The sequence below is a fragment of the Eutrigla gurnardus genome (assembly GCF_963514095.1).
Source record: "Eutrigla gurnardus genome assembly, chromosome: 11".
Lineage (NCBI taxonomy): Eukaryota > Metazoa > Chordata > Actinopteri > Perciformes > Triglidae > Eutrigla > Eutrigla gurnardus.
In genome coordinates, this window is record NC_139925.1 from 27425988 (window position 1) to 27685633 (window position 259646).

The 259646-nt window shown below is 43.7% G+C and overlaps 4 protein-coding genes and 1 long non-coding RNA gene across 14 annotated transcripts; all 5 read right to left on the reverse strand.

Moving 5' to 3' along the window:
- Positions 1-8790: 8790 nt before the first annotated feature.
- On the reverse strand, positions 8791-11867 carry LOC311020918. 2 transcript variants are annotated; one of them, XR_014597954.1, is made up of 4 exons: positions 11312-11867; positions 10762-10859; positions 10443-10547; positions 8791-8849 (listed from the first exon to the last, which is right to left on the reverse strand). It is a non-coding gene; the product is annotated as an uncharacterized lncRNA (long non-coding RNA). The 2 variants fall into 2 exon arrangements; XR_014597955.1 differs by having other exon boundaries at positions 10443-10859.
- A 1734-nt stretch (positions 11868-13601) lies between these two features.
- On the reverse strand, positions 13602-59593 carry ndst2a (N-deacetylase/N-sulfotransferase (heparan glucosaminyl) 2a). Its single transcript, XM_084021608.1, has 15 exons — positions 59413-59593; positions 40045-40091; positions 38234-39779; positions 37018-37105; positions 34953-35107; positions 30432-30617; positions 29183-29311; positions 26111-26293; positions 25934-26030; positions 24468-24591; positions 20356-20530; positions 18161-18331; positions 17375-17484; positions 16568-16670; positions 13602-15822 (listed from the first exon to the last, which is right to left on the reverse strand). The coding sequence occupies exons 3-15, from the start codon at positions 39305-39307 to the stop codon at positions 15697-15699; spliced, it is 2721 nt and encodes a 906-aa protein (XP_083877734.1). The 5' UTR covers positions 39308-39779; positions 40045-40091; positions 59413-59593; the 3' UTR covers positions 13602-15696.
- Positions 59594-108845: 49252 nt separating this feature from the next.
- Positions 108846-180558, reverse strand: zswim8 (zinc finger, SWIM-type containing 8). Of its 4 annotated transcripts, none has more exons than XM_084021589.1 (27): positions 178897-180558; positions 155880-156033; positions 148897-148991; positions 148517-148680; positions 147099-147206; positions 146722-146803; positions 142494-142614; positions 141804-142005; positions 130860-131035; positions 127416-128706; positions 126821-126952; positions 126388-126567; positions 125726-125909; positions 123428-123526; positions 123132-123256; positions 122188-122509; positions 121400-121555; positions 121057-121279; positions 118497-118786; positions 117963-118186; positions 115338-115442; positions 114298-114795; positions 113499-113676; positions 113219-113392; positions 113016-113135; positions 110540-110718; positions 108846-109285 (listed from the first exon to the last, which is right to left on the reverse strand). In XM_084021589.1, the coding sequence occupies exons 1-27, from the start codon at positions 179072-179074 to the stop codon at positions 109082-109084; spliced, it is 5964 nt and encodes a 1987-aa protein (XP_083877715.1). In that variant the 5' UTR covers positions 179075-180558; the 3' UTR covers positions 108846-109081. The 4 variants fall into 4 exon arrangements, with proteins under 4 accessions (XP_083877715.1, XP_083877714.1, XP_083877717.1 ...); XM_084021588.1 differs by having other exon boundaries at positions 123428-123535; XM_084021591.1 differs by lacking the exon at positions 115338-115442.
- Positions 180559-186293: 5735 nt separating this feature from the next.
- LOC311021191 (neurotrypsin) lies at positions 186294-216494 on the reverse strand. 6 transcript variants are annotated; one of them, XR_014597985.1, is made up of 15 exons: positions 216272-216494; positions 211049-211088; positions 207923-208165; positions 207204-207342; positions 204658-204833; positions 202915-203062; positions 199976-200154; positions 199464-199605; positions 198260-198462; positions 197852-197993; positions 196542-196820; positions 192577-192699; positions 191388-191668; positions 189571-190172; positions 186294-189245 (listed from the first exon to the last, which is right to left on the reverse strand). XR_014597985.1 is itself a non-coding variant. In XM_084021617.1 (14 exons), the coding sequence occupies exons 1-14, from the start codon at positions 216341-216343 to the stop codon at positions 189853-189855; spliced, it is 2487 nt and encodes an 828-aa protein (XP_083877743.1). In that variant the 5' UTR covers positions 216344-216494; the 3' UTR covers positions 186294-189852. The 6 variants fall into 6 exon arrangements, 2 of the variants coding, with proteins under 2 accessions (XP_083877743.1, XP_083877744.1); XR_014597986.1 differs by having other exon boundaries at positions 186294-189326; XR_014597987.1 differs by having other exon boundaries at positions 186294-189408.
- A 15906-nt stretch (positions 216495-232400) lies between these two features.
- On the reverse strand, positions 232401-243214 carry chchd1 (coiled-coil-helix-coiled-coil-helix domain containing 1). Its single transcript, XM_084021683.1, has 3 exons — positions 242884-243214; positions 241143-241261; positions 232401-232635 (listed from the first exon to the last, which is right to left on the reverse strand). The coding sequence occupies exons 1-3, from the start codon at positions 243020-243022 to the stop codon at positions 232525-232527; spliced, it is 369 nt and encodes a 122-aa protein (XP_083877809.1). The 5' UTR covers positions 243023-243214; the 3' UTR covers positions 232401-232524.
- Positions 243215-259646: the final 16432 nt, after the last annotated feature.

The window sequence follows — 259646 nt, forward strand, 5'->3', positions numbered from 1 at the left end:
AGTGGTGACATAAAGGGGATGTTCCACCAGGTCCGGCTTCTGGAGGAGGACAAACCCCTGCTGAGGTTCCTGTGGAGGGACGACCCTGCTGACGAACACCCCTCAACCTACCAGTGGGAGGTGCTGCCCTTTGGAACGACGTGTAGCCCGTGCTGTGCAACGTTCGCGCTACAGCGTCACGTCTTGGACGACGCTGAGGCAACGGAGGAGGCGCGTTACAGCGTGGAAAAGTGCTTCTATGTAGACAACTGTCTTCAAAGTATCGCCACGGAAGAAGAGGCCAAGAAGCTAGTCATGGAGCTGAGAACTCTACTGGCCAAGGGGGGTTTCGACTTACGCCAGTGAGCGAGTAGCAATCCTGCCGTCCTGAGCCACCTACCTCCTGAAGCCAAGGCCGCAAGCAGTGAGACCTGGGCGACGCAGAGCCCTGGAGAGGCGCAGGAGATGACCCTGGGCCTCATCTGGCGCTTCAAGATAGACACTCTGCACTACCGGAGCACGCCCACAGAGACGCAACCGACTACGAGAAGGAGCATCTACCGCACCCTCGCCAGTCAGTATGATCCGCTAGGGTACATCCTGCCCTTCACGACCCGAGCTAAAGTCTTGGTGCGAGAACTATGGTCAAAGGAGCAAGACTGGGACGATCTTGTGCCAGGAGATCTCGCCTGTAAGTGGAAGGAATGGGAGGCGGAGCTGCCTATGCTCCACCAGATTACCCTATCCAGGAGTTACTTACCTTCGACCATCAACATGGATGACCGTCAGATAGACCTGCATGTCTTCAGCGACGCCTCCGAGACCGCCTACGGATCAGTGGCGTACCTCAGGGTGACCGATGGGGCTGACGACGTCCACGTGGCCTTCGTCTTGGCACGTTCCAGAGTTGCCCCCCGAAAACAACAGTCCATCCCTCGGCTAGAGCTCTGTGCAGCACTGGTCGGAGCTCAGCTGGCTAAGATGGTCCGGGAAGAACTCACCCTGCCAGTATGCGAGACCGTGATGTGGTCCGACTCGACAACAGTGATCGCTTGGCTCCAGTCCCAGTCATGCAGGTACAAGGTTTTCGTCGGGACGCGGATTTCGGAAATCCAGGACCTGGTGGGGGCGAAGTGCTGGAGGTATGTTGATACAGGACAGAACCCAGCGGACGTCATCACGAGAGGAGCCACCCTTTCCACCTTGTCGCAAGCGAACCTCTACAGCAACGGTCCAGACTTCCTCCTGCAGTCTGAAGAGAAATGGCCAACTCAGCCAGCTGCGATGGAGGTCCCAGACGAAGCGGAGCGGAAGCGATCCCTCTTCTGTGGACTAAGTCAGGTCCCAGCCGCTGTGGGTCCCGACTTGGACGACTGCCCCTCGTTGGAGGATCTGGAGAGGAAGACATTTCTTTGGCATCACAAAGACCTCCCCGACACAACGGATCTCAGTGCTGCCGACTACGCAGAAGCGGAGCTGCTCGTCTTACGGAGAGCACAGATGGACTCTTTCCCCGAGGTCCTGGAGTGTCTGCAGAAGAGGAAGCCGGTCTCATCGGACAGCAGACTACTGACACTCGCCCCGGAACTTGATTCGCAGGGCCTGATCAGAGTTGGAGGCAGACTGCGCCGGGCAACCGACCTGCCTGAGGACGTGAAACACCCCATCGTCTTAGGAGCCAGACACCGAATCACTGAGCTGATAATCCAGAAATACGACAGAGCGGTGTTCCATGCAGGATCGGAGAGGGTCTTCGCCGAGATACGGAGGAGATATTGGATCCTTCAGGGAAGGGAGGCGGTTCGTCGGTTCCAGAGGACCTGCCCCGACTGTCAGAAGTGGAGAGCGCAACCCACCATACCCAAGATGGCTGATCTACCACCCTGTCGCCTTAAGGTAGGGGAGAAGGCGTTCCATTCTACAGGAGTGGATTGCTTCGGGCCGTTCCTGATCAGGAGAGGAAGAGGAACAGAGAAACGATGGGGAATCGTCTACAAATGTATGACGACCAGAGCCGTGCATCTTGAGGTGTTGCACAGCATGACCACCGATTCCTTCCTGATGTCGTTTCGGCGATTCCAGTCCAGGAGGGGGACGCCACACACTCTTCTGTCCGACCAAGGGACGAACTTTCGGGGAGGAGAGGCAGAATTGAGGGAGAGCTTTGGGTCCGTGGCAAGCGAGCTGAAGCAACAACTAGCTTCCAGTCAAGTCCACTTTCAGTTCAACCCCCCAAATGCTCCTCACTTTGGAGGGACATGGGAGCGGGAAGTGAGATCTGTCAAGACAGCGCTGTACACCATCCTGGGCGCACAGAAGGTCAGCGACGAGGTCTTCGCCACCGTCCTTACCGAGATCGAGGGCGTACTCAACTCAAAGCCTTTGGGCTACGTGTCCACTGATGTCGCCGACGTTGACCCAGTGACGCCCAACTATCTCCTCATGGGGCGGCTGGATCCCACCCTGCCTCAGACTGTCTACTGTGCTTCAGAGATTCAGGGCCGGAGGATGTGGAGACACAGCCAGGTGCCAGCCGACCAATTCTGGTCTCACTTCCTCTTATACTACTTACCTTCCCTTCAGGCACGACAGAAGTGGAATAAGGATCGAGAGGGTCTGGTCGTGGGAACAGTGGTGATGATAGTCGACCAGTCACTGCCGAGAGCGATGTGGCCCGTGGGCCGTGTCCAGAAGGTCATCCCAGGAGCGGATGGGAGGGTGAGAGCAGCTGAGGTCTCTGTCCGGGGGAGAACCTACACCAGGCCTGTGGCTCGGTTGATCGAGCTGCCGGCATTCCCTGACGCATCTGACTGCGACTCCTGACTTGACCCTTAACTTAGTTATTCGCCTTCGTTTGTTTGCTAATTCCCTTCGGGAATTAGGGGGCGGCTGTAGTGAAGGCTCATATTACGGTTAAAATCCAGTTCATTCAGTAGCCTATAAGCCGACAATTCTGTTCAATCTTTGTTATTTTTCATGAATGTGTAATTTGTCATGATCCATTATGATTCTGGTGTTTCGATTTGGAATTTATTAATGTCATTCGTGGTTCCGGTTGGGGGCGCTGTTACGGATGTCTGCGGACGTGTGTGTGCGGGACGGGAGGGAAGAATAAGACGGAGACGCAGATAGCAGCAACGTGTGTGTATCGGGAGTCGGGAGGAGATCGTGGACAAGTGGTTTTTCGTCGGTCATCAGGGTTTATCCAGCGCGGTCGGACACCGCGGAGCATCTGTGAGTGGACTCACCGTGAGGAGCGGCAGGACCAGCGCACGCGGTGTGCATTCTCGAGGACTTCCGTTAGCCGGTCGGCGGCTAACTTCGGCTAACTCTCCAGCGAACTCCGACGTCGGCGACTCCGCCTCCAGGCCGCCGTTCACCAGCGCGGCGACCTTCGACAGCGACATCGGCGCCTCCGCCTCTCCACCTCCACCCAGCGGTACAGCAGAAGCGGCATCCGAATGTTTGGAATCAAGCATGCGCATGCATTTGCCTCGCAAAACAAGGCATTCTGGGAAAAAAACGTCACAAATGCTGGTGATAACTTCCCTTTGCGACATGTCACATGACTTTAAAACTCGCGGTATCTCCAGGTACCTCCCTTCGCATGCTTTTCTCTGCAGATGGTCTGAAATAAGTGCGGACATAAGACACTCCCCTCAACGTTGCCCTAGTTGGTTAGAATTATCACGTGGTATTTCCCACGTGAGAAAATTCCTCAGCCTCCGTCAACAACGGGACTTCAAATGCCTCGGCTCGAGTTCATCAGCGACGAAGAAAGCCAGCGCCACTGGGCAGGCCATATTCTTTGTGCAAAGTCCGTGAAGTTTCCCCTGGCGCGATAGTTTTTGTTATGTATACAATTATTAATAAAGTTTAAATTAACTTGGGAACTTGGGAACTTGGCGTGTTTATGACGAGTTCCGGCGGATCCTCTCAAGTCTCGTGCATGCATCGGCGCAAATGCATGCGATCCCAAACGCGCCCTGTACCTTTAGCAGCCGACTGCAAAGACGTCACAGGGTCGCGACCATATTACGTGACCCAAAACATCGCGGGAACAAGTTTTTAAGAGCCGCTTCTTGCAGCGCACGGCAGCGCGGTCTACGACGGCTGCAACCGGCTTGTCCACACCTCCGCTACAGTGGAATGGTTCTCATTGGTTAAAAGTTCAATGACGTGTGTTCAGGTCCGCACTCGGCGGCCACCTTGTGGTGAAATTATACTTTTTATTTTGGTCGCATTGATCTCATGGCTTGATCTAAAGTTCCGTGCATTGTGTTGTGAGTAGGCCTATTATATGTGAGGTCTGGTTAATACAAACATAGACTGATAATACAAATATACTGGAAAAAAAAGCCCTTCCACAGGTTGCCTTGCGTGTGTGTGTGTGTGTGTGTGTGTGTATGTATGTATTTATGTATATATGTATGTGTGTGTGTGTGTGTGTGAACCAAAGAGGATATGTTATATATATATATATATATATATATATTGACGGCGTTTGGCTGCCGTCTCTTTTAGAGCCCGCCCCCTCAGACACCTGCAGCTCTCGTCGGCGTGATAAGTCAAGTCAAGTCAAGACCATCCCGAACAAGCCGAATGGGACGCGGGGAAACACCGCTGCCTGTGGACACGCACCTTAACAGCTGTCCAGCCGTACCGCTTCGAACCGGACTCCGACCCAGAACCAGGACCAGCTCCTGTAGAAGTTCTACGCCGCGGATGCAGCAGGACGTTTCTGAATGGTTAGTTAACATGTCTGTGTAACGTTTTGGACGGTAACTAGATGTGTGTTAGCGTAGCTAGCGCTAGCCACAATGACGCTAATGTTGCGTTCTTCGCTCTATAAGTAACGTATCTGTGAGCTATTTCGGCAACAATTAATATCGTTAGTAGTGCCGTGTTGTTGACAATTCACAGTTGCATGTTTTCCAAATGGGGAACATTATATTTAAACGGTCCGGATGAAAACCCGATGAAAACAGCGTCCTGTATGCGGGCAGTTTGTTTACATCACATTAACGGGATTAAAAACTTGATCCTACACACATAAAGATATACAAGGAACGGGATTTGGTCAGTATCATGTCGTCCTCCACAATTATGTGCTGAATTGTGAATTATAGGCTGTGTGCTGTGTTTTATAAACGTGATTTGCTCCATCTCAACATTACGTGCCAAACTTACTGTTACAAAATTCAAACATGAGGTTTACCTCAGCTTGTCAGCAAAGTCAGTCAGGTTACCATATTAACAAGATGTGTTGTTGAAATGCTCAAATTCTGTACTATATTCATCTAGGTGACCATGTGGGCCTTCAGACACTGAACACGTCTGCTGCATGGAGACACCACAGGTAATGTTACTGTCTGTTACACCAAGTTGTCTGTTGAGATTATTATTCATATAACATGACGATGATCATGATTCACACTAGGTAAGAAGACGGATGCAGCAGCTGGAGGAGGAAGAGGAGGAAGAGGCTTGCATGGTGGGACATCCTGGTTGGAACTGTCTGTCTGAATGTTCTCTCTCCAAAACGCATGAAATATACAGCTGGTTCAGGGTATCTGCAGGTTTCAGCAAGTCAAATTTAAGACTTTTTAAGACCTTTTTAATACCACCTTGAATGAAATTTAAGACCTAAAACCAGCGATGGTGGGGGGGGATCCCGCTGTATTACAACCCAAGCATAGCATGTGTGTCACTCAATGAGACTCATTCAAGTTTACTTTTTGTCTGTTTATTGAACACAAAGTGATACTCAGTGCTCTCTGGTTCAAAAACTGTAAGTACAAGTGCAGTTTAACAGCATGTTTCCGACCAAGAAGTATACAAAATACACACACACACACACACACACACACACACACACACACACACACACACACACACACACACACACACACATACACATAACACTCAAAGCTACAAGCACTTTATATTCATCATACAGCCACATTATACCGTATAGTATTATTGACAGTCAGACTCGATTTTTTTTGGAAATGCGTGTTTTATAATCTGGCATTTATCAAATAGCTGTGTGCGGAGACAGCAGTGAGGGCTGTCATCAGGGGGAAGGGCGGGCTGTTTGATCATGTCAATCAAACTGGGACGCGGATGCCGGTTAAGGGCACGCGCACCAACAAGAAACAATCAGGTCAGAACAGCAGGAGATATGGAGGAGAGCGCGACCCGTACATGCGTTCACACCAAACGCGACGGGGCGACAAGATCCCATACAAAGTGAACGTAGAGACGCGTATCGGGTGAATTTTTCGCGATAGAAAACCAGTGACAAGTTTTGATTTGTCGCGCGGCGCCACACTTTCGACGTGCACAGGCGAGCGCGTTCACGAGGATTTGTGGCGCGACAAATTCGCTCGAGTTGAAATATTTCAACTTTGACGCGAATTTCGCGTGATGACAGCCAATCAGCGTTCAACAACGTGGCCACTGAGTGACATGTGTAACGTAACAGCCAATCAGCGTTCAACCGGCCAACTCAGTGCAGTGCAGTCCGAGGTGAACTGCAGCATGAAGGAGAAAGTGATTGTTGGCGTTTGCGACTCCCGGAGCTCTATATATATATATATATATAATAGTATATAATATAATTGTATATACAGTATAATATCACGGCCAAAAGCTCTGTGCGCCTCCGGATGGCCGTAGCGCGGGGGGCTCTCATAGGGATTGGGCTTCTCGGGGTTTGTTTACCGGCGTTGCTATGGTTTCCGGTCTTGTGCGTTCCAACGGTTTATTAGGTAGTTCCATCTAATAAATATGTCTAATCAATACTTCATTCACTGCCTCTTCCGTGGTCATTACAATATTATGAATAGACTGCGTCGGTCCTCCGACGTCTCTCCCTCTTCCACAAAATACGACAAGGCAATGGTGGTTATCTTGTTGTGGCGTGACAAATTCGACAAAACTTGCACAGCGAGATTATGATTTGTGGCGCGACATAACTTCGGCGACAACGCGAACGGGCGACAAATGTCACGTTTGGTGTGAACGCACGGAAATGCAGCTACAACAAAGACAGGGAAACCATATATCCCTGGGTGAAACCAGTGCAAGGGCAGTCTTGTAAAGTGTTATGTGAAGTTTGCATAAGTCCATTTCACACGGAGGTGAATTCGACGTAAAAATAGACAGAAAATGCGAGTCACAAACAACGGGTTGTTTGTGACTAATCTGCAGCGTCAGCCTTGTTGACGCTGCAGATTAGCTCGTTTCGGATGAAAGGCGCTAGTCCGAAGCGAGTTATATACGCCGTTTTGTCCTTTCCAACAGTAAAGGTGCTCGCGATTTGAGAGTCAGGGAACATCAAACCGAAGAGATCTCCTATCCCCTCATTCGAGTTGTAGGACTGGTGCTTGACCACTGCTTTTAGAATCCACAACACCTCCGCTTTCAGTGTTGGTGTCGCACCAAATGCTGCCCTCAGGTCAGTGCTAGCAGCGCGGACCGTTGTCTGGGCAGAGATGCAAAACGTGGAAATGGCTGGGGTCTGTGTGTGGCTCCTGGCAGAGGTTTTGTGTTTTTTGCTCTGCATATGGCTGGCGACAGCCTTAATCCCCATGGTGCCGAGCTTGAAAGTAGTTTTGCACGGAATGCATCTGGCCTCTTCTGGGTTGGCAACGGACGCCAGCCAACCTCGGAAACGGACGTCTTCCAGCCAACTGACGTTGAATTTGCACTTACCCATTGTCGCAGACTAGCTAGCAAGCGCGCAGACATCCGTTTATATACGCAGCTAGCAAGAAAGTAGCCTCTCTACATCTCCTTCCCGAAAAGTCCCGCGAGAAAAATAAAAAATAAAATAGTCCTGCCCCGACAAATTTAAGACCTCTGAGTTATTTATTTAAGACAAACATATGACATTTTGGACGAATTTAAGACTTTTTAAGGCCTTAAATTTAGAAAAATGAATTTAAGACTTTTTAAGACTCCGGACACCCTGTGGTTATGGTGCACACGTAAGAGGAATACAGCAGTCTGATGTTTGTTTATCAATTGTGTTTTATAAAAAATAAATCCCTCTATGCAACATATTATGCAGTCTTCCTGACCGTTACTTCAGTAATATTAACCATGACACATTTTACAATTACTGTAAAGACTTTATTGTCAAATTAATCAGCAGTTGAAGTTCACAGTTATCTCAGAACACAAACGCAAACTGTTTGTGGCCGACTCTGCAGGGTCATATCAAGCTCTTCTGAAGTCAAGGAAGAGCTGCCTTCCAAAGTATCCTCTGCCTCTACCGGGTCCAGGCGAGCTCTCTGTGATGGTCTCCTTATTGTAGTGGTTGTGAAACAGGTCTGGAACCATGGCTGTGCCAACACCAAAGTCCTTGCAGGACACAGTAGCCTGGGTAGCTGTAACAGAGTTGTATGTGTAACAGTAGCTGTTCTGCGTTGTGTCTTTGCAGTGAGGCACACGCAGGAGTTGAGTCGTGGAGGATTTATTTGCCTTTTTTTTGATGGAAACAAAAAGAAAAGGGCGTCACACACAGTCCACAGTATTTCTCTCCACAGCTCCGAGCGTCAGTGCTCACCCTAGCTCATGAATTCAATTATTTATGCTTACATGTGGAAATAATAACAAATAAAATAATAATAATAATGGTAAATAAAGCATAGAATAGTGTAAAAGAAATTAATTAAATAAAAAACAGTATATAAAATATATACATCAGCAAATAACAAAAATATATATTAATTTCATATTATATATCATTTTATATTTTTTCTACAATAACCTATGCCAAAAAAACTCATAACAGACATACCTTTTTTTGATGGAAACAAAAAGAAAAGGGCGTCACACACAGTCCACAGTATTTCTCTCCACTACAGAATAAAGAAATAAATAATGCACACTCATATTAATGACACAGCGGCACACAAGATGTCCACACAGACACGCAGCAGAGTTTTTGCCCCGTGCGCAAACTCACGAGACCAGGAAACCCCGTAATAACTGCCGCTAGCATTAAGCTAATTCACACACTATAGAGTGGTGAAGTCCCGCCCCTCCATTTCCGGGACATGGGTCCTCAAAAGCAAAAAAATATCAATGCGATTCAATGGGTAGATACAAATTATTTTCTGGTCCCGTTTGAATTGTGCCATGGATTTCACATATGTTCTTTGTGATATTTAAAGAAAATTTTTCACGCAAAGAAGACGACAATTAAGCGCGAAGAGTTTTGATAAAGTTAGGTTTTGTGTGAGCCGCTTTGTGAACTACAGCTCCTCGCTGTTCTCGTCGCGAATGATATACGTTACCACCCGCCGAGTCCGAAGTCCGCCGAGATGGCTGTTTCTCTGCTCCACTTCACCGCTTTTTTCCAAGGGCAGAATAAAAGTATCGAAAGGGGGGAGAACCACTATAAGTCGGGTCATGTGGAGAGCCTCAACTTCGCCGATGGGGAGGGAAAAGGGCGATGACGTGACGTCACATACGCGACACAACATGTAGTCTTTATCATTGTGTTTTCTCAATGAATTTTAACTGAAGAATTGCACAATAAACGGTCAAACTCTTGACATGGAAAATTATAATTTAAGCCTATAAACAACATTTGTGTAATCCAAGGCATAACGACCGGGGGATCAGATAATAATTATTTTCCGTCCATTGAACACCATTCATTTTTTTCGCTCCGAAAGGACCCATGGCGCCGTTACTTCCTGCTTCCGCTTCGGCACTCTATTTAACATATAAAAGTCCGGTTTTTACAACAATTTAACAAACAGAAAGTTCGGGAATTTAACCCGCATGCTTCACAGCACGTCACAAGGCAGTGTGCATTCTTATAAAATACTTTAAAGGAGTCATCACCTGGTTTTATACGTATCCAGCCCCCCTTGGATCGCTTTGGATCAATTCGTAAAACTTATTAGAAAAAAAAAAAAAAATTTAATCAAACATTGAGCTTGTTCTGACCCTTTTTCGTACCGCGATTTTATCGCGCGAGGTTTTGACTGGTCCGGATGTGCATTGTATAATATGTAATGAGGCGCGCGTTGATTCGCCGCATGAAGGACAGAGCCGGGGGGGCTTGCCTGCATGCAGACTCCAAAACATAATGGCGGCGCTTCGGCGATTTCAGGTAGCGGACGGGGCGGGGTTGGGTGGTGAAAGAGGGGTGGGCTTATGCAAGTAGCCGCCACGGTGACGTCACCGAAGGCGCAGAATCAAAATCTCGTGCTTTAGGAATGCACACCCTTGTGTGCTATTCCTGTTCGGAAAAAGAGCAGAAGCGAAAAAACGGCGCCACTTTCAAACTCCAGCCTTTCAGGCAAGTTTCAACTGAGGTCAAACACAGATATGCATGTTTTAACAAGAGAAATTGCGATTTCCAGGTGATGACTCCTTTAAGAGCGACAACCAAAACGTTTATAAAAGAATAAAGGGAGAGAGACCTAAACATGACTTACCAGCTCCGAGCGTCAGTGCTCACTGAAGCTGGTCACACAGGTGCGACGCCAAATCACCCCCCAGGGAAACAAAAAGGTATGGAATGGAAAATAATAGAGTGGAACCTATTTACAATAAGAGACACTTTTGGGGAAAGTTCACAACAGAAAATTATGTGAATAAATGACCAAAAATAAAATAAAATTAAATTAAATTTAGCTCGGCTACATATGGAGGAATGAAACCCATGATATGACATAATAGAAATACACATCTGCACGACTACTAGTAGTTGCTGTTAAACCTGATATAAAGTAGGCTACATGTCAGGCTACACACCTTTACTTGGGTAAGGAGCCTGTAGAGTCCTAGACAGGTGAGTGCCAACAGCAGCTGCTGTGGTGGGTCGGTGTGGGACGCTGATGGGAGCTGCTGCTCTGTAAGCAGACAGACAGTCAGACAGACAGACAGTCAGACAGACAGTCAGAGTTTACAACTACATCTGAAATGTGGAACACGTTACTTCTTCACTATAACTGATGTGGTGACTCACCAATAGCTCGTAAAATCCCTTCGTTAGCGGTGCAAAAACAAACGTTTGGTGACGTCGTCTTTGCATCGGCGTGTATAAACAAACAGATCAGCTGCTCTTGCTGCCGCATTCAAGCTACAAAACGTTCCCAAGCAAACTGATGTCTAGCGTTATTTTACAGGTTTGGGCCCCGTAGTACTACGTAACGTTAACGGTCCTCAATATCAATACAATGGAAGCTTTTAACGCAACACGCCAATGCTAACTTTAGCGCAACACGCCAATGCTAACACACCAATGCTAAGAAAGCAACGGTAAACAGTAACACGGCATATTACATAATATTTAGTAACTTACCGCTTCAGTGTCTGTTGTTGGCTCTCGGACTGTCGGTAATGATCCAAACTTTAGCCCCAGGTTAGAGGCATATCCTGAGCTGTACCGACCCATGTTGTCAGAGCTCCTGTCGGTGAAGTGCGTCTCACACACAAACACACATTTACGGACGCGTGTGCGCACATTTCCATCGTAGATGCTCCGACGACGCCAGTAAATATCAGCAATTGGACTGCCAACTCGCTTTCCGTTGATTTTGGCATTTTGGTTCACTGGTTTGTATGTACATCACACTGACAGCCAACAGGTATGGGGATTATGTGGGCGGGACCACACAGGTGGAGCGATTCCAATGAGCCGAGATGACCCATATAAGGCTACGTTCACACCGCAGGTCTTAATGCACAATTCCGATTTATGGCTCAAATCCGATTTTTTGTTTGGCTGTTCACATTACCTCTTTAAATGCGGCCTGTCTACGGATTGCTGTGTGAACAGCTGACGCTCCTGAAGTGACCCGCATGCGCAGTTGATCATTGATGACATCACGCCACAGCGGTGTTTACGGAAGCGAACATGGCAACGGCAACCGGTAACGTGGGACTGTATGGCTTCATGCTAAAAACAGTGTGTGGCGGCAGCCGGCAAATTTGCTTCGCTGCTGTCCTCCATGTTTGTTTTGGCTCCCGCCCGCTTTTCAATCAACTTTATTTGTCATTCATTTACAAAACAGTGCAGCGCGGGTCAGAATGACGTCAAAGTCGCATTAAATGCGACCTGGCTGTTCAGACTGCGGTCGCATTCAAAAAAATCCGATACGTATCCGATTCAGTACCACATTTAAATGTGGCCTGAATCTGATTAGAAAATGTCAGATTCAATGCGACTTGTGCTGTTCACATTGTCAAAAGCAAATCAGATATGGGTCACATATGAGCGAAAAAATCAGATTCAGGTCACTTGTAACTGCGGTGTGAACATAGCCTAAGGCACAGGAAAATTCGGTGCTGACGTCATTTAGTGGACATTCTGCAAACCGTTCGTTTATCGGGAGGATTTGTTTCAAACTGAGAAAGTGAAACAGGGAGATGGTGGTCTTTTCTGATACTGTGGGGACTTATTGACACCCCAGGGACCCATCATTTTAGGGTTGAAAAGCATGGAAAAGTCGATTTTTCACAATAGGGCCCCTTTAAGACTTTGGAGCAGCTGTGTGCGTGTGCCTCTGTACAATGACCCCACATGGATTAAAAGCACAAAGTATTAGTGTGTGGTCATTCTGGAGTGTTAAGGCTGGATTATGCTTCCGCGTCGACAACGCAAGGGGGCTTGCGGACCCCTTGCGTCCTTGCGGACCCCCCTTACGTCAACGCAAGGGCCTGACGTGTGCCTCCCAAAAATCCTCGACGCGCGTCGAGGCGACGCAACAGCAACGCAACACCAACGCAACACCAACGCAGCGGCATCGGCTGTGATTGGTCCGCTAACTACATCCGCTGGAGACCGCTATCCGGTTTCCACTCATAAACACCGCCATTTAAACTTTTAAAAGGCTACTTTTATTGTTTTCACCTCGTTTTATTGTTTGCACCTTGTCGCTTTTGCACAAAGAAATAAAACACCAAGTTCTGAAAAATTGTGGACGTTTAAAGCCGGAAAGTAAACAAATACGCTATAACGAGGCTAACAACGATATACGTCAAGAGTCTCGGTCGGTCGGTCAGTCTTTACAAAAAACATAGCGCCCTTTACCGGTGTGGCATTGAATTGCATTTCGACACGTAAACCCAACGCAGAACCATCACGGTCTCCAAGCAACTGCGTGGCCGTTGCGTTGCCGTTGCGTTATCACTACGCGGAAGCATAATCAAGCCTTTAATCCTCGGAACGTTCCCTTGGTTCAGTCTTCTTCAGACGTTGTTTCATGCATCAAGCAACCAAACCGCAGTAGAGACGAGATGGAGACACCATCACTGTGCTGCTCCACAGACGGAAACACACAAACACCATAACTCCACGTTCCCGTTGATGGAGCTGTGCAGACGAAGCAACACTCTCACAGCAGTTTCTGAAATAGTCACGAAAAAAAATTCTATCTACCCATCTATGGATTCAAGTTCAGGAATTTTCCCAAAAATGTTGGCGTCATTTCAGTTCAGAATCTTTGGTGCCTGCACGCTAGGTTAGGTTCAGACTATTTTGCAATGAATGAAAGGTTGAGGCACTTTAGCATCGGCTTCACTTCTCAGAACCCTTCTAACGACGTGACAGGAGGATGAGTGAGGTAAACAAAGGAGACGTTTCCGCATAGTTTCCAACGTCTCTATGTATTTATAAGAGATGATACAGTGTTGGCCTTTTACATTTATACAAAACAAACAGAAAACAACAAGACAGCAGCTTCTGATTGGTCTCCGTCTGCTCCCCCGTCTCGGACACTCCAGGGTCTTCACATGGACACAAGACTGTGAGTGTGTGTTAATCATGTGTGTTGTTTGCTCTTTTCTCTGACTGACCGAGGTGCTCATCCTCCTCTCAGTCTCACACCAGGTTTTACAACAGGTCTGGTCCAGGACTGAGCCTGATCTCCATGTCAGGATCACTGTGTAGCTGCTTCACTGTGAGTCGCTATTCAAACAGTGCAAACACATTCAGATTGATGACAGAATAAATAAAAAATAAAAAAAGACCAAATAATACTGGTACCGCCATAGAAATACAATATTTCATTTTTAATGTCACGGTGAATGAGAGTATGTCATTGGTGGTCATCTATTAACAGGAAACCTGGAGTTTGACTAACTTGTAGAGGCTAAGTCCCGCCCCTTCCTGTGCGGGACATTATTTCAGAAAAAACAATCAACAGAAAGACAAATAATACTTTGATCCTGTTTTAATTGCCCCATGAATTCCACATATTTGTTTGTTAACATAAAAGATAAGGTTTCAAGTCCAAAAAGTCTCAGAGTGTCGTAGGTTTGCCGTCGTATCATTTAGTTTAGTGTGAAACCATCAGTGAACTACATCTCTGGTCTCACACAACGTACCTCACCAACACGGACGTTATCTTGTCTTGCTAGCTAGCGAGCTAACGTAGCTACATTCCATCACTAATGTAATGTTATGTTAGCTGATGTGTTTCATCAGCAGGAAGAGAAAGGAGGAGACCCAACGTTACATCCTGGTACCAACACAGACTTTCTTGAAATTATCTTTTAGACTGACAAACATGTGGAATTCAAACAGGATCACAGAGTGATCCGTCTCTCTGTTGACGACCCGACGACCATATTCATTGTGAAATAAGCTCCCATGGGGGCACAGGAAGGGGCAGGACTTAGCCTCTCTATATACCAGACAGGAAGAACATCTCAACATGTTTTAAAATCAGTCTTTATGGAAGTGTGATACTAAACGACTAACAGCCCTTTAACTTAACTGTTTATCTGTGACGCGTGACATTTGGACCAATAATGCTCCTCATTGCTAAAAACGCCCAGAGCTCACAGTTGTACTTATTTAACTGTTGCCCTGTCAGCTGACTCTTCAGACTACACTTCCCATGAGCCTCAGCAACCGGGGGCGAAGCCCTCAGCCATGAAATTAAGTAAAACACTGGACACCCAACAGACGTGAAGCCCTACATCACAAATGCTGAAGGGCTGAAGTGAAACCTGGACCTCTGCGAGATTAAAGTCCTCCAGCTTGACTGTTGCTCAGCGCTTTGTCGCCGCCTCTCTTGATTGGTCCAAACACAGAAGAGAACTCGCCGAGTTCAAAGTTAGAGATCTTCAATATAAAGTGACCTAGACAGAGCTGCTCACTGACGGGATGTTAGTGAGGGGTCTGGACCAGAGCCTGGACCGGACCTGTGTCTCTAAACGCATGATATTTACACTGAGCAGTCATCATTCCAGGACGTACCCATCCGAACGTGTCTGGCTCCAGTAATCAGCAGGTAGCCGTGTGTGGACCAGGACCTGCTGCAGGTCCTCAAACCCAACATATACAACTGCTTTACAATCAACGTTGTGACAGATGAGACATGTATGTGTGTGTGTGTGTGCGCGTTTGTCCTGAACTCATAGACTCCACGTCCTCACGCTGTCCATCCTCACATAAAGGCTGTCTGATCTGTTCTCGTGTCTGCTTGACCCCCATACCTCTGGAGTCCTCTGCCTCAGGGAGAGTCCTCTGGGATCCGTCTCCATCAGGGAGACACTTAAAGAACCATCTCATGTCGGACTGGCCTTCAGGAGCAGCAGCTAAAACCCTGTAGCTCTTTGACTGCTGTCCATTCAGTTCAGGTAGTCCAGTATGATCCAGACTCCAGTCCCGGCATCTCCGTGGTGTGTTATGCTTGTCCGTCCGTGTGTGTGTGTGTGTGTGTGTGTGAGCGTCTGGCCTCAGCTCCAGCTGGTGCTCTGGAGTTCTTGGCGGAGCCAGGACGGCAGCGGTTGGCCCAACCGATTCAACAGACGCAGCAGCTCGATGTTGTGTTCACGGTAGTGCTCAGCCAGGAAGGCACGCGACTGAGATGGGAGAGATCAGAAGAATCACAAAAAAATTAATTAAAAATGGAACATGTAGAAGCTAAATGTGCATCATTTAATTGCTGGTTTACTGCTGGTGTTTACTCGATGGCTGCTGGTTTCAAGGGATAAAGTCCTGATAGGTAGTGCGCTCCTCTCTTGCTAGTCACGTTTCTCTTGCAGTTTTTAGACCATCCACCAAAAGTATATATAATATATTTTTGTCAATGTCATACTTGGCCCAGGCGACCAATCAAATGGAGCAAGAGGCTAGCTTTACTACTTCACCACTTCCTTCCTGTTTTGAAGGCGGTAGATGGGAACGGACAACAAAAGGTTGATAGAAGTGGTTTCTAATTTCTTTTATTAATATTCATTATTTCGATTTTATGTGTGTTCCCCTCCTCATCATGCGACGGCAGAGCAACATCAATTCCACGTCTGCTTGGATCTACAAGCCATGTGGTGAGCCAAGACCTGCAGCGCTGCCTCGAAGGATGTCATGTGATGTAGCATGAAGAGCTAGTCAGTCAACAAGGAGGGCGGGGCCTAAAAACCCCAGACTTTCACCCAGGAGACCGCCATCTGTGAACTGGGTGTAGGTTAGAGTAGCATTTCATCTTCCGCCTGCTCATGTTTCTTGTTTTTTTTGTTTTATTACTGATCAACATCCTTGAAATGATTCTGTTGGCACATGGAGTGATACAGTGAAGCAAGGTGACAACGTGTGGGAATGTAGTCGTACCTCAGGACTCATCTCGGGGTACTTCCTGCCTTTACTCTTCCCCAGACACTTGGCTCGACCTCCTTCCACCCGCTGGCACCAGAAGCCTTTGCTGTCGTCGTACCTGCAGACACATGGGTTGGTTTGGTCACATGGGTTGGTTTGGTCACATGTGGAGCCATGGCTGGACGGTCTCTTTTCTAATAGGTCGACTCGTCCATGTTGGCCCACTCAGCCGTTAGCAGAAAGACCACAGTAAGCAAATCAATGAGGTTATCATTAATGCGAATGCTAGCACTAGTTGAGTCAAGGTCAGCTGCTGTGGGGTTGTTTGTGTCAGGTAAAATGCTGGTTTTTGGCAATGGAGTCTGGTGGCTGTGAAGAGAGCAATATAACGGCTTGTTATCGGAGACGGCTATCTGACAGCGAGGTAAAGCAGCAGAAGGATGGATTTCAGACACCTTAAACAATCCATATCAGTGTCAGTGTGCACTATATTTACAACAGACAGTCCTTTCCTCTCATATCGCTGTACAGAGACCAGATTCCCTTGACAAAGCAGTACGTTTTCCTCAAAGAACACCTACGGATCAGGACCTCCAAGGGGGTCGCAAGATTAAGTTAGGAAATTATTATACCGTTACGTTTATTGTATTAGAAAACATTTGGATTTGAATACATATGGAACACCACTCGAAACTACAGAATGCTATTAAAACTTTATAGAAACAGATTTTTTTATGTTTTAAAGATATAGCTACAGGCTAGTGTGTGTGTGTGTGAGCGTGAGCGTGTGTGTGTGTGTGTGTGTGTGAGTGTGTCACAAACATCAGAGCCTGTGTGTAGTTGAAGATGGGCGTGACACCGAGGAACCTCTGGATGCCCTCCATCACTAGTGCTGGGTTGGACCTCAGCTGAGCTCCGTCCACGATGTGCAGCTGCAACACAGAGACGACGGCATCAGGATGCAGGTTTGGACAGAGATACATGACATATACATCTAACATCTATCTACATCTATATCTACATAGAGACCGAACATAAGCTGAAATCATGCAGTTACAGGTGGTCTGTTCATGATCAAAGACACGATGATTCACCTTCTTTATTTTTGCCTTTTATTTTATTTATCTTGCTACAATATTCTTGATGTTTTGGTTCATATCTGTATCTTAAAATGAGTATATGTCGATGATGGAAAATCTCAAAATAAATTTTCAAAGAAAATTAGGGCATAACAAGTTTTACTACTATATGTATATATATATATTGTACACACACATATATACACACATATATATACACACATATATATATATATACACATACACATATATATATACACATATACACACATACACATATATATATATACACATATATATATATATATATATATATATATATAGAGTCTAGAGTCCAGACAGAGTCCATTACAGACACTTAACCCATGAGGCTGACAGGCTGCTGAATGTCGGACACTAGTTGTCAGTCTCACAATGATGAAGTTTAATGTTAGATGGAGGTTTCAATGAGTTTAATGACACAAACCATGTGTGAAACTAAGATTATATAAGAAACACATGTTTCCATGTAGCTGAAAAGTGCACGTACCTGGCTGGGCTGGTAGTGCTGCAGCCAGCGCTCCAGGTGAGGAGCGTAGGCCCCAGGATTAAGGCAGCGTCTCTGGAGGGCCAGCAGGTCTCTGGGGGCCAAGGGACCCGCCGTCACAACTGCATGGAAGGTGTTGTTGAGGGCTGCGGGGTCCTGGTGGGCCCTCTGGTGCTGAGGTCATGAATAAACAGAACGTGTGAGAGAGGTCTGAGCTGCTTCCTGTACAGTGCCAGTGTACAGGAAGCAGGAAAATTACTAGACACAAATGAATGGATCGTCAACTACAAACGGTCATGTCATTTTGGAAGCAGCTGACATGAGAATCAAGATTTCATTAGTCATGGGATCAATATGAAAATGTCATGTCACCATTATCTTGACCAAAATAATTGTGAATCACGATATTAACCCGAATATCACCTAAATGTGCTTAAAACTCCTTAAAAGGGCACTAAAACATACTGTTAACACTTTACATCCATTTGTTTTTTTAGAAACAAATATTTTTATGATGACCACTTGCTCATCTAGCATATAGAAGTAAAACGCAGTGGGGCTACATGACATCAGTGATGGGAATAACGGCGTTATAAGTAGCGGCGTTAGTAACGCCGTTACTTTTTTCAGTAACGAGTAATCTAATTGATTACTCATCTCATTATTATAACGCCGTTATCGTTACTGCCAAAAAGGTGTCGCGTTACTTCATTGAAGGTAGAAAAAATAAATGTTACGCTATATTAAACAGAGACAGGTCAAGCACTAGGATCAGGCGGAAAACGGCCGCTCAAGCTGAAGCCTGTGTGATTGGCCGTCTCCGCTGTCACTCCATCTTGCTTGCACACCGGTATGCTAGTCTGCGGTCAGGAGTCCTACAGGAGTCCACTACTGTAAGTTGGGAGTTTGTTCTGCCTGGTTCACGTCAGCTAGAAGGATTGTAATATCAGAGGTTTCATTTACATTAAAGTTTGAATCGGTGTCTGTGTGCGTATGTGCGTGCGTGTGTGTGTGTGTATGTGTGTTTGGTAATTAGACGCAGCCAGGATGTCTAAAAAAAGAAAAGGGGACATAAGAGACTCCTACACCCATCCTGCAACACCTTCACTGGCTCCCAATAAAGCAGCATATCCACTTCAAGATCCTCCTCATCATTTACAAAGCTCTCAATAATCTGATCAATAAAATGTATTAGTATTATTATTATTGTTATTATTACTATTGGATTAGAATTGGGTGATAATGTTTTGCTACATGATTTACAACCAGTCAAACCACAAAAGGGAACCGTAAACTTAAAAGTAGCAATAGAAAACTAGAAGAACTACTAGAAAACAGAGTGAACTGAAAGAGTTAGACTTTTATTGAAAATACTTTTGTCCCACCCACCTCTGAAATTTCCAAAAGTTCCAAAAGATATATTGTGTTATTTTTATCAATCCACTCTAAGCATTGTAATTATAATATCTCCAATAAAATAGTTTAGATTTGTGCACTGTGGATTTCTGTTTGTGATGTATTGAGTATCCATTTCATTATAATACTCAGATTAATCATAAATAATAATAATAATAAATACACGCACATGTATTTTAAGTTCCGTCAAAGAGGGATGGAGATGGGGTCCGAATTATTTGACACATCAGTATTTAAAAATTATTTGAAAGTAACGCAATAGTTACTTTCCAAAGTAACTAGTTACTTTTAGAATTTGAACTAAAGTACCTACTTTAGTTAAAGTACTAGTTACTTCTCCCAGAAAGTAACTAGTTACTTTTTTAGAGTAACTTGCCCAACACTGCATGACATCACTTCCTGTAAATGTCATGTTGAACAATGAGCATCTGTTTTGACTGAATATTCTCAGCTCCATCAAAAAACACTTTGGATCACATGTTGAAACGTTTCAGATGTTGCTTACAGGTGTATGTTTGTCTAGTTTTCTCTGCTTCTAACACAACAGAGCCATAAAATCACCAACATGTGGCGCCCTTTCTCTTTTTTTTGTAAAACCTGACAGGACCGGTTTCATTCAGCAGTAGCCAGCCCTACTCTGATGTGGAATTTCAGTCTCAAATCCCTCTAACTTCAGATGAGTTTACTAGAAAGATCCCACTGAGATGTTGTGTTATTAAGATAAGAACATAGAGATATACGCTGAGAGGTCAGGATGTGATGTGTAGTGTGCTGGTTCTCACCTGGAACCAGGAGTAGGCCCGGTCAGACGGGCTGATGAGAACAGCTAGGATCTTGGCTCGAGGAAGCAGAGCAGCAGCTCTCTTAGGAGCAGCCTCTGTGTCAAAGTAGTTGGCACTCTTTTCAAACATGAAGTCTGTGCTGACATTCGAAGGGAACGGGAAGAAGTCCATGTACCTGAGGATCACAAAGAGAACCCCCATTCATCTTCTTGAATCAGAGTGAAAACACAACCCCACTTTAAATGGTCAACAATATTTCACTGTCACTGTAGGAGATCAGGCTCTCACAGTTTGGCCACAGCCTGCAGAGAAGAAATGGATGTAGTCGCCATAGCATCACCCATTTGTGGACTACACTTTTGAAGCCTCGAGTTCGGTATTTTGTCCGCCAACATCTTGGATTTTTACAACCAGTAAAGTAAGTGACCATATTTGGACTGTGGAGGAGTGACGGGTGGATCTGATGAACAGCAGAGCAGCAGCCTTACTGGATCTGGATCCATGTGGATTCTGGTGTGAAGCTGTTAACTGCTTATATTAAAGTCAACTTTACAGCTAAGTGCTGAAGTCATCTTCGTAGTCTTGAACAAATTTCACCACCATCACATGGATTTATTAGTAGTTCAGCTTTTGAAATCAGACAACAGTCACATATCTGCTGTCATACAATCCTTGGGTTAGTTTGTTGGCTTTTACGCCATCAACATTGGATTAGGGCGAATCATCTAAACGTGGCTGCAATATGACGGCTACTGTTAATATTACTGATAGAACTACTACCAACACCAAACAGGTGGAGCCTGGTCTGCTCCAGATTTCTGCCTAACTCACCACTGTGGTGCTGTAACTCTTGCTCCTGGTGATGTCAGGACTCACCATTCAATGACTTTGTCAAGTGTCCCGAGATAACTTTTAGTATGATATAATAATAATAATAATAACTTGGACTTATATAGCGCCTTTCATAGTACTCAAGGACGCTTCACAAAAAGTGTGTGTGTGTGTGTGTGTGTGGGGGGGGGGGGGGTTGGGGAGTTAGGGATCAAAGGACTTAGCGCAAAGAAATTTTTTGAGGTGCTTTTTGAACATGGGCAGGGATGAGGCAGAGCGGATGTGGAATGGGAGACTATTCCAGTTTGTAGGGGCATGGGTAGAGAAAGCCCTGTCCCCAAATGTTCGCAACCTTGTGCGGGGTATTGCCAGCAGGTCCTTGTCAGAGGACCGCAGGGAGCGTGACTGAGTGTAGGGGTGGAGGAGATCCTTGAGGTATTGTGGTGAGAGTCCATGGAGAGCTTTGTAGGTGAGCAGGAGGATCTTGTAGGTGATGCGTGACTTGACTGGCAAACAGTGGAGCTGTTGGAGGATGGGAGTGATATTCTGCCAGGGCTTGGTGTTGGTTAGAACCCTAGCAGCTGAGTTCTGGACACGCTTGGCGGGCAGTCCAGGCAGGACACCGTTGCAGTAGTCCAGGCGGGAGGTGATGAAGGCGTGGATGAGTGTTTCTGTGACTGAGTGCGTGAGTGAGGGCCGGAGTCGTGAGATGTTTCTGAGGTGATAGAAGGCAGACTTGGTGGTGTTGCTGATGTGAGACCGGAAGGAGAGAGTGGAGTCCAGGAGGACGCCCAGGTTGCGCACCTCAGGAGAGGGGGAAAAGCCGCAGCCATCCACAACCAGGGCCAGGTCTCCAACCTTTTTGAGCAGTGGTGCAGGGCCCACCACCATGAGTTCTGTCTTATTACTGTTAAGTTTGAGTAGGTTTGTGGTCATCCATGATTTGAGTTCCTGCAGGCAGTTGACAAGTTGTGTGGGTGGGAGCTGGGAGGAGGGTTTTGTGCTGAAGTAGAGTTGAGTATCATCGGCATAGCAGTGGAAGTTGAGGCCATGTTTACGGATGATATGGCCTAGAGGTAGCATGTAGATGGTGAATAACAGTGGACCAAGTACTGAGCCCTGGGGCACACCATAGTTGACAGATGCTGTATGGGAGTTGGAGCCATTTAGGGTTATGAATTGTTTCCGGTCTGTGAGGTAGGACCGGAACCAGGACAGTGCTGACCCACTGAGGCCGATGAGCTCAGAGAGGCGGTGGAGGAGGATGATATGAGAGACTGTATCAAAAGCTGCAGAGAGGTCAAGGAGGATGAGGATGGAGATGAGGCCATTGTCGGCAGCAAGCAGGAGGTCATTCGTGATTTTGATAAGGGCGGTCTCAGTGCTGTGGTGGGTTCTGAAACCAGATTGGAGGGGTTCGAAGAGCTCATGGTGGGACATGTGGTGTTGTAGCTGGGCAGCCACTGCTCTTTCCATGATTTTGCTGAGGAAAGGGAGGTTGGAGATTGGACGGTAGTTGTTGGGGTCATCCGGGTCTGAACCTGGCTTTTTGAGAGTGGGAATGACTGCTGCCATTTTTAAGCTGGATGGTACCACACCAGAGGCCAGAGATGCGTTTATGATGTTAACCATTGGGTGGCAGAGGATGGGAAGACAGGCCTTTATCAGGGTGGTGGGCATTGGGTCCAGTTTGCTGGTTGACGACTTGGCTGAGGTGACCAGTTTTTTAACTTGGTCAGCATCCAGTGGAGAGAAGGTGGATAGGCAGCACTGGTGAGAGTGGTCAGCAGCGTGGTGGGGATATTGTTGGGGCAGTGAGGGGCAAAGGGAGGGCCCAGGAGACTGGAGTTGCTGGTGGATTTTGTCCACTTTTTGTTTGAAGAAATCCAGGAACCTTGAGCAGAGGTCTGCAGCATCTGAGGGTTTAGCAGCATCAGGAGGGTTGAGAAGACGGTTGATGGTGGAGAAGAGCAATTTGGGGTGTTTTTGTTGGTTATTGATGAGCGTGGAGTAGTACTTTGTTTTCGACTGAGCAAGGGCGTCATTGTAGCTTGTTACATATTCTTTGAATGCTTCACGATGGACAGTGAGGCCGGATCTTCTATATCGTCTCTCGAGCCTGCGTCCTGAGGTTTTCATCCTGCGGAGCTCAGGGGTGAACCAGGGGGCAGACCGAGAGAAGGACACGTAACGCGTGGTGAGAGGTGCTACAAAGTCCAGGCTGAGAGAGAGGGCACGGTTGTAGTGTTCCACCATGCCATCAACTGTTTCATGGAGGTGGGGGGTGGCGAGGTGGGTCACTATGGTGTCAGATAGCGTTGAAGTACACACCCGTTTGATGTTCCTGAGTGTAATGGGCCGCTTGGTGCACTTCTTAGGGAGAGGCACAGGGACCGAGAATAGAATGGCAAGGTGGTCAGAGACAGCTAGGTCAGTGCACTGGAGGTGGGAGGGGGTTATGCCAGCACAGCACACCAGGTCCAGTGTGTGCCCTTTGTCATGTGTGGGGCCTTGTACATGTTGTGTGAAATTAAAGCAGTCCAGCAGTGAGAGCAAATCAGTAGCAAGAGAGCAGCTACTGGAATCCACATGAATGTTAAAATCACCCAGAAGGATAGTAGACGGGGATTTTGGGCAAACAGTGGCAAGCAGTTCAGTGATATGACACTATAAATAAAATAAAACTGAATTAAACAAACCACACCAGAGACCCAACTCTTCAAGTGGACTTGATCACATTGTTTACAGCTTTCACCAGCCCAAAAGAACCGGACTAACCGGTGGCCCTGAAAGTACCCTCATGTTGTTTCTGTCCAGTCTGAATGAAGTGTGCTTTGTTCAGACTGAATTAGGATGATTTTGGATTGAGTCTGGTGGCTTTGAGGGAGAGCAAAATGGCTGTTCCTTTTCACACTCAACTCTTAACTGTTGAATTAAATGTATTTTATAGGTGTGTGGAAAAGCTTGTGCAGAGCTGCAGAGAGGAGCACCTCTCCTCATTCACTCGACATATTACACCTTTACATTCATCCCGCGTCCTGGTGATAAACCAGCAAGGAAAACAAAACCACTGGAACTCTGGATCTTTTACACTGACTGTGTTTACTTCACCTGGGTATTTTATGAATACACTTCAAGCCCCTACAAGGACCGGCCAATCAGCCAACCTGAAACTTAGACAATAGGGAACACCACAAAAATGCATTGAAACCTAAGCAGTGTTGCGTTCAGGTGGTGACTGAACATTGACGGTGTTCAGTATGCGGTCGCCTCGTCTTTACCAGTCAATCCCGTTGTCATAGTTTGCTCCACTGAAGAACTGGATCTCCTCAAAGGTGGTGGGGCTGGGGAAGGAGCTGGTGACTGCTGGGTGGAGGCTCAGGAATGAATGAAGTGCTGTCGTGCCTTCAGGTAAAGACAAGACAGTCAGAATACTGAAGAAACAGATATGTACATAAGACTAGGGATTGATTTCACATCAGGATAAATAAAAAAACACTCCATAAATTGATCACTGTGAATTTCAGAATAATCTGAAAATATTGTCATGAGCGACGTGCTTGAAAAATCTTGTGATCATGGTAGAGAAGTGAAAAATACAACCTGATTTTTAAAAAATACAAAAAATAGGGAGACCTGATGATTTAAAATCCTCATATTTAAGATTTGATTTTTTTTCAATATAAAACGTTGTCACATGCGTTTCTTAACCAAATGTAAAGTGATACCAGTATGTTTTAGTGCCTTTTAAGCATATTTTCATGATTATCAGGATAATATCACGAATCCCAATTATTTTGCCAGGACACTCGAGACTCATCGTCCCACGCCTACAACAGACAAAGATAAAGATGAGGATGAAGAGCTGCATGATTCTTTCAATATATATTGCGATAGGAAAAATATCAGGAATATCTTTCCTTACATATTGTAACAATTGGACGTGGGCGACGATGATGGGAGCCCTGTTCCTCCCGGCAGAGAGAGAGGGTGAGCGAGAACAAAGGAAGCGGCGAGGTCAAGGTGAGGGCTACTGGGATCCGACCTAAAGCTCACAGTCAGATCCCAGAGCCACCCTAAACCCGGGTCTCTCCAAGACCACCTGATATAGACTCCAGGGAAATGATCTGCTGGGGAAAGGCTCAGAGTAAACTTATATTTAAAGTTCATCCTGAAAGTGTGGCTGGCTGACCTCGACTGGAGCTCATTAATCACTAATACTGGATTAGTCATGGACATGAGAATCATGGGAGTCTTCCTCTGTATCAACCAAAATAGTTGTAGCTTTTTATTTGCCAACATTACACGCCCTGCGGTGTGACAATATGAAAATGTCACGTCACGATTATCCTGCCAAAGTAAATGTGACTGACAATATTAATCGTCAAAATATGTTTCCAACTCTGAAAATGGCACTGAAACACACTGGAATATAATAATGTAACAATATTAAAATATTCATACTGGATCACGTTACATTTAGTCAAGAAGCTAGTTTTTATTGCATCAGACAGAACGCACGTTTTTTAGTGAAGATCATAAATGACAAATAACAAATAGAGTATAACACAATTTTAAAAAATCGCAATATTTTGTGCTGCTGTTGGAAACTCACTACCATCAACCTATTGGCAGTGATTTTTTATCGTTATCCACATCATCCAAACCCTAAATGTGACTATTGCTCATGCCTCGCAATGCCAATGCACAAACAACAATTCATGGTGCAGCCCTGAGGGAGTGCTACCTGTTTTCTGTGGTCCAACGACGAGGAACTTGGGGAGTCGGTCACAGGTCTTTTCTTTTGACCAGATATCTTTGTGTCTCTTGTCATGACAAGGGTTCTGAAAGATGATTACATCAGACTCAGTGTCTCTTCCTGGATTAATCTGTGAGCTTTCAAGACCAGAATCAGTATTCTGACCTGCCAGAGTGGGTCTCTCTCCTCAGGGAAGATCTGGAAGTACTTCTCAGCCAGCCTGATGGGGGGCAACGTCTGCAGCCGGAGGTTGGTCCAACACTGGACAAACTTCACCAAAGACTCAAAAGTGTAGAGACCCAGACGATCGTTGCCGTAGTTAGACAGGTGTGTCATGAAGATACTGATCTGGATTCAAGCGCACATGTTAGTTCACCTAGAGCTGCCAGAGCAACAACAGACAGATACCACACAGAGAGGAAACATGCTGGCCGAGAGGACACTCAAGTCTTCAGAGGGCAAGTCCAGTTTCAAGTCTTCAAAGGGCAAGTCCAGCTTCAAGTCTTTAGAGGGCAAGTCCAGTTTCATGTCTTTAGAGGGCAAGTCCAGTTTCATGTCTTTAGAGGGCAAGTCCAGTTTCATGTCTTTAGAGGGCAAGTCCAGTTTCATGTCTTTAGAGGGCAAGTCCAGTTTCATGTCTTTAGAGGGCAAGTCCAGTTTCATGTCTTTAGAGGGCAAGTCCAGTTTCATGTCTTTAGTCCAGCTGGTACCACCTCTGCCTTATGAAACCCCCTGATATTTAACATTATAACTAATGAACACACATGACAAACTATTCATCTGTGTTTCAGACTTTCATGTTACAACAACCTTGTATTTTTTACAGTGTATGACTATATATTACAGTGTAATGTAGGGTGCTGTCCATGATGATAGTGGTGCTGAATGTTAACAACTGATCCAATTAGTCCAAATACAGACTGAAAAGCTTATTTCTATTACAATGTTTAAATCATGACCTCGTTATTCCAATCCTTAAAGAGACAGTGTGTAGGAATTACTCCCATCTAGTGGTGAAATTGTATTTTGCATTCAAAGGAATAGTGCCCTCTAGCACGTCACTTTATTGTAACTCCGGTAGCCGTTATGTACCAAGAAGCTCTGACAACATGTCATCCAACACCACTTCACCAGTATTCTTTCAGGTGATGAGGTTTCAAACAAACATGTGAGCATCGATAAGCAGATACTCCTCCAGCAAGATAGTGATTTATGTGGCCATGTTTATAGTGGTTACACAGTGGTAATATTTAATTATTGTTTTAAGAAAGTGTGTGTTTATGTATGTGTGCATCATTTATGAATTAAGATATTGGTTGTAGCCAGTGTTGTAGGTAACGCGTTATAAAGTAAGTCAAGCAATCAGTAACTTCGTTACTTTTTTAAAAAAGTAATCCGTTATTTTAAGAATTTCTCCGGATAAGACATGCTTTGCATCCACACTGGACAGCAAGGACGCCCTGCTGGCTGCAGTGACCATTCCTAAATTCTGCGCTGGGTAAAGGATGAGACTAAAAAAAGACGCTGCCAAGGTGCTGCTTGCTGCCGAGTGCCGTGCGCTGGGGCATCCACTGCCGGAGGAACTGCCACCTGCACCTGTCAGCGGAGGAGACGCCGAGTCCGACTTTTTTTCATTTACAGAGGACAGACAGGTCTCAGAGTCGGTGGACACTGAAATTGCTGAGTATCTTAAGTCAGGTGTCGAGATCGATATGTTAAACAAGTTCCCCAGGATCAAGACAGTATTTCTGCGCTTCAATACTCCACCACCCTCCAGCGCACCCGTGGAGTCTCGTTCTTACTCCCAGGAGAAATCGACTGTCGGACAGACGTTTCGAAAATCTTCTTCTGCTACGTTTTAATCACTACTTTGAAGAGTAAATGTAAGTGGACGATGGTAAAGTGAATTTAGGCCTGTGACACTTGAATAGTATTTTAGTTCGGCTATTTGTCATTTGCCTGTGTGCCAGTGAGCGATTTTATACGGCCTGTTATCATTTTTGTTCGACATAGATCCAGCTGTTAAACATTTCTGTTAGATCGTTGACTGGTCGTTAATTTCTAAATGGATCTGAATCTGCTACCTGTTTACCTCAGATTGTGTTTACAATTAAGCACACTTTATGCACTTTCATAACTGCATTCGGGTTAAAAAAATCCAGGAGTTACCTAATCTTGTTTGATGCTCATATGGAGGCTACCTGGGCTGGGTAGGTGTGAATGTTGATTCATATGTTATGTGATAAAAAAATATATATTAATTAATAAAGCACTATGTGGCATATTGCTAACTGTCTTTATTGTTATCCTGCAGAGTTAATTAGTTTGGATGACTGACGTTATTCATCATTGTAACAACTTCTCGGTGCGTTTAAAGGAGGCTGTGTGTGTGTCAGTTAAGTTGCAGCATGTGCGAGGCGCTGCAAACAGCTTTTAATTTTTGGTAACGCATGAGTACTCTAACACGTTACTTTTATTCACAGGTAACTCTGTAACGTAACTGATTACTTTTAATTGATGGTAACGTTGTAACCTAATTAACTACTTCCCAAAGTAACTATACCCAACACTGATTGTAGCTAATAAATTACTTAAAATGATACACACTGCCCCTTTAAGACTCAACTGTCTGAGAAAAACATGATCCATTGTGAAGCAAAAGCAGCAGAGCACCATCTCCTGGAATGTCATCGTAAATTCAGACCCTCTCCTTTGTTTCGGTAGTGATACATAGAGACAAAAACTAAAACTGAAATTTATATACATTCATTTTTTTGTGAAAAAAAAAATTGCTTAATAACACGTGGCCACCGCGTTAAGGCGTGGGGAAAAGATGATATTTGTGAAAAAATATGATTGCTTAATAATGCGTGTCCACAAGGTATTATGCCATGGCATATTAAGCGTTATTAAGCAATAATATTGTTTTCACAAATATCACCAGAGGGGCTCCATCATATTTTAACCTGGAAATGTTTGTTTTATTTTTAGTTTATCTTGAATATGGTTTTCATTTAGTATTAGATACAACCATTTTTACTTTACAATAAGAACTTTGGCTCCAAAAGGAAAAACTGAGCCCAATATTGCCTTTGGAAATATGTATGTGGAACAAGGTAAACATCCTCTCAAAGCTCTTTTGCATTCAAGTCTTAAGTCAGTCGAGTCTCACAGCAGACGAGACTTGGTCTCAGGTCTACAGCAATGGTGTCTGTGTGGCGGGTCTGGTTTTCTTACAGGGTTCAGGAGGACCGTGAGGAAGAGTTCGCCTCCTCGTATGCTTTTGTCCAGCTCCTTGGATCCTCCTGGGTATTCATTATAGAAGATGGTATGAGTGAACAGACCACAGGTCTGCCTGGGCAGCACCTGAAAAACACAAACGGACCGTTAGTGGTTTGGTGTGCCTGCATGAGTGAGTCTCTCTGGACATTTTACCTGAGTAAGTATTAGAATACTGGATGAACAAAGGTCAAACTAATCCACGTAGCATGAATGTCAGCTACACTCTGCACTGTGTCAACATCAATTTCTGCATTTGCATTAATATGTCAAATTTGTATGTGTTCATTCTCTGTCAACACTCCCATTTTTAATGTCTTAAGGCGTTTGGACAATGAAAGGTGTCCATGCCTTTTTGGGCTCTACATATTCCTGCATGTGGTCATGTGGGCTCCTGCTACTGTGCATGTGGAGGTCTGGGTTACGGAGCTATCACGGGTCTTATTATCACGCAGCTATGCAGGGTGTGGCACCAGGTTTTTCTTTTCTTTTCTTTTACATAATTGTCACAATGAAAAGTATAATTCACACTACCATCACATCAAAATGTCGCCATTAACCGGGAAAGGATCTCAACCAAAATTTACAGCAAATTCAATCGGTTGCCATTTGTGCTCTAAAACTGCCATCTAGTGGTCACTGTGGTAAACACCACATGAAATAAATAGCTTAACGGTATTGCAACTCTTTTGGAATGATTATATGGTTTCTCCGATCTTAAACATGTCAGGGACGTTTCGTACAAATATGACATATTAATGTGGACGCAGAACTAGATGGTTTTGATCTAATTCTCCTTCCGTAGATTTCTGTCCAATAAAACATGTGAACTCCTGACGGTCTCTCTGTCCAACTAATTGCTATGATTCTTCGTCACCAAGGATCAACTTGTTTGAGGAACAGTTGTATCTGTTCTATCCGTCTGCTTCCTTCATGTCTTTTCTCTCTGCATTGTGAGTTTCACATGCTCTCACGCACAAAAGATACTCATCTGTAACTGATCACTACCAAGGCTGTAACTAAAGGCTGAGGAGAAGAGCCGATCAGATGAGCAGAGAGGCCACCAACCAGTGGCTGTGGCCAATAGGTGGCTGCACCCAAACTGGAATGAAAGCGGTCTCCCCACAGCTGCACAGAAAACCACCATCACTTCCAAATCTAGTGTCTTAGTGTGGAGAAAGATTTCCCAACAGGACCACTGACTGACCTGGATCCCGTTGTGGATGAAGCCCCGGCGGTATCGAGCGGGTCTTAGATGAGGGTACTCCTCGGTGCTGGTCACCTTGATGCCCCACACAGACTTCCAGGCCTCATAGAGCTGGCTGTGAACAGGGTAAACCCCCGAGTGGTGGGGAGCCACTGCATAGCCCATATCTGTAGGGATGCCGTGCTCCTGGAGAGACGCCGGGACAAGGAGGCAAGCAGAGAGGAACATGTTATCACCCGCTTGAATTGCATGAATTGAGACCGACTGTAAAAACTCTTGTGGATCCAGTTAGTCCAGTTGTTTTCATGTGTGACGATGTTAGTGTCCATAGTAGGGGTGGCAATATGGCCCTAAAAGAATATCACAATATGTCAGGGTATTTAGGCGATAACGAAATATTTGACAATATGACAAAATGCTGAAAAAAAGATTATTATTAGGTTATTAATTTCAAGAACATACAATAGCTTGGTTTCAGTCACGTGATTGTGATGACGCGTTAAAGGGCGCGATTTCCAAATGGCTGTCCGGAAGTAAAAATGCCGACTATGTCTATGGAGGAAACCGTTCCAGAGAGTCCGTATTGTAGGGATTTAGAGCCAGTTTCTAGAATACGATACAAACAATTAGTATGTTGGGCGTGACCCGTACCTCATGAGTGAGTTTTCTGGAGCGAGGGACGTGGCTCCCGGAGGAGGCTCACGGACCTTGGCATCGGGTACCCCGAGGCGGAGGAGGAGGGTCCGCCGACGCAACCCGCCGAACCCCGACCGCGTACGTGTAAAGGCTCATTTAAGCCCAAGTTATGCTTCCGCGTCGACACAACGCAAGGGGGCTTACGGACCCATTACGTCCTTGCGGACCCCCCTTATGTCCACCGCAAGGGCCTGACGTGCACCTCTCAAAAATCCTAGACGCGTGTCGAGGCGGCGCAGCACCAACGCAGCGGCATTGGCTGTGATTGGTCCGCTAACTACATCCGCTGGGGACCGCTTTTCCGGTTTCCACTCATAAACACAGCCATTTAAACTTTAAATACTTTTATTGTTTGCACCTTGTCGCTTTTGCACAAAGAAATAAAACACTGAAAAATTGTGGATGTTTAAAGCCAGAAGGTAAACAAATAGACTATAACGAGGCTAACGACGATATACGTCAAGAGTCTCGGTCGGTCGGTCAGTCAGTCTTTACAAAAAACATAGCGCCCTTTACCGGTGTGGCATTGAATTGCATTTTGACATGTAAACCCAACGCAGAACCATCACGGTCTACAAGCAACTGCGTGGCCATTGCGTGATCACTACGCGGAAGCATAACCGAGGCTTTATGCTCTACGCTAGACACGCATACGGATACGGACGGAGCCTTCTGTCCGTTCTCTGCGTACATTTCGTCCGTATTTCTGTCCGTATCCTGCAAGCTTGCGGATGCGTACCGATACGGACCCAACGTTGCAGTTCCAACGGAAATCGTGGGGGCAGTGTCGGCATTGTCGGTGCGTAATTGTGGGTTCGCATGGCCGTGGGCTGCCCGGTGTTTGCGTGAGGTCCAAGCGCTTTTCACCCAGGTCTGAGGGCTTGAGTCCCGACAATTCGCCCCGGTTCGATTGCCTATTTACGGGCAGTATTTCGGGCTGCACGTCTTAGAGTTTTGAGTCCGACGGAGCAAAGTAAAGTTCCGCTGCTGCTGAGAAACTAGTTCCTCAAAAAATGGATGATTCATGCGATGCGAGGTTAGTTTTGTTTCAAATATTATTCTATCAACACACATATGTGCATCGACAGTCTAGTGTTTTAATGGATTTGCCTCGGGTGCACTGTGGAGTGGGCAAGACTGTTTTTAATGCTTGTCTAGCTAAGAACCATTGACTTGCGCTAGCCATAGCATAAGCGAACTCGGCAACTAGAAGAGCTGAATGAAATTTCTTGAAAATGTCTCCAGACGTCTCAAACACACCGGCTCACTTGGAAAATAGGTCTTATGTCCAAAATTCTGAACTATCCCTTTAAAAAACGTTTTAAAAATGACACGAGGAAGCGAATGGTGACCACTAGTCGCTCAGCCGGCGTCACCGGTGAATTGTGCGAGTTCCCATGCTTAATGTGAGCAGCCACCCGGCGAAGCCAGTTGTCGAAAGCCCCGACGGACATCCTGATATACTGAAAATGACGTTCGTCGTCAATTTCTCTCATCGGTAAAACCAATGACTGGAATTCTCCGTCCACACTCGGGATGTATTCAGTGGTCTCACAGACCACCGGCGTCTACAACGCTGCCTGCGATTTTGCCTCCTTCTCAATAGATGCAGGATCGTTATCTCCTCCATTGTCCAGTCGCCATGTTTGTTGTTGTGATAAACTTATTTTTTTTAAACTTTATTGGAGTAACGTTTTAATGTGAACGACGCCCTCTAGAGGATGTTTTGCTCAACATCCATTCCAACCTAGAGGACGCATGAAAGCATGAGGGCAGCGACGGTAAGAACGTTGATTACGCACGTCTCTATTTACGCACGAAATGGAAGCATAAATGAGCCTTAACGCGGTCAGCACGGAGACAAGTAGTCCACCAGCAGCCGCGCCCGACTCATGCGGGCCCGATGGGCGCCCATGGTCGGGAAGGAGGGGGGAGAGCGCTGAACAGAGTGGCAGGCGAGCCCGAGACTGCACCGGGCATCCCGAAGTCTGAACTTAGGGGGACGAAGGCAACTGGTGCGAGCTTTTTACAATTCTCACCTTTATGGACGACAACCTTTGGTACTCTAAAAAAAAAAACCTTTCCCTTTCAAGGGTAGAACGATTGTAGCAGCCGTAAACTACACAAAACATGGGCATCTTGACTTTTTCACACGGCAGTTCAATGGGCAGACTTCACATCCTGCCATCCATCTGGATTTAGCTCATCGCGATGCAGCACTGTGACGTCACGTGGAACCAACCTATTGCAACAAAATAAGTGTTATGCTTTAATTTGTCAGGGTAAACCTAACAGTTTACCTTGAAATATTCAGTAAAAAGTACAGAATATATATTGCTCAGTTAAGTTTCAGTTTAGTCCGTAGTCACTTTAGTCTGTAAACAGCATGAACTCTTTTTGGGGATTCCTTCTTCTGCAGTATTGCTTTCAGCCATGTTGGCTTTCACTCATGTTGTTGAGCTGCGTGACGCATGTGAGCGTACGTCTGCAGCATAATAGTGTGACGTTATGACATCAACCAATCAGAATGTCACGATATGATTTTTTTTATCATGTAAAAAAAAATACACCGGTATTATAGTGAATGATATATGGCCCAGCCCTCGTCCATAGTAACCCACGTCACTGATGAGACCATTTCATGGACCTCCACTCCACTGTAGAAAATGACCTGTTGTGACCTCGAGGATAATCACGGTGTCGTGAAACTTTACAAGCACAAACTAGAGACCGAGCACATTCAGAGGATTTACTAGATATGTCAACATGAAGGTGCTTGTGAGCAGTTTACATAACGGAAGCATTCGCCATCCACCCACTGAAAAAGGCAGTTCTTGCAGAAATGTAAAAATGCCAAACGTTTTCAATATCAAATCCCAGCCTGACTTCTTCTATGGTGTCCATCAATGTATACGCATGTTAATGTTGTATTGGTACATGGTATCAACTCAAATAAGAACAACCAAATTGTTACTTATGATACATAATAGAGCATAGCTATTATAAACTTCAATCATGATAGTCTAAGAGTAAGTGTGTAGTCTACACTTACTCTATGTTTTCAATTAATTAATATTGATCTGATATAGGGCACACACTTCTGAGGTGCAACTCATATCTCCAGCTTTCAGATGAAGTCCACCACTTTTATGTGGCATCTACTGTTGCCATCATCTACTGCAAGAGAATAAAGTCGAGCTGAAATTAAAAATGCCTTTTTAACTGTTTAAGATCACGTCTCCGGTCATATTGTTCACCTATTTAACATTTGCAGAACAAATTACAAAAAAAAACAAAAAAACAATTTACTAATAATCCAACATTTTTTCTTCCTGGAAAATGAAATATCAAGCATGCTGAAATCAGATAGCACCAACCAATAATATCATGTCATCCATCCATCAATCAATCTGCAACTTTTAGCAGCACAGAGCTCGTAAACGTCATGGGCTTATCTTTTCAGCCGTCAAATCAGATTCCTCCCAGCGTATGTCCCACCCTTGTGTCCTGCTTCACTCAGAATCATACGCCACTTTAAAGCCCCCTCCATGTAAATGGTAAAAATGGTAAATGGCCTCATTTATATATAGCGCTTTTATCCAAAGCGCTTTACAGTAATGACCGACATTCACCCATTCACGCACACATTCACACACCGACGGCGGAGTCAACCACGCAGGGCGACAGCCCAGCCGGTGAGGTGTCTTGCTCAGGGACACCAGGCACTCAGCTAGGAGGAGCCGGGGATCGAACTGGCAATCTTGCCAGCCAACCCGCTCTACCTCCTGAGCTAAAGCCCCCCAGAGCAGTATTGGTGCTGCTCACCTGAGCAAAGACCTTGTTGAGTCTCATCTGCTCTGCCAAGACACTGACGTTGTGAAAGAGATGCGGCTGCATGTGGCTCCACATGTGGGGAAACCACCAGAAGTCCATCCTGTGCTGCAGCAGCATGTCGTCTCCCCGGTCCTCTTCATCAGTACCTAGAGACACACGTGCAAGCAAGAGCACAGCGTTCAGCATCATTTAGGTCTATTTCTATCAGAGCGTCAGCATCTCAGCTGACTCTATCCAACTGAGCCACACAGTGCAGAGCGATCTACAACGACAACCATACACCAAATACAACAAGTGCATGTGGTCATGGTGACGTCACCCACTGGTGTGTGGGCTACGTTTTCGAAGGCATTTAGTCCGTCGCGTTCTTGGTGTTTTTGTCGGACTGAAACTAGAGATTGAGACCATAAAATCATGTTTACAGTGTTTACTGAGATCATTAATCAAGAGAGAAGTAGAGTAATTTTCTTCACTTTTTTCAGAACCGGAGGTTGCCGCCTGGTTAAAAGAAGACTGTATTAAATTTCAATATTTGAGCTATTATATATATATAGAAGCATGCAGTGGTGATTTCCTCATCTCAAACTATTTATTGAAACAAAAGCCAGCAACAGTGGTGGATATACCACAACAAAACATGTCAATGTCTCAATAACTTGTCATGTGACCAAAGGTTGTCCACCTCTCTGCTTTCTGGGACTCTTCCAGTCTCACAATTCGCTCTGATCTACATTCCAGACTTCTGGAAAAAATGTCCAAAATGGTGCATTATGAAGAATAAAATTAATATTATGGAGCTTCATAGTCAAAGGTTTTACCGAAACGAGGAGGTCCAAAACAACCAAGGAAAAGAAAACACCGGTGGAAAAGAAGGAAAAAAAAAAAGAAAGATTGCGACAGTGCCCGTGATAAAACATCGGACCCGCGTTTCAAAGGTGGCGTGATCAAAGGGATTTCAAAGGGCACAAAGTCGAGGGGAAGGAGCTCAGTGGTCGTGGAGGAGGAGCGTGAGAGTTGTAAACATTCAAAATCTGACAGAGTGCCCTAGATCTGCCAGACTTGCCCACTGGGACTTTAAGTTCACCTGTAAAGGTTAAGCCTCGGTTATGCTTCCGCGTAGTGATCACGCAACGGCCACGCAGTTGCTTGGAGACCGTGATGGTTCTGCGTTGGGTTTACGTGTCGAAATGCAATTCAATGCCACACCGGTAAAGGGCGCTATGTTTTTTGGAAAAACTGACCGACCGACCGAGACTCTTGACGTATATCGTCGTTAGCCTCGTTATAGCATCCACAATTTTTCAGAAATTGGTGTTTTATTTCTTTGTGCAAAAGCGACAAGATGCAAACAATAAAACAAGGTGCAAACAATAAAAGTATTAAAAGTTTACATGGCGGTGTTTATGAGTGGAAACCGGAAAAGCGGTCTCCAGCGGATGTAGTTAGCGGACCAATCACAGCCAATGCCGCTGCGTTGGTGCTGCGTCGCCTCGACGCACGTCTAGGATTTTTGGGATGTGCATGTCAGGCCGTTACGGTGGACGTAAGGGGGGTCCGCAAGGACGTAATGGGTCCGTAAACCCCCTTGCGTTGCGTCAACGCGGAAGCATAACTTGGGCTAAAAGTGCATTTTAGGTTTATCCTGAAATTTCAGCTGAAAGCCGAATATCCCTAACTTTTTGTGAGTAGTGTAGGTCAGAGGACCAATGTCTTACATTGTTTTAAAGGAACTATATTTTCCACAATGCTCTGGGAGCAGAATAAGGGGGTCAATAATGGAGTGACAATATTTAGCTGTCATTGTTTGCAGTCAAGTTATTAACCCTTCGTTATCACAAGCTAAAATGTGCTTAGTGAACCCTTCTTATTCACAAAAGCATATGCTTGATTTTAAATCCAGCCTCATCATTGTTCAAGTTGTTGGACTAAGAAACATCATAGTTAAAGGCAGAGATTCAGGACACCTCCCCTCTTTACACACATGAAGGCAAAGACCCGACGCCAGACTACGTTCCAAACACAAAGCTTCGTAGATATAAGCGGCAGACCTCAATACCTGTGTGGTAGAACTTCCCAGAAAATCCCAAGTTGAAGGTGAAATTCGGGACCAGCACTCTCAGCTTGTTTTGGGTGTTGATCAATGCCTGTGAAAGGATGAAAAACATGCTACATTACTTAATTTGGTAGCCATGAAATTATTGTTGCTTAACCTCACACGCCCACATTATACCATATATGGTCAATGCAAAGCACCTCATTAATGTTTATGCAGAGAAATTAACCTGATAATCAGAATAATGATGAATCACTGCAACTACTGGGAGGGAGATTCAGAAAAGGATTGTGTGGGATAAAGACATCAAGGTGCTTGTGGGTCACAGTCTTCATTAACAAGGTCCTGACAGTAACAGCTCATCCAGCTTGCAGCATGACAACGGTCACTGCAGTACTTCTGTTTCAGTGTTAGTATGGTGACCGTGGCCAGTGTTAGGATTAAGACTCATAAGGATGAGGAGGACATGAGTGCAGTGACTGTGTTAGAGCTGTTCTGGCTTTATGTTCACACTCTGGAGATGAATATTTGAAGATGTGCTGGTGAGGAGGCAGAGGAGACTGACGGTGACTCACTGGAGAGAGAAAGTCTGACAGCCGGTTTCAATTTGTCTATAAACATTTTACTGTATAGTGTATAGCATCAAATAAACTAGAAATTAATGAATAATTTGGTTGTGTTTGTGACATTAAAAAATAGTATATTAAATAAAATAATATGATCACAAATCATAAGGTCTCTCTGCATCAATAAAGGTTAAATAGAATGCATTTAGGTCTGCTGTATTTATTTGATCTGGCTCTATTTTTCTCTTCTCTACCATGATTGGTTCATCCTGATAATGGACATTCACCATATCAACTCACTGAGTGTTTATCGTGATTCAAGATCAAATTCTATATCATACCGCCTGGTTTTAACTAATAATAACATTTTCACTCCTTTTCACTTTAACCATTAAAAACACTGTCATGAATGTGTATTGCTCTACATAGTCCAATCAGCTGACTTTACCCATGAAAAAAAAAATTTTCCAAAAGGTTTAATTTCTATTTGCAATATTAATCATTTATAGAATAAAAGACCCTCAGTGTGCGAGACAGCAACTTTCTTGGCACACAATCTGAAGGTGTTTACATGAATATGAGTGTGTGTGTCAACATCTCCCATTGAACCACGACATTAACATGTGTCTCTGGTGTGACTGCCGCTCACCCACCTCCACGTCGGACACCTTCATACGGGTTCCCTCCTTGCCAACGAATATGTCGTCCACGTCCACCAGGATGTGGCGGTCCAAGGACAAGCACAGTCTCTTCCCCGTCAGGTAAGCGATGGAGTCGACAAACACCAGCTTGTGGAGCCAATAGTTGAGATTGTTCCCAAAGAGAACTCTCTGGATGCCATCGTGGAGCCCCAAGTCCTGGACCACTGTGGCGTGGAGAGCCCGCAGCGGGCTGGGTCCAAAATGTGCCAGTGCCTCGGAGGACTTGGTGCTGGCCAGAAGCACTGGTTCATAGGTAGAGTGGTTGGACTGGAAGATGGTCCAGTCGTCCCCTGGTAACGAGCCCTGCTCCACCTGGTTGGGCTTGGTGATGTAGAGCAGAGGAGCGTTGGGGTTGATGCGGTAATCCCTGAGGCCCAGGTGTGAGTGTAGAAATAGGGGGAAGCCTTTGAGCTGTGCGCTGAAAAGAGAGTTTTCATTTGCTTTGAAGAAGCCAATGACGCCCACTCCATACTCAGCACAGTACTTGTCCAGCAAGTCGCGGTTCCATGCGTCCAGATTGACATATTTCAACACATTTTCATAGATGATGAGTGTGTAGCGTCCACGGTTATGCTCCGTTAGCGTGGGCATGTCTCCCTTCCCAGGAGCGATCTCTGTCCGGTAGTGGAAGCGGCTGGACTCTAGTATGGCTATGATCTCCTGGCCCAGCTGGGAGTAGATGCTCTCTACAAACACCAGGACTACAGGTTCCGTCCTGGAATTGTCCACTGCCTTTACCTGCCGTAGACGTCCCTGGCGCTGGGGGAGGAAAAGTGGTGCCCTTTGGACACCTTGCCCTCCTCCAGCGGCCCCGGTACTCGCTCCCGGTGACATCCCCCCTCCTCCACCGCAGTCACTGAAGGGTAAAGGGGGGGCCTCCTTAATTTTGGGGCTGTTGGAGACGTAGTAAGCGAGGAAGGCCATGGACAGTAAGCAGAAGATGATAAGTGCCAGGATGAGGCGGTGAAGCTCCAGCTGGCGTACACCTCGCATGAGCTTCCACACACCCAGGCCTGCACCTACCATGGCGTTGGATGGAGGAGGTAGGACTGGGCAGCAAGCAGGAGAGCAGAGAGGGAGAGGAGGGGGGAGAGGAGGGGGGAGTGGAGGAGGAAGATTGAGCAGTAAATACTGGCACAGATCTGTGCTGAGGAATAGCCATTTACACTAGGTCACCATGGCCAGCATCATCCATTACCTGCTCTCCACTTCTACACTCTCAGGTGAAGGAAGGAGGGATGATTATTGGATGGATGGAAGGTCAAATATTAGGGGATCCAAGCTGGAGAAGTTGGCTGGGTCCTGAATATCAGGTTCAAATGAGCTGCTTGGTCAGTCTCTTTCAAGCAGCTGTCCAGGTGTCTCTGGGCGTGGATGTCTGTAGAGACATCTGTAGAGGCTGGTGTTGTCTCGCAGTGGCGGAGCCTCTGCTGGTGGTCTGTGTCTCAGGGCTGAGCCCCCCCAGGCCACAGAGCCTGGACATCCCAGAATAAGACACCTAGAGGACGAGGACACAGAAGGAGAGAGGATCAAAAAGAGGGAACGTTTTCGATCAATATTCAGTATATTAGGGATGGATATTTCAAGAACTAATAATAAGAATAATCACTGGGCACTATTTGATCTTTATGAGAAGATTTCTCAATTTCTCCACATAGCACACATTTGTCCAGAGAAGCCGAAACAAAAGGCTTCTCCCTCTAGAGAGAGAACTCATTGATGAACGAGAATATTGTAGTTTGTGGAACGTCTGCAAGTCTCACCTGGAAAACGCTGCAGATCTGAAAACTAATCCAGATCTGGAAGACCCCTGTAAGAGAGAAGAGAGATATGTTTGTAAAACTCTATTCATTTATTTCAAATAACAAATTCAAGAAGCGTCATACAGTTTGAGCCAAAGTTATTCAGGGAGTCCTGGAGATGAAGTCCCATTCATTCCCACATAGAAGCTGGCAGACAGTTGGAGCACTTTGACGATTCGATGGACACTAAACCCTCCTGGTTGAATAATGAGCCCAACAACAACCGGGTATTTCATTCAAAAGTCAAACATCCAGGTATGTGGGAGTGATATTTGATATGTAGAGCATTTTAGTAACAAACACCCCATCGTCATGCTTGAAGTTCTGTTGTGTGTGCTGCTCAAGGCGCCACACACACAGTGAATGCAAAGTGATTAGAATCAAAACTGACTTATTTGTAAGGCATCAGCTCTGAGCTCAGCTGCCTGTTACACTATAGAGACGACTATGTATGTAAGCTGAGGAAAGTTATTTTGTAGCATAATCTTGACTAAAACAAACAGATGCCATTCAAATACACTTGAATATCCATGCCATTCCTCAACCACATGCACAGAGCACTGCTTAGTGCATGGCTATTGAGACCACGCCCCCTACTGGCACTGTGCATGCCTCCATCACATGTACAGAAGATCACTAGAAGACTGGACCACACTTTTAAGCCTGAAGCACAAAGACTATTGAAGGCACACATTTGAGCTTCTGGACTAAACAAAGTGAAGTTTTGATGCTATTATGGGGAAATTTATTTATTCACACACACACACACACACACACACACACACACACACACACACACACTCACACTCACACTCACACTCACACTCACACTCACACTCACACACAGAGAGAGAGAGAGATTTTCGAGAGCTTGCAGTGTTCTGTTCTACTTTCAAATAAAAGCTACGTTGAAATATCTGTTGAAAACATTTTGTATGGATGTTTTCTTATGACTTCTGTTCATATTTATGCTTGGATATAATATATTCCCAGTTAGTTCCCCTAAATTCCCATTAATTCCCATTATTCCCATGGCAAGTTTCCAAATATGGAATATTTCCAAAATTCCCCAAGCTTAAATTCCCGTGGAAATTTACCGGAAACTACTACTACTACTAACAGAGACTACTTTTTTATAGAATAAATATGTTAAATAAGTAATTCTGTGGTCTGTTTATTTTTTCACCTTTCTCACTCACATTATTGCATGTTTATTTCATTGATATAGAATTTTGGTTAAAAGTTACTTAATCGAATCGTGGTTTACAGAATCGAATCGTTCCAAAAAAAAAGAAATTGTCCTCGATTCGAATCGCCAACTACTGTATCGTTAATCGAATCGAAGTGAAGCCAAAGATTCACACCCCTATCGAGGACCAACTACTATATGACTATAATCAGCTGATCTGATAGAGTGACCATCATACAGACACTGATATCATAGAGTCTGAACCAGGACTTACAAGTCAAGACCCTCTGGTTCAGCTGCAGTACTAACCTGCCGTTAAACCTGTATATTCACCATTACCATAAGTCTGTACGCTCCCTGTGACACACAGCAGACACACACTGACATGTGTGGAACGTCACTGCTTGTCATCACTGATCCAGGTAACGATGTCTGCATTCACTGCAGTATTTCTTTTTTTGTGTGTCGCATTAACCTAATGTTTATATACATAGATTTGTTTACTCATGTTTTTTTTAAATGAAAGTCCGTCAGTTTGATGGATTAGAGACCTTGGAGGTTGTCTGTGACCACTAGAGGTCACAGAGTGCAGCCGGTGCATCTACACCACTGCTGCAGAAGGAGGGCATGATGCAGCATTTCCTACTGTGTCCGTCAGCGTGGGCATGTCTCCCTTCCCAGGAGCGATCTCTGGTGCTATGATCAAAGTGCTGTAGGTAAGAACCTGACATTGGTCGGGAGTTCGTTCCACCACTGAGGCACCAGAACAGAGAAGAGGCTCTGATCATAGTACTGTTGCTCTTAAGGTACTAGTTTACTCAGATGAGGACCTAACACTTGTTCTATTTTTAGCTCTTACTTTATCGGCAATGATATGTTGTGGTTTCCTTGTTTCCTTCTTTTGACAAATGTACTTATTGTAAGTGGCTTTGGACAAAAGCGTCTGCTAAATGACCTAAATTGCTGAGAGACATTTGTTTGATTTCAGCGATGGTGGTACCAGCCGGCCAGCTGAAGTAGAGGAGCGAAGTGCTCGCGTCGGATGGGCCAGTGTTTGAACAAAACATAGATGGCAGTCAAAAATGGAGGAACTGCTCCTCTACACTCAACTGCTGCTTGAGAAAATGGGATTTATAAACGGCCTAGAACAACACCATTATCCAAAATAATGACTTCATCATTTAACCCAGGTGAAAAATAAATATACTTTATTCTATTTCACATATGCACTATACTCATAACACAAACAAAGCAAACTTCAATTTCAAGAATCCATTATGTATATTAGTTCATACACGGCCATGTACTTGCATGTGCTAAGAATGAAGTTGTTCCATTTTAGTAGTTAAAAGTCCACTAAATACACTTCAAATTGTGCTTTTCTACCATTAAGTCATACTGATGATTAGTGTGCCTTCCAGTATAATAAAATATATTGGTATTTGTGTTCATTTTTACAAGGGAACACATTATCAGCTCCATCAGTTCTATGAAGTAAAATAAAACATTCTTGCAAACACTAAAACCAAAGTGAAGTATCTGAGCTCAACACTGAGCTGGAGTACAGTCGGGGTGCGGGCCTGAACAAACTATTCATTACAGCCTACCTGTCGTGTCCCAACATGCCTGACACCCTCCTCCTCACCCTGCAGGGACACTTTCCACAGAAACCCCCAATAATGCCCTCCAACAACACTGTAGAAACACACAGCCTGCTAGCATGCAGCACCGCTGTCAGACAGCTGCACTGAGCCACCATTAGGTCCGGGTTTAAGTGAAAAGCTTCTGGGTGCAGCTGGTGCTGGGACGGGTTTTCTCCTGCGTGAGACTAACAAAGCAGCATTTATTCTGCTGATAAACAAACTGCCAAAACAAAGTCTGCAGCAGCAAGGCAAGGCATTAAAAAGAAATCAAGGCTAAACCACGGAGTTCACTTATGATCTAAATGTCCATGGGACGATATGAAATTCCTTGTCACTATCATCCTGGCCAAAAACAATTCACGATATTATCCCTATAATCATCCAAATATGCTGAAAATAGCAGGATAAACATACTGGAATTTGTTAATAAACATATTTATACATATAAGATACAAATCTTTTTTTATTGAACATCCTTTTCAGTGAAAAATAAATCTAATTATCTTATATAACAATAAATAAATCACAAGGTCTCCCTGCATAAATAAGGGGTATTTTTGTATACTGTATTTTCTAATCGATTATTGTATTATTGTGTTTTTAATCACAATCCGGGATAAAATCCTACATCATTCCATCCCTAGTCCAGATGACATGAAAAATGCCTGTCTTCGCCCTTTAGAGCACATCATAAAACTATTTATATACATATATATATATATATATATATATATATATATATACACACAGTCAAGCCCGAAATTATTCATACCCCTGGCAAATTTTTACTTAAACTTACTTTTATTCAACCAGCAAGTTTTTTTTTTATACTGGAAATGACACAGGCTTCTCCCAAAAGATAATAAGACGATGTACAAGAGGCATCATTGTGGGGGGAAAAAAATTCTCAGCTTTTATTTACATTTGAACAAAAAGTGGCATGTCCAAAATTATTCATACCCTTCTCAATAATCAATAGAAAAGCCTTTATTTGCTCTTAGAGCAATCAAACGCTTCCCATAATTGCTGATCAGCTTTTTGCATGTCTCCACTGGTATTTTTGCCCATTCATCTTTAGCGATGAGCTCCAACTTTCAGGTTGGAGGGTCTCCTTGCCATCACCCTGATCTTTAGCTCCGAATAGTCGGGCCTCGTGCCCTCAGAGCTGGGTGAAAAGCCCTTGGACCGCAGACCAACACTGGGCAGCAGGCGGCTCCGCGAATCCACAAATGCAGACTCTCCGTCGGACTCAAAACTCTAAGACGCGCCGCCCGAAATACTGCCCGTAAATAGGCAATCGAACCGGGACGAATTGTCGGGACTCATGCCCTCAGACCTGGGTGAAAAGCGCTTGGACCTCACGCAAACACCAGGCAGCCCACGGCCACGCGAACCCAGAATTACGCACCGCGAACCCGGACCTCTGCTCCGTCCGTAGACCGGTAAACCCTCGGACACGTTGCGGGGGATTCCCTCCTGGCACCACCAGTGTCTGTTTGTTCGGTCCCGGTTCTCAGCTCCAGCGGGGGCTATCTCGGTCTCCACAGACGCTCGTTCATGTTCTGCCCTTTGAGCATCCCTCTCGTGCAATTCTTCCTCTGTATATTCAGGCTCGTACAGGTACGGTTGGGTTTGGGTGGGAAAAAACTCCTCATCAGAGTCTTCAAAAGTTTCAGTATATTCTCCAAAAGTGTCCATTGCGGTGAGATTGAAGAAACTAGCACTGCAGGCTACTCTGCGTCTGTAGCAATGACACCAGGTAAACAAACTATTTTAGAACCGGTAACTTATAAGTGCTAGATGATATCACTCCACCACTGCCATAGCCTACTAGGAAGCATGACACGCTGCTGCTGCTGAGACATAAATCCTTAAAAATGCAAGGTTGGTTTTATTTCAAACATTCTATCAACACATATGTACATCGATAGTCTGCCGTTACAATGGATTTGCCTCGGGTGCACTGTGGAGTGGGAAAGACTGTTTTTAATGCCTGTCTAGCTAAGAACCGTTGACTTGCGCTAGCCATAGCATAAGCGAACTCGGCAACTAGAAGAACTGAATGAAATTTTTTGAAAACGTCTCCTTACGTCTCGGACACACCAGCTCACTTGGAAAATAGGTCTTATGTCCAAAATTCTGAACTATCCCTTTAATATATGATGATAAAATGTATTTCTTTGTATTTTTAGACCAGTATTCTTTTCTTCCTGTAAATCATAAACTAGTAAGACACACAGTTTACACAAAGATTGTAGCACATTTTCTTAGTTATGATTTGTTCTAATCTACACACACTCAAGTAAACTGAGGCAAATTATTGCAAATAATTGGTTATTGTGTTGTATTCAGTCCGACAGTTGTCAGCAATGAACCGAGCAATGAATGTCTCAAATACAATTTGCCATGGGTCTTCAAAGCTTGTGAGGAATATTCGCGTCTTGTTGCCGCCATCAGGCCTGTAGCTGTGGTAAGCTGATGATCAAATGGAGGACATAGGCAAATAAATGACTAAATAAATGAACTGTAGTTTGTGTCAATATCGTCTCTCAATACGTTTCAGCTCCAGGGACAGCACTCACACATAAACGTGTACACGAGACAACCAACACAAAAGCACTCATGAACATCTCGTTTGCTTATTTTTACTGAATATTGGCTGATAACATTCATATATGTATTACATCCTTAACCTTCCAACACACAGTGTTCAGACAAACGAAGGGCATTCGTTTGGATGTGATGCTACAGGTAAGGTAAGATGTGTTCATGTTCCTGAACTGTTTCAAACAGCAGAGTTTGCTCCACACTACATGGTAGACACTCTGAGACTATCACCCATTATCTTTTCAACATTATTCACATAGCACTTGGGTCATTCCGTGTCATTTCATCAAATGCCTCCCACCTGACCATCTTAGAATGTCCTGAAAAAATTTGAGTACAAAGACACACTTGTTAATAGGACAAATCCAAAATATTAGGTCTCTACTGTCAACAGTTTTCTCATGAAACATCATTGAATGAAGGGTAGTTTAGACGGTTTTTGGCATCATACTCTGAAAAGCCATTTTTAAACGGCATTATCTGGAAAACTATCTCACCTGTGGCCTTCAAAATTTCTACAGTGTATATCTGTTACTAATAGCCTCCAGACATGAAATATCAGGGGTGTAGCTCAATGATAACCTAGTATGGTAGGTACTTAAAATGAGGCTTGTTGAAATAAAGTAGTACATTTGAAGAGTGGCTGAGCTCCCATTTTTACAGATAAAAGACTTCTATCACTTCTGCCTCTATCTCTGGGGTTAGCTTAAACATTCTACAAAATATGGTCTCTCTTAGATTATTAGTTTCACAGATATTAAGGCTCAAAAATGGAAGTTAACACATCTTTGCCCAACTTCAGAGTCATATTCCAAAAAACTGACAACACGTATCAGGTCCAAACTTACTTTTTTTGAAAGATCATATTCTTGTTAAAATCATATAAAAAAATCAGGAGGGTGTTTTTACCTCATTTTGTCGCAGTGATTTTTTAAAGATCCTGATATTGGTGGGGTTTTGTGGCTGGTTTTGGTACTGCATGTCCTAATAGCCTACCAGTAAACATCACAGGAGGGCAATTCAAATGTGTTTTTTACTATTTACCAAAGACTTACATGTGCCTAAATGCTACTGATAAATTTAGCCTTACGAAAACATTCAAATGTAGCACAGTTGTAGTTACAGAGGCAATAAGTCCTTGAATGTGAGTTAAACATGGTGAAGGCAGCTTTTAATGTCTTAAACCATGAACAAAAATAGCATAATATTGAAGACTGTACATTTTGTCATACTTTAAGTATATAAATACCACAACCAAATCAAATAATCTTAATTTGAGCATAAGATTTTACATTACAGTAAAAAAGTCTCCAAAGTTTGATATTGAATAACAGTTTGTCTCTATGCTCACTGTGAGGGATCACACATTTTTCATATTTCAGATCCAATTCCTTTGTCACATTCATTAATTTGGCAGTCAGTTTAGAAATTGTCTAATGTACATCTCTGCTCTGTTGTGCTCATCTTTTTTGATGGCATACATGCGCCCAGTTTCTGTAGAGGGAACGTCAAATCTTGCAATTCTATGCTGCAGTGGAACATTGCACATCTTCTCTTCTTGGCCAGTAGAAACTCTTGGCAGGGCCATGTGGGTGCATGAACTGAACCAGTACATCTTCATCTTGATCTGAAACATCTCTGATACTTCCTATCCACCATTTCTGATCATAACTCACATATTGTCTCATAGTGAGCATAGAGACAAACTGTTATTCAATATCAAACTTTGGAGACTTTTGTACTGTAATGTAAAATCTTATGCTCAAATTAAGATTATTATTTGATTAAGTTGTGTAATTTATATACTTAAAGTATGACAAAATGTACAGTCTTCAATATTATGCTATATTTGTTCATAGGACATTAAAAGCTGCTTTCAGCATGTTCAACTCACATTCAAGGACTTATTGCCTCTGTAACTACAACTGTGCTACATTTTAATGTTTTCGTGAGGCTAAATTTATCAGTAGCATTTAGTCACATGTAAGTCTTTGGTAAATGGTAAAAAACACATTTGAATTGCCCTGCTGTGATGTTTACTTGTAGGATAATAAGACATGCAGTACCAAAAACGGCCAAAAAACCCCCACCAATATCAGGATTTTAAAAAATCACTGCGACAAATTGAGGCAAAACACCCTCCCAATTTTTAAATATGATTTTAACAAGAATATGATCTTTAAAAAAAAGTAAGTTTGGACCTGATACGTGTTGTCAGTTTTTTGGAATAGGACTCTGAAGTTGGGCAAAGATGTGTTAACTTCCATTTTTGAGCCTTAATATCTGTGAAACTAATAATCTATTAGTAACAGATATACTCTGTAAAGATTTTGAAGGCCACAGGTGAGATAGTTTTCCAGATATTGCTGTTTAAAAATGGCTTTTCAGAGCATGATGCCAAAAACCGTCTAAACTACCCTTCATTCAATGATGTTTCATGAGAAAACTATTGACAGTAGAGACCTAATATTTTGGATTTGTCCTAGTAACAAGTGTGTCTTTGTACTTGAATTTTTTCAGGACATTCTGAGATGGTCAGGTGGGAAGATTTTCAGAAATTTGATGAAATGACACGGAATGACCCACTTGCCAGAAGTCTCTTTTTAATTGTTTCGGTCTTTGTTGACTTCTTTGCAGGTCTGCAGTGATGCAGATCAACAAGCATTCACAGAACATCGCTATTAAGGGGATTTGCAGAAGGCAGACATCTGCCCATCTGGTTTAAATGTTTGAGTTCCAGGACACAACATACTGTATATGGTTGTATAAATTACAGCGATTGAGGATTTTATCCATGTGTCCCAGACCTGGCCGTTGTGCCTAAAAATAAGTGCATCCCACAGGAGCATCCATCAACACTGACTCAAAAGGAACAATCAGCATCAAACACTGGTGGAACATCAGTCAGATGAAAATGGAAAGGACGTGGTGATCGGCTTGATACAATGAGGTCAGAGTCTACCAACTGTACAATCAAAATGTGTCCTATTAGGAAGAGACATCTGATGACCCACACTACATGAACACCAGAGTCCAGATGAAAGTAGCGGAATTTTACTTTTAAATTACTCTTAAAACCGTCAAACTACATTCACATGTTTGTTCATGCCTTAAAGTGATGGTTCGGAGTGAAATGCACCCTAGGTAATTTCCACCATGACATCCAGCCAAACACCCCCTCGGAAGCATTTTTAGCGATGGTCAGCATTAGGGATGCAAATTATCGAGTAATTAATTAATCGATAGTTGTTTCATCTTATCGATCGATGATCGATTAATTGATAAGCGGCAATTCTTCTGAGAAGCTGAATTTCCCTCTGAATAGGTTGTATCTACTGTATATGTAACATCAAATGCTATCTTCCTTATGATATAAAGAAAATGCAAATCATATTTTGAATAATTTCATTTTAATGCATCAATTTGGTGAATTTTGAGAACCAAAATATGATATATCAATTACTGACCAAATTTCTTACAAACTGCTGGTTCTGATCCAAATGTTGACATACTCAATGGGGTTGAGGAGTTTAAGCATTCAAGAAAAGATGAAAACAAAAATGACTAAAACACAGTGCTGAGCCTTTATACTATTAGTTTATTATGACTGTTATTATTATTAATATAAGTGGGTGACTATTCCTCAGCCTTCCTTGGTGTTTTGGTTTTGACTGATACGTCTCCACTCGCCCATCTCTGAGCGACAGCTGTCAATGAATGTGAATGTGTTCTAGCGGAATGTGGCCAGGACAGGCGATGCGATGTGGGCGGGGACGGAGATAAAATAACTAACTTCCTGCAATGCGAGTGAAGCGAGTACCAATCGGAATGTAGAATAGAGATGATTGACAGTTGACGTCAACAGAGAGATCCACAGAGTTGCCGCTTGAAACTAGCCGCCGGCGGCAGTGATTTTCTTTTTGCCAGCGAGTAGAATTCAGCGAGAAAGCGAGTGACGGGCGAGTAGCGACGTATGTGAACGGGGCTATACGCGCCGTCACACTCGCCAGCTGAGGGGGGGTCGGCGCGGGGGACGCCTTGCCATGGCAACGGGGGAAAACAGAACGTTTATGAGCCAAACCAGCCGCGAGGATTTCCCCTTATAATAAGCGCGGCTGCCCTCCTGTTTAGGCCTATCATTAGAGCTGCTAGTTAAGTCCATTTGCCTTGATAAATAATTTTGGGCGAACATTGAGACTATGGTCAATGTGTGTGAAACACTGCTGCCAGCGTCCCGCTTCCCGTACGCCTTGTTGTTATCGTCAGAGCCCTGCTTCGCTTGTGTTCGCGCATGTGCGTCAAGTACGTCTGGCGTCAAGCGCGCCCTCACGTGGACTGGCGGGGAATTCCGGCGTTTAAAACACAATTAATTGCAATTAATTTATTTTAATCAAGTAATTTCTTAACGACAATTAATTGATAATCGATTAATTGTTTGCATCCCTAGTCAGCATTGGTCAAGATAGCCGCTATCAGCCGATTGGCTTAGTACTAGCGCTATGGTACAGAGGGTATATCTCGTAAATTACCCAACTAATAATGCATGGAATGTTACCAAACTTCTGCAGTAGTACACAATGTTACCAAACTTCTGCAGTAGTACACAGAAGTAGAAGTAGTACACGTTTCTCTCACAGGCCAGTACAGAGGTGCTGATGCATGCTTTTATTTCCAGTCGTCTAGACTATTGTAATGCCCTGCTCTCTGGTCTTCCTAAAAAGAGCATCCATACTCTCCAACTGCTACAAAACTCAGCCGCACGCGTGCTGACGAGGACCAGAGGGCGGGAGCACATTACACCAGTTTTAAAGTCGCTGCATTGGCTCCCTGTCCGTTTCAGGATCGATTTTAAGATTCTTTTACTTGTTTTTAAATGTCTTAATGGTCTTGGGCCCTCTTATTTATCTGACCTACTCCTATTATATCAACCCTCACGGACCCTGAGGTCCTCTGGCACCGGCCTTTTAACCTTTCCACAAGTCAGATTGAAAACACACGGGGAGGCGGCTTTTAGTTATTATGGTCCCCGACTGTGGAACAGCCTGCCGCAGAACCTCAGGGCCGCAGAGAATGTTGATGTTTTTAAAAAACGGCTCAAGACTCATCTTTTTAGTCTGGCTTTTAATTAGCCTTCTATTATTTTAAGTCTGCTATTTTATTCCCCAAGTTTGAATCTATTATTTTAAGTTTGCTTATTTTAGTAGTAATACTGATTTTATTCTATCCTATTTAGCTTTTTATCTAGTTTTTAGCTATTTATTTTATTACTGCTATCTTGTTCTATTTTACATTATTTTATCTCTTTTACCGTCGACTGACGGGAACCAGAGTCCCTCATGGTGTGGATGGCCTTTCACTCACCGATGTCTCAGTGCCGAGCCATGTCTCTACAGTTTTAGCCAATGCAGTGCGTGGGGGTGTGTGTGTGTGTGCGTGTGTGTGCGTGGTGTCCATACCTGAGTTGTGTGCATGTTAGTGTGAGTGTGCGAGTGTGTTCCGGGTGGGGGGGTCGGGTCTTTCTTTCTGTTGTTGTTGTTTTTATTGTTGTTGTTGCGTTGTTTTTATTTTCTAAATTTGTATTTTCTGTACGGCACTTTGTGTTGCATTCCCTGTATGAAAGGTGCCTTATAAATAAATAAAATTGAATTGAAATAGGGTCTGTACTCACAAAACGAGGCATTTTAAAGTTTGTAAGTACACCAGGAGTTTATTTAAATGAACACTTGCCTGATAGCTTCTATCCTCGGCTACTAACGCTAACTAACGCTACCGCAGTGTGACGCGAGTTTCACGGGAGAGTATGAAAAAGTTTCGCTAAATGTTTACAAATGCTTGTATTATCAGGTCAACACTTGTCAACACTTGTTGACCTGATAATACAAGCATTTATAAAAATGTGTTGACCTGATAATGCAAGCATTTATAAAAACTCAGCGGAACTTTTTCATACTCTCACGTGAAACTCGCATCACGGCATCGGCTGGGTAAACACGGAAGTGGCGTCTACGCTGCGGTGGCATAGCAGCCGAGGATAGAAGCTATCAGGCAAGTGTTCTTTTAAATAAACTCCTGGTGTACTTACAAACTTTCAAATGCCTCGTTTTGTGAGTACAGACCCTATGTGTACTACTGCAGAAGTTTGGTAACATTCCATGCATTATTAGTGGGGTAATTTACGAGATATACTCTATGTACTATAGCACTAGTACTAAGCCATTCGGCTGATAGCAGCTATCTTGACCAATGCTGACCATCGCTAAAAATGCTTCCTAAGGGGTGTTTGGCTGGATGTCATGGTGGAAATTACCTAGGGTGCATTTCACTCCGAACCATCACTTTAATACTTTCCTGACATTTCATCTGAAGACTGCCAGCCCATCATAACACTGCACTGTTACACTCAGATAGAATGTTGATCGTTAAAAATTCCCTCTCTCGGTCTCTTGACCACACACACACAGCGGGCAACGATGGTGTGGACACCTCAGTGGGCTGAATGGAGTCGATGGTTGCAGTTGAATAAAATCCCAAACTAGGGATGTCGACGGGTAACAAGGACTGATGAGAATTAGAGCGACCACCGATCAAACCATTTAGAACCAACAGTGTTTCCCCTACCATTGTACAGGCCAAAACAAATCCATATGCCAAAAATAAGCCCTATCAACTAATTCATAAATCAATAATCATTTACATTAGGAGCGCCTCTGCAGCGCAACGCAAGTCAACGTGCTTCACTGCCTAGTAATGATGCGAGTACCGCTGCTGAGAGCGCGGGCATATATTCTGGGATGTTTAGGTTTGTTAGCTAACCAACTATGGCGCCGCCGGAGGCAACTTCAGAAAAAATAACAGGTGCAGGTGAGACGGAAGAAAGGGGGGCAGATTGCAGTGGAGAGGGGGGCTGCTCGAGGACCGGCCGCCGAAGCGCCGGGAATAGCCGCGGAATGGAGCCCGCTTCCTTTTGGCGCCCTTGTTAACCGATAGTGTAGTTCAGACCAGACGCGAAGCGCCGCGATCCTATGCGGCCGTCTCGCGCCGTGCAGCGATCGTTTCGGTGTCTGGTCTATTTTGTGCACAAGCCGCGAGCGATCGCGTCAATTCTGGCAGGAAGTCACACAAAAAAACACAAGACAATCCGCGGCTTCGCGGCCAGTGTGAACCTGGCGACTGCCGGCCCCCGTCACTCCCCATGCTAAGTTTACAATTTGTTGTTTAGCTTATATTTTTTTTCTGATTGAGGAGACAATGGGCTAATTTTCCCAGGCATTGTCAAATGTATGTAACTCTGTTATAATAAAATGAATAAAAAAACATATGTTTAAATTTTTTTTTTTTTTATAACTGATAGAATCTCAATTATGTGTAGGGATGTTTTGTCGCTTATGCCGTCAGCATAAGCAGTCCATTAAAGGTTGTATCAGCGATTCTGGGCCGAAACATAAATAATAATAATAATAATAATAATAATAATAATAATAATAATAATAATAATGATCACATTCATCTGTTTTTACCTCACGATCCGCTAGCTGCCCGCCCCATAAGCAGGCCGTCAAAAAAAAGCGTCTCTCTAGGCAGCCTAGGCTCCGAGATCGCACACAAAAACAAATGGTACTACCAACACCTCAAAAGCAAAATAAACAGTGTTCCAACCAATCACAGACAAGGATTTGTTTTGGATCTCGCAACGGAAGTGAGGGCAACCAGAATCGCTGATACAACCTTTAAGAGAGTTTCTATCAATGGTCCCCCTGTGGCCTAGTTCCCCTACGACAAGGCCTTGGTGAAGTTCTTCACAAAACCCAGAAAAATCAAGTGCAGCCGAGAACGATGCACACTGTATGGTTGAAGTGCCAATGTAGCATGTTCCATTTGTACTGTATGCAATGAATGCACCTTAATAAGTCACTCTCTCCTTGTGATCTTGAATACACTCTGGTTGAACAAAAATTTGAATGCAAATATAATAATTGCAGACTGCTTGCTGTGCCACCTGACTTAATCTAACTGCACCAATACACCATCCCACATCTGTTTTGGGTTTTTTCGGTGGGTACCACCCGGCCTGAAAAAAATTCTAGGGGAAACACTGACCAAATATCAGATGATACCTGTGGTTGCATCCTGATAAAATAACCTGATAAAAACAAAATAAAAAGACATTTGTCACACAAAACATGGATATAACCCTTCACAATCTAGCGGCAAAGCTCATTGAGTCAGTGGAGTGCCATAGTAAAAAGCAAAAGTGAAACAAAAACAAAATAGGGAATCAGTCTCCATCTTTCTAAGCTCAGCTGCTGTTCCACTATAAAGACGACTGATGGCGTCTGCTGGTCTCTACACATCACATCACTACAGCATCACAAAAGAGCAGCGTCTGGATTTATGGCAGCATTGAAAATCATACCATCGGAATTTCTATATACCCTGGTAAAACGTAATACTGCACTAGCACCCAAGGATTCTCTGTGTGGTCCATGTTAGTGTGGGTGACAGGGTTCAGTCCACATGGATAGTGTACAAGGTGGTTTAAAATCGATAACAGTATAATAACAGTGTTAGCAGAGAAACCAAGTGGCTCCATTTAGCTCAGGGCAGCAGGGTTTTAATAGCCTCTGCCTCGTCTCCGTGAAAACCACCCCAGGGCCTTCCACTTAATAATCAAGCATCATCTCAGACATCAGTAATATGCTCTCAGGACTGAAGAGGGTCTGGGGTCTACACAGCTCACCACTAATTGGGCCTCCACTCAAGAGTAGAAATGAATAAGTCAGTCGTCAGAGAGGCGAATGTCACCAGAGAAATCAGCTTTTGGTCACCTCCATCTCAGTGTGCCACTTCACAGCCCGACTCATTTAAATTCTACCAGGACACCTTTTATCAGGATGAAAATGGTGATTCACAATACAATTACTAAGAACGTGTGCACAGTCGAACAGTTTGACTGTTTCACGTTGAACAGGATGCCTGCTGAGGAGTAAAATGAGTGTCCACTGTTATGTTACGATATGGTTATTGTGTCTAATGGTCCTGGGCAGTGTTCTCCGTCAATGACCAATTCCTCCTGCAAATAACACTGAACTCCAGTGACATCACAAGTGACATCACAGGAACGACGTCTACTTCTTAAACAGGCTACAGACTGGGAGAGAAAACACACTGCACAGTTGTTTGTATCAACTCGCTTTTCATGTCCAATCTTATGGGATTTTGACTGAAGCAACATTCAGAAGCTGATGGAGTGTGATGAAGTCCGTCCTGTCTGAGGTTTAAAATGGAAAGCTGAAACTTTTGGATAGCTAACAGACATTCAATCTCAACACTGATTCCCCAGTAGGCTTGGGCGGTAATACGGTAAGACGGTATACCACGGGTCTTAAAAATAGCAACGGTATCAGTTTCAATACCGTCATTAAAAAAATGCAATGCACTTATATAGGAGAGAGAGAGAGATGGCGAGTCGCGCACCGAGTGACCTGGTCTTAAAGAAGAACACGACTTCTGCAGTTTGGCAGTATTTCGGGTTCCGACCTAAGGTCCCAGCTTAAATTGGGCTGTTCTTTTCACACACACAAAATACTAAAACTTTAATTATCAACAACTGCTTTGCTACTTACGTTTATTTTTGGACGAAATCCACCCAGGACGTAAACGACATCCACGTCAAACGGTGCGTCTGGCCAGCATGCCGAGAGATACGGGAATTGTGTGCAATTCACATTTGACTCAAACTTAAAATATTACCTGCAGGTCATGACGAAAAAAAAAAATATTTGGGGGGAAATCAAAAACTTTGTTTTGGGTCCTTTAGACATATATTTAGTTCAGGATAAATCAAACTTGATGTCTCTAAATGCAAAAAGAATGAGTTGCACAATCAAATCAATAATTGTATCCTGTTTTAAATGGCAGTTATTAGTTTGAATGAACAACTGCATGTTACACTTTTTTCAGTGTACAATCATGTGTAAATGTGTTTGAGCTTTTCAAAAATAAAGCTCTCTTGAGGAAAGTGAAAATGTGTTCATAATTTATAATATTTATATTCAAGTTAATAGATTTTATATTTATATTGTAGTTGAAAACAGCCCTGTGAGAAATTCATAGTAGAGTTAATAAAATTGATGGAGAATGTCAGACTATTTCATTCAGAAAGACCGTCGGTTAGGTAGCTCATTTAAAATATCCTAAACTTTTTTTACCCTGCCTCTTAAAAGAATCTGAATCGAGAATCGTTGGGAACCGGAATCGAAACAAGGAATCGGAATCGTTCAAATTCAAACGATACCCAACCCTATTTAGAACTTAGCGGGAATGTGGCCACAGACACAGAGATCCTATTTCTGGGCAAAGCAGCAAGTACAAGTACATTCATTAGTGGGTCACATGATCAATCACCATGTTTTAATTCACTCTTTAATAGATAGGAACTTAAAAGACAATTAAATAGATGAACATGTTACGGACTGCCACTCTAATGATATGAGAGTCAGCTGATCGGAGTTTGTTCACACTGAGTTGGTGCATGGTGAATGAAAAAAGCCATTATCAATGGAGCTCTGATACCATGATTCACCATGACATGTCAATAACACATGGAGCTTCAAATGTAATCTATTGGATGTAGAGATATTAACACAAGTAGACTTTATATGGACTGTGGACATGTATCTCTCAGAGTCAAGAAGTTAACACAATAAAGTCTTATTTAGTGTTGTCCATTTATTCCAGAGGATTCAACTGGAGATGAAATATATCAAAGACAAAAGACATGATTGCCAGCTGCCAAATTTGCCTCAGGGGCTTTACAATTTGTACCAACATGCAACATCCTCTGTCCCAGGATAATCCATCGAATGAGGAAAACCTCTCTCAAAAAAACTTTTGACAGGGACAAAAAGGGAAAAACCTCAGTGTTAATTTCAGCTACTTTAACAAATGTCCGACATTTAAACAGTCACTGAAATGCTTTCAAAAGATGTTCAACCTATTTAAAAATGACATTCTGCAACTACAGCACCACACTGCTCACTCGGAAATATTAACGTATAATCTCCTATATTGTGGGAAGTATGTCCCGTCAGTGACAGCTTACAGTGACTGGTAGTCACAGTGTAATGTCTTTATACAAACACAAGGAGATTCAGAGGTTTACTCTGAGCCGAGGATGACTTGACGCTGTGTAATAAAAAGGCCAAAAAAGGCTGATCAAAGCAGTGGGCTAACTTTAGATTTCCCTGAGTAACAAACTAATGGGTTAATCAATGAGCTTCAATAAGCGCTTTGATGGTGACTGAATCAATGAGGAAAGAAAACAGCATGTCAGGCTCTATAAGGGGGAGGAGACGGAGAGAAAACCTACCAGCGACCTGAGGTCTGTACTAGGAAGCCGATTTGGGTTTAGCGAGGTAACTTAAGCGTTAACTCTGGGTTTTCCATCCTACGACGCTGGTTCACCTGCAAAAACCATTTTGTCTACGACAATGTTTTATATGAGAGATACAGATTATCATCAGAGGGAATGACTTATCTGCGTCAGCGTACAGCCGACTTACCACTTTGAATTATGTTTTTATATTTATTTTATTTGCTTCCAAGTCCGTTATACACCGCCGGGATTGCAGCTGAAAGAATGAGGCTGATATTGTCATACACCACGTTATAAAAATACATCTCAGCAACACATTCATTTAATCAGTCAGATCTAGTAGTGGTCTTATGATGGGGCAGTCATATCATACGACTATTACTATTAATACGACTTACGCATTCACACAGTCTAAAGGCTGAATTATGCTTCCGCGTCAACACAACGCAAGGGGGCTTGCGGACCCCTTACGTCCTTGCGGACCCCCCTTACGTCCAACGCAAGGGCCTGACGTGTGCCTCCCAAAAATCCTAGACGCGCGTCGAGGCGACGCAACAGCAACGCAACACCAACGCAGCGGCATCGGCTGTGATTGGTCCGCTAACTACATCCGCTGGAGACCTCTATCCGGTTTCCACTCATAAACACCGCCATTTAAACTTTTAAAAGGCTACTTTTATTGTTTTCACCTCGTTGTATTGTTTGCACCTTCTCGCTTTTGCACAAAGAAATAAAACACCAAGTTCTGAAAAATTGTGGATGTTTAAAGCCGGAAAGTAAACAAATACGCTATAACGAGGCTACGACGATATACGCCAAGAGTCTCGGTCGGTCGGTCAGTCTTTACAAAAACCATAGCGCCCTTTCCCGGTGTGGCATTGAATTGCATTTCGACACGTAAACCCAACGCAGAACCATCACGGTCTCCAAGCAACTGCATGGCCGTTGCATTGCCGTTGCGTGATCACTACGCGGAAGCATAATCAGGGCTTAAGAGTTTTTGCCAGCTGTCCTTCCTGCATGTTGCAGATGAAACTGTGGCTTTTTGCCATTACGTTTAAGTTTTTTGTATTTCCGTAAGATTAGGGTTTGTTCCTCGTAGGTGAAATATGCCACTCTGCTGCCCGTAGACTGATCCATGTTTGTGTTTGGTCAAATGCTGCAAACCCCGCCTCCCAAACCCTGTATCGTGTGACTGCTTATCTCTGATTGCCTTTGTTAGGGTTATTTAAGATGGATAAGTGGAAGATACCTGGTATGTTGAACTCACTGAGTAGTACAGGCCTCAGGTTAGGTTCACAGAGTCAGTTACTATGGCAGCTGAGCCAGAGTTTAAGTCAGAGTTTTCACCAAACCTGCTTCTGGAACAGGACTCCGGTCTGAATTCAACCCTGGTTAACAAGCAGTCCCAACTAGCATTCAGCAGAGTCTGGACTGCAGCATGAATAGAATCCAACAGCCATTTTGGCAACGATGAGACGCAGAGACGTTCACGTTACCATGATGAGCAGTAACCAAACTGATGCCGTGTTAACTAGACTGCAGGTCAACATTTACTAAATGATCAGGAAATCATGTAACTCTTGATCAAAGGTTAGGTACACACCAGAAACTGGGCCAAGCAGACAACTTCACACCATTAACTGTGACAGTGGCTACCGCAAAGTGAGGTTTTCTTCAACTAGTAATAGAGCTGCATATTAAACGAGTTTAGTCCAGGCTTATCCAGGTAACAGCTTCTCTCCAAGCCTCATTCAACAAGTCACTTTCAGTTATTTCGAATTAATTCCTCATTGCACACACACACACACACGCAGCCTGGCTGGAGGAGGTTTGCGCTAACGTAAGAGCAGAGAGAGGCAGTATTATGCTAACAGTGTGGTTCCAATAGCTGGGGCTGAGACGACATGACAGCCATCCTGGAGGCCGATAGCTCCCAGTCTGGAAACGTCAGACACCCAAACACTACGGTTACCTCAGACTTACTGTTACCATCGCACATGATGACAATAAGGTGCTCCACGACCACTTTTCATAGCATAAGCAGACATGCATTAACGTGCACCTCGGTGTCACCCCAGGGAGAAGATTATCTGAAAGGCAGTGGGAAAGAAACAGGGGGAAACTTTGTTTCTACAGCCAGCACCTCGTCTGAGATCCCAGCTAGCATGCTAACGGCTAGCTGCGTAGAGCAACAGTGTCACCAGACTGTGGCTCAGGTTAGCATAGCTAACGCTAGCCTTTAGTAACTCGGGTGATACTCCATGGACCTTCTTCGTATCCCAGTCCCGCTGTGTGCTGGCGTACCATTGTGTAACCCAGTCGGCAAGAGAGAGCCCCAGCACAAACCCAGTCCCGCACCGTTAACCACTTGGATAACTGGGAACCTGGAATAACGTTACAGCTAGCTGCTGATGCTACGGCGGCTAACTACTCACTGGACTCCGCAGACAAGACGGGCTTCAACTTTGAGACGGGGTCACAAAATATCAAGTCTGTCAGCGATCCGGACTCACCAGTATCCGCTTCGACGCGCACCAGCCCGGCGGGAGAAACTGGAGACAACAAGCTTAAGCGTTTAGAGTTAAAAGTGAACTTCAGCACATCGCTGCCCGGTCCGCCATCTTGGATCTACTGGAACCCTGGACTCAACCAAGTCTGGCGGACCGGGGGAGGGTTTAAAACATCCCCCCAATTATGAATGTAGAAAGTTTGTGTTCACAGACCAAAGTCCGGAGGAAGACGGGTGTACTGTCTGTGGGAGCGATGGAGGATGTCAGCGGTGATGTGACACGGAGAAACCCTGAAGCCACACTCGCCACAGTCTGGTGTGTTGGAAGCACAGCTGCCTACACATCTGGTGGAAGTGGGAGCAGTTAAAATAAATATTACACTATCTCTGTTCCTTTATGCATATGTTTAGAGTTCAAATGAAAATAGGAGTCTTCTGTGTGATGAGTTTTCAAGACGTGAGGCGTTTACCTGGCAGGAAGGGCCAAACAAAAATATATTATGGGGCTATATATTTTCCTCGGGAAATGGTTGTTTGTCTCTACATGTCAGCCCTGTGATAGACTGGCGTCCTGTCGAGGTGAACCCTGCCTTCGCCCAATGACAGCTGGGATCGGCTCCAGCCCCCCGCGACCCTGAATACAGGATAAGCGGTAGACAATGGATGGATGGATATTTTCCTCGTTTTATGGCACTGCAGTATTAAAGTCATGGAGTCGAAATTTGGGAGCCAACTGGCCAATGATCAGCCGGTCAGTCAAGCTTTGGTACTCTAATTCATTGCGGCACTGGTTTATTGACACAGGGAGAGACTTTGAAATCAATAGGTGGTGCTGTTCCATTCATGTCTGTGTCGAAGCCGCCGTGTCGAGGCCGACCGTTGAAGTGAAGAGAGTCCTGTGGAAAGTCCTCAATACACATACATGGATTACAGCTGCCTGATGTTGGAGTCACGTGTCTGTCATGGGACGCAGTTGCAGTGGATTTGCTTCTCCACCGACCTCTTCGGTCCGGATCATGTTGACCTGTTCAGCTGATTGTAAACGGATCTAGTGAGTACTGACGTCTTTATGTACATACGTCCACGTCATTAGTTGAGGTCTGTGGAGTCCTGGAGCGGGAGCTTCTCATCAGACTCTACCTGCCTTTTTTGTTCAGTCGGGAACAGTTTATTAGCAGTGGCGAGGCTAGCCCTGTTTTCCCTTAGCCCATCCTATCGTTTAGTCCTCAAATAATTTATCCTTTTTCTTTCGAAAACCTGTTTTGTTTGGCCAGTAAAATCAAGCACAACCTCCCTGCATGCATCTCTTGTCTCTGATTGGTGGGTGGGGGTCTCCTGTTTTACAAATCAAAAAAATGCAGCGGCATCCTGGGAGACGCCAGATGACTTGGTTCCGAGAGGCAGGGCACTGAGGGCAGATAACCTGCAGTGCAGCTGAATAATACGAGCAGTGTGTTGTAACACGAATGACCAGGTATTGCTTCATTTTAGGACCTTGACATAATCTGTAGTGGTGGGCAAGTGAAGCCTATGAAGCACTGAGGCTTTCCTAGCAATTGTGTTGAAAAAGATTCAAAGCTTCAACGCTTCAACTGAAGCCATAGCAACCTCTCAAGAGCATGACTGAAGCTCTGACACTGTTTCAATCCCATGTCAGCAATACAAGTTTAGAAAAGACTGTGTGGTCATTTAGTGTTTTGTTCATTCATACTCGCCCATACTGTAAAACATCCCAGATTAAGCCAATGGATAAATATAAATGATATGAAGGGTTAAATGTTGGTTAAGGGTTTATTTATTTGATCATGGTATGTGAACTCAGAAAGATCGTTTTTGTATTAAGTGTTTTACACCAGAGTCCAGATAATAGTTTGTCATAGGAGAGCTGTGATTGGTCCGCTAACTACATCCGCTGGAGACCGCTTTTCCGGTTTCCACTCATAAACACCGTCATTTAAATTTTTAATAGGCTACTTTTATTGTTTGCACCTTGTCGCTTTTGCACAAAGAAATAAAACACCAAGTTCTGAAAAATTGTGGATGTTAAAGCCGGAAGGTAAACAAATAGGCTATAACGAGGCTAACGACGAATACGTCACAAAAGTCTCGGTCGGTCGGTCAGTCTTTACAAAAAAAGCATAGCGCCCTCTACTGGTGTGACATTGAATTGCATTTCAACACGTAACCCCACGCAGAACCATCACGGTCTCACGACTGTGTCCAAGCAACTGCGTGGCCATTGCGTGATCACTACGTGGAAGCATAACCGAGGCTTGTCGTGAAAGCGTGAGTGTCACGCCAGGAGCGTGAGAGTTGGCAACCCTGCGAACAAATGACTGGCCATGTGTAACGTAAAGGCTGAATTATGCTTCCGCGTCGACGCAACGCAAGGGGGCTTGCGGACCCCTTACGTCCTTGCGGACCCCCCTTACGTCCAACGCAAGGGCCTGACGTGTACCTTCCAAAAATCCTAGACGCGCGTCGAGGCGACGCAACACCAACGCAGCAGCATTGGCTGTGATTGGTCCGCTAACTACATCCGCTGGAGACCGCTATCCGGCTTCCACTCATAAACACCGCCATTTAAACTTTTAAAAGGCTACTTTTATTGTTTGCACCTCGTTTTATTGTTTGCACCTTGTCGCTTTTGCACAAAGAAATAAAACACCAAGTTCTGAAAAATTGTGGACGTTTAAAGCCGGAAAGTAAACAAATACGCTATAACGAGGCTAACGACGATATACGTCAAGAGTCTCGGTCGGTCGGTCAGTCTTTACAAAAAACATAGCGCCCTTTACCGGTGTGGCATTAAATTGCATTTCGACACGTAAACCCAACGCAGAACCATCACGGTCTCCAAGCAACTGCGTGGCCGTTGCGTGGACGTTGCGTGATCACTACGCGGAAGCATAATCAGGGCTTAACGTTACTGTGGCCGCAGCCTGAAGTAGAGAGTTGAACAGCGAACGGGATGTGAGATTATTCGCGTATCAGTGAATTTAGAGGTGAAGTGTACTTTCTGCAGCTTGTGTGTTACAGTCGCCATCCTGTGGTGTTCAGACAAAAATATAAAATACAGACACTTTATGCAAAAGTCATGTAACAGCAGTGTTGCATTCAACAAAGTTATTGCACAAAAAAAGACCGTTCTGGAACATTAAACCCTTTACAAATGTCTGCTTTTCCATAGATGGACATACGTTATTTCTTTAAAAGAAAACAGCCATGTGCAGGTGAGAGAATGTAATGCCATTGAGTAGTATAGCAACAATACATGTTAATGAGTTAGCATTTATTTATTTGTTGTTAGTTGTTATACTGTATTACTTTTTCTCGCTTTGGTGGACAGTACAAAGGGGGAGATGAGGATAGAAAGAGAGAAAGGGAGAGAGAACAAGATGAAACAGGTAAGAACATAAACAGGTAGTCAAGAAGGCCATAATAATAAGCATCTTTTTGGCCACAGTTATTGCATTTGCCCATATTTATTTACTCAATCTTTTAAAACTACTCTGTCCCACTGCACATTGACAGGTTATAATGTAGGCCTACATTTGCTGTATTAACCCCAGAAAGTGGCCCACTGGGCTTGTTTGCTTTATGTATTATGTATAATATTAAAGATTTATAACTTCTTCCTTACAAAACGTTTGTATGTATGTAAAGAGGGAGAGAGGAGGATGGAGAGAAGGTAAGAGCAGGATGGAGAGAGAGAGGAAAGACAGATGGTGCAAGACCTGGAAGAAGCAGGTGAGAAAAGGGCATTTATTGTTAACCACCTCACTAATTACCTATAAAAAGAAAGTACATTATATTTAGTGCCCCTTTAAAGCTGAAGTTCTTTTAAAGATGTTTTTGGAGTATGAGTGCTTTTCCACTGAATAACTCATCAATAAATACGACTGTTTAATTTTGTCAGGCCTGAATGGCCTTAGTAAAGACCTGAGACATTGTTCCGCATAATCAGCCTCATAATTCCTTGTCAAGAGCGGATGTCAGCTGCTTCCTGGGGGCTGAGCCCACCCAAAGGTCAGATCCTAGAATCGCCCCTGTTTATTAGCATTTTTGTTGTTGCGAAATGTCGCTAAAAATGTAAAAATAAAGACATATTTGGCGACGTTTTGGGCTCACTCGCTGAATTACGAGCTTATGTATGCATGGTGATCAGCATTACACCGGGAATGTGCTTACCTCACTACAGACGATGCAGCTCTTCTGTCAGCTGCGCTCCCCACTCCTCTACCCTGCTGCTGCTGCTGGGGATGGATGACAGAAGCAGGTGTACGTGCATTGTACACACACTCCATTTGGCCAAGCATGCACCCTAAAAATAGCATCGAAATACCGCGCCACTGACTTTAAAGCAGACATAGGTTGCAGTCGAATAGTCAAAAAATTAGGTCCTCACTCCTTTTCCTAACTCCTTTTCCTAACTCCTATTCCTTGACCTCTGGAGAAAATGTCACAGGGTTAAGGAAAGGCGATAGGAAAACTCAAAAGGATGTAGGAAAAGTCTGTACATACATAAAATTAATTTTTAAAAGAAACAATCAAAGAACAAAATATAAAGTGACAAGTGTTGAAACAAAGAATCCATCCATCCATCCATTTTCTACCGCTTATCCTGTATTTAGGGTGAAACAAAGAATGTGTTATGGGCCGGGATTTGGACCAGAAAATGCAGGAGACCGTTGATGAGAGTTATTGAGTTATGAAAGTTTTTATTCCTCTTAGCACAAAAAACACACAACACCCTACTCCAAAAAACCGGAGGGCAGAGGCAGGAGGCAGGCAGGCTGTCGCGATGAGTGAGCGGGTGACAAAAAACTGGCAGAGCTCACGCAGGACGGGAACGTAATCATCTGGCAACATGGTGAAGTCATGACAGGGTTTAAATGGAGGTGTGGTGATTGCTTGAGATGCTAGCCAGGTGTGTCTGATCTCAGTCTGGGAAACAAGCCACGCCTCCTGCCCCAACCTGAAACAGAAAGCAAAAGTGGAGGGGGAAAACAGAGGAGCAACAAATACCTAGACCATCACAGAATGAAAATGAAAATAATAATGATAATAAATAAAAATAAATAATAAAGCAATTGACGTCAGATGGAATAGGTCTTTTTAAACAGATATGTTTTGAGTTGTGGTTTGAAATGTGTGACTGTTCCTGAGTTGGGGTGGTAAGGAGTTCAGGAGATGAGGAGCAGAGCGGCTGAATGCTCTGCTCCCCATTGAGACAGGCAGAGGGGGACAGACAGGTGTATAGAGGAAAAGGATCTGAGAGAGCGAGAAGGAATGGAAATGGAAACATGATTGAAATAAATAAAAAATACCATTCAATTATTATCACTGTCCACACACATTCATCAACACAATTCCAATTACTTTATGTCTGCATGAAAGTCATTGTTAAATATGCAAATGCACATATCGTTTGTTTTCATGAATGGCTGAGGTGTGCGGCACTTTAAATGTTGCTCTCGCAAAGAGTTGTGGGTCGGCGTGATCTCCTTTCTTTCGTATAGAAGATCTGTTGCATCAACATAATTAGTCAGTCTGAAAATAAGAAAGCCATAAAGACTCTCGTATTATTCTCTTTGTTTTCATGTCATTGAAATGATTTTGAGTTTACCTAACCTGAAATGTATTTATTTTTGTATATATTTTTCTCATCTCCTGCTCTCTATGATTTTACGTAACCTCAATTTACTGACTTCACTCTAATTTCATCTGTAACTCCCTCACTCCATATGATTATATCATGTCTGTTATCTACAAAAAAAAGACTGAGGGCTTTCAAGTTACTTTGATGACACTAAAACATAAAAGTTTGGATTTTTATTTTACATTTTTTACAGCCGAATTTTAAGAAGAGCAGTAATTGTCAAATAATTTATAGCCCCTAAAAAAGGTCAGTTGTATCCAAAATCAAAATCATTTAAATAACATGAAAACAAAGAGAATAATACTAGTCTTGATGGCTTTCTTATTTTCAGACTGACTAATTATGTTCATGTATTGTTTGATTTGTTTGTTGAGATGGTGACTAGGCTACAAGGTATTTGTATGAAAGGAATTACATAGTAACATAATCACACCAGAGGGTATTGCATCAAATACTATTGCATATTATTTGGGAGGAATAGGAAGTGTATATTTATTTAAAAATTCTGAGTATGATAATAATGTGCCGTTAGATTTGAAAAGCTGACTAACTAGAAATATGCCATGGGTGAACCATTTCTCTAGAAAAAGTGATTTGTGTTTGTATAGTATGTACCTATTATTCCAAATATAATATCTATGGGGGGTGAAGTTAGTTTTTCAATATTGTAGATGCAGAGTAACAAAAAATTAAGGCCACCGATTTCGGAAAACATATAGTCTGGAATGAAGTTCCAGATTGATGTTGGGTTTCTGATAAATTGTCGGATCCAGTTGATTTTGAATGTGTTATTGAGAGTGGAAAAATAAAGAAAATTAAAACCTCCATTTTCATGAGAATTCATTAAAGTTGATTTTTTGATATAACAGATTTTGTTTTTCCACACAAAGTTATAAAGAATTTAGTCAATAGCTGAGGTGGTCTGTTTATTTACGTCCAGAGATATTGCTGTATATGTAAGTCGGGATAAGCCCTCTGCTTTAGATAAAAGAATTCTGCATTGTGTGAGTAAAGCTAGTAGTAACATTTAGTCTTGTGTTGATAGCTTGTTGTTTAAATTCTTGTGAAGCTGTCTATGCTAAGTGAGTAATCAGCTAGTTTCAGCCAGCTCAGCTGTAGTGAATAGAGTTGATTGGAGGGAGGGGTCACAGTCAGTACTAAACTGAGCACTTAAAAGGCTGTCACTACAGCGTCAGCTGTAGCGTCAGGCCATCAGAACGAAGACAAGGGAGTCTATCTGTGGGAGTCCATTGAGGTAGGCATAACATCTCCCCCCCCTCTCGCAGCCATGTGTCTTATCCCAGTCAGGACATCACACTGGAGAAGATTTTACCGAAGACCCTTCACTCGAGGCTGTAACCCATCCAATCTGCTACCCACCATTCTCCACCGGTAAGGAACTTGAAGTACTAGGGGGGCCGTGGAACTGACAGTCTGCAGTCAAGAAGGCGGACACCATCTCAGCCTATGCCTCCCTGCAGACTCTCCACTTCCTGGCCCTCACGGAGACCTGGATCACCCCAGAAAACACTGCCACTCCAGCTGCCCTTTCAACTGCCTACTCGTTTTCACACTCCCCAAGACGAACAGGGCGAGGAGGAGGAACTGGGCTCCTCATCTCACCCAGATGGTCCTACCAGGTCCTTCCTCTGGACCACCTTCCCCGATCTACACTTGAATTCCACGCCGTCTCTGTCACCCCTTCCTTGTCAATCGACAAACTTTGTTACCCACCGAAACCTCGCACACTAAGTCCGATGCGTTTTTTTAATACATATTCGTTGGGAAAATTCACACAACGAAAATAAATGGAGATCAGCAAGGGAGATTTTGTGATCAACTCACTTCATGAAAAAAGAAAAAGAGCAGACAGTTGGATCGTGGAGATTGGTGGTCTTCTTTCTGATGTGCAGTCCTAGTAGTACTGTACCAACAACCTCCTGAAGTCCACCTATATCGTGTTTGAAAATATATCGATATATTTTAAAAACTCGATATATCGCCCAGCCCTACGATTTACCACTAGTCATTATAGTACTGTAATACTGTACCACATGGGATGAATGTAATGGACTCTGATGTTTTAACACATTGTAGATATTAACCAGCACTGACTTTGCCTGCTTATTTAGAAGAAAGACAGCATCATCTTGTTTCTTTTATGCTTCAAATCAAGAATGTAGTGTTCAATACTCATCATGTATTTCTGCTTCATGTTCTCCCACTTCTTCTTTGTCCATCCGGCTCCACCTTCCCTCCATCCCATATTCTTTAGTAAACATCCTGTATGAAGGGGATCAGCACATACAAAAGTGTTACAGCTCATTGATGATTTCTTGCCGACTAAAATAACTGTTCAACAGAACGTTTCAGGTAGACATCTCAGGAGAGCAGTACATCCCGACTTATTAGAAGCAAAAAACCCGACAAAAATTGACTTGACCTAGCCCGAGATGTGTAACTGCCTGCCAGCCTTCCAGAATAACTCTAATGTTTTATCTGCTTTTCTGGGCCTCAGAAAATAATTCCAAGACCTATGCAACACAGGTTGGGTCCGTACGAGACACAACAGTGCTCGTTTAGCTCAAATAGTGTGGCGAAACGACATAAATATGTTTTTGCATGGAGTTACTCACCACAAATCACCCCGTAGCCATTAGCAGTATGGCTACGCACAAACCACTGAGCTGTTCGGAAAGTGAAGCAATTTGCAAACAAATGCAGGGGAAAATACCATTTTACGATTTGAATTATTCATGAAGGAGATAGAAGAGAAGAACGTCATAACAGTAAAAAACACATAAAAACATATGTTTTCTGTGTTTTCTGTGTTGTGCTTCCTCCCTGGAAGGGGTGCAGGTACCTCCGGAATACGGAAGGAGGGGCTGAGGCGGCTCCTAGTAGAGAAGCTGTCGGAAAGGGGAGTGTTTGGCGTTTCTCCTGGTGGAGAAACTGTGGGTAAAGAGGCCACAGAGCTTCAAGAGCATGTCCCGCCTGTCACGCCAGTTCCCTCAGATCCGGCCCTTATGTCAGGTTTGTCAGGGGAGTACCTCCAGCTGACACTCTGCATCAAGGAGATCGACCTGAGGAATAGGCAGTTGGAGGTGGAGGCTATGCACCTGAGAGTAAGAGCGTTGGAGCTGGAACGCCAGCCTAATGTCGCTCCTCGTCCTCATGTTACCCCACCTGACGCGCATTGTGGTTTATTTGAACAAGCAGAAAGTTGTGTCGCTATCACAAGCCGCTGTGTTCGCGGATGAGTTTGCGCTGATGCACAAAGCCGCTTTCCTTTCGCCGGTACGAGAATCGCCGAGGTCCGGTGTGCCTAATAAGCCCCAGTCTCCTAGAAGCTCCCGGCGTAATTTCTCTGCCCTGGGTGAAAGTCGAGAGTGTTTTTACTGTCGTGAAAGCGGTCATCTCATCACGATCACTATTCTGAGAGATACTGGTGCTTCCTATTCCGTAGCTCGCCGTGGACTGTTACCTTTTTCGGACCAGTCTTATTTTGGCTCTGATTTATTGCTGTGGGGAATTAAGTTGAGTGTGATCCGGGAAGACAGATCCGTCTGTCTTCTGACAGCAGGGGTTGTAGCCGATTCCGTGGTCTGTCCAGGGACCATGGTCTCTGGCACGGCCAGTGGTCACAACCACTAGGGGCGCTAAAGACACTGGTCCCGACCAGCTCCTCAGTGGTCGCGACCAGTAGCTCTGTGGCACGGACCAGCGGGTCTCTGGCACGGCCAGTGGTCAAAACCACTAGGGGCGCTAAAGACACTGGTCCCGACCAGCTCATCAGTGGTCGCGACCAGTAGCTCTGTGGCACGGACCAGTGGTCACAACCACTAGGGGCGCTAAAGATACTGGTCCCGACCAGCTCCTCAGTGATCTGCCCTGTGGTACCTGTGGTCTGTGAAGCAGCTTTAGTATTTTCTCCCCTTTACACTCGTTTTGGCAGCACTGTCAGCTGGATAAATGTCAGAGATCATAATCTTTTGTCTATAAAATAGAATTATTATGATTAATATTGTTATTATTATTGATTATGAAGATCAGTGTGGTCGGGATCTATTGATAGTAAAAATATTTGTCAGACAAAATAATTATTTTTACATTGATTCAGCACAGTGTTGCCAACACAATGAGAAAAGGGAGAAGGTGTATTAAATGTACAACTACTCCAAAGACCACTCGGTAAGACAACAGGCAGATGACAAGGACCACAAGACAGACCAGTGTCTTTAGCGCCCCTAGTGGTTGTGACCACTGGCCGTGCCAGAGACCAGCTGGTCCGTGCCAGAGAGCTACTGGTCGCGACCACTGAGGAGCTGGTCGGGACCAGTGTCTTTAGCGCCCCTAGTGGTTGTGACCACCGGCCGTGCCAGAGACCAGCTGGTCCCGACCACATGGATCTTCATAATCAATAATAATAACAATATTAATCATAATAATTCTGATAAAGTGTATTTTATAGACAAAAGATTATGATATCTGACATTTATCCAGCTGACAGTGCTGCCAAAACGAGTGTAAAGGGGAGAAAATACTAAAGCTGCTTCACAGACCACAGGTACCACAGGGCAGATCACTGAGGAGCTGGTCGGGACCAGTGTCTTTAGCGCCCCTAGTGGTTGTGACCACTGGTCCGTGCCAGAGACCAGCTGGTCCGTGCCACAGAGCTACTGGTCGCGACCACTGAGGAGCTGGTCGGGACCAGTGTCTTTAGCGCCCCTAGTGGTTGTGACCACTGGTCCGTGCCAGAGACCAGCTGGTCCGTGCCACAGAGCTACTGGTCGCGACCACTGAGGAGCTGGTCGGGACCAGTGTCTTTAGCGCCCCTAGTGGTTGTGACCACTGGTCCGTGCCAGAGACCATGGTCCCTGGACAGACCACGGAATCGGCTACAACCCCTTCTCTCTTCTGAGTTAGTGACTGGTACGGTACAAGTAGTGGTGCGTGACCAGCTACCGATGGCGGGAGTGGATCTAATTCTGGGGAATGATCTAGCTGGGAACAAAGTTCTTCTGTCTGGTACCCGTTATTGCAATGACATCCTGACAATCTGAGGCACTGTCTGGGGCAGGGCAAGACAACTGCTCAGGCTTATGATCCACACACGCATCCATGGACACACATGCACATTCGCAATACACCCCCCCTAGCCCCTCCTCCCACGCCTTCGCCACTTTTCACCCCCCAGTGCGACAGGGGGGGTCCGCTGGCGGCGCCTTAATGGCAGCGACTGCGACTGGCTGCCTGTCTGCATTGGTACACCTCCCTCCCCCTTTTCCCCCCTCCCCTGGTGCAGTTGTTGTTGTTTTGAGTTCTCATGTTGTTAAGTATGCTTATATGTTGCATTGTTGCTGAGGTCTTTTTTTCCCGGTCCCATACTGTGCCCCCTCATAGGAACACACTCTGAGAGCAGCCTTTTTTTCTCCTCCCCTTCCCTCTTGTCCTCCCCCCTTTCTACCTACTTTTACTGACTGGTTATCCCGTTATGCCTGTCTACTATGTACTGTATGCTGGATATGTACGGACGGGGTGATCTTGCAATATCGCTGTATGTACTCGTATAGTGACAAATAAAGTCCATTCCATTTCACAATTTGTCAGGTCATCTTGGTGTGAGAAAGACGTACCACCGTATACTTCAATACTTCTTCTGTCCAGATTTAAAGTCTGATGTGGCTAGATTTTGCAGATCCTGTCGCATCTGCCAGACTTCAGGAAAACCGAACCAAGTGATTTGTCCAGCACCATTACGCCCAATTCCGGTAATTGGTGAACCTTTTGAACATGTCATTATTGACTGTGTTGGTCCTCTGCCGAAAACTAAATCCGGTTATCAATACATGTTAACTGTGATGTGCGCAGCCACCCGTTATCCCAAGGCCGTTCTGTTGTGCTTGCTGAGAGTGAAAGCAGTAGTAAAAGCTCTGGTCAAGTTCTTTTCCACATTCGGGTTGCCTTAATGCATTCAGTCTGATCAAGGCTCTAACTTTATGTCCAAGGTTTTTGCTTAGGTAATGGCTGAGCTGTCCGTTAAACATAATGGGCCCTAGTTTCGTAGACCAGCGCAGGGTGGCGCAGCCGGCGCAGTGCAAGTTTCGACCCGCGCAGCCTTGCGCACCGTCAGTTTGGCAGTTTGGTAGATCGCCTGCGCCAAGATGGGTGTGGCGGCGCAGCAGGGGGAGGCGTCACAGATTCAGCTTGGCGTAGCGGAAGTTTCGTGGCAAAAAGCCTCGCCGAGACTGCGCTGAAAGCTCGCCAGCTCCAACCTGGTCTACTCTCGGTGCAAGGCGTAAGGCGTAAATAAAGTCCATTCATTCAATGCGAATCACAGCTGGCGGAGTGGAAGTTTGGCTGACGGCGCGCAGTGCGCACACGTCACCGAGACCTCACAGGCAGGTTTCCACAGTTCCAGGCACATTTAAATGCAATAAATAATCACAACAAACACTATTTAATGCAACTAATTGAATCAACACGTGAATTTCTATCTATATAGATTGTCCCGTCACATCTGACGTCAGATCAAAGGCGGATGGCACGCGTAACGGAAACTCAGCCTCTCGGACCAAAACATCTCCCTCTCTCTCTCCTGTTTTTTAGAATATCGGCATTGTTATTATTATGATACGCGCGCACAGCGCGTGATGCGCGTGGTGGGAGCGGCGGCGCTGCTTCTGTCATCGGGTTGTCAAGTGACGGAACTTGCACTGAACCTCCCCTAACGCATTAAAGGTGAGGAGAGGAGCTCATTTGATTGGTGAAGATCTGAATCGGCTGTATTAATCCCAGTCCACGCCTCGTCTCCTCCTCGTCTCCCACTCACGCCTTCTTCTCCTCCCTCTTTCCCACTTGCGCCGGTGGGCGAGACGGGAGGTGTGCCTGCGCGAGCCTGCGCGGTGCACGAAACTTGCAAAGTCCAGGCGGACACACCCTGTCGGCGCGGCGCAGGTGCGCTGAAAGCTGACTGCGCCTGGTCTACGAAACTAGGGCCCCATGTGTCCAGTGCGTATCATCCACAGAGTCAGGGCGCACTGGAGCGTTTCCACCAGACCTTAAAATCTATGCTTCGTAAGTATTATGCTGAGTCGAGTGTGATGATGGCCTGCCACTACTCCTATTCGCTGTGAGAGAAACCAGATAAGGTTCTCTTGGTTTCAGTCCAGCGGAACTCGTTTTTGGGCATACTGTGCGTGGTCCGCTGCAACTTCTGCGAGAGAGATGGCTCGCAGACCGGCCCGGTCCTGCGCACAACATTTTAGATTATGTGAGTTCATTTATAGACACTCTGCCTGTGAACTAGCTCGTAGTTCCCTTTCAGTTGCCCAGTCAGAGATGAAGAAGCGTTATGACAAGAACACACTTAGTCGTGAGTTTCTGCCAGGTGACCGTGTGCTTGTTTTGTTGCCTGTGGTTGGATCGTGTCTTCAGGCTAGGTTTTGTGGGCCGTATGAGGTTGAACGTAAGTTGAGTGACACTGATTATGTTGTCAAGACACCTGACAGAAAGAGAAAGTCCAGAGTGTGTCACGTCAACATGCTCAAGCGATATGTTGACCGCAGATGCGTAAAAGCGCAGTCCGTGTTTTCTGTGTTGTGCTTCCTCCCTGTCAGGAAGGGGTGCTGTGCCTTTGTGTGTGTCCTAGGTCCGGAACAGGTGGAGACGGCTGATTGGAGGATGGGGACGTTTAAAAAGATGGAGCCTGCAGCAGCTCTGGGTCGATTCCTCTCCCTTCTCCCTCGCATGCTGACCCGTTGCTTTGATGCTGACACCCTTGTTGCTTATAATCATTCTCGTAGCCTTTTGTTCGCTTTTGTACCAGTGTAAACTGATGGTGGTGGCAGATTTTCTGGACCACAGTGTAAATAGTGTAAATAGTATTGATTTTGCAGTCAGTCCAGAAAACACAACTTTTAAATGCCTTTCGAGAAAAAAAGTAAAAATAAAATATTATATAAATATTCAAACTATAAGAATAAATAAAATATAGAATGAGTAAATCCTAAATTAAATAATGTGAAAACTAAGGTACATTTGCCATTTCAACACCAAAAAAAAGTCCTGGATTCCTGGATCCTGCTGAAGGGATGCCATTATGTGCATGCGGGCCACACGTACTCCTCATCCACTCGAGGCCTGTGTATGCAGTCCTGGTGGTACAACCTCTGACAGACTTCACAGCAAATCTGGGAAAACAGGGATGTGTAGTTGTATGCAAGTTTTACATTATAAAGTATCCTTAAATAAAGGGTACCTCTAAATTAATTGACTACTAATATCTTTAATAATCCTTCTGTTTTTGGATATTCTAACAAACATAAATGTTGTGTTCTGGCTAAAAACTGTTTTCTACAGCCCATGTACAATGGAAAGTGAGTTATCTTACATGTCAACGCAAAACAAGCACAACATTAATGATGCCTGTTTTAGTAGATGTCGATGATGCAGAAGATTGTTGTAATTACCACAGCAACCCTAACATTGATAAAGTCAGAAAAAAAAATTCATTTTCATTTTTTACATTTTGCAATGTGAATAAATGACCCATTCTGCTTCATCCTGGTCCTCCATCCCACAATAGAAGCACATGCTGCTCAGGTCATTTGTTAAAACAAACAATATGGAACAAATTTGTTCAGATTAATACATTTTTGCATTGCACAGTATTCATTCACTGGCTTATATTTGCATATTTATGAGATAACATGCATAAAAAACAACAACATGAAGTGATTGACAATGTTGAGCGAAAAGGAAACATCAGATTCTCTGAGGAGGGAAGTGTATGTCCAGTCTGAAGTTGTCTACTGCCTTCTGTGATGTGTCCAGATTTATTGCCTGCCCTTGTAAAATGTTCTCTGCAAACTGAAGAGAACTTTGATTAGTAGAATGGAAAGAGCATTACATGGTCTATGACTCTCCCCCCACCCCCATTGATTACATACACATCAAACATCAAATTATAACTATTACATATAGTGTACGTATAGTATAACCACATTTAATAAAACCTACATCAGGATGTCTAAAGCAGGTCAGGATCGTCACTGTAATTTTTATGTAAATGCATTTCACACTCACTTTTAAGGCCAGGACACCACAGGATGTGCCATCTTGTTGACAGCTATGAGGGAGAGGGCTGCATGTCCACCTTGAAACATTGCAGCCTTTTTTCCTCATGAAGGCTCTTAAGTATGTAAATGTGTGCAAACTGTTGCACATCGTTTAGCAACTCATAGGATACAAGAACTACTACATTTTAGAGTTAAATTTAACTTGTGGACTCCAGGCACGTCATAATCTTAGCTTTAGATTCCCCGAGTAGATCCAAGAAAAGGGTTCTTTTGTCATGCGGGTACATAACCTTTTATTATTCACATGGAAACACAACATAAATTAGGCATAAACCCTGGGTATTAGTGATAATAGTGAAATTCTACAATGTAGGTTATTGTGTAGACCTTTTAATAACTGAGAGCATGTATGCATAGCCAAATTTATCTACTAAATGGCAAATTATGGAGAGTGTATACATCAATATAGATAGAGCTAAATATAGTGTGCAATGCTCCTCTTCTCACCACCAACATCCAATGACACTTCTCGTTGAAAATTTCCACAATGACTTTGTGTGCCATTGGATCAATCTGAGTAGTCACAAACAAATACTAAATCCCTTTAACTTGAAAAATGCATATTTGTAACATTTACAAAATGCAAAGTCATTACAATCCAGTACATACCCAGGTTTTTTTTGTGTATGTGTCAATGACAGCAGCTTCACCAGCATTGCACTGGTCGCATTTTCGCATTAGCTGTCACACAGCGGTCACTTGCCCTTCCTCATGTGTTCCCGGTCTGATGTCATCCCTGGTTGTCTCCACCTGTTCCCCATTATCCTTTTGTGTATTTAAGTCCGCGTCTCCCCTTGTCTTGTGCCAAAGTGCTTCGTCTGTCGTTCACCTAAGCCCTTCGTCACAGCCATGTCTTGCTAAGTATCAAAGTTCATTGTTGGTTTTTTTTTGTTCCGTCATTTATGTGCCTCGAGAAGAGTGTATTTTGTTTGCAATTTTTCATAGTGTAGCTCAGCTCACAGATTTAGTTTGCCTTTTTGCCTTCCTCCCTTTTGGGTAGTGATTTTGATTTCATTGTTCATTTGTTATGTCGAGTAGATGGTTTTGATAGCCTAAGTTTAGAGAATTTTTGTTTAGCCTTTTTAGTTTTCTTGTACTTAGTCTTATAGTTGTTTCTCCGAGTCTCGTCACCGTTGGTGAGGTTTTCAGTTTAGACTTTGTTTCTTTATTTTGTTTAGTCGCTACTATCAAGTGTAGTCAGATTAAGTTTTCACAGCCCATTTGTTTGTCCCTCTGTCTTGACGCCACTAAATCACAGAATAAAAGCCTGTTGAAGTTTGATTCTGCCCTGCATCTGAGTCCTCTCTTTAGTCCAGGCCTGACAGTACACTTTGGCCAGAATGGACTCAGCAGAGGCTAGTCCGCTGGTGGAGATCCTCAGAGCCCAAGAAGCCCGTCTAACTCGTCAGGAAGAGTTTCAGACGGCGATGGCAGCTCACATGGGACTACTCACAGCCCAGCTTCAGGGATTAAACGACCACCTTGCTCCACCAGCCCAAGCAGCCCCTCCAATCCCTGCAGTTCCACCAACCCCTACAGTTCCACCAACCTCTGTAACTCTGCCCCCAACAGCAGCTACCGTGCCAGTACAGACTACGCCGGTTGTGGGGGTTGGCATCAAGTTGGCTCCACCAGCGAAATATTCTGGGGAAATGGGATTATGCAGAACCTTCCTCATTGACTGTTCTATTCATTTTAAAGTAACCCCTCATGCTTTTCCCACTGACTGATCTAATCAGTTTATGGTCTCCCACATAACCGGCAGAGCCAAAGCCTGGGCATCTGCAGAATGGGCCCGGAACTCGCCACTCTGCAGCTCTCTCAGTAGCATCAAGGTCTCCTTGAACAAGACTTTTGACCCTGTCACCACCAACCAGGAGAAGGCACAGGAACTGAGCAGGCTGAGACAAGAAAATGACACGGTATGTGACTACGCCATCCGCTCTCGCACACTGGCGGCAGAAAGGCCCCACACAGCCCTGTACGATGTGTTCCCTCCTACTCAGGGGGAACGCAGCTGTAATTAATGTTGTCTCTGCTAACTCTGCCACAGACTCCGAGTACCCGGACCTGAGCTCAGTACCTGCCTGCTACCACCACCTTCAGGAGGTATTTACAGTTTTTTTCGATTGCTTAAGCACGATTTTGAAAACAGGGCCCATTTTCTCAAAACACTACACACAATTAGCACACCAAACACACAATTAGCAGAACACCTCAGACCCTTTGCAAAATGAAACACTCTTGTCAAAACTATACACTAATTTATAAAAAACATATTTCGTCACCATATGACACACACACATTATATTATATTACATATTACTTAATTCTATCTGAAACAGTTACACACTGCTGTTGCTAACCTTAAACACTTTTAGCAATTCTACTTCTCATTGATTAGAGTATGAAGTACACAGAGATAGTGAAAATATACAATAACGCCTGGTTCACACTGGACGCGGAAGCAACGCGAATAGACGCGTAGCGGAGCCCGCTTCCATTCGGCGCCCCTGTTAAGCTATGGTGTCGTTCACACTGGACGCGGAGCGCCGCGAATACGCGCGGCCCTCCCGCGCCGTGAAGCGATCGTTTCGGCGTCTGCTCTATTTTTTGCGCGTGCCGCGAGTGAACGCGTCAATTCTGGCAGGAAATCACACAGAGAAACACGAGACAATCCGGTCAATTTTCAAAATAAAAGCAATTTTCAAAATAAAATACAGCGATTGACAAACGCGATCATATTTGTGTATCTAAACTCGCACTGTCGGAAACAGGAAGAGACATTACATTTAATAAATGTGAAGAGTAGATAGAAAAAAGAGTATTTCAACGGTATATCTGCACTACTACTGTCTACTACCATACACACTCTGTCTGTGTGTCCCTCTCTCTCTCTCTCGCTCTCTTTCTCTCTCTCTGAGAGAGAGAGAACGGATAAATACAAGAAGTGTACAAACTTCTTGGTTACAGAAACATGGCGTATTCATTTTATGGGGTTTAATGGAAAAAAAATAGCTCTGAATGAACAACAGCTGAGCAGAAGCGCTTGTCGACCGCCGCGGAGAAATACGCGTCAGGTCTGAACGGGGGGTGCGCGGATCGCTCGCGGCGCTTCCGCATCCAGTGTTAACCAGGCGTAAGTTCACCAAACACTTGACAAGACCAATGCTGCAGACTGAGGAAAATATAATTTATTTCGCATAAGAGAAGGGGATGAGTGGAAGACCAACCAGAACCTTACCCTTAGTTAGCTTGTCGCTATTAGATATGATCAATGTGTCTTTATTAACAGGCTATGTGCCACAGTCATTTAAAGCTGTAATTAAACCTCTTCTTAAGAAGCCTACTCTAGATCCAGGGGTTTTAGCAAACTACAGACCAATATCAAATCTTCCTTTTCTCTCTAAGATCCTTGAGAAAGTAGTCGCCAATCAGCTGTGTGACTTTCTCAACAATAACTGTCTACTTGAGGACTTCCAGTCAGGATTTAGAGTACATCATAGTACAGAGACAGCTCTGATGAAAATTACAAATGACCTTCTTATTGCTTCTGACAAAGGACTGGTTTCTGTACTTGTTCTGCTAGATCTTAGTGCTGCATTTGACACCATTAACCATGAGATTCTAATATGTAGACTGGAAAAATTAATTGGCATCAAAGGAAACGCATTAAGCTGGTTTAAGTCCTATTTATCCAATCGATCTCAGTTTGTGCATGTCAATGAAAAATCCTCCAGGGACACTGAAGTTAAATACGGTGTTCCTCAAGGTTCTGTGCTCGGACCAATTCTTTTCAACTTATATATGCTTCCTTTAGGCAACATTATTAGAGGACACTCTATAAACTTCCATTGTTATGCTGATTATACTCAGTTATATCTATCGATCAAGCCTGAAGAAACCAATCAGCTAGTTAAACTCCAGGCTTGTGTTGATGACATAAAATCCTTGATGACCTGCAATTTCCTGATGTTAAACTCCGATAGAACGGAAGTTATTGTACTTGGGCCTAAACTCCTCCGAAGCTCGCTGTCTAAAGATATAGCGACTATTGATGGGATTGCCATCGCCTCAAATGCTACTGTAAGAAACCTTGGAGTTATCTTTGATCAGGACCTGTCCTTTGACTCGCATATTAAACAAACCACGAGGACAGCCTACTTTCACCTGCGTAACATTACTAAAATTAGGCCAATGCTGTCTCAAAAAGATGCAGAAAAACTCGTCCATGCATTTGTTACCTCAAGGCTGGACTATTGTAATTCTTTATTATCAGGCTGCTCTAATAAATCTCTTAAATCTCTCCAGCAGGTCCAGAATGCTGCAGCTCGTGTTCTGACTAAAACCAGAAGAAGGGATCACATGTCTCCTGTATTAGCTTCTCTGCACTGGCTCCCAGTAAAATCCAGAATAGAATTTAAAATCCTTCTCCTCACTTACAAGGCTCTTAATGGACAGGCACCATCATATCTTAAAGAGCTCATTAAACCCTACTGTCCTGCTAGAGCACTACGCTCTCAGAATAAAGGGTTACTTGTAGTTCCTAAAGTCTCCAAAATTAGAACAGGGGCCAGAGCTTTCAGCCATCAAGCTCCTCTTCTGTGGAACCGTCTTCCAGTTCTGGTTCGTGAGGCAGACACTGTTCCCACATTTAAGAGTAGGCTTAAAACATTTCTCTTTGACACTGCTTATAGCTAGGGCTGGCTCAGGTTTGCCCTGAGCCAGCTCTTGGTTAAGCTGCTATAGGCCTAGACTGCTGGGGGATTATAGTGACACACTGAGCCCCTCTCTCTCTCTCTCTCTCTCTCTCTCGCGCTCTCTCTCTGTGTATGTTCCCCTGGAGTCCCTGTGCTCTCTTGCCTAGCAGGTCTCCCTGGACCGTGGTGGAACCTGGTCCGGACTGCACCGATGTTGTGGTCTTGTTTGCCTCTTACTGCCAGTATTTTTAATTAAAGTAATTGACTAAAATCGGCATCTCTACTGTCACTAACTTGACTACTCCCGGGATCACTCCCGGGAGTCTGGCTATGCTTTCTGGTCCAGCAGAGTCCACTGAGGTCCTGACCGATGCAGACTGCTAACTGGCCTGATGCTGGAAACACCACATTGTAGCTCCACCTGCCCACTGCGTGACTGCTCAACTACTCCTGCTTTCTGGTCTACGGCGACGTGGTTGGGATGGATCCATCTCGGCGTGGCTGTGCCTGCTGCCATGGACTACTACTGTTGATACTATTGATTCTGTTAATACCACCACTACTGTTAATGCTACTACTACCAAACTACCAACACCAAATGCAGTTGGAATCCAAGGGATTGGGCTGCACGAGATTTCTGCCTAAAATCCTATTAAGGCAGTTTTTTCTCGCCACTGTCGCTGTAACCCTTGCCCCTGGGTGATGTTGGGAATTTGAAATTGTGTTGACTGAAATTTTGAGCGTATTCTAGTCCTGCTCAATGTGTTAAGTGTCCTGAGATGACTTCTGTTGTGATTTGACACTATAAATAAAATTGAATTGAATTGAACCAGGTTCAATACCCCGAGCGGCCACTACGAATACCTGGTCATGCCTTTTGGACTCACTAACGCTCCTGCTGTATTCCAGGCCATGATTAATGATGTTTTGAGAGACTTCCTTGACCAGCTTTTAGCTGCGGACATTTAATTCCAGGCTTCTTACATTCTTTCTCGTCTCTTCATCTCACCGAGAGACAAAACAAGCGCACCTAGTTACAGACGTCAGTCTGTACAATGTCACGCGCCCTCGCCCAGCAGGGAGGTAGCGGCAGCAGGTACTAACGGTAACACATGGAGGATGACAAATTAATTCTGAAGAAACACAGCACAGAATCCATCGTCTGGCGGTGCAGGGGTCGACGTACTTTTAAAACTGTCTAGGCCACCAGAATGCTCCAAGCACTGGCACAGTGAGGCCAGTGAAAAATGTTCACACCGGCCGCCAAAACGCCGCGAATAGCCGCGGAACGAAGCCCGCTTCCTTTCGGCACCCTTGTTAACCGATAGTGTAGTTCAGATCAGATGCGAAGTGCCGCGATCCTACACGGCCGTCTCGCACCGTGCAGTGATCGTTTCGGCGTCTATTTTGTGCGCGAGCCGCAGCCGGGATGAGGATTAGCACCTCCAAATCTGAGGCCATGGTTCTCGACCGGAAAAAGGTGGCTTGCTCCCTCCAGGTCGGGGGAGAGTTCCTGCCTCAAGTGGAGGAGTTTAAGTATCTTGGGGTCTTGTTCACGAGTGAGGGAAGGATGGAACGTGAGATTGACAGGTGGATCGGTGCAGCGGCTGCAGTAATGCGGTCGTTGTATCGGTCCGTCGTGGTGAAGAGAGAGCTGAGCCGAAAAGGCGAAGCTCTCCATTTACCGGTCAGTCTACGTTCCTACCCTCACCTATGGTCATGAACTTTGGGTCGTGACCGAAAGAATAAGATCCCGGATACAAGCGGCCGAAATGAGCTTCCTCCGCAGAGTGGCGGGGCGCTCCCTTAGAGATAGGGTGAGGAGCTCCGTCACACGGGAGGAGCTCGGAGTAGAGGCGCTGCTCCTCCACATCGAGAGGAGCCAGTTGAGGTGGCTCAGGCATCTGTATCGGATGCCCCCTGGATGCCTCCCTCGGGAGGTGTTCCAGGCATGCCTCACCGGGAGGAGACCCCGAGGAAGACCCAGGACACGCTGGAGTGACTATGTCACCCGGCTGGCCTGGGAACGCCTTGGGGTCCTCCCGGAGGAGCTAGGGGAAGTGTCCGGGGAGAGAGGTCTGGGGGGGAGCTGCCCCCGCGACCCGGTCCCGGATAAGCGGAAGATAATGGATCGATGGATGGATAGCTCTGAATCCACAACAGCTGAGCAGAAGCACTTGTCGACCGTCGCAGAGAAATACGCGTCTGGTCTGCGCAGGGGATCAGCGGCCACTCGCTCACTGCTGCTGACTTATACAGACATATAGAATCATCATACTGGTGTGATTGTATGCATCAAAGTGTTAATTTAAGGCTAAGGCAAAATATCGAGATATATATATCGTGTATCGTGACATGGCCTAAAAATATTAAAGTAAAGTAGTAGCTGTTCAGCAAACATACCTTAAGAACAACAGTGCTATGATCAAAGTGCTATAGGTAGGGGTTTTTCTTTTGGGGGGGGGGGTGGGTCATGCTATGTAGAGTCGAGGTGAAGTCTGAACAGGTGAGTCTTGAGCCTTTTTCGGAAGATGGCAAATGACTCTGCTGTCCTGACATTGGTCGGTTCGTTCCACTACTGAGGCGCCAGAACAGAGAAGAGTCTGGACTTTGCTGGGCAACATTTGTTTGATTTCAGCGATGGTGGTACCAGCCGGCCAGCTGAAGTAGAGGAGCAAAGTTCTTACTTCGGGGCATGTGGTTTGACCAGTGTTTGAAGGTAGATGGGTGCCGCTCCATTGATGGCCTTGAAGGCCAGTGCCATCGTCTTGAATTGGATACGTACTGCAACAGGGAGTCAGTGGAGGTCACGGGGGAGGGGGGTCACATGGGAGAATTTGGGTAGATTGAAGGCGTGCTGCAGCGTTCTGGATACGCTGCAATGGTTTAGTCACCGAGGCCGGGAGTCCAGCCAGGAGAGAGTTGCAGTAAAGGAGATGACCAGTGCTTGGACCAGGAGTTGCGTTGCATCCTTTGTGAGGAAAGTCCGAATCCTGCGGATATTGTAGAGGGCAAATCTGCAGGATCAGGCCACAGCAGTGATGTTGGGAGTGCAGGATAGTTGGTTGTAACACCCAGGTTCCTCGCAGTTGACGACGGCAATACTGTGATGCCCTCGACAGTGACTGACAGGTCTATGCGAGGGCAGTCTTTCCCCGGGATGAAGAGGAGTTTGGTTTTATTCAGGTTAAGCTTGAGGTGAAGTGCAGTTGTCCAGACAGAGATGTCGGCCAGATATTCTGAGATGCAAGTTGCAATGTGAGTGTCAGAGGTTGGGGGAAAAGAGAGGAATAGCTGGGTGTCGTCTGCGTAACAATGGTAGGAGAATCCATGTGATGTGATAACACCACCCAAAGAGCAGTCACCCACCCAAAACCAAAACCACATAAGAACGGTGTCTGTCCCCCGACCAACCAAATTAATCAGGTCAAACAGAAGAGAGTTTTCACATGAAAACCTAATAAAAATTAGCACTTCCGATGAAGTAAAACAAAATAAGAGAATTACATGTGGACTCTTAAACATTAGATCTCTCTCATCCAAAGCAGTATTAGTCAACGACTTAATATCAGATAATCATATTGATTTATTCTGCCTGACTGAAACCTGGCTGCGTGATGAAGACTATGTTTGCTTAAACGAAGCTAGTCCTCCCAGCCATATTAATACTCATATATCTCGAGGCAGCAGACGTGGAGGAGGAGTTGCAGCCATTTTTTATTCAAGCCTGTCAATCAATCCTAAGCCAAAACTAAACTATAACTCATTTGAGAGTCTGATTCTCAGCCTTTCGCACTCAAACTGGAAAACAATGCAGCCAATTCTGTTTGTTATTGTGTATCGTGCTCCTGGTCCATACTCTGAATTCCTATCTGAATTCTCTGAGTTGCTATCAAGTTTAGTCCTTAAATCAGATAAAGTAATCATTGTGGGGGATTTTAATGTCCATGTGGACGTTGTAAATGACAGCCTTAGTGTAGCATTTACTTCCTTAATAGATTCTATTGGCTTCAGTCAGAGTGTACATAAACCGACTCACTGTCATAGCCACACTCTCAACCTCGTCTTATCTTATGGTGTTGAAATCGAAAACTTAATAATCTTTCCTCAAAATTCTTCTTTATCTGACCATTACTTGATAACCTTTGAATTATTGTTGCTGGACTTCACTCCTCTAGGAAAAAGCTACTACTCTCGGTGTCTATCGGATAGAGCAGTAGCTAAGTTTAAGGAAGTAATTCCGCCAGTCTTGAGTTCACTTCCATGTCTTAATGAAACGGAGGACTTTTATGTTAATCTTAGTCCCTCCCAGATCGATTCTCTTATAGATGAATCTGGAAGCCTACTGCGAACGACTCTCGACTCTGTTGCTCCGCTAAAACAGAAAACTATAAAGCATAGGAAGTTAGCTCCCTGGTATAACTCCCAAACTCGTAAATTAAAACAAAAACTGCGTAAATTTGAAACCATCTGGCGCTCCACCAAACTAGAAGAATCCCGCCTAGTTTGGCAGGACTGTCTTAAAACGTATAAGAAGGCTCTCCGTAATGCCAGAGCAGCCTACTACTCATCTTTAATAGAGGAAAATAAAAACAACCCTCGATTTCTTTTCAGTACTGTAGCCAGGCTGACAAAGAGTCACAGCTCTACTGAGCCATGCATTCCTAGAGATCTTAGTAGTAACGACTTTATGAACTTTTTTAATGATAAAATTCTAGCAATCCGCAACAAAATTACTTGCATCTTGCCTTCAATTGGAACCGCGTTACCCTCAAACTCAGGAGTTTTAGAACTAGCATTAAGACCAGATATATATTTAGACTGCTTTTCTCCAATCAACCTAAACCAACTAACGTCAATGATCTCTTCTTCTAAACCTTCAACCTGTCTCCTAGACCCGATACCAACCAGGCTACTGAAAGAAGTCTTACCCTTAGTTAGCGCGTCGCTATTAGATATGATCAATGTGTCTTTATTAACAGGCTATGTGCCACAGTCATTTAAAGTAGCTGTAATTAAACCTCTTCTTAAGAAGCCTACTCTAGATCCAGGGGTTTTATCAAACTACAGACCAATATCAAATCTTCATTTTCTCTCTAAGATCCTTGAGAAAGTAGTCGCCAATCAACTGTGTGACTTTCTCAACAATAACAGTCTACTTGAGGACTTCCAGTCAGGATTTAGAGTACATCATAGCACAGAGACAGCTCTGGTAAAAATTACAAATGACCTTCTTATTGCTTCTGACAAAGGACTGGTTTCTGTACTTGTTCTGCTAGATCTTAGTGCTGCATTTGACACCATTAACCATGAGATTCTAATATGTAGACTGGAAAAATTAATTGGCATCAAAGGAAACGCATTAAGCTGGTTTAAGTCCTATTTATCCAATCGATCTCAGTTTGTGCATGTCAATGAAAAATCCTCCAGGCACACTGAAGTTAAATACGGTGTCATGTCTGTCAAGTTTCTGTTTGCTGTCGCACTATGTCTTGTCTTTCCTGTTTTATTTTGAAATCACTAACCCTCTGTCTCTGTTCTGGATTTACTTCCTGCACGCCCTTCCCCCGTCCTGTCACACCTGCTCCCTGATTGTTCTCCCCACCTGGTTCCCATCTTCCCTCATTACCTCTTGTACTTTACCCTGTGTGCCTCACAGTCTTGTTGCCAGTTCGTTGTACCTCACAGTCCTCGTCCCAGCGTTTATCATAGTCCAAGTCAAAGCCTGTTTAGTGTATGACCTTGCTTACCCCTGTTGACCTGCCTTTTGCCTCTCGATCCTGGAAACCTCTGCCTATCTGTCTGCCTGCCCGTGTACCGAACCCTGCCTGGTAATAAACCTGTCTTCTCGTCTGAACCTACTGTGTTGTGCATTTGTGTCCACCGGTTCTGCGCTCTGGAGTTCATGACATACGGTGTTCCTCAAGGTTCTGTGCTCGGACCAATTCTTTTCAACTTATATATGCTTCCTTTAGGCAACATTATTAGAGGACACTCTATAAACTTCCATTGTTATGCTGATGATACTCTGTTATATCTATCGATCAAGCCTGAAGAAACCAATCAGCTAGTTAAACTCCATGCATGTGTGGATGACATAAAATCCTGGATGACCTGCAATTTCCTGATGTTAAACTCCGATAAAACGGAAGTTATTGTACTTGGGCCTAAACTCCTCCGAAGCTCACTGTCTAAAGATATAGCAACTATTGATGGGATTGCCATCGCCTGAAATGCTACTGTAAGAAACCTTGGAGTTATCTTTGATCAGGACCTGTCCTTTGACTCGCATATTAAACAAACCACGAGGACAGCCTACTTTCACCTGCGTAACATTACTAAAATTAGGCCAATGCTGTCTCAAAAAGATGCAGAAAAACTCGTCCATGCATTTGTTACCTCAAGGCTGGACTATTGTAATTCTTTATCAGGCTGCTCTAATAAATCTCTTAAATCTCTTCAGCTGGTCCAGAATTCTGCAGCTCATGTTCTGACTAAAACCAGAAGAAGGGATCACATTTCTCCTGTATTAGCTTCTCTGCACTGGCTGCCAGTAAAATCCAGAATAGAATTTAAAATCCTTCTCCTCACTTACAAGGCTCTTAATGGACTGGCACCATCATATCTTAAAGAGCTCATTAAACCCTACTGTCCTCCTAGAGCACTACGCTCTCAGAATAAAGGGTTACTTGTAGTTCCTAAAGTCTCCAAAATTAGAACAGGGGCCAGAGCTTTCAGCCATCAAGCTCCTCTTCTGTGGAACCGTCTTCCGGTTCTGGTTCGTGAGGCAGACACTGTTCCCACATTTAAGAGTAGGCTTAAAACCTTTCTCTTTGACACCGCTTATAGCTAGGGCTGGCTCAGGTTTGCCCTGAGCCAGCTCTTGGTTAAGCTGCTATAGGCCTAGACTGCTGGGGGATTATAGTGACACACTGAGCCCCCCTCTCTCTCTCTCTCTCGCGCTCTCTCTCTGTGTATGTTCCCCCGGAGTCCCTGTGCTCTCTTGCCTAGCAGGTCTCCCTGGACCGTGGTGGAACCTGATTCGGACTGCACCGATGTTGTGGTCTTGTTTGCCTCTTACCGCCTGTATTTTTAATTAAAGTAATTGACTAAAATTGGCATCTCTACTGTCACTAACTTGACTACTCCCGGGATCACTCCCGGGAGTCTGGCTATGCTTTCTGGTCCAGCAGAGTCCACTGAGGTCCTGACCGATGCAGACTGCTAACTGGCCTGATGCTGGAAACACCACATTGTAGCTCCACCTGCCCGCTGTGTGACTGCTCAACTACTCCTGCTTTCTGGTCTACGGCGACGTGGTTGGGATGGATCCATCTCGGCGTGGCTGTGCCTGCTGCCATGGACTACTACTGTTGATACTATTGCTTCTGTTAATACCACCACTACTGTTAATGCTACTACTACTATACTACCAACACCAAATGCAGTTGGAACCCAAGGGCCTGGGCTGCACGAGATTTCTGCCTAAAAGCCTATTAAGGCAGTTTTTTCTCGCCACTGTCGCTGTAACGCTTGCCCTTGGGTGATGTTGGGAATTTGAAATTGTGTTGACTCTTGAAATTTTGAACGTATTCTAGTCCTGCTCAATGTGTTAAGTGTCCTGAGATGACTTCTGTTGTGATTTGACACTATAAATAAAATTGAATTGAATAACAGAGCCTAGTGGATCTGGTGTATAGTGAGAACAGAAGCGGTCCTAGTACTGAGCCTTGAGGGACACCTGTTTCCAGAGTACAGGGTTTGGACATAGAGCCATTCCATGTGAAGGTGTGATTTGTCAGGTATGATGTGAACCAGGTTAGAGCAGAGTCAGTGATGCCAAGTTCAGCCAGGGTGGAGAGGAGGATTTGGTGGTTGACTGTGTTGAATGCAGCAGATAGGTCGAGGAGAATGAGAACGGAGGAGTGGGATGAGGCTCTGGCGTCTCGCAGGGACTCAGTCACTGTGAGGAGGGCCGTCTCAGTGGAGTGAGCAGTCCTGAATCCTGATTGATTAGGGTCAAGGAGGTTGTTCTGTGAGAGATAGGATGACAGTTGGTTGTAGGCGGCACGTTCCAGGGTTTTAGAGAGGAATAAAAGAAGAGATACAGGTCTGTAGCTTTGGATGTCAGCAGCCTCTAGGTTGTTTTTTTTAGGAGTGGCTCCACTGTAGCAAAAGCCGCTGAAATGACACCTGAGGTGAGGGAGGAGTTGATCAGGGTGGTGAGGAATGGCAAGATGTCGTGTGAGATGTCTTGGAGAAGAGAGGAGGGAGTCGGGTCAAGGGAGCAGGTGGTGGCACGGTTAGATGTAACAAGTTTGTAAACGTCTTCAGAGGTGAGAGGGCTAAAACTGGTATGGCCATCAGAGGTGAGAGTTAGTGGAGAAGTTTTCTGGGAGGTTATAGAAGTGAATGAGGAGCTGATGTCATTTACTTTCTTGGTAAAGTACAGTAAGTTGCAAAGTCATCAGCAGTGAGGGAGGAAGGAGGGGTAGGGGTGAGGAGGGAGGAGAACATGGAGAAGAGTTGATCTTTGTCAGGTAGAAGGCAGATTTAGCTTCATGTATATGTGACCCGCCACGGCAAAACCAGCAACAAGTCGGGTGGGACGAATTTGTGTAAAAGACGAAAGAAGCTTTTTTTTTTCAAAATTAGTGATTTTCATTTTTTGCAGAATATGCAAGTTGAGATTATGAAGAAGCCACTCCATGTTTCAGATAACAGTATTGGTTGCCTTAAAAGAATTCATTTTGTATTTGTAGTTTAGGAAAAAATCTGCATTGTCTGTGTCTCTGCAGGCCCGTGTACGGCGATGCAGTTCATTTCCATATTGATCACCATTGGCCATTCACACGCTGTTGTTATTTTTTCTGAAAATCTGCTGCACGTTAGAAGTGAAACACATGGCTACTTATTCATCCCCCCTGTCCCTCGCAGCGGAGGAGTTGGAGCGGAAGATATCAGACGCTATATCTACAGTTACATTTCAACAGGATAAAGACAGCGAAATGGAGGAAATCCGTAACTTTGACTGCAAATGCTACGGAAGAAGAAAGGACAACTCTCTCCTTGGAAGACATTCATGTAGCGACAAACTTTCTCAAGAGCTTATGTACAGCATACGGATGGATTCTTTAGTTGCCGAAAGAGAGCAAACGGACATACAGTAGTTACATCGGAGATGACTGCATCCACCAAAAAGCCACAGATGAAAAGAAAGTCCGCCCAGACCTCTTATTTCATCAGAGCCAACGAAGTCTGCAGGAATACTTTTCAGTTTCTTAGGGGGTGAGTTTCCGTTAACATCCAAGTTATCTACTTTGCTTAGCTAGCTAAGCTAGCTCAGTACTGTCGTTTTAAAAGTATATGCACATCGAAACTAAGATGTAATTGGAGGTTTTTGGCTCGTAATGTGGGCATCTGATTTAACAGTAAGGTGCCTTACTGTTAAATCGGGCATTGCTTGAATTGACTGTGATGCTAATAGTTTAGCAACTAGCCTACCTGAGGACAATAGGCTAGTTGCTAAATCATTAGCACTAGCTACTTAGACGGTGCCTGCAGGCTAAAGGCCCCCACACACCGCCCAGACGTCCAACTGCCTTATCCGACCACTCTCCGCCCACTGTTGCCTCTCGTCTGACCCGTTCGGCAGAAAAGTTGCGTTGAACACACCGCTTCGACGTGCTTCCGACAACACAGCAGCGTGTACGTTCTGCGCTTGCGCGAGATGCAATAAGCCTCCTTAACAGCGGGTGGCGCTAGTCTCGTGCCAGTACTCCAAAACAGGAAAACAGGAAATGACGGTACGGAGTGCAGATAAAAACAACTCTCCTCCACCAGTACAATCAGCTGCTCTTCCGTCTCTTCGCTCCACGTAGCCATTGCTTCGATAAATGTGCAGAAATAACCAAAAGTGCGATGCAACGACTGTTAAAATAATTACCCGATGGTTTAGAACTGGAGGAAGGAGATCAGAGTCAGCTCAAGGTCCAAACAGGGATTTAATCTTGATCAAGAGGAGAAATCACAGAGCAACATGCTGGTCTGTTACAAGGTGAAGACTCATCGTGCTGTGAGACAAACATGGTATTTATCCATCTTCTGTGGGTGTGTTTTCACTCAGTTCACAGGGATGGAAGTCGTAAACTCCGATGTTTATCTAAACCTTGCATGGGTCGCAAACCCCACCTGGGTCATAAACCACACCTATGTCGCAAAACACACACAAATGGCCACAGGCCACAGGTCACAGGTCACAGGACACATTTACATTCACACCAAACCTTCTCATGTGTAAGTCTTCAGTTCAGATATCTCTCATCAAGAAGTACAACATTTCCATATCATATCCCTCCTGTTTATGCTGATTCTAAGCACAATCATAACATACATTTTGTGAAGTGTAAGAGCGAAAACCCTATCAGGCAGTTCAAAACATTCTTTATTATCCATTATCCTTCTAGAAAGGGAAACTCTCTCACGGTCCCGCTGCCCCGGCAACCACCCGCAGGTACTCCATTTAACAAGGCACAGAAATTATATAAAAATAAGCATAAATTCAAAAGCATTTTGATTACATTGTTGCCCCCAAAAACAAAACATAAATGTCCTCGCCAAGCTAGTCAACCTATCGGGCTTGGCTACGGACCTATCCCTACCTAATTAAACTATCCCTTGCACGTAAAAAGAACAAAAACAATGGGGTCTCCTTCAATATGTACAAATGCTGTGAATATTTTTCTCCTAAGTGGCTCTAGTCTGCCAATTCAGAAAACTACAACTTCAGTTAGATTTTCTGTAGTCTCATCATAATCAGTAGAATAAACATATAACAGCAATTATCTCTTAGTCCGTAGTGTCCTTATCCTCATCAAAGAGGTTACCATATAAATCATCATCTGTCAGATCAGAAGTAACATTTTCTTGTGCTGCATTCTCATAGTCCCCTCGGTGATCATCGGTGATGGGGATCCTTTCATACAGCATAGTTGTTTTAGTCACAGCGGTGTCAATGAGTCTCTGTAACAGTCCTCTCAAACAGGGGATACAACAACATCCACAAACGATTAGAATGGTAATCATTACGGTTACAGATAACATCATAGTTTTTATAGAACCTGCCCTGCCTGTTTTTATAGAATTATTTTTCATCGAAGTCGGTTTGGTTGGTGTGGCTGTTACAGATGTTGTCTGATTTCTCGGGCTTGGGGACACTATTATATGGAATATCCCAACCTTGTTTATTCCACTTCTCGCACGCACACCCACCTATATGAACAGCTCTACCCCACGCTTTTCTATATGTGCTGCATACCTCCATGGTGACACAGATATAATTTTCTGTCTCCGGCCAGTGAAAGTGTTGTCCTGAACAGGGGAAAACCTGACATGCATCAATCTGAGCAATGCAATTCATCCCTTCAGTACATTTTATTATCACTACACCTCTACTAGTGTCCCACCTGGATTGCATTCCTATAGCTCTTTCCCTCATTTTATCGTATACCTGGCCTTGTGTCACTATATTTGAAATAAGGAATGCAATTGTGGTCACACATAAAACAGTTATCAAGCATAGTTTTAAGTCCGGCATGGTGAATGTTTCTACTTATCTGACAGTGGTGTTTGTGCTCTTTTGCAGTGTGTGAGATGGATCCAAGTCTGTCTTTCAGCTATGCGGACTGCTGTGGGTGCAGTAACACTTGATAGGGTCCTTCCCAGCAGGGAGCTGACCAATCCCCCGCCTCAGGACTTTGATAAACACCCAATCTCCTGGGTTTATTGGCCCTCCTGTTGGTGCTGGATCTGTAGGAGGAGATACTGTAGACATAATACTTTTGTTCTTCATCATTTTTGACATGTAGTCAACGATTGTTTCAGTCAATCTTGTATCATCTCCCTTTGTATCTATTAGCGGTACCCTAAATGGCCTTCCATATAATATTTCAAATGGTGATAATCCTGTACTGTTAGGTTGAATGTGTAAGCTTAATGCTACAGCTGGTAGACATGTTACCCAACTCTTCCCTGTTTCTTCCATAGCCTTCCTCAGTTTTGATTTAATAGTTCCATTGTTTCTTTCCACCAGTCCTGCTGACTGTGGATGATAACTACAATGGAACCTGAGTTGGATTGAAAATATTTCCGATAGCTTTTGTATTACTTGATTCCTAAAATGAGGACCGTTATCACAATAAATCTTTTCTGGAAAACCATATCTTGGAGCTATTATTGTAGCTAAAATTTTGGCCACAGTTATTGCATCATTGTTCACTGTTGGTGTAAATTCTACCCATTTGGAGAACATATCCACTATCACTAAACAGTATTTCTTTCCTTCGGCTCTGTTTAATTCAATAAAGTCCATACAGGTACATTGAAATGGGTAAGTTGCTTCTGGGAATTTACCTGGTTTTGGACGTAGTCTGCCTTGAGCATTATGCTTAGAGCATATCAATCATGAGGCACAAATTTTTTTGGGGTAATTGTGAAATCCATATGTAGTAAAAATGTTCTCTATTGTGGATACCATCCCTCCTGGTGAGACATGGGTAATCCCATGACTCAATATCGCAGCAAATCTAAATACATTTTTTGGAAGTATAGGCTTTCCGTCAAGGCTCTCCCAAATCCCCGTTTCTGTCTGTGTGGCTCCTTTATTTCGCCACATGTTTTTCTCAGTCTCAGGTGAACTATTTTGCATGTCTCTCAAAATGTCATGATCTATATGTGTAAGCGTAGTCTCAGTAGTATAAATGTCATCTACATTTTTCTGAGTAGCAGCCGTTAGTTTTGCTTCCTCGTCTGCTTTTTTATTCCCCATTGAAATAAAATCTTTACCTGTAGTATGTGCAGCACACTTGCATATTGCAACTTTTCTTGGCAGTTGAATGGCATCCAGTAGCTGCAAAATGAGATCTTTATGTGTAATAGGTTTCCCTGTAGATGTTACCATGCCTCTATTTTTCCACCATTGTGCAAACACGTGAAGTGTCGAGAATGCATACTGGCTATCTGTTTATACAGTTATATCTTTATTTCTCCCTATTTTGCACGCCTCTGTAAGTGCAACAAGTTCTGCTGCCTGCGCAGAGAAATGCGACGGTAAGGAGCCTGACTTCAAAACCTTGTCAGATGTTACTGCAGCATATCCACTTACATTTGTCCCGTCAGGATTCTTTTTACATGAGCCATCTACAAATATCACAATATCAGCAGCATCAAGTGGTACATCGGTGAGATCTGGTCTTGGTAAAACTCTAGCACTAGTTTCTCCTACACAATCATGTGCTATTCCATCTGTTTCATTTGGTAGCAGGGTTGATGGGTTTAATGTAGTGCATCTCTCTATAGTGAGATGTGGCTGTGACAGTAGGATAGTCATACAACTAAGATGTCGCGCTGGTGACAAAAAAGCTATTTTGTTCTGCATTAGAAGTGCTGAGACCGCATGTGACACCATAAGTGTCAGTGGGTGAAATAACATTATAGAAGCAGAACTCTGCACACTGAGTGCAGCTGCCTGTACTGCCTGCAAACAAGGTGGCATAGCCTTTGTGATGTTAACAAGTTTTGATGAATAATATGCAATAGGTCTCTGTTTTCCTCCAAATGGTTGTGTTAGAACACTAGTCATAAAACCAGATCTTGCATCGCAAGTCTGAACAAACAGCTTTGAGTAATCAGGGAAAGCTAATACTGCAGAGCTCACTAGAACTTGTTTGAATCTAACAAAAGCATCAATCGTTTCTTGAGTCCATGTTATTTTGTCTTGAGCTGCCATAGGTTGGTCATATATAGCATTTTGGAGCGGTTGTGCTATTTCAGCATAATTAGCAATCCATTGTCTGCAAAAATTAGTCATACCTAAGAAAGACATCATTTGTCTTTTGGTTGTAGGTTTTGGTGCTTGTAAAATAGCTGTTTTCCTTTTTTCGTCTAGATGTTTACCTGACTGTGAAATATTAAAACCTAAATATTTTACAACCGTTTGCCACAATTGCAATTTATTTTTGCTGACCGTATGTCCTTGTTCAGCTAAGAACTTTAATAGAGCTAAGGTATCTGTTTTGCAATCTATTTCAGTTTTGGACGCTACTAAGATGTCATCCACATCCACAATAGTATCTGGCTTTTACACGGGGGTTCAAATTTTGCTAAGTTTGCGGACATGGCCATAGAAAAGATAGTTGGACTTTCACAGTAACCTTGAGGTTATCTTGTGTATGTATATTTTCTATCTTCATGCCTTTACTGTGTTGGAGTGGCAGTCTACTACCGCCTTCATCTTTTCTGATTATTCTAATTGTTCTGCATGCTCCCGTATCGCATAAAAAACGTTTTAAAGTTTTATAATTGTTAACCAATAATCTGGTGATCGGTAATCGGTTTCTGATTCATGCTTAAAAATATTTCAGCACTTTCTAGTGAACATACTTCTTCTTCCTCCTCTTCTGTGTCTTGGTGTGTGTGTGTGTGTGTCCATGCATGACCTGATTTATTGAAGTCACGCCGATGAATCATCAACTCGTCTGGGTCTCCCTGCTCCTCCTCTCCCCCGCCAGCCTCCTTGACCTCTGCCCTTTGGAGCTCTACAGTCTTGAGCCCAATGTCCAAATTTACCACAACTGTAGCAGCTCTCATCTCCAAATCTCCGTCCTCCCCATCCTTCTCCTCTTCCTCTCCCTCTCCAGCCTCCACGGCTAACATTGCCTCGGAAATACACATCAGTAAATGAATTAGCATAATTTTCATCATCATCATCTTCCATGACAAATACTTCACTTGCCTTTTATTGTTCCGCCTTTCTTGGCTTTTCATGGTCAGTCGTAGCTTGTATCCCAGCAGTTCCAACACCAATTAGGTGCTTCCTACGGCTGTTGCTATCAGTGCAGGAGTGGAGAGAGTAGATGCGAAGAGAGAGGGAGGGCGAAGGAGTGGAGCTGAGGCCTGGACAAGAGGCAGTGGTGGCTGAGGGATGATGTACGGGGGAGGGTGGAGACCCAGAGGCACATACTTGTCATCCTGTTTATCTCGGTTGGAGTACAAAACAGGATAAAGTTTATTACATACTGAATCTTTTTCTTTTCCTTTTTCCCCTTTTTTCCTATCTTTTCCTTTCTTCAACCTCTCTTTTCTCAATTTCTTCTTTACATTGTCTCACTTACTTTTACTTTCTGTTTCTACATTCCTCTCTTTCTTGCTTCTGCCTCCTTTAACCATGCTTTCACCTGAGTGTATCCCTCTATTTTTTTTTTTACCAATTCTCTGCATTCTTCCACCTGCAACTTTCCTTTAAACCCATACTTTTTTTCCCCACTTCTTTATATAATTTACATTATCTAGAGCTTTCTGGCTCATTCATTTTGCATCTCATTTATATTGAACCTCGTCAGGTTCACAACAACAATTAAAAAATTAAAAACAACAACAACAATTAAAACAACTATTACAATTCCCAGCTTGAATTTGTTTAGTTATTTGTTTATTTATTTATTTATCTATTTAATTATTTTCAATACGTATTTTTATTTAAACGTTTTTTCTATTTTACCGGTCTTTTCATTTCTTTTCCTTTTGAGTACTCTTACCTATGGGTCCCTGACCCTCCCTGACGTCTTTTTGTTTTCGCAGGCCTTCGGGATTAGTTTAATCTTTGTCCTTCCAAAGACAGTTTACCTGGATTTAGGGTCCTGCCCTAAATCTAAGAGAGTCCTGCTCCCCCAAGCCTTGGCTTGATTCCTATTTATTTCCTTTTTCCTATTAGGTCCTTGACCTATTCTAAGAGATCGATCCCCCAAGTTCCCGACTTGCTTTACTTATTAGAAATTTCTTACCCTTTCGATGAGTCCCTGACTCTGTTTGCCTGGCTGGTCCGTCTCCCCTCTGTGGTTGGCCCCGTCACCGCCCCCTCTTCAGAGGACCTGGGGCCTCATGTACTAAGAATTGCGTGGATTTCCTACTGAAACATGGCGTACACTAGAATCCAGAAACTGTCGTAAGCACAAAAAAAATCAGATGTATCAAAGTGTGCGTATGCATGGATCCAAGCACTTTTCCTTTGTACATCCCAATCAACGTGGAATTGAGCGCACATGTAGAAGTGCTAAACTCCTCCCTGTCCACGCCTCCATTTAAATATGCAAATGCATTTAAATAGGGCCTGCACCGGGGATTCCCCTCTCTGCACCATCAGATCTACAAAATGAGTAAAGGGAAGAAGCGCAACTTCACCGAGTCTGAGCTGGAAACGCTCGTAAACGAAGTCGAGACTCGAAGACCAGTATTATTTGGTAGCCTCTCATCAGGCATAAACACAAAAAAAAGAAATGTGAGTGGGAGCGTGTGTGTGAGGCAGTGAACGCTGTGGGGTCGGAGCAGCGCACACTCCCTGAAATAAAAAAGAAATGGTCCGACGTGAAAGTGGAGGTGAAGCGGAGGATTTCGGCCCACCGCCGAAGCGTGACCGCAACGGGCGGGGGGACAGGAGGATATTAATATATTATATATTATAATATCATATATATTAATGACTGCAGAAGTGCGCCGTGGCTACTGCAGTGTGACATTTCCAACTTTACGCACGCGTTTATCGACACAAATACTGAACACAAGGAGACAATAAAGGGCTTGTTAGATAGCTCTGCCGCTCTATTTTCACCAGGGAAAAACAAATGCACATATTTGAATACACGTGCCCAAATGGGCATTGTGCTGATTTACACTCCAGGCGCAATTAAACGGATACATTTACTCACCGAGAAGCCACCCATCACGCACCGTGCCAGCCTCCAGCCTGTTACCAACCATGCTATTAGTAAGAATGAACGAGTCATGCGTTGAACCAGGCCACCTTGCCACGATGTTGGTGAGCTGCATTTGTGCATCACATATTATTTGAACATTTATTGAATGAAAATGTTTCCTGTTGACAAAAACAAATTCATCCTGTGATGGCGCTTTTATAGCAACATGTATGCAGTCAATAGCTCCGATTACATTAGGGAAACCGGCTCTTGCTGCAAATTGCGCTTTAATGTTGGCCTGTTCAACAGCATTGTATGGGAATTTGATGTACCTGGATGACATTCTTATGATCCCGTCCCACACCGCTGGCATGGCTCGGCTCAGAGTGGACTGGCACACTCCTGACCGATCGGCCAATTCCCTCTGGAAGGCTCCTGTTGCCAGAAACCCCAGAGTGGTCAGCACCTGTGTGGGCACGGACAACCCCTGGCTCCTGGCTGTGTTTCTTTCTAGGGCCGGCCGCAGCTTTGCGCACAGCTCCAGTAACACTGGCCTCGGCAACCTAAAACGACTCATGAGCCAGTTGTCGTCATTTGCTAACATATCCTCCCGTTTTATAAACACCCTCTCACGTCTGATGTTACCGTTTGCGATGTCTTCTAACAAGGCCAAGGCTGCCATTGTTAATGCCATTTTTTCATCACTTTGCGCATGCTTTTATATCCATCCATATGATTGCAAACACGTGTGTGTTAATTGTCCATTAATGTGTCTCTGATGTGCACATTACTCTGAGGACTTGTTTTCACATAATTAACAGTTTCCCAGCATCACCTCAGAGTGTCGCCAAAGGAACAATAGCTGTAGAAACGTGCGTACGCCAGCCATGAAGCTGCCGTGGGACACCGCACATTTCCACGCTCATTTCACTTTTGATACATCTGAACGTTGGTGTGGAAAATTACGTACGCCATGTTTTTGTGCGTACGCAACATTGATACATGAGGCCCCTGGCCTCTCTGTCCAAAACGCGGCTATATGAGCCCCGCGGTGGAGGTCTTTTCAGAGGGTTTCTATTTCCTCTGCCTTGCAAGGTCTTCAGGTCCTCTGGTACGAAGAGAGGGAAAGATATTGGGGCCCCACGTTGGGCGTGTTAAAATAATTACCCGATGGTTTAGAACTGGAGGAAGGAGATCAGAGTCAGCTCAAGGTCCAAACAGGGATTTAATCTTGATCAAGAGGAGAATTCACAGAGCAACATGCTGGTCTGTTACAAGATGAAGACTCATCGTGCTGTGAGACAAACATGGTATTTATCCATCTTCTGTGGGTGTGTTTTCACTCAGTTCACAGGGATGGAAGTCGTAAACTCCGATGTTTATCTAAACCTTGCATGGGTCGCAAACCCCACCTGGGTCATAAACCACACCTATGTCGCAAAACACACACAAATGGCCACAGGCCACAGGTCACAGGTCACAGGACACATTTACATTCACACCAAACCTTCTCATGTGTAAGTCTTCAGTTCAGATATCTCTCATCAAGAAGTACAAAATTTCCATATCAACGACGAAGTAAAATCTGTACTCTGCGCCATCTCTGTTTATGTGGTTTGTTGTTTACCATCGTCACTTCCGCCCCGCCCACACACCGCCATTGGATACTCTGATTCGCTAGCACACCGCCAATCAGAGTATCCAATGGCTCAGACGTCCAACAGCCCACCTCCTCAGACTTCGTATGCTCAGTCTGATCAGACAACGTCCGCGCGGCTCCGAAAGCTTCCGACGCAGCTGTACACACCAAACATATGTGTTCCCGACCTCGTCCGAGCCTCTCCAAACGCTTCAGACGTCCAACGGTTGGGCCGGTGTGTTCCTGCCTTAACAAATAGCAGATATCACTGAGTGACATCTGTAGGGGGGGAGGGCTTATCTGAATGAGATGCAAATGAGCACCATTGTGTTTCCTTTCTGGCCAGGTGAGGTTTTCTCAGTGAACGGTTTTCAGAGAAACATACATTCAAATGGCCACAACTTCGATTTCCATGTGTTAGACATCATTGGAAAGCTTAGAAACTACACTTTCAGAATCTGTGAATAACTCAAAATGCCCGAGGTCGACTTGTTCCTGCTTTTGTGGTGGCTGGTCACATATTTGGATGATATTCTGATCTATTCTCCAGATCTCAAAACGCACCAAGTCCACGTCACCAAGGTATTGAAAAGACTGTTGGAGCACCAGCTCTATGTGAAAGCTGAGAAAACTGCACATACAGAAGCGTGTTTTTGGTGCCAAGTGTCTTAATGTGACAGTATGTTGAATATGCTTTTGCCCAAAGCATCTGAATGGAAGTTACACCTGGTAGGCTGTCTAACCACAAAAGCTACCTGTTCATGTTTGCACTTTAAAAAAAGATTACAGTTTTAATTGTTAGCAATTGTATATTTCTGTCATTTATTCACTGAAAATTCCTTTATAATGTGTAGAGCTGGTGCAAGTGAAGGAGCACAAGCAGGACACACACTTTTTACATGTCCCTTATCCACCAACTCTACCTCATTTGTTCATGGTTGCATTTTTAAAAAGTTAACAACTGTAGATCGGTATAGTGTGAGATATGCCCTTTACAATAATGGATTTATTTATTTTTTATTTTATTTTATGAAAGAGCTCTTGGTCCTTTGTTGTAAGACTTATGCACAAAGGCCAGTGGTATTATTTATTTCAGTTTTATTTATGTTTAAAATTGCTTTGCAGTTTGATGAGCTGTAAGATCCTTTTAATTTGTGTACAAAGTCTTGCCAGATGTTTTACTTTAAGCACTTTAACATGCTCAGTCATGTCATGACATGTAGATGGACACACACACACACACACACACACACACACACACACACACACACACACACACACACACTGATATACAGACACACACTCATATACAGACACCTTACCCGTTCAGGAGGTGACTGAGCTGTTTAATGTCCAGTTACATTTGCAGCAGGGTTTTAAAGAAATATTGCTGTAATTTTTCATACTTGTTTGGATAAACAATGTTAATGCAAAATAAAAACAAACTGAAATTGTACCTAAAGTCGTTTGTGTGTGTGTGTTTAATGTAAAAATGGAGTATTCAGAACTTAAATCAATACAATTTTCATGAGCTTATGAGTTATGTACAAGTATGTTTTTGAGTAAGACTGAAGTAAAATTTTAAGTTTGTATACATACAAGTTTTAATAACTGCTTAAAATACTTTTTAAGTACAGTGCACTTCAATTTAATGAAAGTTAAATTTAAATAATTGAAGTATGAAGGAGACATAAATATTAAGTTAAGGAAAATTAAAAAAATTATATTGAACTTAGAATATAGATTAAGTCAGCTGAACACATATTTTTTAAGTATAGTGTAACTCAAAAAATGTATTAGGTTAACTTAAAAGTTTTTATGTAGTCAGTTACAACATAAATTTTGAGTTTTTTTAACTTATTCGGGTTTACAGTGCATGTTGCCTTGCATGTGTGTGTGTGTGTGTGTGTGTGTATATATATATATATATACAGTATATACATACACACACTTTATATATAACATATCCTCTTTGGTTTGCTGCTGTGTTCTATCGCTTGAGCACCATAGTCACGTTGACTTTATTGTCCGACTTGACGGCGTCTCTTTTAGAGCCCACCCCCTCAGACACCTGCAGCTCTCGTCGGCGTGATAAGTCAAGTCAAGTCAAGTCAAGCCAAGACCATCCTGAACAAGCCTATTGAGACATGTGTTTACCAACCATGAAGTGTTGTGGCACCTCTGTTGGGTAAGTGAGCCTCTAGTCCAAACATCAAAAAGAATGGGGAGAACTTGGTCCGCAACTCAAACATGACCGCATCCAAGTACTCGTCCCAATGTTCTGGTTTTGTAGCCACCAGCTTGCTGAGAACTCTAGAAAAAAAAAATCTGAATTTGAATTGACAATAGGCATCTCCCAAAAAGATGTATGGTCCCACTTGCATTTGCTGCTGTACATTGAAGACCATATGGTACATATGACGAAAATGTAATTAAATATCTAATGAAATCATGTTAAATCAACCATTTGCCTCACCTTTGTATAGTACCATTCATCCTCTCTACACCTCTACACTCTCTACACCGGCACCGGCTGCTGCCGGGTACATATTTAAATGTAAGTAACAGGTTTTTGCTTAACGCCGGATGTTCAAGGGGCGTTAAAACATATTTGACTGTTAAAATGCGTGAAGTTAATAATGCTAATACGTAGCCACCGGAATATAGGGCCAGCTAAGTGATGTAGCTTAAGGCTGTTGATACGAGGAGCTCAGTTAACATTAGCCTTTAAACGTAACGTTAAAGCCTAAAACCCTTCAATTTCAAATGTTACAAGCTCGGATGGTAACTTATATCTTATTGTAACCGTGGAGCTCCTCTCCTGCGCCCAAAGCTGAATGCAGCTGAACATATAACGTTAATGATGGGTTGTGAGCCCCGCTGTATTTCTAGGCTGTAAAACTGTAAACGTTTGGATTGAATACAGAGCTAACCTTAGGAGCATTATTACTGTTAATATCATTTTTATATCGTACAATCATTTTGCATGTTGACATAACAGGAAATGTGCTTTACATGTCGTTTTGTTGTAGGGAGCAAGGAGCAGTAGGAGGATTTTTTATCAAACTCCGGGATGAGAATGACCACCTGTTCACAGGGGCCAAGAACACAGGGCCACCGACAGCAGGAAGAAGAAAGAGGAAAAGAGATGAATTGCTGGATTTGATCAGGGAGGACATGAAGTTACAGAGGGAGAGCGAGGAAAGGAGAGAAAGAGAGAGCAGAGAGAGGATGGAGAGACTTTTTAGTTTATTGGAGAGAATGGTTGAGAGGCGTTGAATTTTTTTGGGGGGGTGCATGTTTTTTTTCTGTTCGATGAAGTTCTGTGTTGATTTGTAATTTAAATTGTTAATTAAAAATATTGTATTGTTCCATTTTCTGTTCCAAATATTGTATATAGTTAAATTAAAATCTTATAACCTTGTAACATTATCTGTTCCATTTCTTATTTACAACTATTATTTACAAAGTAAACTTTTGAACTGCTTTTCAGTGACAAGAAAATATTTTTTTTTTTGTGAAATCAACAAATATTTACAAAGTTACAATAACTATTGACAAGTGGGTGTTCTTAACATGTAGAACTATTTACAGAGAACATATATACAGTATTGGCTGAGCAGGAGTCCCTGGTGGTGCTGCTGGACTGGATGGGATGCCACTATAAGGACCCTGGAGTCTTTTGGCTCTGAGTGGGACATTTTCTGGGAGGGAGGGTGTGGGATACATGTCTCCACTGTCCACCACATCGTCCATCATCGGGATTTGCAGGGCTAATTCAATCGACGGCTGCTATGTCACTAAAATGTTTAAAAGAGAGGCAAGAATAAAATATTGAATTATGTCAGGGTTATTTACAGGGTTCGTACACATTTTACTATTCAATTCAATTACTTTATAAGCCAAGGATTTAAACAAAAATTCAAGCACTTTTCAGACCTTGAAAAACACAGCATTAAAATTACAGCATTTTCAAAGATTTTAGATTTTAAGCACCTGGACAAACCGTGTATTAAATCTTATGGTTATGTAACCGTGTAGATTATTATGTGTTTTAATTTTAATAATTTCATTTTATGTTGTTACCCCTTGCATTATTTTATTATATTAAAGTGATGGTTCGGAGTAAAATGCACCCTAGGTAATTTCCACCATGACATCCAGCCAAACACCCCCTCGGAAGCATTTTTAGCGATGGTCAGCATTGGTCAAGATAGGGCGATTGGTTCCGCATGCTCTTATTTTGGTGGGGACCGGATACACGGGGCTCGAGAAGGTGTGCTAGTTCGGCCCTCGTGTGCTTTGCTCTCGTCGTTGAACCTGACCTGTAAGTGAGGTAAAACAAATAAAGTCTTCCTGTCGTGCCGTAACGGTGCCTTTGTAACGGAGAAGTATTTACCCCCTTGTAACCCTTAACACCCACGCTCCTGGCACGCTACCCATCCAGAAACCAGGGTTACAGTTAGATGACATTAACCATATCAATATATACTTAATATGGCTTGTCACTTAGCGGTATCGTTTATTAACGGGTAGATTCATTTTCACAGACTACGCTAGCTATGTATGAACATTAATATGGGTTAAAATAACACCTTTAACGTTACCTCCTCAGGCTCTCTCCCAGCCAGAGATCAACGTGTCGCCGCCTCTCCTCTTCCTCCAACAAATAAATAATATATATATAAAATTAAAAAAAACCTCTGGCTCCATCATTGTCGTCTGTCAGTTGTATTGTCTGTGTCGTCTGTCAGTTGTATTTTCTGTAATGTCATCTGTCGTATTTTTGTTGTGACCGGTGTTTTTCCCGGGCTTGGCCGGCAGAAGTGATGACGTTGCGACGCAATCAGGAAATGCTCCGTAGGTTAGACCGTCCCATTTACCGACGGTTGACCCAGCCTTCGGAGGAGTCTCCGAATCCGTTGCCTCCGTAGACCGCGTAGGCTGGGTCCTCCGAAGGCTGCAGCCTCTGAATTGGGACACAGCTATTGATAGACACTTTCTGTTGTTTTCAGTTTACCAATCAGGTCCATGCCGAGCAGCTCAAATGGATGTGTAACCTGAAAAAAGCAGTACAAAATGAAAATATACATTTCGGCAGTGCGGCCTCCCCAAGTAAAGGGCAGAAGATGGTAATTGGGCACTGGAAAAAAAGGGAGCAGGTAGGAGGTGCTCAAAAGTGGTGTTTATTAACTGCTGAGAAGCATGTAAAGATGTGTATGTATTTATATCTGTCAGGTAATATGTAATATGTTTTGTGATAAAACAACAGACATTGATTTTGAGAATGTGCCAACAACAGCTATACCTTTATTGGGGTATACACCACCTCCTGTTTAATCATACAAGCAGCTGACTGGCACCTAGTTAACTATCTGCTGGCATTTTTCTGTCACTTCACATTTGAGTCGACCATATAGAACAGGTTTTAAAATTTCATGAAAATATTAAGGAAAATATACATATATAATAAAATAAAAAGGTTACACTAAATAAAGAAGCAAATGCAGTTAATATATAGGATACTTATGTTGCCTACATTTCAATTTATTTCATATGCAAATCAGATTCAGTGTAAAACCCAAAAAATCCAAAACATGGATAAACTAATGTTGATAAGTGGAAAATATGTTCATGAACGTGTTTGTCCCAACATCAAATACCCTTCACAGTATATAGATGGGACTAGTATGTGTAACCAGAGTCAGTTTTACCCCCTTTAACAGCATACATTTGGTACCAATATAACAGAAGAGTCAGTGGTGGATGGGTGATTTATTTATTGTATTTTATTTTATAAAGCAGCAAGAAAAATATTGAATATCTTAAAAACAAGAGTTTTGATGGAGAGAACATGTCCTTGAGACACACACAGAGGTTATGACTTGTGTATCAGTCTATAGGCATATAGACCACATTACATTTTCATTCTAGGTGATATTCTGGATCAGAAGGCTATTGTTTCGACCTATATGAGTAGCTTATATACAGGTAACCCAATTAAAAGCACATACTTTTCAACCTATGAATTGCAAGAAAAGCTGGGATTATATTTAGCCTTATGAAACGCCAAGTCAAATACATTCAACTTGCTCAAAAAAATACAGTGTTCGCTATTATCCGATTTTGTGTTGAGAAGAACATCAGTTATTTACACCCTTAAAAGAATTTGAAGACTGTAAGTCACCGATGTTCTTCTCTTCTATCTTCATGAATAATTAAATTCACAAATTGGTATTTTCCCCTGCGTTTGTTTGCGAATTGTGATTTGTGCGCGCGCTCCCGCGAGGAGGTGCATTTCACAGCAGGGGTGCTGAATACGGCACAACACCAGGCAACGCTGACACACCGGCGACCAAGGAACAGACACACCAACTCCGGCAATGGACGTCAAGTCAACGGATCCCATTCATTGTTTATGTAGAGCAGGAGCTCCGGATGATGGATACAGCACGTCGAGTTGGCGGCCCCGTCGCCGTATGTGAATTTGCATAAAGTTCGATAGATTGAACTTTATGCAAATGACGTCCGTCCAACGCAATGCGGACGGCTCCAGAAATTTTGTTCAAACTATCAAACTAGGCAGTGTTGATCAAATATGAATCCAGATTCTGTTGGGGTTACGTGTAAACCCAACGATTATCTCTCAATATCAAAAAATGTGAATTATTCCCTATTCACACAAGCTCTGACTCATCTATTGCCTCAATTAGAGTTGAATCAGAAGTTAAATATCTAGGGATTACGATATCAAAAAACTTAATCAGAAGAGAAGACACCAATATTTCTAACCGTATTATGGACATGAAGAAATCACTCAGCCACTGGTTAACCAGAGACCTTACTATTTTTGGTAGAACCATTCTATCTAAAGCTGAAGGTATTTCTTAACTGATCCTATCCCTGCTACTCCCTTTACATTTCCTCAAAAAACTTGAATAAAGTGAACACAGTTATTTTCCAATTTTTATGGAGATTTAAAAACCCACTACATTAAAAGGTCTCAACTTGTGAAGGAGTATGACAAAGGTGGCATCAAAGCTCCAGAAGTTGAATCAATGGTTTGTACTTTTAGAATTAATTGGATAAAATCTTGCCTGTCTCAGCCGGACTCCATGTGGTTTCACATTCCTAGGTACTTTTTTGAAAAAATAGGAGGTTTAGACTTTGTTTTGAAATGTGATTTTGAGGTAATTAGGATCCCGACTATAGCTTTCTAATTTTCACAAGCAAATGCTGCACTTTTGGAAAATTATATTTACCCACAATTTCTCCCCCCATAACTCAACTTTATGGAACAACAGAGTAATAACACTGAATCGAAAATCAATCTTTAAAAGTGATTGGTTCAAGAAAGACATTATGTATATAACTGATCTAATGGACGATAATGGTGTCATTTTAAGCTACACAGACTTTACAGAAAAATACAACTTAAACTGTTCTCAAAGAGAATATTCCAAGTTATGTAATATTATTCCACTGCCTCTGATTGACTTGATTAAAATTTTTATGATGTACAATAATTCTCCATCAGTTCTACCAAAGTTATTTTTAGGACTTTGTAATCTGTCTGAAAAGAAATGTAATAACAAATTTATTACAAATTTTCTGAAAGTCTAAAATGTTTCACGATTATGACAGAAGGGTCATTTGGCAGGGATCTGATTCTGTTAATTCAAACACATTAGACAAAGCACACTCCAAATTTATCAAATGGCCTATTCCACCTAAAGTTAAAGAAAACACACTTTAAAGTTATAAACAAAATGTATCCAGTGGCAGAATTTCTTAAGAAAAGATTTGGTTATGAGGTGGATAAATGTGCTTTCTGTAATGAAGAAGATGAAACCCTAGAGCATATGTTTTTTCTTTGTCCCACTTCACATCTTTTTTGGTGTGACATATATAATTGGATTGCTTAGATGTACTGCCTCTGAAATTATATGATATTCTCTTTTATTTAGATCATCTAACCGTGGCTGTTTCTGACACAAAAAGATTATTATACTCTTGGGTAAATATCATATCCATTGTGCAAAATGGAGGAACTCCAAACCTTCCTTTGCATGTTTCATAAATGAGTTTAAGTTATTCTTTTAATCCCTAAAAAAAACAAACAAGTATGCAACAAAAGTCTAAATATTTCTCGTCTCCTTCTCTTCTAAACTTTAAATTTAACTTATCTTCTGCTGCTCTGTTTTTATGTTGAACGTGTATGCCTGGGAAATTGTACTTTATTTATTTGCCTTGATTTATTTATTATTTTCCTTTTTGTTTTCAAGATTCCCCTACTGTTATGTTTGCACTCTACACCGTGCCTGTTTTTCATGTGTATTACTGTTGCTGTTGTCCTCATTGAGAGTTTGTATTTTCAATACTAAATAATAATACAAAATTTAAAACATTTAAAAAATTTAAAAAATAAATAAATAAATAAATAATACAACAGGGCCATCTATTGGCCAAAATAGGCAACTGCCTTACATTTGTATGTATGTCTACTGTCTACTGTATGAGAGTGTGTCCTACCGGAGTCAAATTCCTTGTATGTGTGTGCATACTTGGCTAATAAAGCTGATTCTGATTCTGAATCTCCCTGGGGGACAGTAGTTCATAAACGATCACTCTAAAAGACTTGGGCCGGCCCGCTGCTGTGACATTCAGACCCTTGTACACTCCATGTGATTGGTCCTTCAGTAAGTCAAGCATGTCTGCTGTTTGTATGTGTGACTCTCCTGAAACACTCAAACGGTTAATTTCGGGTGGATTCTGCTGCTCCAGCTTTATGATTGGTTGAGGTATTTCATCTAAATCACTTGAGTCACTGTATTCACCAGTGAATCAGCACACTGACTTTACTCACCACTCTTCATGTCAGTTTTTTTTGCTGGGAGTGCAATCAGGGTCTTCATCTCCACATCCCCAACACTCCCATTATCTCCTGGGATGATCTTCAGTGCATCTTGAACACTGTCTCATTCTTCTTATTCACATTAAACAAAATAAATGAAATTACATTTTAATATGACTGATATATGATTAAAAAAAATCAGGTTTGTGTGATTTATTTGCTGATATGCAAAATGATATTAATAAATAAATAAATTAGGTATTATTTGTATGTTTGCATTTATTTAAATATGCTTTGAATTCAACAACAGACGATATCCATCCATTCATCTGTGACGATGTGATAAATATCTGTCACAGCAATATTTTCATGACTTGTTTTATTTAAATGAGTTTAATAAGTTAAATGTGTCGACACTTTACTTTAAAAAACACTAGTTCTGTCAAATGTGGTGACCAGGCAGGTAGCCATTTTGGAAGCGATGTCATGGTTATGTAAATTGACTAATTGACCACAACAGGACATTCATTATGTTCATGAGTTAAAGTCGAGGAAAAAGCTGTATAAGGGATTTTGTAGGATGTTTAAAGTGTCTGTGATCACTGTGTCACCATGTGTTCTTATACTTAGGTCTGGTCCAAGCCTGAGCCAGCCCCAAGTATACGCCTCATCAAAGAGAGAAGCCTTAAATGTTGATGGTTCCACAGGAGTGACACCTGATGGCGGATGGCTCTGGTCTAGGAAGCACGCGTCAGCCTGATTACTGGGAGCCGGTGCAAAGAAGCTAATTCAGGAGTGACATTTCCCTAGTTCCTGTTCCTGCCACATCTATGCCATCAAAACAGGAAGGAAGCGGTTAAGGAGTAAATTCCGCCTCCTGTTCTGTTTGATTGGCTGCTGGGCCAAGTGTGAAATTGAGAGTGTTATGACTCCACACCTGACGCTGAAAAGTTATCAATATTTAAAAAAAAGCTACACATTGCAAGAAAGAAATGAGTAACCGTAGCAAACAGCTGCTTTCTAGTGCTGTGTGTGAGGGGCCTTACGTAGTGACGACATGCGGGAGTTCAATGACCAACAGGAGTAAATGGGGACCGTTTAGCAGAAAGAAAACTATATATATATATATATATATATATATATACACACACACCAACATGTGTCATATGCTGTATGTATATACATTCATACATGTTATTACATACAGTATACGACACGTTGGTGTGGTTTCGAGCTGACGGATTGAAGATCTGATCCTGCTGCTCCCTCTTGTGGCCACAGCTGAGAACACAAGGCAGCTCCAGGAGCAGGATCGGACCAACACACCAGTCAAACAAGTTAAGTGTTTTCAATTATCTTTATTAAGTAAACTCTACACTTTTAGTATTGCTTTTTATTCATTTTTTTATTCTTATTTTCACTCTAAATTAGAACCTTTTGCAATCAGCACATATAGAACTCTTCAATCAAGCTACACTTTTTGAGGAATACAAAAATATCACAGTACATTTTCTACGAAGTCACCTTGACCTGCGAGGTCCAGAGCCAATCAGAAAGGCGGGTTCAGAACCACAGCAGCTGCCTGGACAGAGATGGAACGTCAACATGTCTTAAAGTAACAGCACCATGTCTACAAGATGACCACGCTGAAGGACGGGGGCCACGCAGGGCCTCCAAGGCCAAACCACAGCCTGCTCTCATCGTAGTGAGCCAAGTGAATGTTTGGACAAATTGCCCTGAACACACCAGAGACCTTCAGGTTGTAAACTGTGTGGGATTGTCTGAGACCCTTCCCCTCAAAAAACACAAACTTAGACCTCGACCTGCTTCTCTCCGGTGAAACCAAACCCTTTGGAAACAGATTAGCACATCTTTCAGTGTGGCTGAGGCTGGAATGGTTCAAGACCGATGGGGGCCAAAAAAAAAAAAAAAAGAGGAAAGAAGACACCACACCTAAACATGTACTTGGACAGTCAGGATGAGCCGACTGATTGGTTGGCCATCGTACGTCCGTACAGCTCCACGCAGAGAGGCTGAACGCTCCAATGGGAAGCGTCGGGCTGTTCGGGGGTCAGAAGGGCTGTGCGCTCAACTTGACAAATGAATTTGTTAAATGTCTAGAAATCGTTTGGAAAAATCCAATTTATAGGATTTATTACATGGCCTTCAAGAGCTCCGGCTCCCCAGCCCGACTGACAAGTCCAAAGACTCCTGGCTGGTCCTTCGTGGCCCAGCAGTGGTTAGGTGGCCTCTGGGTTTGGTCTGTTCTCATATCACTCCTCAGGCAGGCTGAAATGCAAATAGGGATCCCACACAACAACAACGACGACGACGATGACGAGAACAACACCTTCAACACGCTCTCACTTGCTTCCTGTTCCTCTCTCTGCATACATGTCATATTCTATACAAAGTATCAAAAAGGATCAAACAAAATACTGAAAAAGCCTCACCCGTACTCACAATAGAATCTCTCATATTAAATCTCTTCCTTCCTTCTGTTCCACACTGCAAAGATTCGGATCCACAGTGACGAGCTGCAGGAGGCCGACCACTTTGGACAGGAATGTTGCAGCGTGACGACGAGCCACGCAGCGATTCCCTCCATACAAAACTAAACTTAAGGTGACCCGCCCCCCTCCCCCATCAAAGTCTTCAGTTTGGGGGAGATGCAAGAGACGAGTAAGATGAAGACAGGAAGGAGTACACTTTAATTCCACAGCTACACAAACATGATAAAAGGGGAGTGAGGTGTCAGTCAAGAGCTCTGGGTGGAGCCAACGCATGGAGAGTCTCTGTGGAGCTAGTTGTACTGCCTGTGTGCTGACGTGGTCTGGGTCCCTGACAGACCCGGACCGGTGGGTGCGCCTGGCTCGGTGCAGTGGCAGTAGCGATGCTGGAGGCCGAGTGGGCCCGGGACCAGCCCCCTCTCAGGGGGAGAAGGTGGCCATCTCCAGGGAGATGCGCTGCCACAGCTCCTTGGTCTGCTTGCCCCTCTTCAGGTTCTGCAGCACGTCGTTGAACTGCATCATGCCGACGGGCGTCAGGCAGAAGGCGCCGCGGGCGCTGCGGATGATGTTGACGAAGTCGTCGTAGTCGGCCGGCGTCAGGTGGATGAGTCGGTGGTGGATGTACTGCAGAGACACACAGACAGGCAGGCAGGCACACAGACAGAAGAGGGGAGGCTTCATGTTAGGAGGTTTTGTTCGTTGCTCTTTCCTGATGGTAATTTAACAAAGGAACTACAGGAATGACCCGCTGGTTTGGTGCATCCCCGCATGATGGGCCCAAAGTCCAACGTCCACACACAATCACACACTTGTGTCTCACCGTCAAATCATCAACAGTTTCAAGACATTTATGAACTCTTTCTGGAAGGCTGCATTTCGGCATTTTGCCCGAGGTAATTTCCCACAAATCTGTGACCATGATCTTATAAGAAGTGGACGTCGTCACAGTGACGTCACCCACTGGTTTGTGGACTACGGTTTTGAAGCCTCGTGTTCAGGATTTTGGCCATCGTCAACTTGGAACTTCTGTAAACAGTGAAGTAAGTGACCATATTTGGACTGTGGAGGAGCGATGGGTGGATCTGATGAACAACCGAGCAGCAGAGCAGCACCCTTACTGGATCTGGATCCACCTGGATTCTGGTTTGAAGCTGCTAACAAAGTTAGCTTCATAATTCAAGGTCAACTTTACTGCTAAGTGTTCTTAGTAGCTAACTGCATTGGTAGCATGGTAGCGACCTGTCAATCATAAGGTAGCCCCGCCCCTAAAGCAGAGGACTGTTTGCACACAACTGGATCCTGCTACATTCACAATGTCACTCTTCCATGGAGAATCAGGTTTTTATGAGTTAGAAGCTACATACATGATAATTTTAAGAACTCAAACTGAATATTGAACCCATGTTGGCCACCTAGTGGTCAGAAGAATGACCATCACTTTGCTTTCAGAAGCTTATAGTTGTCAGAATGAATAAACCAGATTATTTACGACTATTGTTTCTTAATAGATAAGTTATTCCATATTTGCTTGTTCTTTCTATTCTCTTGTTGCAGTTGTACCTTTACTGTAGAACTGATAAGAAGTGTGGAATGTTTATTCATTCAAAACCATGTTTGTAATGTGCTCAGTCTGACGGTAGCTGTACTGATAGCCGAGCACCTGTGGGACAAATTTAGTCTTGTAAGTCAGCTGCAGACACAACCTTCTTTCTCAGTCAGTGAACCCAACCCAAAGTGAATTGCTCGTCATGAAAATGAGTTAAGCTTGTGCCTGCTGACAGGTGGAAGTGTGACTGTCTGTTTGTCATCTGTCATCTGTCTGTCTGTCGTCTGACCGTCTGTCCGTCTGTCCGTCCGGCCCGGGTGAAAGCAGCATACCTGCAGGTAAGCCTGTTGGCAGCGCTGCACCAGCTGGTGGAAAGCAGGCGTTCTGAGGTGGGCATGGATGTGGGCGGGGTTCAGCCTCTGCAGAGCCTCCATGATGATCTCCTGCAGGACGAACGGACTGAGGACACCTTTTGCTGCTCCGACACAGAACTGGTAGACGTAGTTGACTCCTGACCGGAAGGACGGGGAGAGACGGAGAAAGAAGCCGATTGGTCAGATGAGGAGAAACAGGAAGTGACAGTGAGGAAAGTGGCGACGGTTCATTTTTTTTGTCCGTCAATTCAAATTTCAAGTGAACTTTAGGCGAGTAGGACGTCCGCTCATATAGATTAAATCTGTGTGAATGGATCCTCTCACTGTGTGGAAACGATCCTGTCTGGATCGTGTGGAGTCTGTTGGAATATCTATTCTGACGTATGAACAGGTACCAAGCAGACATGTAGATGCATTTAGAGATAGCTGCTGTCTCCTCACCACCTCCTGCTGTGATAACGGGTTATTGTTTTGATTCCAATACCTTGATTTTGAGAGATTTCACCTCATGTGAATTAAAACCTCATAGCCTAATTGGCTGTTAGTAGAACCAACTATCCACCACACAGCGCTGATCATAAAGAAAATATGTCACTTTTAAAGCTGGTCGATGACCTGACAAGCAATCTAGCATAGAAAAGGTTCTTTTTTTGAATGGAGTCTGGTGCAGTGATCACTCCACATGAAATGCACCGGGGCCGCATTACATCAGAGTACAGTGAGGATCTTTGTCAGCGGAATATTCTCTGGTTCAGATAAGCTACTGTGTCTGTGACCTTCACTCCACCTGTCTGCCCTCCATCACCTGTGTGTCTGCGTGTGAAACACAAGATCACATCCTCTCGACACTAGTTTGCTGCCAAACCACAGCGGCTTCCGAAGCTTAGCACCGCCCACGACCATTGTGATTGGTTGAAAGAAATACAAACCAGCCAGAGCGTTTGTTTCCCTGATGTCGGAGATGTGATATACTGTAGCCAGACTAGGGATGCAAACAATTAATCGATTAACGATTAATTTTCGATAAGAAATTACTCGATTAAAATAAAGGCAACATGTGGAAGGCATTCTTTTTTTCCCAGTATATTTGTATTATCATTCTATGTTTGTATTAACCAGACCTCACATCATATAAATAGGCCTATAGCCTACTCACAGCACAATGCACAGAACTTTAAATTAAGCCATGACATCAAAGTGACCAAAATAAAAAGGCAAATCATTTCACCACAAGGTGGCCGCTGAGTGCGGACCTGAACACACGTTATTGAACTTTTAACCAATGAGAACCATTCCGCTGTAGCGGAGGTGTGGACAAGCCGGTTGCAGCCGCCGTAGACCGCGCTGCCAAGCTCTGCCAAGCTCTGCAAGAAGCAAACTTAAAAACTTGTTCCCGCGATGTTTTGGGTCACGTGATATGGTCGCGACCCTGTGACGTCTTTGCAGTCGGCTGCTTAGTTGGACACAAATTCTAGCCATCATGCATCGCATAGGTAGTGCGCTGCAGGCGGCTTCATCAAGTCGAATTCCCCTATTGACGAGACGATGGCGCATCGCCATAGTCTTATTTCGGACGCCATCGTATAATTTAGGCCGCCATAGTCTCGATGTTCGCCCAAAATTATTTTATCAAGGCAAATGGACTTAACTAGCGGCTCTAATGATAGGCCTAAACAGGAGGGCAGCAGCGCTTATTGTAAGGGGAAATCCTCGCGGCTGGTTTGGCTCATCAACGTTCTGTTTTCCCCCGTTGCCATGGCAAGGGGTCCCCTACGCCTACCTCCCCTCAGCTGGCGAGTTTGACGGCGCGTATAGCCCCGTTCACAGACGTCGCTACTCGCCCGTCACTCGCTTTCTCGCTGAATTCTACTCGCTGGCAAAAAAATTCACTGCCGCCGGTGGCGACTTCAAGCGACAACTCTGTGGATCTCTCTGTTTACTTCAACTGTCAATCATCTCTATTCTACATTCCGATTGGTACTCACTTCAATCGTATCGCAGAAAGTTAAAGGTCACATATTATACTGTTTTCATCAATTCCACACAGCTGACAGAGGTCCAACAACACTGTTTTTGATATGCATTGCCCCAAACCCATCTGTGGGCCTGAATTTCAGCTGTCTAAAAGTTGCTCAAATGAGCTCTACTGAGAACATGCTGCTTCTGTGTCTGCACCTTTAAATGCTAATGAGCTCCGTCTGTCATCGCCTACTCGGAGAGGAGACGACACCACTTGCGCTACGTGGCAGCATGCGGCAATGTTTATGTGGATGTATCACTATGGCTCACGTATGTGACGCAGGTGAAGTTGCCGGGCCCATATTGTGGGGACAGATCCATTTACGAGGGTCAGTGTCGAGGCAAAGCCAGCTTTGTACTGACCCTCGTTACTGAAGCAGCCCGATGTGAAGTGTGTGTGTGTGTGTGGACTCACCGAGCCTGGCAGCCAGTCCCAGAAGCCACTTGACGTCCTCGGTGTATGGGGGACTCCTAGAGAAGTTGTTGGGGTGGTCATTGTGAGCCCTCCTTCCCAGCATCTCCAACGCCAGCATGCCTACACAACAGGAGAGCAGACATCACATTCACACCGTGTGCACAGTGAGAGTAGAAAACAACATGATGAACCGGACTGCTCACCAACTCTGTAGGCAGAATGCAGGTAGTGCAGGCCCTGTTGGCTGATTGGCTGGCTGTGCTGCTCGTCTTCGACAGGGAAAGGACTGCTGATCAATGAGCTGGACTGGGAGGACAGGGAGGTCATAGGGGTCCCCTGGATGGCCTGGATGGTGGGGCCCGAGTGGACGCTGCCTACTGTAAGACAAAACATCATCGAACATAAAGACGTCCCATAATACCACATGGCTTAACGACGTACAATAATAACATTGATTACTGTTCTGGATCTGATGGTCCTGACCTGCTACAGTGGTGCTGAGGGGCAGGCCGGTCTCAGCGTGGTAGGGATGGACGGCGATCTGGGTCATGGACGGTACGGGGACACCGGGGAAGGTCACAGCTGTGGCTGCCATTGGAGGCTGGGGGCCAGCGGCCACAGAGAACGGGTACTGGGCCCCAATGAAGGCTGGATGCATCCCCTGAGGAAGTAGATACATGCATGTGTATATGTATATAGATGTGTGTAATTATATATATATATATATATATATATATATATATATATATATATATATATATATATATAAAAGGGCTGTCAAACGATTAAACATCGTAATCAGATTAGTCAAAGGGTAGCTGTGGATTAATCACCATTTGTAAATGTATCCATTAAATTCCCCATTGTCTCTATACATTGTTGTGAAAGATAAATGACAGAAGGCGTCTTTGCACCAGAAGCAACAAGAGCAATATTAGTCAATATTATTAATATTATTATTATTATAATATTATTATTATATATAATATATGTCAGGCTGAACGGCATGCTGGGAACAGCTCACTTTGCCGCTGGCTACAATATTAACTGTTCCATTGCCCTAGAGCATGCTGGGTACAGTTTGCTCTCTTCTTTGGGTTTCCTATCAGGTGTTCTGATGCACAATTCTTTGAGCAGGTTGTAGACTAACCAATCAATAAATTATAAATAATCATGAGCAGCAGCCCAACATGTTCCTCATGGATTCTTTGAACAGGTGAACAGCTGACTTCTGTACTTTCACCCCCAGCTGAAAGGAAGCAGCAGAGAGAGGAGTCCTGACCTGTGGGTATGCAGCCCCAGCCACGGGGAAGACGGTGGGTCGGGGGACATGCTGCAGAGGGTGTCCCAGGTACTGGGGGGTGCAGACGGTGGGGAGGTGGGCTTGGATGGTGGTGTAGGGGTGCAGGCCCTGGCTGTGGGGGTGAGCCATGGCCTGGCCCGGCATGGTATGGGACTGGTAGATGGTGGAGCCTACAGAGATGACGGGGACCACGGCTGCTGCGGTGACCGAGGCTGTGACCGTCGCCACCCCCGCAGACTCCATGTTGGCCCCGGGGTCGAGGACAACGCAGCTGGACTCTGGGGGCCTCCTGCCCGTGCCCCCGTTGGCCCCGCATCGCCCAGAGGTCTCCCGCTGCTGGCTGGAGCCCCCGCCCACAGACTGCTCATACAGCCAGTACCACTGATGAGCCACCTCAAAGAGGACCTCAGGGTACACTCCCCCACCTTTAGCTGCTTCCTCCACTGCCATGCAGGCCTTCTCCAGCATCACATTGTCCTGCAGGGAGGGAGACGGGACGGACAGGGACACATGCTGAGTGAAGAGGGACGCCACGGCTCATTCATTCACTTTACTTAATAAGTCATGCGTTGTCTCCTTCACTGGCTCCATTATTAGCAGCTTTCAGAAAGATGGATACATTTTTAGACTGATTTTATAATGACTAGATTCAACTTTAACATCAAGAAAAATGTGTCCATGGGGCTGCCGTAGCTCAGTCTGCTGACTCATGCCCCCACACAGACAGTGTACAGAGTGTGGACAGGTAGCTGGGAGGCAACAGCAGTCCTCCGGGGCACTGCTGAAGTGCCCTGGAGCAAGGCACTGCACCCCCAAGCTGCTCTTAATACTTTTTACAAGTAAGGGGTTCACCTGGGTATTTGAATATCAAAATCCAATATTTTTTTCATCCTAAACATTTTTTAATATGACTTGTTTAAATCAACCAATTTCAGGGAATAATATCATGACATCCATCCATCAATGAGCTAGCTAGAGAAAGTGTTGAGCTAATCTTTGCAACCATCAAATCAATTTACCCCCGACGTTATGTCCCGCCTCCTATCCTGTTTCACTGGAAATACGTCACCATACGGAGGATAGAAACTCTGGAGATGACGTTTCAGCTCCACTTTAAATGTGCTCTGTACAATACAAAGTGTGAAAATAAAAGTTGATTCAGATTTTAAATTAGGAAAAGATTCACTTTATGAGATTCCACTTCCACTTTGTGGTGCCAGAACTCATTTCAACAACATGTATTTTCACAATTAACACTTGAAATGATGAAGGCACTTGCATATGACAAGATATGATAATACAAAATATAAAACATACTTTTATCTCTTTCCTTAAGATTTCATTCAATTTATATTCTTTTTAACAAAATGAACCAAAACAATGAAAATGAAGATCATATTAGGGAGATAATATTCAGAATACATCTCAAACTAAATTAAAACAATATCCTCTAAACTAAAAAGAAAGAAACATTACATGCAGAAACTCAAGATTCAAAAGGATTTGTTAAGTCACGATACGACTGTAACATGATGCGTAAGTCACGATACGACCTTAACACGATGCTTAAGTCACGATACGACCGCGACACGATGCTTAAGTCACGATACGACGCGACACGATGCTTAAGTCATGATACGACGCGACACGATGCTTAAGTCATGATACGACGCGACACGATGCTTAAGTCACGATACGACTGCAACACGATGCTTAAGTCACGATACGACCTTAACACGATGCTTAAGTCACGATACGACCGCGACACGATGCTTAAGTCACGATACGACGCGACACGATGCTTAAGTCATGATACGACGCGACACGATGCTTAAGTCACGATACAGCCGCAATACGATGCTTAAGTCACAATATGACCTTAACACGATGCTTAAGTCACGATACGGCCGCAATACGATGCTTAAGTCAAGATATGACCTTAACACGATGCTTAAGCCACAATACGAACTTAACACAATGCTTAAGACACGATACGACCGTAACACGATGCTTAAGTCACAAAACGACCTTAACACAATGCTTAAGCCACGATACGACCGTAACACGATGCTTAAATGACGATACGACCGTAACACGATGCTTAAGTCGCGATACGACCTTAACACAATGCTTAAGTCACGGTACGACCGCAACACGATGCTTAAGTCACGATATGACCTTAACACGATGCTTAAGTCACGATACGACAGTAACACGATACTTAAGTCACGATACGACAGTAACACGATGCTTAAGTCACGATACAACCTTATCACGATGCTTAAGTCACGATACGACCTTAACACAATGCTTAAGTCACAATACGACCTTAACACAATGCTTAAGTCACAAAACGACCTTAACACGATGCTTAAGTCACAATACGACCTTAACACAATGCTTAAGTCACAAAACGACCTTAACACGATGCTTAAGTCACGATACGACAGTAACACGATGCTTAAGTCACGATACGACAGTAACACAATGCTTAAGTCACGATACGGCCGCCACACGATGCTTAAGTCACGATACAACCTTATCACGATGCTTAAGTCACGATACAACCTTAACCGATGCTTAAGTAACAATACGACCTTAACACGATGCTGTTTCAAAGATTATTGAGAGCTTGCGGGCGGCGGCGCCGTCTCTCGAAACTTGCCGCGACGCGACGCGACGGCATTACACGGCTTCTTACATAGACAATGAATGGGAACATTCCCTCCGGGTAAAGGATGACCTCAGGCAGGACGCCGTTTAGTTTCCCGGTTGGTCCGGGACTTCCACAACATGTTCAGTAAGCAGTAAAAGTGTTTATTACGGCCATGAATGATGACACATTATAGGTGTAAATGCAGCGGGTGCCGGTCGGATTTCTCTCTCACCCCGACTGCAGAACGTCCCCGATCCCAAACTGCTCGGCGATCGCTTGCCACAATCCCCTCCTTCCCTCCCCGCTGACACCGCAGCCTCAGCCAAAATCACATGAGAGCCCTGCTCCATACCTGAACTGCTCAGGGCATCAACCGTCTTCTCCGCTCGTAGTTTCAAACGCGAAGTGAGTCGGGACGAGATGTGAGCAGGAGAGTGAGGATTGGATCGGTACATTTAGCCAATAGTAGCCATGCGGACCGGATTGCTACTATTGGCTAAAGTTTGGCTCAAGTAAAAAATCGTAGACTAGAGCTTTAAGTCACGGTATGATATGTTCACGATACTTAAGTCACGATATGATGTTATCACTATAGTTAAGTAACGATATGATATTAACACTATCACTATCACTACTTAAATCATGATACAATATTTTTATGATTTTCACATTTATAGTATTTATATTTATACAGTTTATACTGTGATTACCCTTTTCAACTCCCAATAATCCAGTTTTTCAACATCACTTTTTCTTTTCATATGACTACATGAGCAGCTAAAATATCTTGAGGAAAGAAGAAAAGCGATTTCTGAAGGCATTTCAGTGTGAATGCTGGATGCTGTTAATCAGTATATCAGATTAAGGGACAAAACAACTGATAAAGTTTCACATTGATTTTATCTTGTCATCTCTAGACTGAGCAACACTAACAGCAGCCTGTGACTGTGTATTGATCACCAGGTGGATCGGATGTTGTGAACAGTACCTGCTCTTTGCACTGCACCAGGGCTCTCTGGATTTCATTTGGATTGAGGGCGTGAGCGTGAGGCAGGCAGCTCAGGGCCAGCTCTGCCGCTGCCCGGACCATGTTGGGGTCCCTAGCCCGCGATGCTCGGTCAGCGAGGGACGCCACCTCTGGAGGGGTCAGGTGACCATCCCAACACTCCACCAGGATGTTGAGGGCAGCACTGCCGATCTCCATGGCCTGGCCTGAGAACGGAGACAGGAAACAAAATCTTCTCTTTCATCCATTCACAACGCAAGAGTCATGCCTCTTTTGATGGCGTAGTAAATGTTACTTTAGCCCGCCAGATCATGGCTGACTGGACGAGACTCAATTTTTAGCAGTTCTCGGGTGGTAAAAACTGAAGCAGGAAATCTCTAAAATAACTTGAGCATAGGGATAGCCATCACACACGCTTTCATAATGTTACACAATTACATTTTCTTCCTGATTTATGAACCTTGACAAATGCTGCTGAGCTGCATCTCAATGCCTTTCCGATTCAAAATCTCTTACCAGTGATCCAGGACACATGGGACGAGTAGGTCCTGGACAGCCAGTTGGGGGAGACAAAGTTGTGGAGGCCGAGAGCATAGAGCCCAATCTCAAAGGCACACAGGTGCAGGTTTCTGTGGGGCCCCTGGTGGCCCCCGCTGGCTGAGGGCTGCGTGAAGATGGAGGTGGAGGAGTTTCCTCCGGCTTTGATCAGCACCGTCTTGGCCAGCTCAAAGTAAAAGTGGGCCGCTGCCTCTGATGGTTGGTTGGGAACATGGGGGGCATGGCACTCCGGACGGCGTCCTTTGTACCTGAACATAGAGAGAGACATGAAGACACAAACAAAGACTGTAAATCAACTGCTCGACAAAGCCCTCCATCTTTAGAGACAGACTGGGGCCCGTTCCAGAAAGTAGGTTTTCCTGAAACTCTGAGTTTCTTAACCCTGAGAAGAGGGATATAAGAGTTTTCCGTTCCAGAAAGAGAGGTAACTCAACCTTTAGGTCAGTTACCATAGTAACTGACTCTGTGAACCTAACCTGCTCGCTGGCAGGTTTGCTTCAACAAACCCTGAGTTTCTCCTACATGTCTCCGCCTTTTTCCGGTATCTGAACAACAAAAATTGCCGTCCTTTCCTCGTCAACCATTGATATGGAAATAAAAGTGATTCTAGCAGCTTTACGTCGGGAGAGGATTTTGATTACTTACAAGGAAATTACCGTTTTTTCCTACCGATCACATATCTAAACAATATTCTCCGACATTTTCAACATTACATATCGCGGATATTATGCAGATTCTTTGCAGAGCTCTTTAGATTTTTTGCGAACGGGAGTTTTCTGAAAAAGGACATTTCTTTATTGAAATAGCCGCTTATATTTACTGTTTAATATGTAGATGTGATTAAAATCATATGCCTTAGTCTACGTATTTGTGCACTATTGTTATGCTTAATTTTCAGCTGCAGCCACTTTATTTTTGTGCCTGGGGGATTACACCTACATGAAAATGGTTATTTCTACATTCAGCTACTTTGTGAACTACAGGAGTTGAACCCCTGTCGCCTGCACCGCAGACAGCGTTGCTAACCGTTACACCAGTGTCACGCTGTGGATGTGAAAATAACTTTAGATCAAGCAACTGTTTTATTCAGTTATACGCATTAAGTCAGGCCGTAAATGTCTGCCACGACAACTGTCTCTACTTTGATGCAGTTACGTTGCTCCGCTTTCTAAGGATGAGCTCGTTTTCGACATAAACACTCAGTAATATCTAATAACGCTCTCCCCGTTGCCATGGTGAATCGTAGTATCGGAGCTCCATTGATAATGGCTTTGTAGAGTCGGCAGGCACGCGCGTAACTCAGAGTTTACATACTCAGAGCTGATTGAAGTTTGAACTAATTCAGGACTGCTGTTCTGAAACCGAAAACTCAGAGTTGCCCATCTCAGAGTTAGTCAACTCAGAGTTCAGGGTTAGGTTCAGAGTTGGTTGAGCCTGCTTTCTGGAACGGGCCCCTGGTCCTGGTCCAGTGTACACCTGGTTCAGACTCCAGGATATCTGTCAGATCAGCTGATTATAGAGTCATAAAGTCAGAGACATGGTAGACTACATGCCCGTCTCCGAACAATCACAGCTGCTCGTCTTTCACCACGTGTGATGTCATCACTACTCTGCTGTTTCTCTTCAGCTTTTTTTTCTCTTCACTCTGTCGTGATCGTCCCTTGAGGAAACATCAAAGAGGCGGGGTTGTTGCTGCCATAGCAACAGAAATGTTTCTTCCATTTCACAACATCGTCCTTCTTTCTCTTCATGATTATTTACAGATAGATCTGTGCTCCTATTGGTGAAAGTGACGGCTGTGATGGAAACATGCTAGACTTCCTGGGGGGAATTAGCTCAGGAGGTAGAGCAGATTGGCTGGTAACCGCAAGATTGCTGGTTCGATCCCCGGCTCCTCCTAGCTGAGTGCCTGGTGTCCCTGAGCAAGACGCCTCAACCTAATTGCTCCTGACGAGCTGGCTGTCGCCCTGCGTGTTTGACTCCACCGTCGGTGTGTGAATGTGTGTGTGAATGGGTGAATGTTAGTCATTACTGAGGACCATTTACTTCCTGACAGGACGTTGTAAATAAGATTTAGATCAATTCATAAATCATCAGATCTGTCTGCATAAATAAAGGTTAAATGCATTTAACGTTTTTTTTACACTGTATTTTTAAAATCAGGCTCTATTTCTCAGTTGTTTACAATAACAGAGAGAAACCAGTTTTTTTTTTTAAATGCAATTTGCGATTAAATCCTAGATGGTCCCATCCCTACTGTAGTCCTCTTCTTCTGTATGTTTGCTGACTCTTTTGATTGGTCCAAATGCTTTCTTAATTTGCTCTCACTTTAAATATCAGGTAACTAACTAACTGAACATCAAATTCAACCTTTTACTGAAAGCATGAGAGCAGTATTCAAGCAGTATTGATAATAATAATATATAATATATAAATAATATTGTAAGGTAACAGGTGCTTGTATATCAACACGCCACTGCACATTATGTGGTTTGATAATACATGTTATCTGTATTACCTGCTGGTGTCGGTGCTCTTGGCCCTGGCCCCGCCCCCTGCCCTGCGAGAGCCGCTGGAGGAGGAGGAGCCCAGCGAATCAGACGATGAGCTGCTGATGCTGTCACTGTCCTGGCCCCGCCCCCAGGATGTTGCCGCCCACCCGCCCCGGAGCGGCCGCCGGCTGAGAGTTGGAGAGCTGTCCGAGGTCGTCTCTGGAGCACTGCTGTCGATACTCGCCATGCCTGTCCAAACATTTACATCACTATTACTGTGTGTGTGTGTGTGGGTTCCCGTTTTCTGTGGAGTATCAAAAATATGAGGCCAACATACTCAGTCTAATTCTGTGACAGTGTAATACTGACCTGTGTGTTTCTTCTTCTGCCGGACTGGTGAGCCCCAGCAGCGTTGGTTGTATCCACAACGAGCTCCAAGAGCCAGACGACTAGGCACCGTGGCCTCCATCTTAAATGGAGCCGTTTCATTCTGCTGCTCACCTGATGGAGCAGGCCCATCTGACACTGCAAGGACAGAACTTTGTTTTTTAAAGATGACTTTTAACAACCAGGTGGTGGTCGTGGTGGAAGTGGTAGTGATCATGGTGGTGGTGATGGGGAGTAGTGGTAGTAGTGATGGTGGTGTGGATGGTGGTGGTTGTGGTGGTGATGGTGGTGGTGGTTGTGGTGGTGATAGTGGTGGTGGTGAGGGTGGTTGTGGTGGTGATGGTGGTGGTTGTGGTGGTGGTGATGGTGGTGAGGGTGGTTGTGTATGTGGATGTGGTGGTGATGGTGGTGGTGGTTGTGGTGGTGATGGTGGTGGTTGTGGTCGTTATGGTGGTGGTTGTGGTGGTGATGATGGTGGTCGTTATGGTGGTAGTTGTGGTTGTGATGGTGGTGGTGGTAGTGGTGGTTGTGGTGGTGGTTGTGGTGGTTGTGATGGTGGTGGTGGTAGTGATGATGGTGGTGGTTGTGGTTGTGGTGGTGGTTGTTATGGTGGTGGTGGTGGTGGTAGTGGTGGTGATGGTGGTGGTTGTGATGGTGGTGGTGGTAGTGATGATGGTGGTGGTTGTGGTTGTGATGGTGGTGGTTGTGGTTGTGATGGTGGTGGTTGTGGTGGTGATGGTGTTAGTGGTAGTGGTGGTGCAGGTTCTCACCGTGCTCCCTGGTCTCAGCCGTGCTCTCTACTGCTGTATTGTTCTGGACTGAGTTCAGATCAGCCCGATGAGCCACATCTTCACCAGCCAGTGCCACAGCAGAGGAAGAGCTGGAGGACGAGGCCACCACGGTGGTGGCAGATGAAGATGAGGGGGCGTGTTTGGAGACTCCACCAGTGGCTCCGCCCACTCCGCTGTGGCTGGCTGCAGTGTGTTTGGACGGGCTGCGCTGGCTGCCAGTGGCTGGCTTACTGGAGTAGAAGGAGCTGAGAGTCTGAGGCTTGTGGGTCTGACTCTCCCTATCCAACAGCTTATCCAGAATCTGGGAGGCAGATTCACACAGAAAGAAGAAACACAAGCTTAGCTCAACATGCAAATCCTTCTAGTTCCTGCTTGGTCACCAACAGTATGTAGCTCTTTAGCTATTGCATACTCCAATCTTCCCGATCATTAGGTATTCAATGTGATTTTCATTGTTTCCGTTTCTTTCACAGAGTTTGACACAACTACACAAGTTGGAGGAATATGAGAAAAGCTGGTGAGCATCATCCAGACTGTTGTCTCTCTCTAGTTTTTTATCGATGCAAACATACAGGAGGCGTGTTGGTCTTGTCATTTCTGTGAGGTGTTTATGTGAGTATCACAATCAATCAAGCTGCTCTCTCATCCTCTGCTAGAGAACATGGGCAACAAAGGAGACTTTGCTCTGCCTGGCTGACTCGAAGAATCTTCTCACGCTGCTTTCATAATAGTCACAATACCAGAACTGTGACTCCAATACGACACCGGAACCACACCATGACAAAAAAACGAACACACCAGGAAAAGTAAAGGAATAATAGATGACAGAACATGGAAATTTCCTATGAAAATATAAAACGAAAAAACGGTATTGTTTCAGATATCACATTAAACAGTATTTAATAAGCTTGTTTTTGTAAAACCTTCTTGAGCTTGCTCTGGTCGTCCTTATAGGTGATCATGAGAGCCAGAGCCAGGTCACCTTTGACCCGTCTAGTTCCTTCACACAGCAGAGGATGCTCGGCCTCACTGACTGTGGTCTTCATACCTTTATATACACGAAGAGGAGAGATTAACGCAGGACACGGGGGGGGGGGGGGGGGGGGGGGGGGAATAGGGTACAGTGGACAGCATGGACAAAGACGGGGGGCCTGAAGAATTGGTCAAGTGGAAAAAGTACCAGAACCCAATTGAAGGAACAGGCTAAGAAACTGTTTACCAAGAGCAGCGACAGCAGCCTCGAAGCCCAGCTCCTCATCACCGGGCATCTCGTTGTTACGGTTACGGCTTGGTGGACGGGAACCCGTTGGGGACACGGCTGCACAAACAATATGGATAAAAGTGAAAGTGATGTTAATTCTTCAACTTCCTACTGAACATGGAAAAATAACAATGTTGTTTCATCAGTCAGTCAGCTGCCACCTGCTCCTGTCAGGCAGGAAGTAAACCCAGAAGAAAGGTAAGCTAGGTATCCATATTAATGCAACACCATCAGGTTGATTCTGGCAGGGGAACCTTTACTAATACACCCGTCATCACATAGTGGTATCCCCGAGCAACACTTGAGTTAACGCATCATCTGGGGGCAAAACTTTACATGAACATCAGAGAGCAAATTGTACCCAGCATGCCATTGGGCTGTGTAACAGTTAGACCCTTTTGCAGCTAACAAGTAATGACATACGTGTCAACATGCAGTTTGTCAGCAGAAGTACAATATATGAGAACCATAGACAGTATATAAGAAGTGGATGTAGTCATGGAGGCATCACTCTTTGGTTTTGAAGCCTCAAGCTCGACATGTGGCCGTCACCATCTTGGAATTTTACAACCAGTGACAGGGCGTACCCACCAAACGCGATGAAACTTCATCGCGCGACAAGATTACATGTAAAGTCAATGCAAAGACGCGATTTGACGCTTCATCGCGCCGGGCGACGCGATGGACGCGATAGCGCGGCGCGATGGACGCGATGGACGCGAAAAATCGCTTCATCGCTTCATCGCGCCATCGCTTCATCGCGCCATCGCTCGAGTTGAAATAATTGAACTTTTGCGGCGAATTCGCGTGAAGACGCGCCGCGACAGCCTATCAGCGTTGAGATCGTCACCGACGTGCTGTCGTACGGACTTTTTGCCGGCTTGCCGCTCCAAACTGGGCAACAGTCAGCCTGAAGTACCGCTGGAACCGGCCGTCGTCCAGGCGCAGCTCCTGCAGGAGACGGTGGAACTCGCCGAGCTCACGCCGCCTCCGTAGGGTAGCATGCACCCAGAACCGACGTCGGCGCCTAGCCCGCAGACGAAGCTGGGAACTTCTCCAGAGTAGATACAGTGCAGCGATGGTGGTTATCTCAGCCATGATCGACGAGAGAATGAAATGGCGGAAGAAATGTTGTTGTTTGGGCGGGCTCGTCGCGCGATGCGATGACGCGATGCCGCGATGAGGCGTTTTTTGGCATATTGGACCGGCGTCAAAACTGGAGCGTCTAGCGCGACGCGTTTTCATTTGTCGCGCGATTGAATCGCGTTCATCGCGTTTGGTGGGTACGCCCCGTGAGGGAAGTGACCAAGCATCCAATTCAAGACGATGGCACTGGCCTTCAGGGCCATCAATGGAACGGCACCCATCTACCTTCAAACACTGGTCAAACCTCATGCCCGGAAGCGAGCACTTCGCTCCTCTACTTCAGCTGGCCGGCAGGTACCACCATCGCTGAAATCAAACAAATGTCGCTCAGCAAAGTCCAGACTCTTCTCTGTTCTGGCGCCTCAGTGGTGGAACGAACTCCCGACCAATGTGAGGACAGCAGAGTCATTTGCCATCTTCCGAAAAGGACTCAAGACTCACCTGTTCAGACTTTACTGCGACTCTGCATAGCATGACCCACTAACACTTTATTGACTTTTACAAACAGGCCAGTGGTTGTCAACACGTCTATTGGCACCACCGCCGGTGTTTGGCTTTAACCAGTGACCGTGTTAACTGGTGACTCTCAGCTGAATGCCTCCGTGGTTGCCCGTAGTGATGGCAGCTGTTAGAAACAAGCCTTCAATCTATTTAAATTACACCTGTGGTGATTATCTCCGCTGACCATTTACTGGAGTTACTACGAGATGAAAGTCACCAGTCTTGTCAGAAAAACTATGCAAGACAAAAATTCAACTGAAAGTATCTTTTTGTTGAATTGGTAAAACAAAAGTCTTCTCTTGGGACGGCTGTGGCTCAGAGGTAGAGCGAGTAGTCGGTTTGAATCCCGGCTCCTCCAGTCTGCATGCCGAAGTGTCCTTGGGCAAGATACTGAACCCCCAAATTGACCCGGTTGCATGAATGTGTTTGAATGAGTTGCAGGTGCCTCCTCTGGCATTAGTGTATAAATGTGTGTGTGAACAGGTAAAAGTGACTGAATGTAGTGTGAAGAACATTGAGTAGCCAGTTATATATCTATATAAATGCAGGTCCATTTACCATTCCCTGCAAACATGCATCCAACATCAAAGAAGCACAGTTGGTGCTTACCTGGAGTACACAGCACATCAAAGATGAAGCTGGCCAACATGAGAGGAAGCACAGGTCTGTAATCGCAGAAGTTTCCGTCTCGGAGCTGCTCGCCTCTCTCTCTGATGGCTGACATCTCCACCAGACCCAGAGGAATCTTCTTCAGCAGAGACACCACCTCGGACTCCTGGTAGGCCAGCTTCACCTGGTCACACACACACACACACACACACACACACACACACACACACACACACACACACACACACACACACACACACACACACACACACACACACACACACACACACACACACACACACACACACACACACACACACACACACACACACACACACACACAGTATTTTGTCTTTGCCAGGTTCGTCGTGGTTTGTGCAGCTTTTCCTCTTATTTTCACTTCCATTCGGCTTTGTTTTTGTTTCACTGAGTGTTTTCCCACTAAACTACATGATGCTAATGTACAAACAATGTATGTGTAATTCATGGTACAATTGAAACAGGATAACATTCTTTCCCCCAAATAAGGTCACATATCGGACACCGGAATGGGTGGGATGTAGCCTCCTTAGCATAAATAATTGACAACAGACACGAATGACATCAGTCTGCAAGCATTCAATGCAGGATTGAGGAGTAAGAGTGTGTATCGTGTGAGAGACCTCCAGAGCTTTGGTAGACGCCGGCGGTCTCTGGAGCTCCAGGGAAAACATGCCGGTGCTGAAGGCCAGGTTGTGGAGCTCCAGTCGTTCACTGAGAACAGTGAGGAGGAAGGCGGCCTTGGACAGCGTGTTAGTGGCTACCTGCGTCTGGCGGCTGGTGGACACCTTGCTCTTCTTACCCTACCCAACCACCAGGGAAAGAAGAATGACGACATTAGAACACACCGTTTACTCCTGATGAGGAGATTTTGTGATTTTCGTGAAAAGTTAAGCAGTCCCTCCAGGACTTCACAGCCCTTTTTTGTGTTGTTGTTTAAAACGTCTGATTTCACATTCACGTTAATATATTAATATTAACGATACTACACAGGCTTATACGTTGCCCATGCCATTATGGGCAATGAGGTTGTTACTTGTTTTACTTCCTGCCTACCTTCGTCTGTGGCTGCTCCACCTTCAGGTCTGGAGGGTTAGCTAACAGGTCTCTGGCCAGCTCCACGGCCAGCCGGCACGCCTCGTTACTGTAGCCATGAGCATGGAGGGCCTCGGCACATGCAAACAGCACCTGTACACACGCACACAACCACACAACCCCACACACACACACAACCCCACACACACAACACAATACACACATGTAGCTAATTATATTCATTTCTATGGAGCTCTAGATGGTCGGTAACATTATAAGTCTATTCATTTACATATTCACACAGACAAACGCAGAAAGGACAGCTAGTTATAAATCACTGAGATGAGTCTTATTATGACTTTACCTGCTTATTATTAATGTAATATTATCAAAAGATCACATCATCTGATTGGTCAGGAGTTGGTGCTGATCTCTTATCTTGAACATAACCTGCTCCAGAGCAGGTGTCAGGTGTGCAGCATCAGTTACCATGGTGATCTACCTGGTAAGATGTGAACCACCATCGTAGGACTGAAAACCCAGAGTTAAACCTGAAGTCACCTCGCTAACCTCAAACCCTGCTTCCTAGTCCAGGACTGTGGTCCTCCTTCCTTACCTCCATGCGTCCCTCCTGCTCCAGCGGTTTCATCCCTGCAAAGATGTCTGGCTCCTCCTCCTGGTGGTTGTCGACTAGCTGTCTGTCTGCTCCCTCCTCTGAGGCAGCACTCAGGTAGTACGCCTGATAGTCATCCTCCCCCACAGCTTCTCCTCCTGCAGCTCCTCCTACAGCCTCTGCTCCTCCTTGGCTCGCTATTCCCCCAGCAGGTGCTGCTGACGCTGCAGAGGCCGCCTCTCTGCGGCTCCTCGGTGGCTTGGCAGATGTCTGAGCAGTGCCTGATCTTGGCGTGGTGGTTGAGGTGGAAGGCTGGTTACTGCCAGCTGAATCTACATCCTCATCTTTGCTGGCATGCTCCACCTCCAGCTCTCCTTCCTTGTCTGCAGCACTGGCAATGTCCATAACCACCACCACTGTGTGCGGTGGAGGAGCCTCTGCAGCAGGAAGTGCAGCTGATGCATGGTTAACACGCTTTGCTTCAAATATCTTGCTCCCTCCGCTGCTGTTGCTGTACTTGCGTGAGTCTCGCAGCAGTGGGCTTGGGGAGGGCAGCATCTCTGGTGGCGGGGGGAGGAACTCAAAGGTGTTGCTGGCCTCAGCCCCCAGAGCCAGACTGCAGCCGTCGTCCAGGCTGAGCTCAGCCAGGTCCGGCTCCAGGGAGCTGTCCTCACTGCTGGTCCTCCGCTTGGCACTCGCATGCTTACCCACTCCAATCCCTCCACTTCCTCCAGGACCTCCGGCAGACGCCCCCTTCCCACCTCCCTGTGTCAGTTTCAGCTTCCCTCCAGAGGAGGAGCCCGGCCCTTTGTACATGCACTTCCCTCCTCCGTCTTCCAAGGACAGAGAGACGCCCCCTCCCAGACGGACCAGCATCCCTCCACCTCCACTCACTGACAGACCCTTCCGCTTGGTCAGTATGGTCTCCTTGGGTCTCACTGCCACCTCCTGTTGGGAAGAATGCCCTCTTCCTTTATAATCTCCCCCAACTCCGCCTTCAGCTCTACCCCCTCCCCCTGGTTCAGGAGGTTCTCCTCCTGCTCCTGCAGCAGCTTTGACTCCTCTCTGGTGCTGCACGGCCCTGGACCAGCAGAATGTGGCGCTCTTCTTATCGGCGCTGCAGTAGGTGATGCCGTCCAGCGGGTAGGCCACCTCCCAGTTGAAGTAGCAGGACTCCACAGCGGGTTTGAAGCCCTGGAACAGTTTATCCAGGGACTTACGATGTTGTCCCCGCTTCACTATCTCGATCACCTTCAGGTGCCACTGCTTCAGCTGGCCGGCCAGCTCCAGACGCCTGCAAGAGAGCAGACACAATTAATGGGTCATTCCATGCCAACTCAGCCACCCATGTACATGGTACCTCTCAGATTTTGCTGAAAAGTGGTGAAAATATGCCTTATGTTATCAAACGAGGGAATCTGAAGTTTCAGGTCAATATCTCAAAAGGTTTGCCCGTGGCGTCCATTTGAATTTCAAGTGCCACGCCCCTTTTTGACACATTGGAATTTTGCATTTCATTTGTTGGCATTTTTGGAGGCCCATAACTTCTGTTCTAATAGTGATAGAAGGGTGGAAATTGGTCTGTTAATTCATTGTAGTTTGTACTACACAATTCTGTTTGGGTGAGAGGTGGGTCACCGAAGTCCAATTTTTTTTTGACGGCCAAAATAATTTTTCACTTTTTGGGTGCCCCTAGGACCACGATTAATGATCATATTTATACTAAACAGGATTATTTGTTATATTTGGGAACTTTGCTCTTGCTGCTGGCCATTCATTTCCTGAAAATCAGAAATTAACCCCTTATCTATCATATTTTATTGCCTTTTTTACATCATGGCCAGGGGACTACAGATGAAAACTAGCCTTCTGGCTAATTCTGGCTTTTTTAACCATGTGTTCTATGAAATTGCACTGTCCCCTTTTAAATAAACTAATAATAATAATTATCCCAGATGAAAGTCTGCAGGCCACTGATACAAACCATATTCTGACACCAATTGAGATGTTTCAATGGGCAAAAGAAAACATTAAGAACATTACATTCTTCTTTGCTAGTGCAAAAGATATTAAGAAACATGAGAAAACGTACGAATTGGAGAGACATTACGCCTCGGCCAAAACGATCAGTGGAACACGATCACATCATTGCTTTATACCAAATTCCAAAAATGAGATATGGATGAAAAGAATATATATTATATTTACAGATATATTCACAGATGTCGATGCAGGACAACAATCGGATTCAGAATACTTGGATACAGAACACCCGGAAGCAGAACACTCGCAGTCAGATCAGCCACAAAACTCAATTTTCCAGCCTCGTGCTGCAAGTCGCTTGTCGCAGGCAGATCTCTTTTATCGGGGATAAGGGGTATTTGTGATTTTCAGGAACTTAATGGCCAGCAGTCTTAATATTTAATTGTTTGCCATCAGTGAGCATAATACTAAGTTATTTCCACTATTTTGCTTTATCATCAGTAATTTCTCCCTGATCTACATTCCAGACTTCTGGAAAAAATGTCCAAAATGGTGCATTATGAAGAATAAAATTCATATGATGGAGCGTCATAGTCAAAGATTTTATTTCACTAAAAGAAATATGTATCTTTATCTGGTATAGATCCCATTAGGATCATCAAGTGCCCACATCATTTGGGGGTCCAAATATGGAGTTCCAAAAGAGTCACCTCTGCCCAAAAGGGTTTTAGGACCCCCATAAAACCCCCACCAGTGGTACCAGACCCTTAAAATTAATTTTGGCAAGAGCAAAGTTCCCAAATATAACAGATAATCCTGTTTAGTATAAATATGATCAATAATCGTGGTGCTAGGGGCACCCAAAAAGTGAAAAATCACAAATGCCGTCAAAAATTTCTCGGACTTTGGTGACCCACCTCTCACCCAAACAGTAAGGAATGTGGATTCTGCCTGCAATTGTCTAGTACAAACTACAATGAACTAACAGACCAATTTTCAGCCTTCTATCACTATTAGAACAGAAGTTGGGCCTCCAAATATGGCAACAAATGAAATGCGAAATTCCAATGTGTCAAAAAGGGATGTGGCACTTGAAATTCAAATGGATGCCACGGGCAAACCGTTTGAGATATTGACCTGAAACTTAAGATTCCTTTGTTTGGTAACATAAGGCATATTTTTACCGCTTTTCAGCAAAATCTGAGAGGTACCATGTATATGGTACCCCGATATTGGCTGTTTTCACATGGAAAACATTTTAACTCCCAACTTAAAGGGACAGTTCATCCAGAATTCTGCTTTTGAAAATGTAAAAATTAATCACTAGCCGATTACTTGAGACAATCCTCAGACCTCGTTGGGGACAGTTTCAAAAATATGTTGTCTCGGTGACGAATACGCTGATATACCAAAACATTTAAAACAGGTGTATGAGCAGTGAGTAGCCGGGTTTCAGTGATCTACCTGCAGGGGCTCATCGTGGGGTCGAGCACCGCCAGCCTCCACAGCACCACCATCTCGTCACACATGCTGGCGCAGGCATGAGCTGCCACCTCCGATTGGCCGTTGCTGCGGCCGGTGTGGCCACTGGCGCTGCTGTGGGACGCAGAGGTCCGGACACTGTACCACCAGCTGATGATCTGAACACACAATCAGACAACTCTGAGGTGTTGATCAAAGAACCAACAGTATATAACCCATAACTTGTTTTTGAATGTTCACATATTCTCTGGAAGAGTTCATCATAGGACAACATCCTATGTCTCTAGAGACTCATGACCAAACATGAAACAGGCCACATGTCTGTGAAAAGACTTTCATAAGGGCATGGAGGACCACTGGGTCACGATTTTATTTTATTGGCTTTTACTATCGCCCTTGTTTTTTTTTTTTCAAACATATTTTTATTGAACTTTTTCTTTTGCAAAGCAGGTCTGCCACAAACAACACAAAAACAGCAACACTACCAAAGTACATAAACTACAGACAATAAAACCTGACACAGAAATAAGAAAGAATGAAAAGTAAAGACAAAAAGGGTAAAAGACAAAAATAATAGTAACAATCACACTTGAGAGTTCAGGGAGACCAAGGAGGACAGCATAACCCCTACAGCAGTTCGACATATCGGACTATAGCCCTACGCCCTTTTTCCAGGCCATGTTTATAAGCCCTGACCTCATCCTACGAGATGCAGTGGCACCCATGTAGTCCAGAAATGGATCCCAGGTCCCATAAAATAAAAAGGGTTTACCCTTCAGTGCTGAAGAGAAAGCTTCAAATGGGATGATGCTCGTCACAGTTTGTTGCCACTGATTGAGAGTGGGAGCTCTATCGGTGATCCATAAGGTCATGATACATTTCCGGGCACAGTGCAGCAAAATGTGCAAAAGGTCTCTGTCACGAAAGTCAGCAGGTATTTCATCCTTTAGTCCCAACAAGCAAGTCCTTGCACCCAGATGTAGGTGTCGCTTGAAAATGACATTAAACTGTTGCAGAATTATAATCCAAAACTGGTGGACATGAGGACAGCTCCACAGACAATGAATAAATGAACCAACAGCAGATTGACATTTAGTACACAGCTCTGACAGAGATGGATTCATTCTATGTCTGGCTTCAGGAGTGATATAGAGCCTATGTAGAATCTTGAATTGCCTCTCCCAGGCTGAGTTAGACACCAGAACTTTGGAGGGCTGGCTGCACAGGTCATCCCAGTCCTCGGACTCTATTGCACCCAGCTCAGATTCCCATCTGGCTCTTACTTTACCAGAATTATCCACATTAAGATTACAGAGGATCTTATAAACCTTCTTAGTGAAAGATTTAATTTGCATATTATTTACCAATAAGGATTCTATAGGAGAACTAGCCAGTCCTCCAGAGAAGTCTTTCAAATTACACCGAATACAATTTTTAACTTGTAGATATTTAATGAAATCATTATTGGTGACACCATATTTGTTTTTCACTTGTTGGAATGTGAGGATTGAGCCTCCCTGAATCATGTCCCCAACAACTTTAATACCTTTATGCCTCTAGTCAGCGAGGCCAGCCTGAAGTCCAGGTTGAAAGTCAGGGTTTTCATGAATATGAGTTAACAAAGAGAAGCAATTAATGTACCCTTCCAATTTTCTGACCTTACGCCAAACATTCAACATATTCTTTAAAAGTACATTGTCTTTTACCAGTACTGCAGCTCTGCCAGGAGAGATATATAATAAATTTCGCAAGGGGATCCTACCTAAAGAAGCTGATTCGCAACTGAGCCAGGCCGAGTCCGGGCCATCCATGAACCATTACAAAAGAAACCTGAACTGTGCAGCCCACAAGTAAAATGGAACTATCGCCCTTGTTAATATCCCAACGCAGATTGCAACATGTATTACAATTCTAAATGTTCATTGGGTGGGTCACATCCTCTCCCACGTCTACAGGAACAGTTTGTATGTATGTGCTTTTGAATCCATGCAGTGGTTTCCTGTCAGCAGCTGGAGCGTGCGTCATGTGATGGACTTACCTGTTCATAGGTGAGCAACTACATTTTGTCTGAAGAAAGAAAGGAAGCTGCATTTTATCTTGTTGGTAAGTCAGAAACTTATTGTAGATACTGGGTTTAGGCATTCTGTGAGTAGAGCTAGATGTAATATTTGTCTTTAAATTCTTGTGAAGCTGTTCATACTAGGGTTGCACGGTATACCGGTACTAATTTGGTACCGGGGTACTGAGGCATTTAAAGCGGTACTATATTGCATTCGGACGGGACCAGTGCCGGCAGCGTCCGCAACAGCGCGGTGAACTCGCCACGTGACGTCACTGCGTTGTAACTACAGCTGAGAGGACGAGGAGCGAGCCGCAGCTTTGGGAGATAAAAAGAAAAAACAAGCAAGCCGGAGGAAACAGCTAGCAAGTTAGCGAGCAGCGTGGACTGGAGCAACAAACGGAGCAGGAGGAAATCTTGGAGAGAGAGACGTTGGAGGGGGAGGGGGAGAGAGAGAGAGAGAGAGAGAGAGAGAGAGAGAGAGAGAGAGAGAGAGAGAGAGGAGGGGGAGCACGGAGAGGAGAATGGCTGCTGCAACCGTCACCACGCCGCAACTTGTGGACAAACCAGCGCCGCGAAGTCTGATATGCAGTACTTTAGCTTAAAAACAAATGCGCAAGGCGAGGCAGTTAACGCCGATGCACCACTGTGTAAACGGTGTTTAAAAACATGCATGGCTAACGGCAGAAACACCTCCGACTTAGCCAAACACTTAAAGGAACAAGCACCCAGACCTGTACACTGAGCTCAGGGAACGACAGGTCATTTACTCAGGAAAAAAAGCCACATTCAGTGATTAAAGCAAGCGCCCCTGGAAGAAAAAAATAGAGCTGGTTTATTTATATTATATATATATATATATAATAATATATATTTTATATTATATTATTGTATTTATATTTTCACATTTTTAAAATTGTGTGCATTAGAAAAGCTTGTCTTTGTGGTATTTTATTTTATTTACTGATAAATATATAAATAATATATTGTTCTAAGATTTTCTATTAAAATAAAGTCAGTAATGCCGTTTTTTGCGTTCACTTTTTATTTGAAAAAGTATTGAAAAGTATCGAAAAGTACCGAAACACATGTTGGTACCGGTACCGGTACCAAAATGTTGGTATCGTGACAACACTAGTTCATACTGAGTGGGCAATTATCTAGTTTCAGCCATCTCAGCTGTAGTGAATAGACTTGATTGGAGGGAGGGGCTAAACCTGCATGAGGTAAACCAAGCACTTAAAGCTCTGGTCTACGATTTGAAAGATTTGTCAATTGAGCCAAAATTGATTCAGTAGTAGCCATCCGGTCCACATGGCTACTATTGGATACATTTTCCGATCCAATCCTTGCTCACTCTCCTGCTCCTGCTCACGCCTCGTCCCGACTCACTTCCACATTTGAAACTACGAGCGGTAGAGTTCTCAACGGGTCGGCCCAGCCCGACAAACCCGACGGGACCCGAAGTTTCGGGCCGGGTCCGGGCCGAAAAAATACGCAAATGAGCCGGGTCGGGTCGGGCCTCGGGCTTCCTTTTTTTATAAAACACATTTCATTAAAAAATAAAAAATAAAAAAAATTGTAGGTTGTAAATTATATATTGTTTGCTGTGAATCATCGCTGTTCACGTTTGGTCAATCTGGCTGCCTGCTTCATGGGGCAGACGCACACCTGACGACGCTGCGTGACGCACTCACGCCTATAGCTATTGTGTGAAGATTTAATTTAATATTTATTTACGGCATATTTATTTAGGCTATTTAAAGTTTCGGTTGTTTGTGTTAAATCTTTTAATTTAAAATAAAGTTTCATTTGAATTCACGTCTGCTGTCTGTCTGATCGTGATAACAAGTGTATGAGGAAAACAATGCAGGCGCGCGGGGGGTCGGGTTCGGGTCGGGTTCGGGTCGGGTTCGGGCCGACAATTCATGCTGGTGTGTCGGGCTGCGTCGGGTTCGGGTTTAAAAACCCGCGGGCCGGGTCGGGTCGGGCTGTAATTTTCAGGCCCGTTGAGAACTCTAACGAGCGGACAAGACGCTTGTTGCCCCAAGCAGTTCAGGTATGGAGGGAAAGCAGAGCTTGCCCCACTGGCAAAGGCTGAAAGAAAGAGAGTCTGTCACAGAAAAGACAGACAAAGCAGAGATAAACGTCGGGTCATCATTTGAAGGGTGGCGAAAGGTCCGCAAAGATATGGCTCTGAAGAGCAATGCTGATACAGCAGAGTTTCTGTTGAACAGCAGGGCTCTCACGTCTCACGCATTTCAACCTGTTCACACGCTCACACGCTACATCTAGTATTTCTCACGCAGACAAATTACCGGGATCATTAAAAAAACGTTCTCTTATTTTACGCAAATAGTTCACCGAAATGTGTTTCTGAAAACATTTTATGCAAGAAATAAGCTATGCAGTTGCTGAATCTGTCTTTATTTTAGATCGACAACAATGAGTTTAAAAGATTTTCGAGAGCTTGCAGGAGGCGGCGCCCAGTCTCTCTAAACTCGCCGCAACGCGAAGGCATTGCACGGTCAGCCAAAATCTCACTCTGAACTAAGTTAAAAACTTGAGAGCCCTGGAACAGTTAATCTTTCATCTTTATTGTGGATGCTGTCACACAGATAAGTTTCATGCCGATGCTGGCTTAGGACTGTGAAAGCTGCCGTTAGTTTGTTTTTGTGTTATTAGACAGTGTTGAGACTATTTCTGTCTCTGCAGTAGTGTTGTCACGATACCAACATTTTGGTACCGGTACCAACATGTGTTTCGGTACTTTTCGATACTTTTTCAAATAAAAAGTGAACGCAAAAAACGGCATTACTGACTTTATTTTAATAGAAAATCTTAGAACAATAACATATTTATCAGTAAATAAAATAAAATACCACAAAGACAAGCTTTTCTAAATAATGCACACAATTTTAAAAATGTGAAAATATAAATACAATAATATAATATAAAATATAATAATATAAATAAACCAGCTCTATTTTTTTCTTCCAGAGCTACTTTTGTTAAGAGTGAAGGGGGGTGGCGCTTGCTTTAATCACTGAATGTGGCTTTTTTTCCTGAGTAAATGACCTGTCGTTCCCTGAGCTCAGTGTACAGGTCTGGGTGCTTGTTCCTTTAAGTGTTTGGCTAAGTCAGAGGTGTTTCCGCTGTTAGCCATGCATGTTTTTAAACACCGTTTACACAGTGGTGCATCGGCGTTAACTGCCTCGCTTTGCGCATTTGTTTTTAAGCTAAAGTACTGCATATCGGACTTCGCGGCGCTGGTTTGTCCACAAGTTGCGGCGTGGTGACGGTTGCAGCAGCCATTCTCCTCTCCGTGCTCCCCCCCCCTCCTCTCTCTCTCTCTCTCCCCCTCCAACGTCTCTCTCTCCAAGATTTCCTCCTGCTCCGTTTGTTGCTCCAGTCCACGCTGCTCGCTAACTTGCTAGCTGTTTCCTCCGGCTTGCTTGTTTTTTCTTTTTATCTCCCAAAGCTGCGGCTCGCTCCTCGTCCTCTCAGCTGTAGTTACAACGCAGTGACGTCACGCGGCGAGTTCGCCGCGCTGTTGCGGGCGCTGCCGGCAGCGCTGCAAGTACCGGCCCCGTCCAAATGCAATATAGTGCCGTTTTAAATGCCTCAGTACCCCGGTACCAAATTAGTACCTGTATACCGTGCAACCCTACTCTGCAGTATTGTTTATTTGTTCGGCAGAGACGTTAGCCTGTAGGGGGTGTGCTTTGTGGGAGGCTCCGAGGGGAGGACTATACAAGCTCGGAGGGGAGGGATTAAGGAGCACAGAGTGGAGGGGTGTGTGTGGGGGGGTGTGCTTTTTTCAAACCTTTCAAATCGTAGACCATAGCTTTAAGAGCTTGTCACTACAGCATCAGCTGCAGCGTCAGGACAAGTGAAGACGAATGAAGACTGTCGAACAAAGACAAGGGATTCTATCTGTGGGAGTCCATCGAGGAAGTCATAACAACTCAACCACCACCCATCGCAGCCATGTGTCCTATCCCAGTCAGGACATCAAACCGGAGAAGACTTCCCCAGAGACCCATCGGTCAAGGCTGTAACCCATCTAATCTCTGCTACCCACCATTCTCCACCGGTACGGAACTTGAAGTACTAGGGGGGCTATGGAACTGCCAGTCTGCATTCAAGAAAGCGGACACTATTTCAGCGTATGCCTCCCTGCAGACTCTCCACTTCCTGGCCCATGGATCACCCCAGAAAACACTGCCACTCCAGCTGCCCTCTCAACTGCCTACTTGTTTTCACACTCCCCAAGACGAACAGGGCGAGGAGGAGGAACTGGACTCCTTATCTCACCCAGGTGGTCCTACCAGGTCCTTCCCCTGCACCACCTACCCCGATCTGCACTTGAATTCCACGCCATCTCTGTCACCCTTCCTTTCAAGCTCTAAATCATAGTGATCTATCGCCCACCCGATCCTCTCCGTGACTTTTTAGATGAGATGGATGCCCTCATAAGCCGCTCCCCTGATCATGGCACACCACTCGTCGTCCTCTGTGACTTCAACATCCACCCGGGAAAGCTGCACTCATCTGAATTCATTGACTTCTTCTCCACATTTGACCTCACACACTCTTCCCTCCTCTCCTCTCCAAGACATCTCACATGACATCTTGCCATTCCTCACCACCCTGATCAACTCCTCCCTCACCTCAGGTGTCATTCCAGCGGCTTTCAAGACAGATACAGTGAAGCCACACCTAAAAAAAAACACCCTAGACGCTGCTGACATCCGAAACTACAGACCTGTATCTCTTCTTTCATTCCTCTCTAAAACCCTGGAACGTGCCGCCTACAACCAACTGCCATCTTATCTCTCCCAGAACAACCTCCTTGACCCTAAACAATCAGGATTCAGGACTGCTCACTCCACTGAGACGGCTCTCCTTACAGTGACTGAGTCCCTGCAAGACACCAGAGCCTCATTCCACTCCTCCGTTCTCATTCTCCTCGACCTATCTACTGCATTTGACACAGTCAACCACCTCCTCTCCATCCTGGCTGAATTTGGCATCACTGACTCTGCTCTAACCTGGTTCACATCATACCTGACAAATCGCACCTTTCAGGTCACATGGAATGGCTCTATGTCCAAACCCTGTTCTCTGGACACAGGTGTCCCTCAAAGCTCAGTACTAGGACCACTTCTGTTCTCATTATACACCTGATCACTAGGCTCTGTAATCACATCACATGGATTCTCCTACCATTGTTATGCAGATGACACCCAGCTATTCCTCTCTTTTCCCCCAACAACCGACACCCACATTGCAACTCGCATCTTGGAATGTCTGGCAGACATCTCTGTTTGGACAACTGCGCATCACCTCAAGCTTAACCTGAATAAAACTGAACTCCTCTTCATCCCAGGGAAAGACTGCCCTCGCATGGACCTGTCGGTCACTGTCGAGGACATCACCGTCATCAACTGTGAGGAACCTGGGCGTAATCCTCGATGACCAACTATCCTGCACCCCCAACATTACTGCTATGGCCGATCCTGCAGATTTTCCCTCTTCAACATCCGCAGGATCCAATCTTTCCTCACAAAGGAAGCAACGCAACTCCTGGTCCAAGCACTGGTCATTTCCCGCCTTGACTGCTGGGTCATTCCGTGTCATTTCATAAAATTTCTGAAAATCTTCCCACCTGACCATCTCAGAATGTCCTGAAAAAATTCAAGTACAAAGACACACTTGTTACTAGGACAAATCCAAAATATTAGGTCTCTACTGTCAATAGTTTTCTCATGAAACATAATTGAATGAAGGGTAGTTTAGACGGTTTTTGGCATCATGCTCTGAAAAGCCATTTTTAAACAGCAATATCTGGAAAACTATCTCACCTGTGGCCTTCAAAATTTGTACAGAGTATATCTGTTACTAATAGCCTCCAGACATTTAATATCAGGGATGTAGCTCAATGATAACCTAGTATGATAGGTACTTAAAATTAGGCTTTTTGAAATAAAGTAGTACATTTGAAGAGTGGCTGAGCTCCCATTTTTACAGATAAAAGACTTCTATCACTTCTGCCTCTATCTCTGGTGTTAGCTTAAACATTCTACAAAATATGGTTTCTCTTAGATTATTAGTTTCACAGATATTAAGGCTCAAAAATGGAAGTAAACACATCTTTGCCCAACTTCAGAGTCATATTCCAAAAAACTGACAACACGTATCAGGTCCAAACTTACGTTTTTTGAAAGATCATATTCTTGTTAAAATCATATTTAAAAATTGGGAGGGTGTTTTGCCTCAATTTGTCGCAGTGATTTTTTAAAATCCTGATATTGGTGGGGTTTTTGTGGCCGTTTTTGGTACTGCATGTCTTATTATCCTACAAGTAAACATCACAGCAGGGCAATTCAAATGTGTTTTTTACCATTTACCAAAGACTTACATGTGACTAAATGCTACTGATAAATTTGGCCTTACGAAAACATTAAAATGTAGCACAGTTGTAGTTACAGAGGCAATAAGTCCTTGAATGTGAGTTGAACATGCTGAAAGCAGCTTTTAATGTCTTATGAACAAATATAGCATAATATTGAAGACTGTACATTTTGTCATACTTTAAGTATATAAATTACACAACTTAATCAAATAATAATCTTAATTTGAGCATAAGATTTTACATTACAGTACAAAAGTCTCCAAAGTTTGATATTGAATAACAGTTTGTCTCTATGCTGACTATGAGACAATATGTGAGTTATGATCAGAAATGGTGGATAGGAAGTATCAGAGATGTTTCAGATCAAGATGAAGATGTACTGGTTCAGTTCATGCACCCACATGGCCCTGCCAAGAGTTTCTACTGGCCAAGAAGAGAAGATGTGCAATGTTCCACTGCAGCATAGAATTGCAAGATTTGACGTTCCCTCTACAGAAACTGGGCGCATGTATGCCATCAAAAAAGATGAGCACAACAGAGCAGAGATGTACATTAGACAATTTCTAAACTGACTGCCAAATTAATGAATGTGACAAAGGAATTGGATCTAAAAGATGAAAAATGTGTGATCCCTCACAGTGAGCATAGAGACAAACTGTTATTCAATATCAAACTTTGGAGACTTTTGTACTGTAATGTAAAATCTTATGCTCAAATTAAGATTATTATTTGATTTGGTTGTGGTATTTATATACTTAAAGTATGACAAAATGTACAGTCTTCAATATTATGCTATTTTTGTTCATGGTTTAAGACATTAAAAGCTGCTTTCAGCATGTTTAACTCACATTCAAGGACTTATTGCCTCTGTAACTACAACTGTGCTACATTTGAATGTTTTCGTAAGGCTTAATTTATCAGTAGCATTTAGGCACATGTAAGTCTTTGGTAAATGGTAAAAAACACATTTGAATTGCCCTCCTGTGATGTTTACTGGTAGGCTATTAGGACATGCAGTACCAAAACCAGCCACAAAACCCCACCAATATCAGGATCTTTAAAAAATCACTGCGACAAAATGAGGCAAAACACCCTCCTGATTTTATAATATGATTTTAAAAAGAATATGATCTTTCAAAAAAAGTATGTTTGGACCTGATACGTGTTGTCAGTTTTTTGGAATATGACTCTGAAGTTGGGCAAAGATGTGTTAACTTCCATTTTTGAGCCTTAATATCTGTGAAACTAATAATCTAAGAGAGACCATATTTTGTAGAATGTTTAAGCTAACACCAGAGATAGAGGCAGAAGTGATAGAAGTCTTTTATCTGTAAAAATGGGAGCTCAGCCACTCTTCAAATGTACTACTTTATTTCAACAAGCCTCATTTTAAGTACCTGCCATACTAGGTTATCATTGAGCTACACCCCTGATATTTCATGTCTGGAGGCTATTAGTAACAGATATACACTGTAGAAATTTTGAAGGCCACAGGTGAGATAGTTTTCCAGATAATGCCGTTTAAAAATGGCTTTTCAGAGTATGATGCCAAAAACCGTCTAAACTACCCTTCATTCAATGATGTTTCATGAGAAAACTGTTGACAGTAGAGACCTAATATTTTGGATTTGTCCTATTAACAAGTGTGTCTTTGTACTCAAATTTTTTCAGGACATTCTAAGATGGTCAGGTGGGAGGCATTTGATGAAATGACACGGAATGACCCTGCTGCAACTCTCTCCTGGCTGGACTCCCAGCCTTGCCGACTAAACCATTGAGGCGTATCCAGAATTCTCCAGCATGCCTTGTCTTCAATCTACCCAAATTCTCCCATGTGACCCCCCTCCTCCGTGACCTCCACTGGCTCCCTGTTGCAGCACACATCCAATTCAAGATGATGGCACTGGCCTTCAAGGCCATCAATGGAACGGCACCCATCTACCTTCAAACACTGGTCAACCACACGCCCCGACATGAGCACTTCACTCCTCTACTTCAGCTGGCCGGCTGGTAACACCATTGCAGAAAATCAAACAAACGTCGCTCAGCAAAGTCGCGACTCTTCTCTGTTCTGGCGCCTCAGTGGTGGAACGAACTCCCGACCAATGTCAGGACAGCAGAGTCACTTGCCATCTTCCGAAAAAGGCTCAAGACTCACTTGTTCAGACTTTACCTCGAATCTGCATGACGCACTTAAAAAAAGCATGACGCACTTAAAAAAAAATTAGACCTTCCGTACCTATAGCACTTTGATCACAGCACTGTTGTTCTTAAGGTATACTTGCTGAACAGCCACTACTTTTCTCAGACGAGGACCGAACACTTGTTTTTACTTTTAGCACTTAATATATCGGCAATTATATGTTGTGGTTTCTTTCTTTCGACAAATGTACTTACTGTAAGTTGACAAAAGCCCTCAATGCCCTAAATGTAAATGTGACAGACTTACCTGTTCATAGGTGAGGCACTGTTCAGTGAGTATCTCCAGCAGCGGTGCAGCGTTGCTGTCTCGTCTCTTGAACATCTCCCTGACGATGGACAGGAGGTTCCAGATGCCTTCTGGCTCTCGGCCCCTCAGAGGGCGCAGCAGACACGCCCACTCAGCGGCAGCTGGCGGCTCCGTGGATGACAGGTACATGGAGTTAACGTCACTGTGGAGAACACACAGGGCACTGGTTCAAGGAAGACAGCCGTATAGTGAGAATCAACTACACTACACAAACTGTATCTGAAGGAAAACGCTTTCCCTCAATTCCTGGAAATGCAGACTCCATGATACCAGCCTGATGCTATCTCATGATAATTGATTAATAATAATATAATGGTTTTATACCGTGTAGTGTGTCATAGGAGATGGTCCCAAACACACTCTTCAGCTACTACAGTACTTCTATAGTTATACAACGTATAAAATTAACTTTTAAATTGACAAACATCAATTAATATAAAAGGATCAAAAATGTATTTGTCTCTCACCATTGTCTCATGGGGGGAGACAGGAAGGGGTGGGACTATACACTAACGAAAACATAGTCGTGTATATTATCTTCCATTTCTGCTAATATATCCTCTGAAATGCTTCACACTGGCCCTTTAAGAAATGTGTTCAGGACCGTGACGTGAGACCAGTAGAGTGTACCTGAAGACGACGGGCGAGGGCCCGCAAAACTTGTGTAGAGTCTTTTTGATGTTGTCGCTGAGGGTTGATTCATCCAGATACCAAGTACTCTGGTCAGATGCCGAAGGGCCTGCTGTGGGATCTACAGCAATAATCATATAGTTATAATATGAACAAGGCATCCAGAGAAAATCCAGACAAAAGAGCTGAGATGAAATTTGGTGATATATATACAATATATACACACACACATATACAGTGGTGTGAAAAAGTATTTGCCCCCTTCCTGCTTTTTTCTTTTTTTGCATGTTTGCCACACTTAAATGTTTCAGATCACCAAACAAATTTTAATATAAGGCAAGGATAACTCAAGTAAACACAAAATGCAGTTTTTAAATGAAGGTTTGTATTATAAAGGGAGAAAAAAATCCAAACCTTCATGGCCCTGTGTGAAAAAGTATTTGCCCCTCCAGTTAAAACATAACTTAACTAAGGTTTATCACACCTGAGTTCAATTTCTCTAGCCACCCCCAGGCCTGATCACTGCCACACCAGTTCCCAATCAAGAATTCACTTAAATAGGACCTGCCTGACAAAGTGAAGCTCCTCAAAAGCAAGACATCATGGTGAAAACCAAAGAAATTCAGGAACAAATGAGAAAGAAAGCAATTGAGATCTATCAGTCTGGAAAAGGTTATAAAGCCATTTCTAAAGCTTTGAGACTCAAGAGAACCACAGTGAGAGCCATAATCCACAAATGGTGAATACATGACACCGTAATGAGCCTTCCCAGGAGTGGCCGGCCAACCAAAATGACGCCAAGAGTGCAGCGACGACTCATCCAAGAGGTGACAAAAGACCCCAGAACAACATCAAAAGAACTGCAGGCCTTGCTTGCATCAATTAAGGTCAATGTTCATGACTCTACCATAAGAAAGACACTGGGCAAAAATGGCCTACATGGCAGAGTTTCAAGACGGAAACCACTGCTGAGCCAAAAAAATATTAAAGCACGTCTAATGTTTGCCAGGAAACATCTTGCTGATCCCCAACACTTTTGGGAGAATACTTTGTGGACTGACGAGACAAAAGTTGAACTTTATGGAAGGTGTGTGTCCCAATACATCTGGCGTAAAAGTAACACCGCTTTTCAGAAAAAGAACATCATACCAACAGTAAAATATGGTGGTGGTAGTGTGATGGTCTGGGGCTGTTTTGCTGCTTCAGGGCCTGGAAGACTTGCTGTGATAAATGGAGCCATGAATTCTGCTGTCTACCAACAAATCCTGAAGGAGAATGTCCGTCCATCTGTTCGAGACCTCAAGCTGAAGCGAACTTGGGTTCTGCAGCAGGATAATGATCCAAAACACACCAGCAAGTCCACCTCTGAATGGCTAACGAAGAACAAAATTAAGACTTTGGAGTGGCCTAGTCAAAGTCCTGACCTGAATCCTATTGAGATGCTGTGGCATGACCTCAAAAAGGCGGTTCATGCTCGAAAACCCTCCAATAAGGTTGAATTACAACGACTGTGCAAAGAGGAGTGGGCCAAAATTCCTCCACAGCGCTGTCAAAGACTCATTGCAAGTTATCGCAAACGCTTGATGGCTGTTGCTGCTGTTAAGGGTGGCCCAACCAGTTATTAGGTTTAGGGGGCAAATACTTTTTCACATAGGGCAATGTACATTTGGATTTTCTTTTCCCCTTAATAAAAGAAAACTTCATTTAAAAACTGCATTTTGTGTTTACTTGAGTTATCCTTGCCTTATATTAAAATTTGTTTGATGATCTGAAACATTTAAGTGTGACAAACATGCAAAAAAAGAAGAAAGCAGGAAGGGGGCAAATACTTTTTCACACCACTGTACACACTGTACAGTACACTATGTTGCCAAAAGTATTCACTCACCCATCCAAATAATTGAAATCAGGTGTTCCAATCACTTCCATGGCTTCAGGTGTATGAAAGCAAGCACCTAGGCATGCAGACTGTTTCTACAAACCTTTGTGAAAGAATGGGTCGCTCTCAGGAGCTCAGTGAATTCCAGCGTGGTACTGTGATAGGATGCCACCTGTGCAACAATCCAGTGGTGAAATTTCCTTACTCCCAAATATTCCACAGTCAACTGTCAGTGGGATTATAACAAAGTGGAAGTGATTGGGAACGACCGCAACTCAGCCAAGAAGTGGTAGGACACGTAAAATGACAGAGTGGGGTCAGCGGATGCTGAGGCACATAGTGCACAGAGGTCACCAACTTTCTGCAGAGTCAATCACTACAGACCTCCAAACTTCATGTGGCCTTCAGATTAGCTCAAGAACAGCGTAGAGAGCTTCATGGGTTTCCATGGCGATCAGCTGCATCCAAGCCATACATCAGCAAGTGCAATGCAAAGCGTCTGATGCAGTGGTGTAAAGCACGCCACCACTGGACTCTAGAGCAGTGGAGATGCCTTCTCTGGAGGGACGAATCACGCTTCTCTATCTGGCAATCTGATGGACGAGTCTGGATTTGGCAGTTGCCAGGACGATACTTGTCTGACTGCATTGTGCCACGTGTAAAGTTTGGTGGAGGGGGATGATGGTGTGGGGTTGTTTCTCAGGAGCTGGGCTTGGCCCCTTAGTTCCAGTGAAAGGAACTCTGAATGCTTCAGCATACCAAGAGATGTTGGACAATTCCATGCTCCCAACTTTGTGGAACAGTTTGGGGATGACCCCTTCCTGTTCCAACATGACTGTGCACCAGTGCACAAAGCAAGGTCCATAAAGACATGGAGGAGAGAGTTTGGTATGGATGAACTTGACTGGCCTGCACTTCCTGACCTCAACCCGATAGAACACCTTTGGGATGAATTAGAGTGGAGACTGAGAGCGAGGCCTTCTGTCCAACATCAGTGTGTGAACTCACAAATACACTTCTAGAAGAAGAAGGGGGGTTTAGCTCAGTAGGTAGAGCGGGTTGTCTGGGAACCGCAAGATTGCTGGTTCGATCCCCGGCTCCTCCTAGCTGAGTGCCTGGTGTCCCTGAGCAAGACACCTCATTGCTCCTGACGAGCTGGCTGTCGCCCTGCGTGGTTGACTCTGCCGTCGGTGTGTGAATGTGTGTATGAATGGGTGAATGTCAGTCATAACTGTAAAGCGCTTTGGACAAAAGCCCTATATACTGTAAATGAGGCCATTTACCATTTTGCCATTTTAGAAGAATGGCCCATAAACACACTCCTAAACCTTGTGGAAAGCCTTCCAGAAGAGTTGAAGCTGTTATAGCTGCAAAGGATGGACCGACGTCATATTAAACCCTATGGATTAAGAATGGGATGTCACTTAAATTCATATGCCAGTCAAGGCAGGTGAGCAAATACTTTTGGCAATATAGTGTGTGTGTATGTATGTATGTGTGTGTATACACACACACACACACACACCCACACACACAAGAAAAATAAATGCATACATTCATAGAAGTTAGCTAGTATGAATGCCGGTTGTTCGCATCATAATAAAGTATATATAAAATATGTATATATATAACCATAATCTGTGTCATCATCTGTGTTGTTCCTTTTCCATATCTATTTTGATTTAGTTACTCCATTACATGTGTAAATGTGTGTAGGGGTTTGTGTGTGTGCTGTACCACAAAAGTAAGTACCATCTAAGTAACTAATTAAGTAAGTACCATCTAAGTAACTAATTAAGTAAGTACCATCTAAGTAAGTACCATCTAAGTAACTAAGTAAGTACCATCTAAGTAAGTAAGTACCATCTAAGTAACTAAGTAAGTACCATCTAAGTAACTAAGTAAGTACCATCTAAGTAACTAAGTAAGTACCATCTAAGTAAGTAAGTACCATCTAAGTAACCAAGTAAGTACCATCTAAGTAAATAAGTAAGTAAGTACCATCTAAGCAACCAAGTAAGTAAGTACCATCGAAGTACTTGAGTAAGTAAGTAATCCCATCTAAGTAACCAAGTATGTAATTACCATCTAAGTAACTAAGTAAGTAAGTACCATCTAAGTAACTAAGTAAGTAAGTACCATCTAAGTAACCAAGTGAGAAAGTTCAATCTAAGTAACTAAGTAAGTAAGTACCATGCGTGTCCCTGGGCTGCAGAGATATGATCAATAATTTAGGTTGGAAGTGGTTGTTAGTTTCAGGAAAAAGGGTTTGATGATGTGACCAAAGGTTCTGGTGTGGTGACGGTATCAGACAGGGGACATCAGCTGCAGCTGTCCCTCCTACTTTACCTGGAGCTCCACACACGGTGTTAATGGCGGTGGACTGAGAGGACAGCAGCTCATCCAGCAAACGTTGAGCTGTGGGGAGGATCTGAGACACAAACAACATGCTCAAACTCCAAAGTCAGGTATCTCTAAATGTATTCAAGTCCATGTAAATTTAATTTCCCGATCACATGACTTTGTATATATATAAATATATTATGTTATTTGTCTTTTTTTAATATTATCATAGCCATTTCTTCTATTTCAGTTAAGTACATTGGGGGAGATAAAAAAAAAAAAAAAAATTCTGAACGCATACATGACCAAATAGAAATAAAAAATAAAGTTACATTTTAAACATTTGGGTAAGTAAAGTGACCAACTGGTCAGACGGAAGTTACCTGCTGAGGCAGCTCACTAATGAGGTACTGGGCAAACTTTTGGAGCTGGTCCCTCTGCAGCCGGGACAAAGACTCAGAGACTGGAGCCCTCAGACACACTGCTGAAGCCTGCGCACACACACACTTACTAGTTTCATTGTCCATCATTATGTTGATATTTTTTTTCAAATAACTGCGAATGTACGATAGGCATTTATTAATTATTCAGCAGAAATAACAAAGTCTAAAGGATGAGTCTTCAAATTGCTTATGTGTGAATAATATGCTATTCAATCTACAGCAGAAGTAAAAAGAAAACAGCTGTTTTGTAGTTGCTTTCCGGTATTTCCCCTGATAATAACTTGGTTTTCTGTAGTTGGGTTGATTTGGTCTGGACCAAGAGAAAATGTTACGCTAGCTGTGTCCCAGTTCAGCGGCTACATCCGTCGAAGGCTGAATGGATCACAGCAGCTGATAAATGATCTCTGGCCCCATCTTAGTCAGATAACGGTAGTGACCTCTTCTAAACTCTTCATCGTCAACCCTAGCTGGTTGCTTGGCAGCAGGAGCCGTAAAGCATTGGGGAAGGGAACAGCTGATGTCGCAAACATTAACCAGACCGTTTCATTTCGGTGATGTAGGCCACGAAGGCCGGACCGAGCGGTCGGGCGATCCGAGAAGACCAGGTCCTCCGAAGGATTCAGATGCTGAATTTGGACACAACTACTGTTGCATTTTATTGTTGCTCCACTTCTTGTTCAAAATGACTTTTTAGCTCATATACGGTCTTTTATACAGATCTATGACATGACTTCCTGAACAGATGGATTCATTATTAGTGTAGCTTTTGAAATCATGCTACAATCTACGACGGCGTATTAAGGAGAGGTGGGCAATATTCCATATATTCCCGTTAGCTACCACTAGCATCTTAGCCCAACCACCCGATTTGGCCCATATAACTAAAACCAACAATAACCATCAACATCATCACCCTAAGGACCTTAACGAGGCATTGTCACACGTTGTGATGTATTAATTAGAAAAATAAATGCCTATATTCAGTTAGCTAGGATAGATGCCGGCTGTTAGCATCGTCATGTCCTAAAGTCGCAATGTTTTTTCTCAAAATACTGCCCTCCTCTCTAGGATCTCTTTCCTACAGTGGCCCTAATACACCGTTGTAAAAAATCACATATCTGTGGATCAAAAAATCCTGTGTCACACCTCAAATGAACCAAACCAAACCGGTTGGATGTGAACGTAGCCTAAGACTGCTCATTTCCTTCCCTGATGCTGCTGCTGTGCCCGATACATTCTGTTCTCTTATCAATACTTAACAATACTGTGTACATCTTTCTTGATAAAATGAGATCAACAGAGTTGATAAACATGTGACACGGTTTCATAGAATCGGTCCATGGAGAACAGATACTCACATTGTGGATCCTGAAGAGGCAGAGCGCCACCACATGGGCGCACCATTTGGCCCCAGCGCCACAGGTGCAGCTGCAGGAAGTGATGCGGCAGCGATCAAACATGACTGCCACATTGCAGGCTCCTTTGGACTGACTGGACACCACTGTAGCACTCAGATGGAAACCTGGTAACAGAGAGGCAGACGAACACAGGTTAAGCACTCAATCACAAACACATAGGATGCTGAATCTGCATATTGAATACATTTCAACATCTGCTGCATTACCCATGTGATTTCTAGGCCTGCATGATTATTATAGGTGTGAACTGATCACTGTTCACTTGTGATCATATCATCTATGTTAACGTCTGGTGTGAAGAGAGTGAGACCTGAACCCACCGATCTGCAGGGGGTCTTTGACAGCTCTGATCCTGTAGAGCTGCTCTCCGCGCTGGAATTCATCTGGACTCCCATTAGCCAGGCAGGAATATAACCTGCAGCAGGAGGAGGACAGCGAGAAGGAGACAAGGAAGACACAGAGACAACTTATTAGTAGAAGTACATCTACACTGCTGAGTCCTGTTTATCCAAGTCATTGAGTTCAAGGAAGCAATCCCAGCAGACGTTGGGTAAGAGGGAGGGTAAACCCAGGAGTTTTTCTGGGTTATGGCAATCCAACGTTTGGCTTTTTCTTCTTCTGGTGAGTTGCATATTGTGAACCAATTCCCCTCCAATGGGCATGGCTTTCAAACTGTGATGTGTTACACACTGTCTCTCTATTGACTGCACCTCACATTAGCTGCTGGGTCATTCCGTGTCATTTCATCAAAAGCCTCCCACCTGACCATCACAGAATTTCTTGAAAACAATCAAGTACGAAGACACACACTTGTTAATAGGAAAAATCCAAAATATTGGGTCTCTACTGTCAACAGTTTTCTCATGAAACATCATTGAATTAAGGGTAGTGTTAAAAAAGCTCATGCTGTTAATGTTTGTTAACTTGTTTATTGGATTGTGTTCCATTCCATTCAGTAATGACTTGTTTATCGGTAAGTTTCCATATGTCCCATGCTCTTAAACACACCATAGCCGTTCTGTCGCTATTGAATGCACCATACCTGCGTGTGAACTGCTGTGCGGTCAATGTTCTCTTTCGATACAGCAGTGGATAGATGCAATTGCCTTTGCCTTCCCCATCATTCACCTGTACCTCTCTGCTTAATTGCTGTGTGTAAATGCCAGAAGGTGAGCGTAATGATGTTATGCTGTCTAAGTTTGATGCTAATATTGTTAATGTGCATTGTTTAGTTCTGAATAAGCTATCTTATTATGCTGGTGTGTTGTTAAAGCTAATAAGCTAAGTCATGCTGTCCGTGTGCCTTGTGTGAGGTGATTGGTTTAGGTTATATGATCCATATGATATACTTGAGTACTAAATACAGTGCTTTGTAACCTTAGTTATCTCATTATGTTTGTGTATCATGTATAGTGTACTAATTGTTACTTTGTATTGATATTACAGACCACAGCTAAATAAATCAACCTAAACCAGGACATCTGTATCAGTGTTCTTTAACGGGAACACTAACCCTACACCTTGCCGCTCTAAACCAGTTAAAATCCGGGAGACAATCACTTCTCTCCCTTTTAGGTAGTTTCAACGGTTTTTGGCATCATACTCTGAAAAGCCATTTTTAAACAGCAATATCTGGAAAACTATCTCACCTGTGGCCTTCAAAATTTCTACAGTGTATATCTGTTACTAAAAGCCTCCAGACATGGCATGTCAGGGGTGTAGCTCAATGATAACCTAGTATGGTAGGTACTTAAACTTCTCCCAAAATGTGGCTTGTCGAAATGAAGTAGCAAATTTGTAGAGTTGTTGAGCTCCCATTTTTGCAGATAAAAGACTTCTATCACTTCTGCCTCTATCCCTGGTGTTAGCTTAAACATTCTACAAATATGGTTTCTCTTAGATGATTAGTTTCACAGATATTAAAGCTCAAAAATGGAAGTAAACACATCTTTGCCCAACTTCAGGGTCATATTCCAAAAAACTGACAAGTATCAGGTCCAAACTTACTTTTTTTGAAAGATCAAATTCTTGTTAAAGTGATAGTTCGGAGTAAAATGCACCCTAGGTTATTTCCACCAGACATCCAGCCAAATACCCCCTCGGAAGCATTTTTAGCGATGGTCAACATTGGTCAAGATAGGGCTTACACTTACAAACTTTCAAATGCCTCGTTTTGTGAGTACAGTCCCTATGTGTACTACTGCAGAAGTTTGGTAACATTCCATTCATTATTAGTGGGGTAATTTATGAGAAAACAAAATGTACCATTAGCGCCAGTACTAAGCCATTCGGCTGATAGCCCTATCTTGACCAATGTTGACCATCGCTAAATGCTTCCGAGGGGGTATTAATATGATACTTTAAAATAATATTTAAAAAATCAGGAGGGTGTTTTGCCTCATTTTGTTACAGTGATTTTCTAAAATCCTGATATTGGTGGGGTTTTTATGGCCGTTTTTGGTACTGCATGTCCTAATAGCCGACGAGTAAACATCACAGCAGGGCGATTCAATTGTGTTTTTTACCATTTACCAAAGACTTGCATGTGACTAAATGCTACTGATAAATTTAGCCTTACGAAAACATTAAAATGTAGCACAGTTGTAGTTACAGAGGCAATAAGTCCTTGAATGTGAGTTGAACATGCTGAAAACAGCTTTTAATGTTTTAAACCATGAACAAACATATGATAGCATAATATTGAAGACTGCACATTTTGTCATACTTTAAGTATATAAATTAAACAACCAAATCAAATAATAATCTTAATTTGAGCATAAAGATTTTCCATTACAGCAGAAAAGTTTCTAAAGTTTGATATTGAATAAAAGTTTGTCTCTATGCTCACTATGAGGGATCAAACATTTTTCATCTTTTAGATCCTGTTCCTTAGTCACATTCATTAATTTGTACATCTCTGCTCTGTTGTGCTCATCTTTTTTGATGGCATACATGCGCCCAGTTTCTGTAGAGGGAACGTCAATCCTTGCAATTCTATGCTGCAGTGGGACATTACACATGTCTTCTTTTCTTGACCAGTAGAAACTCTTGGCAGGGCCATGTGGGTGCATGAACTGAACCAGTACATCTTCATCTTGCTCTGAAACATCTCTGATACTTCCTATCCACCATTTCTGATCATACACACAACTCACATATTGTCTCATAGTGAGCATAGAGACAAACTGTAATTCAATATCAAACTTTGGAGACTTAAGTAATGTAATGTAAAATATTTATGCTCAAATTAAGAATATTATTTGATTTGGTTGTGTAATGTATGTACTTAAAGTATGACAAAATGTGCAGTCTTTAATATTATGCTATCATATGTTTGCTCATGGGCTGCACGGTGGTGTAGTGGGTAGCACTGTCGCCTCACAGTGAGAGGGTCCCGGGTTCCATTCCCGGGTCGGGTTTGGGTTCCTTCTGTGTGGAGTTTGCATGTTCTCCCCATGTGAGCGTGGGTTCTTTCCAGGTTCTCTGGCTTCCTCCCACAGTCCAAAGACATGCAGGATGGGGATAGGTTAATTGATGACTCTAAATTGCCGTAGGTGTGAATGTGAGCGTGAATGGTTGTTTGTCTCTAAGGGCCTGTCCACACGAAAACGTTTTCAGTGCGTAAACGCAGAAGTCTTGTGCGTTTCGCCCTGCCGTCCATACGGATCCGGCGTTTCCGCAGCGTGAAAACGCACTTTTTTGAAACCAGCTCTCAGGGTGGAAAAGAAAAAAACGGCACCCCTCCGTTTCGTGATCGTTTTCGTGTGGACGGCGAAAACGAAAACGCTGACGTCATCGCCCCGCTCCTCGACCCTCTGACTTCTTCCCCCGCGACGTCTCGTAACAACAACAATAACGGCGGCCTCCGTGCTGTCTGTACGACGGCGTATCAGGGCTGCTGTATGAAAAAAAACGGAGCCGAGAGAGGGGGGCGATATTCCGGGGAAAAAGCTACTTTATTACGATGCTAACAAACAACCGCTAGCTAACTTCCCATGAATGTAGGCATTTATTTGTCTAATTAATCCATCCCAACGTGTGACAACGCCTCGTCAAGGTCCTTAGGGTGACGGCTGTTGGTGCTTATTGTTGGTTTTATTTATACGGGCCAAATTGTCATCTTATAGGTGTTTATTGATCGGGTGGTCGGGTGGAGATTAGCCGTAACTCTCACGTGTTGCCATAGCAACGGCAAACATCCGGTCACGCTCCGTCTCTTCTTCTGCATTTTTGTAGCAGAAACAGCGCCGCATAAGGGCCTGGAATATGTACTACAGCTCGCTGAGTCGTTTTCAGTGGATTCGTTTGGACGCAGATTTTCTTGAAACGACGCCAAGGCAAAACGGAGAAAAAAAGCTTGTTTTGCTTCTTGTGTATGGGGCCTAAATGTCAGGCCCTGCGATAGACTGGCGTCCTGTCCAGGGTGTACCCTGCCTTCGCCCAATGACAGCTGGGATCGGCTCCTTTTTTTGAATATGACTGAAGTTGAGCAAAGATGTGTTAACTTATTTTTGAGCCTTAATATCTGTGAAACTAATCATCTAAGAGAAACCATATTTTGTAGAATGTTTAAGCTAACACCAGGGATAGAGGCAGAAGTGATAGAAGTCTTTTATCTGCAAAAATGGGAGCTCAGAAATGGGAGCTCAGCAACTCTTCAAATTTGCTACTTCATTTCGACAAGCCATATTTTGGGAGAAGTTTAAGTACCTACCATACTAGGTTATCATTTAGGTACACCCCTGATATTCCATGTCTGCAGGCTATTAGTAACAGATATACACTGTCGAAATTTTGAAGGCCACAGGTGAGATAGTTTTCCAGATATTGCTGTTTAAAAATGGCTTTTCAGAGTATGATGCCAAAAAACGTCTAAACTACCCTTCATTCAATGATGTTTCATGAGAAAACTGTTGACAGTAGAGACCTAATGTTTTGCATTTGTCCTATTAACAAGTGTGTCTTCATACTTGATTTTTTTCAAGAAATTCTGTGATGGTCAGGTGGGAAGATTTTCAGAAATTTGATGAAATGACACGGAATGACCCTGATGGATACAGCTTGCTAACGCTACAAAGATGCTGATAACGTCGCAAGCAAACCTTTCTTCACTTCCCTGGAGTCAACGAACACCAGCTGATAGCCGACTTTAACACTTAGCTGTAAAGTTGACCTTGAATTATGAAACTAACTTTGTTAGCAGCTTCACACCAGAATCCAGATGGATCCGGATCCAGATCCAGTAAGGTTGTTGCTACTCCTCCACAGTCCAAATATGGTCACTTCCTTCACTGGTTGCAAAAAAATGACAACGACCAAAATCCTGACCTTGAGGCGATTTAAAAGGTGAAACACCAACAATATGGTTTGAAGCATTTCCTTTTCTTTTTTAAAATAAAGTTTAAGTTTTGGACTGAGGACTTGTTGTTGGATGTGTTTTTAAGACTTAATGAAGAGCACAGAACAAGCTCATAGATGATTCATTTATAAGGGCATGGAGAGGAAAGATGAATGGAGACAAGACAACGGAGCCCATTTTTCATGTCAAAACACCCAAACAAGATGGATTTTGCAGAATTCTTCTGGAACAAACAACTTTTTAACTTTGCTCTGGCGGCTGATCCTGAAGACTGACCAGACTCTCTGACCATGGGATTTCTTGGGCCTGAAAGCACTGGTTCCACTGGGGGAAATCATGTAGCATGGCTGCCTTAAGGAAAAATTCAGTCGATGACGGAAAGTATTTGATCAACGCCACCTGCTAGTACAAGATTCATTTATTGTCAATGTACAAAATGGGGTTTGTAGTCCTACAACATAAGAAAACTAAAACTAGTCTTTCAGCTGCTCTTAAGTCTGCTGGTTCATCAGCTGATACTTGTGTATCCCAGAATGCAGCAGGGTGAACAGACCGTCTGGGTGGGGTTTGTCCTTTAATATCTTTGGGCTCTGTGCAGGCACCTCTTGTCACCAATATCTCTGATACTTGGTGAAAGGTCCCAGTGATGTTCTCCGGTCCTGGTCCGTGAACATCCAATGACAGTTTGTAATGTTTCCAGTGAAGATGGTTTTTATCGCTCCTCTGGAAAGTTAACAACAACTTAAACTTCCTTAAAGGTCCCCTATTATACTGTTTTTCCTCAATTCCATACAGCTGTCAGAGATCCAACAACACTGGATTTGATATGCATTGCCCCAAACCCATCCGTGGTCCTGAATTTCAGCTGTCAAATGAGCTCCGCTGAGAACAGGCTGTTTCTGTGCCTGCACCTTTAAATGCTAATGAGCTCTGTCTCTCATCGCCTACTTGGAGAGAGACGGAGACGATGCCGCTTATGCTAGCGGTAGCATGCGCCAATGTTTACAGTGGATGTATCGCTATGGCTCGCCTATGTGGCTCAGGTGAAGTTGCTGGGTCCCGTATGGTTGGGACAGATCCTTTTACGAGGGTCAGTGTCGAGGCAAAGCCAGCTTTGTACTGACCCTCGTTACTGAAGCAGTCCGATGTGAAGTGGTTAGCACACACATACAAGCTAAGACAAACCGTACCACATTAAAAATGAAACGCAACCACTGTCTCTTCTGTAGCTGGGACGGAATATAAGCACTTATGTTGATTTGTACAACCAACAACAGAGCAATCTGCGTGTCTAACTCTGAGCGACGACATTGTGAAACACCGCTATCTCACTGCTGTCTCCCTGCAGGACCCACCAAACTTTCTCTCGGATGTCTCCTATCATCAGAGGAGTTCGGCCTATGCAAATGACTCCCTTCGTTACGTAAGCACAGGAGCTGTATCTGAACAGCCTGTAGGAGTGATGTTGTACCGGGGGAGGGGGGGTGCTGCAGAGACCATGCAGGAGTCGCTTGTTTTCCTCATCCTGGGAGTTGACAGGCTCAGGGAGGACCAGTTTAAAGGTGTAGAGACCAGAGAAAACCTGTTTATCATAATATGGGACCTTGAAGACATACAGTTGGTCATGGTTTTTTTTAACCAGGATGTGTGATGACTATGAATGGTCTTTTGTGATGCTGATTTCCAGGGAATAAAGTTCTCTGCAGTGGCTCTCATATGTCAGAAAATGATTGCAGTAACTTTCCAAACAGCTGTTATTTAGATAAACTAACCACATATTGAGAATCGAAATGGTTCCTGTTTCATAAGAAACATGTTCAAACTTAATAAGGTGATATATTAACAGCTTCTGGAAAACATTTTAAGAGATTTCTCTTCTCTTAGGCCGAAGCGGATCCTTAATAAGAAGTGAAGAAAAACCATCAAAGTCATTATCGTTTTCACCTGATGTCCTCCTCGTTCTCGGGGAAGCTCCAGTAAGCGATGCGAAGCTGCAGCTGTTCAGGGACTGGGGGGTAGACCTTCTCCACCACCTCAAACGGGATGTGGAACGCCACCTGCTTTGCTGACAACTCCACCAGGGGGATCACCTGACCATCTGAGGACGAGCACAGGAGAGGAACATGAGGAGAAACTCCAGCAGCACATGATGGAAAGCCTCAATGACCTGACACATTTTAATACGTGCCGTCACATTTACCAAAACATTTACCTGACTTTAAGCCACATTTTCCTGGCCATATGTTCTCCATGTATATACCAAAAAATAAGAATAAAAATATCAACGCTTCTCCATCTGGCAATCTGATGGGCAGGTCTGGGTTTGGCGGTTGCCAGGACAACGATATTTGTCTGACTGCATTGTGCCACGTGTAAAGTTTGGTTCCAACTTCCTGTTCCAACATGACTGTGTAGCAGTGCACAAAGCAAGGTCCATAAAGAGAGTTTGGTGTGGATGAACTTGACTGGCCTGCACAGAGTCCTGACCTCAACCCGATAGAACACCTTTGGGATGAATTAGAGTGGAGACTGAGAGCCGGCCTCCCCTTCAACATCAGTGTGTGACCTCACAAATACACTTCTGGAAGAAGCTGTATAGCTGCAAATAGGGGTGTAACGGTACACTGAAGTCACGGTTTGGTACGTACCTCGGTTCAGACATGACGGTTTGATACGAGTTCGGGGCAATGGAGGGAACAGAAAAAACCCCCGAAAATGCAGAAGGTAATTCTTTTGTATTGTGCATGTCTCAGGTTGTACCACCGAGTGTCATACAGTCTCTCTCCTGAGCTAGTTGCAACATCCTGAACTGTGTAATCTAAGATGTGAACAGTAGCCAGGAGGCGGAGCTCTGAATCAATTGAAAACGACTCAGCATGTTGTAGTACATATTCCAGGCCCTTATGTGGTGTTGTTTCTGCTACAAAAATACACCAAAAACGAGACGGAGCTTGACCGGATGTTTGCCGTTGCTATGGCAACACGTGAAAGCTAAGGCTACTATCCACCCGACCAAAAAATATCCATAAGATGACAATTTGGCCCGTATAAATAAAACCAACAATAAGCATCAACAGCCGCCATCCTAAGGACCTTAACGAGGCGTTGTCACACGTCGTGATGGATTAATTCGAAAAATAAATGCATTGGTTGTTTGTTAGCATCGTAAAAAAGTAGCAATTCTGCAACTTTTTTCCCCGGAATATTGCCCCCTTCTCTCTGCTCCGGGTTTTCCATACAGTGGCCCTAATACCCCGTAGTACAGAGGAGCAGAATATCTGCTGCAGCACGTTCGCGAGCACGTAGGCCACCGTTGTTGTTGTTGTTACGAGACGTTGCGGGATAAGAAGTCGGGCTCGAGGGTCGAGGAGCGGGGCAGTGACGTCAGCGTATGCGTCTTTGCCGTCTACATGAAAACAAACACGAAACGGAGGGGTGCCGTTTTTTTCTTTTTCACCCTGGGACCTGGTTTCAAAAAAGTGTGTTTTCAGGCCTTGAAAACGCTGGATCCGTATGGACGGCCTCTAACAGTAGTTCTGTAATTAATTTGCGTGCCGATTTTATTTATTTTTATACCGTGTATTATCCGTGTAAATCCAGGCACCATATTGTGACCCCCGTACCATTTCGGTTCATTACGAATACGTATCGTTACACCCCTAGCTGCAAAGGTTGGACGTCATATTAAACCCTATGGATTAAGAATGGGATGTCACTTAAGTTCATATGCGAGTCAAGGTGAGCGAATACTTTTGGCAATATAGTGTATATACAGTATACAGTAAATATATATAAATACAGAACACAAAACAGGGACAAGGAAGACGGAAATTACCACATATTTCACTAACATAACCATACAATATGATATTCCTTAACTATATATCCTCTTTATATTGTCTTTCATACACCATTTCACTTGTTGAACATAAGTCAGAACATAGACTACCACATACCATCTAAGGGTGCACTCACTAGTTCATCCGTAGTGTGCCCTGGCTGGATTGAGCCTAAGTCTGTGGGGTCCCACAGGGGTCAGTTCTGGGTCCAAAGCTGTTTATATTATACATAAATGATATATGCAAAGTGTCAAATACTCTGAAATTAATATTATTCGCGGATGACACAAATATTTTCTGCTCGGGGAGTGACTTGAACCAACTTGTGGAAACAGTAAATCAGGAAATGGCCAAACTTCAAGTGTGGTTTAATATAAATAAATTATCACTAAATCTTGGAAAAACTAAATACATGCTATATGGGAAAAGAGGCTGCAACAACAGTCCCAACATTCAAGTAAACGGAGTTAATATTGAGAGGGTCCGTGAGAATAAGGTTCTGGGAGTGATTATCGATGACATGTTAAGTTGGAAGCCACACATAACACAATTAAAAAGGAAGTTGGCCAGGAGTGTGTCCATACTTTGGAAAGTACAAAAAATACTAAATCAAAAAGCACTTCATCTGTTATACTGCGCACTAGTCTCTCCGCACCTGCAATACTATGCAGAGGTGTGGGGACACACATAAAGGCTCCACACAGCCCTTGTTAATTCTCCAAAAAAGAGCCTTGAGAATCTTACACTATGCCAACTACTGGCACACACCAATCACTTATTTATCGAATCAAGAATACTCAAACTATATGACTTAATAAACTATCGCACAGTACAAATGATGTACCAAGCTTCTAACAGAACTCTCCCCCAGAACCTGCAAATACTTTTTCTAGACAGAGAGAGACACAATCTTAGAGGGAACATGATTTTCAGGCAAAGGAAGGTACGAACTACGTTAAAATCCTTTTCCTTATCGGTCACAGGTGTTAGACAATGGAATGTGTTAGAAGAAGAAGTCAAAAAATCAGCAACACTAAGTGGCTTTAAGAAGAAGTATGTAAATTCAACCGTTGACCGGTATAGATTATTGCATGAGAGTTGAAAAAGGTCTGAGGCACGAATCAGCAGACATGGTGTTGGGTCGGGATGGGAGCACAACTAATGAACATTCTGTACCCAAACAATAAGTTGAACCTGACACACACGCAATCTGTATACACTGGACTTCAGCTCTCTGTACCACCTACTGCTGTAACATGTTATGTCAAATGTCACAAGTAAAAGAAAATGTTATGTCAAATGAAAAATGTATTTGAAAAAAGATGTGTGATGATTTAACTGACATGCCCGAAATAAATAAATAAATAAAGTCTGGTTTGTTTGGCTAGGGTGAGTGCGCCACTTTCTCAGCCCCGGCACAATTGGAAGAGGTGGCTTTCAGCACGGTACGGTTCATGCACGGGTAAGCAATGTTGACATAGGCCTTCCCTCTCATTATCTCTCAGTGTTCTACTATCGCTATCGAGACAATTTATGGATGAAAATACTGTTGATGTCTGTAAGGGACATGCATTCTGGGTTGGGCTTGGGCTTCAGACTCGTGGTGTGAGCGGTACTGTAGTAGGACATAGGGAGATGGTCAAACCTTTTATAATAAAAATGCAGCTCTGTCCAAAATGTGCTCCGCTTGCATGCTCTGATGTAGGTCGAGTGTTTACTAGAAATATTGTCAGTAAAGTTTCAGTCATGTTCTCTATTATTCTCTATTCTCTATAAAACTACATCAAGCCATGTGTGTGCCATATTGTGACGTGATGATGTACAAGAGCGACATGTCAATCAGCAGGTAGCCCCGCCCTTAAAGCATCCCCTGCTTTCTGGTCTGTTGGACTCTAAATGGACCATAATGTACTAAATGAACATCATGCTGGATTGAAGAAGACTTGAAACTAGAGATTGAGACCATAAACTCATGTTTACAATGTTTACTGAGATAATACATCAAGAGAGAAGTAGGACCATTTTCTCATAGACTTCTATACAATCAGACTTCTTTTTGCAACCTGATGGTCAGGAGTAGGGCCCGACCGATATTGATTTTTGAGTGCCGATGCCGATTATTTTCAGAGAAAAATTACGATAACGATTTAATCGGCCGATTATAAAAAAATAAAAAAATAAATTTAAAAAAAGCATATAAAACGTATTTTTTTGATACCTTAAATATACTTTAAACACTTTTGACGAATATGTGAATTGAATGCAGAACCTTTGAGTGTTTTAGAATACATTTACAGTCAAAAATGAGTGCAAATACAGCCTTATCTTATTGTCAATAAAATAAAATAAAAAGATCTTAAAAAAATGAGTGCAGGAACTTATTTTTATTGGTAACATAGTTCTAACAAAGTAGTACAGGACAGTACAGGAAGAAGAACTATTTTGTAACTATACGCAACATCTTTGAAAACAAATCAATAATAATGTAAAATAACTGTATAGGAACGAGGTAACATGTTGTGTGGGGCAAGCAGCATATTAACATTTTGCACAACAATCTTTTGACATAAAGTGCAGGAAGAACTTTTTTGTAACTATACACAACATCTTTGAAAACAAATCAATAACTGCGCACTGAGCAGTATGGTCTCACCGTTAGAGTCTACAGTATAACAAATGAACATGGCCTCGGACCTAAAGAAAAACAGGCACAACATGCTCAAACAACGCGTCTTGTGTACATTGGTGAGGTGAGCGCGCAGCTGCCTGAGCGAGAGTGCTTTCATGTTGTACGGTAAAATTCAATCTCCTCTTTTTTACTCCGGCTAAAGTTGCTAGTTAGCAAGGCTAGGTTAGCTTTACTGTATTTGAAGGGTAGTGGGGGGTTAGGTGTACTTTTCCTTTTTTTAAGCATGACCTACACGTTTAAAAGGGCCAATTGTTCATTACACAAACTAGTTATAAACTTACCGTGGGGGGAAACTCTGCTAGGTTTATCCAATGAGCTCAGCACATTCAAGCTACATGCGCTCCGGTGTTGTGTCCAAAAATGAGTGCGGTGGGTGAGACTGAGAGCCTTTCTTAAGTAGAATGGAGTAGGAGCGCACTAAGCTGGATACTAAGCGCAATAACATTAAAAAAAAAAAAAAAATCGGTTGTAATCGGCGTCTTTTGGCAGATGTTGATTATTTTCAAAAAGGCTATAATCGGCCGATTAAATCGGCAGGCCGATGAATCGGTCGGGCCCTAGTCAGGAGAGAGATTGTCATTGCCAGCTCTGGACAAATGGGTTTTAATCACTTTTTAAAAGAGTCCACAAATTCAAAGATCTCAAGCTTAATGGCAGACAATGCAAAGTTAAGGCACTACTGATTGGAAAGACATATCTCTCCAAGTCTTAAAACATGTGTGTGGTGTTGGGACCTAACCGTTAGGACTACACAATGCGGCCTACAGAAGCCTACACATGCGGCCAGGACAAAGGGACAAAGGGGATTAAAAACTACACCGCCATTTTAGTTTCACATCTCACCCAGGTGAGAGATGCGACGCCACCCAACGAGTGCCCCATTGGCTGACATCTTCAGGGAACCCCGGGGGGTCCCCTGGAGCGGCCTGAGCTTTATAAACCGAAGCCGCCCGGAGAACGCTCTTATTCACTCTTACTCTCTGGCTCCCACTCCTACCCGGGCGCTGGTTCCAGCGCTTCCATCGCAACACCACGTTGCCACGGGAGGCGACCCCTCCACCAACAGGAGGTGGACACGGCCCCGCAGCGCACCGTTGCAACAAGAGGAACCAAGCCGGTTCCTGCCTTCCAGCTACCAGACGCTGTCTGAAGTAAGCTGACTAAATCGCCAAGCCGCGATTATATCGCCGCTCGTGGAAGGAGGAAACACCAACTGTTTTCTTTATTTGAGTTTGATCAACGAGACGAAACCCGCTCCGCTCTTGTCTGGACGAAGCCGACTCATCACGTCCCCCGCTGACGCCGGGGACTCACGAACCACCGCCGTTACGGAACGCCGTCATCGTCTTACGCAACGATACCAGTAAGAGGCTATCAGTCTGGGCAGAGACACAAGTGATAGTGTAGGATATGCTTGTAATTCTTGTTAATGTGTTTTAAGTTCTGATCGCGGACCGCCGAGTTCGTTGGTTCATGTGCTGCTGTATTTTAATACTGATCGTGTACCACGCAGCTGGGTTGATTTCTGTAACAGTGTTTCCGACTAACCTCCGCCATATTCGCGAGCTCAGAAAGCCTCTACTATCAGTTAAAAGACCGGTCTCGCGGAATAAACGCCAGTTCATTCACGCGAGCCCGTGTGATAACGGCACGCTTTCTGTCCCTCCGAATATCGCTCGCGCATCCTCTCTCTCTTTGTTTGTGTCCCGCTAACACACACACACACACATACACGCCGCACACACGTGTCCTAAGCCAGCTGTTCCCGGCGGGCGCTAGGGACATAGCTACATCTGGTGGCTACATACGGCTATCTCTCTCTCTCTCTCTCTCTCTCTCTCGCTACTCCATCAGACCTCAGTGGCTCCGCCCCTGAACGCTGCGAGGAATAGCTCCACCTCTCTCTCTCTCTCGCTACTCCGTCAGACCTCAGTGGCTACGCCCCTGAACGCTGCGAGGAATAGCTCCACCTCTCTCTCTCGCTACCCCATCGAACCTCAGTGGCTCCGCCCCTGAACGCTGCGAGGAATAGCTCCATCCGGTGGCCGCCCATAGCCATCTCTCCCTCTCTCTCTCTCGACACGCACGCACGCACGCACGCACACACGCACACACACACATACGCACACACACACTCCACGTGTGTATCTCCCTTTGTTTAAGCTTAGCTTTGTGTTAGGTAGTTAGGTAATAAGGCTTTGTTAATTGCAGTGTTATTGATTGTGATCATTATTACTGATTTTAATAAATCTTATTATATTATAACTAGCGGTCTCTTGTGCTTGTTGTGTATATGTCACTGGATAACAGCAGGTTGTGAAGGCTAGTGCTTGAATTTCACGCCTTTTTAATTGTTCGATAGGTTTTATACTCACATGCCAAGGTTTAAGAAGGCCTCCTCACGGGAGAAGCTCAGACTAGTCGGGAAGACCACAACCAGACATGTCCGCAGTTTCATAGGAACACTTGCACCCAGAACCCAGGACCGATACCCCAGACTTTGTGCAGCACTCCGGAAGGAGTATAGCCGGGACTGGGATCCCGCCGCCGCTACGATCAGTGCCCTCGCCGTCGTACATGAGGAGCAGGAATCACCCACGGAGTACTATTGGCGCTTCAGGGCCGCCTATGCTCAGGGCTGTAACTCCCCAGGAGTGGAGGAAGAGCCTGCGCCTTCAAGGCCCTCTTCCTGCATAACCTACACGAAAGTGTGCGCTACGATGTCACCATACACTTCAGGACACATCGACTTTCCATGCAAGAGATTCGTAATTACGCACAGATGGCTTGGGAAACCCACTTAGCGCGCAAACTTAAAAGCCAGCCCGCTAACTTCGACACATCTGCGTCCGAAACGTCTGCCGCCTTAAAGCATAGCCCTTATAACAGCGCAAAAGGGGGTGGGCGGCCAGCACGCCCCAGGAATCAGACAAAACCAAGGAACGAGAGTAACTCCCAAACATCCGCCGCCTTAAAGCAGAGCCCTCATAACAGCGCGAAAGGGGGTGAGCGGCCAGCACGCCCCTGGAGTCAGACAAACTCCCAAACTGACGAAGATAGGGATCCGTGCGACCCAATCGAGAAGCTGATAAAAACGATAGCGCTATGGCGTTGACTCGACCCGACCATCACTAAACTCCCCCCAGAAGCCTGGTAAGAGACGGCGTGGGGATACTGAGCATCACCGACATGCCCACCAACTGCGTCGAGATGGGCATTCACACAGAAGTAGTAGGAAGCCCTACTCCGAAATTCTGTCCCAGTCACGTGAACCAGCAGTGTACAAACATGACAACTCAGATAATGACAGCGCCTCTGACATTTCCTCTGTTTCTGGCTACATGGAGCGTTACAGCCCTGAGCCACAACATAGTAAATATGGCTAACTTAAATCTTCTCCAGGAGTAAACCAAACGACCACTAACCCCTTCTCCTTTCCCTCACTTTCCTTTTCCTCCTTCGTTCCGTTTTCATAGTTGGGGTGTGTCCTGTTTGAAACTACCTGAGTGTAATGACAATGTTGATGTTTGTGAAAATTGTGTCTTAGCAGATGTTTGATATAGGTTAGATGGTTAGAAATCTCTGCCCAGACCATAGAAATCTCTGCCCAGACCTTGCCTCAATCTCTGCCCAGACAATGCCTCCATCAAGTTATGGACTTCGACCTGAATGACTGTTTAACCTTTTTTCCATGGAATATACAGACTGTTTGGACTCCCCCATGTTTCAAGGAATACATGGACGGTTCGGCCCTTATGTTGCTCCGAAGGTTGCGTCCCACACCTCAACCTTCAGACCAAAAGGGGGACTGTTGGGACCTAACCGTTAGGACTACACAATGCGGCCTACAGAAGCCTACACATGCGGCCAGGACAAAGGGACAAAGGGGATTAAAAACTACACCGCCATTTTAGTTTCACATCTCACCCAGGTGAGAGATGCGACGCCACCCAACGAGTGCCCCATTGGCTGACATCTTCAGGGAACCCCGGGGGGTCCCCTGGAGCGGCCTGAGCTTTATAAACCGAAGCCGCCCGGAGAACGCTCTTATTCACTCTTACTCTCTGGCTCCCACTCCTACCCGGGCGCTGGTTCCAGCGCTTCCATCGCAACACCACGTTGCCACGGGAGGCGACCCCTCCACCAACAGGAGGTGGACACGGCCCCGCAGCGCACCGTTGCAACAAGAGGAACCAAGCCGGTTCCTGCCTTCCAGCTACCAGACGCTGTCTGAAGTAAGCTGACTAAATCGCCAAGCCGCGATTATATCGCCGCTCGTGGAAGGAGGAAACACCAACTGTTTTCTTCATTTGAGTTTGATCAACGAGACGAAACCCGCTCCGCTCTCGTCTGGACGAAGCCGACTCATCACGTCCCCCGCTGACGCCGGGGACTCACGAACCACCGCCGTTACGGAACGCCGTCATCGTCTTACGCAACGATACCAGTAAGAGGCTATCAGTCTGGGCAGAGACACAAGTGATAGTGTAGGATATGCTTGTAATTCTTGTTAATGTGTTTTAAGTTCTGATCGCGGACCGCCGAGTCCGTTGGTTCATGTGCTGCTGTATTTGAATACTGATTGTGTACCACGCAGCTGGGTTGATTTCTGTAACAGTGTTTCCGACTAACCTCCGCCATATTCGCGAGCTCAGAAAGCCTCTACTATCAGTTAAAAGACCGGTCTCGCGGAATAAACGCCAGTTCATTCACGCAAGCCCGTGTGATAACGGCACGCTTTCTGTCCCTCCGAATATCGCTCGCGCATCCTCTCTCTCTTTGTTTGTGTCCCGCTAACACACACACACACACATACACGCCGCACACACGTGTCCTAAGCCAGCTGTTCCCGGCGGGCGCTAGGGACATAGCTACATCTGGTGGCTACATACGGCTATCTCTCTCTCTCTCTCTCTCGCTACTCCATCAGACCTCAGTGGCTCCGCCCCTGAACTCTGCGAGGAATAGCTCCACCTCTCTCTCTCTCTCGCTACTCAGTCAGACCTCAGTGGCTCCGCCCCTGAACGCTGCGAGGAATAGCTCCACCTCTCTCTCTCGCTACCCCATCGAACCTCAGTGGCTCCGCCCCTGAACGCTGCGAGGAATAGCTCCATCCGGTGGCCGCCCATAGCCATCTCTCCCTCTCTCTCTCTCTCTCGACACGCACGCACGCACGCACACACACACACACACACACACGCACACGCACGCACACACGCACACACACACTCCACGTGTGTATCTCCCTTTGTTTAAGCTTAGCTTTGTGTTAGGTAGTTAGGTAATAAGGCTTTGTTAATTGCAGTGTTATTGATTGTGATCATTATTACTGATTTTAATAAATCTTATTATATTATAACTAGCGGTCTCTTGTGCTTGTTGTGTATATGTCACTGGATAACAGCAGGTTGTGAAGGCTAGTGCTTGAATTTCACGCCTTTTTAATTGTTCGATTGGTTTTGTACTCCTATGCCAATGATCACGATGATTGGCATGTGAGTATAAAACCTTTATATTGAGACTGAATACAGTTTTAGGTTATCTTTTCCCTGATCCCAGGGTGGTGCCCCGTTTATTCATGATTATATCATGATAATATATTAAATATAATTATTAATACTGATAATCATATTGATATTGATAGTTAACTGTTGATAACCAAATCTGCTCCTGCTACAACCCCAACAGTGGTACACAAAACCCATGAGTGGAGCTGGGCTCGTGGTGTGGGGGTGCAGAAATCCATGATGAAGATGAATTCTAATATTAACAGGAAGCTAGTGCAGAGAGATAAAAATAGGCATGTTAAGAGCCTAGCAGCAGGATTCATTAAAGCAGGTAGAAAAAGAATTACAGTAACATGATGAGATAAAAACATCTATTTGTATATCCATTCCACATCATGGCACATGGACCCAAGTCTGTGGAGATGAAAGAAAAAGGATCACAAACACCTCCCTTGTCGCTAAAAGCTTCAGGTTGATGGATGGATGTCATGATATTATTGGTGGCACTTGTTTGGTTAAAGCTGATGTAAGCACACATCATATTTTGTTTTGCAGAAAAATGTATTGTTTTTTTATGTTAAAATATATACAATATGAATGTGGCTACAGCCCCCGTTATTTTTTGGACACCTGGAGAATGTGACGGTAACTTGACTGTAAATGTCTCCAGTCAGGTTTCATTGGGCTGATGGGCTTAAATGGTTTCACACATTTATGCCGTTTCCACAACATTTACCTCTAGTTCAACATCTGACATGTGGCTTTGCTCTTTTCCAGCTCTCCGCTGTCCTCAGTCTTTTTAAATCAAAATGCTGCCAGACATCTGCCTTCAGGCTTTCAGCGGCGCAGCTTCTGTCATGTTTCGGTTCACCCACACTCCAAGCTTCCAAACCGGAGTCCACAAACCAACTAGTGACGTCACAATGACTACGTCCACTTCTCAGATACAGTCTATAGTTGAATGCAGGAGGCATTCACAACATTTGCTCTCCTGTGCACGGAATTCTTTATTTTTCTACTTATTTATCTTCTGGGTCAGAAAGTTTGGCCCCCAACTCCTTCAACATTTTTCAACGAATTCACTCCATTCCAACAAAATATTAATCTCAATTGGGAATTGACTGTATCTATTTTTCTAATTGATATGATTCATAATTTCAGATATGACGTTTTTCGACCATGTTTTTCCATTCAAGCAGATTATGGAATCTCAAGAAATCCTCAATATTCACACTTTCAAAGCTCATCTTCTTCCAGATATAAACTCTGTTCAAACTGGGAAACGTTCACAAATATTAGGACATGAATTCAACTTTGTCACATTCATACTTTTTGCAGTTCAAATATTGGTCACCGAGCTTTTCAACAATCCAATCCAAATTTATTTATAAAGCACATTTAAAAACAACAAAGTTGACCAAAGTGCTGTACAGTTAGACATAAAAAACAACACAAGAAAATACAAAGACCAATTTAAAACGTCCAAAACATTAAAATAATAAAAGCGTTGAGACCAATAGGAAAGGAAAAAAGGATTAAAATAGGCAACTCTCATGCCGAGCCAAATGCCAAGGAAAAAAAGTGCGTTTTAAGGTTTGATTTAAAAACGGGCAGTGTGGGGGACAGCCGAACATGTGTCGGCAGAGCGTTCCAGAGCTTTGGAGCTGCAACTGAAAAGGCTCGGTCCCCCCTAAGTTTCAGTCTAGACCTCGGGATAGTCAGAAGCAGCTGGTCAGATCATCTGAGTGTCCTGGATAAAATAAGTGGTTTTAAAAGGTCTGACAGGTACTTTGGAGATTGCCTGCGCAATGATTTATATGTTAATAATAAAATCTGAAAATCAATCCTAAAACGCACAGGGAGCCAGTGAAGTAAAGCCAGAACAGGCGAGATGTGCTCTGGTTTACGGGTACCAGTTAGCTGCACTGTTAGCTGAACTAGCTGCAGGCGAGACAGAGAGGCTTGGCTAACACCAGCGTAAAGTGCATTGCAGTAGTCGAGGCGCGTGGTGATAAAAGCATGCATTACTGTTTTAAAATCATTAAAAGATAAGAAGGACTTAACCCTGGATAAAAGGCGCAGATGGAAAACACTTGATTTGACCACTGAGTTTATCCGTTTGTCCATTTTAAAATCCTTGTCCATTATGACCCCTAAATTCTTTACAGATGATTTGATAAAAGATTCGAGGGGGGAAAGGTCCATGATGGGGTTGTTTCTGCCTCCATTTGCCCCAAAAACAATGACTTCAGTTTTGTTCTTGTTGAGCTTTAGAAAATGTATAGCCAACCAGTCTTTAATGTCTTTGAGACAGGCAAGCAATGTGCTCAAAAACCATACATTATTTCACAGTTTTTATATATTTTGGCCATTATTGAAAGTTTAATAAAAAGCATCCGCATTTGGCTTCAGCCTGTCAACAGGGAGCATTCACAACCGCAAGTTCTTCACAACTTGCCTTCTTTAGTTGTTCCTGGGTGGTCCGTCTGTCTGATTCCATGTGAATGCAGCGTAACTGCAACAAACTAGAATGTCATCAGGAGCCATTTTTATCACAAAGTGAGAATAATGTCTCCGACAAACCAGCAAGGCCCTGAGAACTGGTGTAATGAATCTAGAAAACTGACATATAGACTACAGATGATACACAAACAGTGTGTGTGTGTGTGTGTGTGTGTGTGTGTGTGTGTGTGTGTGTGTGTGTGTGTGTGTGTGTGTGTGACTGAAGTTTGGGGGAGCAGTGTTACTGAGAGTACAGTGGTCTACCACTGAGAGATGAGGAAGTAGTGATGGGTCTCAGATTACAGTGCTGCTGTTGACCTTATATGGAGGAAACCCTCCATTCACATAATGCCATGGCTGCTGTCGAGGCTCAGGGTCTCATGGTTACAGGGCATGGGAAACCCATCAAGTGGAGCAGCCCAGCATCACTCATACACTGGGTGTGGCTTGGCTGATTTACTCCCACACAGGTTCAAACCCAGGTGTTTGCTGAAATAACATGCTCCACCAGCAACCTTAAGTGATGCCTTCAGTCTTACAAAATACACAATTTAGGATAGAAAAGTAGCTAGCTGTAACACTATTGTCAGAGCCTAAATGCAGTTTTCTTGTTGAGAATAAGTTAAGAACATTAGAAGGGCAATAAGGATAAGAATATTTACCTTATTTACAGTTTTATATGTTTTGTTTAGCGAGGCAATAAGTACATGTTTGGGTAATTTCAATATTTGCAGACAGCGAAAATGATCCTTTATAGTTTATTTGTGGTATAGTGGACGGATGTATTTTTGTTTTATACAGATTGCAACTCAGTCAGGACAAGCGAGGACTGGAGCCATATAGTTATTTGACCTCTCATAATGTGTATCAGACGCGATTTGGATTTATTTGGATTTCATCTTGTGACAACTTAACTTTGGATTATTTGGATGTGGACACAAGGAAGATTGTTAAGAGTGTCAGACTGAGGCTTCACCTACAACTATAGTAGCATGTTATGCACAGTAATTCATCCTGTATCAATTCAAAAACCTTTTGAAAGTTGCCTTTTTTCCTTCCTTTCATCGCAGGACTGGGACTGACTACAAGTAGTGAATTTGCAGGGCTCATAAATATGGATTGGCCCCTCCCCTGGGGCAAGTGATATGCAACGCTGAGCTTAGTTTAATGTACACAGTCTTCTTGTTTCTTTGCCCCGTTTGGACCTGGAGCAATGCAAGTGCAGGCTGGCGGGGGGAGGGTGATGGGGATGGGCACAATCATGCTTCGTCGTGGTACGGGGAAACTGGCACTAGTGTGAATGTGCCCTAAGGTTGTTGTTGGGGTACACAGTCCAAATATAGGTTTTGTCCAATATCACTCAGTCATTCACTACTCCCTCCTCACTGTGCAGGGAGTTCTATAGACGACTATACAATCACTGGCCACTTTCTTAGGTACACCTTGCTAGTACCGGGTTGGACCCCTTTTTGCCTTCAGAACTGCCTTAATCCTTCGTGGCATAGATTCAACAAGGTACTGGAAACATTCCTCAGAGAGTTTGGTCCATATTGACATGATAGCATCACGCAGTTGCTGCAGATTTGTCGGCTGCACATTCATGATACGAATCTCCCGTTCCGCCACATCCCAAAGGTGCTCTATTGGATTGAGATCTGGTGACTGTGGAGGCCATTTGAGTACAGTGAACTCATTGTCATGTTCAAGAAACCAGTCTGAGATGATTGGCGCTTTATGACATGGCGCGTTATCCTGCTGGAAGTAGCCATCAGAAGATGGGTACACTGTGGTCATAAGGGGATGGACATGGTCAGCAACAATACTCAGGTAGGCTGTGGCGTTGACACGATGCTCAATTGGTACTAATGGGCCCAAAGTGTGCCAAGAAAATATCCCCCACACCATTACACCACCACCAGCAGCCTGAACCGTTGATACAAGGCAGGATGGATCCATGCTTTCTAGGGCTGTAACGACACACATATCGAAAATGAAATCGCAACACTATGATCCACGAACCTGTCTCGCGGTGTGAGAAGGCAGAATCACGACACAACTTCCAGCTATCAGTGCTACCAAGCGGCGTGTCATGTGACCACCCTCCAATCATGAGACGCTAAACTTTTTGCAAGCAGCTGCTAGGCTGGGTGACGAAGTTGGCTACAAGAAGATGGCTAATGCCGGTAACCCTGATATTGCGGACCCTAACCCTAACCCTCAAATAGTGTGGCAAAACGACATAAATATGTGTGTTTTTGCATGGAGTTACTCACCTCAAATCACCCTGTAGACATTAGCAGTAGATAGCCGAGCGCCTGTTGTCCCTCCCAGTCACCGCAGAAACAAAAACGTTTTTCTCGTAGTTTTGATTTTGTATGCATAAAGAAACGATCGAGCAGTGCAGTCGTCATGTCCGTAATAAATCCATGAAGCTGTTATGCATTGTTATGTTATGTAGTACTATGGAAGACTGTTCACAGACTGTTCAGGTATTTGACTGTTTTAATATTAATTATTATAATATAATATTAATTTCAATAAAGTTCTGTATAAATCAGTTAGGCCCATTTAATTACTGCATTTTAGATCATAAAGGCTTAACTTTAGCTCTACTGGATTTCATATTTTTGAACCTTAATTTTATCTAACATTATGTTGTTATGGGTTTTGTCTTTGTTAGGCCCAGACTTTCAGGGAGGAGACAGAGGAACAATCAGAGATGGCCTCCAGCAGCAGTGACTGTCCTCCTCCAGCCAAAAGAGCACCAATGGCTGAACTTTTTGGAGACTTATTTCCAGTGGAACAGACATCATCAAAGCCTTTGTCTCAAGTGGTGGATGAGGAGGTGCAGCATTACAGAGCCGTGCAGAGCCTCTCAGTGGAGTCAAATCCACTTGTGTGGTGGAAGGACAATCAGAACCAGTTTCCTCATTTAGCCAAGTTGGCTAAACGTTACCTTGGAATCCCAGCCACATCGGTTTGTATCGAACCGTGGGTCAAAAATCGTGATACAAACCGAATCGTGAGTTTGGTGCATCGTTACAGCCCTAATGCTTTCATGTTGTTGACGCCAAATTCTGACCCTACCATCCGAATGTCGCAGCAGAAATCGAGACTCATCAGACCAGGCAACGTTTTTCCAATCTTCTATTGTACAATTTTGGTGAGCCTGTGTGAATTGTAGCCTCAGTTTCCTGTTCTTAGCTGACAGGAGCGACACCCGGTGTGGTCTTCTGCTGCTGTAGCCCATCCGCCTCAAGGTTCGACGTGTTGTGCGTTCAGAGATGCTCTTCTGCATACCTCGGTTGTAACAAGTGGTTATTTGAGTTACTGTTGTCTTTCTATCAGCTCGAACCAGTCTGGCCATTCTCCTCTGACCTCTGGCATCAACAAGGCATTTGCGCCCACAGAACTGCCGCTCACTGGATATTTTCTCTTTTTCGGACCATTCTCTGTAAACCCTAGAGATGGTTGTGCGTGAAAATCCCAGTAGATCAGCAGTTTCTGAAATACTCAGACCAGCCCGTCTGGCACCAACAACCATGCCACGTTCAAAGTCACTTAAATCACCTTTCTTCCCCATTCTGATGCTCGGTTTGAACTGCAGTAGATCGTCTTGACCATGTCTACATGCTTAAATGCATTGAGTTGCTGCCATGTGATTGGCTGATTAGAAATTTGCGTTAACGAGCAGTTGGACAGGTGTACCTAATAAAGTGTCCGGTGAGTGTATATTGAGGTCATCAGTAAAAGGATAAACACACGTTAGGACACGTTTGCTTGGGTCATTTTCTGTCCGTCGTTAATTTAGTCACTGCAATTAAGACATGTAAGATCAACGGTGGCCGGTGCACCAGACATTTTTGTTGATAATATACCTACTATAAGATAATTTGTTGTAATTTAAGTTCCACTGGTAAGCAGTGATGCTGCATCTATGTCTGTCTTTTATTATGAAAGGTAAGAAGAAAGGGAGTCGGATACGCTGGTGTAATTTACCAAATTAATAAATCAATTCAAAGTATTTTGTGATGAATTTTCTTCTGATGCTCTCCTCACATTAAATATATCAGTTTCATGACTTTGTCTCAATAACTCTATTCTCTCTGCTCTCTAACGTCTGTCATTTTCCTTCAAAGCAATGCATGATGGGATACGATGCTTGGTTAGTGACAGTTGGTTGTATGCTACTTTTCAAGACGAATTGTGGGATGCTTTGAGTCTACTATGTAGGGTGTAATCATTATAACTAAACATTCAGACAGCACTACAGTCCATGGTTGTAACCTCGATGTTGATATGGCAAACTGATCAACAATAATGTCAAAAAGGTCAAAAAGGTTGCTACACCCTGCTCTAAAGTCTGTCACTGGAAGTGGGACAGTCTGACTGTCCAAGACCTGAAGACAGAGGGGGAACTGGGAAGCTGGGTAGCTGCAAGCACAGAGGGACGCCATGACAGCTGTTCCTTTGTAGCTGCTGACGAGCTGAGGAGTCGTGTCTCTCCTCGCTGGATCACTCGTTGTCAGTCCCTGCCCAATTATCTTCATTAGCATGCTGACGTGCACATATGGTGCATTACTCAGCTGATGCAAAAAACTAGAGGTCAAGTATTGGACTCGCTCTACAAAGTTGGTGAATAAGTCTTGATTAATATTTATTGTAGTCTGCAAGTTTAAATAAATGAATGATGATCTGCTGATCGCCCCGGCAGAAGGAGGCGAGTGACACGTAATTTGAAATATTTCAGCTTGAGTAGGAAATTTACATGACGCTGGGTCACTAAAGCCTCTGTGGTCCCCCAGAGGTCTAGATCAGGGGTTACCAACTCCGGTCCTGGAGGGCCACTGTCCTGCATGTTTTAGGTTTCTCCCTGCTCTTACACACCGAATACTGGAGCTCTTGATACTTCGTTCGTAAAAGGTTCATCCTCATTAAAAACCACTAGTATCTATCTACCTTTTATCGTCTACTGCTGCTGCCACATCTACTGCCATCAAAACAGGAAAGAAGTGATTAATAGTACCCCTCTTGCTCCATTCGATTGGCTGCCTGGGCCAAGTGGTGTGACTCTACGCCTGGAGGTTTATTCTCAATTTTATGGGTGTCACAGCGTGCAGTGAGGAGGAGCGCATGCAACGCTGGGCGTACCATGGCGTACGCCATTGATTTTCCAACAGACTCAAGTTCTGCAGAATTCAGACAGGATCATTTCAGAGCAATGGGTGTTTCAGTTTCAGAAAGGAATGTTTAAAAAAAATGTTTATAGAACATCGTGGAAGACACTCTTTGAAGCAAAACGCAGTAGCATTAACAAGATTGACTGGACTGATGAAATCCTCCTGAAATCTGGTCTCCGCAGCTGATTTCATGTCAGTTTACTCCTGTTTATCACACACAATGATACATCAATGATGGAGTTAATAACCATAAGGGTCATTCTACGCCAACTCACCTCGGGGTCCCCAGGTCACAGCCTTAGATTTTGCTGGAAAAAACCTAAATGCAGATCTATGTTTGTACACACCATGCAAAATATTAACTTTCAATTCTGCATAGTTTCAGAAATACAGACCTTTGAAATTTGACCCCAAAAAAGCCATGTGCAAAAAATGCATTTTTACCCAACTTCAGGAACTTATAATTTCATAATTGATTGATCTCGGAAACTAATATTGCAGATATTTACTAAATGGTATCGATATTTTTAGTTAGCCTCTGGGATGCTTATATATCACTCTATGGTAACCTATAATGGCTTTTTGGCAAAAACAAGCAAAAAAAAAAGGTGAAACTATAGGAGTCATCCTGAAAATATGGAACAACTGTTTTCTTCATAACACGGAAATAACAGGCTTGTTATCTATTCACATGTATATTTTGCCAGGATAACAGTTAGGTGATGAATTATGCGAGGGCTCTAAAATGGGCCGTTTTCCCATGATGTTACCATGTGGCCAGGGGTTTAGAATCTTCACATTTTTTTCTTAATATCATCTCATATAAGATACATCTACTCATCAAAGTATTTTAACGAATGCCCATGACTTCAAATTTAAATATATTTTTATGTACAAGAATTTTTTTTTTTTCATATTCAGGGGCTTATAAATCTGAAACAGAACTCTCAAGTAGGGCTGAACGATTTTGGGAAAAGATCTAATTGCGATTTTTCTGACAGATATTGCGATTTCGATTTAATTAACGATTTCCTTCAAATCAAGCTTCAGTGCAATATTCACAATGTACAGTAACATTAAAACATTGAATGCTATTACTCTAATGCAAGGACTAAAGTTAAAAATTGCTTCAAAATGAATTTATTAACAAGAAACATGCATGTTCATTCTTTAAAGTCCTTGACCAATGGCAGTTATTACAAATGAACTAAAAGAGCCATCTTTGACTGTCTTAAAATGTGCAAAAATCCTTAACTGTAATAATTCAATTGTAAATCAAATACAAAAACTGTTATTGAAATAAAATGACCCTTCTAAAAAATGTCAGACATTAAAATAGGTGGGTCATTCATTTATGGCTTACCACTTTTTCTTTACACTCCGCGTATAGCTGTGGGACGGCAACCTGTTAGAGGTCGGAGCGGGAGGGAATCGTATATCTGTCCAGCGTGCGGAGGAGGTTTTTAAATCCGTCTTTCCGGTGTCTTCCGCTGCTCTTATCGTACGGAGTTACACTGGCAAAAGATGCTGTAATTGTAGTCTGTTTGCTACAGTGGGCCTGATCATCATAGTCACCGGACTTTTTACCGGACTTTTTCGCCATGCACGCGTCATGCAAATGTCTGTGGTGATTTTTCAAGTGCCGGTGTTGTGCCGTAATCAGCGCCCCTGCCGTGAAATGCACCCTCTCGCGGGAGATTATATCACCAGTATATATTGGTTGTGTTTCCGCTGGATGTTATAACTTTAGCGCGACAGGTTTTGCACAGTACCTGTTTCTGGTGCACGTCTGCAGCCTCAAACCCGAAATACTCCCAATGACGGACGTGCTGTTTTTCTTGGCGATTAAATCCCCTAACTCCGCTTCTGGTCCAGTTGAAGTAATTTCTGACTAATTACAAATACGGAGCAGGTTAATACTGATTGGTTAGCGTGACCTGTTCACGAGTAGTCTGATTGGTGAGCTTGGCAGGATGGTCGGGAGACGGCATGTGTAAAATAGTTGACAACAGATCCTGGGTGAGTCAGGAGCGCTGCAAAAACCGCAGCTTTGGCGATCACATGATAGCGTTGTCTGAAATCGCAATTTCGGTCAGAAAACGATAAATCGTTCAGCCCTACTCTCAAGCAAAGTGATATTGCAGATATTTATCAACTGGCATACACACTTTCAGATTCTGGTATGAGAATACCTGAAGAATGTTTGTTTTTCCTTCTGTAGGCAGCTGAAAGTGGAAATTTGGCCAAAAACGGTAAATATGCAGGGGGCCTAAGCCCTTAAGTGAGGCTACGTGAAATGTTTGTTCTGGCCCCCAGCATTGATCTCTCCTGTTTTCTGGAGGCCCTGAGAATGTGTTGCCCCTTCCTCCCTTCATGAAATTCACAAACACATCATTTTCAGCATCGTTTCTTGTGACAATGTTCCCATTGTACCATTTATGAACAGAAAAAAATGTCACATAACGTCACTGAAGGGGTCTACTTTTCACTATGACTGAACACAACCTCTGCTAAGCTTTGGGAAACATATTTAGGGCCTGAGCGCCGACAACGTCGGGCAGCAAAGCCCTATTGAAACTGTATTGTTTTTTATTATTTTATTTTCCAGAGGCCTTTTTGGGGGCCTAAACATATTCACAAGTTGAAAAAAATTGGCATGCTAATAGAACACGGTGAAAACTTTGATATTTTAAAGGTTTCATAGTTGGCCACAAAAAATTGGCTCGCTAGCGCCACCTAACGCAAATAAGGATGGCCAGCTCACACCGTAACTCCAATTGACTTGAAATTTTGCACAGACATGCAGATCCGTGAGCTCTACAAAAAATTACATTATGGCACCAAAGTCCGCCTACCGAAATTTTCCGCCATTTTGAATTTTGTGAAAAACACGTTTTTGCTCATTTTTCCTAAACCGTAGATCCGATTCTCACCAAAATTGCTGTGGATCATCATTAGACCAAGCTGATCAAGTGCTATCAAAGGCTTTGAAAAATATTGTTGCGTTTAAAAGTTATAAGCCAATGAACATCGGAGGGGCAGGGCTCTAGAAATCAATACACATAACTCCATAATCTCTAACCCAATCATCACGAAACTTGCAGGATATGTTTACATATGGGTCATTCCGTGTCATTTCATCAAATGCCTCCCACCTGACCATCTCAGAATGTCCTGAAAAAATTCAAGTACAAAGACACACTTGTTAATAGCACAAATCCAAAATATTAGGTCTCTACTGTCAACATTTTTCTCATGAAACATCATTGAATGAAGGGTAGTTTAGATGGTTTTTGGCATTATACTCTGAAAAGCCATTTTTAAACAGCAATATCTGGAAAACTATCTCACCTGTGGCCTTCAAAATTTCTACAGTGTATATCTGTTACTAATAGCCCCCAGACATGAAATATCAGGGGTGTAGCTCAATGATAACCTAGTATGGTAGGTACTTAAAATGAAGCTTGTTGAAATAAAGTAGTACATTTGAAGAGTGGCTGAGCTCCCATTTTTGCAGATAAAATACTTCTATCACTTCTGCCTCTATCTCTGGTGTTAGCTTAAACATTCTACAAAATATGGTTTCTCTCAGATGATTAGTTTCACAGATATTAAGGCTCAAAAATGGAAGTTAACTGTAAACAGACGGGGAATGGAAGGAGCTTCTGTCTCTGTTTAATGCAGTTCCAGTCTGCTTTCCACCAGATCAACCGTCAGAAATCTTTCCACACCTGCTAATGACTTTATACATTGTCTAATCTGACAACCGGCTGCGTGGCAATGGCTGGGGACGACGCGCGCCGTGGCGGTTGCCGGGGACGACCCGCGCCGTGGCGGTGGCCAGGCCAGGCGGTCCGACATGTCAGGCGGCCGTAGCACTAAGTTACGTTACAAGTTACGTGCCATGCGAGGGCCCGTTCGTCACTGCTCGCAGTTTTAATTATCATTGGTGTTCTATTGTATAGACTGTGAGTTTTTCCACCAGAGAAACCCATTGGTTTGTGGACTACGGTTTTGAAGCCTGAAGTTCAGCAGAAGGGCCTATGTTCTAACAGAGCTTGATATGTTGTTGCAAAAACTACAAACAACATATGTGAAATTCATGGCACAATTCAAACGGGACCAAAAAATAATTTCGATCTCGTCATAGGAATACATGCATCAGAAATTCATTTTGAGGTCCCCTGTACCGGAAATAGAAAGGTGGGACTTCGCCACTCTATAGCATTAACTCTGGAGGACGTGCACAGCCAATGCTCCAAACAGACACGGGACAAACAAGGCAGCCATCACGGGAAGGCGTAGTTAGCAGCAAGCACATCTCCGACTGCGTAAACAACCAACGTAAAAGCAGCTGGCATCTTAGTTGCTGTAGCACATGGCTTTCTGCCTGCTGCTGATAAACATGAACATGGAGGAGGAATCTGGAGAATAAGCTCAGAGAGCAGCATCTGGTCAGGAAACACATCTACCTGGAGCCACTGGTTTCCACATTCCCAGGACACTTTCATAACACTGAGCCAGAGAACCATTCAGATACACAGCAGTGCTCTTCCAAAAGGCTTTGAGAGTGAGACTGGAGTAGCAGTTTGTTGTGAAAACCGCCACTGTGTAAATAGTTCAGTGGTTAATGCATCAGTCCTGCACTGAGGCATATGCACAGAGACATTTTCCCCATTACTGAGCTTTTAGAGATGGGACAATGAAGGATTTTATTGTGGATTGTGATTTAAAAAAATAACACACACGATAAATTGATTGTGGTGAATTTTCATTATCGGGATTATCATAAATGTCACAATGAGTGACTTGAAAAAGCACTCACTACCACTATCATGGTAGAGAAGTGAAAAATAGAGCCTGATTAAATGTTTCTTAGATGTATGTATCCTTTATTTATGCAGGGAAACCTAGGACTCTATGAAATCCATTTTTTTTCCCTAAATTCTGTTTTATTTTTTCTAAATTCAGTGTTTTACACTTTTATAGCATTTTCTCTCCCATACCTACATGCAATAATCACCAGCACATTTCTCTATTGTATCACTCCAATCAATCTGTAAATTAGAACAATATAAAATAGCTATGTTATAATAAGATACCATAGGTGTGCCAGCAACAGGTCACACTACTAATGCACTTTAACATTGTTGTAATTAACTTTCGCCAAGTCTGTCACACTGATAATGTAAATATAGATATTTAAAAACAAGTAGGGGTGTGTGTGTGTGTGTGTCCTCCAACCTTTAATCTTGACAGTAGGGGAGTTGGGTCCGGCGGACTGTTTCCTCCATCCCCTCCAGTTCTGACAGAGGCTCTCGGCCTCGGAGATGAAGGAGCATAGAGAGTCTTCCTCGAAGCGGTCCGAGTCTTCAAAGGAGAACCTCTCCCCGTCCTCCCACTCGGCGAACATCAGTTCCATCACATCCACGTTTTAAACCGCCTCGGAGTCCGGGGGACTGCGACGCGAGCACACGGCCTTTCTTCGATCTGGAAACCGAGGAGAGCCGGCGGACGGTGTCCAAACAGTCGGGGAGAATCGGGAGTCTCAAGGCTGGGGGAGGGGAGGCCACTAGCAACCAAAACACAGCTGAGAGGCTTACTGCTGGGCCCTCCAACACCGCTACATAATACGAACTGACAACGCGGTGGTCTCCTTTAAACAGTCTGCAGGAAACACACACACCGTCAAACTGCGAGTGAAAATTATATTTACGTGACTTATCCTGGGTTTGGGGCTTGTTTATTGTATATTCAAACCAAACTACCGGTGGTTTACATGGACTGAACGGCTGTGTCCATGCTGCCCGGCTGACTTGTGGCTCTTACAGCCTGTTACTCTGAACAGAAGGCCCCGTCTCTCTAACCGGACTAGTACCGTCTGCTGCCGCTGAGAACAGACGAGCCCAACTCACCGGCCACGAACAGATCCCGTATAACAGCCGAGACCACTAACCCACTGACGGCACGAAGACACGACGAACAGACGGAATAGAGCCGCCGACGATGGATGGCGATGTGATTAAATATTTTAAGAAGTCATCAAGTTGTTTTCCGGCGTTGCTCTCCAGCCAGCCGACTGGACTACATCTAGCTTATCTAACGCAGCGTAAACACTCCCACCGACCATTAAAGTGTGTATTTCACAGCAAAACACTTTTCGGCGAGGCGACGTCGAAAACACACGCTGCCAAAATCTGCTCTTTGTTCTACATCCAGTGCGCTGGTTTAATGTTATTATGATGGGCTGCTAATGCAAAGAACACTTAGCCGACGTTAGCCGAGAGGCTAATTATGCCGATAAACGCATTCTGAGATCACACAGGCAGCTGTCATCCGACGCAGACGACTTTATTGAGGTTTAATTTGGTTTTGAAGCCGACGACAGGTTTGTTCAGGTCGGGTTACCTTCGTTCTACTTCGGTACAACTACCTTACATTAGCTAGGCTACGCGTATTAGCATTAGAAAGCTAATCCCGGTCGGCTAACTTCAGCTAGCTTAAATAGCTGTTTGTTTACATTTACTGGTGACGCTCTACGTCTTTCGTGCTGTGCGGACTACATGCTTATTTACTTCGCATTGAACTTTTGCATTTGCCAAGCTTACATACGTTTTTCCAGATATTAACCCCCCGCTCCGAGCTTAATGTTTCCCTTCTTTGTGTTAGTATAAGAAGCTCCTCTCCGCCGTTTAACGCTGGTGTATTCCTCCGTCGGCTGCGTGCGGAGATCCCGCTGAGTCCTTCAGGTGTCCTCTTCCACACGGACACCGGCTGTCCTGGCGTCTTTTCAACGGCTCTATCTCCAAATGACACCGGGATCCCCAGATGATGTCCCGTATCCCTCTCGTCCAGGCTGGCTCTCTCGGAGTGGATCGGTCTGCCGGGGGAAGATGGCTCACCTCTCCTGCTGCTCCTCCTCCATCAGCTGATCACAGCTTCCGGCTGGCAGTTGTTCAGATGGCTTTCACTTGTAGTACACCGAGCTGAGCATGCTGTCACGAGAGCACCTCAGACCACATATTGGACTTGGATTTTTTTTCATTTCCGATTTTTATTTATATAGAAAAGTCTTCATTTAATTTTCTGTTGCTGCTGCCTTATATTGAATCATTTCTTACACAGCACTTTAACTCTTATTCTTGTCTTATTTTAGCTTGTTGTTATTTCCTGTTTACTTGGCTCTTAAATGAATGCTTTTGATTGTATTAAATTGTCTTTTTATAATGTGCTTTAATTACACTTTGATGTTTTATGTAAAGTGCTTTGAATTGCCTTGATGCTGAAATGTAATGTATAAATAAACCTGGCTTGCCTCGACATGCCCCATAAATAATCCCCAACCTGAGCTCAAGAGCTTCTGTCTGTGTTGCTTACTAGAGGAAGTCTGTATGACAGTACCCTGATAGACCACACACACTGTATAGAAGAAGCGGATGTAGTCTTCACCCACTGGTTTGTGGACTACATTTTCGAAGCCTCAAGTTTGGCATTGTGGCTCTCACCATCTTGGACGTTTTGCAACCAGTGAAGGAAGTGACCATATTTAGACTGTGGAGGAGCGACGGCAGCAGAGCAGCAACCTTACTGGATCTGGATCCATCTGGATTCTGTTGTGAAGCTGTTAACAAAAGCCGCTTTTATGCTTTTTCGTAGCGGGAGTAACACTCCTTTTTTCTGCACCGCTACGAGGCGAGCCGGGAACCCAGAACAGAAGGTGACATTTTTGAAGACGAAGACAAGCTGAGAACGTTGTTCGCACAAGGCCGCTGTTGTATACATCACCGTGTATATGATGCACAGCAACTTCGCTTGCAGTTGAAGAGTCTGTAAATATGCACAGCATGTTGTTTTGGTGTGCTACAGCTAGACACTTATTTAATACGTCACACTACCGTCAACGCTGTTATGTTACACGTCAGCATCATTACTGAGGTAATACATCAAGAGAGAAGTAGGCTCATTTTGTCATAGACTTCAATGTAATGTAACCAGAGGAGTCGCCCCCTGATGGCCACCAGAGAGAATGCGTGTTTAAGGTACTTCAGTTTGGCTTCACTTTTCAGAACGGGAGGTTGCCGCCTGCTATAGACATGTTGAGTATGGACCATAGTTATCTGAGATGTGGTTGAACTTTGAACTTGTCAGAATCAAGATGAAGTAAAAATGTATTTTTAACCCTTACAGATCACGTCCCTGGTCTTATTGTTCACCTATTAAATAGTTTATGCAACAACTGTGTGGAACCACAGTCCTCTGTAGCTCCGTATCGTCCTACATTCTAAACCCGCCCACTTTCAGTAGTCCAATCAAATGTAAACCACTCAAATATTCCATTTGACTGTGAAATATGTCATAATACAGACATTAAAGATGCTCTAACTTCTGCTTCACTGGGACACTGAGATATTAATGTCAGACTCACGAGAGAATACAAAGTCATAATTAACGAAAACAGATACAACAACAACAATCCATCATTCAATTAAAAAGAAACGTTGGCTGTCTTTGTTTTCAGTCCTGGTGAGTACCGAGTGCAGCTCTTCCTCCACTGTGATGCTGTTCTCTGACTCATCAGGGACCCAGAAACCTGCTGGAAAGCTGAGAGCCACGTTCAGCGTGGGCCTGTCCAAGCCGACGCAGAGTCCCACAAGGGGATCCTGCTACACCGCCCATCCCTGACCGCTGGGGTGAATCCCAAGAGCGGACCACAGACATCACCGTGGAGATTTGACACAGATTGGTGAGTTGTAGGCATCTTGAGGCAAATGTGTTTCTTGTGATGTTCGGCCGCAGAGAGGCTGAGTCCCGCCCCTTCCTGCCCCCCCCCCCCCCCCCCCCCCCCCCATGAGACCTTATTTCAGAAAAAAATATGTACAGTAGTCAATGGGGAGAAATGTTTTGATCCTGTTTGAATCGTACCATGAATTACACAGATGATGTTTCCAATTGAAAAGATCATTCTTAAAGTCTGTTGCACACAGAATGTGTAATTCATGTTTCTAATGGGATCAAAAATTAATTTGTCTCTCTTTGTTGACTACCATACATATTTATCCTGAAATAATACCAAATAAACAAATATGAGAGGAAGTGAGGAGCTGATATAAAATCCAGCTGAGCATAGGTGCAAAATAAAAAGTCATGTTTTCTCCACGTTTACTGTACAATGATTCCAGGTCCAGGTATTTAGTGATCTCATCGATCAACAACAGTTCCTGTCATAAATCAAACTGTGCTGATCACGGACGTAATATAGGGGGGGGACACAGGGGACATGTCCCCTGCACTTTTTCAAAAGGCCGTTTTGGTCCCCTGCACTTTTTACCGTCCAAAAACAATGTTACGCTTTAGTAAACAGAGACGTGTCAAGCACTAGGACCAAGCGGAAAACGGCCGCTCAAGCTGAAGCCTGTTCCCCAAGCATTTGAGGCTAGACCGCCCACAAGCTTCTCGATTGGCTCTGCCGTTGCTTGTGTGATTGGCTGTGCCCGCTGTCACTCCATCTTGCTTGCACACCGGTCTGCTAGTCTGCGATCAGGAGTCCTACAGGAGTCCGCTACTATGCGTTGGGAGTTTGTTCTGCCTGGTTCACGTCAGCTAGAAGGATTGTATATCAGAGGTTTCATTTACATTAACGTTTGAATCGGTGTCCATGTGCGTATGTGCGCGCGTGCGCGCGCGTGCGTATGTGTGTTTGGTAATTAGACGCAGCCAGGATGTCTAAAAAAAGAAAAGTGGACATAAGAGACTTCTTTAGAAGTCAAAGTGTAAGTTACTCAAAGAAATGCGTTACACCCACCCTGCAACACCTTCACTGGCTCCCAATAAAGCAGCATATCCACTTCAAGATCCTCCTCATCATCTACAAAGCTCTCAATAATCTGATCAATAAAATGTATTATTATTATTGTTGTTATTATAACTATTGGATTAGAATTGGGTGATAATGTTTTGCTACATGATTTACAACCAGTCAAACCACAAAAGGGAACAGTAAACTTAAACATAGCAATAGAAAACTAGAAGAACTAGCCTACTAGAAAACAGAGTGAACTGAAAGAGTTAGAGTTTTATTAAAAATACTTGTGTCGAAATCAAAATTTCGTCCTTGGTGCTGATGATAATCATCAGTCAGGGTTATTAAGTCACTCAGCTTTTCCATTATTTTTTAATATACTTCGTTTTGTAAAATGTTTGTTTGTTTTTCTTCCATTTCTCATTTTAATTTAGTCCACTTGGACATTGTGGAGGGGGAGCAACAAATGTTTGATACCATCTGTATTTAATGTATTAACTGTATTGAATCCTTTATTGTGGGAGAAAACGTGAAAATCTCAATAAATATAATGTATTTCTTTTTTATCTATTAATTAGGAAAATTCCAGTTTGATGCGCTTCATGCATATTAGTGATGGGGACATTGTTACTCTGTGTTTGGCAAGGCAGACAAAAAAACAGGTAAGAAATAGAAATACAGCAGGACATTCTGTCATGAATCATTCCAGTGAATGCTGAATGTTTATTTTAGAATCCAGAAAAACAACTTTTTATTCAAAGGCAACAAAGAACAGAGCCATCATAGTTTTCTGCATGATGAATGACCAAATATAATGGACCGTTGGTTAAGACATGTTACTAAGTTTTCTCTGTGAAGGATCTTGGAGCGTGCTGTTCCTGTGAAGTGAACATGTATGAGTGTGAAAGGCGATGAAGAAGAGGAGGAAGAATTCTCCTGCTTTGAAACCTGCTGAATGTATTTATGAGCTTTACTCACAGTAACTATGTCAAATTAAGAGTATTTGATTGTTAATTTTCCATTTAAAGGTATTCAAATACAGTTTTGTTGCAATTGCCGAGACAAACTGCGGAGACATTTATTGAAAGCACTAAATCTAGAGACCCACACGCAGGGCCGGCCCAAAGCATAAGCAAACTAAGCGGCTGCATTGGTGGCCACCAGGGGGCCCCTAATCGTGTGTGGAGATTTTCAAGCTATGAATCTGAACAAATGTAGGTATTGCCATTCTCCAGCTGGCCATCCCCAAAATGCACCAGAATACAGGAAATCAAATCTACCGAATTCAGAATGTCATGGGGTCTTCATGCATCTGTGCCCAGGGTGACAGTAGTTCATAATCCGTCACTGTATTAATACAATTTATAACCTAACATTATATTGTAGTACACATATAGTAATAATAATCATCAAGCACAGGTGACTCCACGGTGGTGGGAGGGGGGCCCCAAATCAAAATCTGCTTAGGGCTTGGGCTGGGCCTGGAACCGGGCGCTGTGAACAGCGGTTGGTTCCTGTCGTTAGTTGGCTTTACCTATTATGGTAAAATAATGTCTATAAATAAAAAGTTAAAAAAGAAGGGTTTTACATTCGGCTCATCGTGTTGTGAGAATGTAAGAGATTTAGTATTTACTGTGGATGTTTTTGTTTTTTTGTGTTAGAAGGGAGTTAGGGGGCATTACAGGGAGACATTCACCCGGTCACCTGCGCCTTTAAGAGAGAGGGCGGGTGGAGGAAGTAGGGAGTCAGTTGCCGGCACACATGGCCCCTGGCTGGATGTGTATTGTTTGTAGCCGTCTTTTTGGTGCAAAGTAAACCAACTCAACCTGCCTTCGTCTCCTGGTGTCGTTGTTTACCGCACTTCCACAACAGTGCGCTTTTTATTTGAATAAAACCTGGAAATTAAGGAATTCTGAATTTTTTTCACATTTATCTCTTTGATTGTTGCAACACAATGTGAATTCACCGTTCATATTCTGTTCTGCTTCTATTGCTTCTGTTTGGCCTCCTGTTGTAACACCATCCTCTTCGCTGCTGTACTGTTTTAAATGTTCCCTCGGTGGGACTAATAAAGATTTATCATCATGGAATAATGAACCAAATGGACAGATCTTTTTGGCAGGATTTGTAAACTGGAAAACATCTTTATTGCACTGCTCACCAAATTAATTTAATTTTGAACCCAAATAAAGCAAAAGCAGCTTTTTAATCACATTTTCATTATTGTCTATAGTTGTCTATAGAATTAAGTGATGTTTTGTGTTTTACAACGATGGTCCTGGTTTAGTAATTGTTTGAGTGGGAAAAGATTGCTTTGTGTCTGACCTGCAACTTGTTCTGTGTTTTAACTCCACTTCTTTATTTCTGGCTCTGCAGAAGGCAAATGTTTTTACACAGTTACAGATTTTTGCAGCAGAATTGTCTGTAAACGTAACGCTGTTTCACATGAAAAGCCTTGCAGCCAGCAGGGCAGCAATCCTTCACTCTGACTGTCTCTGTGAGCGTCTGCAGGAGGGGACTGTCATCAGTAGAAACTTCATGTTGAGGACAACACAGTAGAATAGATGAAACACTTGGTGGAGTATGGATCATGCAGGGAGTTTGTGAGGAGGAATGAATCATTTGTTTTCAGAGGTGTATTGAATGGTGTCTACAAAATGAACAAAGACTAGCCAGCTACTTTACTACGTGTGGTAGAATGCTGATGTCCTCATCCTGTCATTTGGTAATGTGAACACTACTTAAATAAACACACCTCAACAAAGTCACATACATTAAAAACATGAAAGATAGAAATTTGCAAAACAGAACACAGAAAAAAAGTACACCTTATAGACATGACAGACGTTGTGTGGGTTATTTCCAAAATATAAATCCATGTTCATTTTTGATTATTCCAAATGTAAACACAACATCAGCTGAGATGATGGAGGTTTTAAATCGATATTCCCCTCCACAGAAGGCTCTGATCATATCAGGTGATAATAAACACACACTCATATCAGACACAGTCACACATGACCGAACAGTGAGCCTGCTGTTGCTGCTTCTAATAGACTCACGACAAGTTCTACTGGAGGACAGTCATGACTCCTCAGAGTCATCATCTCTGTCTCAAATCATGCTCTAATACAACTAAACTACACTCTGAACTGTTTCAAATGTGCCGTCAACAGACAAAACAAACAAACAAACAGGCTACAAAACAACATATTTAGGTTTAGACAACAAAATGACTTGGTTACTTTTTTTGTAAAAAGCATCATGGCTTGGATTAAAATGATTATGACATTGAAACAACATCAGTCTCCTGGTGAAAGTCCTGTTTTTGGACCCTTCCACCCACCAGACCTCCTCCCTGCCTGGACTCGTTTGAAACCACTCTGTGATACGGCGATATAGATACAAATAAAATAAAGTTAAAATAATAACTTGATTCACTGTGTAGTTTTGTTGTGAGGGGACATGGTTTTTAGGAGCAGGCTGAGATTCTTCATGTTGATGCAATGAATGGTTATAATAATAATAATAATAATAATAATAATAATAATAATAATAATAATAATAATAATAAGTGGTGGTTGGACCTGTGGTTTTGCTTCAGAAAGGCACACTTGGAATGTCAATCAAACTAAATAAATGTGTGTGTGTGTGTGTGGATCATATCATTGCTCAGTTCTTTCACTGGCTGCAGCCTGCATGAGGTTTCATGTGATCTGAGGCATGCCATTGTAGTGCAACGTGCTTCAGCTCTTCTGTAGCACTATTATCTGGTCCATGAGAATCCAGCAGAGCTCTTCACAGGTCCTGTGTGTCTCTGTCCGTCGATCCTATATCAGGTTCTTTTCTCCATCTGGAGTATTACCCATCAATAAATGGATTTACGCATGTCAATTGGTCCACTTCAGGTCCAGACTTCTGGGCCCATTAGGGCCTGTACTGTCCGGCCATATTGCAGTTGGTCAAATGTCAAATCCGTTAAATGAAGCAACCTTCTCCCATGGTGTGAGGACGCGTGCTCATTGTCCTCACACGATGACACAACACTAGTGTCACCTACATGGGGATGATGTCACACTGACAGAATATGCTACTTTACAGCAGGATTGTTTAACGTGGAAAAAGATCATTTAATTTATGAACATCATGCTGTATTGAAGAAGATGTGAAACCAGAGATTGAGACCATAAACTGATTTTCTCATAGACTTCTATACAATCAGACTTCTTTTACAACCAGAGGAGTCGCCCCCTGATGGCAGCTTCAGCTTTGGTTTCACTTTTCAGAACTGGAGGATGAGCCGGAGCTCTTTGCACAACAGAAGCCAACGTGGGCGAAGCTGCACATCACTGTGATTGCTTTGCCACTAAAAGCATGCAGGTCACACGGTGTGAGAATTACACTAACTGTTGTTTTTCCCACCCAGAATAAAATGTTTCTGGTTTTTTGATGCGTTGAATCTTGGTTTATGAACCAAAAATACGTGACATGTCAACATTTCTACATAAGTTTATATCAATGTTTCAAAACTGCATCCCCAATGACTTTAAGCTTCAGTCAACAAAAGTACTTTGTAAAAAGCTTAAACCAAGTTTGTTTTGGTTTCACACCAGACATGAGTCCAAAGGATATTACAAGACAAGAAGTTTCAGCTGATGTACCACCAGACTTCAGAGCAGCCTCATACATTCATATAATATTCATATAATATAGGTTTTTTTTTTGTAGCAATAATGGAGTACAAATTGAATGTCCTTGTGCAACGCTGTTGTACAATGATAAATAATGAACCTTGAACTTTGGGTGAAAGTCTATTTGTGATACCTCAAACGTAAAAAACGTTTCCCTCCAAACGTAATTGATGATGCGGTTTTGCTGTCATTTACTAGAACGCATAGTGAACATGTGTAGTTGTGTACAGTTACTTTAGCTTGTGCATTATACAAACAGCCTTTGGCAGCGTAGCATTTCTGTGACATACACTGTCACGCAGCCATGCAGTAAACAAGTGTCCTTCTTTTGGTTGTAGGGGAACGTTTTGTTGTTCTTTTGTAGGTCAATACATGAATATATGATACTTCAAAGACATCGAGTGATGTTACCTGTTCCTATACTGTGTTCACACTAAACACGAAGCAAATGAAGCAAAGGACTCATGATATTCACACGACTGAGAGTGTTTTGACTGTGGTCGATGCACTGTAGAGGAGGCGGGGCTTACCTCCATGTAAATACTAACAAGGTTTCATCCATCATGGCTGAAATCACCACTGTTGCTGCTTTGTAGATGTTGAAGTCCCAGATCCACCAGGAAACCAAACACAGTCCTGTCTGAGTTCATGACATCATCCAGAGGTGCTCTGTGGATTTCACTAAGCTGGATTCACTGGATCTAGCAAGACACATCAGCTGGTTTACTACAGCTGGATGAACCAGAATAAACTATTTATCTGTGATTTAATATCAATAACCAGATGGAAAGATACTGAAATAATAATAATGATGGTGATCAGTAGAAAGTATGAAGACATGCTTCTGGATTGATGGGTGCTATGCTATGCTAACATTGTTGCTGCTGCATCAACACACCAAATAAGGTAATCTAGACATAAATACAGCAGAGACCTTGTTGTTTGGACCACAGACACTGTCTCTGGTTTCTCCACATAGTCTGGTCTGGTCTCTGGACTAATGTGAGCTACTATGGTAGACCTCTGGGGGACCACAGACAGTCTCTGGTGTCTCCACATAGTCTGGTCTGGTCTCTGGACTAATGTGAGCTACTATGGTAGACCTCTGGGGGACCACAGACAGTCTCTGGTTTCTCCACATAGTCTGGTCTGGTCTCTGGACCAATGTGAGCTACTATCTAGACCTCTTGGGGACCACAGACAGTCTCTGGTGTCTCCACATAGTCTGGTCTTGTCTCTGGACTAATGTGAGCTACTATGGTAGACCTCTGGGGGACCACAGACAGTCTCTGGTTTCTCCACATAGTCTGGGCTGGTCTCTGGACTAATGTGAGCTAGTATCTAGACCTCTGTGGGTTCACAAACAGTCTCTGGTTACTCCACATAGTCTGGTCTGGTCTCTGGACTAATGTGAGCTACTATCTAGACCTCTGGGGGACCACAGACACAGGAGACAACATTTGTTTCCTCCATGTATCATCCAGCAACGTCAGTCACGTGAATGTCTAACACACAAGTAAGGTGAAGTTCATGTATTGGCCTCATTCATGTCATTGCAGTGACTTTGTTCAAATTGGCTTTGTGTTTGGTGTGAACGCAGCATGAGGGTCTTTGTTGGTCATGGTGTTCTGAGTGATGATGGTTGCTCTGGTCCGGGTATCTGGGGTTTTGGTTGCGTTGGTGCATTTTGGATGTGTTGTTCTTTGATGCTCAGGTGTTGAAGGGTTTGTTGATGACTTTGTCGATCCACCGCAGGAACCTGCTGACACGCGTGTACACCCCAGGGAATGATGGGTTTCCACAGCCATGACCCCAGGAGATGACTCCCGTCAGCACCCAGCGGCCCCCCTCCCCCTGGCAAACCAGCGGACCCCCACTGTCGCCCTGGCAACTGTCCACACGGTGGCGGTCCGACAGGCTACCGGCACACAGCATGCGTCTGGTGAAGCGATCGCCGTATCGCTTCTTACACCTCCAGGCTGGAAGCAGGGGGACCCAGGCCTGGAGCAGGGTCCTGGAGTAGTCCGAGTCTGGGAGCAGGAGGAGACGGGACAACACGAGAGGACAGTCATATGACAGACTCAGGGAGAAGACATCTGACAGACATGAGATCAATCAAGCAAACGTTTGGAAAATGTTCCCATAACATGTTACAGCAATAATCACAACACATTTTAAAGCATTTTCTATGACTTTGAAGTATCAAAATACTTCAAAACTCACTATTTAATTTTGCAAGGATCATAATGTTTTATATTTTCCACTGTTGTAGAGCATCACAAACTTAAAAATATATTTAATGTATAGATTCAACGATATTTATTTCACTACTTAAAGCAAACAATGACCACTTAGAGTAAAGTATAATACATTATAACAGTGATCATAATGGCTTATTACAAGATTCTAATGTATTACAAATCCAGGAATTACTAGATCACTGCATTAGTGACCAGTAATTATAAAGAATTATGATACTTGATCTTATTTCATTATACACTTAAACACAAACCTAAATAATTACAAAAATATAATAACAATAAAAATAACAACAATAATAATAGTGATTACTTTATAATATTGAATGATATTGGGATAAACCGAAGGAATTATCATACAGTAGTATCATTGCAAAAACAAACATCAGTGACCAGCAATATTACGAATTATAATACTTGACCATGTTTCATTATAGATTTAAATATTAAGTAAAAATAATAATAATTGTAATAATACAGAATTATACAATGCTTTAGAATGTGTTACAATTATTGTTATAAAGCATTATAAACATTTATGAGTGCTTTTATAAGTATAATTACAAATAAACAGATTAAACACAAGTATTCATGATAAATCATTTTGGGCATCATAGAAAGTGTAAACAGTGGTGTTGTATAGCACGGTGCCATAGCAACCAGTATTCATGGTACACTCACCTGTGTGTTGCCCTGTAAAACTGGACCTGTGCTGCAGGTAGAGGTGAGCTACTAAAGCATATACATGCAGGCATCCAGCTCATCCCCATCACACACACCCATCACTACTGGACACAGTTTGAACTCACAGCAAAGTGACATTGAAACAGTTCAGGTGATGATAGTCTAATGAAAACATAGCTATGAATATTATTTTCCATTTCTGTTAATAAGTCCCTGCAAACGCGGGACACTGGCCCTTTAAGATACCATTTCCGTGATGCTGGGATGAAAACCTGATGACAGGACTCTGAGCAGACAGTTTACCTGTGACGCCCCAGCCAGTGATCACACAGGCAGCAGGTCTCTTCTCCCACCGGTTTCCTGCCTCTGGCAGACACACGGCTCCAGTGTGAGGGTTGAACGCCACACAGTTGCCCTCGGTGCCTTTGAGCCGCAGCAAGGCGATGTCGTACTCCCAGCCCTGACTCTGGTACTTCCTGTGGATGACGATGCGTTCGGGGGACAAGCTGCGCTCAAAGTCGTCCTGCTCCTCGGTGTGGTAGTCGCCCAGGCGCAGCACGTAGCGGCTCGGGTCTCTGCCGAACCTGTAGGAGCAAAGCCACGCTGGAAATGTGCTTGATAAATGTTCATCTTCTAACATTAGATAAGGTAAGATTAAACCACAAAATAATGTTCCTACATTTCACATGACGGAACAAAAATAAAAATCTTAAAAAGGAAATACAGGCAATTGTTTTTCTAATGATTTGATTAATTTCACTTGATTTGGTTTCAAAAGAAAATGTTCAGGGTGAGCAGAGACCACCTTCACGAATATCTGTCCATTTGGTTTCATTATTATATTATGAGTTAACAATCAACAGCTAGACGGAAATGATTCAGTTCTCCTCACAGACTCCCTGCATGACCCGTACTGTGTTTCATTTATCCTACTGTGTTGTCCTCAACATGAAGTTTCTACTGATGACAGTCCCCTCCTGCAGACGCTCACAGAGACAGTCAGAGTGAAGGAGTGCTGCCCTGCTGGCTGGAAGGCTTTTCATGTGAAACAGCGTTACGTTTACAGACAATTCTGCTGCAAAAATCTGTAACTGTGTAAAAAATATTTGCCTTCTGCAGAGCCAGAAATAAAGAAGTGGTTTCATTATTCCATGATGATAAATCTTTATTAGTCCCACGGAGGGAACATTTAAAACAGTACAGCAGCGAAGAGGATGGTGCCACAACAAGAGGCCAAACAGAAGCAATAGAAGCAGAACATGAATGAGATAAGAGGAAACTTAGTAACATCTGTCTCAACCATCGTTCAATATTTGGTCATTTATAAAGTCATCTATGATGACATTTAGGATTCACTGGGACATGAGTAAGTTACTTCAATAAATGTAGAACAAGTAACAGTTTTCTTTTCTTGACTGAATTAAAAAACTGTCCTGCCTCGCTGTAATGACTGTGTGAGAAATGACAACCACTAGGGGGCGCTGTCTCCTACCTCTTGAAACAGTGGGCGGCGGTCACAACCCAGCAGGGGTTGATGAGTGAAGCTCCACACAGAGGATGGCTTCCTGTAGACTGAGACCGGAGCCACAGAGACACCTGCCAGGGCCACTCCCCTCTGAAGACACACACATACACACACACACACACACACACACACACCCTGGTATAATAGTGGTATGTGGATACATCAGAAAGCTATAATAACAATAAACTTGTACCAACTGTGAAGTAACTGTGTGAGCAATTCTAAAAACACATTTCCTGTTTAAATGATTTAACATGTTATTGTGTTTTGTATTAAATTGCTGTATTTTTCTCTTTTTTCCATTTATTGTTGTATTGTATGTAATGTCAGAGATTAATACAGTACAAAACCATATGAACAGAAATGCATTGAACTATTCGTTGTCATAGAAAGGCCAGATATTGTGGCCAAGGTTTAGCAAATTATTGTTTTTATTTACTTACAATTAGGGCTGGCCTATTAATAATATATTTCACAATCTTTTTAAATCTCCTTGAAATCACTGTGCACACACAATAAATACAATCACACCAGCAGTGGTGGGCTGTCAGGGCCATTAGGGCCTTCTCTGCTGGCCCTGTCAAAATCAAAAAAAGTATTTTTTTTCATAATTAAATTAATGTGTCTGAACTAGGGGTGTGAATCTTTGGCTTCACAGCGATTGGATTTGATTAACGATACAGTAGTTGGCGATTCGATTCAAGGACGATTTTTATTTTTTTAACGATTCGATTCGATTCTGTAAACCACGATTCGATTCAGTAACTTGTAACCAAAATTCTATATCCATTAAATAAACATGCAATAATGCGAGTGAGACTATTTGTATTCTTCTGAAAGGTGAAAAAATAACATATTTATTCTATAAAAAAGTAAACCTGCATAATATTTTATGCTGAATACAAAAATGTTATTAAACATTGCTCGGTTATTTTTTAACATTTTCAGTAGACTACATGCTGGCAGGGGAGAGAGTGTCTTAAACGTAGTGTTGTGGTAGTAGCAGGAGCAGATTTGGTTATCAACAGCTAATTATTAATGTCAATATGATCATCGATATTAATAATTATATTTAATATATTATCATGATATAATCATGGATAAATGGCGGTGTAGTTTTTAATCCCCTTTGTCCCTTTGTTCTGACCGCATGTGTAGGCTTTTGTAGGCCGCATTGTGTAGTCCTAATCGTGAGGTCCCAACAGTATTAAACATTAATCATAAGTAAGAATCACGATTAATCCGATTAAATGCATTTATATCGATTATTGGTGAAGCCAAAACGATTCATTTTATTTATTTATTGTAGCAGATCGATTGAATCTATAGGACTGACAATCGATTCATCGATTTATCGAATGAATCGTTACACCTCTAGTCTGAACATTTTTTCGTAACATTTTTTCAGTATGTTACGATTATATTTGCAGAACGAATATGGTTATTTTTTGTGAAGCTGAGCTGGATTTTCCATATGTCTTTAAACGCATCACAGCTCCGTGGACATGCTCTAGTAGTATTGCTAGCCTTGTGTTGAAGCTGCCATTTCCTATTTGTTTATAACTTTGACTGACGTGTGTCATCAGCCAATCAAATTTTGATGCATAGTGACAGAACGCCCCATGGGCCCAGCGATGTGTCTGGCGCTAGCCCCCGCTGATGTCAGCAAACGAAGTTTGAACCTTTGGCGGGTTTTTCAGAGCGTTGTGAGTGAACTACGCTATGGCCGCTGCCTTTACACCACCTATCGATCCTGTTTCCGATCTCCTTCGTGTGCCTTTTTCAAGGCGCTCGTTTGGAGAGAAGACAGAAGTTATTACAAGAGGAAGACCTACACCTAAGCTGGATGGACTGACCAAGGCCGGCAAAGGTTTTGTGCAGCACTTCACTGAGGCTAACTACGACCGCTATGACTGGCTAACAGCTAGCACCGAGCGGAACAAGCTATTTTGCTGGCCGTGTTTGCTTTTTAATACCAGTCTGGGAGCATGGAACAGCACGGGTTTTAACAGTCTGAATAGCTTCACCAAGGCAGCTATTAAACATCAGGCATCCGAGCGCCACCTTATAGCGGAGGTACATTTGAAGACATTTGGTGAGTCCAGGGTCGATTTGCAGCTGGATGAGCAGCGGAGACGAGAGACAAGCCTGCACAATGAGAGGGTGAAAAGAACCGGGACATTCTGGAGCGCCTCATCGATTGTGTCCACATTGTGTCCATAGACCACGGATTTCAGCAACACTGCACAGCTGTCATTTGTGCTCCGGTATGTCACTGACATCGGAGTAAAAGAGAGATTTCTGAAGTTTGAGGATGTCACAGAAAGAAAACGAGCGCATGATCTAGCAGCTTCAGTACTTGAAGTGTTTGGCAGCTACGATTGCAAAACAAAGTTAGTGGCACAGTGCTACGATGGAGCCACTGTCATGGCATCGGGAATTAATGGCGTACAGGCGCGCGTTAAAGAAGAAATCCCTCAGGCTCTTTTTGTGCACTGTTATGCACACACGCTAAATCTTGTGATGTCTCAGGGAGCATCAAAAATTAAGGACTGCAAGATTTTTTTGCAAATCTGGGAGGATTGTCCGCATTTTTTACACGTTCTCCCAAGCGCACAAAACTGCTGGATGAGTTTTGCGAGAGGCGGCTGCCGCGGGTCTCTCAGGTGAGATGGAACTTTAACTCCAGGTTGGTGTGCACGGTCCACGACAAAAGAGCTGAGCTGGTCGAGGTTTTCCAGCACATCCTCGATCACGCTGAGGATTTTGACCGTGAAACAGTGCATTGTGCATCAGGACACTTGTCACAGTTGACACACTTTTTTCTTTTTTCTTTCATCGGCATTTTTGACTTTGCTGACGTGCTCTTCGAAATACTGCAAAATAAGAGCTTAGACGTGCAGTTCAGTCTGGCCAGAATTGCAGATTTTTGCCAGAGTCTTGAAGGTGAGCGTGGGAAATTTGATGCCATCTATGAGTGCACAGTGGAGGCCGCAGGACAGCCGACCAGACCCACGAGGCTGACCAGACCCACGCGCACACTACAGAGAGTTACACACAGCGCTAATCGTCAGCATCATCGCGCAGATAAGGAATTGTTTTGAAGATCACAAGGGACTCCTGTTTGTTGCACTGCTGGATGCACAACTGTTCACAAAGTTCAAGCAGACATTTCCTGAAGCAGAGCTCAGGAGCCTGGATGAGAGCTACGGCACACAATTTGACCTGGGCAGACTCCGAGCTGTGCTCAAGGTGATGTACAGCATGACAAACTTTCAGGGAAAGAGTCCAAGTGACCTACTGACATTTCTGAGGAGCACGGGGCTTGCAGTCAGCATGTCACAACTTTATGCCCTCACATGCTTGATCCTGACAATACCAGTGTCCACCGCATCAGTTGAGCGATCTTTCTCAGCTCTCAAGCGCATCAAAACATACTCGAGGAATACAACTGGACAAACAGGACTCTCTGCACTGGCATCTATTGCCATAGAGAAGGAGCTGCTCATTCAACTTTAGCAGGACGCGCAACTGCATGATGAGGTCATTGAACGTTTCATCAGAAAGGATCGGAGGATGGATTAAGGTGTGTTACATCCTGGTGTAAGGTACCATGATGTAACGTTACTATAACAACAGGTCTCTCTGTGTGTTGGGTACCAGGATGTAACGTTACTATAACAACAGGTCTCTCTGTGTGTTGGGTACCAGGATGTAATGTTACTATAACAACAGGTCTCTCTGTGTGTAAGTACCAGGATGTAACGTTACTATAACAACAGGTCTCTCTGTGTGTTGGGTACCAGGATGTAACGTTACTATAACAACAGGACTCCTTCTTTCTCTTCCTGCTGATAAAAAGAGATGCTGGATCAAACACACCAGCGAAGATAACGTTACATGCAGGACTTGGCCTGTGTCCGTACACTAACCTCAGCGACTTATCTCCTCCTATGATCCTGCGGCGGCGACGCTGGTTATTGAGTCTCAGCCCACAGGTCTGCATGTCCACGGCAGCGTCACCTAGAGGATCCAGGGTGTAGTCACAGATGACGCCCGCGTCCTCACTGTGGCGGCAGTCCTGGCTTTCTTGACCAACAGCTGGACACTGACTCAAGGACGTCTCAGTGCCCGAGCATCGCACGTTGTCCAGGTGGATGGCACCCTGACCCTCGCCAAAGTACGCCATGGACCGAGCTTTCGCCACACCACTTGGGGGGGGGGGGGGCAGTATACCAAAGACACAGACTTTTTTATAAACAAACACATGCTGTATGTATTATACACATTTACTCTCAAAGGGACAGTATAGTATATTATATATATTCACAACACACTGGTTTGCAAGACATTATTTGGCTCTGGTTTTGTTTAAAGTCTAATTTTGTTATGTATTGTGTTTTTCTGCTTCTCCCCTGTCCTTTCGTGTGTTCATAGTTTTTTTGTGTGTAAAAGGTCTCCAGAGTGTCTCAAACCCTTTATAAAAAAACTTCAAAAGGGGTTGATTCCACAAAAAACATAGCAGACCTCTTATGCTTCACTGCCAGCTCTTACCATCTGAGCTACTTTCGTAGACCTCTGGGGGAGAACAGACAGTCTCTGGTTTCTCCATATAGTCTAGTCTGGTCTCTGGACTAATGTGAGCTACTATCTAGACCTCTGGGGGACCACAGACAGTCTCTGGTTTCTCCACATAGTCTGGTCTGGTCTCTGGACTAATGTGAGCTACTATCTAGACCTCTGGGGGACCACAGACAGTCTCTGGTTCTCCACATAGTCTGGTCTGGTCTCTGGACTAATGTGAGCTACTATCTAGACCTCTGGGGGACCACAGACAGTCTCTGGTTTCTCAATATAGTCTGGTCTGGTCTCTGGACTAATGTGAGCTACTATCTAGAACCCTGGGGGACCACAGAACCAGGAGACATTTGTTTGCAACATCAGGATGGCAGGAGGAGAATCTCAGTGCTGATATTCATTCATGACACAGCGTCATGCAAAGTTCTGGCTTTGCATCAATCCGTGTCGTATTGTATTTGTATTGACTTCACCATGACTTCAACTACACTGTGCAAAAGGTTGACTTTGCGTTTACTGTGAACTCACCATAATAGACAGCTTTCCTTGACATTTTATGAGCACAATCATCCTCTCAAAAGGATGAATCTTTTCCATGTTGGACACGGCCTGAGCTTTTGACTAGCTCCCTTAGGCAATAATATCAGAGAGAAATCATACTAACTGGAATCCCAGCTGTCTGCAGACTACAGCTGCATTAACATCATTCCAGCCGTCATCACACACGCTTCCCCACTTGTCGTCCATGAAGACCTCCACTCGGCCCTCCTTCCTGCTCTCTCCAGCAACCAAACGCACCAGAGGGCCTGCGAGCAAACGTCACAGGGACGACATGTTATCATTGTGTCCACGAGCTCAGTAAAGGTGGGGCTTAAAGGCCAAATCCCGACTTGAACGAGGCTAAAGCGGCAATTCAAGTTCACACAATCAGATTAATTCAAGTAGGCAGGGTAGTTGAATGTGCATGCTACTCTTAAGCAATGTAACAAAATACGACCGTTGTTTTGGACTGTCAGGTGTGAAAACACCGTCATCCTGCCTTTCTTCGGGAGTCACCCATGTGTGTTCTTACCGACAGAGGTCAAAAGATGTGGCATGTCATTGGTCTCACAGCGGACCCCCACATCCTCGCTGTGGGAGCAGTCATGTCGGCCCCACTCAGAGCGGCTGCAGGCCAGTAAAGTGCTCTCTGTGCCCAGACACTGCACCTCGTCCAGCAGGATCTGGCCCCGGCCTTCTTCATATACGCCATCAGGAGCCACCGTGGCTCGTCCCCTGCAGATAGCAGCACATCTCTCTTTGGACGCTCACTTTCATGGTGTAGAACAAGAGCAACATCCTGAGAACAAACACTACTGTGCAAATGTCTGCATTCGCTAAATCTTGATATAGGTTGCAGAAATTCTGATCTGTAATAACACAAATCATTTACAATCTTTTTTTCTGATGTTTGAAGGATGGACTCTAATAGGGCTATTTTTGAAATTGATTAATCTAGCAAATATTTTTTCGATGCATCGATTAATCTAACGCTTATTTTTTCGATTCGATTTGTGATTATTTCCCCATAATTTGACCTATATTTATGTATCTCAATGAAAAAACACAAATTTCAACATTTGTATTGCTCTTAATTACCAATTTCCAAAATACAATTCAAGTAATGAATACAGTAGTGCAATCTGATGCCAGAGGTAGCATTTAACAAAAAATAAAATAAAAAAATCCTGCCTTTAAACAAGCGTTTGTGTTTGTTCGTTCGTTCGTTTCCCTAATCTGAGGAGAAGGCCAGGCATAAACATGAAATATTATTGGCTATATGTTTAGCAGAGTAGGTCTACATATCACATGTGTACAAAGTAAAAAAAAAAAAAGACGCTACACATACTGCGCACGCATCATTCATAACAGTTCCGCTCTGTGCAGCTAAATCAAAGAATAAAGGAGTTGCAACATGGAGCTTGGAGACATAAAGGATTAAAAACAGGACAATTAACGTTGAGCAAGTCATCAGGAAAGTCCGAGGTACGGGATCATTTCAAGTGAGTAGTGGGAGGAGGAGGCGATAACACATGTGTCGGCTTTGTCCAGTCATATCCTAATCGCAGCACTAACGTAGCCTATAAAATGATTTGTATATTTTTGTGGCTGAGTATACTGATGATTAGTGTGTACAGTCAAGTATACTACTATTTATTATGCTCAGTCTATTTATTTTCCACCAAGGTTTCTTTTACTAGACTGATGTGATAAATTCCCAGAAGTGATGCACTGACCTGAAGCCTAGCTGTCGACACACTACCTGGGCGTTGAGCTCGGTCCAGTTGTCATCACATACGGTGCCCCAGTCTCCCTGGTGGTAAACCTCCACGCGACCTTCCCAGTGACTGTCTGCTCCGATCAGACGAACTGCACCGTCTGCCTCCACACAGGGAAACACACATCACTCACTACTCACTACATACTGACCTCTCCATGTTGTGGTGCTGTCTGAATGGATAGTGAGAATGATTACACCCTATAATGTGGACTCAAAGTATCCCACAATTCATCTTGAAAAGTAGTGTACAACTGAGCATTACATACCATCATGCATTGCTGTTGAAAATAGGAAAGTGGGAAATATTCTTGTTGGAGATGAACTGCGTCTCGCCTAGTCCTCTACATAGTCCTCTATATAGTCCTCTACATAGTCCTCTATATAGCCCTCTACATAGTCCTCTATATAGCCCTCTACATAGTCCTCTTTATAGTCCTCTACAGGACACCCCTGTGTCTGGTCTCTGACCTGTATGTGGGTTACAGGACACCCCTGCGTCCTCTATGTGGTCACAGTTGTGTTGCTGCCAGATGTTATGAGGACACTCGTCCAAGGAGAGTTCATTTCCTGAACACTGAACCCTGTTCAGGAAGATGGGACCAGCACCCTGGCCGAAGTGGGCCCAGGACCAGGCCTTGGCCACGCCCCTGTAGGTCAGGACAAACAATCACCAGCTGAGGCCACACCAGGTCAACAAATAATATAAATATATACAATCATTAGTGTGATACATATTAAGTACATAAGACATAATACTAACACCAGTGCAAAATACAACAGCAGTGAGATAAATATAAATTTTTTAAATAAGTCTACTACAATAGAAAAACAATATTTCAAATAATATTGACAAAGCAATATTGCACCTGGCACACAGACAATGAATATTGCACAATGTCAAAAAAGTAAAAATGCACATAACACACATGACCCAATGTGCATTATGGATTTTGGCTCAATCTTTAAATTTTTGCAAGCAGTAAAAGGAAGTGACCATATTTGGACTGCAGACAAGCGACAAGTGGATCTGATGAACACAAGCAGCAGAGCAGCAACCTTACTGGATCTGGATCCATCTGGATTCTGGTGTGAAGCTTTTAAAGGATAGTTCGGAATTTTGGACTTAAGACCTATTTTCCAAGTGAGCCGGTGTGTTCGAGACGTCTGGAGACGTTTTCAAGAAATTTCATTCAGTTCTTCTAGTTGCCGAGTTCGCTTGTGCTATGGCTAGCGCAAGTCAATGGTTCTAACTAGACAGGCATTAAAAACAGTCTTGCCCACTCCACAGTGCACCCAAGGCAAATCCATTGTAACGGCAGACTATCGATGTATATCTGTGTTGATAGAATGTTTGAAATAAAACCAACCTTGCATTTCTAAGGATTTATGTCTCAGCAGCAGCAGCAGCGTGTCATACTTCCTAGTAGGCTATGGCAGTGGCGGACTGATATCACCTAGCACTTATAAGTTACCGGTTCTATAATAGTTTGTTTACCTGCTGTCATTGCTACAGACACAGAGTAGCCTGCAGTGCTAGTTTCTTTAGTCTCACAGAAATGGCCACTTTTGGAGAATATACTGAAACTTTTGGAGACAATGATGAGGAGTTTTTTTTCCACCCAAACCGAACCGTACCTGTACGAGCCTGAATATACAGAGGAAGAATTGCGCGAGAGGGATGCTCAAAGGGCAGAACGTGAACGAGCGTCTGTGGAGACCGAGATAACCCCCGCTGGAGCTGAGAACCGGGATCGAACAAACGGAGACTGGTGGTGCCAGGAGGGATCCCCCGCAACGCGTCCGAGGGTTTACGGGTCTACGGACGGAGCAGAGGTCCGGGTTCGCGGTGCGTAATTGTGGGTTCGCGTGGCCGTGGGCTGCCCGGTGTTTGCGTGAGGTCCAAGTGCTTTTCACCCAGGTCTGAGGGCATGAGTCCCGACAATTCGTCCTGGTTCGATTGCCTATTTACGGGCAGTATTTGGGCGGCGCGTTTTAGAGTTTTGAGTCCGACGGAGAGTCCACATGTGTGGATTTGCGGAGCCGCCCGCTGCCCGGTGTTGGTCTACGGTCTGCGGGCTTTTCACCCAGCTCTGAGGGCACGAGGCCCGAATATTCGGCGGTGTTTATGTGTCTATTTACCGGAGGGAATCCCCGCAACGCGTCCGAGGGTTTACGGTTCTCCGGACGGAGCAGTGGTCCGGGTTCGCGGTGCGTAATTGTGGCTTTGCGTGGCCGTGGGCTGCCCGGTGTTTGAGTGAGCTCCGAGGGCTTTTCAGACAGCCTTGGGGGTATAAGTGCCGACAGTTTGGCCCGGTTTGATTGCCTATTTACGGGCAGTATTTCGGGTGGCGCGTCTTAGAGTTTTGAGTCCGACGGAGCAAAGTAAAGTTCTGCTGCTGCTGAGAAACTAGTTCCTCAAAAAATGGATGATTCATGCGATGCAAGGTTAGTTTTGTTTCAAATATTATTCTATCAACACAGATATGTACATCGACAGTCTAGTGTTTTAATTGATTTGCCTCGGGTGCACTGTGGAGTCAGTATGAGTGTTTTTAATGCCTATCTAGCTAGAACCATTGACTTGCGCTAGCCATAGCACAAGCGAACTCGGCAACTAGATGAACTGAATGAAATTTCTTGAAAATGTCTCCAGACGTCTCGAACACACCGGCTCACTTGGAAAATAGGTCTTATGTCCAAAATTCCGAACTATCCCTTTAACACAGTTAGCTTCATAATTCTACTGCACCCCTGCTTTCTGGTCTGTTGGACTCTAAATGGACCTGTCAATCAGCAGGTAAGCCCGCCCCTAAAGCATCCCCTGCTTTCTGGTCTGTTGGACTCAAAATGGATAATACATCAAGAGAGAAGTAGGACCATTTTCTCATAGACTTCTTTAGAATCAGACTTCTTTTTGCAACCAAAGGAGTTGCCCTCTGATGGCCAGTAGAGAGAACACAAGTTTATGGCACTTCGGCCTTGGCTTCACTTTTCAGAACCGGAGGTTGCCATCAGGTGCTGGTCCTCTCTTGGCAGATTTGTAGTGGTGCCATATTCTTTGCATTTTGTGATAATGGATTTAATGATGCTCCGTTAGATCATGTGACAGATAATGTGACACTTAGATGCCCACAGGTGGACTTTACTTAACTAATTATGTGACTTCTGAAGGTAACTGATAGCCCCAGATTCAATTTAGAGGGCTCATTTACAGGGAAAATACATATGCACGCACCACTTTTCACTTTTTTATTTTTCAAACCAATTTTGAATATTTTGTTTACGTCCATTAAAACAATCTGAATATAGATACATTTGAACTAAAGCACACACATTAAAACATCACTGTGTCATCACTGTGGATCTGAATATCTTTGTGTAGCAGTAGCACAGCAGTTGTTTCTTACCCCAGACCCAACTGTCGACACACCACCTCAGCATCAATGTCGTCCCACTGGTCATCGCAAACGGTTCCCCACTTCCCATCCCGGTAGACCTCCACCCGGCCCTCGAAGTCCTCCAGGCCTCCCACCAGCCTTAGAGGGATGTTGGTGCCTGAGAAACACAACATCAACTGAGCCAATAATACACTTGTTTTTTTGGGGGACTTCAGAAACTGACTCTATCTCTGACTCTATATAGTCCCCTATTTAGTCCCCTATACAGTCCTCTACATAGTCCTCTATATAATCCCCTATATAGTCCTCTACATTGTCCTCTATAAAGTCCTCTACATAGTCCTCTATATAGTCCTCTACATAGTCCTCTATATAGTCCCCTATATAGTCCTCTACATTGTCCTCCATAAAGTCCTCTCCATAAAGTCCTCTACATAGTCCTCTATATAGTCCTCTATATAGTCCCCTATATAGTCCTCTATATCAGTGGTCCCCAGGCTCTTCTCCTGTTTCTTCACTGGGCCTTTTCCCCTTCGCAAATCATTTTTACAAAGACGTCTGTTTCTTACTCATTTTGCTAGCTTGTGGGTTAAACTTTGGCGCTCAAGTGACCGAGACGTAACCAAGAGAATCCGGTCATTTTTCAAAATAAAATTTCAAAATAAAAGATCGTTTAGACACAGATAATACATAAAACAGAAATAATTATTTATTTCTTGTGCGGCCCGGTACCAATTGATCCACGGACCGGTACCGGTCCGCGGCCCGGGGGTTGGGGACCACTGCTCTATATAGTCCTCTACATAGTCCTCTATATATTCCCCTATATAGTCCTGTATATAGTCCCCTATATAGTCCTCTATAAAGTCCTCTACATAGTCCTCTACATAGTCCTCTATATAGTCCCCTATATAGTCCTCTACATAGTCCCCTATATAGTCCTCTATATAGTCCTCTACATAGTCCTCTATATATTCCCCTATATAGTCCTGTATATAGTCCCCTATATAGTCCTCTACATAGTTCTCTATATATTCCCCTATATAGTCCTGTATATAGTCCCCTATATAGTCCTCTACATAGTCCTCTATATATTCCCCTATATAGTCCTGTATATAGTCCCCTATATAGTCCTCTACATAGTCCTCTACCTAGTAAATGGTAAATGGTCCTCATTTATGTAGCGCTTTTATCCAAAGCGCTTTACAGTGTTGACTGACATTCACCCATTCATACACACATTCACACACACCGACGGTGGAGTCAACCACGCAGGGCTACAGCCAGCTCGTCAGGAGCAATTAGGGTGAGGCGTCTTGCTCAGGGACACCAGACACTCAACTAGGAGGAGCCGGGGATCGAACCAGCAATTGACATAGTTCTCTACATAGTCCTCTATGTAGTCCTCTACATAGTCCTCTACAAAGTCCTCTATATAGTCCTCTATATAGTCCTCTATATAGTCCCCCCCCCCCCACATTTTCAATAAACAGAATAGACATCTACATATTAACATAGCGTTAAAAATATAAATAGGCAAGTCATTGTAAATAAGGAAATTGTAAAACTGTATTCATTAATATGCAGGTGTTTCATCTACTTGCACATAACAGTACAGAAATATCCATATATAGACCCACGCATGTTTCACTGTTGTTATTACTATGTACTATTTGTCATGTATCCATGTATTTACATGCATAACGTATCCACACTTGTTATTATTGATCAGTAATGTCACCCTGATCTCACCTTCAGGTTCGGCACAGTCCACCCCCGCTTCGTTGCCATGGTTACAGTCGTTCATGACAAACTTCCTGCTCCGGCACTCCAGCAGGGAATTCTCATTGCCACGGCAACCCAAACGCTCATAGTGGAAGACAGAAGCCGGGCCGAAGTAGGAATGCTGCAGGGCCGTACCGATCTCACTGTGTGGATGGCAGAGACACGCTATGAAGACACTTTGAATGATTGGAAGCTCCTCATACTCAGACCAGTGCATCGAACCACTGCTCCCACATACAGTATGTTGACAAAACTCCACTTTCCCAAAAAGCAAAAGAACTCCATAGATGAAATGGGAAATGTGGAGGAGATCTGGACAATATGTTATGAATTTCAACGGATGAAGCTCAACCTAGTGGAGAGCATTAGGCTGGAGAAGCCTTACGGCGGGTTCACACTGGCCGCGGAAGCGCCGTGGAAGTGCCGCGGTGCGGCGCGCCGACGAAAATCGTGCGCGGTCCGCTGCCCCCCTGTTCACACCAGACATGTATTTCTCCGCTGCGGTCGACAAGCTTCTGCTCAGCTGTTGTTCATTCAGATCTATTTTTTTCCATTACGAAGTAAATAACACCATAAAATGAATACGCCATGTTTCTGTAACCAAGAAGTTTGAACACTTCTTGTATTTATCCGTTCTCTCTCTCTCTCTGAGAGAGAGAAAGAGAGCGAGAGAGAGAGAGAGGGACACACACACAGACAGAGAGAGTGTGTATGGTAGTAGACAGTAGTAGTAGTGTGTTGAAATACACATATTTTTTTTATCTACTCTCTTCACATTTATTAAATGTATTGTCTCTTCCTGTTTCCCAGTGCGAGTTTAGATACACAAATATGATCGCAGTTGTCAATCGCAGTATTTTATTTTGAAAATTGCTTATATTTTGAAAATTGACCGGATTGTCTCGTGTTTCTCTGTGTGATTTCCTGCCAGAATTGACGCGTTCGCTCGCGGCACGCGCAAAAAATAGAGCAGACGCCGAAACGATCGCTTCACGGCGCGGGACGGCCGCGCCTATTCGCGGCGCTCCGCGTCTGGTGTGAACGGCACTATCGCTTAACAGGGGCGCCGAATGGAAGCGGGCTCCGCTACGCGCCTATTCGCGGTGCTTCCGCGGCCAGTGTGAACCTGGCGTTAGTAGTCTTTATCACAGCTGCTCAAAGGTCTCTTCAATCACTACCACCAGAAGTAAATTGTCAATACTGAATTTGTGAATATATCAGGGACAAAAATGACTTTTGATTGGGAAAAACCCCATCCACAATCAACACCCACACACAGTCCAAAGAAATGGCTTAGAGCAGACAACCCAACTGTAGAATACCGGTGTGATGTATGCAGGGCCTGAAATCCACCAGCCACTGTGGCAGGTGGATTTTGAAATCCAAAAATGGTTCTTGAACTTGTACAGAATACACATTAAAGTGTGTGCAAGGTTTTTTTTGTGTTTTTTTTTGCCTCTAACGTTTTTTGTCCCGGTTACAAATGGGTTTGCAGTGTTTCCCACAGGATTTTTGGAGACTATGGTGTGGGGGCTCGTGATCCTCTAGGGTTGAAAATGTTGAATAATTTCATTGTAATGCATCAATTTGGTGAATTCTGAGAACCAGAATATCACATATCAATTACTGACCAATTTCTTTCAAACTGCTGGTACTGATACAAATGTTGACATTCTAAATGGGGTTGAGGAGTTTAAGCATTCAAGAAAAGATGAAAACAAAAATGACTAAAACACAGTGCTGAGCCTTTAAACTATTAGTTTATCATGACTATTATTATTATTATTATTATTATTATTATTATTATTATTATTAATAATATAAGTGGGTGACTATTCCTCAGCCTTCCTTGGTGTTTTGGTTTTGACTGAAGCCCTGTTCACATACGTCGCTACTCGACCATCTCTGAGCGACAGCTGTCAATGGAATGTGAATGTGTTCTAGCGGAATGTGGCCAGGACAGGCGATGCGATGTGGGCGGGGACGGAGAGAAAATCATTTTAACTTTCTGCGATGCGAGTGAAGCGAGTACCAAGTGAGTACCAATCAGAATGTAGAATAGAGATGATTGACAGTTGACGTCAACAGAGAGTTCCACAGAGTTGCCGCTTGAACTCGCCGCCGGCAGAAGTGAATGTTTTTGGCCAGCGAGTGGAATTCAGTGAGAAAGTGAGAGGCGAGTAGCGGCGGAAGTGAACGGGGCTATACGCGCACGCACTGTCAAACTCGCCAGCTGAGGGGAGGTGGGGGGGCCAACACACATTGGCTACCTGATTGGTCAAAAACTCAACACTTGCTCAGTGTTGTGTTGTCTTATTGGCTACCCGCCAATGTGGCAGGTAGATTGACAGTTTCACCCGGCAATCACAAAAGCCACCTGCATTTGGCGTGCGGGCGGGTGCCAATTTCATGCCCTGGATGTATGTATGTCAGACTGGTTGTAGCTTTGTAACATGGTGTCTACTGGTGGTCTGTCCTCATGAAGCTGTCTGTCTCTAGGAGACTGTCCTTACCCCAGTCCAAGCTGTCTGCATAAGACGCTGGCGTCACGGTCGGTCCAGTGTGTGTCACACACTGCCCCCCACTGGCCATTCAGATAGACCTCCAGACGCCCACTCTTGCCTGATGACCCCCCCATCAACCTGGCAGCACCTGCAAACCACACACAAGGAAACCTGTTGTATGGAGCCAAAAAAATCAAGATTAGTAGCTTTAATAATGACTTCCTTCCTTCCTTCCTTTGACATGTCCTTCCTTCCTTCCATCCACCCACCCATCTATCCTTTAATCCTTCTTTCCATCCATCCATCCATCCATCCTTCCATCCATCCATCTGTCCGTGCATCCATCCATCCATCAATCCTTATTTCCATCCATCCATCCATCCACCCATCTTTCTTCCTTCCTTCCTTCCTTCCTTCCTTCCTTCCTTCCATCAATCAATCCATCCATCTTTGTTTCCTTCCTTCCTTCCTTCCTTCCATCCATCTTTGTTTCCTTCCTTCCATCCATCCATCCATCAATTCTTATTTCCATCCATCCATCCACCCAACTTTCTTTCTTTCTTTCTTTCCTTCCTTCCATCCATCAATCAATCCATTCATCTTTGTTTCCTTCCTTCCTTCCTTCCTTCCATCCATCCATCCATCTTTGTTTCCTTCCTTCCTTCCTTCCTTCCATCCATCCATCCATCCATCCATCCATAGCCACATGGTCCACTCCCCTAGCTCACCCTGATGACAGTCACAGTAGGCCCAGCCAATGGCCCCAGAGCTCTGCCTGATGAAGCACCAGGGTTTAGTCTCTCTGTCTGGATTTCTGCAGAAGCTGTGGTCCCCCAGTCCTCGGCCCGGGTACTGCCTCATGTAGTCTAGGAAGTCTGTCCACTTCAGGCAGGGAGAGCCTGAGTCTGTGTGGGACACTGAGCCGTTATAGTAGCCCAGCTCTGTAAATCCTTGTGTACAGGAGAGGAGAGCTGCAGACACAGACCATCAGTCAGTGAGTCATACATACAGCCTATGATTACTGTATCATATTCCAATGAGCTTCAAGATATTCCTAAAAATACAGACAAGCTGCATGGCTAACACGTTCCTTACAAACTAATATTCTCTCATCGTTGAGAATCAAATGGCTGCTGTGAAAATCCAAAGTGCATTTATACATAGGACCGATGTAGATATGAAGGACAAATTTGTCGGCAACGAAAACATGACGATTCTGAGTGTCAGGTGATTGTCCACTAATGAAAACATGGTTATTAATATTATATTCAATTTCTGCTAATAGATCCCCTGAAATGCTGCACACTGACCCTCAAAGTAAAACATTTGAAAGCAATACTTTTACTGGTAACAGAGTACATTGACTTCGTTAACTGCTACCCAGAGACAAACATTCTATTGAAATCAACATAGCAGGATGCAGAAGGGAGGCCATTTCTATGTGTACCGTTGCCATAGCTACTGTCATAGCTGATGACTTCTGTTCACACGCTCACACGCCACATCTAGTATTTCTCACGCAGACAAATTACCAGGATAATTAAAACAACTTTCTCTTGTTATACGAAAATAGTTCATCGAAATGTGTTTCTGAAAACATTTTATGCAAGAAATAAGCTATGCAGTTGCTGAATCTGTCTTCATTTTAGATCGACAACGGTCAGTTTAAAAGATTTTCGAGAGCTTGCGGAGGCGGCACCCTGTCTCTCGAAACTCGCCACAACGCGAAGGCATTGCACGGCTTCTTACATAGACAATGAATGGGAAGCGTGGAAATAACGCTGCCTGTGGACTCGTACCTTCAGCCAAATCTCACGCTGAACTAGGTTAAAAAAACTTGAGAGTCCTGCAGTAACGACTACCAGTGGAGTCGTAATGTTAGGAAGCAGAGAGACAGAATAAATGCATCAAATGTAACAATTTTCTTTAACAAGTGCAACATTAAAGCAGTGGAATTAGCAAGCTAGCTAGCTAACTAGCACACAGCTGGTTTGGTAGCTAGCTTGCTTATTCTGTCATTCTTTAATGCTACACTGGTTCGCAGCAGCAAATTCAAATTAAACATCCCAAGTTAAACCTACAGAAAATAATAAAAAAGGGTATAAACAATGAGGCACCCCCAAAAAGACTTGCAGCTTGGGGCCCCCCTAGTGGCTGAGGGGGCCCTATGCAACCACATAGTCCGCTTATAGCAAGAAAAGGCTCTGTTACCCTGGATCAACTGCCAGAAACCAGTCCTATGAGGCTGCAGTCCATGCCAAACTTGACACCTTCATCTGGTGAACAGATGGTAGTTTAACAAGACAATGCAGAAATGCAGAGAAGACACTTAATTGCAACCAGAAACTCTGCCGACTGTAAAACAGATCTATAAAAGTGCATCTTGGGTAAACGCTGTGAGACAAGTTCACACAAAACAATCCCTGATTTACCCACAATCCTACAGTCAGTCACTCGACATCTGGCGCATGTAGATTCTTGTAGACTGCAACACACCTGCCAGGCATTAAAATACATTCCCCAGTGGGAAAATCTGAGAGACATTAAGGCCTTTTTCCCATTAGCGGTGAAGCATGAGAATCAGGTAATGTACAGACTGACTCCAGTGGTTTAACTGCTGCTGGGACGGTTCACACAGTAACCTGGTTTACTGCACATAAACATGCTGTGACTGGAGAGCACACAGCTGAGGAGGAAACGGAGAGGTTCTGTAGAGACGCTGTCAGCTGCAGACCATATGAGACTGTCTGCTGAGGTAGATTAGTAGTGACTATATGGCTGTCTGGAGAGTATGTGTCTACTGCAGTCTCAGGTCTGTCTAAATGTATGCACAGACACAAATGATCCACCTTCACCATCGTGTTTTGGAAAATACGTTTCAGAACAATCGCAACACACATTTCCATTCAGCTTTATTGTTTCTCACACTCCAACATTCAACTTGGAACCAGAAGTGATGGGGATTTAAGCTGTACTACAATAACAGGGAGTCAAGAGAGCACACATTAAATATGAACTAAACCTTAGAGTTATGGTTAGAAGTGCCTCTCCCCTGGAAATTCAAAACATGTCTCGAGAAGGTGAAAAAGAAAAGTATCAGCATGTGAAGGTGGTAGAGACATGTCGAGTCATGTTTATCATTGACTCGTTTTCCATAATCAGCGTGTCATGACAATCACAGCTTTTCTCTCGTTACCGTGGATATCAGAACATTCTAACATCTGGAATATCTGGTGTTATTAACTTAAAATCTGCTGATAGGAATGTGCTTTCCTACACTGTGATGACAGAGTGTGGATGCAGCATTTAGAGGCTGGCTACTTAGCTAGCTCCTAGTTCCATGCACTGAATATAAGTAGTTGACTTAGTCATAGTGACGTCACCCATTGGTTTGTGGACTACGGTTTTGAAGCAGCAAGCTCAGCATTTTGGACGTAGCCATCTAGGAATTTTTGCTTCCAGTGAAGGAAGTGACCATATTTGGACTGCGGAACACAAGCGGCAGAGCGGCACGCTGAGCAGCAACCCTACTGGATCTGGACCCATCTGGCTTCATGTTAACAAAGTTAACTTAACGTAACATAATTCAACCTTTAGAGCTAAGTGTTCAAGTAATCTTAGTAGTTAATTGCATTGCTAACGTGGTAGCGATGGTGATTAATGAATAAAGCTGCCTCCATGTGTCACCTGGCTCCAGATCAGATAACAGCAAAATTGAATATATATATATAGATATATATATTAAATTTCGCTGTTATCTATATATATTTATATAGGGGGCATTTGTTTCCAGCTGAATTAAGGGGTTTCAGGGTTTAGTTACTCTTTAATAAAGACTGTATGATGGACTTTACCTGCACTCTGCACCATATCCAAGTGGCCACCTTCAGTGAGCTGTGAAGAAATACAACATGCAGAGAAGTCAACACGCAGCAAACACATGGGACCACTTCTATATGCTTTCATGTCACAGAGCCAACTTTTCCCATATGAAAAGTTTCCTTGTCGTTATGTTTGGAACCGACAAACTGCAGTCAGTTTGAGTTTGTGTAATATACTGAATAACTTGTGTTGATTGTCACAATACCAGTCCTCAAAGCTCCAAACTTTCAATGTCTATGCCTGCACATGTGACAAAGATAAAACCCATATTGAGTTTGTTATCTACGTCAGGCGTGATGCTGTGTTCATAGCAATGGGAAGATGTGGATGGATGTGAAATATGTGTGGAAACCAGATACTGTCTGTGGTCCCCCAGAGGTCTATGATAGTAGCTCACATTAGTCCAGAGACCAGACCAGACTATGTGGAGAAACCAGAGACTGTCTGTGGTCCCCCAGAGGTCTATGATAGTAGCTCACATTAGTCCAGAGACCAGACTATGTTGATAAACCAGAGACTGTCTGTGGTCCCCAAGAGGTCCACGATAGTAGCTCATATTAATCCAGAGACCAGACCAGACTATGTGGAGAAACCAGAGACTGTCTGTGGTCCCCCAGAGGTCTATGATAGTAGCTCACATTAGTCCAGAGACCAGACTATGTTGATAAACCAGAGACTGTCTGTGGTCCCCAAGAGGTCCACGATAGTAGCTCATATTAGTCCAGAGACCAGACCAGACTATGTGGAGAAAACAGAGACTGTCTGTGGTCCCCCAGAGGTCCACGATAGTGGCTCATATTAATCCAGAGACCAGACCAGACTATGTGGAGAAACCAGAGACTGTCTGTGGTCCACCAGAGGTCTAGATAGTAGCTCACATTAGTCCAGAGACCAGACCAGACTATGTGTAGAAACCAGAGACTGTCTGTGGTCCCCCAGAGGTCCACGATAGTGGCTCATATTAATCCAGAGACCAGACCAGACTATGTGGAGAAACCAGAGACTGTCTGTGGTCCACCAGAGGTCTAGATAGTAGCTCACATTAGTCCAGAGACCAGACCAGACTATGTGGAGGAACCAGAGACGGTCTGTGGTCCCTCAGAGGTCTAAGATAGTAGCTCACATTAGTCCAGAGACCAGACCAGACTATGTGGAGGAACCAGAGACTGTCTGCGGTCCCCCAGAGGTCTAGATAGTAGCTCACATTAGTCCAGAGACAAGACCAGACTATGTGGAGAAACCAGAGAATGTCTGTGGTCCCCCAGAGGTCTACGATAGTAGCTCACATTAGTCCAGAGACCAGACCAGACGTGGAGAAACCAGAGATTTTCTGTGGTCCAAACAACAAGGTCTCTGCTGTATTTATGTCCAGATGACCTTATTTGGAGTGTTGATGGCGCAGATACTATGTTAGCATAGCCTAGCATCCATCAATCTAGACTCCATTCAGAAAACACGCATTTTAAAAGTAGTTAGCTTGTGGTCTTACAGACAGACCTAACAAAGCATGTCTTCATACTTTCTACTGATCACCATCATTATTATTATTTCAGTATCTTTCCATCTGGTTATTGATATTAAATCACAGATAAATAGTTTATTCTGGTTCATCCAGCTGTAGTAAACCAGCTGATGTGTCTTGCTAGATCCAGTGAATCCAGCTTAGTGAAATTCACGAGCACCTCTGGATGATGTCATGAACTCAGACAGGACTGTGTTTGGTTTCCTGGTGGATCTGGGACTTCAACATGTACAAAGCAGCAACAGTGGTGATTTCAGCCATGATGGATGAAACCTTGTTAGTATTTACATGGAGGTAAGCCGTTTAGCACAAGTGACGCAGATTAACACAAATGATCCCGTGAATAAACAAAAATGATCCTGCAGCCAGGGCTGCACGGTGGTGTAGTGGGTAGCACTCTCGACTCACAGCAAGAGGGTCCTGGGTTCGATTCCCGGGTCAGCCCGGGTTCCTTCTGTGTGGAGTTGGCATGTTCTCCCCGTGTAAGCGTGGGTTCTCTCCGGGTTCTCCGGCTTCCTCCCACAGTCCAAAGACATGCATGGGGATAGGTTCATTGGTGACTCTAAATTGCCCGTAGGTGTGAATGTGAGTGTGAATGGTTGTCTGTCTCTACATGTTTGCCCTGCGATAGACTGGCGTCCTGTCCAGGGTGTACCCTGCCTTCGCCCAATGACAGCTGGGATCGGCTCCAGCCCCCCCGCGACCCTGAATACAGGATAAGCGGTAGAAAATGGATGGATGGATCCTGCAGCCAAACTCACACAAGTAACGCGGGCATGTGTTTCGCGTTTGGTGTGAAAATATTTTTGCGTTTGGTGGGAGATATTGTGTTTGGTCCTATGTGTGTGTGTGTGTACCTGTCTGTCCGTCCACGGCTAACCTCTCATAGTACTGGACCCGTCAGTCTAATATTTATTGTACTCATTTATGACCGTTTGCCCAAGGACCCCTTGTGATTGAGGTGATTCACCATTTTCTCTCAGCCAGTCTGTAGGAGCAGCAAGTGATCAACAACTGCTTCAGTAGCAATTTACTAATCTGATGAGGGTCATATTAAGGCCTTTGTCGTGGCTCAAAAAATGACATCCATGAAAAAGTTTGGTCTCATTTTGAACTCAGATTCACCTCTTCTTTGTTTATGAGGCAGATGGAGAGTGCAAGAATATATTTGGTATATACTACACATAATGATGGTCAGCAGTGAAGGAGTGTGAATCATTGGAGCTCCTTTCCTTTGCATTTAGAGAATCTGAACGGCTCTTATCATGGCAGCCACTTGTTTACTTCTGGGTCACTTCTTCAGTTCTTCAGTTAGGAAGCTTCCTAAGCAAAATACCACAAAATACCGCAGGTCCCAGAGGCTCACCTGCAGTTCCATCGACCACCAAAGAGGCCGCTAGAAGCAACGCATCTCAAATCTTACCGACTGCCACTTAACGTCCAGAAGTTGCATGATAGATAATTCAACTTTGACTTCTGGGACATGAACAGTGGTCTCCTGAGTGAAAGTCTAGTGTTTTTAGACATCACTCATCCACCTCCTCCTGGTGTGGCCTTTGTTGCTCTTTATGGTTCAAAATAACATGGATTGCATACAAATTGATTACCCGGGTTAAAAACGAGTAATGTGCATTAATCCTTGTAGGTAAACACCAGCTATAAGCAGTGAATGACAGCCTGCACGATGATCCATAGAGGATCTGTCAAAAAGTAGACGTCAACAGGGTAAATACGTCTGATATGCTTGTGGTTTGTCTTTTCAAGCAGAGCAGCAGTGGTGTCTGCAGAGATCCCTGGGTCCCACCGGATGGGATCAGGATTTTATGGTTTCAGGAATCAAACGAGCTCTGTGAAAGTGTTTCATTGATGTGATATGAATCAGAGTAGACTTTGACCTGCTGATAATATGAAGCAAACACAGTGGAATGAAAAGACCAACTGTGGCGTTTGGACATGTTTTGTCTGCAGTCCAGTGCTGAATCATCTTAAACTGCTTGAATATGAAGCTGTTTAAATGCACCCTGGGTAAAAATGTGCAGGAATGATTACCGCCCAGTCACCATTGTCTAATAATGTGAAACAATGAATATGAATTTCCTACACTGTTTATTCATGCGAACAACCTCAACACCTACATTGTATTGTACACACGGTCATCTACAGCAGTTGTGCTTAGAACTATCACATGTGTGTGTTCTGTGTTGTATTCAGGGGCCACTCAGTTTCAATACAGCGTCTCCCTTCTGTCTGCTGTTCTTCTGGAGAGGGCGTGGTACAGACATGTTTTAAACTATGATTCTTATTACTACAATTAGGAGCATCTGATGCAACAACAAACCAGTCAAATATCTGACTCTGCAGAGGATTTTTGGCAGTTTAATCCACATGAAATAGATGCTAGAGCACCGAAAACTCAACTGTGAGGAAAACAAATCAACAGCCTCAATATGTTGTTAACTGAGCGTTTAAGGAGATTAGCTGATGAGTGTCCTCTTGTCTGCACACAGCTTTCTATTGCTCCTGCTAATATAATTAATAGAATTGATTGTATTACCAGCTCTGGTTTCCACAGGGGACTTCTATTCTCTGTGACGCTGTGTGAAGATTGAAAGAGTTTAAAGTCTGGGACACCGTATTAATGAAGTGGACATTGTCCCAGACGATGAGCTGTTAATTCATTATAAATTCTCCTGAAGGTTCCTATAAGGTCAGTGTCATTCACACACACAGATCAGTATCAGGTAGAGTGTATAGTGCACATTAGACACACAGGCACAGATTACAAATGCACATGGCATCTTTTTATGTACTTGATAATAATGTCAGACTGCACAGTCACAGCAGCAATGCACCAGTAGACCGCACAACCAAACACTGACAAGTTATTCATTCATGTGCAATACCAACATTTCATATTTCATATGTGCGATAATGCGAATTTAACCAGTCTTTCTCAGATTATATTTAGTTTACTTCTTTATTATACATTGTTGATTCTATATATTATTATATAGATATATATTATATATACACCTATAATTGTTTGTTATTTTGTACTGTTGCCTGTTGTTCCTCTTTGCTGCTGTAATTCTGTTAATGTGGGACTATTAAAGATATTATAGTTACTCTATTTTGCTATCCCATTTTACTTACTTTATTAATTGTGGCATCATAACAATGTACATCATTGTGCAAAATCAACATTCCATATTTCCTTTTTTTATGTGCGATAATGTGAACAATTATATTTGGTTTTTATTATATATTTTATATTCAATCGAATATAAATGATATATATTATTGTTTACTTCATTATGTATTCTATTGATTGTTGTTGTTTTACTGTTGTTGCAGTCATTCTGGACGTTTCCCCACCATGGGACTAATGAAAACCATCTTACTTGATTTGATATTAATATATTTGTTGGCTTGTTAATCATAGTTTAAATGATCTGTGGAAATCAGTAAGTGTTCAGAAACAGTTTGTGTCTCAGATTGTTTTCTCATATTTCCCTATCATGAACTAAAAGTTATTTAGGAGATTGCTGGTCCATAAGGTGCCCCAGTTCTCAGCCCGGTGACATGACAACGTGACGAAGCCCGGTCCAGGTCCAGGCTCGGTGACAGCTCGTAATATCACCTTTATATCGGCTGAGAGTTGCTGCTGACTTACCTCTGCACACGCACAAAGGGCCAGTAAAAGCCAACAGGGCACGGACCCGGGCACCACGTTCTTCCGGTCCATCCTGCGGACGGAACCATCGCCTCCTCCACGCCGTCCACTCAGCGTCCTGTCCCCGCTACAACAACCAGGCCGCTCCACTCCTTCAAAGACACCGGCCGAGGTCCCCTCTGCTCCGGACACAACTCAGACATCAACACGCTGCGGAGCTAAAAATGACGCGCTGTTGGCGAGGAGACTCCCCCTCCGTCCCTCCGTTCCTCTCTCTCTCTCTCTCTCTCTCTCTCTCTCTCTCTCTCTCTCTCTCTCTCTCTCTCACACACACACACACACACACACACACACGCAGAGGGGTGGTGCCGCCCTCATACTGAGCCTGTATATCTGTGACTTCCATTGGAGCCCCTGTCAATAATTCATCTTTACACTTCCAGCAGCCTTTCTTATAACGGCCTCAAGCAGCCAGATATAGAACACGGCCCAGTTCTACATAACAGGGATACAGGAACGCCCGGAGGTCCTTGAAGGCAGCAAGGAGAGCGGCAGAGCACAGCTGACGTTCACGTTCTGTCTGTGAGAAGCAATGAGTCTAACAGCTGTCTGAGAGGCGCGATTCAATACAGAAGTTAAAGTGATGGTTCGGAGTGAAATGCACCCTATGTAATTTCCACCATGACATCCAGTAGCCAAACACCCCCTCGGAAGCATTTTTAGCGATGGTCAGCATTGGTCAAGATAGGGCTATCAGCCGAATGGCTTAGTACTAGCGCGATGGTACATGGTGTATATCTCGTAAATTTCCCCACTAATAATGCATGGAATGTTACCTAACTTCTGCAGTAGTACACATAGGGTCTGTACTCACAAAACGAGGCATTTTAAAGTTTGTACATCAGGAGTTTATTTAAAAGAACACTTGCCTGATAGCTTCTACTGCCAAAGCTACCGCTGTTGCGTAGACGGCACTTCCGTGTTTACCCAGCTTCTTTCACGTGAGAGTATGAAAAAGTTTTGTTTTTTTTATAAATGCTTCTATTATCAGGTCGACAAGTGTTGACATGATAATACAAGCATTTATAAAAAATCAGCGAAACTTTTTCATACTCAGGCGTGAAACTTGCAACACGGAAACAGCTGGGTAAACGCCGACTGCCATTAAACACCAACAAAGAAGAAGAAGCTGGGTAACAGCTTCTTCTTCTTTGTTGGTGAAGAAGTTTGGTAACATTCCATGCATTATTAGTGGGGAAATTTACGAGATATACACTATACACCATCGTGCTATTACTAAGCCATTCGGCTGATCACCCTATCTTGACCAATGCTGACCATCGCTAAAAAATGCTTCCGAGGGGGTGTTTGGCTGGATGTCATGGTGGAAATTGCCCAGGGTGCATTTTACTCCGAACCATCACTTTAATGCAGTGAATGTGGTGGATTTACACTGGAGTTAAGGATGGTTTAACACTTGTGTTAAAAAAACACTTAGTTAAAGGAAAACACCACCGCATTTCCATACTGAACTATGTTCTGCTCTGATCTTAGACGAGGTGATACATACCTCCCTCTCCTCTGTGAGCCCATTGTGCGTGCACTCAATGGGCCCTAGTTTCGTAGACCAGGCGCAGTCAGCTTTCAGCGCACCTGCGCCGCGCCGACGGGGTGTGTCCGCCTGGACTTTGCAAGTTTCGTGCACCGCGCAGGCTCGCGCAGGCACACCTCCCGTCTCGCCCACCTGCGCAAGCGGGAAAGAGGGAGGAGAAGAAGGCGTGAGTGGGAGACGAGGAGGAGACGAGGAGGAGACGAGGCGTGGACTGGGATTAATACAGCCGATTCAGATCTTCACCAATCAAATGAGCTCCTCTCCTCTCCTTTAATGCGTTAGGGGAGGTTCAGTGCAAGTTCCGTCACTTGACAACCCGATGACAGAAGCAGCGCCGCTGCTCCCACCACGCGCATCATGCGCTGTGCGCGCGTATCATAATAATAACAATGCCGATATTATAAAAAACAGGGGAGAGAGAGGGAGATGTTTTGGTCCAAGAGGCTGAGTTTCCGTTACGCTTGCCATCGGCCTTTGATCTGACGTCAGATGTGACGTGACAATCTATATAGATATAAATTCACGTGTTGATTCAATTAGTTGCATTAAATAGTGTTTGTTGTGATTATTTATTGCATTTAAATGTGCCTGGAACTGTGGAAACCTGCCTGTGAGGTCTCGGTGACGTGTGCGCACTGCGCGCCATCAGCCAAACTTCCACTCCGCCAGCTGTGTTTCGCATTGAATGAATGGACTTTATTTACGCCTTGCGCCGAAAGTAGACCAGGTTGGAGCTGGCGAGCTTTCAGCGCAGTCTCGGCGAGGCTTTTTGCCACGAAACTTCCGCCAAGGAACCGCCAAGCTGAATCTGTGACGCCTCCCCCTGCTGCGCCGCCACACCCATCTTGGCGCAGGCGATCCCCCAAACTGCCAAACTGACGGTGCGCAAGGCTCGAAACTAGCATTGCGCCGGCTCCACCACCCTGCGCCGCCATGCGCAACGAAACTAGGGCCCAATGGCTCTTGCGCGCACTCCGCGCAGCGCTAATTTGCTAGCATGTAGCTTGTCCCAGTATATTCCTTAGGATCCAAAGGGGGGTGAAGTTAGAAGCGACCAAGCACTTCCACGTTGTCCCTATTTAAATATGGTTACGTGAGTAGTTACACGACCCAAGTTTGGTTACACAAAATGAAACATGCCAATTTTTCTAAGCGGATAACAAGGATAACTATATAGTATGGCGGAATAACAACTGGAAGCACTTCGACGTCGGCGCAGTAATATCATCACTCCGCTCCCCCTCTTAAGGCCCCCACACACCGCCCAGACGTCCAACTGCCTTATCCGACCACTCTCCGCCCACTCTGTTGCCTCTCGTCTGACCCGTTCGGCAGAAAAGTTGCGTTGTACACACCGCTTCGACGTGCTTCCGACAGCACAGCAGCGTGTACGTTCTGCGCTTGCGCGAGATACAATAGGCCTCCTTAACAGCGGGTGGCGCTAGTCTCGTGCCAGTACTCCAAAACAGGAAAACGGCGGCGTGAGATTTTGGCTGAAGGTACGTGTCCAAAGGCAGTCTTATTTCCATGCTTCCCATTGTATATATTAGAGGATTTAAGGTATGTAAGAACCCATGCAATGCCTTCGCGTCGCGGCGAGCCTCCTGCAAGTTTTCGAAAATCTTTCAGAAACACGTTTTGGTGAACTTTTTGTGTAAAATAAGAACGTTTCCAAACGAGCCGCCATGTTGGGGTTTTGAAATCCGGGAGCCGACAGGACAGCTGTGAAAGCTCGCCAAGCAGGTGCTGCCAAGTGTGCGCGTGATTGTATGAAGGAGAGCGCCTGTCAATCATCCTCCCAGTGGCAGCCCACCAAGCGTGCGATAGTGGCAAGCGGCACGTCAACTAGCGTTTAACAACGGCTAACGTTGTTTACAGTAACATGGCAGCTGCGGAGCCAAAGAGGAGAGTTTTTCAATAAATGAACCTAGTATTTTATAGGTTCCAATAGACACAAAATCTTGATTTTATTAATTCTACTGGTAGTCTGTTTTGCTCAAATAGAAATAGAGACCTGTCTCTGCTATATCAAAGCTCTGAATATTGAATGCAGCAGCTTTATGTCAATTCCAAATGTTAGCTTAATTAATCAATTGTCAAAGCTCCTACAGGACTTGCTGGCCTTAAAAACCCTACTGGGAATCTTATCACGTAGGGTGTGGTCATGATTCGGTAAACTAAAACGTTTGTCTGAGCAGGTTACTCTTACTGACACCTGGGAAACAATGGAAGCTCTGAACACAGCAGCTGTGGAAGTCAACATCCTGCCACTGTAACACTGACCACAGACTGAGATAACCAGGGAGAGTCCATCATCTCTCTCCAAATACAAATTTCAAAGGGGCGACATTCGAAGCGCTGATTGTTTTTCCTGGCGATCTCTCACAAACACAGATGATTAGAACGCTTGATCTTTATCGTATCATCAAAACTCAGTGTGCCTCTTGGGGCCAAGGCCTCGAGTGCTCCAGACTTTTAGGAGATTGAGGTTAAAGATTGTGACATTTTCCCACTGAACAAACACAACAACAACATTCATCCTAACAAAAACAGAAAGCACCTCCAGGCACTGAGATGGTTGTCAAAGGCAGTCACTAAGTAGCTGTTAGTATTTTGGAGATAAGTTATATCAAACGTAAGGCTCACGAACCAGAGAAAGTATCTGCAGTGTCTAAAGCTGAAAGACATGCAGATCCAGTTGAAGTATTATAATAAGTATTGTTTGCTATCTTACCCAGCTCAGTACAACATTTGGAGTTATTACAGGCTATAATATAAATGTGATAGACAGAACAGACAACACACATGAGATGTTGTATTTCAACGCTGTCGTCACACAGCAGATTGTGAAATAGTTACCCAACTTTAATCGAGTGATTCATGTACATGGGCGTGCATTTTCCATGTTTTTCAAGTTGCTCAGCACGGCTTTCAAACTAATACCTTTGAATTGGAAGTGTTGTTCGTGCCTGCACCATGTCGGACGACATTATGCTGCAAAACCGATAGCTAGCTTTAGACAACAAACCAAAGTTAGGTTTAGAAAACAAAACCAACGTTAGGTTTTGTCATGCACGTGAGGTTTGTCTTGTCTTGGTTTTTGTCTTGTGGACTTCCTGTTTTATTTTGAAAGAGTAACTCCCTCGTTTCAGGTTTCCTTCCTCATGTGTCCCCAGTCTGACGTCATCCCTGATTGTTTTCACCTGTTGCCCATTATCCCTCTGTGTATTTAAGTCTGCATCTCCCTTGTCTTGTGCCAGTGCGTTTCGTCTTTCATCTCTCGTCTCATGCCAAGCTAAGTCAAGTATTTTTGCGTTCTGTTGTTTGTAGTTTTATGTCTGTAGCCTGGTTTTTACTCCCTGTGGAGCGATCTTTTGTTTGTACCTTTTTTTAATCCTGATTAGCGTTGTTTAAGTTTGTATCCAAGTTGTGTTTTGTTTTTTTTTTTTTTTTTTTACACTTTTTTAGAATAAAAGCCTGAATACTGCCTCTGCCCTGCATCTGAGTCCTCCCTCCTTGCCCAAGCCTGACAGGTTTAGACAACAAAACCAACGTTAGGTTTAGGCAACAAACTAACGTTAGGTTATGACAACATAAATACCCCACCCCTACCAGTTTGCTGAGGTGTTAATCCCCAGAAGTTCCACGGTACGATATTATCACAATACTTCAGTCACAATACAATTTTATTGTGATTTTAAACATTTTGCGACATGCTGAGTATTGAACTAACAGATACTAGCATTTATTATCTTTTTTGAACTGCAAATTAAATAGGATCATAATGTACTAAATGAACTGGATTGACAAAGACTTGAAACTAGAGATTGAGACCATAAACTGTTTAAAATGTTTACTGAGATAATACATCAAGAGAGAAGTAGGACCATTTTTCATAGACTTCCATACAACAAGTCTTCTTTTTGCAACCAGAGGAGTCACCCCCTGATGGCCAGGAGAGAGAATGCAAGTTTAAGGTACTTTAGCTTCATTTTTCAGAACCTGAAGCTGACAGGTTATTATTAGTTTCTCACTTGGGTTGTATTAAAATATACAGTTATCACAATGTGTAAGCTTTCTTATCTGCTACTATAGAAATAAACTGACAGCAGTGTGTGAGTTTAATTCACAGACAGGATGCTTCATGTCTCTTCAATGACTCACCTTGTGTTTCTGGCAGAAATATTGACATTGTGTTAATGACATTGTAAAAAGAGGATTTGATGTTTTGTCTGAGGGACAGGAAAGATTTGTGCTCTGTTTGCCCCACCATTGTCAGAATGTGGTATTTCTGCTGCGTCCCGTTTATCATCCCGTCATCACACAGAACCATTTCCCCCACGAGCTTATCACTTCCTCCCAAACATGGAGGCCTCAGAGGAAACGAGCAATCACTCTCTCACTGCTACACATCTTCCCACACCCCAACGTCCTACTTGTGTACGTGAACAATGATCCAAGGTAGTTAAATTAGGAAAGTGAACTGATGCTCATAAACGCAGCAGTCTCCATCTCCTCTAACAGCATTATGAGATGCTCATTCATACCAGGTAACAACGTAGTTGTGCTTTTTTCACATTCTGGTCACTAGTGGGGCCCTACGTCAAGTTGTTCTATTTATCACCTAAATCCATAGACTCTATGTAAGAAGAAGACGTAGTTACGGTAAAATCACCCACTGGTTTGTGGACTATGGTTCTTTTGAAGCCTTGAGTTTGGCCTTTTGGCCGTCACCAACTTGTAATTTTTGCAACCAGTGAAGGAAGTGACCGTATTTGGACTGTGGAGGAGCACCCGTGAGCACAAGCAGCAACGGGTTAACACAAGCAGCAGAGCAGCAACCTTACTGGATCTGGATCCATCTGGATTCTGATGTGAAGCTACTAACAAAGTTAGCTTCATTATTCAAGGTTAACTTTACAGTTAAGTGTTAAAGTCATCTTAGTAGCTAACTGCATTGGTAGCGTAGTAGCAACCTGTCAATCATAAGGTAGCCCCGCCCCCTAAAGCATCCCCTGCTTTCTGGTCTATTCATCTACAAGGACAGCCGCCTTTGCCTGCGTAACATTGCTAAATCCAGCCCATCTTGTCTGTATTTGTGACCTGAAGGCTGGATTATTACAATTCCTTATAATCAGGTTGTTTCAATAAATCACTTAGATTTCTCAAGCTGGTCCAGAATGCTGCAGCACTTTTTCTTTTTACAAGGAGTCGCCCCCTGATGGCCAGCAGAGGGAATGCAAGTTTAAGGCACTGGCTTCACTTTCCAGAACAGGAAGTTGCCGCTTGCCCAAATTTAAGAACCATGACTTTATTTCAAATACGAGACATACAGAACCAAAGTCAGACCCCACCTCCAGCATACTTAGACCACAGTACACCTCTTCACTGAAAAATTCCAAGATGGCATCGGCCAAAATGCTGAACACAAGGCTTCTTAACATACTGTCAATGGGTGACATCACCATACGTCCACTCCTCTATCTTCTATGGGACAGACCTTTGTGATGTCTGTGGCTCAACTGTTGAGTGTCTGTGGGATCCAGGTTTTGTCCGAGGGATGACCCAGGCTATAGTGGAATAGTCAAAAAATAAGGTCCTAACTCCTATTCCTTGACCTCGGGGGAAAACGTCACGGGGTTAAGGAAAGGCAATAGGAGAACTCAAAAGGATTTAGGAAAAGACGGCCGGGGTGCTCAGAGAATCTGACCGGACTTTCACTAAGCTACGTCATTATAATGCTGCTGATGATTGACAGCTGATGATCAGCACCAGTGATTGACGTGCGTCTGCGCTGGAGAAACTACAAGTAATTGTTAATTATGCAAATAGGTACAGTAGAGCTATAAAACGAATCACTGGAGCTCCAGGTCACTTCTTCAGTTAGGAACCTTCCTAAGAGAAAAAGACTACTAGACTGCAGCCCCTGTGTCAGACTCGGGAAAACCCCTGGACCAGACCCAGTCAGATTTTGTACTACACACCTGCTGGGTTCACACACAATAAAATAAATTTAAAATGAAAAAGAAAATGCAAAAGGGAAAGGGGGAAAAGATAAGAAAGAAGCCATAATTTATTATGGGGGGGGGGGGGGGTTATTGAAAGCCATCATATTGTCTTTTATTGATGATGTAAGCTGTTCCAGATTTGCATGGTCGGTTAATAGATTAAGCCAATGCTGGGTTGAGAGTTTTGGATCTGTCTTTCCAGTTGAGTAAAATCGTTTTCTTGGCTACAATGAGTGCTATGGGAATGAAAGTTTGGAGATGTTGTGGTACAGTGAGAGAGGAGAGATCACCTAAAAGAGCGATGTAGGGAGAGAAAGGGATGCTGAAGTTGAGGAGCTCCGACAGCTCTCTCATGACCCCCGACCAAAACCGGCTGACGAGTGGGCAGAGCCAGAATGCATGGATGTGGTTGTCTATTGTGGAGGGGCAATATGTGCAGGTGTTGCTATCTGTGAAACCCATATAGTGCATTGTGTGAGTGGTGATGTGTACCCTGTGTATGATTTTGTATTGAATGAGTTGAGTCTTAAAGTTGAGTGACATGGAGAATGTATTGTTGCATATGGTTTAGTTTAGTTTAGTTTATTAGTTTATTATGTCGAAGACAATCCCAGTTAATCAACTGTATCAATAACAGTAAAAAAGGCAGCTTTAGCCAACATGGCTAATATCCTGCTGCAGTCCCCGGCCAGATGACAATAGGCACCCTAAAAAGCAAAACAAAAAACAAAAAACAATATATTACAGCACATTGATTAAAGGAGAGCGTTAGGACAGCTAGGAGACAGGATAAATCAATGAAGATAGGAGAGAACAGTGAAACATCAGTACAATCATGCAGAGACAACACATAATCGAGACATACAGAAGCAGCACATAAAACATAAAACATAGTCACACAGCAGCAACATAATCACACATCAGCACATAAAGCATAATCACACATCAGCACATACAATCACATTCAGGAGTGCGGACAGACATCACGTACTGTATAGACAGGCGGCATCCATGATCATGACGCAAAATAACACAGCCATATGTTAGTGCCAGTCTATGTCGTTGTGTTCTATTTCTAAGTCTGAATCCATTTATGTGCTGGTATAGAGATGGTGGTGTCATGGTGAGAAAGTAATTTATAAATTTGTGATAGTAATTTTTTGGGTTGTAGTGAACGTAGTTTTGATAGTAAGGGGGGGTCAAGGTTATGGAAGTTGCTAAAGTCAATTGTCTTTTTTATGGCCTCTTTCAACTGTAGGTACTGGTACTGACAGTGGTTGGGTAGGTTGTGTGTTTGTTTTAGAAGGTCGAAGGTCATGAGAGAGCTGCCAGAACAGAGGTGCCCCAGGCTGGTTACTCCTCTCTGTTTCCATGCGGGGAAGTTAATGGGGTGGTTATTTATTTTGAACATGGGGTTGTGCCAGATGGGAGTGAGGGCAGAGGTAGTTAGTTGAGTGTTGAGGATGTCATTAGCTTTCCACCAGGCAGTGAGGGCTGTGTTTACTGTATGAAATTTGAAGCAGTGGTGTGTTTTAATTGATTTGTCGATGAAAGCAATGTGTTGAATGGGCAGATTATTGCAGATGGTTTGTTCAATGTCGAGCCAGGCAGAGTTACGGTTGTTTGTCCAGTGGTGAATATATTGAAGCTGGTGGGAAAGAAAGTAGTAGAAATTTGGTTTTTGAAGAGTGGTTAATTTAATCCTAGATTTCTTTTCTTTCCAATAAAATGTATTGACAATTGCATTCAGAGAGGAGAACCAGCCAAGGGACGGGTTGACAGGGGTCATGGCAAATAGGTAGTTGATTTTTGGAAGAATTTTCATTTTGACAGTAGATATGCGGCCGATTAAGGAGAGTGGGAGTTTGTTCCATCTGTTCAAGTCTTCTTTGATGCTTTGTAGTAGTGGGGTAAAATTGAGTTTGCATATATCATTTTGATTAGTTGAAATTTGGATTCCAAGGTATTTAATGGTTTGAGTTGTACGGTGGTAGGGTAGGTCCCCAACCCCAGCATCCCAGTCAAAGTGGTTAAGAGGAATCTCGGACCAATTGATGGAGTAGCCAGAAACCCTGCTGTAGCTGTTGATCAGATTGTGGACTGAATGAAGGGATGTTGATGGATTGGTTAGATAGAGTAAGATGTCATCGGTGTAAAGACTAATTTTATGGTGGTGTGAATTGGTTTTTGTACCTGAAATACTGTCATTCTGTCTTATGGCTGGCTGTTCAATGAAAAGTGCAAATAGTAATGGTGATAATGGGCATCCTTGCGTAGTACCTCTATTTAAGTGGAATGATTGGGATATTATTCTGTTGGTGATTGCTGATGCTGATGGTGTGTTATATAGTGTCTTAATCCAGTTTGTAAAGTAGGGGCCAAAACCAAAGTGGTTTAAGGAGGTGAAGAGAAAGGGCGACCCCACCCTGTCAAATGCCTTTTCTGCATCTAGAGTTGCAATGATGGCTGGGTGGTGTTTTTTTTCTGTATCCAGGGCTTTGTATGGATGAAGTATGTTAAATAATCTTCGCATGTTTTCTGAGGACTGTCTCCCTTTGATGAAGCCAGTCTGATCCGGGTGTACAAGTGATGCGATTACAGATTCCAATCTTATTGCCAGAGCTTTGCTTATGATTTTGACGTCTGTGTTTATTAATGATATCGGTCGGTAGTTGGAGCAGTGTGTAGGGTCTTTATTTGGTTTGGGGATCAATGTGATCAGGGCAGCATTCATATGGTGGGGAATTTTAAGGTTATTGTAGATTTCTGAAATTGTACTGAAAAATAAAGGTGAAAGGAAGGACCAGAAATGTTTGTAGAACTCAACAGGGTATCCATCTAGTCCAGGGGATTTATTGTTGGGCATGAGCTGTAGTGCTTTCTTTAATTCGTCTATGGTAAGTGGGTTTTCCAAATTCTCTGCTTGGTTTCTATTGATTTGCGGGAGGGAGACAGTCCTCAGAAAAGCATCTGCTTCTGTAGATGTGGTGTTATTGTTCGGTGTGTATAGATTAGTATAGTATTTTTTGAATGTTTCATTTCACTTAAAGTGTGGTCTAGAATGGTGTTTCCAGAGGAGTCCAAACTTCTGGAGTGATTAGCCAGAAGTTTACCAGTTTTGTTGCCAAATTCGAAATTTTGTTGCCGGAGTCTGAGGATATTGTATTACATTTTTTTATTAAGAAGGTTGTTAAGTTCATGTTTTGTTTTAAGTAATTGCTTTCTGATTGTGTCTGTAAGAGGAGTATGCTATTATTTTACCTCCCATGACTGCTTTTACTGTTTCCCATAAAATGCTGCTACTGATATCCGGGGTATTGTTGGTTTTTGGAAGGATGCCCATTCTTGTTCGAAGTATTTAATAAAATCTAGGTATTTTAGGAGTGATGTGTTGAAGCGCCATCTGGGTGGGGGCAGGTGTTGAATTTCTGTTACTAATTGGTTCACGAGTTTGGGAAGTTGGCTTATTCTGCAAATAGGGAATGGAAAAATGTGGGGGGAGTCTGTGTTTGGGCCGTAGATACTGGCTATTGTTATGTTGTTCTTTTCAATGTTGCTGTTGATTATGATGAAACGTCCTTCCGGGTCAGTTACAGTTGAAATATGGGAGTATGGTGTGTTTTTGCTTAGCAGAATTGAAATGCCTCGTTTTTCGAAGTTGTAGATTGCGTGGAAAGTCTGGTTAATCCATCCGGCCCTCAATTTCCAAGACTCTGCCTCTGTGAGATGGGTTTCTTGTAATAGACAGATGTCTGATTTCAGTTTGTGTAGATGGTTCAATATTTTGGCTCTTTTTGCATGGGAGCTGATTCCTCTTATTTTCCAAGAGGTAATATTCAGTGTCAATGGCATGATGTTAATTTTGTTAAAAATGGGAAAGGGTTTGCGCTATATATTGAGTTTGTTGGGGTTGCAAAGGGGGGAGGGAGAAGAAGAGATGAGAGAGAGAGAGAAAAGAGGAAAAAAAGACAGGAATAACAAAATAAAAAGCAAGGGTCTTCAAAAACATGTAAGGACATTGTACACAAGAAAAGAGAAAACAAACAAAAACAAAACAAAAAATAAATAAATGTCAATGAAATAATATCTTATTATACAGACAACCAGGTGAAGGTTGGATATTCTAACGATGCAATGTTTAAACAAGATGTATTGTGATTTATTATTAAGTCAAATTACAAACCCGATTACAAAAAAGTTGGGACACTGTACAAATTGTGAATAAAAACAGAATGCAATGATGTGGAAGTTTCAAATTTTAAATACATTTTATTTTAAATTTTATTTTATTATTATTTTATTTCAGAATACAACATAGATCACATATCAAATGTTCAAACTGAGAAAATGTATAGTTTTAAGGGGAAAATAAGTTGTTTTTCAATTTCATGGCATCAACATCTCAAAAAAGTTGGGACAAGGCCATGTTTACCACTGTGTGGCATCCCCTCCTCTTTTTATAACAGTCTGAAAAAGTCTGGGGACTGAGGAGACAAGTTGCTCAAATTTAGGAATAGGAATGTTGTCCCATTCTTGTCTAATACAGGCTTCTAGTTGCTCAACTGTCTTAGGTCTTCTTTGTCGCATCTTCCTCTTTATCATGCGCCAAATGTTTTCTATGGGTGAAAGATCTGGAGTGCAGGCTGGCCATTTCAGTACCCGGATCCTTCTTCTACCCAGCCATGATGTTGTAATTGATGCAGTATATGGTCTGGCATTGTCCTGTTGGAAAATGCAAGGTCTTCCCTGAAAGAGACGACGTCTGGATGGGAGCATATGTTGTTCTAGAACTTGGATATACCTTTCAGCATTGATGGTGCCTTTCCAGATGTGTAAGCTGCCCATGCCACACGCACTCATGCAACCCCATACTTTCAGAGATGCATGCTTCTGAACTGAGGGCTGATAACAACTTGGGTTGTCCTTGTCCTCTTTAGTCGGGTGACATGGCGTCCCAGTTTTCCAAAAAGAAAATTTGGAACAGTTTTCCACTTTGCCACAGTCCATTTTAAATGAGCCTTGGCCCAGAGAAAACGCCTGCGCTTCTGGATCATGTTTAGAAATGGGTTCTTTTTTTACCTATAGGGCCCTAGTTTCGTAGACCAGGTGCAGTCAGCGCTCAGCGCACCTGCGCCACGCCGACGGGGTGTGTCCGCCTGGACTTTGCAAGTTTCGTGCACCGCGCAGGCTCGCGCAGGCACACCTCCCGTCACTCCCACCCGCGCAAGTGGGAAAGAGGGAGGAGAAGAAGGCGTGAGTGGGAGATGAGGCGTGGACTGGGATTAATACAGCCGATTCAGATCTTCACCAATCAAATGAGCTCCTCTCCTCACCTTTAATGCATTAGGGGAGGTTCAGTGCAAGTTCCGTCACTTGACAACCTGATGACAGAGGCAGCGCCGCCGCTCCCACCACGCGCATCACGCGTTGTGCGTGCGTATCATAATAATAACATTGCCGATATTATAAAAAACAGGAGAGAGAGAGGGAGATGTTTTGGTCCGAGAGGCTGAGTTTCCGTTACACGTGCCATCCGCCTTTGATCTGACGTCAGATGTGACGGGACAATCTATATAGATATAAATTCACGTGTTGATTCAATTAGTTGCATTAAATAGTGTTTGTTGTGATTATGGATTGCATTTAAATGCGCCTGGAACTGTGGAAACCTGCCTGTGAGGTCTCGGTGACGTGTGCGCACTGCGCGCCGTCAGCCAAACTTCCACTCCGCCAGCTGTGATTCACCTTGAATGAATGGACTTTATTTACGCCTTGCGCCGAGAGTAGACCTGAGGGGTATTCCATCAAACTCGCTAAGCGCAAAGCCGGGCTAATTTCGATAAGCCTCGCTACCTTTAGCGAGAGTTTCGTTCCATCAACCTGACTTGAGGCACTCTCCGCTAAGTAACCATGGGAATTTATCCGACCAAACTAACCTGCCCCGGGGCAGGCTAACCATCAGGCTTACTTTAGCGGGGGTTTCAGAGAAGTCCGTCTGTCGGAAACAACTGTACCAGCAGAAGGTTCCGCCAAGCCTAGTCCTCGTGATTTCGTCACGTGAAAGAACAAAAAATTAGTGCAAACAGACTATATTTTCATCAAGCGTCTAAAAATACATGCTTGCAATTAAAAAAATATGAATAAATTGTTTATTTTGTTTAAGACCGACTGGCCATATGGTTATTTAAAGCCCCCGGTTGGGTGAGTGGTGATGCACCTGCCCTCCAATGTGGGCATCGCAGGTTCATGTCCCGGCGAGGACGTTTCATGTGTTTTTTTTTGCCTGTCTTTATATCAGAGAATTAGACCAACATTTTACCTTAACTATAAACCTTACCTATAAATATGTCATACAATTTCCCGAGAACCCAAATATAACTTGCAAAAACATGATAGGCATAAATATGTTATTATTAATAGCATGTTATAGATCCCAATGACAAAGGCATTGCTGCATGCAATTTTCAGCCACATAAATTCCTTTCAGGTGAGTTCATTAATAGATTCATTGAATGTGTTCATTGAATTGTCAATGTAGATGCATTTACTAGGCCTATCTAAAAAAGAGAGAGAGAGAGAGAGAGAGAGAGAGAGAGAGAGAGAGTGTTCCGCCCAAAGAAAGTGGTTTCAAAAAGCTCCATAGTCAGGGATCGAACCATGGCCTGCCGCGTTCAAAGCCGGCACGTTACCTCTACACTATCCTGATGTTCAAGAAATCACTGTCAGTGTTATATTAGAACATGTTATTCTTAACGGTACTTCTGTATTTAATCGCTCGGTAATTCTTGCCCAAGCAGCCTCGCGATCTTTATTTATCACTACAGTATTCCCTTTTTTGGTTATGATGGGTTTGTACTCCTCGTACAGTTCCATCAATCATTTTTGCTCTGGTCTTTTCTGCCATTTTCTCGATGATTCGACATTCACGGTTCTGGTCTGGCTTCATATCCCGTGAACGGCGTAACACACGACGTTAACCTGGCTTGAATTAGCCTCAACAAGGCACGGCTGAAATGCGTTAATGGAATGGGTTTAGCCGCAAGTGGAAGTTGGTGTTAGTTCTAACCAGGCTTAACCAGGTAAGCGCCGCTTTAATTAGCGAGTTTGGTGGAATACCCCTCAGGTCGGAGCTGGCGAGCTTTCAGCGCAGTCTCGGCGAGGCTTTTTGCCACGAAACTTCCGCTACGCCAAGCTGAATCTGTGACGCCTCCCCCTGGTGCGGCCGCCACACCCATCTTGGCGCAGGCGATCCACCAAACTGCCAAACTGACCGTGCGCAAGGCTGCGCGGGTCGAAACTTGCATTGCGCCGGCTCCACCACCCTGCGCAGCCCTGCGCTGCGCCACGAAACTAGGGCCCATAGAGTTTTAGCCGGCAACGGCGAATGGTACATTTAACTTTTCCAGCCTCTTATTGCTACCTGTCCCAACTTTTTTGGAATGTGTAGCTCTCATGAAATCCAAAATGAGCCAATATTTGGCATGACATTTCAAAATGTCTCACTTTCAACATTTGCCATGTTATCTATATTCTAGTGTGAATAAAATATAAATTTATGAGATTTGTAAATAATTGCATTCCTTTTTTATTCACAATTTGTACAGTGTCCCAACTTTTTTGGAATCGGGTTTGTAAATGAATAAACAAAATAAAGAAACAAGGAACTAAATAAACTCCATTAAATATTTCAATTGATGTATGCTTGAACAATGTAACTTAAATTTAACTTGCCTACATCAACAAAGACAAACATACTCTATGTGCATTCTCATGTTCATGCATTCATACATGTGCCTACTTATACACACAATCACACCCTCTCACACACACACGTTTTTTATCTTGCATAAAGACACACCCTGATATATAGTTTGATATATGCACACATACATACATACATATATGCACATACCCACTTACACATGCACTTATACATACACATATAGACAAGCATACATTCATCCTCCCACCTGCACATCCACCTATCGCCCACCCACCCTCACACATCCCTACCCTGTGTATGAACAGAAAGTGACCATAGTGAATGTCGGACAGGTAACAAACAGACAAATTGACAGAAAGGAAAACGGGCAGACAGACAATCATGCAAACAAGTAGCCAGATAGAGACAAACAGGTAAACAGACTGACAGACAGCTGGGCGGTTAGATAAACAGGTAGGCGTTAGTTGGTTAGATCCGAGCAATCTGATAGGCTGCCGATTTCATTTCATCCACCAATCTCAGCGTCCACAGGAATGACAAGGCATTTAAGTGCTCTGCAATGACGGGAATGAAACCCAAGAAGAATCGTTCCATCACAGCCACTAATAACATCTCTGAACTCCGTGAGACCACTCTGTTTAATTGGATTGAGACAAAATTGGCGCCGTCCTCATCAGAGCAAACTGAGGACAAAGTCACATTAGAATCCAAACATAAAAGGCAGAGTGTTGTGAATAGAAACACTGCTGTACCGGAACAATGCGAAATGAAATAAGGAGTGGTGCAGCTTGTTCAGCTCCTTTATTCATTTTAACACATGTACATTGTGGAATCATACAGTAGTTCCTTAACATGACGACATCCTGCACAATTACAGTCCGTGCCAGTAAAACTATTAAAAGGTTGGTTTCTAGATCTCAGTAGACAGGTTGGGATATTTCTTCAGCAGCGTTGTGGCTAGTTGCGGATGCAGGCGTCCTCCCTGGAGGCTGCTCTGGTCAGATTTATTCTTCATGGCAGCCTGTGACAGAGGACGATGACAATGTTCAGTGAGACTAAATACTCCTAAATTGCACTGCACAACAGTCATATTTTCTTGCAGAGTAGCCTCAAAGTCACTCAGTTACATTAACAATAACTAAAAAACAAAAGTTAAAAGAAGTTAAATTCATCACTACTTGATGTTCTCTGTAAAATAAATCTTGTGCATATCGTATTGGCAAGCGATCAAAATAAGTGGAAAATATCACATTAAACAGCATTTGATAATTTTCTTTGTAAAACAGCGCAGCCATTGGTGCATTGGAAGACACTAAATGATAATAAATTCAGATGAAGTTCTGTGAGAAGTTGATGAGGGAAAGCTGCCAGAATCAGACACCACAGTAAGTGTAGAAAGCTCTGGTTTGAGCTGAAGTGATATTATAAATCTATTAACTTACACATTCACACAGTCAGTTATATATTACCAGCTGTCCTTTCTGCATTTGCCAGTCTAAACTGAGATGATTTTAGTCTTATTATAACTTCTTATTATTAGTGTAATATTATCCAACGATCACATCGAGCTCTGATTGGTCAGTGGGTCATTCCATGTCATTTCATCCAATTCCTCCCACCTGACCATCTCAGAATGTCCTGTACAAATTCTAGTACAAAGACACACTTGTTAATCGGACAAATCCAAAATATTAGGTCTCTACTGTCAACAATTTTCTCATGAAACATCATTGAATGAAGGATAGTTTAGAAGGTTTTTGGCATCATACTCTGAAAAGCCATTTTTAAACAGCAATATCTGGAAAACTATCTCACCTGTGGCCTTCAAAATTTCTGCAGTGTATATCCGTTACTAATAGCCTCCAGACCTGGAATATCAGGGGTGTAGCTCAATGATAACCTAGTATGGTAGGTACTTAAATTTGCAGAAAGACGACTTCTATCACTTCTGCCTCTATCTCTGGTGTTAGCTTAAACATTCTACAAAATATGGTCTCTCTTAGTGATTAGTTTCACAGATATTAAAGCTAAAAAAGGAAGTAAACACATCTTTGCCCAACTTCAGAGCCATATTCCAAAAAACTGACAACAGGTATCAGGTCCAAACTTGATGTTTCATGAGAAAACTGTTGACAGTAGAGACCTAATATTTTGGATTTGTCCTATCAACAAGTGTGTCTTTTTACTAGAAGTTTTTCAATAAATTCTGTGATGGTCAAGTGGGAATATTTTCAGAAATTTGATGAAATGACAAGGAATGACCCCAGTAGTTGGTGCTGATCTGTGTCCAGCATCAGTTACCATGGTGATCTACCTGGTAAGAAGTGAACCATCTTCGTAGGACTGAAAACCCCGAGTTAAACCTGAAGTCACCTCGCTAACCTCAAAACATGACTTTTGCCAAACTTTTCAGCCCACAACCCCCAAAATAATAGTTGACCCCCACTATCCCCGGAAGAGACTGAAACATAAGAATGTGTGCGTCCTAATAGGCGTATCCAAACACGGGCATAACAACAACACAAAAGAACAGAACCCTGACAACCATGATATGATTTTACATTAAATACTATATTTACTATCACATAAAAGCAGAATATCTTAGTCAAAGTCATCTCCATGGAACTTAGGAGTGAACATTGTTGCAAACTTCATTCTAATACAATACTTTCATTTCCATGTTAGCAGAAGCACATCTCAGTCAAAGTTAGGGATGGACGACATTATCGGCAAGGTATTAGTATCGGCCGATATTAATGTTAAAATGTATTATGGGATATTGGATAACATGCCGATATATTTAACTGATAAATGAAGACTGCTGCTTCCTTGATTAAATCAGATTAAATGCCTGAGGGCGCGAGGATTGCGTGCGCAGCGCGACACGTCACCTACTTTAACTTGCAGCAGAGCGAGGGAGAAAATCAGCGGTGTGTACGTTTTTTAAGGTGTCGGAAACGGTTAGCAAAGTTTGTATTTGCAATGATTGTTCAGCGTCGGTGATGCGGAGAATGCGGAGCCAAGACGCATTCTTTTAACACCACAAACATAAGTCGCAGTCGGCAACATTTGTTTGATCATGTTCACTGAAGCCGACACTATGCTCCGACACTATACATAAATCACCCGGTTTTAGAAAAAAAACACGCCTCTACGTGCACGTAGAGCCTGTTTGTTTTGCAAATATCCACCGCGCCCGTCTCATCCTGTCTACTCGGCACAGTTCACAGTTCTTGCACACGCCACAGATCCCACCTCCCCCTCACGCATGTTACAATATCACAGGCTAAATGACGTTAGCAGTTGCTCTCTATGAGTAAGTTAGCCCGCCTACCTCTGTCTAGCGTGTACTCTATACCGTTTATCGATGAGAGAAGACACGGGCGCGTTCACAGAATCTGGTGCACGCGCACTGACGAGCACTCGATGGGAGGGAGCGGAGGAGCTTGGTGGTAGAGGGGGAGGGGCCTGATTGTTGTAAACATTCGAAATTTCACTGAGTCAACTCGATCGAACTGCACTTTAATTGTCCATTTGAAGAACCGTCATCCGCTACAAGTTTGTATATATATTAGGGATGTCCACCGGTGTCTGTTTGACCGGTGGTTGACCGTATTAACGTTAACCGGTCCTGCAGACGTGCTGAGAGAAAATGGAAGGACAAATTACAGGTGTCATATGGTATATTACGAGACTGTATACAAGAGTATCAAAAAACAGTGAAAGCTGCGAAAACTACGTATTTCTCCAACCTTGTGTCTAGCAACATTAATAGGCCTAAAGTTCTTTTTAATGTTTTGGATTCCATTGTTAACCCTCGTAATATTGACCCAAAAACACCTACACCTGCTCTCTGTAATAATTTTGTTTACTTCTTCATTGACAAAATCACTTCTTTGCGATCAGTCTCACCTGTTGCTTCCCCTGACCCCTCTGAGCCCCACCTGTGCTCTGCTGCTTTTAACCAGTTTGAGCCTATAGCACTAGAGGAGCTGTCAGATGTTGTTCAAGGGCTTCGCCCCACAAACTGCCCTTCCGACTGTATTCCCTGCCGCCTTTTTAAGACAGTTTTTAATTCTACTGGCTCTTTCATTCTAAGGCTAGTCCACGCATGTTTCACCTCGGGGTGTTTCCCAGCATCTCTAAAGCATGCTATAGTACAGCCACTTATTAAAAAACCCAACCTTGACCCCACTCTTCTTTCTAACTTCCGACCTATCTCCAAACTTTCATTTCTATCTAAAGTGCTGGAGAAGGCAATGGCTAACCAGCTGTTATCATTTCTGGAGGAGAATAACATTTTCGAAAAATTTCAGTCTGGCTTTAGACCTCGTCAAAGCTGTGAAACCGCCCTGCTTAAAGTCTTTAATGACATTTGTGTAACCCTAGACTCAGGATGTGCAGCAATGCTAATGACCCTGGATTTAACTGCAGCATTTGACACTGTATATCATAGGACCCTGCTGTCACGTCTGAAGCAACATGTGGGCATTAAAGGGTCAGCCCTCATGCTGATTAGGTCATACTTGACTGATAGGAGCTTTTCTGTGCAGTTGGGCAGTTTTTCTTCTGTTGTGGCCCCCTTCACATGTGGAGTGCCACAGGGTTCAATTTTTGGCCCCCTATTATTCTTATTGTACATGCTGCCATTGGGATCTATCTTCCGTAAGCACAACATATGGGTCATTTCGTGTCATTTCATCAAATGCCTCCCACCTGACCATCTCAGAATGTCCTGAAAAAATTCAAGTACAAAGACACACTTGTTAATAGGACAAATCCAAAATATTAGTTCTCTACTGTCAATAGTTTTCTCATGAAACATCATTGAATGAAGGGTAGTTTAGATGGTTTTTGGCATCATACTCTGAAAAGCCATTTTTAAACAGCAATATCTGGAAAACTATCTCACCTGTGGCCGTCAAATTTTCTACAGTGTATATCTGTTACTAATAGCCTCCAGACATGAAATATCAGGGGTGTAGCTCAATAATAACCTAGTATGGTAGGTACTTAAAATGTGGCTTGTTGAAATAAAGTAGTACATTTGAAGAGTGGCTGAGCCCCCATTTTTACAGATAAAAGACTTCTATCACTTCTGCCTCGATCTCTGGTGTTAGCTTAAACATTCTACAAAATATGGTCTCTCTCAGATGATTAGTTTCACAGATATTAAGGCTCAAAAATGGAAGTAAATACATCTTTGCCCAACTTCAGAGTCATATTCCAAAAAACTGACAACAGGTATCAGGTCCAAACTTACTTTTTTTGAAAGATCATATTCTTGTTAAAATCATATTAAAAAATCGGGAGGGTGTTTTGCCTCAATTTGTTGCAGTGATTTTTTAAAATCCTGATATTGGTGGGGTTTTTGTGGCCGGTTTTGGTACTGCATGTCCTAATAGCCTACTTGTAAACATCACAGCAGGGCAATTCAATTGTGTTTTTTGCCATTTACCAAAGACTTACATGTGACTAAATGCTACTGATAAATTTAGCCTTACCAAAACATTAAAATGTAGCACAGTTGTAGTTACAGAGGCAATAAGTCCTTGAATGTGAGTTAGCATCTTTTAATGTCTTAAACCATGAACAAACAGCATAATATTGAAGACTGAACATTTTGTCATACTAGTATATAAATTACACAACCAAATCAAATAATAATCTTAATTTGAGCATAAAGATTTTACATTACAGTAGAAAAGTCTCCAAAGTTTGATATTGAATAACAGTTTGTCTCTATGCTCACTATGAGGGATCACACATTTTTCATCTTTTAGATCCAATTCCTTCATCACATTCATTAATTTGGCAGTCACTTTACAAATTGTCTAATGTACATCTCTGCTCTGTTGTGCTCATCTTTGATGGCATACATGCGCCCAGTTTCTGTAGAGGGAACGTCAAATCTTGCAATTCTATGCTGCAGTGGGACATTACACATGTCTTCTCTTCTTGGCCAGTAGAAACTCTTGGCAGGGCCATGTGGGTGCATGAACTGAACCAATACATCTTCATCTTCATCTGAAACATCTCTGATACTTCCTATCCACCATTTCTGATCATACACACAACTCACATATTGTCTCATAGTGAGCATAGAGACAAACTGTTATTCAATATCAAACTTTGGATACTTTTCTGCTGTAATGTAAAATCTTTATGCTCAAATTAAGATTATTATTTGATTTGGTTGTGTAATTTATATACTTAGTATGACAAAATGTACAGTCTTCAATATTATGCTGTTTGTTCATGGTTTAAGACATTAAAAGCTGCTTTCAGCATGTTCAACTCACATCCAAGGACTTATTGCCTCTATAACTACAACTGTGCTAAAAAAGTAAGTAAGTTTGGACCTGATACCTTTTGTCAGTTTTTTGGAATATGGCTCTGAAGTTGGGCAAAAATGTATTTACTTCCATTTTTGAGCTTTAATATCTGTGAAACTAAGCATCTAAGAGAGACCATATTTTGTAGAATGTTTAAGCTAACACCAGAGATAGAGGCAGTAGTGATAGAAATCTTTTATCTGCAAAAATGGGAGCTCAGCCACTCTTCAAATGTACTACTTTATTTCAACAAGCCACATTTTAAGTACCTACCATACTAGGTTATCATTGAGCTACACCCCCGATATTCCATGTCTGGAGGCTATTAGTAACAGATATACACTGTAGAAAATTTGAAGGCCACAGGTGAGATAGTTTTCCAGATATTGCTGTTTAAAAATGGCTTTTCAGAGCATGATGCCAAAAATCATCTAAACTACCCTTCATTCAATGATGTTTCATGAGAAAACTATCAACAGTAGAGACCTAATATTTTGGATTTGTCCTATCAACAAGCGTGTCTTTGTACTTGAATTTTTTCAGGACATTCTGAGATGGTCAAGTGGGAAGATCTTCAGAAATTTGATGAAATGACACGGAATGACCCATATCCTTCCATTGCTATGCAGATGATGTGCAGATTTACCTCCCTCTTCAGTTGTCCTCTAAGGATCCTCTAAAATCTGTATTAGCTTGTCTTGCCGACGTCAAGAACTGGATGAACCTGAGCCAACTTAATCTAAATGAAAATTAAACTGAGGTCACTGTATTTGATCTTCCAGAAGGTTGCTTACTCATTTGATGGTCAGGATGTCCTTGCTCTTAAAACCACTCCTTTAATTAAGAGCCTTGGTGTAACTATTGATTGCAACCTTGATTTTAAGAAACAAATCAGTACAGTAGTTAAAGGGTCTTTTCACCAAATTCGTATTTTATCAAAAGTCAAGCCTTATTTATCTTTTAATGACTTGGAAAGAGTCATCCATGCCTTTATATCATGCAGGCTCGATTACTGTAATTTGTTATATGTTGGTCTTGACCAGAGCTCGCTCCGCCGCCTGCAGCTGGTGCAGAATGCGGCTGCTCGCCTTTTGACTGGCACTAAAAAAACGTGACCACATCACCCCTGTTCTGGCCTCCCTCCACTGGCTTCCCATCCGCTTTAGGATTGATTTTAAAGTGCTATTAATTGTTTTTAAGATTTTAACTGGTCTGGCTCCTCTATATCTGGCGGAACTTATACAAGTACGTAATCCAGCCAGAGATCTACGGTCATCCAGTGAGTTGTTGTTGGATGTACCTCGATCAAAATTGAAGACCAAGGGAGATCGTGCCTTCTCTGTGGCTGCTCCTAAACTCTGGAACAGCTTGCCATTACATGTTAGACATGCGGGTTCCATAGAGAGGTTTAAGTGTGCTTTAAAAACACATCTTTTCACCTTGGCCTTTGGATCCACAGGGACTTCTAAACCAGCCTAGTTTTGTTTTTGCACTAGTGTTTCTGACTATTGTAGCAGTGCACGTATGTGCACAAGTTTGTATATGTGCATGTGCTACATGTAGTTGTGTGTGAATATGTGTGATTATATTCATGTTTTCTTGCTTCTTGTACATGTGTTCTTTTTGTTTTTGTCTCTGCTCTGTGAAGCACTTTGGATGACTGTTACAGGTCTTTTTAACTGTGCTATATAAATAAAAGTGAACTTGAACTTAACCGATTAAACTTGTCGATAGTCGGTAAAAACAAAACAAAAAAATAAATAAATCAGGATCGTGTTCTGCTTGTGCGCCTCTCGTGCCTGGTCTCGCGCCTCGGCAGCCTGTTGTCCGTGGAGAAACGCGCAAATTTGCCGCGAGCTGGAGCCGGAGTTGGGGCTGCAGCTGGTCTGAGCGGCGCGCGAGGGCCACGCGGGCCCCGGTGTCCCGCCGTTCTGGTGTTGGATGGGGAATCCGGTGCAGCTGTGGAGCACGGATGATGATCTACCCTGTTTTGTGATATACATGCATGATGGACACAGCGTCTCCCACTGTATAATTTCTTCTCAAGTCTTAAAGGGACTTAGGGCAGGATCAAGAAATAAGACTCAACAGTGACACGACGGCCGTTAGGGTAACTGCAGCCATCTGCCAAGCCGGCGCGGTAGCGCGCACAAACTCTTCAGTGCAGCTGATGCTGTGACACGGTTATTTATTTACTCGCTGTTCACGTGACTGTTTACTACAAGCCCTCCGCACATGCCTCCGCGGAACTACGTTGGTAGCATACATCTGCGAACAGCATCATGTCAAGCGACGAAGTAAGTAAACAAGTGTTTATTTTAGTGTAACTTTAGGATGACGAATTGCCGCTGATAAAACCTTCGTTTTCTTCTTGGTATTACTTTTTAGTGGACTTTGTGTGGTGGTGGGTCGTTTTCCGGCCGAAGCAGAGTCCATTACTACACATACAGTACTTGAGCCCACCGCGCTTGTCTTCTTCTGGTCTCCAAGCCGTCGAGTACGCGTTCAGCGTGACGTCAAATGACGCATTCAGCGTCATTTGACGTCACGTCCGCCGGACTGCGCGGGAAATTCGGACCACGAATTGCAGTACATCATGCAGCACACAGCCTGTTCAAGGCAATGGGGAGATATGTGTGTGGTCTCATTCTTTTTGGTTTTGAACGCTTCATCACCCATTAGCATTAAAAGACTTAAAGTGAATGTTTATTTTTTCACAAATCCTGCCCTAAGTCCCTTTAATTATTCATCTCATTAAAAGATCTTTGTTTGTGTGAAGTGAACAAATTATCCCTCACACTCAATGTTTCATAAATCGCATGTTTATACTTAATAGCCCAAATAAAAACATTTCGCGCCGGTGTGTCTTTTACGCATTCCGAAGGTGCCTGTTTTATCTTGGATGGGCTTGGATTCGGACATTACTACATTTCAGGATTTTCAGTGGTAACAGATAAGGTCATGATAATAATCATCTTGCTTTATTATTATTATTATAATATTATATATATATATATATATATATATATATATATATATATATATATATATATATATATATATATATATATAGAGAGAGAGAGAGAGAGAGAGAGAGAGAGAGAGAGAGAGAGCTCCAGTCTAGTGTACATTAGACAGCATGTCCTCTTAAAGCATGAATGGACTGAGGACATGTTGCCATGCTGTAACATACCTGAGCCTTCTCTACACAAGTGTAGAAGGAGTTCATCTCAGGTGAGCACAAACCGTCCACGAAGTTGTTCTGCTTCCAGCAGGCCATGAGGACGGACATCTCTGTGATACAGGTGGCCTCTGTGGACACAAACATACATCTGTCATCTGCATGACTAAGGCTACGTTCACACCGCAGGTCTTAATGCACAATTCCGATTTATGGCTCAAATCCGATTTTTTGTTTGGCTGTTCACATTACCTCTTTAAATGCGGCCCGTCTACGGATTGCTGTGTGAACAGCTCACGCTCCTGAAGTGACCCGCATGCGCAGTTGATCATTGATGACATCACGCCACAGCGGTGTTTACGGAAGCGAACATGGCAACGGCAATCGGTAACGTGGGACTGTATGGCTTCATGCTAAAAACAGTGTGTGGCGGCAGCCGGCAAATTTGTGAGCGGGTGATTGCACGAAGGAGGAAGAGGAGAAAGAAAATTCACATTTTAATGATGGCTCTATGCGCTTCGCTGCTGTCCTCTATGTTTGTTTTGGCTCCCGCCCGCTTTTCAATCAACTTTATTTGTCATTCATTTACAAAACAGTGCAGCGCGGGTCAGAATGACGTCAAAGTCGCATTAAATGCGACCTGGCTGTTCAGACTGCGGTCGCATTCAAAAAAATCTGATACGTATCCGATTCAGTACCACATTTAAATGTGGCCTGAATCTGATTAGAAAATGTCAGATTCAATGCGACTTGTGCTGTTCACATTGTCAAAAGCAAATCAGATATGGGTCACATATGAGCGAAAAAATCCGATTCAGGTCACTTGTAACTGCGGTGTGAACGTAGCCTAAGTGTCTTCGGTGTCTGAAGGACTGTCCCTCATGGACAGGATCCTTCAGGACTGAGTCCTTCTTTCAGAAGGATTATGAGGGTATGTGTACCCTTCAAAATCCCCACACCCCTTTGTGCACAATGCACTTCCTGTCCCCCAAATTGGAAAGCGAAGAAATATGCTTGTAATCTTTACGTTATCAATTGAAAAGCTGCTGTTTAGCTGCAGCTGGAAGCAGAAAATCCTCTTTAAACTCAACTCATCAATGTTTGTATCCCATCACACATACAAGCTCCCTAAATGTGCTTTATAGGCCAACTACAGGAAGTCCCAATCAGCCTGTTTCCTGGTTTCTACTGCCATTTGGCGAGTTTGGATGTAGATCCTGGACTCTGCTGGAGCCACTATCCTAGTTTTGTGAGGTTTCAGCCCCGAGTGCTCCGATTATAACCACTACCACTGATGCCTGAACTCTCCACAGCTTTTCTCTTTCTTGGTATTTTTCAGCTTCTCGTGTCCCTTCTCCATGATGTAGCGGTCTCTTGGAATACTCCATCTATCTCTGCTGTGGCCTTTGTTGCTGGTCCTCCACCACCACGATGTCCGGTTGGTTATCAGTCTGGATCTGATGTCCCACAGGAGCTCAGCTCGATCGTTCTCATCCACCTTGGGAGGATTCTTCCAGTGTGACCTCAGGACTCCCAGCCCCTAACACTCAGCAGACACTGCTGTACACTATTCAGCCACCTGGCTATGGAGCTCAGCTCCCTGCCTGCTTCTAACAGCCCCAACCATCAGAAGAGTCGTGACGTCATGAAGTACAGAGACGGACATCCACACAATCCTATCGCCGACATTGTCCGATGAGGGACCACTTTGTCAGCTCATTTCCCGTAAATCGTCAAACATATCAAACCGTACCTCCTTTCTTGAGTTTGCGGTTCGCTACCGCGTCTCTCAGAGCCAGAGTCCGGTTGGGTTTCAGGACCGGTTTTCCGTTCCGCCTGCTGAGCAGCCTGCTGACCTTCTCCTGGAACAGGACGCCTCCCTGCGCCGCCATTTCTCCTCACGAGCCCCCAGCTGGTCCTCGGTAAGCCGGCGGGCTCAGCGGAGAGCTGCTGCGGACGGTACCGACGGACGAGGATGAAAGTGAGCACACGTCACCGGTCTTCACCTCCGCGCCGCGTTCCTTCTCTGAGCTCTGCAGTGGGGCGCCATGTTCTGCCGTAAGACGTAACTCAGTGCCGTAAAAAATGTGTGGGTAAAATAAAAATCTTCTTCTTCTTCTTTGCGTTTTTTGGCGGATTGCAATACCAACTGTAAGGTGCATACCGCCACCTACTGAACCGGAGTATGTAGGACATGATCTAGTTGTCTATAGTTTTACATTAAATTGTCATATATAATAATGATAATGAAGCAAAACAAAGAAAAAAAAGAAAAATATCCTATAAAACAAACCAGTGTCACCTAGAAACTCTATGACCCCTCTCTGTGTCTCCCACACCTTATCGCCCTTAGTTCCCAGTATCCCTGCCAAATTCCACTCACGTCCTGCCTCTCTCACCCTGTCTTTCAACCTTGCCCTTTCTTCGATATATTTACTACATTGCATAATTACATGTTCAGCGTTTTCTGTTTTCTTATATACTGTACAAAGATCTGAATTTACTTTTCCCAATAAAAACAATGTCTTATTTAATCCAGTGTGATCGAATCTTAATCTTGATAACACTACCTCCTCTCTTCTACTTCTTCCCTTTATACTCTGTGTTCTGACTGTGTTTTGTATTCTATAATAAGTTCTGCCCTTGCTGTCCTCGTCCTACTTCTTCTGCCAAAATCCAGATATTTTCTTTTTGACTAGTGCTTTGCCTTCACCTTTTCCAAATGGAATATCAGTGATATGTCTCGTGTTTAATGCTGTTTTTGCCACTTTATCTGCACATTCATTACCTTTAATTCCCACATGAGCAGGTACCCAGCAGAATTCTACCTCGATCCCCATTCTCTGAATTCTGAACAGACACTGAAGAACTTCATATATCAAATCATCCCTGAGTGACTTCGTAGTCTGTAAGCTCAATAGCACTGCTGCAGAGTCCACACACCTCACCACCCTGTCTGGTCTGACTTCCTCCACCCACTGAAGCCCAAAAATGAGTTGATCTGTTATCCTATTGCTCAGTTGAATTTGAAAAAGCGAGATGTAAACTCCTGTAACAACACAATCGTTGAAAAAAAAAATATTTAAAGGAGTCATAACCTGGTTTTATACGTATCCAGCCCCCCTTGGATCGCTTTGGATCAATTCGTAAAACTTATTAGAAAAAAAAAAAAAATTTTTAATCAAACATTGAGCTTGTTCTGACCCTTTTTCGTACCGCGATTTTATCACGCGAGATTACGCGCGAGGTTTTGACTGGTCCGGATGTGCATTGTATAATATGTAATGAGGCGCGCGTTGATTCGCCGCAGGAAGGACAGAGCCGGGGGGGCTTGCCTGCATGCAGACTCCAAAACATAAACAGCCCCCTGTCATGGCGCACACACTAAATGACGAACCTTACGGAATTCAGGCATTTATGTACGAACCAGAGTCGGAACCCGAACCGGAGAGTGAAGAGCCAGAGATGGTTGAAGAGACACGTTTACAGCAGGACGTCAGGTAGCGGACGGGGGGGGGTTGGGTGGTGAAAGAGGGGTGGGCTTATGCAAGTAGCCTCCACGGTGACGTCACCGTAGGCGCAGAATCAAAATCTCGTGCTTTAGGAATGCACACCCTTGTGTGCTATTCCTGTTCGGAAAAAGAGCAGAAGCGAAAAAACGGCGCCACTTTCAAACTCCAGCCTTTCAGGCAAGTTTCAACTGAGGTCAAACACAGATATGCATGTTTTAACAAGAGAAATTGCGATTTCCTGGTGATGACTCCTTTAAACTGTCAGCATATAAAGAAGACGGCAGAATCAGCTTTGCAAAATAAAACGAACAAAAAACAGTACCAAACACAAAAGTACAGCAGAAATTAAACCAACCCAAACGTCAAATAAATAACATAAATAGAGATGTGAGGGAATCACAACAAAATCCCTTCAACACTTTAAAGAAATTACATACAATGTTTTTATACCTTTGTTTGCAAGGAAGTAAGATTCGATATGCATCTTGATACACAGGTTACGACGCAAGTTGAGACACAAGCGATTGACATTCAAAGCCATCCGTCTCTCACGTGCGGTCGTGGAGTGACTGCGGTCACACGGCAGCGTCGCAGCCGCCTACCTGTGCTGCGCCCGCCTCTCCACCTCCACCTCCACCTCCACCTCCTCCATGTTCCGTGTTGTCCCTTGTTTATCACTCATACAAGCTAGGCAGCTACGGCGTTAAATAGAGTCATACCGGCTCAGATGTCGCCCGGGTCAACAAACTGATGAGAAATGGGCTACTGGACCAAAACACAGATGGACGAGGGCAGAAAATGCGGAGTAGTTGGAATGCTACTATACAAGCAATCCCAGAGAGAGGGGTTACATGCAGCAAATGTGGGACCATTGGATACTTCAAAACCAACAATCAGGGCTAACAAAGAAACAGCTGTTAGCCCAGTGTTCCAACATCCGTAACCGAAAACTACTATCACAACTAGAGATTAATGAAATACAACAACGATGCTACAGCAAGGGGGAGCCAGGACAACAGGTCAGCGGGGGGATGTCATCCCCCCAACCAGCAATTGGGTACCCAGCCTCAACACAAGAGCTGCTGACCTGAGAAGGAAGATCCTGACCCAACTAGAAACCTGGAGCCCCCGAGTACCTTCAGAAGAAGGTACCTCTAGTGGACCAGAGGGCAACATAGGTGATATCCAAGACTAGTCTGAAGACAATCCCCACAGGGACCAACAAGCTGATACACAGTACAGCAACAGTAACCATGGAGGGCTTGGGACATAACAAACAGTGCCCACCATGGAAAAGACGGTTAGAGGCCAAGATAAAGGCAACATGGAGAGAAGTTAGCCACCAAGGAGGGAGAGGCCAGGAGAATAAACAAGCTGTTCTCCACTGAACCAGCCAATGTGTACTCTCAGTGGCAGGGAAACAACAACCAGTCAGACCTGCCAAGAACTGAGGTGGAAAAATACTGGAAAGACATATGGGAAAAAGAGGCATCACACAACACCAATGCCCAATGGTTAGTGGACCTAGGAGCTGACCACAGCAACCTCCCAGAACAAGAACCAGTAACCATCTCAATGGCAGACATCCAAGAAAGAGTGTCAAAAATGAAGAGCTGGACAGCACCAGGCCCTGATATGATCCATACGTACTGGCTGAATATATATTTTATATAGGCCTTTGACTAGGCCCAGCCCAAAGCAATCGGCACACGGAAACTCAACAACAATAATGCCTGGCATGAGTGTCACAATACTTTCATTGTGGCTCATGACACTATAGGTTGAGCTGGAGTGGGTGTCATCCTCTGCTCTCGGTCTAAGCTCAACCTGAATAAACAAATTATGGAATGGATTAAAAAAAAAAAACATTATTATAAAATGTTCTGTGATTCTCCAGATCACACAGATGGCCAGTCCGCCCCTGTACACAGTATATAGGTCCAACTCCCATTCACTTGTTCTCTCTACATAATGGCTTGTCCTTTTTTTGGAGGATGTACTGGATGAGGAAGCCCTAATCCTCAGATGAGCATTTAGGCACGCAAGAATCTTCCAGGACAGGTCAGGCCCATTGGCCTTTGGAGATGACTATCTCATTGAGAGATACAGATTCTCAGGTGATGGACTGAGCTATTTATGTAGGCTGCTGAATCCAAAAATACAGCACCAGACAGCACGAAGCCATGCTCTCACTGTACCACAGATGGTCTGTGTTACAATGAGAATTGGCCTGGCTCAGTGCATGACTCCAGAATCTTTCGGTCCAGTCCAATTTACGAGAGACATCCACAAGGTAAGCCACACATTTTATTTGTACTGTAAGCACCTTGGACATCATGAGTGTTTAACTCTGCTGTATAGTTTTCTAAATGATATCCTGCATTATCAGGCAAATTCTCTGGTGTGCTGCTGGGAGACAAAGGCTATGCCTGTGAGTCATTCCTCCTGACTCCCCTTGCGGACCCCCAAACCCCACCACAGCAGGCCTACAACCATGCGCACAGCAGGACAAGGTCTCAAATTGAGATGACCTTTGGCCTTCTGAAATCTCGGTGGTTATTTTAAATTCTACTTCACATTAATGAAAAAGGGAGACACCACAATTTTTTTTTTTATTTGGCAATCATTTCTCTTGGTTGCTTGGATCCTGGAATAGAGAGAGCAAAAGCAACAACGATTAAAACATTGTATTGCAGTTATTGTTACTGTGTGCACTGAAATACTCACTTCTCTTTGTAGTTTCTGGATTTCCAGGTCCAGTTTCCTCATTGTTCTGTGTTTTATCTCAAGATCCAGCTCTATTTCTTGGAGCTTTCTCCTCTTTCATTTAATTTTAATGTCTGCCAGCTCAATTTGTTTCTCCAGGTGCTTTGCATACAGTCTCCTGACAGTTTGTGAAGTCTGTAAAAGAAATTTCAATTAGCACAGCAGGATTTGTGCACAATATAGATTTACTTTAGCCAATACTCACATTGTTACCAGGCTGCTTAGGAGACTGTGCAGCATCTGGGTCCTGTTACACATATTTTCTATTAGCACCACATCACTGACTAAATAAGCAGGATATGTCCATAAAATTGACATACCTCAAGCCTTCTGGAGTCTAGTGACACAGTCTCCTCATCTGCAGAAGTGCATTCTGCAGCTGCAGATGTGCCTTCCCCCTGCCATATACATACATGTATTGAGAGAACTTGAATTAAGATTTCACAGGAGATACCACACTTGTGATTTCAATACAATGTACTAACCGGATCATCTTCTGGTGGCTCCAAAAGTGTGACTTTGTTCCCAGACACTGTAAGGAAATTCAAAATCAGACAGTATAATATAGTTATTTGATTGTGTTCCATATGCAGTAGTACCATTATGTACCTTGAATGAAGCGTACAGTTTCTGTGTCTGGGACAGAGTCTGTTACTGTCCCTCCCTGGCCAACACTGGCCTCCCTTTATTCAAATGGAGTGCCAGCTCCACTGCTGGCGTCATATCCTGGCTTGGTGGGCCGCCCCCTGTGCCAGTTCTATGGGCTTTCTTTTTAAACTGCTACAATCGTACAGACATTCAACATGTCAGCAGACACCTAATCTATTCACCTCATTTGTACACTGTCATCTACTTTAAAGTCACTTACCAGCCTGCAAAATGTTTCTGTATTTAATCTTAACGTTCTGTCAGGTCCTTTTATGGCCAGACATGTTTGTTCTTTATGAAGGAGAGATAGATCAAATAAATAAATAAATAAATAAAAACGTAACATGACAAAAATAGATTAAATGACACATTGTAGATAATTGTTTGCACTTAATCATACTCTATAGTTCCTGAGTAACATGCACCTCTACTTGCCAAATTTAAAGCAAACAGTTTATTAGTGGACTTTAAAAATATCTCCTTTAGTCCTTTAATTGTAGCCTAATTAAACAGTTCCAGTGGAGCACTGTTTATTAATTGTACAGTTTTGAACTACTTACGCCTTAAGCCGGTCTGCTATCTTCTGCCAGGCTTTCTCTCTCTGTTTAATTACGGCACTGGTGTTGCCTTTTCTTTTGATAATATCCTTCACCTCTTTGTGTGACTCCATCAGGAGCTGTTGTTCGGCGGCCGTGAAATATAAAGCTTTTATCCATGTTCCCATCGATGATTCTGTGAGTGATCGCGAGGTATATTTAAAGTTCCCATATTATACTGTTTTCATCAATTCCACACAGCTGTCAGAGGTCCAACAACACTGTTTTCGATATGCATTGCCTCAAACCCATCTGTGGTCCTGAATTTCAGCTGAGAACATGCTGCTTCTGTGTCTGCACCTTTAAATGCTAATGAGCTCCGTCTGTCATCGCCTACTCAGACGGAGACGACGCCACTTGCACTACGCGGCAGCATGCGGCAATGTTTACGCGGATGTATCGCTATGGCTCGCCTATATGTCTCAGGTGAAGTCCCGTATTGTGGGCCCGTATTGTGGGGACAGATCCTTTTACTAGGGTCAGTGTCGAGGCAAAGCCAGCTTTGTACTGACCCTTGTTACTGAAGCAGCCCGATGTGAAGTGGTTAGCACACACATAGAAGCTAACATGGACCGTAGCCGTAAAAATGAAACTTAAGAGACCAGACCCGGACCGTTGTGCACGGCGCTCTGTCGGACACGCGCCCCTGGGCTCCGTCCGACCGGAGGCAGCAGTGAAGACACACCAGAGCGCGTGAGACAGAGGGAGGATTGTCTCCAGCTTCACCTGCACAGGGATTTATTCACAGAGCACCAGCCAGATCACCCAGTGCCATGACCGGTAAGTTGGGCTGCACTCTCCGTGCACACTGTGGGTCCGTGCACGCTGTCTGCCCCTGCTCTCCGTGCCGCTCTCCGTGAGTGCTCTCAATGCACGCTATGGGTCTGTAGGTCGCGCTCTCCCTTGCTGTCTGTCCTTGATGTTGGTCCACATTCTCCGTGCGCGCTGTGGGTCCGTGCGCACTGTGGGTCCGTGCGTGCTGTCGGTCCGTGCGCACTGTCAGACGGCACCGTGCCGACATGCTGCGTGCTGCTGCTAGCTGCGTGCTGCTGCTAGCTGCAGCATCGATGCTAGCTGCAGAATCGATAACACTATGCCCTGCGAGAGCTGTCATAAAAACCAGCATGACATATCCATACTCTGGGAGAAGATCAAAACACTTACCGATGAGCTAAAACAAAAAGACCAGCTTCTAAGCAAATTCATAGACACTGCGGCCACACAGTCACAAATAATCAACATTCTCAACTCACCAGCAGCAGCGGCGGACACGATCCTGTGGGAACCATCCTCATCCCGCCACCCACCATCCTCCACCTCCACTCCCAGCTCACGGGCTCTTTGGACGGAGGTGGTGTCTCGAGGTAGGAGGCAAATATCCCGGACTGTCTCTCCTCCACCTCTCAACCTCACAAACCGCTTCTCCGTGTTGCCGTCCAGTGTCACCATTCACCCTGATGGTGTCCTCAGGGCCGGGGCTGATGCATGCCCACCGAACGCCGAGCTGTCGGCTGGTGTGCCGCCCTCTCCACCTCTGGTTGTGGCGCCTGTCCCGGTGGACACGGCGGGGGCTCCAACTTCTGTGACCGTCTCGACCACCGCTGTGAGCCTCTCTAAGAGAGGGAGCTCTTCTGGCGCTGTCACATCTCCACCCGGCGCTGGTACTGATCGGTTCGGCTGACCGTTTTACCGCGGGACAGCAGAACACCTGGCTGGGAATGCCCTCCACTGCTCCCGCTACTAGCATCGTTGCTGCTAGCACCATTGACACTAACACCGTACTTCGCCCGACTACCACCAGGAGCCTCTTTGGGAGAGGGGGCTCTTCTGGTGCTGTCACATCTCCACCCGGCGCTGGTACTAAACGGTCGGCTGACCGTTTCACCGCAGTACAGCAGAACCAAACCTACACCAGCTTGGATAAAGACTGAAATTAAACAACTCAAAAGAAATTGCAGGAGTGCAGAGAGAAAATGGAGGCAGTCAAAGTTAACAGTACATCACAAAATATTCCGGGACAAACTCAAAACCTACAATAAAGCAGTAAAACAGGCAAGAACTTTCCATTTTTCACAACTCATCTCTTAAGTGTGGGGTGCCCCAAGGGTCAATTTTAGGTCCAATACTTTTTAATATATATATGCTCCCCCTTGGTGACGTCATCAGGAGGCACGGCATCAATTTTCACAGCTACGCTGATGATACACATCTCTACATTGCCGTGTCTCCTGATGACACGGGACCTATTGATTCCCTTTTAAACTGTATTATAGATATAAAGTCATGGATGGCAGAGAATTTCCTGCAGCTCAACCAGGACAAAACAGAGGTTTTAATTATTGGTCCCGAAGGCAAGAGAGAGAAACTTTTTCCAAAACGAAATGCTTCGAATACCTTTGTGCTGTGTTGAAATGCTCTCCCAGAGTTCTCCGGTTAATTATTTACAGGCCACCTAAATATTCATCAAATTTTTTCGATGATTTTACTGAATTATTGTCTAGCATCTCCACTGATTTTGACTGCCTAGTTATAACTGGTGACTTTAATTTTCATATTTATGATTTGAATGACGGGCTGCACGGTGGTGTAGTGGGTAGCACTCTCGCCTCACAGCAAGAGGGTCCTGGGTTCGATCCCCGGGTCGGCCCGGGTTCCTTCTGTGTGGAGTTTGCATGTTCTCCCCGTGTAAGCGTGGGTTCTCTCCGGGTTCTCCGGCTTCCTCCCACAGTCCAAAGACATGCAGGATGGGGATAGGTTAATTGATGACTCTAAATTGCCCGTAGGTGTGAATGTGAGCGTGAATGGTTGTTTGTCTCTACATGTCGGCCCTGCGATAGACTGGCGTCCTGTCCAGGGTGTACCCTGCCTTCGCCCAATGACAGCTGGGATCAGCTCCAGCCCCCCCGCGACCCTGAATACAGGATAAGCGGTAGAAAATGGATGGATGGATGGATTTGAATGACAAGGGTGCAAAATAACTTTTTAATATTCTAGACATTTTCAACCTTTCTCAACATGTGAAAGAGGCTACTCATTGTCTGATCACTTCTGTGTTTTCTTTAATATTTCTTTCATTCCTGACACACAAACAGAATCAAATAAGGTCAAAAAGTGGTACATCAATGAACATGCCAATGTACTCTTTAAAAATGCCATCTCCTCGTTACCACCTCTAAACCCATGTCATGCTGATGATCTTGTAAACATCTTTAATTCCAAAATTTTGAATGTCATTGCACCTGCTACGGTTAAAGCAATTTCTGGTAAGAAAAAGGCACCCTGGAGAAAAGCTGCTGTTGTGACAGCCCAGAGAAGAGAGTGCAGGAAGGCTGAACGAATCTGGCGGAGTACTAAACTTCATATTCACCATGACATCTATAAAGAGACCAACTAAACTACATTCCACACTGAAATGCAATGAGTTTGCATTCTTTTATACTAATAAAATTGAAAGCATCAGACGCGCCATCAATATCTCAAACAAAAAAGTTGGATCACCACGCTGTTCAGGCAAAAGTAACACAGCAATGATGGTAAGCTTTAATGCCATAGACTCTAAAACTCTAGTGGAAACGGTGACAAATCTAAAATCATCCACCTGCTGCCTTGATGCTTTACCTACCAACTTTTTTAAGAATGTTTTTGACTGCCTATCAATAGACGTATTGCAAATAGTTAATAACTCCATTCAATCAGGCAATTTCCCAAAGGCCTTCAAAACTGCAGTCATTAAACCTCTTCTAAAAAAGCAGAGCCTAGATGCCTCTATTATCAACAACTACAGACCAATTTCAAATCTACCCTTCATAAGTAAAATAATTGAGAAAGTTGTCCTCCAACAACTAAATCACTTCCTGGCTTCAACTGGCTGCCACAACAACTTCCAGTCAGGATTTCAACCTTTTCATAGCACCGAGACGGCCCTTATTAAAGTTGTAAATTACATCCATCTTAACACAGACTCTGGCAAAACTTCAATATTAATGCTATTAGACCTCAGTGCTGCATTTGACACTGTCGACCACTCAATACTCTTGGACAGGTTGGAAAACTGGGTGAGGCTCTCAGGCACAGTCTTAAGCTGGTTCAAGTCATATCTACAAGATAGGAACTATTTTGTTTCCATTGGCGACTTTGTATCAGAACCTACCAATGTAACGTGTGGAGTCCCCCAAGTTCAATTTGGGGCCGACTTTATTCAACATCTACATGCTCCCACTAGGACAAATCATGCAAAATAATAACATTGACCACCATTGCTATGCCGATGACACCCAAATGTATGTAGCACTATCACCATACGACTATCGCCCCATAGATCTTCTGTGCCAGTGCATTGAGCAAGTCAAAGACTGGATGTGCCAAAACTTCCTACAACTAAATGAGGACAAAACTGAGATAATTGTTTTTGGTGCTAAAAAAGAAAGGTTTAAAGTAATTCAACACCTTCACTCTCTGTCCCTGAAAACCTCAAACAAAGCCAGAAACCTTGGGGTTATTATGGATTCTGATTTACATTTCGACAGTCACATTAAATCAGTAACAAAATCAGCCTACTATCACCTCAAAAATATAGCAAGACTTAGAGGCTATACGACATGTCAGCTCAAGACTTAGAAAAACTTGTACATGCCTTTATTACTAGTAGGCTAGACTACTGTAATGGTCTCCTTGCAGGTCTTCCGAAAAAAACTGTCAGGCAGCTACAGCTTGATCAGAACGCTGCTGCTAGAGTTCTTACAAAGACCGTATGTCAGAGGATTGATTTCAAAATCCTCCTGCTCACATATAAATCATTACATGGTCTAGGGCCGAAGTATATCACTGATATGCTCCCACTACATAAGCCTTCTAGACCACTAAGATCTTCTGAGACCAATCTGTTAGTGATTCCCAGAGTAAACAACAATCACGGGAGAGCATTTAGTCACTATGCAACAAATAGCTGGAATAAACTTCCTGAAGATGAAGATGTAAGATTTGCCCCAACTCTGACCACTTTTAAAACTAGACTGAAAACTTTTATGTTCACCATAGCTTTCTGCTAAATCATTTAATGTCTGCACTGTTTTTAATTATTGCAAATATGTTTTTATTCTCCTTTCTTTCTGTAATGCATTTTAATTGTGCCTTTATTTTCTTTTAATTCTTCTATTTTTTTTTTCATTTTGTTGTATGACATGTCATGATGTGAAGCACTTTGAGTCTGCCTTGTGTATGAAATGTGCTATACAAATAAAGTTGCCTTGCCTTGCCTTGCCTTAAACATTCACAGTGCGTAAAAAACCTGGGCGTTCTTTTCGACTCTGAGCTTGATTTTAATCCACACATCAGAAATACTTCAAAGATTGGTTTTTACCATCTTAAGAATATAGCCAGAGTTTGCCCGTTTCTCTCTCTGGCCAGCACAGAGGTGCTAATGTATGCTTTTATCTCTAGCCGGTTAGATTACTGTAATGCCCTGCTTTCTGGTCTCCCCAAAAAGAGCATTTTGCACCTTCAGCTGCTCCAGAACATGACGACCAGAAGGTGGGCTCACATTACACCGGTTTTAGAATCGCTGCATTGGCTCCCTGTGCACTTCAGGATTGATTTTAAGGTTCTTTTACTAGTTTTTAAGTGTCTTAACGGCCTTGGGCCTTCTTATCTGTCTGACCTGCTTTTACCGTATCGGCCCTCGCGGACCCTGAGGTCCTCCGGTAGTGGTCTTTTATCTGTTCCCAATGTTAGAACCAAAACCTTTGGTGAAGCCTCATTTTATCATTACGGCCCGTGCCTGTGGAACAGCCTGCCGGAGGGCCTCAGGGCCACTGAGTCTGTCGATGCTTTTAAACGCAGGCTCAAGACTCACCTTTTTAATTTAGCTTTTAACTAAGTCCTTTTTATTCTTTTATTCTTTTAGTAATACTCATTTATCCTGTCCTGTCATTTTACGTTGTCTTAATTTTCTCTTAAAGGTTTTGTTATTCATTTACTTATTTATTTTTGTTTTACTCTCAGTAATTCATATTAACATTAATTTATGTTGTTTTAGGAGGTTTTTCATTTATTTTATTATCTATTTTTATTGTCTCTTAGTTTCCAGCTCCATTGTTCTCCTCATGGGGGCACTCCACTCCGGGAGCTCTGTCTGGCCTGCCTGCGGTGCTGTCCTTGGGGGTTGTCCAGGCCTGGACAGTTGGGGAGTTCTGCCCCAGGGCTTTATGGCCATGGTATGGGTCCCTATCTGTCTGGGTCTCTGTGGCGGCGTCCCCTGTAGTCGTGGGCTTGGACGGCTCTTGGTGTGGAGGGCTTCCTTGGGGGGGGGGTTATGTATCGGTGCAGCATGTGTGTGTGTGTGTGTATGTGTGTGTGTTACATGAGGGTGTGGGGAGTAGGGATGTTAAAAGGGTCTGTTTTATTTTTATTTTATTTTAATGTAAAGCACTTTGGGTTGCATTTGTATATCTATGAAAGGTGCTATATAAATAAAGATGACTTGACTTGACTTGTACGGTGGCCCTGAAGTGCAAAACGCAAAAACAAAACACACACAAAAAAGAAAACACACACACAAAAAAGAAAACAAACACAAAAAAGAAAATGAGCACAAAAAAGAAAACAAACACAAAAAAGAAAGCAAACACAAAAAAGGAAATGAACACAAAAAAGAAAACGAACACAAAAAAGAAAACAAACACAAAAAAGAAAATGAACACAAAAAAGAAAAACGAACACAAATAAGAAAGCAAACACAAAAAAGAAAACGAACACAAAAAAGAAAGCGAACACAAAAAAGAAAGCAAACACAAAAAAGAAAGCAAACACAAAAAAGAAAATGAACACAAAAAAGAAAACGAACACAAAAAAGAAAACAAACACAAAAAAGAAAATGAACACAAAAAAGAAAAACGAACACAAAAAAAGAAAGCAAACACAAAAAAGAAAACGAACACAAAAAAGAAAGCGAACACAAAAAAGAAAGCAAACACAAAAAAGCAAACACACACAAGAAAGGAAACACACACAAAAAAGAAATCCCAAAACGGAAGTGTTACCTTCGGCGGACATCGCTGATTGGACAAGGTAGGCTTGCCCCAGAAACTAAACTTGCTTTCCCGTCTACGCCGCCAGAAACGAACACAAGAAGAAGACGAACATGAACGACGAAATGGACAGCGAAACCGAACTCTCTATTATAAAGCAGTATTTTGATGCAGGACACCAATACGATGTGATAGTTGACATGTTGTCGACTATTCACGGTCGTAAGATGAGTCTTCGAACGCTGAAGACCCGTTTGTAAGAAGCCGGCTTACTTAGACGCCGTAACTATTCCCCACTATCCGAGATGAGGCGTGCAATTCTGAGTGAGCTTGATGGACCGGGGATACTGTTTGGATATCGGACTATGTGGCAAGTCCTACTACAAAAACATCGACTGCGTGTTAAACGTGACGTTGTAATGAGGTTGCTGAGACAATTGAATCAACAACAGACGGCTTTGAGGAGACGCGGGAGGTTTACACGGCGGACGTACCACTCCATGGGTCCAAACTATATATGGCATGTAGATGGGTACGACAAACTCAAACCATTTGGCCTGGCTCTCTCGGGATGCATAGATGGATTTTCACGAAGAATCATGTGGCTTGTTTGTGGACTGTCAAACAACAATCCATCTGTCATCGCTCACAACTACATCAACTGCGTCAAGAGTACTGGTGTTGTTCCAATGAGATTACGAACTGACCTCGGAACAGAAAATTGAACAATGGCAGCAATACAGTGTACCCTCCGCCATGGGCATACGGACTACTATGCAGGCTTGTCCAGTCACAGTTACGGCTCATCAACAGGGAATCAGCGCATTGAGTCGTGGTGGTCTTTTTTCAGAAGAGGAAGGTTGGTAAATCTCTGTTTGATAGATGAAAAGTACATTAGAAACTGTATAGTGATCGACTGTGTTTAACTGATTTTTACGCCTGTCTGTCATTGTATTATCCACATTAAATAACAATAACAGCTTTGCATTTGCTTCATTGCTCAGTTCAACAAGCACCGGATTCGTCCTAGCAGACCAGCCTCATGTCCAGGAGGGATCCCAAATGAGCTATATCTCTTGCCCCACAGGTAGTAAAGGTTTATATCAGCGGTTCTTAACCAGGGGGGCTGCACTTTCCATAGGGGTGGGGGGGTAGAACAAATAGGGTTTGAGCAATACCAGCGCAGTATTTAGCCCCTGTGGCAAGAGAAGCCGCCTCGACAGCTCGTAGTGGCAGCAAGAGAGGGAGAGAGAAAGAATCTGCGCTGATTTTATGTTGATGCTGGTGGGATTTTCTCCTCCTCTCTTCTCTCCTCCTCCTCTCTCCTACTGATCCCTCCTCTGTCCTCCTTATCTTTCTCCGCCATGCTCTCCTCTCTCTCCTCCCCATCCCTCGTCCCCTCTCCTCCATACTCTCCTACTCATCCCTCCTTCTCTCTCTCTCCTCTGCCTCTCCCCTCCTCCTTCTCTCAAGATAGATGGATATATTATGTATATATCTACCTACCTACCTATCTACCTGGAGTGGGTGGCGCCCAGAAGAGGGGGCCCCCTCCCAACTGCATTGAAACAGGCCTTTGTTTTTTGTTTTGTTTTTTTGGGGGGGTAAACTCCTGGTTTACATCATATACATTACAAAAAAATTAAGGAGTAAAGGTTGGTATAATCTTGTATTTAGAGGCTCTGTCTCTGCAATGACCAAGTCCTTCATAATACTTTTTATCTAATTTTTCAGATTTGGCGCGAGGGACTGTGGATTCTTTGTTGAAGATGCAGAGCTGGATGTTTTTCCTGAGGCAAGGCAAGAGATTGATTTTTACAGTGAAGACATGAAGGAATACCTACAACAGGCCGTGGAACAAAACGGACTACAACAGCCACATGACTGGAGGACAGCCTCTGACCTTTACATCACTCTGAAGCAAATAGCTGGCCTGTAAATACTGACTCCTGGGTCCCACTGGTCCTTCTGGTTACGGGGCTTTCCACCATGTTGGTCTGCTCGTCTGTCAGTTATGGCCGTCCAGTTGATGGCACAGTCCTTATCCTCCTGCTCTTACCAGTGTCAATGGCCCTGCAGATGGCATTTCCCCTGTTCCTCAGTGCCTAGCCATGTGTCCCTAAGACTCACAGTCATAAGAAAGTGTATAGTTGTCTGTATATGTGTAATTGGTGGTGGGAGGAATGGATTTTTGACTTAAATTATTTGATCAAAGGATTCTCTCTTACATTATTCTTTAAAATATTTATGAATCTTTGTGGACAAGAGTTGACAATACCTCATATTTTTAGTACACTGTGACAGGTACCTTTATTAAACATCTTTGAATAAAACTGTAGTGTTCAGCAGTTATTTAAACATTTCACAATGTCTACAACTATATGTTTTTGACTATTGATAAGAGTGAGCTGTTAAACAATAATCAACAGCAACATAATCCATAATCTGGACCCATGTACAAATCTGACCAGAGGGTTGTTGATAGAAAAAAAGGAGCAACAACAAAAAGAAAACCATGGATCAGGACCCAGTTATTTACATTAATGTGTAAGCTGTGCATATAGATAACTGCACAGACTGAAATATATACAAGTCCTTACACAGGTGAATCTTTAAACTGTGCATGTAGCTGCATGGATTAAAATACAAGGTGCGTTCACACAGGTAAACAGAAAAATGAAAGGTAGCTATGGCAGCTAAAAACATCCAAATCCTGGAGCATTCTGGATCCCAAACTCCATGTTTGTCTTAAAGACAATGTAAGAATCCAAGAGCGGCAGCTTCATCGTATTTGTGCAGGTGTTCGCCATTGGAAAAGGAGAATCGTTTAAAAACTCTATGCTTGGAGAGGGTGTCATTCCAGCTGGTGGAAGCGCTGCTAAGCCACTGGCAAACATGAGTACATCCTGAAGGGACACTGCTGTTGCTTTTTCTAAAGACAAAAAGTCAACATTTTAGTTAGTCATATTTCATCAGATAAAATACAAATTATAAATATTACTACACTACAATTAATCTAACAAAGCCTTGACAAACCCTCGCAATCAAGAAGAAAGTCAGCCCAAAATCCAATTGTTTGGTTCTCCTTCTGCCACCTGTTGCTGCCTCTTAGGCTGCGGTCAGGACGGAACAAGCTTTCCATTTCTGATGCAGTCAGAGCCTTGGAAGAATGAAACAGAAGAGGAAAGTCAAAAACTGCAGACTGGCCAGTCCCTCTTTGAATCTATAAAGGAAAAATATTGTGTAAGACAGGGGTTCTCAACCTTTTGAAAGCTGAAGCTGGGGGACCCCCCCCCCCCCCCCAAGGCTGGTTGAATTCATTTGGCCAGGTGCCACCCACTCGACTCAGGAGGGGAGGAGAGGATGAGCAGTAGAGAAGGTGAGTTCAAAACTAAACTATGACATTATTGATGATCGTTTCTAAAAAAAAAAAAAAAAGAGGGAAAAAAAACCAGCCTGAAATAACTTACCTCTGAATGGCAATCTGGTTGCGTCCTAGGATGTACCATCTCAGATAGTCCTCTATGAGTGTATGCCTCTCATGAACTTTGATGCGTCTAAAGCATCCTGCTGTCCGGAACATTGTGCTGTATTGCAAAATTACATTTTGCAAAGATTCCTCTGATTCAGCTTCCTGAACATATTCAAAAGACAGTTATTGTAGGAAATACAAAGATATAAATTCTGTCAAAGTTTTTCCTTAGTTTATACCAATCTAAGGGGGAAAAAGAGGCTAACGTGCCTTTACTTCTCGTTGAAATAATACGATTTCAATCCTTAGGACCTATTGAGCATAGTCATACTATCTTTTTCTGAAATAATTTTCATGTGCCCCCTTAGCAAATTCAGTCCATGGGTCAAGATCATTTTCTACCTGACGCAGAGCTTTCCCTATCTCTTCATCAGTTATGTCTTCCACTGTGGCGTTGAAAGTTGTCTTCCCTATTAGGTGGTTAACAAGGTCCTTTG

Excerpts from the sequence above, each read along its gene's own strand:
- ndst2a (XM_084021608.1), bottom strand. The coding sequence starts at position 39,307 with ATGGTAGGTGCAGGCCTGGGTGTGTGGAAGCTCATGCGAGGTGTACGC. Across the intron at positions 24,592-25,933 it reads CGTTGGACCACAGAAAACAG|GCACGACAGCACTTCATTCA; the intron begins GTAGCACTCCCT and ends CTTTACCTGAAG. Across the intron at positions 20,531-24,467 it reads TATGACAACGGGATTGACTG|GTACATGGACTTCTTCCCGT; the intron begins GTAAAGACGAGG and ends TGTGATCCTCAG.
- zswim8 (XM_084021588.1), bottom strand. The coding sequence starts at position 179,074 with ATGGAACTGATGTTCGCCGAGTGGGAGGACGGGGAGAGGTTCTCCTTT. Across the intron at positions 148,681-148,896 it reads CAAAGACCCCCTGCAGATCG|GTTTCCATCTGAGTGCTACA; the intron begins GTGGGTTCAGGT and ends CTCTGTTACCAG. Across the intron at positions 131,036-141,803 it reads AGTGCCTCACCTATGAACAG|ATCATCAGCTGGTGGTACAG; the intron begins GTAAGTCTGTCA and ends TTGTGTGTTCAG.
- LOC311021191 (XM_084021617.1), bottom strand. The coding sequence starts at position 216,343 with ATGGACCGGAAGAACGTGGTGCCCGGGTCCGTGCCCTGTTGGCTTTTA. Across the intron at positions 199,606-199,975 it reads GTCCTGTAACCCACATACAG|ACGGTGCAGTTCGTCTGATC; the intron begins GTCAGAGACCAG and ends GTGTGGAGGCAG. Across the intron at positions 192,700-196,541 it reads GGAGGAGATAAGTCGCTGAG|AGGGGAGTGGCCCTGGCAGG; the intron begins GTTAGTGTACGG and ends GTGTGTCTTCAG.
- chchd1 (XM_084021683.1), bottom strand. The coding sequence starts at position 243,022 with ATGGCGGCGCAGGGAGGCGTCCTGTTCCAGGAGAAGGTCAGCAGGCTG. Across the intron at positions 241,262-242,883 it reads CCGCAAACTCAAGAAAGGAG|AGGCCACCTGTATCACAGAG; the intron begins GTACGGTTTGAT and ends TTGTGTCCACAG. Across the intron at positions 232,636-241,142 it reads CTTGTGTAGAGAAGGCTCAG|GCTGCCATGAAGAATAAATC; the intron begins GTATGTTACAGC and ends CCTCTGTCACAG.